Genomic DNA, 280,201 nt, shown 5'->3' on the forward strand with positions numbered 1-280,201 from the left:
CTCACTCACCCTCACCCTCACTCACCCTCAACACCTCACCCTCAACCTCAACCCCTCACCCTCACTCACCCTCACTCACCCTCACTCACCCTCACTCACCCTCACTCTCACTCACCCTCAACCCCTCACCCTCACTCACCCTCACTCACCCTCACCCTCACTCACCCTCACCCTCACTCACCCTCACCCTCACACAGTGCAATAGTTCTCAGACCATTTCAGTTAGAGCTTTTAGAAATGTTTATGGCTTTTTTTATTTGTAATACTTTCGCATTGGCTACAGGAAACAAAAATGCTAAACATTTACAAAAAAACCCATAAACAATTCTAAAAGCACTAACTCTAATGGTGCGAGACCTATTGCATTTCCAATGCTTGTTATGTTTACTTACCTGTATTTGTCCGTATTCCGTAGTTTACTACCCTCCACCCTGCCCCTCCCCCTCCCCACGTCACCGCCCGGCAGCACTACCACTACCGACCTCTACTGCTCTTTGAGCCTTTTCTGCTAGTGCCTTTTCACTCACTCTTTGCCTTTTTTTCACTCTTTCTGTGACTTATCTGTTCCATTTCTCTCACCCTTCATGCCCTTTTCTCTCACCCCTTCTCCTTTTTTTGTGCCTGTTCTCTAGCTCTTTTTATATTTTCTTAGGCTTTTTGGCATTTCTGGCTCTCCTTTCTGACCTTTGCCATCTCTCAGTTTTCTCTGCAACCCTTTCCTGCCCTCTCTGCACACCCTTACCACTGCTCCTAACATGTTGCTCAAGCCTCTCTCTTTCAGCGCCGTCCCACTCAACCTCAGTCCAGCCTATCACCTCCTGTGCTCATCCCCCCTCCCTAAACCTACGTAGAAGGAAGTGACCCAAAAAGGGTCACTCGGGTCGCTTACAACTACCTTCTCGGCCTTCCTACAAATGAAGAGTCGATCAGACAGTAGAGAATACAAACCAGATTATTTATTGATTACACTGCAGCAGAGCCCAGTCTGATGAACCTCCTGGGATGGCTGTCGAGGGACTGGACCCCGTAAGCATACAATTACTTTATGTACGTTGCAGAGTCCACAAAGACCCACCTACTATGAAAAAACACTAGCAGGTGTCATAATACAATGGGGGGTACAGAACATAAGTTTCGATTCTGCAGCCGGGTACAGGCTATCTACTAACCAAGGTCGTCTAGCCTATCCTACCACAAGACAGGTGGGAGAAGGACTCTATCTAACGAGAAAGGCATGCACTAACGAGAATACTTGCAATTACAGAAAGAAAAGCTCAACTTTGGGAAACAAAGCTTACCAAAGACCGTTTTGTCGGAAAAACCCAGCAGCAGTTTCGATTATAATATAAAATGTCTTCCGGATTGCACGATGGTTGCGCAAATGCTAAGATATAAAGACATGAGGGCCTTTCAGTATTAACAAACCCTCCTGTTAGCATGAGCTAACCCTCTACAGTTGGAAACCAAAGCAAAATGTAAATGAATAATAAAACACATAGCCCTTAACCCCTTCTGTGCTGCGCAAATTTTCCCCCGGTGCTGAATGTTCCATTGGGCCTATGGAACCATGACGGAACGGTTCCGTCATAAGCACAGGCCACCTTATGCTCATGACGGAACCGTTCTGTCATGAGCATGGAAGGGGTTAAATGCACATGTCATGTCGTCAACAGTAGAATGGTGATCTGAAAGAAGAGAGGATATTTCGAAGATACCCTCATGAATGACCATCATTTCATCTATTTCTATCTCCAACACTATGGCGGCATTGGTATCATGAATTGATATCTTCCCTTTTGGAGTCAACACAGTGATACAATATGTGCAGCACATTGGAAGACTTTGAATAAGGAAACTCTTAATCCATGAAGTTCATCCGTACTAATCTGACTTTTCCTTTGGTGCACTGTCCCTCAGTCGAGGACGCAAATTGCACCTAACAACTCCAGGAACAGAGGGATCAAGAAACAAAGGCTCGCTTTCAGCGGGATTGACTACCTCAGACCACAGATGGGCCAGCTAACGGAAGCTCTTGGCCAACCTTAATCTCTGAGGGCACCACCTCATTCAGAAGTGCATCGCTCTCCTCCTGAGAAGGTGCCTATGTTACTCTGGCATCAGAGAAAGGAATGAAACAGGGAACATTCTCCGTCTCGGAATCCCCAATGCCCTCGAGTCTCCATTGAGGATAGGTCAGAGGGAGCGGCACCTTCTTGCGGTGCGTTGAATGAATCAAATTCTTCCGACCGTCCACCTTCACGGCTGTACTGGTGGCAAGGAGAATCTGGAACAGCACTTTCCACCTGGGCACTAGGCTGTGTTTGCACTGAAAGTAGTGGACCCAGATGTAATCCCTAGGCTGGAGGTAGTGGCCTGGTCCCTCTGTAGTGGATGGCAAGGCCTCTTGAATCTGCTGATAAATAGAACACACATTTTTAGTCAAATTGCATAAATAATCTATCAACAAAGGGTGGTCTATCTAGAAAAAGTGGCAGGGTCTCGGAATGCCCTAGACATTAGCGGGCCTACTGAAAACAACATCATAAGGTGACAACCCTATTCTAGTATGTTCTGTAACTCTTGTCGACAGCAAAGCCAATGGTAAAGCATCCGGTCACTTCAATCCTGTACTCTCCTCAATTTTGGCCATCTTTAATTTGAAAGTACCATTGTACTTCTCAACCAAACCTGCTGACTGAGGGTGATTCGCCGCATGAAACTTTTGCTTAATGTGCAGGCCATTGCACACAAACTGGATGACTTTAGACTTAAAGTGGCTGCCGTTATCACTCCCCATCAAATGGGGCAAACCAAAGCGAGGGAAGAACTCCTTTAAGAGAGCCTTCGCCGTCGCCAGAGCTGTATTCTCTTTAGAAGGGTCAGCTTCAACCCACTTACTAAATGCACAGACCACCACTCACACAAACTTCAAATTAATCACCCGTTCTATCTTAATGAAGTCTATTTGAAGGACTTCGAAAGGGAAAGAAGGAGTGCAAAGTTGCCGGGAGGTGTGGGAATACAATATCTCCAGGATTGTACAGCTTACACGCCATGCAATGTTTTACTAAATGGGCAGCCGTCTTTGGAATATTATCATTCTGCCATACAGGGTCTAGCAATTTACAAATTCCCCTAGCACTAATATGGACTGGTCCATATGCATCTGGCAGCATCCATCTCTGCTTCCCCAATTTATCTATCCAGCATCCATCATCATCCAATTGCGCTGTACTTTCCTGCCATATTGCCAATATCTCAACCATCACCTTGCTTTGTATCTTCTTCATGTTATCTAGGGCGTCATCAAACATCTGAATTTCTGGTACCCATCTAGCAGGACCTGCTTCAAACATCTTTTTCATCTTAGATTGGTCAGTCTCATTAGCTGTTTGATCTGCAAAAGCATTTTCCCTTCCTACATCATCAGTAATTGCTTTGTGAGCCCTACACTTCACTATTAGCAGTTTCTTGAGTACTGTTAAAGTCGACAAAAGGGCCATGCTTAATCTTCGAACCAGGGAAGTGAGAAATCCTCTCTCGGCCCAGAGCCACCCAAAATTATGAGCGACTCCGAAGGCATACTGGCTTTCAGTATAAATATTGACCCCCAATCCCTGACTCAACTCGCAGACTCGAATCAAAGCTACCAACTTTGTAGCTTGAGCCGACTGATAGGGAACTAGAAATGCCTCAACTATCGTGTGCAGTGTTGTGATTGCATAAGCAGCAGTTGTGGTGCAATCCAGTAATTTAAAACAGGAACCATCGACATATAGTTCCCCTTGGGGGTCAGATAAGGGAACATTAGTAAAGTCTTGTCTTCCGTCCGAAACATACAATCATGTATGTCTATTTCCTCACTCTCCAAAGGGAGGGGTAGTAATATGGCAGGGTTCAGAGTGGCACATCTTTTAATCATAATATGTGGTGCAAAAGGTGTTAGCTCATAGCCAGTCAGTTGTGCACTGGTAAGGTGCTGTGTCTTTGTTCTGTTCAAAAGCGTATCCACAGCATGAGGTGCCATGACTGTGAGATCAGTATCAAGAACAAGCCCTGCCAATTATCCAATAGAGACAGCCTCAGCCGCGGTTGTTCTTAAACAGCTCGGGAGGGCTTTCGCGATGGGCTCAAGCACAGCTGAAAAGTACCCACTCAGCCTCCGTTTACCTACAAAGGCCTGTGTTAAGACTGAAAGCGCACAACTGTCCGTGTACGTATAACACAAACGGCTTGTTGTAATCAGGTGTGCCAAGCACAGGAGCCGAGCAAAGTGCAACCTTCAATTGCTCAAAAGATTGTTGTTGACATGCAGGCGTCCAAGGCAAAGATTCATGCACATCTTTAGTTGTCAGATAGAGCAAGGGCTTTATTAGTAAAGCAAAGTTTGGTATCCAATGATGACAATAGGAAGTAATGCCTATGAAGGCTCGTACATCCCTATGTGTCTCTGGAACACACATGTTAACTATGGCATTAATACGCTCAGGATCTAGTTACCGACCATCCTTCGACAGTAGGTGACCTAAATAGATGACCTCCTGTCGACAATATTAAAATTTGGAAAGGGACACTTTGTGTCCATGTTGAGCCAAAGGCAGCAACAATTGTACTGTAGCTGCTTTACATCCAGCTTCAATGCAATCAAAAGATCATCCACATAATGCAACAATACATTACCTGGGGGAAGGGAGTGGGAGTCCAAATGACTCTTCAAAGCCTGGCTAATTATGTTAGGACTCTCAGTGTACCCTTAAGGAACTCAACAAAATCTAACACTACAACCTGCCAAGGAAAACCCGAAAAGGTGCCTGCTGGTTGGATGAACAGGGATACTAAAGTAGGCATTCTTCAAATCAATAACAGAAAATAATTTCGCAGAACATGGAATCATAGTCAGAAGAGCAGTAATGTCAGGAACCACAGGAAACTGAGGACCTACTATTTTATTAACTTTGCGCTGATCAATCATAAAACGATAGACATCAACAATATCATCAGAGGAACCCGGAGGTGGCCTCTTGAGAACAGGAAGGATGGGGCTATTACACATATTCGCCGCTGTCTCCTCTACAACTCCTGACTGACTCAAATCTTGTGTTATGCCCAACAACGCCTGTTCTCCTGCGTGCTAGATTTTATACTGAGGGATATAAGGCAATACGGAATTTTCTTAAACCTGAATAGAGACTGGAGGCATCTGCAAAAGTTCTACATCTGTTTCACTTGTGACCCACAACGTAGATGGGACATCTTTAACCTAAACTGGAAGGGGGGCATCTTTACACAAACATTGCTAGTACCAACCACACCCAGTCCCATTCTCATATAGACACTATCCTGGGAACAGTAAAAAGTAGTATGCAACTTCTTTAATAGATCTATTCCCAACAAGTTCTCTCCGCAATTTGATGTTAATAAAAATGGCGAATCAATAGTGAAAGGGCCTACAGTCAAAGCTAAAGCTTTGGAGATGGGACTTATTACCGGCACACTAGAAAAACCAACTGAAACATTGTTATGGCCAGACAGGCCAGCCCCAGGGACCAGTGACCTAGAAACAGAACTATTCATTGCTCCTATAGCCACCAAAAATGTATTTTCCGATCCCTGCAAATCTGCACTAATATAAGGTCTGTGTTGATCTACAGGTTACAGAACTGGTCCCTTACCCTGCCCCTGGATGTCCTAGCTGTAAGACATCCCCGTCACCTCATACAAAACAAAAACATCATTATAATACTGTCGTCCCCGAACGTCATCAAAGTAATTTGGATCAGAATGGCCCAGAGATGTCCCGGAAGCCTGATCTCCACCCTGACTTCATGCTCCCCGGCCCCTCCCTCTCTCTTACCGTCCTCTAGGAGCTGCAACCTTCTTCAACAAAACTGGGCACTTGCTGTGTCAGTGGCCCTCCTCCTTGCAATACGCACATTGATTTAGGCCCACTGGCACAGCATTTTGTCTCGTACGAGAAAGCTGCCTTGCCGGTCCAATACCTCGACCCCCACCCCCGTCCCCTGGAAGCCTGCTGCATTAATACCTTCGTCTTCTGCTCCTTTGTCTTCTTTTCTACCTTCTCTTTCTCCTCATTCTCTCTGTGCTCATAATACTGAGCCATACTCAATATCACCGAAGGGGTAGATGTAGTTTACGTACTCTCAGCAGCCTGCAACTGTGTTGCAATCACTGGGAGCAAATTTGTGACAAACAATCGAATACCCCCTTCCAAAGCCAAGTCCTGGCCACTAAAATCCAAGAACACTTCTTCAAACCGAGTAAAGAAATCAGACACATTTCCAACTTTCTTCTGATGACATGCAGCCAGCTTATCCCAGTGTACCTTCCGAGGTGGGATAAGAGAGTGCATATAGGTAATAATGCGATCTTGCAAAGCCAAGATCTCAACCTTGGGTTTTTCCTCAGGCTTCCTCGCCTTATCCCATGTCCTTATCTCATCCCAGGTAACACCCAATTCAATGCAATTCCTTATAGTACACAATAGGATTCTTTCTATGGTCAGGTAACTGAGCTTTAATTGCAAGGACTTTACTCCTTTTCCATGGAGTATAAACCCACTGTTCTTGAAAATGGGCCTCTACTCGTTGCCAAGTCACATGACGTGCTGATCACATAGCTCCGGTATCTCCAGGTGGAAAATGGGGTGAACTTTCCTCATCGGGTACTGAGATATTGTCGTCGGGCATTTCTGATATAATCTACCTCGGTATCCAATCAATGTGGTAACACTAGCAAAAACATCATTGGGAGCCATGCCCATGGCATACAATTGGTCTCTAATATCATAAACAACCTGAGGTGCAACAACTTTAAAACACTGTTCCCATAGTCCAATCAAAGTAGCCTACATGTGCTTGAGGGCATGCTGCTGGTGCTGGACAAACGGCTCATAGTCCTTTAGCACACTCCATACATCTTCAATGCTATAAATAGGATTATAGACTCACTGGGCAGCCTGATTGGCCACCATCTTTTTCTCCATATCTCCCACATCAGATCGAATCAAAATCCGCTCCAAATGTTCCTTTGCAACTTCCTCATCCCCATCGTCCTGGCCAGTACTGGTGTCTCGGCACCTAACAAGGGGGCAGAAGGGAGAAGAGGGAACAACACAGTAACTGAAGAGAGGGGCACCAAGGTCAATATCGGCTGGGTAGTATGTGTCTGCGAAGGAGAGAGTGACGCCACAACAACAGGAGTGGCAGAAAGACTAGTAGTCAAGGCGACTGTAAAACTGAGTCACAAAAAAACTGTAAGAAAAAGATAAAAAATCAAGAAAAGGAGGCAGGGTAGAAACACCCTGACCCCCTACGCCTGCTCAGGGGGTCCCGCAAGGATCCCCAGGGCTCAAATAAACTTTTTAAAAAAAAGAAATCGGCAGAATTCACACTGGGTGCAAAAAATCCCACTGAAAATATTTTAAAAACGAAGCGCATGTTCTCACACTTCGTTTCCTATAAGCCCCCGGGTGGACCAGGTTCCGGGGGCAATACCTAATTATGCATGTGCCCCGACCCCCCAGCCCCCCCCCCCCCCCCCCGGGCTATTTAAAAAAAATGCATAGGGGGTCCTGCCCCCCCACACTGCTCCTGGGACCACCCTGGGCATTAAGTTATTTTAGGGCAGGGGGTCTTGTGGTCCCCTTCAAACCCCCCCAGGGACCGCCACTTCCCCGGGGCTATAATTTATTTAGTTCAGGTGGGCCTTGTGGGCTCCCAGTGATGTAATTTTGAGATGTCATCAGTGATGTCATGAGTAATGTCACTAACCATGTCATACGTGATTTCATCAGCAGTGCATTGCTGGCCCGCGAGTTATAGTTAGCTGAACTAACTATACTGGCCGAATTTCTCTGGTTTTGTACGAGTGAAATGTCCAACTAACTATAATGTCCCTGAAACCTGTGAATTTCTAAGGTTTTTTAAATTTTAATTTCTAACTATAACGTCCCTGAAACCTATGGTTTTTTCAGTGAATTTTGAAGGTTTTTTAAATGCTAATTTCTAACGATAACGTCCCTGAAAACCTATGTTTTTTTCAATCTCCTGAAGCACCCTCAAACCCCCTTCCACATCTGGTTTAATCCCCTGGGGAAGCTGAAGAAAGTGACTGAGGTGCCAGCATAAGCCTGGTGCCCTACAAAATGGCCTCCAAAGACTCCAGCCCACTAGGTAAATTGCTAGTGGAATAAACGGGCAGTCCGGGCCTTGTTACTATCACATGTTGTTGGGATGCTGGTCCCAGCACATATTCAGTGATCATGTGCAATGAAGCCGCCCATATGAGCATTTTGCCATGAGGCTGAAGCCCTTGAGACAACTAGCTAATTAAGCACTTTCCCAATAAGCATAATGGTCAGTCTGCCACTTTCCAAACACATTTTCCTTTGGAAATGATATTACATTGATATGAAATGTTGGACAGCAGCAGTTTATGTATTTGTGGTTAACAGGCCTTTGTGGTGAAGAGACACAGAATGTCCATCTTTCATTATAGGGCTGTAATACAGATAACACCTATCAATATCAGATCAATGTTATGCTGGTACCAAGTTTAAAACTCCAGAAGCAACAAATTACAATTATTTTATTACAACATAATGGTGGTTTGATATACGTTTCAAGATCTGCTCCTCCCTGTATACTTATTTCTCCCATAAAGCCCTTCTCTACTGTTATAGATTAAAATGTAATGTGTGATGTTTTGGCATTGCATTAGAGATAAATGTACATTAAATAAATCAGCAGATTTCAATTCATCAGGTCTCTTTTCCATGTTCAGGGGAAGTGGAGGACCCAGATTATGCGGAATGTGTGCCATGTGAGTCAGGCTGTCGGAGATGCTCCTCATGTAAGTGTTCTCTCTGTTGATAATATCAGTTTTACCGCTAGTAATGTTAAATGATTAGTGATCATTGATTAAAACCTCAAGTGAAAGTACAAGAAATTAAAGATCCCATCAAAGTAATGGAGATGAATGATCTTTAATAGTGTGGTCTTGTTGGTATCAATGAAGTTTTCATAAAATGACATGGGACTATTTCAAAAAGGTACAGAAGAAGATAGGCAAATGTGGTAACCCATTACTTGTGCCTACATGTGCAGTTTATGACAATTTGGGTTTTCACTTACATTCCATTGCATCTCATGTTAAAAAATGCGTCTTGTAATGTACGCATATATGCTTGTTATTCATGTACAATAGTGAGTTAGACCCATGTTCTCCCATGTGCCTAATGATCTCAGTGACTGTATATGACTATATATATATGTGTGTGTGGGTGTTTATGTTTTTATATGTACGGAAAGCAGTACGCACTCACAGGATCTTCATATTTTCTCAGTTTCTTTTAATTTTACCAGCAGTATCCTGCATTAAAAAATACCGACGCGTTTCATTATGCACAGGTAACTTGCTCATGGTAGATATTTCATAACATTCAGACCATCCTATAAGAAATAGTGCACCAAACATGTGACTACCAACGTCACTTCCTCTTTCATTACTAAGGTTTGTGGATGATGTAGTTATCAATTCATAAATGTATCTAAATATTTACATTGTGGCGATATGATTATGGCGGCAATTATCCTTTGCTTGTAACACATTACAATTCCATAAACATTTGTTATCCGAGAAATTCTCGTTTTAGCTGATGTATGCCAATGTTACACTCGGACTGATTTCTCTTGTGTTTGTTCATTGTCAACACCAAACTTTATTGTTCTATACCTTTTATTTAGGTACACTTGTGTGGGGCTATATTAATGTCTTTCATACTAAGTTCCCCCTTGCACCATTTCTTTTTTGGCGGGGCTTAGTAGTATTTACATAACGGAATTGAGCTTTTTTCTCACTTTTTATACTAAAATACCACTTTTGACCTATTTTACAATCGGAGCTCCGATTTTATTATGCCATATTCCTGGCTCTCGTGCAAATGTGATTCAATTAATTACAATTGCTTCTATGTTAGATTTAGTACCCCTCCACCTGCGGCATCGAGTGCTGTTACCCCTGCGTGAGTGACAAATCCTCAAGGGCAACTTTGGTGGAGAAAATATATATATATATATATATATCTCACCAACACCACTCCCACCTCATACATATACAATGCTGCCACTAAGGAAAGGACTAAGAGCCACACCAGAGCCATTTCAAGGGCTTTTATTTTTTTGGGTAAGAGGAAACACTTAATTTGTAGCATGTGTTGGCTGTAGACAGACATGCTTTGGACACTCCAGCCATCTAATGTTGGACTCAGACTCTGCAATTTGTTTTTCTCGAGGGTGTATTTCGTGGTTGGCATATCTCCTCCTCAAGGCAATGCATATATTCAACGGCTCCTTTGTTAGATAATTTTTTTCCACCATCAGACTCAGACGGACCTCACTGAAGCTCTGTAGAGTTTCACCGCCCATGCAGCCTCAGGATGCCTAAGGGCTCCAACATATCGAGAATCAACAACAAAAACATATAGACTGCTCCTGTGACCGTTGGAACCGTGAAGGAGTCAATAGGAAGCAGCCGAATTCTACATCATTGCCTCCCACAATGTAATTGAGAATGTTCATCTCCAGGTAATGGAGTCTAAAAAGGACAGCCTTTTTAGCAAGTACTCTCTGTGTGGGGCGGAATACGCCTACTCCGATACCCATGATGTCTGCATCCTGTTTCTGCCACTGGAGTGCAAAGAAGAGGACTGCTCCACGTGCAACTTATTTCAAAATGAAAAGACAATGTCGTTATGACCACAATTTGCTCTCCCTTTTACAGAGATTAAGATGTGATATCGCAAGTTAGAAGGGGCTCCCGCTCTCGATGCTGGGGAGGGCTGCTCTCTTTAAGATGATGGCACTACCACGTTTCCTCTATGCCCTGCAGAATTCCCCCAACTTGGTCCCTGTTAGATACTTTAAGGAGGTTGAGGGATTGCAGAGACAATTATTGTGGGAGGGAAGACCCCGTATAGCACTGAATAGACTGGTTTTGACCTGGTATTATGGAGGGATAGGTCTTCCAGAACTTAAAAAATATTATTGGGCTGCTCATTTAGCAGCCATCAATCAATGCACCTATCAAAGTCCGGATGATCCGGGATACGCCATGGATCGATGGCAGTTGTCTGGGGGAAGCTGCAATATAGCCTTGTACTCTAATCCCAAGAAATTCCACCTAATAGGGCCAACAAAACACTCAATCGGCGTCCAGAAGTCTGGGGTGGGAGCGGAAACTTACACTGGCAACTCCACTGTGGACTAGGAACTGTTGGATACTCTGAGAAATAGAAAGGGGTTCAACAACTGGGATCTGATAGGGATCTCGAAGATTGGAAACCTTTGGGTGAAGGGCGATATATTAACATTTGTGGCACTATAGCAGGAGTATGAATTCACCAACTCTGAGTACTTCAGGTACCTCCAGATTCAGCATGCGTTGAGGGCACATTTGGAGAAAGGCTGCTCTCCCCCCAAAGCCTCGCCTTTAAAAGACAGTCTGTTAGACGGATGCCTACCTAAGAAAGCGATCTCCCTGACCTATAAAAAGTGGATAAACAACTTCCTAGATCCCCTTACACAGACAAGGGAGAATTGGGTGAGAGACCGGCTGAAAATGGACGATGAAGAATGGCAGGCGGCAGTGGCCTCCCCGAGGGAGGTGGCAATTTCCGCAAGACTGCGTATCGTCCAGCTCAAAATACTGCACAGAGAATACGTCACAGGACCCCGTTTGGTTCGATTGGGAAGGGGGAGAGTGTAGAAGGAATTGTAATCAACTGGGCACCTTCATGCATATCATTTGAGAGTGTGAGCACGTCCAAAGGTACTAGTGCAGGGTGCATGGCATCATGAGTGAGGTGCTTGGGGTGGCTGTCCATCCTGAAGCTAAAAGGTGCCTCCTGACTGTATGGGAACCAACCGATTTAACCAGTAAAGACAAAAGATGGTCTACCTTGGGATTTATGATTGCAAAATGAAACATTGCACAGTTGTGGGGGGCGCCATCACCGACCAGAAAGGTGAGGTGGAAAACAGACATGAACTGGTGCATGTTTAGGGAAAAAACTGTATACACAGCAATGGGTTGTCCCTAAAAATGGTCAGCTGCTTGGAAGAAATGGAATGTGTACCGAGGAAATATATGTAACCCTCCTGCCATTCCCTCAATAGAAGAGTCTCTTGAACCTTGAATGTGTTGTTTCCCTATGCTAGATCTATCTTAAATTGTTGTAAAATTGTAAATGCGGATTGATTCACCTCCTCTTAAATGATATCCGTATTGTCGAATATATATGTTTAATAAAATGAAATGTTAAAAAAATAATAATAAAAAGACACTGAGAAGGGGGGCGTGGCTAGCAGCCGATCATGGCGGCAGCATAAGGGACGAGCTCCGCAGCTGAAGCGGCCTCTTCGACTATCCGACTCATAATCCGCCACAATTTTCAAGCCCTACAGGAGGGTACCGGAGCCCAGGACCGGGCGGAGCAAGTAGCGAGAAGCGGCGTTCAAATCCGACGTCTGGGGACCGAGTTACATCGCGGCTGCGGTTTGGCCTACTTCACACTGAACCGGGATCTTCACTGATCGAGTGGCCCGGCAGGAAGTGCAGTTGATCCGGGGGACCAGGACGGGAAGTGCCCGTGAGCCGCGTAGGGCGGCCGACAACTCGAAAGTCACGGAGCCAGACTGGGCGCCGCCTACGGTCCGAAGAAGTGTGACTGCAATATAACACTGTAACCGGTACCCCCAGCCCTGCTTGAAGTCGGATCGGCGGCCACAAGCGAGAGGAAGCCTAGGAAGGTGGAGGCCAGCCGCCATTTTCTGGGCCGAGGAAGTCACTGCGCACTTATTGACTGTTGGCACTCTTCGCCCTGCGGAACGCCCTACCAGTGCCCGACTGCTGCGCCTGAGCACAACAAACGACTTCACCCAGTTCAGGGGCCCACTTCGACCCCCCGGAGGCCGGGGGAGAGACAGCCAGTTGCTATCGGCGGGCACTTGAAAGGCGCCCTGGCCAGGCTCACGTGTGGACGAAACCACTAACATTCTGTGGCCGAAGTGGGTGCGCCACTCCGGACAACCTGGAGCGGAGAGGCCCGAAAAGCACGAAACCAAAAACCATGGCGGGGAAAGGTCCCAAGGGCGGCGCCACACAGACCCGCATTGAACGATATACGTCCGACAAACCAGCTGCCTCCCCAGTGACGGGGAAAGATGCGGGGGGCAAAACTGCAGATACCCCGGGAGGCAAGAAGGCGACGCTGGAAGATGTGATGCATGCTTTGGCTCAGTTACAGACGACGGTGGGTTCGATCTCCACGGATGTCACTTTGCTTAGAGCCGACCTCCACAAAATGTCGGAGAAGGTTAAAGACATGGAGGTGGTTACAAAATCCCTAGTGGAGGATGTCTCTGAACTTCAACAGGCAATGGGGAAGATGGCACAGGACAATAAAGTGCCAGTGCCTGGATGACTGATAACCATCTTAGACTCAATGCAGACAAGACAGAGGTGCTGTTTTTTAATCAGAAAAATTCCATCCCTTCCTCTTGGTGGTGGCCCTCGGCGCTTGATCCTGCTCCCTCTCCCGTTCACTCTGCTCGTAACCTGGGATTTCAGTTTGACGACTCTCTCTCATGCAAAACTCAGGTTAATAAAGTTACTTCTGCCTGCTTCCTGAAGTTGCGCATGATCAAAAAGATACTTCCCTATCTCCCTCTGGACTCCCGTCGAACAGTTACCCATGCTCTCATTACGTCTCACCTGGACTATGCCAACAGTCTTTATGCTGGTGCCCCTCAATATCTGATAGACCGGCTTCAGATTGTCCAGAACGCGGCAGCCAGATTGATTGGTAATATCCCCTACCGTCAGTCAGTCTCCGCCTATCGTAAGGAGCTTCATTGGCTACCAGTGGCCAGCCGTATCCAGTTCAAGATCCTTACCCTTGCCTACCGAGCCATCAATGACCTCGGACCCAATTATTTGAAAAAACGAGTCTCAATATCCCACTCCATCAGATCCCTGAGATCCAACGATCTCCGCCTTCTGATCTCTCCCCGCTTCAGACTCACCAGAATGGGCGGCAGAGGGTTCAGTGTTATCGCGGCAAAATTGTGGAACGCTCTGCCAATCGATCTTAGATTCTGCCCTTCTGAATCCATCTTCCGGGCCAGACTCAAAACTTGGCTCTTTTCTGTACTCTGATCTATTCCTGCTAACTTCCTCCCTGCTCTTTTCTTCTCCCCCGGAGGTTCAGGTTCTAGCGCCGGGACACCCCCTCGGGGGTAGCTGCGAGCTCTACAAACTACATAAATAAATAAATAAATAAAATGCTGCGTGAGAAGCTTGATGAGCAGGAAGGGCGTTCTAGGCGGAACAACATCCGTATTATTGGGGTGCCGGAGTCGGAAGGCATAAGAGCCATGGACTTGTTTGTAGAGAGCTTAATCACGTACGAACTTAAACCGAAAGGCTTATCCACCTTTTTCTCCGTGGAAAGGGCCCACCACGTGCCGGGAGGCCAACCAAAGCCAGGGGCGGCTCCGCGGCCCATAGTAGCCCGCCTGTTCAATTTCCGCGACCGAGACGCCATTTTACAGGCGGCCAGGACATCCCCTCCTATTAAGCTTCAGAACTCCACCATTGCCTACTTTCCCGACTATACGGCGGATGTCGCACGCAGGCGAAGAACCTTCTTTGAGGTAAAAAAGGAACTGAGGACACGAGAACTGCCGTACTCCATGCTCTTCCCTGCGAGGCTTAGGGTAGTAGCAGAAAACAAAACTTGGTTCTTTGACAACCTAGAGGCGGTGCAGAACTGGCTGGAGGGGTGGAGACCGGGACACCACCCGCGACGAACCAACCGACCCCCAAAGGGCCGAAAACATCCGGACTCCCAGGATTTGGGAGGGGGCCCAGAGAGCAGCGCGTCCTTGGGAGTAGATGGCGGCCAGGAAGACAATGAGGAACAGTAATCTCCAGACTTCTATGTTTACTTAGACTTATAGTGCTGTACACGCACTTCCCGCCATTGGACACTGGGTGATGGACCTCCGGGGGTGTGAATGAGAGGCCACTGGCAGCGGAGAGTCCCTCACCCCAACGCACAAGTACACTGTTTTGGGGATGGGGTATGCACTCTGCTCATTTGGGGGGGCGGGCAGTTTGGAGTCCGTGTAGCAGGGGGGCAGGGAGGGGGGTGGGTAGGGGTTCAGGAATGGTTAGACTTTGGGACCACTTGGTCCTGCGAGTTCTTGTTTTGAGCACACACGTGCATTGGTATGTCTCAGTATTTGGGAAGCATCGTATGTCATGGGGACGGCCAGATGACGGGAGGTTGGGAGGAGTCACATCTGCCCTGCACTCGTCTCCACACACCACCTCGCACATGGCGAGAAGGCCTCGCGACCGCCCACCAGTTTTTCCTATGGCTAGGATAGATAACCACACCACACCAGCCCCGTTGCAAATCATGTCATGGAACGTTAGGGGCCTAGGAGACAAGATCAAGAGGGGCCTGGTGCTGCAGGGCATTAAGAGAAAGGGACCCGCCCTAGTTCTTTTGCAGGAGACACACTTGTTGCGGGAGGCCACGCGAGGGATATCGAATGATAGCGCACGCTGAATTTACTTCAGGATCACGTGGCACAGGTATTTTGCTAAAAAAATCCTCCCAATACATAGTGAAATCCACAATAACTGATGATCAAGGCCGCTTTGCGTCAGTACATGGGTCAGTGGGAGGGTAAACTGCTAAATGTGGTCTCCGTCTATATCCCGCCGGCGTTACACTCAGTAGCTCTGCCGGACCTCGGCAGATTCCTGCTGGAACTCCCTGAAGGGGATTTGCTTATAGGTGGAGACTTCAACATGACACTCACGGACACCTTAGACCGATTCCCCACACGAACACAAACAGATGGCCCTAGCAAGCTACAGACCTTTCTGGACGCACAGGGTTTAGTGGATGTATGGCGTACACTGCGCCCATATCAGCAACAATACTCCTATTACTCGGCAACCCACAATAGTCTCTCGAGGATAGATTACTTTTTCACACTGAGTAACGGTCTCCTTAACATTAGCAAGGCAAAGATACAGCCGATCACTCTGACCGTAACTAGCGCAGGTACTAAACGCAAGAGGGTGTATCCGATCTTTCCAGGGTATCTCAAAGCCCCACAGATTAGTAAAGATTTGAAGAAGGTGACCCGGCTCTACTTTGAGGAGAACCAGTCATCGGTGGACTCCCCCTCCATACTGTGGGAAGCCTACAAAACGGTGTTCAGGGGTCAGGCCATTGCAGCAATAACGAACCACAAGAAAGCACACAGGAAGGAAGCATTGGAATTGGAGTTGGGCCTTGAGAGGGCCAACACTGCCCATATGGCGGACCCATCGGAAGACACACTTCATAACCTACAGATACACCAGCACCGCCTCAATGACCACTTGAGACGTGTGACGCTGGCGGACATTGCCGCGACCAAACACAGGGTCTATGACATAGGGGATAAAGCTAGTAAACTCCTGGCATGGCTAGACAAACAACATGGGGGGGGAGGTAGGAATATACTACAAATTACAGACTCATGTGGCACTGTTCATACCCAACCGGGGGATATAGTAGAAGCCCTGGCTGATCACTTCCATGACGTATACACTCCAACGATAGTGGTGACGGAAGATGAGGCCCGAGACGCCCTCGAATGTGTGCCTCTGCCAAAACTGACGGAAGAAGCGGCGAAGGATATCGATGCCCCCTTAACAATCGACGAAATTCAATTAGCCATTAACTCCCTCCACTGGGGTAAGGCTCTGGGCCCCAATGGGGTGCCCATTGAGTGGTTTAAAATCATGTCTGAATTCCTCAGTACGCCCCTTCTTTACATGTATGAGGAGAGTAGGTTGAAGGGAACATTGCCCCCGGACCAACGGATGGCGACTATCGTTGCTATCCCGAAACCGGGTAAACCACCCAGCGACTGTAAATCGTACAGGCCTATTTCCCTTCTAAACCCGGAGGCCAAAATAATAGCTAAAGCGCTGGCAAACAGGCTTATGCCATGCTTAAGTCAGCTGATTCACCCGGACCAATCCGGCTTCATGCCGCATAGAAGCACGGCCCTAAACCTTCGCAGGGTACACAGAGTTGTGGCAAGACTCTCAATGTTGCAAGAACCGGCAGCGATACTATCACTTGACGCCAAGATGGCGTTTGATTTGGTGGAGTGGAACTACCTCTTCGCGGTGCTCACGCGTATGGGCTTTGGTCCAGTCTTTCTTTCCTGGATAAGGATGCTTTATAAAGATCCCACGGCCAGGGTAGTAGCGAATGGCCACATATCTCGGGCCATACATTTAGGTCGTGGCACGAGACAGGGGTGCCCACTCTCACCCCCCCTTTTTGCTCTGGTTCTGGAACCGCTGGCAGTCACTATCCGCACTACGCAGCTTCTGAAGGGGATACAATGGGATCCACAGTGGGAAGACAGAGTATCCCTTTATGCGGACGATATGTTAATATACCTTACTGACCTAGAGAACAGCCTCCCCAACCTCCTAGCAATCTGTAACTCACATGGACGAGTATCAGGTTACACCATCAATTGGGCGAAGTCGATACTTTTTGAGCTCAAGGGGCCACTCCCGCCACTGCCAGACTCCTGTCCGCTGGAGATAGCTCCCTCCTCTTTCAAATATCTGGGAATCCACATCACTCGAGATGAACCGGAGTTCGCACGGCTCAACTTGCAGCCCCCCTTGCTCCGACTCCGCAATGATGTGCAACACTGGAAAGAACTCCAGCTGACATTGCTGGGCAGGGCAACATTGTTTAAAATGATGGCCCTGCCGCGCTTTTTGTACGTTCTTGAAAATGCCCCACGCTTGATACCAGCCAGCTTCATACAGAGAGTAACAGCGCAAATTACGAGTCTGCTTTGGGGGAACCGGCCACCTCGGATCTCACACACAAAGCTAAATAGGAGCTGGTACGATGGAGGCATTGCATTGCCCAATCTGCAATTATATTATTGGGCGGCCCAACTCAAGATCCTTAATTAGTGGTTGCACGCTCCGCAGGATGATCCAGCATTCAAAGCAGACAGGATACAACTGGGTACAAATAGCTTACTGGCACCTCTGTACCATCGGGGCACTGCGGCAAAACTCATAGGGCCTACTAAACACACCGTTCAACTGTGGTACAAGGCACAAGCGAAGTTACACTGGGATGGGACCATCACAAAGCTTACGCCTTTGTGGGACACCAAGGCGCTGGGTCATCTACGACGCACTAAGGGCTTCACTCAGTGGGACAACATTGGGATATCGACCGTGGGAGACATGTGGACTAGGGAGGGAGTGGTTTCGTTCGCGACCCTTCAAGAACAGTACGAATTGGGGGATAGCGAGCTGTATAGATACATACAGATCAGACACGCCCTACAGGCAGCAATCCCACCAGACACGTCTCCACCAGAATCCTCCCTGCTGGAGGACCGTCTGCTCACAGATTTCATGCAGGAAGGCGCAACCTCATTAACATATCGTAAGCTAATCAACAATTTACCTGACCCACTGGAGAAGCTAAGAGACAAGTCGGTGACTGACGTCGGAGACCTAGACGAGTCCGACTGGAACGCAGCCATGGCGTCTCCACGTGAGGCAGGTATATCATCTAAATTCCGTTTGGTACAGTTAAAAATTTTACATAGGATTTACTACACCCGAACAACACTACACAAACTGCAAAGAGCGGATCACCCGTATTGCCTCAGGGCACGTTCATACACACACTTTGGGAGTGCCCACGTGTTGTTAGTTATTGGCAGCGGGTTCTACGCACCATTGCACAGACACTCCACACCTCACTCACACTGGACCCACGGGTATGTTTACTGAATGTGTGGGGGCCTACAGATCTTACCTTCTATGACAGGGTGTGGACCACGATAGGGCTTGTCACAGCCAAACGAGATATCGCACAGAAATGGGGATCGGCAGATCTCCCCACACTGGCGCAGTGGATCAGGAACATGGATATGCTTATGTTGACAGAAAGAGCAGTCTACAAACTAAGAGATAACCCGCGCAAATGGAATGGGGTCTGGCAACCGTGGAACTCATATAGCGGGGATATTTGTGAGCCATTGATGGAAGAGGATCTTGAAGGTTCTGACGACTAGGAGAACATTGAATAGGGGCCGAGGTCAACGGTGGGCTATTTGCATGGAAGGAACGGGGCTGGTCAAGTAACAATGGGATTTGCCGGGGGGTGTGCGGGCGGGTTGGGGACTTGGGAGATTTGCACAACTGGTCCCTCACAGGACAACTACGATGCTAGTTAACACGCTAAGAATACCTTATTGTCGTACTGATTCATGTGTGCAGTTTCTTTTAGTTTACGTTTAATATGAAAACAAAAAACATAAAAAGCAAATTGTATTTTTACTGTAAATTACATTTGTTCCATACAATTGATCATCTTGATAATTGATACTGTCTATACAACCGGACGAGGTTTCAAGGTCTCTGCTTTGATTATATTTACTCCATACTGACAGCCAGCCTCTGGGTTGTAGGCGTATATGTGTAAGGTGATGATATTGCTATATAATTTTGCAATAAAAATAAATAAAAAAAAAAAAAAAAGACACTGAGAAGGAGATGAGATTGTAGACTGGCTTATAACATGGCAGTGGCAAGAAGAAGCCCACCAGCGTCACACCAGTGATGGTGAGATAGATGCTGATGTCACAACTGGAAAGGGGTTCTGTAGTAGGGGATCTCTGTGTATAGTCATAATCTAGTGAATAGTCCCGCCCATGTGCGTGGACCCCGGCAATCAAAAATAATCTCTTAAGTTGTCAAAATCATGCAGAAACTGCAAAGACACTTAAGAGAGAATTTAAAGACAAATAATGCAGCCTATATCCACAGGCTACACTGTCCAGTACTTCAACTAGAAATTCCACCAAAAATCACCACACACAGCCCAGCCTGCCAGTTTCTACCATAGAGAAACCTGCCTCCCCCAGTCCAAGACTCAGGAATGATAGAGAGGAAGGTAGGGACAGACAAGCCCCATAGGCTGCCATTATGTGGCTTAAATAGGATACTGTGCCTTTAAGAGAACTTTCCAGACTTCTCCCAGTATCCCAGAATGCATAGCAGGTCCAACTTACTTTCAGTTCTTTTTTCCGGCTCCTGCTTAGAGGACCCTGGCATTGAGCTCTCCCTTTTTCAAGGGTTTATTGAATTCGTTTTTGCACTTTTTGACTTTTAAAAGTGCTGTAATTACTGCTTGGTGTTCTCTTCTCACTCTTGTGCTGTTTTTTAGGCGTTTTGGGGCTCCGAAATGCCTGGCCTTTTTGTTAAGTGCCCAGCATGTGAGAGGAAGAAGGCCAAAAGCGACCCCCATGATGTCTGCATCGTGTGCCTTCCAGAAGATCATGGCCCTGAGGTGTGTGTGATCTGCCAACAACTTTCTGCTAGGACACTCAGGGACAGATTGAAGATCAGGCTGGCTGGCCTGGAGGATAGGCGCCAACGTGCTGCAGGTGGGTCTGGGCAGCCTGGGAGGGATCCCTCTGCCTCTGCTGAGGCCCCTGGGGGGCTCCCCGGGGGCAGGAAGTCCAGCCAACGATCCCATTCTCCGTCGACGTCGAAGGCTTCGACGGCGGCGTCGAGAGGGATGACGACGGCGTGCTCCCCGTCTCCCCGGGGCTCCGGGTCGAGACGGCGTGACGGCTCGACGGCGAAGGAGAAGCCGACCTCATCGTCTTCGTCGACGTCGAGGTCTTCATACCGACGCCGAAGGCGCAGGGACGTGCATCGGCGCTCGCCGTCGAAGCGGCACCGACGCTCGCCGTCGAGGCGACACCGTCGGTCGTCGTCGAGGCGACACCGCCGATCGTCGTCGAGGCGACACCGCCGATCGACGTCGAGGGGCTCCTCGACGTCGGGGACATCAAGACGACGACGACGATCGACGCCGAGGGCGGACCGCCCGACGTCGAGAGGGCGACGGGAGAGGTCGCGCAAGAGGGGATCGACGTCGAGGAGTCGACGTTCGACGCCGAGGATGAGAGGGTCGACGTCGAGAGGACGACGTTCGACGCCGGAGTCCAGGAAGCGCCGTTCGACGCCGGAAAAGCGTCGTTCTGCGTCCAGCAGACAGCGGTCAGCGTCGAGGAGTAGGCCTCCCTCTCCCAAACGACGCAGAGGGGGCTCTAGCCCCAGGAGTCACGCCACTTCCAGTGGACGCAAGAGGAAGAGGTCGCCTGCGGATGGGGATGGATCTCCACACCCGTCCCCTAAAGGGTCACCGGGCTCGGTGTACTCGGAAGTGTACACTCCATCTCGACCCGGGACTCCTGCCCCTCCACCCGTACCGAAGGAGGACCCTCCGCCCGTGCCACCACTTCCTACGGGGGATCCTGCTCCACCTCCGGTCCCACCGCATGGGCCCACCCCGCAGCCGGTGGTTCCTCCGCCGAGGTCCACTTCACTGCCGTCACTGCCTGTTCCTCCCAAGGGGACCCCGAAACCGAAGCCCCGGGAGGATCCAAAGAGTCCCCGTGAGAAGCCACGGAAGACCCCTCCTCGCAAACCGAAGGAGCGCCCTAGAGCTGGCAGGTCTCGTTCTCGCTCTAGGCGCAGATCTTCCACGAGGTCGAGACACCGCCATAGGAGGCGCGAATCTCGCTCCCGCACGAGATCGTCTGGGACCAGGGACTATTCACCTACGCTGTCGGGGTCACCGGACACCAGAGTGTCCCCGATAGATGACCTGGTTGCCTTTCAAGACGTCCTGTTGAGGGGCGCGGCGAAGCTAGGCATTACACTGACAGTGCCTACTCCGAAGACGTCCGTCATTTTCGAGACTCTACATCAGAGGCACATGTCTCGTCCCCTCCTGCCCTTGGTGCCGGGCTTGGAAGAACCGGCTATGGCGCTGTTTCTCACCCCGGCTGTGACGAGAGCGGCCCCGTCCAGACTACTAAAGAAATACCGGGCTCCCGACTCGGATCCGGCCTTCTTGAGAGCGGAGCCTCCGCCTGACTCCGTCATCGTCACGGCGGCCCGCAAGCAGCACTCCACCACCCCGACCTCCACGGTTCCCCCGGACAAGGAGTCTAGGTGGATGGACTCGGCGGTGCGAAAAATCTGTGGGACTTCCGCGACATCCATGAAAGCGGCAAGTGCCACGGCTCTGTTGGGGCGTTACGACCGCGCCCTCTGGGACTCCCTCGAGCGCTTTGCGGAGCATCTACTTCGGGAGCAGCGTGAAGACTTCATGGAGGTCCTGAGTGAGGGGATGCTGGTGGCCAACCAGATAATCAGCGCGGCTGCGGACTCTTCCCTGTTGGCTGCTCACGGGTTCTGCCACGGGATCAACCAACGGCGCCACGCCTGGCTCCGGCTGACGTCCCTGAAACCGGACGCGCAGCAGAGGGTGGCCAATCTGCCGTTTTCCGGGGAGACCCTCTTCGGGAAGCACGCAGATGATGAAATGGCCCGCATGAAGGCGGAGGCCGAAACACTGACGGCGGTGGGCCTGGAAAAGCCCAAGGAAACCAAGAAGCAGTACCGCCCTTTCCAACGGCGGTTCGGAGGGCAAGGCCGAGGCCGGGGACAGGCTTCGGGGCACTCGCAACAGCAGCAGCCGTTCCGTAAGCCGTTCCAGAAGCGGCAGAAGGGCAGAGGAGGCCAGCAGTCGGCTTCGGCGCCCAAGGGCCAAGCAGGGCCTAGGCCCTAGGAACTTACTTCCCCCGGATCCGTTACCCACTCCGGTAGGGGGAAGCATCCAACTTTTTCTGGCAGAGTGGAGAAAAATTACTCAGGACAAGTGGGTGCTGAATATTGTTTGCAATGGATACAGTCTTCGGTTCACCAGCCCTCCTCCAGCGATCCCCCCGGTCAGCTCGCAGTTTCAGCTGCGCGAGCTTCTGGCGGAGGCGGATATCCTGTTGAGGAAAAGGGCGATAGAGGACGTACCTCTGTCTCAGAGAGGAAGAGGTCTGTACTCCTGGTTCTTTCTGGTTCGCAAGAAGGACAGGAACGAGTTCAGGCCCATTCTGGATTTGCGACAGGCAAACAAGTGGATTCGCAGAGAAAAGTCCCGCATGCTGTCGTTGCACCAGATCTACCCTCAGTTGCAACAGGGAGACTGGCTTTGCGCTATAGACCTACAGGATGCTTACTTCCATGTGCCCATTGCACACAAACACAGGAAGTTCCTGCGGTTCCAAGTCGGCACCAATCACTATCAATACACAGTACTCCCATTTGGACTGAAGTCTGCGCCAAGGACATTCTCGAAGTGCATGGCGGTGGTAGCGGCACACCTGAGGAAGAACAAGGTGTTCGTCTACCCGTACTTGGACGATTGGCTGATCAAGGCATCCTCCTTCTCGGAAGCGCGAGCACACTTCCAGAAGACGTGCGTTCTCTTGAACAAGCTGGGGTTGCACATCAACATGGCCAAGTCTGTCCCGACTCCGGTCCAATGCATACAGTACTTGGGAGCCTCCATCAATACGCTGTCAGCAAGCGTGTCTCCTTCGGAAGAGCGACGATTATCACTCCTTCGGAAGGCTCAGGCTCTTATGACGACTCCATCTACAACAGTGAGGACGGTGTCTTCTCTACTGGGATCGATGGCCTCTTGTATCTTCCTGACGCCGCACGCACGGCTGCACATGAGACCGTTGCAGGAGTGCTTGGAGGATCAGTGGGATCAGAGGAAGGGATCTTGGGACGACAAGATTCGCCTGTCACTGCATGCTCTTCAGTCCCTGAGGTGGTGGTGTTCGGCGGAGAATCTCCTCAGAGGGGTTCCCTTTCACAAGGACATTCCCACGCAGACTGTCGTGACGGATGCGTCTCTTCTGGGATGGGGAGCGCACTCCGGGACTCTACAGATTCAAGGCACGTGGTCACCGATGGAGGCCACGTATCACATCAATTTCCTGGAACTCAGGGCTGTTCACTTAGCGCTGAAGGCCTTTCTTCCGTCCTTCCAGACCAACTCTCTGCTTGTACAGACGGACAATACCACCACGATGTATTACCTCAACAAGCAGGGGGGCTCGAGATCGCGCACTCTGTCGCAGGAGGCGCAAGCGATCTGGCACTGGCTCCTAGCCAGAGGACTGACGATAACGGCCACCCATCTACCAGGTGTGCAGAATGTTCAGGCAGACGCACTGAGCAGACTGCTTCAGGAAAACCACGAATGGGTCATAAACGACGAAGTACTAGGAGAAGTCTTCGCAAGGTGGGGAACTCCAGATGTAGATTTGTTCGCCACCGCCGAAAACAGCAAGTGCAGAGACTTCGCCTCCAGGTACTTCCAGCAAGGGACGCTGGGGAATGCGTTATGGATCGACTGGACGAACAGCTTTCTGTACGCTTTTCCTCCCATTCCCCTGATTCCGGCGGTGCTCATCAAGCTGGCCCGGTCCAGGGCTCGGATGATACTCATCGCCCCGGAGTGGCCCAGGCAGTGGTGGTTCACGGACCTACTTCACCGGTCCCTCCTTCCTCACATCCGGTTGCCGTGCAGGCCGGACCTTCTCACGAAGTTCGGGGGACGGATGTTACACCCCAACCTCTCGTCTTTGAGTTTGGCGGCATGGCTCCTGAGATAGTGCAATATGGCCATCTGAATCTGCCCGACGATTGCATGGACATACTGAAGGAGTCCAAGAGACCTTCCACTCGGACTTCATACGCTTACAAGTGGAAGAGGTTTTGTATATGGTGCCAGTCTAAGAACCATGATCCTACGACCTGTAAGGAAGATGTCATCCTTCCCTACCTTTTACATTTGGCGCAGTCTGGCCTTAATGTGCATTCCATTAAGGTTCATCTGGCTGCATTGACTGCCTACAGGAAATGCCCTTCACAGACTTCCTTTTTCCAGATCCCCGTGATCAAAGATTTTCTGGAAGGATTGAAGAAAGTATTCCCTCCTGTCAGGCTTCCCTCGCCTTCATGGGAATTGAATGTGGTGCTGTCCAGATTGATGAAGGAACCTTTTGAACCTATTCATAAGGCTTCGTTGCAGCACCTGTCCTGGAAGGCGGCGTTCCTCGTGGCCATTACATCGGCCCGCAGGGTGAGTGAAATTCAGGCGTTGTGTTGTAATGAACCTTATACTGTATTTCATGCTGCTAAGGTTGTTATGCGTACTCACCCTAAATTTCTTCCCAAGGTTATTTCTGACTTTCATGTCAACCAGACTATAACTTTACCTACGTTCTTTCAGAACCCTTCATCCCCAGCGGAGAGGTCTCTCCATTCTCTGGATGTTAGGAGGGTGTTGAAATTTTATCTGGATAAAACCAAAGATATCCGTAGGTCTGACCAGTTGTTTATCAATTATGGATCGGTCAGGACAGGTCTTGCGACCTCTAAGCAGTCCATCTCTAGGTGGATTGTGTCCTGCATACAATTGTGTTATCAGAAAGCTAATAAGACCTTAGGAGGTAAGCCTAAGGCTCATTCCACCAGGGGCAAAGCTGCCACGACGGCTCTGCTCCGTAACGTGCCAATTGCTGAGATCTGCAAGGCAGCCACTTGGAAGTCGGTTCATACCTTTGCTAAGCATTACTGCCTGGACACTGACGCCAGGGCAGACGCTCAGGTTGGACAGGCTTCGCTGCGGAATTTGTTCGCACAATAGTGGCATTATGTATTTATTCTCCACCGCCGCTTCGTTGTGGGGATGGGCTTGCCATTCTATTCACTAGATTATGACTATACACAGAGATCCCCTACTACAGAAGGAGTAGTTTCTGTCCTGTAACTCCAGTTCTGTAGTAGGGGTATCTCTGTTATAGTCATAAGCGCCCTCCCTCCTCCCCGGTGGAGAATTCTTCATGTGAACAATGCTGCAGGTCTGGCGTTTTATACGCCTTCAAAAAGAACTGAAAGTAAGTTGGACCTGCTATGCATTCTGGGATACTGGGAGAAGTCTGGAAAGTTCTCTTAAAGGCACAGTATCCTATTTAAGCCACATAATGGCAGCCTATGGGGCTTGTCTGTCCCTACCTTCCTCTCTATCATTCCTGAGTCTTGGACTGGGGGAGGCAGGTTTCTCTATGGTAGAAACTGGCAGGCTGGGCTGTGTGTGGTGATTTTTGGTGGAATTTCTAGTTGAAGTACTGGACAGTGTAGCCTGTGGATATAGGCTGCATTATTTGTCTTTAAATTCTCTCTTAAGTGTCTTTGCAGTTTCTGCATGATTTTGACAACTTAAGAGATTATTTTTGATTGCCGGGGTCCACGCACATGGGCGGGACTATTCACTAGATTATGACTATAACAGAGATACCCCTACTACAGAACTGGAGTTACAGGACAGAAACTACTCCTACCTAATCGCCAGCCCTCAATACATCACCTCCGATAAGTTCTGGGGGGAGAGGAGTCAAATGTGTAGGTCGAGGGCACTATGCACCAGGCTCCACTGCTAGGGTCTGGCCCAATGAATATGACACCAAGGACTGTGACTACAGTTGACCCACCCATTTAAAGAAGATCAGACATAAACCTCCCCCTCAATTCCACGGTGCCCCACAGCCCTCGGACTCTGGTCGAGACTGAGATTAAACCTCATGGCCGAGACAGGACGAGAACATTCTCGATCCCAATCGGCGGTCAAGGCCTAAGGAGAGTTACGACCTCGGCAGACACTTTGGCATCGGCAAAGCCCCTGGGCGGGAAAAACTCCCTGGGGACATATTTCAGGAAGAACCGCTAATTTGTGGGCCCTACTTCTTAGTATTGTTTAATGCCATTATGAACGGCATGCCCATTCCTGAGACTTGAACCGGGGCTGAGATTGTACCAATTCTCAAGAAGGGTTCTTCACTGTTGCCAACAAACTATATACCGATCAGTTTGATCGATGTCACACAAAAATTGTTTGCCAGGGTAATATTGGACCGAATCCAGGGCTGGATGGATGAAAACTATATTATTAACCCATATCAGGCAGGATTCAGGTAAAACACCTCCACACTCGACCAAGTATTTAGATTCCAACTTATCACATGGCTTATAACATGGCAGTGGCAAGAAGAAGCCCACCAGCGTCACACCAGTGATGGTGAGATAGACGCTGATGTCACAACTGGAAAGGGGTACCTAATCGCCAGCCCTCAATACATCACCTCCGATAAGTTCTGGGGGGAGAGGAGTCAAATGTGTAGGTCGAGGGCACTATGCACCAGGCTCCACTGCTAGGGTCTGGCCCAATGAATATGACACCAAGGACTGTGACTACAGTTGACCCACCCATTTAAAGAAGATCAGACATAAACCTCCCCCTCAATTCCACGGTGCCCCACAGCCCTCGGACTCTGGTCGAGACTGAGATTAAACCTCATGGCTGAGACAGGACGAGAACATTCTCGATCCCAATCGGCGGTCAAGGCCTAAGGAGAGTTACGACCTCGGCGGACACTTTGGCATCGGCAAAGCCCCTGGGCGGGACAAACTCCCTGGGGACATATTTCAGGAAGAACCGCTAATTTGTGGGCCCTACTTCTTAGTATTGTTTAATGCCATTATGAACGGCATGCCCATTCCTGAGACTTGAACCGGGGCTGAGATTGTACCAATTCTCAAGAAGGGTTCTTCACTGTTGCCAACAAACTATATACCGATCAGTTTGATCGATGTCACACAAAAATTGTTTGCCAGGGTAATATTGGACCGAATCCAGGGCTGGATGGATGAAAACTATATTATTAACCCATATCAGGCAGGATTCAGGTAAAACACCTCCACACTCGACCAAGTATTTAGATTCCAACTTATCACATGGAATACAGTATCAATGGAGGGTGGCAGCCTCTATTTGATATTCGTGGACCTGAAAACCGCCTTTGATCTCGTCCCCAGACACAAACTGTGGGGGGTCTTAGGAGATATGGGGATCCCTGTTTATTTACTTGACATACTGATCAAGTTACACGACAACACCTATGCCAGAGTCAGATGTGGTAGGGGAGGAGAATTAACTGGAAGACTCTTAGTTGGCAGAGGGGTAAGGCAGGGCTGTGTCCTCGCACCGACCCTGTTCTGCCTTTTTGTCAACGCATTAATTCCGCTTCTAGCCGAAGTAGCAAACAACGATGCCCCAAAGTTAGCTAACACCAAAGTGGCGGCATTGATGTTTGCTGATGATACCCTCCTCCTATCTATCAAAGACACCAATGGGCATCCAGAGGCTATTGGATAATTTTGCTCTATTCTGTACCAACATGGGTTTGGCGATCAACACTGCTAAAACTAAATTTATGATCATTAACCCTCTCAAGATAACCCTCCCCAACCCACAATTGAATGGCATCCGTCTGGATAGGGTCTCTGTATTTGAATATCTTGGCGTCACCCTATCAAAAGACATGCAGTGGGCGCCCCAAATAGCTAAAGCCAAGCTCAAGCTCTCACAGATTGCCGGGAGCATAGCCAAACTAGCTAGGGAGTCACCTTTTAAACCCATTGGCTCCACGCTTGAGATGTATATGGCTCAAGCACGTGGTGAAACTCTCTATTGGGCAGAATAATGGGGGCATTCCTCGGTTTCTACTTTAGTTGTAACTGAGAATAGATTCTTAAGACAAGTAATGGGTCTCCCGGCCAGTACACCGCTAATCCCTTTGCGCTTAGATTTGGGTATTACACCGATTGAGGACGAGATTGCCCTAAAACCGTTGACGTTCTGGCGAAGACTTTGGGCAACTCCCGAATTAGCACCATACCAGGCAGATACTAATGAGCTTTTATCTTATCCAGGCTTGGTGAAAAGGGTACCTTGGTTTGCCCATGTAAAGCACGAGTGCTAAAAGCTTGGCCAACCTTTTATGTGGAGCACTCCGGGTGATACCTGTCTGTCAGTCCCCGTGCCCTAGTGCCCAAAACTTATTGTGCCTTAAAGCTTGGAGTACTCCAAGCAAATCATAAATTAGGCTCCCTAACAACACAATTCCTTACAGTGTAGGACAACTACAAGCTAGAAATATTTTTGGATGATATCCTTCCCCAGGCTGCAAGAAAGCTGTACGTACAGTTTAGACATGGCACTTTGCCAGTACGTGCGGTCACTAATAAATGGGGCGGACAGAAAGAGAAGGGTTGCCCCGTATGCATCTCACAAGAAGAAACAGAAATTCATGTATTATTTTTCTGTCCTGGCTATCAAAATGCAAGGCGTTACTGGCTTGTTCAGCTATGTCAGAATTTGGGTTTTGAGCATTGTAGGGAGGCCTTTCGGGTTCTAAAATATGATACATCCGAACCCATTGTGTTCGCTGTCTCAAGATATTTAAACACAATGTGGCGCAGGAGGTGGGCTTTCATCCAGAGGGGTAGAAATGTATAAAAAGTGTACTAGCAGCATTTTAGAAATTGTGATTATTGTATGTATAGTTTTTTCTAGATATTAATTCTTAGCATTTGATTATTTTGTATAGAATTGTAAATAGTATAAATTTTTTATATCTTGTCGTTTTAAACTATTTATTGAACTATTGTTGCTATTCCCTGTAGCTGATGGTAGATCGCATTACATCAATTGATATAAAATTCTCCTGCAGTGAAATCCTTTGTCCCTCCTCCCCCCACTCTTGGCTTGACGGTAAAAACCCATTGTACTCGCCTCTAAACTGTGAATTGTATTACAAATGGAGTGTCCTTTTTTAACTCTGATATATATCATTTTAAATATGTGTGCCATTCTGTGCTTCTGTTACTTTTTATGGTCCTGGTGACTGAAATAAAAGTTTTTGAAACGAAAAAAATAATAAAAAGACACAGAGACACAGAGATTGTAGACTGGCTTATAACATGGCAATAGCAGTGGAGGCAGGGCACCCAAGAAGAAGCCCACCAGCTTCACACCAGTGATGGTGAGATAGACGCTGATGTCACAACTGCAAAGGGGTACCTAATTGCCAGCCCTCAATACATCACCTCCGATAAGTTCTGGGGGGAGAGGAGTCAAATGTGTGGGTCGAGGACACTATGCACCAGGCTCCACTGCTAGGGTCTGGCCCAGAATGAATACGACACCAAGGACTGTGACTACAGTTGACCCACCCATTTAAAGAAGATCAGACATAAACCTCCCCCTCAATTCCACGGTGCACCACAGCCCTCGGACTCTGGTCGAGACTGAGATTAAACCTCATGGCCGAGAAAGGACAAGAACATTCTCGATCCCAATCGACGGTCAAGGCCTAAGGAGAGTTACGACCTCGGCAGTCACTTCGGCATCGGCAAAGCACCTGTGTCATGCTTCGGAGCCCACCAAACAATCGAAGATGAATAAGCGATCGGTGTCAACCCATATGGAATTGAAACACCCCTTAACTATAACAAAGACAAAAAAGCATGGCCACTCTTCTATGCCAAAGAAAATCTTGGCTGCAACAACACAAAATACAAAAACACCTTCCTCGGCAATGACAACAGTGCCAGAGAAACAAGCAAAGACACCAAAAAAAACAATAATGCAATAGGAAAAAGGCACTGTATTTGGAGGCCATCATGAATTCAAGCAGAAGCGACATCAAAAGGAGAGTTCCATGAGACAAGGTTAGGACTTGGATGTTCCACATGCTCTACCAAAAAGAGGAGCAACAGAGCATGAGGCCACAAGCCTCATGCCATTAAGTCAAACATTATCACCACAGACAAGGTCTCTCAACAACTCAGGAAGAGAAGGGAGGAGACAGCCCTGAGAATGAGGTTTACTACTCTGACTCACAGGGAGACACACAACACTACCCAGAGCCATGGCATGACGATGAATTGGTCCTTCCAGACACTGACATAGAACTGCCTATCCCAGGTAAAACATCTACACCCAATGATACTTCCTCCTATCATACTGCCATACAAAGAGAAGCAGATTATCACAGATTGCAATGCAGACTATAGAAAAGGAAACTGATTTCCTGGTAGAAACACTTTCAAGAACTGAACGTGCAGTTCAGTATCTATCTATGCTGAAAGTATCTAAAGACATTTTTAAAGTCTCAGTCAAATCAAGGGTACTTACACACAGAATTGAAAGAAAGTACATCAGAGGGCATCCTACTGCAGACTCCTAAGTCGTGACTACAGTGCGTTAAAGTCCAACATCACACATCACTGGGGATGCTCCACCTCCTGAAGAGGAGAGTAAGCGCATTGACACTGCAGGGAAAAGGGTTGCAACTTGCAGCAGGACATGCCAGTAACTGGTGAATTGCAAATTCTGTGGGCCTCCTATCACATTATAATAGAGCTGCATGAGATGAGATGGAAGAACTATTACAGCCTCCCACTGAGCAATATGAGAAAAAAAGGGGAAGACCTGGTTGGGGATGGAAGATAAATATGTAAAACAACAATACGATGTGCAGACACAGATGCAAGAGGCATTAATTCCTTGGTGATGCTATGTCGACATGCATGGCGTCCATTATGCAGACAGCATATAGGACCGAAGTACCCAAAAAGCAGAATGTCTATAGGTTCACCACATGAGGTAGGACGTCTTACACCTAGAGAGGTGACAGTAAATGAAGTTTGACTTTGATGTGCTTGCTTACTCTCCAGATGCCAAAATGACCACAGCTCTTTCTGGCTATAAGAGATAGGTCACCTTGTTTAAATTGTTTGGCACGCATTGAGCTAGCCTTACTTTGAGGCAGATTTACAATAAGTGGCACATCACTGCATATCAGCAGAGATGCGCCACTTATTGTGCGCCATACCTACGCCACCATGGATGCGCCGCATTTACAATGTGGCGCACCATGGGGCAAAAACGGCACAGATGCGTGATGCATCTGTGCCGTAAAAGCGGCGCATTGCTGGAGTTGTCGCAAGCGCAACGCAGCTCCAGCAAGGCTTGGGGGGCCCCATTCCAACACAGCTGCGTCAATCCTTACGCCTGCTTCAAGCAGGCGCAGGGTTTTGACGCAGCATGGGCCCAAAAGTGACTGAGTGAAATCTTGTAGATTTCACTCAGCCACTTTTAGTAGGCGTTCCTGCGCCGGAACGCCCCAACCCCTGCACAGTCACGCTTCCTTGTGGCGCAGGGCTTTACAACGTGACGCATCTCCCAGATGCGTCACGTTGTAAGTACCCTGCACCATGGTGCATCATTTGCGCCGCCGCTGCGTCACAAAAGTGATGAAACGTCGGCGAAAAAGTGCCACAAGGGGCTTGTAAATCAGCCCCCTTGTATTTGCGCTTAAGGGCCCAATTGCAGTACTGATGAGTAAGTGGTTTTTAACTTCACAGTAGCAGGGTCTGAATAGTAAGGTATGACCATGCAGTTGTATCAATTTTTTCTGCATTAGCATTGTTGCTTTAACGACTTCTATTTTATCTTTTTCATACTTGCGTAAGAAACTGTGAACAAAATGGGTTGTTTTGACAAAATGTTATTCGATTTTAATTTTTCTCCAAATAAAGTTGCATTAGTCGCCTGATTAAAGAACTTGTTAATCTCAAAACGGAAAAATTGATTTTGTCTGTCTTCGTAACATATGCTTCAATGGGTGAGGTGTTTTCCATCACAGAGAACAAGCCGATATTTAAGTTAGCTGTCACTGCAACCGTCTTTCTCTTTAACCCCTTCGCTGCGATGGCTTTTCCGCCGCTACGCTAAGGGGGAGGTGGGGCCGCGCGGCTGTCCCGCGCTGGTGACGGAACCGCTCCGTCACCAGCGCGGGTGAGCTGTGCTTGTGACAGAACGGTTCCGTCAGAACGGTTCCCCGCCTGCTCTTTAGAACGTCAGCGCAGGCGCGGAATTCGCGCTGCGCAGGCGCGGCGAGCTGGCCGTGACGGAACCGTTCCGTCACCAGCACAGCCCACCCGAGGCTCGTGACAGAATGGTTCCGTCACGAGCATTGGAGGGGTTAAGTTACTAGTAGTAATGATGACCCACTCACAAGAGCATTTCGTTTCCAGCTGTTTTCCGGCTGAACTACTCTCGTACATATGACAAAAAAAAGATATGCGCATTGTATTGCAGTTGCCTTAATTAAGCAATTTGTGCGTCTAACAAAGTGTCAAAGTGCATTAGAGAACAGGTTGAACATTACGCCGTGTAATGTGCTTGATACGAAGAACGTTGACAATCGTTGAAAATGGAAGGCTGAAATGCTCAAGCTTTAAGTGATTTTATTTTGTGTGGGTTAGAGGGTGTGCTTTATGAGATTGGCCTAAAAACAGACCATCTGAAAACTAGGGCTGATTTAAGATAATGGCTTCACGTGAAGAGAACACTGACAGCAAGTGGTAAAGTTTACATGTACCATCAAAGCATTAAGGGGCATATTTACTCAAAGTGATGTGGTGGTGGCGATAGGGGCATCGCCTTATTTACAAGGCAGCGTTAAGCCACTTAACGCTACTATGTAAATTAGGCCCCCGTTACACACTGTACTCAGCGTGAAAGAGGAGGGCAATGGGGGTTGCGGTTGGCGTTCTACCGCACCACCCATTGATTTTGATGCGGCCCTCTATTTTGGAAACACCAAAATTAAGACCAGGGAAAACATGGTCTTAAACAGGCGATACAAAGAGAAATGCTTTATTTCTCCTCATTTTTGCAGTTTGCATAGAAATAGCTAATTGCCATTGATTGTTTATGTACCTGCACATAAACAATCCCCAAACAATGACGTTTTGCAACATCTATGTGATCTGCATTAAGCAGCACACATAGAAGTTTCAAAACGCCATGAATGCTTGTTTATGTTCAGAAGAGAGAGCTTCCTGCACATAAACAATCATTTCCCCCAACGCAAACACCCTTGCACTATGATGCACTATGGTGCAAGGATGCCTGTGTTGGCACTAGGCAGCTGAACTTGGCGCCATCGCTAGGGGAAACGCAGGGGTGCGCTGCATTCTTGTGTATACGGCGCATCCCTGCATTTTAAGAATGGAGAAGTGTGGCGTTAGCAATGTGTGCTTACCGCTATGCTTCTCCATTCTGTTGTAAATATGCCCCTAAATATGGTATTTTTAGTTGCTCTTGATTAAACTGACTGTGTCTGTGTAAGGCAACCATATTTGTAGAAAGCGACGGTCTACACATGTCTTTTGCTATTAGATTCTTTCATTTCTCTTCAGAAACCGACAACTCCAAGCTCACTGCCAGCATCTTTATGTGAGTTAAAGCTAGCATTAATTCCAGTTTCAAGAAATTGCATTACAAGCAATAGCAAATCCTATCTACTGACCGGGATAGCAAGTCAATGTTATTGATTTTCCAATTATTCTGACTACTTTATTAACGATTTCCTATATGTATTTCATTTTGATTCCAGCTGACCCAGAAATCTGCTCTTCCTGCATTGAAGGATTCTACATGTAAGTTCCAGTGTTGCTTTAATGTGATTGAAATTGCTTTCAGCTGCACTAATGGCGCCCGGCTCAATGTGTTCAGTCACGCGGATGGCTAAATGGTATTGCTTAGGGCAGAAGTGTGGGCAGCAGACGATGTTTCCTGGAAATGTAGTCCGTCAGTTATCAGCCAGCACAGACATGTCTGTGAATGGGAAAGAAAACATAATAACTTACTTCAAATAAAAATCAGTTTCAAATTCTCGTAGTAAGTGCCGCGGCGAATTTAATAGGATGATTTTCGAATGATCACTGAGTATGAGCCGTTCATGAGTCACAAGCTAGTTTCCTTCTCCTTGTATGTGCCTGGGTTCTGGACAGTGTTGAGAATCCTAAAGTGTGTCTTTATTTTCTTTTGACAAAAGAATAAAAAAGTGCATGATTCCTAAAGGAGAAACCCCACATTTTGCCCGTGCAATTTACAGAGCTTTCAGGCTTTTAACCTATTCATAAATCCGACGTGTGTGTCAAGGAAAATAGGATTGTTGGAGTCAGCTGGCATATACATTTTTTGCCCAAAACCTTCCTATGTGGATTATCCAAACTGAAGATAATTCGCTGGCTTAATATTAGTTTTTTTGCAAAGTTTTGGCTTTGTTTTTCTTCCTTACACTTCCCTCCCCATAACACCCTGCAAAAATGGTGTGATGTCTGTACCCACCCACATTTACTCCACTGCTATCACCTGGGTCGAGTATTGACAATGGGTTACTTTCAATGCACAGGAATTGAAGATTTTGTGGGTGTTTAATCCATTTGCATTGGACACCCACTTGACAATATTTTCTGTGTGTGGCCAGCCCTGCAAGTCACACCAAGTTAATTACAGGGCTGGGAAGGCCTGGAAGGTATGGAAGACAGTGCAGTGCAAATTGGACTTATGCGAAAACTCTAGACCACACAACACAGCTTCATTTGACATCTTCACTTCTAGGTTACTTTGAGCACTTCTGGGGTTTCAGTGGGGGAGTCAGTATTTTAAGCAACTTTAAGATGGAGCAGACCCCTTGAAACGTGTTATAACGCTACTGTGGTTCTCTGTTTTCCTTTAGTCGCAAACATGTATCCATCTTTGCGGCTTTGTTGTTTTTACTGTTTCCGGGTAACTGTGGTAAAGTATTTCTTTGGGTTGCCTCCATGGTCTATTAGTCCTTATGCTCTGTTTCTGGTGTTTTTCTACTTAACATTTCGATTCTCAGCTCGCAGCCTGGCTGTCTTCTGGGGTTCCTGCCTGGTCTCCTGGTCTGACGGGAGATCGTAACAGCAGATGCCACCAGTACAACAGTCAGGTCATAATCTGGTGCATTCCTAAAAGTTACCTGGTAAAATTCCTAGGACAAATACACCTATTAAGATGGATCCACTACAATGTGAATCCAGTTCTGGTTTTCTCTTACCCCTTTTTCTCTGTTTTCCTCCACTTCCTCTGGTTGGGGTATCATCTACCCAATACAACTGCACAGGGATTTAGGGACATCAGAGGTTGTCAGTGGGTCAGACTACTCCCAAAACTGACAACATGCCACTTTCAACGACATACCTTGTGGGTTTTCTACAGTCATAACGATGTCTTTATCTTATAGTCTTAATGTTCCAAAATGAAGCACTCCAGCCTAAGAATCCTGAGTTATTAAATCTCAATTTTGGGGAATTAGCAAAGTGATAAGTTAAATATTTCTATGAAAATCTGGAGTTTATATAGAAAAAATACACCAGATCCAAGATGGTAAATTTCTTCCACTTTCTAAAATATTTCATCATTGAGATTCATTTTCTTTATATTTGTAACATTTTGTGGCTCATTCTACCATTTGATGCATTATAATAATTATGGACTGCTTTATGAAGCTATAACATTCTGTCATAATTTACTAAGAATTTCTTTTTTTTTAAACCTTTGTTTTTTCAACCATACAATAAGGATTTTTTTGTATTAATTCATTGAAATCCATGCACTTTAATACATTATGTATGCCAAGGGCTATGATCTGTATATGCTATGAGGATTTGTGATATTTACATCGGAACACGCATAGTATGCTTTCTATGTTCATGCACTGCGTATACATGTTTTGTGAGGTGGTGGGGCACATTGGTTTGATAAATACTGAGACACCGAAATGTGTAATCATCTGGAATAAATTTCATACCATACCAGCAATCCTGGAGTGCTTGTACGTTTCTTGAGTAAGTAGCGGGTGGCGCTATAGTTCAGTACCAGCAATGTTATCACTTGGTGGAGTAGGGATCTCAGTAGAGTAGTAAGTTACCAAAGATGTTATTTTTTTCCGAATAAGACCCAGGACCATGAGGTAGGTGTGGTGCACTGTCCTACTCAGCACCATTAAGCCTTTTCCCCGGTCGCAGGCTCAGACAATCCTCTCTATAATACCAAGACACTGTTCGCATTGTAGGCAGATAACAGCACCTTGAATTCCTAATTTCTTAATTATGACTAAACAATCCTGTAGTTAATACCTCCTACAGAGATAATAATCATATATGTGACCCGCAAGCATTCAATTGATTCAGACTTCCATGGAACCATCAAAAAGAGCACTTACAATCTAAAATCATATGTACTACGTAGCCGGTAAGTTGTGTGTTGTCAACAAGTTAATTTTTATTATAATAAAAACAGAACCAAATATAAAAAGCCTTTCAGTTAAAAACATACACATATATGCATTCCTTTTGACCAATACTCTTATTTGCATCCGTGTGCTGTTGGTTTTAAAGCACTATGACAAACCAAAAGTAAATTACTTCATAAAAGGAATTTTAACGAATAATACATTCAAAGAGATTTTTTGAAAATCATTTTTTTAAAAATCAAGTCGACGCGTTTCGGTGGATCTCTGCTGTGCGCACCACCTTCCTCAGGACAATATTTAAACAGTTCTGTGAAAGCAATCATTAAAAATAAAGTCAAACTTTATACTTGGCGTACGTTTACAAAAAATATTTAACAATATGACCCTACGTGCTATCAATTTAAATACTGGTTATCCAAATATCATTAACTGTTGTCCGCCTATTGCATGCAAAAATAAATTGTCGATACAATGCTATTCATTTTATGTCCTATACGTTTCTGTACTTCTATTACTCAATTTCATCATCTTCTCTAAGCATTGCAGTTGAATCATCCCTGTGCTAGTTTTGTGATCCCAATGTCTTACATGCATACCCACATTCATACATGTTGTTGCCTATTCTCACACAGCATATGGTCTATGCTGGGTTCTTACTTAGGTGGGCCTCATGCATACACAAGTTAAGCACCCACCTTATAAGTTGTCTTTTATCAGCATAAATCATGAACCTCCTAATCAATTGAGGCGCTGATTCCAGATGATTATTTAATTCCTGTATTAATAACAGACAGAAGTATTATAGTCTCGAAACCTTCTTCCACTTCAGTTCATAGTGTTTCTATACATAGTACTTACTTCCTATATTTACTAGAAGCCTCACGTCCTCGTGATCGATGAATAAGTTCTTAAAAATACAAGAGGGCACCTATTCATAAAGAACATTAAGATGTTTAAGGTGCTGTTCTGGCGATTAGGTCTCAGTATTCATCTTATGTTTGACAATAATGGTATTTATCTTACCAACGTTAAAAATGATTAGCAGATGGGTGTAAGGTTTTTACATTCCTTACATCTGGGATCTTGCTGGGGACTCCTTCAGTCTTCTCCCTTGCAGCATGCAACTCTATCAGATAAAGTATTTAAATTAGGAACATACTGCTTTACTCTTGGATCAACTCGGTTAAGTATCTCTATTGACTGGGCAACTTAACTGGAGAACTTATTCATCGACCACGAGGACGTGAGGCTTCTAGTAAATATAAGAAATCCCGTGGATCTTTAACTCATCATTATTCTTATTAGTAAGTACTATGTATAGAAACACTATGAACTGAAGTGGAAGAAGGTTTCGAGACTATAATACTTCTGTCTGTTATTAATACAGGAATGTAATAATCATCTGGAATCAGCGCCTCAATTGATTAGGAGGTTCATGATTTATGCTGATAAAAGACAACTTATAGGGTGGGTGCTTAACTTGTGTATGCATGAGGCCCACCTAAGTAAGAACCCAGCATAGACCATATGCTGTGTGAGAATAGGCAACAACATGTATGAATGTGGGTATGCATGTAAGACATTGGGGTCACAAAACTAGCACAGGGATGATTCAACTGCAATGCTTAGAGAAGATGATGAAATTGAGTAATAGAAGTACAGAAACGTATAGGGCATAAAATGAATAGCATTGTATCGACAATTTATTTTTGCATGCAATAGGCGGACAACAGTTAATGATATTTGGATAACCAGTATTTAAATTGATAGCACGTAGGGTCATATTGTTATATATTTTTTGTAAACGTACGCCGAGTATAAAGTTTGATTTTATTTTTAATGATTGCTTTCACAGAACTGTTTAAATATTGTCCTGAGGAAGGTGGTGCGCACAGCAGAGATCCACCGAAACGCGTCGACTTGATTTTTAAAAAAATGATTTTCAAAAAATCTCTTTGAATGTATTATTCGTTAAAATTCCTTTTATGAAGTAATTTACTTTTGGTTTGTCATAGTGCTTTAAAACCAACAGCACACGGATGCAAATAAGAGTATTGGTCAAAAGGAATGCATATATGTGTATGTTTTTAACTGAAAGGCTTTTTATATTTGGTTCTGTTTTTATTATAATAAAAATTAACTTGTTGACAACACACAACTTACCGGCTACGTAGTACATATGATTTTAGATTGTAAGTGCTCTTTTTGATGGTTCCATGGAAGTCTGAATCAATTGAATGCTTGCGGGTCACATATATGATTATTATCTCTGTAGGAGGTATTAACTACAGGATTGTTTAGTCATAATTAAGAAATTAGGAATTCAAGGGAACTTTCTTTATTTGTTTGTGCTTACATACCCTGTTCCCTTGATATATAAGGGTTACTCTCTTTTGATTTATACAGATAACAGCACCTGCCTGGGAACAGCGCATTAGTGCAAGGTGGACTGGTTATTAGAAGTATCAGGTTCAGCTTTCATTTTTAGGCAGAAACTGGCCTGACTTTCAGAAGGAAAAAGAGGGGTCCCCTGCAGATGGGTGCAGTAGGTTACCGCAACTTGCCTGCTGGGGTAGGCCAAGGGGGTCCCTGAGATGCTATTTACTCCTCCCAAGTGGAGCCCTCTTGGGTGGTACTAACTATGCACCACTTCTTGGTGGCACAGAGTCCCTTCTGCTCCTGAGGGCCCCTTTGCCTCTGTGCCCACACCTGTAATATGGCACAAATGCTAAGGATTCCCTCATTTGTTTTGGACCACACACTCATGCTAATTACAGATTGCGACTTTGAGTTTGCACCAGTCCACATCTAATACAGGCACAATCTATATTAGAAAATTGGACATGCAAGTGTCTGTGGCTCCTTCTGTAATACAATAGTGTCCCTGGTGTGCAAAAAGCAGTTCAGAATTACCGTTGCGCCCCTGCGGCACTGTTTATTATATGTTCCTCGGAGAGTGCTTTGAATACATTAATGAGTATATGTTACTTGTCAGAAACATTAGACAAAGTCCCAGATATCTTCTCTTCTCTCAACAATATAAGTGTTTCTGTCTGTTTCAGCCCCCACCAACTAGAGAAGAATTCTAGTGCTAATGAATGATAAGATCAGTGTCTGCAGTACTGATAGACCCGGCTAGGTGGAACTGTAGGGATACGGATTACTGAAATCCAAAGTTGGGTTTGCAGTGACTAACTTGGAAGAAGAGGTCATCTCCCAAGAAGTTCTGAGTGAGCTAATGGGGCATTTTGGTCAAGTTATTGGTGCAATGTTTGCATTGGTCACTGACATGCACTATATGTAAAGGCATTCAGAGTATCATCATCGTTTGAGCAATTGATCAAATGAAGAATTAAGACTATTTAAAAACAAAGATTACCTCCTTTGAACATACTGTACGTTAAAACCTGATAAGTAAGCTAAAGTGGGATTGTACAATCTCGTTGTGGAAATACCTTTTTTATCAGTTGCAAACTGCATATACGTAATACATTTTGTGGTAAAATGATTTTCATTCATTTGAATAGTTATGCTAAAAGACACTCTTTTGGTTAATAAAGAATGCTAAAAGAAAAAGATAGTAGTGGGAGCCTAGAACTATTTCCAAAATAGAAACCAAAGGGAATTTTCAAAGTAACACCGCTGGAGGTTTGAGAAGGTCTACTTAAAGTAACTGGATACAGGAGAACATTTGCAACTGGCCTGCAAAATTGTCCACCAGTCACACTTTATACGCACAGGTTATAGTTGTTTGGACTTACTGCAGCTGGAATTAAAAAGGCTAAGCTCATGGGGAGCAGACTGAGGACAGTTGTGGAACATAAAACTGGGCTGAACAGTACAGTTTAAGCATTAGCGTGACCTGAAGATTTTTTTTTACACATTATCGTTGAATATATTTGCAAGTAATGTTAGATTTCTTTTCGCATTCTTAACTCAAAGTTAAGATTGTTGTGAACTTGTCAGAGAATTTAAAAAAAGGCCAATTGCTGAATATGTATGTTACAAACAGTCACCTTCCATTCCAAGGTAGATGTCCCATTGTCATTTATCATCCGAGGACTTTGCCGTTCTAGGCTTTTTTTTATTTCTGTAATTGTGAGGCAACATGGTGGATGAAGAATGGAAAAGTGAGGACTTAAGGGCCAAATCACAAAGTTTAAGGGTATTGAAGAGTACTTCTTTTGCACTCCTTCGATTACTCTTACAGTCATTTGTGAATTGGCCCCAAAACATCCAAAATATGATTAAATGGTAATATTCAGAAAATATTCATGTGTTTAGACCAAATGGTAAGGGCTGTGCCTGCTTTTCATTTTTAACAATAGGGAGTTGGATGTTTCAGAGAGGATTCAACAAATCCATGTAAGAGGACACACAACAGTACTACAGTGGTGCTATTTGTGAATCAGCCACAGAGAATTAAAGTGAGATTAGTGTGAACCATTAAGGAAAGCACAAGGTCCTTGGAGGCAAGTTCACAGAGGAGTGAGGAATATGCATTGAAAAGGGAGGGTGGGTGAAGAAACAGCAAGCACAAAATAGGGAGTCTGGAGCATGGAACAGTAAGAAGAATTGGCCATTTTATGATAAAGTAATGTAGTATGCACTATTGTGATTAATATTGTTACAGTGCCGCAAATACACTAAAACAGAGCTTTTCTGAATTAAGCACAACTAAAAACAACGTTGGTATGTAAAAAATTAGGCCAGGTCCCTAATGATCTTTTGGCCATGAGAAAATTATCATTTCACTTTACAGGCCTCCGTAGCTCTTTGACAAAACACAACAGAGATTCCTCTGTGCAGGAACAATCTTCAGCAAGGTGGGGCCTTTCATGGAGGATCTGGTTCACTTCTTACACATTCTGGAGAGCTCCCTAGCCACATTCAAATACCTATTGCATAGATCAAACTTCTCTAAAGGCTTTATCTTGATAAGTTGTAGGAGTAAGCAGTAAAATATTTTATTTGTATAATCAATAAAAAAAATGACAAATAATTGGTCACATGCAATGCCCTTTACAAATCAGAAGCATACTGTTGTTGGCTTTCCTGCTTGCCCAAAACTCTTCCAGGGAAAACAAGCTGAGCCTCAGAGATGCAAAGCTACATTTGAAGTTGTAAGGTGTGGAAGCCCTCCCGTACGGTTGATGTTCACACTTGGGAAATGAGTCTGAGATCTTCCATTTATGATGCTTACCTCTGCTAGCGCCTTTCTATAGTTTGTACAGCCACTAGCTTTTTAAATTTGCCTTACTGCATGCATATCTCCCACTCATGTTTGATATGTAAAGCAGACAGGGTGTGATTTACATCTTTAAGCCAAAGATTTCAAGGACTAAAATTAGGACCCTTCACACAGTGTTTAGCTTGACATGACCAAGTCGTTCCTTGGGTGATCTATCGACTCTGACCTCTACCACCACCATGCGGCAGTGTGTTCTTAGTAAAAGGTATACAAGCAGCTGGTGATACAACTTGATGGCAATCCAAGCATCTTCAAAGCAGTCAATGACATCATTCCCTTTTGAAAATGTATATAGAAAACATGCAAAGGTTGAAGCCCAAAACATTTCAAAGGCTTGTAAGAAGTTAAATCAATCACTAAAATAGGTGAGACAGTGGCCAAAGTGAACTGCCCAGTTTGATGAGGGGGGAGTAAAATGAGCTACAGAAATAGGTAAAAAAGGATAGGTGATTGATTGCAAAGGTGGGAGCAAAAAAGAAGGAAAGGGCAGCTGCAGGCCAAAGCCCTAAGCTATCACATAAATAGAGGAGAAATATCAATGACGGCATGAATGAGGCCTGGGTAGGAGAAGAATTATGTTTTTGGGGCAATTTGAGTCCAAACATGAAATCTCAATTTTGGTAAAATATAGATCTAGTATCATTTATTGTGAAAGCTAGTAGTAATGCAGACGTGATCATTTTAAAATCATTGCTGCAGTAAAGTTGTACACACATATATCTTTGGAAAGTGTTGAAAGAAAATCAAGAATAAGTGAATTTCCATCATTAAAAACTGGGGATAAATGTTTGCAAAACCTCCTAGTTGTAGGGAGGAAGAACTGGACGAAGATTTCCAATAATAACTGAGTGATAACAGCAGACAATCATTAGAGCGATCAGTGCAAAGTAAATTGATATCCATTGGAGAAAGAGGGAAAGCCATGTAGGAAGTCAGTGGAGCAGGGAATGCCTTGGAGTCAAGCCTGGTGTCCAGCCTCCAGATGTCAGAGACTGATTTGGGGCTACAGGCTGTATTGCTGAGGACCTGGGTATGGCAATGTGCCAACACTATTGTTACATTCTTTACAATTTTTGATACAATTAATATTAAATCACATGTTGTTCAAGATGGTCCTTTTCAACTAAACTATATAGGATAAACTCTTGCAGAATTTTTAAATAACTTGATAACAAGAATAGTCAAGTCTGGGGTTGATTAATTACCCCTTAATCAACCACCACTACTTTGTTGGAATTGGTTCCTTTCCAAGATTTGTCATTTGTCCAATAACCACTAGTCCACTGGTTCGAATCTCAGTCAATAAAAGGACAGGGAAGGTCTAGTGAAATACTTCTGTCTCCACATATTCAAATCTGAGAATACCTCCACTTGATTCCCAGCTTTTTTTCTCACATTTTGTATGGCATAGGATTCTGCAACCATAGTGTGATGGAAAGGAACTAAAAAGAGGAAAAAGACAGAGTTTAGGAAGGTACAAATATGCATTTTAAAGGAGCTCTAGTTTTATGACAAGTTACCATGGTTGCTGGCTTCTCTAAGAGACCCATACTTCTATAGACTAAGAGGAGCAGGTTCACAGAAATGTGTCCCGAAGAGTATTAGGGGGGTGTATCTTGTCTGGAAGTCTTCACAAATAAATGTAAATAAAAACTTTCAGTCATGTTAGGCATGTGACCCTTATTGGCAGTTATCTACACTTACTACTGAAAGGCAAGAAGATAGGCCTTCTCCTACTAAACAGCACTGTACAATAAACTTATCACCAGGTTGTAATAACATGATTCACTTACAATAAAGGGTTTGTCGACTTCTCCTTTGATAGCCAACACCTTTCAGTTCTATTAACACTTACTCCATGTCGCACAGCCATCTACATTCTTTCATGCCCATAAGGCCAGATGGTTGATGATAAAGTTTGTCAATAGGAGATTTGGGTTCCAACAAAATAGTTTGTCTTCTACCTATGGAGAGTACATGATTTTGAGAGATAAAACTTACAAACTCTATAGTTTTATGTAATTCTTCTAAAGAAATGTCGGTGTATGTCCAGGTCCTTTTAGTAAACACTCATACTTTAGCAATGTTAGGCTTTTTCAGACTGCCAAGGGAGGGTTTCCACCTAGATCCTTCAAAATTTGCATCCACGTTCTTCTCTGAGATTAGATGAAGTATTTCAAGAAACGTTGCTTCAGCTTCATAAGAACTGTGATATCAACACAGTAGAGCTTATGGATAAGTTAACTGTCAATGACGTGCCTCCACTTCTCTTTCTGAAAAACACAGGGCTCCATTAGAGGAGTATAGATATAACAAATAGCCTGTCTATTTCCATGGCTGAACCTGCTTCTTTGTGGCTTTTTTATATGGTGGTTACCGACAATTCGTCAGAATTCGCTTGACTTGCGGGTAGAAGCTGCAGTTGTCACAGAAGTCCAGATTTGAGTTCCACATTTCTCTTTAGCCTCACACCGCAAATGTCCAAGACATCATCCTAAGATCTTCATTTTCTTGTCTCAATCAGAGTTGAGCTTTGAAAATTTACTATGAATTTATTTAGGTCCCTTCTATAATAGCGTTCTTCATCTGTGATGTTTTTCACAATAAATAATTCTCCACTTGTGAAAAACCTTTGGGGAAATATATTCCGCACTTCACAGATTGAGGCAACAATCAAATTGTGATGGGAAATTAGTTATTTAAGAACGCAACGAGCATAAAATGCCTACATAATCAATTATTGAGCCATGAACATATGAAATAATTGTTTACCTCAGGAGTCAGCTTTATGAATACAGAAGATGGTGTCAGGAATCCACATACTGTCAACTGTCTTCCAATAATTTACAAAGATAGCTCGTAACTAGAATGGAAGTCACCGACAATAAGCAATTTATCTACAACAAAATTTGATTGTTTTGTCTCCCAGGAGATACATACATATTACATAGAAGACATCTAAAATCATTGGAACCTAATATGGGATCACCAATTTCACAAATAGCATGAAATTGAAATATAAGGAGACCTGACGCTAATTAATTCTGCATTTAGACATATTGAAAGGTCTCTACATTTGCAACCTTTTATCAAACTAATGCTAGTTTACGTAAAATGAAATAGTCTGACATTATAGACTAATGATTATATAGCTGTTGTTCAGAACATGTTGGCCTAAGTGCTCAAGTGCATTCTGGATCAACATACTGCATCAGACTTACATATGAGAAGAACAAAGGCATCATTTTAAGGATTAGTGCAGGAATTGCAAAATCACAAAAGAATCTTACAAAGTAAACCCACCTTCTACGTGCACCGAATTACTGATTTTGCCCCTTGTTCATGAATCATGTCACCTTACCAGCTGTACCAATGCCAAGTAATGCAATATTGCATTGTATTGAAAACAGTATGCCAAGATAAACTCCAGAAACAATGCACGCCAAAACATCTGCTCTGACCACCAGCTCTTCTTGCCGAGGTGAAACTCTCAAAGGGAAATACCTGGGAGCCGCTAGCAGAGGAAAGATATTTGCTCGAAAAACCAAATTGGATGCAGTGAGTTCTGCCAGAGTCAAGGAAACATGGAAACTGTGGTTCCCAATAGAAACAAAATCGCAGTTCCCTAAACCTGCCAGTGCTGAGCACCTCAAATCAACCACAAGAACATTGGGATCAATTTTCCATGAAAACGTTATTGGATTGCCAATCCGTCCAGTTGTTTCAACATAGCAATGTCATTTGTTACATGCCATGTCCTAGCTTTTTACCTATCACAGCTGTTCAATTACTCCCTTCCGCCTGCATAGAAACATGTTTACCTCAGACCTGTTTAAATTTACATACGCTGATTGATTTTAGGTTTTAATATTATTACTAAGAAGAAACTGAATAACATAGCCATTAATCACCCACAAATAACACAAACATGGGCAGCCATTATTCCCAATAGTAAACTGTTATAGTTCTCAGAAACAATCCAGCCTCGGCCCGTCTAAGTAAAATCATTTTTCCTCTTCGTCGTCTGTCGAAATTCACCGCCACCTGGCCCCACTGCCCACACCACTCTTACCTGCACAGGCCGCGGCTAAAACTATCACGTGAAAGAAAATACCATTCTGTCTCCAAAATGTCCTGCTGGAGACTGGTCATCTATGTTATTCGTATACTATACACCCCTTCTGTACGTAATGACAAATATCAAATGTTTGTATGCTACCTCATCTTTTTTTTTCTCTTATGTTTTTATATTGTATACTGTAAAGCGCTCTGATACCCTCGTGGGTCATGTTCGCGCTATATAAAACTTTATAAATAAATAAATAAATAAGGGTGGAAAAGGGGGCCTCATCCACTGGACAGTCCAGCATCTCAATTTCTCAACTTCAGTCTTTGCACCCTCCCAAAAAGTACATCAGCCTTTTAAAAGAAGGGGCTATCATACATGGCATCCCTAGAAACATCCCATCAATTAAGTCCACAGTATATCTGAGAATAATGTCTCTAATGATTTCCAGCTCACCTCCAGAACTGCCTCAATCACCTCAACGTGCGACAGAACATGGAAATTATTGTATGCTTCTTTACTTCTTTTCAATACACTCTGTATTCTGCCTCTTTCTCTGCATTGCTTAGCTATAGTCAAGAAACATTCAGGACATGTTCACCATTTATGGATTTCCTCCTGTCCAGGGAACTGTCCAGTTCGCAATAAGTGCCTTTTAATTGAGAGGTAATATACTTTCCGAACCTGTATGTGAGGCGCAGAATGAGGAGGCAGGACCTCTGTATCAAAAAACCTAAACTGCATCAAAGCAGTGATCGTGTAAGACTGAAATCCCCAAGAAGATGTGCATTCTGCTTGTACTCTCTCCATAGCAGACTCTATCTTAGATATCCTTCTTTTGCTCTCTTGCCCATCCTTCTTTGTCTTAGTCAACCTCCTTCCCAAGGCGGTAACAGTGACATATGTCAAAATCTCCACCTACTCAGCATTGGATGTAGTCTCCTTCAGTTCAGGTAATGGCACCAAGATAAAGGCCTCTCGCTGAGACTGACAGCATATCCACCAGGAACTCATGGCGCGTCACTCAATCTTAACTTCAACCTTCGAGAGAAGAAATCCACTTTATCTCTACAGTGTCTCTCCTTGTCTTCTTTAGTGGTTTAGTGGGCTTGTCACCACTGGTCATGGCAACACCCCCTGCAAGCTACTCTGCTTCTTATGAGGACAGCAATAGGAAGTGACCCTAGTGTTTCCTGGGGGCCACTTTGTCACAGTCCTCTACTTGGAAACTGTCAGGGTTCTGAAAAGACATGTATTTTTGATGCTGGGTTGTTGCAGACGGGCTTTCATGTTGAATATAAAGTGTTTGGATTTAAAGCACAAGGGGAAGGGGAGTGAACAGAGAGAGATAAGAAGTGACATGGTTTTAGCTGAAGTGTATCTAGTTGGCTTTATTAGATTACTGCAATTAAGCTACTGGCATTGGAAATTCCTCAGTAATTGTTTGTATGAACAGTGAATCAGACAAGAAAACATTTAACAAGATCAGCAAACTGTCAGTCTATACATTTAAGTTACATGAACTTTTTAAAGTTACAAGCATTCAAATCGTTTTACAATCTGTGGGTCGATTCTGGATCTCACACCATAGAGCTGTAAGGAATCAAGGGCTATATTTAGTGATTGGCAAAGAGGTACTAAGTCACAATAGAGACAGATATGCAGTCCGACTTATTAAAAGTGCAATATATCCTATAGCACTTATTAATAAGGTGGACAAGATTGATCCTCAGCCGAACTCTAGACCAGACACCACAAGGGGCTGAGTTCAATGTTGAGTGGAATTCCTTCCGTCTGACACCAACTCGGTCTTGGGACCGGCCAATTCCTGGTCGGCGGTCCCTCCCACCTAATTCGGATGCGACCGAACACAGTTCGGTCGCATTCCTACATTTGACTATGGGAGCTTGCATTACGCCCGTAAACCAGCTGTAATGCATGCTCCTACAGGGAAATGGGAGGTGTGGTTCATCCCTGCACCCCGTGGCAGGCACCTCAAGGTGCAACAGGAGGGCACCAAAGGTGCCCCCTCAGCAACCAACCGGAGGCCACGCACCCAAGGGAGACCTGCTGCGGGCCCCCCAAAATGCTTTCCAACCTGCTGGAAGCCATGCATCGTAATCTCAAGGGTGGAAAGGCCTGCCCTTGAGATTACTTCCCAGCTTCTGACTGGCCAACGGGCTCCTGGAACCCTTCGGAATCCAGTCAGAATGACCAGCTGGTTTACTTTCCAACTGCCTAGATCATAATTAGGCAGTTGGAAAGTAAACAGAGCTGGCTATTACAATACGGCCGAGAAGTCTCCGACCATCGGTCGGAGCCTTTATGGGCCGCATCGTAATCGGCCCCTAAGTCCTTTACAATACTATTAATTCCCTTGAATACACTTCTCTTCTCATCAAAGGCTAAAATCTCTCCAGCAGATAAGTTAACTGTGTTTCTTCACACTATTCTAGCTTCACAATGTCCAGGCTTCTATTGAATCTCCTAAACTTGACAACTTCAAAGTTCTTCTCTATTACCCAGAATGTTCGGTGAGTTCCGGTAGAATATTATATCATTTATAAGCACATACTCAGATATCATGGTTTCACTGACCTTAATTCCTCTTGCAACTGCTGAGATGCCCAAAACCTTGTACCATACATGATCTAGAAGGAAGAAACCTCAGGTTAAGAGGGAGCGCATGAAAACAGAACCACCCAGGTCGAGTTCTGCAAAGGAACATGCATTGCAGAGGTAGGGCACAATTTACATAGCTACCTGAGCCAACATGACAGCGAATTCTGGTGGGAGTTAGAGTTCCCATCTGGTAGCACAAGACTTCACTAACAGCTTCTCAAAAGAATCTCAGAAAGCACTCTCCTATACTTTTCAGGTCTCAGGACTAAGACTACTGCACCGCAGTCCTGTGACATCTCACAGTTCGGCACTACTATTACAAGCGTCACACAAAGCAAAGGTACTGACAGGGAGAGATATACAAGCATTACACCAGTTTAAGTCATAAAGGAAAACCCAATGACTATAATGGCAAGAAAGTCAAGATTATTTGAAAAGGAAACATTTATAATTAGATTATTAAATGAGTTGAGGGGTCGATCATGCAAAAAAGGGACTAATGGGGATAAAAGTAGAGATGAAGGGCATTAATTTGAGGAAAATGACCAAAGGACCCAGTGGAAAATGCTTGATGAATGTAAAGAGGAATGATAATTTATGGTGGACAAATATAGGGAGTGGGAAGCAGTTTGACAAAAATCTGAATAATAAAACTGCTGTTAATGTAGGCCAGTTCACAGTCAAACTGCAGAGTGTATGGAAGCGTGTCAATCAAAAACAAGACAGAACTCCATTTCCAGCCAAACTGTTGTTCAGGCACTACATGGGAAATGTAATGTCTAGATGTTTGCCCTATTCATGATGTAAAAATGTCAGACATCTTATGTCATCACAAACACTATATGTTTGAAAGACTGAAATCTAGTTCTTTGTACATCAAAAGCAAGAACCTCAAAATATCATTGTCAAAGCAAGGATGAGGAAGGTGGACTAACTGAATTGTACTCTACTAGGTACCAGAGCCGCTGCCACATTTCTTGTCCAGAGAAGACCTATGCTGATGACACTTCCATGAATTGTGTGGACTGTGACAGTGCCTGCCTTAGCTGTGAGAAGAGGGAGTGTTACTGGTGTAAAGAGGACTTTTATCTTTTGGGTAAGTAATGTGTTCTGTAATTTATTGGCCTCTGTTGCAGGCACTAACACAGAAGGGATGGGCGGTTTTTGCTCAGCAGTATGCATTGGTATGCCACTGCAGCCCAATTTCTAAATTTATATTAACTTTTCTTCTACATGAGCTGCTGGGTACGTTTTTGTGTCCAGCTGGTCTGGATCTGAACAGATGTTATAGACTTATCGTTTACATAGATGACTGCAGGTGGGAGAGAGGAGCTGCTGCTTAGTCGGTATCATGTAAACTCCGCTTTTTCATCAGTTTGTCAATAGCCACGGTAATACAGCATCATATATTGCATTGATTCTGCTCTGCAAGACTTGGCTTGATGAGAAGAAGAGAGGGACACTGATCACACGCCGTGATGTAACTCTAAAGAACCCAGGGAGCAGTCGTTGAGGCTTTGATGAAGCTTCCCAAATAGGCATTAGATCAATTAAATTAATGACCAGTCTGTCCCTTACCACAGATAAAGACATTTAGTCATTCCTAACTACTGCTCATTGAATAGATAAAAGGCTTGTATATATGAATTTATCTTCATTGACATTTTATACCCTTCAGCTCTACCCAAGTGGAGAGTTAGTACGCTTCCAATGAGCAAATCACAGAGATCATGATTTACAATGCTGTCAAAAAAAGTTACAACTAGAAAAGAGAAGGAATAACTGTATTATATTAGTCCACTCATTCTTAAAGGGGAGGGAATAAGATTAGTATTCAGAAGAGGCAAGGAGAGGAAGGGAAGCAAAAGGGTACCTTAGAGGATGAGGCATGGAAGAGGAGAATTGAATAGGAGAAGCCACATACTTAAATCTTGTTTGAAAAGGTAGGCGTACAATGTTTTCTAATCTGGAAAGAACTTCTTGCCAGCTGTGGTATTATTTAAAGAATTCTAGAAGGCGTGGATGGAGAAACATTGAACCAATGTCAGCAAAGTGTTCACTTTTTTAGGTTCAAATTGGAAATTACCTCACTCCTGAAAATGTTCTTGCCTTCAGATGCATTTTAAAGGGATGAAAGTGGGCGGTGACAAAGAGCACAGCAGAGAAAGGCGCCATTATAAATTTAATTCTTGCTTCAAGCAGAAGAAGCCATTAGAGCTCTTAAACCCCTACTGTGATTTATTCATATTTTCCCTTTCCTGAAAAGTCATGGAAAAGAAAGGCTTCGCTGCTTTAAGAGATGCCTGGAAGGGTTTTGGGAGACTGATCATTATACCACTAAAACTTCCTAAAAACTAAAACTAAGCAAAAGTCATTTAGGATCAGTTAAGACCTTTTAGAGTTTGGAATCAGGATGTTGAGCTTTTTCAAGTGTTCAATATACCCTTCTGAGGATCGATGAAAGCCTCGCAATTTTATTTCGGATGTGACATTTGGAGTGAAGCCCTGGAGTACAGATGAGGGTGGATTCAGTTGTCTACAAATGAGGATGAATTTGGCGTTCAGGCTAAGAAGGTGTATGGTCCTTCAGTTTTTGTGGTGCAATTGGCAGTCTTTTAGTTTTAGTCATTTGTAATAGTAACTTCACAGACAAAAGTATAAGGGGCCTGATTTAGAGTTTGGCATGTGTGAGACATCAGCCATAAAGTGATGGATTTTGTGTCCACCCTATCTAGAGTGTATAGAACATCTATCTTTTCTAAATAGGGAAGATGGGACATTTGCTTAATAAGGCCATAAGTATTTATAGTTGGCTAATGGCATTGATGATTAATGGATAGTAATGTATATACATTACAAAGGCATGGTTGTCAAAAACACTTTATCACCAGACAAGACGTGATTGTTTTGATGTCAATTCATGTTTCCGTCGTGGCTAAGTGCCTTTTACTTACATATAATTATAGCCACGCTTTAAAGAATATATATATATATATATGTACATTTTTTATGCGCATACCCTTTATGTTAATAGCACTAAATAAAAAACAAATTACAGTTCATTAGAAGAATATCTGCAACATTGTTATAGACAGCCACAATCAAGACAGGAATTAAAGATAAGGAAAGACAAAAAAGAGGATGCCTGTGGAATTGTTAGTGAGTGAAATGTCTATGTTGTGACAGTATTTTCTGTACTGCATTTATGGTTAACAAAAAATATTTAAACTTAAAATGGAACAGGGTGATGTTGATATGTGGGGCTGAGGTGGATGCAGGGCAGATTCGGAACATCTTCCGGTCCATCAGCCAGATACAAAAACTCTGCTAATTAAAACTACTCGAGTAGATTTACTCCTACATTTGTAGTAGTAGAAGTATTTCTTTATTCAGTTAAAATAAATATAACCATAAAGATACATAAAATCAGTTAAAACAATCAATACATGACATCAATATTTTTAAAATATTCAGCTGAAAAAGAGGACAAAGTGCATAACCACGGCGCAATAAACGTTAGCACACAGCCAGTCTACCTTGGCGGCAGATAGATCTTTCCAATCTGAATTACAAACAATTTTCAACGGCGGATAAACACCTCAGCGAAAAACAAAGAGAACAAAGTACATAACCGCAGTGCAATAAACATTACCGCCCAGCCAATCTACTTAGGCAACAAAACAAATACATCTTTCCAGTCTGAATTACAAATAATTGTCAACAGCCGATGAGACCTCAGCTATTTCAGCCAAACAAGGGCCAAATTAAGGCCAGGCCTCCCGTAATTTGCCAATGCTGCTTCAAAAAGTCCTTACATTACATTACATTACACGAGTTTGAACATCATTAAGCATAAAATGAAACAGCATGGCAGGCCTTACTTGTTTACATTCAAAAACATTTAAGATGGGTAGTAAAAAATATTTCCTAGGAAATGTATAAAGGGTACAAAACAAAACGGTCTGGCCAAGATTTTGTCACACTCACAGGAACCAAGGATGCCCGGGGCAGTCCAGCCCTTGGGAAAGCTAATCAATGGCAAAAGAACATTCACTCGGAACTTGGTTTAAAGCTGACCGTGATACACATTGGTTTCCCACGTCAGGTACAAGTCACTTGAGGATACACTTTTAGTCAGACAATGGGCAAAAACAGCAGGTTTCTGTAATTCAGTTTTCTCCCTATCAGCGATAATAGGAGTTAAGGAATTCTATTTAACCCATGTATAATCTGGCTGAACAATTCCATTGGGAAAGGAAAACATACTTGGGTGTCCCAAAGTAGGAAATTTAGTCTTAATATAACTCAGCCAGGGAATCACTCTCACATTATTTAGGGAAAGGCAGTTCCTGACAATCAATCTGTTCAGGGTTGTCTTGCTCTTGTGCCAATTAGATCTACCGTAACAACTGTCCAGGTTTATTAGCGACAAAGATATTTTTGAGGCCCAGTTCTTCATGGACATCATAGGTTGAAGTACTTTGCGGGATGTCCAATAAGCGCCTAGCGAACTTGTTCTCTTCAACCTGTATGACACTGCACACCCCGTACCCCCAGATATCACTGCCATAGCATGTGGCGGATACACATTTGGCATTATAAATATGATACAGTGCCGTTATAGGTCTCTTGCTCACCTTGGCACTAAAATCCAAGACTGACCCACAGGAATGAGCCTTTTTGAGGAGGGTAGGGGACCCAAGTGTTCCTATCATCGAGCAGAATGCCCAGGTAGTTAAATGTGTGTACTGAAATATTCTTTGGTGTATTCCAAAAACAGGCTTTCAGCTTAGCAGGTTTAACACCAGTGAACAAAACCTAGGATTTTGTGTTATTTAGCAGGAGGTCTTAACTGGTCCTAAAATCACCAAAAGAATCAAGTAGCACTTGAAGTCCTAATGCCGTCCTTGTTATAAGAATAGTATTGTCTAAAAGCACATAAAAGGACTGGTAATGGGTGGGCACCTGAGCTGGGAGTGTGGTATTCAAGAAAATCCTCTAAACCATTAATATAACTATTAAATAGGAAAGGAGTCAGGAAGCACCCCTGCCTAATGCCTCCAGTAATGGGGACGCATTTAGTGCAAGAGCCATCCTCCCCAAATCTTTCAGACGCAGACATGTCCATGTGAATGTCCTCCACAAAGGGCACCAAAGCTGGATCAACACTTAGGGACAACATCATTGACCAAAGCTTGGATCGGTTCACCCAGTCAAACGCTGATGTAAGGTCGATAAATCTCAAGAAAAGAGTGCCCTTTTTGGCCACCGTGGACTGCTGGATTAGTACATGCAGGTTCAAACACTGATCAATAGACAACCTTTCCAGACCACCTGACCCAGAACCTTAACAGTTGTATCAATCAGAGATGTGGCCTGTAACCTCTTGGGTAAGCCCGGTCATCCTTTTTATAAAAACTGGTACAAAGATGGAATGGTCCATGAACTGGCGGGACATGTTAACATGGCAGCATTTAATATTTTAGACAACAGGGGGGCCCAGATGACTACAACACTCCTGAAAAGATCTGCAGGGACTCCATCTGGACCAGAAGCCTTATTGCCAGCTAAGCGCCTGATGGAACACGTAACTTCTTTGATCAAAAAAGAAAGACTGGAGTTGTCCAGCACCTTTTTACCAGCGTTTTGAATTACAGACTGTGTCCCTTCCTCAAATGAATACATTTGGGAAAAGTGATCATGCCACTTAGCTTTAACTATCACTGAGGTCAAAGTTAGGGCAACCTCAACAACTAGAAATGAATGGTTAAGGACTCTCCAGAAGGTTTCGCTATCATTAGGGTCACTAGCTCTCATTACCTGTTCCCAAACATTGTCTTTAAAGGACTGTTTTCTTTCCTTTGTAGCCTACTTGTAGATGGCACATAAGCATTTTATCTCCCCCGTCCCTTGGGGAATGTTTAAGGGCCTTCACTAGGGCGCAATGGGCTTTAGAATAAGACTCATCAAACCAACATTCTCCACTGGAGATAGTGTGGCTCGACGGAGAGCAGTGAGGGCAGTGCATACACTGGCACATAGTACAGAAAAGGCATATTAAACATCAGTGGGGGCTAAATTGGGATTGAGCCAGAATTCTAACTCACAGCCCAACTGCCTGAACAAATTACAGGAAAACTCCACTGGGATCACTTTACACCATTTCCGACGCCTACCCTGATCAGAATGATCCAAGTGTTAAATATGGGCCAATGGTGGCGGTCTCTGTCACTGGAATTTTAAAACAAACACTAAAGGATTATGGCCACTCCAGCCAGACCATTTGGTCTGGTAATCAACTAAAGAGCTAAGAAGGGGCGAGGAAATCAAGATATAATCCACAATTGATTCTGAACCCCTACCAACATAATTAGGGGCTACCCGAGCACTGGGTATCGGCAAATTCAGGGACTGGGTTAGTAAATTCACCTGGTCCCCTTGAGTGATATGATAAAAATGAGCCATTTAAACATCATCTCCAATGGAGAAATCCAGAAAATGTTGAAAAGGTTTTAAATAGGGGTGGATATTAGGCCCAGAACCAAAAAGAGGGTCTTATGTTTCTTCATAACCACGCCCAAGGAAGAAATAAAATCAGAAGGGGGAAATTGTTCATTAGAATTATAAATATTTCAATCAATAACATTGATTTATCCGGACACATTAGTACAGCCCCTTTATTTGAGAAATTGGTCTCCAACTCAACCATTAGACAATTCAGGGACAAGGATGTTAAAATGCACATCCCTGCCCAGGCTCGCCCCAAGGAAGATAGAATGAGCAAAGCTGTCCAGAAAAGGTATATTCTTAATAGACCAGGTTGTCTGGAAGGTCAATATATGATAGGGCCTGATAATATCTAGCCAATTCGGATTCCCTGACCTTCTCTTCACACCCTGCTTTGTCCCATGAGAGAAAGCTAAGATGATCATTAGAATCAGTCCATAAAGAGGAATTATCGCCTCCCTCACCTTTCTTGGCAAAATCAACATCAGGCTCAATCGAGGGTAGTCCGTCCAGCTCCTTAAGAGAATCAAGAACCGAAAATCGATTAGAAGAGATAAGAGAGAAAGAAGATCCCTGGGGGACCTAGGATATGCCTCGTAGGGATTTCGATATGCCTGAGAGTGAGTGGGCCTGGGAGTTCTCATCTTGAACGCAATCCCTCGGTTATAGAAAAACATGAGCGTCCACAGCCCAATTCCCATAGAGGAGCCTTCTGTCCCCTGGAAAGAGGCTAAGATTCTACCAGCGATTCAGCTATTGCTAAAGTTCACCACAATGCAATCACTGTGGAACAATTTGGTGTCATGTCCAACTCAACCCACCCTCCGTACCATTTTAATTTGTGTATGGATGTTTGCAAAAGCCCCTGCCCTCCTAGAGAGCCAATGGGTTACTTTGTTCTTTAACTGTGAGAACCCTTCACTAACATTTGAGTTAAGTGGTGGCTCATCTACCCCACATAGGGTGTGCAATCAAGGGAAAGATCTAATGGATCAGCCTTGGGTGCAAGTCCACCAGAGCCCGCCTCAGATGAAGTCTCAGTTTAAGCACTCTTGAATGTAGATGGGGCATGTCTATATCCTGGATCTGAGGGATGTTGGAAGGGTCTCTATCATAATTTCCAGCCTTAGAGTTATTTATACAGGTGCCATAGGAGTAAAGGGGGTAAGTTATTCCTCTTAGTATGACTTCCCTTTAATGACACGCCAGAACTAACAGAGATGGGGATATGTTTAGGCTGGTTATTTGCACATGCCCAATGATTACGGGAGTCACTTTCTAAAAGATTCTCCATTAGTCTATTATTCGATTCAAGACAATCCATCACTCTTGTGTTTAATGAAAAGACAGCATCTGTAACGATATTAAATCCAGACCTCAGTTTCTCTACAATGGCTTCGATATCACCAGACAAACAGTATTGGCAGAATTAATGTCTAGGCCAATTACAGGCCGGTCCTTAGGTCTGTTTGCATCAGTGAATGGGGTATTGCAAATAGCTGGGCATGACAAAGATGAACAAGATAAAAGATTAGTTAGCAACACATCCAAAAGTGAACCACTGTTATCTAGGAGTATCTGGGTAGAAATCAAGGTGTTGGGATCCAAAGGCTGTGCCTCTTTCCTATAGTGTAAATGAGTCGTAGGGTAATTTTTAACACTGGAATGAGCACTATTTGGTTTCCCCTTCCCCTTATAGAACTAAGTAATCTTAGATTTAGTGGCTCTAGGTGCTAGCATTGCAGGTATGTTTCTTTTTCTATTGAGAATGTCTTCCACCTCCACCCTTAAATCATCTATGGCTTGCAGTGCACAGTTCTCGGCCCTGTGGCTTCTGGCCAATTTAGGCTCCTTCCCAACTCCCAGGGAATTGTCAGTTGCCTTTCATTTGCCCATTAGGAATAAAATGGGGTAGAAGCACCCACACCAATAGGCAAATTATGACGAGATGCATCCATTTTCTCCACGCTACTGCGGCGATGCGTCAGTTCCGAATGCGACCCACTGGTCCGAAAGTGATGTGTGGCTACTGCTCCCGCAATTGACAATTCATTAATTCTGAAGGCAATGCACTGTTTGTTCCCAAAGGCGATGCACAGGATCCGCTCCATGCAACAACAAGCTGGTTCCAACTCACGCAAAGGTGAAGATGCGCCGGTTCCGATGAGGATGTGTGTGTTCTGGTTAAAGCAGCACTTTATACCCACTTCCAAGAGCCAAGGTCTGGGTTGGCATCACTTTGCAGTGCAAGACTTGCAGCAAGAGGAGAGGTGTGATGCAGCGGCCAGGGCAGCTGACTTCGGGGCACAGGGTTCACGGTTTGATCCCCGGCTCCGGTGGTAGATCAGCTCAGCACCATGTGACTCTGGCCAATATCTCACTTAGGGCCATATGTAGGTAATTTCTATTTACCGATTCCTAAATACCGAATTTTACTGATTCGGTATTTAAGAATCGGTAAATAGTATGTAGGTAAAAAATCGGTAATTTTTACTGATTCGGTAATATTCGTTATTACCGATTCGGTATTTACCGAATCTGTAATAAGGAATACCTTCCCATTCATTCCTATGGGCCTGGAGGCTCATAGGAATGAATGGGAAGCCATTCACTATTACTGATTCGGAAAATACCGAATCGGTAATAGGGGGAGCATATTCAAGGGTGGCAGGGTGTCACATTGACACCCTGTTGCACCCCTGAATCGTGCATGTGTGCACATGTGGCGCACATACATGCCCTAAGGGCATGTATGTCTGCCACATGGCCCTTTAAAAAAAGCACAATATTGCTTTTTTAAAGGTATTCAATATTTACCACCAACTTGTAGTTGGTGGTAAATAACGAATCCTTAAATCAAAAATGCACTCACTTGAGTGCTCCCTACATAGGATGTAAGGATTCTGTAATTTACCGATTCTGTATTTTAAGGATTCGGTAATTTACCGATTCCTAAAACCCTTTCATGCTTGTGACGGAACCATTCCGTCATGAGTCACGGTTGGGCTGTGCTGATGACGGAATGGTTCCGTCACGACCAAGCCCGCGATTGGAATGTCCAGCACAGGGCTGGAATTCCTGCCGCCCGCAAGCGGTTAAATTACCGAATCCTTAAATCCAGCCACCTACATTAGAAAAAGCTAAATACTGGTCGGTAATGGGAAATTTACTGATTTTCGGCCGTTACTGACCGGTATTAGGCTACCTACATATGGCCCTCAATTTCCACGACGGCCCCCAGCGCCTTGAGACCCACAAGGGTGAGTGAGTAGTTTGTGCTTTACAAATACCGGATTTAGGATTTAGCATTTAGAAAGCAAAGTCCAGTTGCTGAAGCAGGATAAGCTGAAGTCTTTTATGTCCCTGAGACTTGAAACAGGAGGCAAGCCAGCAAGCCCTTGTTGTCACTCTGGGCTGAAGTGAAGCAGGTTCAGTCTGTCTCACCCAGGCAGGAAAACCGAAGGCAGCAGGGAAGCTCAGGAAGGCAAGAGAGTCTGGCAAAGCAGCAGTCCAGAAGAGTGGCAGTCCTTTCAGCAGTACTACAATTGTCCCCGGAAGAGTCTTCACAGATGCAGAAGTGCACTAAACTCATGGTGTCCGGGGTCCAGTACTTATACCCAGTTGTGCCTTTGAAGTGAGGGAGACTTCAAATAAAGCTGAGAAGTGCACAGAGGTCCTCCCTTCCTGCCCTGACTCCAGACTCACCACAGGGGGTTATACAGCCCTTTGTGTGTTGATAAGACACAGCCTATTCAGATATAAGTGTGAGGCTGTGCTAGCTCGTCCCTCCCATCTCACAGGAAGGTCCATCAGGACACCCTTAAGCTCCCTGTGTGTGTATGGCTTTCTAGAGGGAATACACAAAGCCCAACTGTCACCCAACCCTGACTGAACAGAGACAGGCAGCAGGTACCAAATGGCGAAAGTATGTTAATGCCAACTTCTAAAAGTGAAATAAAGAATATGCCATGGATGAATTATGCATCTGTCGTGTTTTTGATAGAGGTCCGGATGGTCACATCATCAACACTTGAAACTTGGAAAATTGCATGATACTTCACGTGTGGATGAAGTGGAGTTGAGCTTCAAAAAAGGAACTTGAATATAAGCATTGACGAATTTATTGAAAAACGGATTAACTGAAAATAGTGTATATTTGCGCATTTAGCTGTGCGACTGGTTATGGGGCAGAAATGTTGCCCCTTTCACTTTGATGTACTATCCATGTGCCACGAGGCAAGCACAATTCCAGTAAGCACGCACTCTTGGAGGATGTTAGGATTAACTTAAATTATCATTGAAAAGCAGGTGTGCATTCCATTACCCCTTTGTACTTTCTAAAAGTGGCATTTGCCAAACTGTAATTTAATATCCAACTCCACCATAAGTTGTGATATTAAATTGTGAGTCCAATTTCACCAAATTTGAAAGTCTATCTTTTCACGGTTAGGAATTACACTTAAAAGATGTAATAAGGTAATCCCAATGTCAGGTTATGTGAGAGATAGGCCTTGTAATAGTGAAAACGAATTTGGGAGTTTTTCACTACCAAAACATGTTAAACTTAAAAGTACTTGTACTTTCCTTTAAATACATTGCACCCTGCCCTGTGGGTTAGACATGGCCTACCTTAGGGGTGAACCATATGCATTAAAAGGGAATGTTTAGGCCAGGAAAGACGTCTATCTTGCCAGGTCGAAGTGGCAGAGTAAACTACACTTATAGGCTCTGCAATGGCAGGTCTGAGCTATGGATAGACGACTACTAAAGTGGATGGGTCAAGAAGTGCTGCAGGCCCACTAGTAGTATTTATTTTACAGGCCCTGGGCACATCTTGAAGATCTCATCTATCTCAATCAAGTTTCAATTGCTACACTGCTTAAGGAAACAGATGCCTCTACATTACGCTGACATCTCCACATCTACACCTTTAATGTGACCTGCTACCCAACTCAGTGCTTTTCTCCATCGTAACAACTCTCTGGACCCCTCACAATATGGGTTCAGGGCCGACCACAGCACTGAGCTGGCCCTGTTGAAGTCTACGGAGGAAATCAGAGAAATGTTTTTACAACAACCGGCTTAAAACAGGGTTGTGTCCTGGCTCCACAATTATTCAATTTATCTCAGACCTCTCAGGTAAATTAAACAACTGCAATGCTCACTCGCCGAAACTAGGTAACTTTCAACTCACTCACCTGGCATATGCCGACGACATCGTGCTTATGAGCTTAACTAAAGTAGGCTTGTCCAGACTACTAACAGAACTGTCAGAATTCATGTCTGCAAACAACCTTGCTCTCAACCTATCCAAAACAAAAACAATGTTAATCACCAACCGACGATCAGCACATCTTAACATCATGCTGGAAGGCAAACAGTTGGAAAGGGTATCAAGTTATAAATACCTGGGATATTACATCGACGACAAGCTTACCCTAAAAGATCAAAAAAATTATCTGATGCAAAGAGCAGGAGCTTTAATATTTGCTCTTAGCACTCTGTCAAAAAAATTGGAAGGCCCCTCGTTCAAACCACTACTGACAGTGATTGCTAGCAAAGTACTTCCCACCTTAGCATATGCTAGTGTAGCAATGCAGGGTAAGGATGCTACTATTTTAAACAACCTAATTACAAAAATCTGTAAAAAGGTTCTTCAACTTCCTAGCTCAGCCTCACCAGTGCAGATGCGCCTAGAATTTGGCCGAATGAATGAAGCACTGGGAAGATTCTATACATGCATCAAGGTGTCTTACCGAATTAAGCAGAACGCCACTGAAAATAATCTTAACAGATTTTTATGGCAGGACCTGGAAACACAAAAAACTCAGAAGCTAACAAATACTTGACTTGCGCTTTGGAGCAAACATGCACTGCAAATTTGTGGGACAAAAACTTGCCATTTATCTCTTTTAAACAGGCATTAAATAAGGCGGCCACATTTCATTCGTTGATTACAGACAAAGACATTTTTTAAGACCGCTCCCATTCATGGACGGTGATCAACAGTTACAAAATACTTACCCCGGATGCCTATTTAGACACAACTTATTCTGTTTTCATCAAAAAAAGGCTGATGGCTCTGAGATTCGGCAAATATCCAACTTTGGCCGATGAACCTGCCTGGAAACATACTGAAAAAGTTGTCTGTCGCCTCTGTGGCAACACAAAAGAAGACTTAATTCATATTATATGCCACTGCAAGAAGCTGAATCAGGAGCGAACACTTTTCTTAAAGAATATTTTTCGGGCCAAGAATCTACGCACCTGTAGGACTGCTGTTATTGGTGGTTTGGACTCAACAGCCCCTATAATCAACTGCAAGATGATAAAGTACTTGATGGCCTTTGAAAAATTATTGAAAGCTATTCACCATTTTAAGATTTATTAAGACTTTTCCTTTATTTCAAATTTTTTTCTTTTAAATTGCATTTTTTAACCGTTGGAATAATTATCATTAAGATTATATCTTGAAGAACTTTATTTATTTCCTTTATGAGACCTATTTCTTTTTTTAATATTGGTTGCTTACTGTAAAGGACATTTGTTATGGTTTTAATTAACTGAACAATAAAGCTAAAACAGAGAAGCCGTAAATGGAGGAGGTAGTACCGTTCTGATCCTATTAGACCTGTCAGCGGCCTTTGACACGGTCCATCATAAACTTTTAATGGACCGGTTATCTGGGATTGGTGTGCAAGGACTGGCGTGGAAACTCATACAATCTTTTCTAGCTGACAGGTCCCAAACAGTAAATCTGGATGTCAATTCATCTAAGCCATTTACACTCCTGTGCGGGTGCCACAGGGCTCTTCTTTGAGCCCTACACTTTTCAATATATATGTGGCACCTCTAGCGGGAGCAATCAGATCCTTTGGCTTCCAGCTCACCTCCTACGCTGGCGACACACAAATTGTGTTGTCAATAAGCAAGGGAGGTGAGAAAGAGACTAGGGAGCGTTTCCATGAGTGCATGAGTGCTGTATCCTGCTGGATGTCCTCTAACTGTTTGAAACTTAACTCAAATAAGACCGAAGTGTTAAAGTTTGGTAAACAATCCTCTGGTGTGGACACCAGAATGGTGGCCAGAGGAATTGGGTCCCTGTCCTATACCCACCAAGAAGGCTTAAAACTTGGGGTAGTTGTGGATGATAGACTTTTCATGGGGGAACAAATTAGCCTGGTGACCTCAGCCTGTTTTATGATTCTTAGAATCATAAGGAAAATAAAGTTCTTCCTGACAGAAAGCAATTTTAAGACAGTGGTCATGGCTCTGATAACCTCGCGGTTGGACTACTGTAATAGTCTATACCTGAATCTGCAAGAACGTCAGATGTATAGACTTCAGTTAGTCCAGAACGCAGCAGCCAGGCTGTTGTCTGGTACCTCTAAATTTGCCTCTGTCAAAGGCGAGCTCAGGAAGCTACACTGGCTACCTATAAAAAAAAGATCTTGCTTTAAAGCTCTTTGTATAGTCTTTAAGGCTATCAATGGTACTGGTCCAGAATTTCTCAGGCAAAAGTTCCAATGGTATGTGCCCAGGAGGACACTGAGATCTGCCAGTGCCAAATTAACGCAAATTCCCAGGATGAAAAAAGTAAACTGGGGAGGTAGGAGTTTTATCTACTGCGCTTCGAGAGCCTGGAACGAGCTTCCATTGGTTCTCAAAAATGCTCCAAATCTTCTCTCGTTTCGGAAGAGCCTGAAGACGTGGCTTTTCTCATAGTGACACCCCAGCTGGTTTTCAGGAGGCCCAGTGCTTAGCGCCAGGACACCCAAGGGTAATCGCGCGCTCTATAAGTGCTATTAACATAACATTAACATAACATGTTCAACTGGCTGAAAAGGTAGATTCACTTGGCCTAGACAGCCGGATTGGTACAGATATATGTTATAATGATGCCAGGCAGACTGTTATGGATCTCCCCAACAACTCTACTAGTTCACTCCATTTAACAACTATGCACAAAAAATCCCAATTAAATGTTCTCTTCCTTTCAAAGCCTAGTTCCTGTCTGTAGGGTGAACTCACCCTCACACTCTTCCAGATTCATATTCAATATTATCTGTCACACAGGGCAGGGGAAAGAACATTTGACCAACCGACTAATTAATTCAACCACAAATACATTTCTGAGTGACATTAATTTGCATTCGGGTAATGAATCAGACATCAGTCATACTTTGTCCTCCTTCCTCAGAGACAAAAGAAAAAGAGAACAAAATGGACTAGAGACAATGGAACATTTATAACTGCTATATATATATATATATATATATGACACTGGTTTAGACTTTGGCAGAAGAAGGGTATTTGGTTGGGATAGTGGAGGCATTTGTCACAACCATCCTGAGGAACCTCTGCCTGCCAAATCTTGAGTTTTCCACCCTCCCAGCAGACAACTCTTAGCTCTGACATGAACCGCTGTAACAGTGGTTCCTGTCAATGTTGTAAAAGCTTGATGGATGGCTTTGTCAACCAAGACAGTGCCTATCATACTTGTACACAGTTTTTCATTTTTCAAATACAAACTCCCAAAGTGGAAGTTTGTTTAGGGAACATGAAAACTAATGACATCCACACCATAGGAGATTCCTCCCAAGGTGTGGTGGTCAATGTTTATTTTTGACTGTCCTTCACCGCAAGGTCTTACCTGGCGGTGAGAGACACCAAAACGAAAGCCATCCTATTGCCCACTCTAAATTGAAAGGGCGGTTGGATGGCTAATATCCGACGTTCTGTGATTCATCGTGCAATCGGAGGTGTAGGTCAGTGATGGAGCCGGAGCAGGTTCCATTGTCATCATATGTAAGGATCCCCATTGCATAGGGGTACCACCTCTGTCAAACTCTAAATAAGCCCCTGAGGTTCTAAGAAATTAGGTAAAAAAGATAGATGGCAACAGTGACAAACATGTCAATAAAAAGTAAGTAGCTTTCCATATTTCATTAGATGTAAAGGTTCTTTGTTCAAATTACACATGCTCAAAGCTTGAAAGAGCATGTGTAGAACTCGAACATATCACAGAGATTACATGTAACCCCAGTGTCTAGAGGTGAAGAGTGTCAAGAGGAATATAAAGCAGAGTTAAGCTCACAGCAGACACTGCATAATAGTTCAAAGGTTCAAGGTAATATCACAGACTTTATAATAGTTCAAGGGTTCAGGGTATAAACACAATCTATGTAGCAGTTCACGGGTTCAGGGTTCTAAACACACACATGTTCAGGAGTAGAGGCATGGTATAGGTACACAAGAGTTCAGGGGTGCAGGTTTGGGCACATGCCTGTTAAGAGCACATGTGGAGACGCACATCACTCATATAGGCAGGCAACAGTTCAATGGAACAAGAGAGGTGAAGTACGAAAGATAGTGAATGATGGAATATTTCAAAGTACTCACAGTGGGTTCAGTAAAGGGTAAAGCCCAAGCCCCAATCTTCACAGCCCAGTGTCACAATCATACTGTTTTTGCATGCTATACACTGCTTTGCTGCTACTTTTAAAGTAGATGCAGGCAGTGGCAAAACACAGGGAATCTGTGACCTGAATACAAAATGGCGTTTTCACTCAACATGCAGTATGGACTAGCCCCAAAGTAAAATGAAAGATGGAGGTGCCTGGTGTAATGGGATTGCTGGGGAGCTGTTAACCCCCTAGTAGCTTCAGTAGCTGCTGGGCTAGGATGGAATCTGGTCAGAGGTACTGGCATCAGTAAAGATGCTCTCTAACTTGTGGAAGATGACAGTGGTGCTGGGCAGTGTTGGCAGAGTAGATCACACCCATAAAGTCCATGAAGACAGAAGCTCTGCTCTGCAGAACCACTTCTTTTAAGTGTCAGCTTGGAAGGCACAACTATAATAAGGTGAACTTTCAGCGTTTGATTGTGTTTGACGATTAAAGTGGTGTAGCAAGGTGGGGTCCTCCCCCCCCCTACCCCCCCCACACCCAGCTCTTACCTGTTGCAATCGGAGAGCAGCAAACACAGGAATCGCCAGCACCCACCCCCGCTTCTACATCCGTCCGCTGCGTGGTGGCAAACGCAGTAGCTGTCACTGGTGGTAAAAGGTCTACCTACGCCACTGGCCTCTCTTATTGAAAATGTCTCAAAATACGCAATATTATGGTTCAAACCTGCTTTGGTAGACGATTATACACACTACCAAATGACAGAAGGTTAGATCACTTTTAAGCAATTGCCTACAACCTGATGAAACGCGTGCTCTGAAACAGAAGAAAATAAGCGTAGAGATCTCACTGTGCAAAGTCCATTGAATGTTTAATACTTCATTAAAGGTTTTCAGGGTTACTTCCCTGTTAGTGACCTCTTTTCCTGTGTTTTATTGCAGATGGCCAGTGTGTGAGTGACTGCGGGTCTGGTTACTACCGTGACGAGGATGAAGGGGAGTGCGACTTGTGCCACAGGACCTGCGATACATGCACTGGGCCCAACTTCCATGAATGCACCAGATGCAGAGGCTCTTTGCTTTTCCAGGACGGAAAATGCATAGATCCGAGCAAGGCAGTGATAGAGGGAAAGTACTGGAACGGTAGGTTTTGCTGTCCTTCCCCAAGTTTTAGGGGACACCTGACCAAGGTTCATGTCTTTGAACATCTTCTGCCCAGCACTACGTTGTCACCTTTGTATCAACCTATTCAGATTTACGAATGCTGGTACCCTACCAAGTCCTATTCCTCTGGTTACACTTTGGACTCGAATGAATATCCATCTTTTTCTCTTGAGTTCATAACTCCTTTTTACCACTGCTTCTATTTGACGATTTCTGCTGTCTGTGATTTTTAAGCCTCACAGAAATTGTGTCTGCATTCATGTGTCCTCTAGCTGTGGGAGTGAAAGCAGAAGTTCTTAAATTCTAAGGTGAGGTTAGGTGTGCAGAAGGAAGAAATTCAAAACAAGTTCTGTGACTTCATAACCATTATTTTCATCAGATGGAGCAAAGGTAGGGAGCAACCTTTAGCTGTCCCATCTGCCTGCAGATCCAGAACTGCAACTGACAATCATTCAAACATCCCCTCCACACTCTAACTCTAGTTGCACTTACTCTCCACCCACATGTGCCACGCACACTACCATTACACATTACACATTTCACGCATATACATGCATACGCATAATCAGCATACTGCAGAGACAAAAGGCTACGGGGCATACTTACAAAGAGTTCACTCAACGCAGCATGAGTAGGAGAGAACATAACGGTGCCATATCTACTTAGAAGTGGTGCAGTCCCAATCTCTCCCTGCACTGATGCACTTGTTGCTGCCATGCGCCAACACAGGCATGCTTGCATAATAATGTAAGGGTGTCTGCATTGCACTCAGGTTTTGTGCAGGAAGGGGTCCCTTTCAGAAAAAAATAGGCTTTAAGAAATTGTCCTATTTTTATGTGTGCTGAAGAATGCACTACACATACAAGGAGGAAAAAACGAGAAGAAAGGAAAACAATTCACCTCATTATGTGCAGGATTTCGGAGTAAATGCCTTTCTACGAACCTTTGTAGCTAGATATTTGTGTAAAAACTCATGGGAGGTTTCACAGAAAGGGGCATGCACCACTCATAAAAAGCAAAGTAACGTGTGGCAGCGCATTGCGCTACTTTGGATTATAAACCAATGCAAATTGTAATTTGCACTGGTTTGTAAATACTAGCATGAGACTTAGCATCGGGTTGCATTAACCCCTTGGGTGCTGATGACAGCCCCCGTCCGTCATGCACCGCGGTGGGCGTGTGCTGATGACGGCTGGGGGCCGTCATGAACCCGTCCACTACGGAAAACGCCGCCCAGGCGCAGAATCGCGGCCGCGCCCAAGGGGTTAACGAAGTAACGCAAACTCTTTGGAAATCTGAGACTACATTTTGTAGCTGTAATCTTCAGGATTTCACAAAACTTTTCAGCCAAAACGTGTTGTTATTTAACAAACAATTTCTGCTAGTAGGAACTTCTTTTCCCAATTTAATCTTTACCATTTTTGTCAAGAACTGGCACGACGGTAGAAGGGGTATTGCAAGAGAATGCAGTAATCATTCTTCACCTTTTCTAGTGACAGGTCAAATTACTACTAACATTTCTAAAGGGAAGAAAGAGGGTACCTACACATTATAGATTTGTACCTGTGATGTGCACAGACTTGAAGATTAACTGAATACCAAGTAGTATGTTTTGAAAAACTTCACGTCAGACATTCACAGGCACGCTCCTACTTCCCTAAACGTACTCCTCCATATTGTCTTCAGCGCGGACACTGTAGAGTATTGCCTTATTTTTCTTTGTCCCATTATCTATGTCTGTATGCTGAAAAAACTCTTCTCTTAAGCCCTCTGAAAAAATGCTAATCCCTTTAGCACTTTCCCACCATTTTGCACTCTTCTTTTCTCAGCACTACAGTTTTGTGTGCATATATGGCGAGAACTCGCATTAGTAAAAGTCTGACTATCCACAAATGCTTTACCAACGTTCTCACTTGCCCTCCTTGGTAACGTCAATTTCTTTACCTCTTTACTAAACGTCTTGCTGCAAAACGACTGTCAGCAGTAAGTAGAATTTGATGTCAGAAAATTCAACAAATCCTACATCAGGAGCTGCAAGGTGCAACCATAAATTTCATTTTTTGCGATATTACATTGCACTTTTGAATGCAAAAGTTTTAATGAATTCAGACCTGAAACTGTCAAAGTCCAGGCCTTGTCCTTGCCTGCTCTCCATCATTATGCGTTTATGGCCAACGCAATGATTGCCCCCAACTATTGGAGCGCTGGAACTGTAGTGGGAAAATGGCGGGGTGTTGGATCACATCCACATGCCAATGCATATATCACCTTATTTATGTCCTTGTTCCACCTGATGGCCATGAGGGCTGAACAGCAAAATCCTGGTGGAGGCACCAGGGTCTGTGAAACAAGATGAGTCTCCAGCATGGGGAGATGCAAGGTACCATGGTACTCTTTAGGATTTCCTTTCATAGGATGTGCAAGCATCATCCAACAAAAGGGGAGTCAAAGTAACTTCCACTACGCATACCTTTTAATGCACACCCAGGATGTAATTCTAGGACCATGAGGTGCAGGATTGACAGGATCCTGTCTGTTGCCTCCACGGACTCATGAAATTCCCACAGATACCCCAGCTGTCATGTGGAGTCAGCTGTCAGTGAATTCCTTGAGATTTCCTTCACCCTGGATAGGGTGAGAAGGAGGGGTTACCTCCAAGGCACAGCTGGTGGACATCAACCCCACACCATTGCTATTTTCTCCCCATACCAGGTCATGTGAATATCTGACAGCTATTACCGCCGCCTGATTCTTACATGGTGGGTATTTAGTGGGCTCACATGAGGAGTAGCTGTGGGGATACTGCCAGCTGATAGGTGGTATCACTGCCTTTGCCATGTAAATGGTGACTGGGAGGGAGGAGGTTGAAACTTGGCAAAAGGAGGATCCCTTCACCCCACTTTAATGGTTTTAATGTTCTATTTTACTCAGAATGATTTTGGGTTATCGTACACTGAATTGATTCCCAGGTTCAAATGGATTGAGGGGGTTTTATAGATATGTTTCTAAGTCACCCTAAATTAAACTAACTGTTGTTTAGCATTTCTGTTTTTTTGTATTGGATATTTTATTAGCAGAACATGGGCAGCCTGAAGATCTTCCATAGTTGTATCAGGTAGATGGGCTAAAGAGGGAAGTTAGATTGAAATTGATAGCGTTAGAAATCCATCCATTATGGAAAATGTAGGGTAAAGATGATATGAACATAAGAATGGACAATAGAATTAGTTGACATATGGGTAACAGCAATATTGGAGCAGGAGGTACCCGAATGTGCAGTGATAATTTCATACATGGGCTGACAGTTGAGAGCAGAGTTTCTATATGCTACAGAGCATAGATCTCCAATTATGGGTATCTTAGCAATCAGGAAATGAAATTAAAGTGTAGAGTTAATCTAAAATAAATGTATACCAGTATTTTGTGCAGAAGGCAAGAAAAATGTAGAGCGAGCATCATGAGCGATAGTCGAGCAAAATGATTGGCTTGCAAGCACTGCATTTCCTATTCACATAGGGTAAAGGTAAATGCAGTGAGGAAAGGTATGAGCCACAGAAGAGAGTACGCTGAAATAAATAACAGATGAAAGATATGAAACAAGAATTATGATCGAGACAATCAAAAGCCACAAACAGCTTGATCAAGACTAATATAGAAAAGCTTAATTAAAAAAGTAGGAAGCAGCTAAGAAGAATGTTTATGTTGCAAGCTAGAATAAAGGCTAGTTTGGAGTGATGAAATTTGATTGTGAAAAATATGACCATTGTAATAAATAATAATTTACAAGATGTTGGAAAACAAAATAAAAGAAAGATTGGATGGAAATTGAAAGGACTTGAGGAGAAATAAATGCCAGTTGATAGTAGATTTGAAGGATTGTTAAATGATGCTATTAACAAGAGCAGATTTTAAGAGCACTCCTAGATATCAAATCAGGAAAGTGTAATTCACAAGAGATGCTGACAGAAATACTCAGAGACCAAGGATTTGAGCTTCCAGAAAGCCCTGTCTATATTTGAAAGACATGGGGCCAGATGTATAAAATTTCCATTCACAAAGCATAGTCAGCGCCAGGATGCTCCTTTCGGAGTGGCAGTGAGCGCTTTATAAATACTGCATTACATTACATTACATAGTCGCAAATTTGGTACTAACTTGTTGCTAATAATGTAGAATTTCGCAAAAGACCAATGCACTAATAGGTCAGTTTGCAAAATCAGTGCTGTCATTTGAAATGTCATCAGTGATGTCATGATTGATGTTATTGACCAAGCCATGAGGGATGTAATAATAAGTGAGGTCAGAAGCAGTGCATTGCACGGTTGCAAGTTATAGTTAGCTCACTAACTATAACAACTGAATTTCCATGGTTTCTATGAGTGAAATTTGAGCCTAACTATAACGTCCCTGTAACTTTTGTTTTTTCAGTGAATTTTTTAGGTACTTTAAATGCGAATTCATAACTATAACATCCCAGTAACCTTTGTTTTTTTCAGTGAATTTCGATGTTTTTTTAAGTAGTAGTCACATTTGCAGAGTGGTGAAGCTAGGGGGCTGGGCCTTCAATAAGCTCTCAGGAATCCCCCGTGTAGGACTTACAGGAGGTACCAGGAGGGCTTTTTGGTCTCCAAAGTCCCTCAGTAGTAAAGTGGGCTTCTTCCCCAACCAGTAGTGCACCAGCAGGCCATTCGCAGAGTGGAGAAAAAAGGGGGCATGGCCTCCAGAGACCTCTTACCAATCCTGCTCTGTGGGACTCGCTAGAGGTAACAGGAGGAGTAGTTGACCATTGATAAATAGCGTTCTGAATCATAATTTGGAAGGGACACCCTAAACACGCCCCTTCCAAACTAAGAAAAAGTATGCATTTTAAACCCAATGACTTAACAATTTTCATAATGGATTTAGTGCATGCTAAAAAGCAATCCAGTGGTCACAAACCTTATGGTTTAGCGAATGTGACCACCAAATGGCTTTGTAGATCTTGCTCTTGGAGCCTTATGCTCTGTGACTGGTTAGGGGCAAGTCAATTGCACAACCCATTTCTAGATCTTTAGTTACTCCATGGTACCTTCCTTTGATGCTACGGGCTCTGCAGTTGTCTTTGTTTGAACATGTTAGAGAAGTTTCTCTGAATTTTCCTTTACTTAAGGTCCTAATTCTCATGGCCTTCACTTCTGCAAAGAGTCTGAGGAAGTTAGGTACTTTTCTTTGTGCCTGAGCCCTTTCCAGGCTCTGATGCAAATTCATTATCTTCCTCCAGGTATTGAACTCTAGTGACCCCACCCAAATTCCACCATATCTGCATCACTCCCTCTCTTTTCCAGACGGTCCCCTCGTCGTCACCCTGATCTCTCTTTCAGAGTTTTCCCTATCTCTTTCATACTCCTCTATATTTGTCTCACTGCCATCCTTGTCTCTCAATAATCCTCTCTCATTTCTTCTCTTCTTGTCTCTCCCTTCCCTCCCTCACTACCTCTGCTGTTCTCGCTTTTAATCAAACTGCCATCCAAATTGAAACTTGATATGCATGTATGTGTAAAATTTCCCAGTTTAAGTGATAAATGGGGTAGGACGGGGGTAGATTTGAATATCAAGGCAATAGTTTACTCTCTCAAAAGGCTTTTGCACACTGCGCATCTGAAGTTAAGAGTGCCCAAAGCGTCATGGAAGAGTGCACGTCTTTGCTAACATTCACTCATTCATTCCCCTGCCTCTCTGCTGAGAGTGCCCACTGGGAATGGGTCGATGGCTGGTCTGCCTGTCTGATTACAAAAAGAAGTCCTCATATGGGCTGGACGCTGCTGAGAGAAAATGTCTCAACCCAAAGAAGATTTCACTCAATGTTTTTGCCTCAAAGCTATAAAGAGAAGGATGCTTAGGTGCAGACTGCTGAGCCCACTAAGCCTCACTTGTGCATAAACACAACAGAATTTCATCTTTGCTCCTGCGCTTGTCTTTCGACCAGTTTATGTGCCTTATACATTGTTTATATCATGTACTTTGTTGATGTAAAGGTGCATCTTGAAATTTCTGTTCATACTACGATTTTGAGAACACTTTAAGCTTTTTGCCTAAAAGCCCTTTCCTGTTCACTTTGAGTGTACTAAAGTGTTTGTGTTTAATTGGGGTACAGGCTTGTGCCCCACAACGTGAAACTGTTGAAGGATATTCTCCTTGTATTCTTGCTAAAAGTAAACATATCTAGACCGCTGTCCGGCTGGACAAGTCACTCAATACAGAATCGACTGTGTCTGTATTTATCAGTATGCTTGATTCTTTGTTGCATGGGACCGTTGTTGTTTCCAAAAAAAAGCGCTTGTCTTTAGCGCACATCATTAGCCACGTGCCCTCGCATAATCAAATCCAATGCGGGGGTGGAGAGGTGAAGTGTTTCTTTTTACATAAAGCCACTGAAGGCTGAAGTTGGGTGTTCGGCCCAGGCTCAGCCAGAGGTGCTCTGGGACTCTCCAGCCAAAAGCGGCAAACTATGTGAGGTGGCAGAGGAGGCTGTGTGTGTGCTGCTTGTTCCTTTATGAAATTCAGACATATCTGTCGCACTTTGCAGTGCTTCACACAACTTATGCATCGAGATGATGAGTGTTACTGGACTAAAAACCCTGTGGAAAAAGACTGCCTTATAAAGGATTTCTGAAATTGTTATTGGCCGCTGTCCTTTTTTTTTTTTTTTTTTTTAAATTATATTTTTATTGCAGAGTTATAAACCACAGGATACAGTTAGTCAACCAGTTCACTCGTGACATCCCCCCGTTCAATAAGAAATCCAAATTGTACACAGCCATTCAGCCCGCATCCCGGAGGCCGGGCGGCATATTGTTTCATTCAATAGAAAAACATCACGGTGTATGTCCCATAGGGACCATGGTTGAAAAGTCGTTTTACGTATCTGCTTTTACCCCCCCACCCACAACAACACTTCCGTCAGCCATCCCAGTAATAATCAGTGGTACCGCCCATGTCGGGGCCTGCCCTAGGCGCTATGGTTCTGTCTCGCCTGGCCGCTCCCCCCAGCCATTCCACACTCCACACAGTACCCACCATCCTAATAGAGTCAAGGTACCCAGACGGGCTACCATCTAATGGCTTCCGACCCACCCCAAACTCCCCTGAACCAGTCCCCCCAACGCCCCCCCCACCCCCTGGCAACTGCTAGGTGTACGCCTCGTCCTGTCGAGTTGGATGGATCCACTACAGTGCGGGATACAGTACTTCTGTGTTCGCCCCGCGGTGTCCACCGGCTTAGTTCTCACCATCCTCGTCCTCTACCAAAGAATCACGCAAGGCTTGCACCACTAGCTCCCATGCACGCGCCGCATCCAATACCTTCTCATTTCCCATCTTGACAGCCTGCTTCATCCGGAGCACACTCTCGCAGTCAGACCACCGCAGCAATTCATTCTTCCATCTACGCAGTCAGGGTCCCCCCCTGGACTTCCAATGCCACGATATTTCCCTCTGCGCCAATATCTGACCCAGATCAATGAATTTGCTCGTCACCTTGGTGTGTTTGGTGTGCGGGAACCAGAGCAGCAGGCACGCCGCCATATCAAATTCCACCTCCCTGTCAGTCACTTCGTTCAGGAGTTCCCCTACCTCCGCCCAATAGGTCCCCAGCTGCGAGCACCCCCAAAACAAATGGTCCATGTCCGCTCCCAGAGACGAACACCGTGGGCATCGAGCATCCGGCACCTGGAAGTACCACTGTAATTTCTCAGGAGTTAAATAAGCCCTATGAAGCACATAGAAATGTACTTGCTGAAAGCGCGCATTTCTCGTGCCCTTCCACGTGCGCCGCAGGATGTGTCCCCATGCCGTATCCGGTATGGGCCGGCCCACGCTCTCCTCCCATTTAGCCTTGAGCCCTTGGAGCGGTTCCAGTCCCTCATTCAGCATCCTATTATGGAGGCACGTCACAGCTTTGAACGTGCCTGCCGCCATCACCACATATTGGCACGCCATAGTCGTTGTTGGTTCCATGAGCCCCCCTTTCCAGTGCTTCTGTATGGCAGCTACCACTGCCGCGTGTAGGAGGAACCCCCCATTGGGCAGCCCGAACTGGTCCCGGAGCGCTTCAAACGGTGCCAAAGCCCCGTCTATATATAAGTCGCCTACTACCTGCAGTCCTGCCTCCTCCCAATCCAGCAACGGGGACCAATCTCCCCCATGCGGCAAGGCCGTCAGCATGCCGATCGGGATCTCCGGCGCGTAAGGCCGCGACGCCTTCGCTCTTCGAAGGCTCCTCTGCCAGCACAGCCGGAGCGTCCTCTCCTCCATGGTGAGGGCCCGCAACTCAAGCCTCTGTTGCATGACAATATAGGACAGCACGTGGCGTTGTATCCCCCGATCCCGGTCCTCCTCTGGACCCCGAAACACCCTAGCTACGTTCTGTGTTAGGACCTGCAACTGCGCCGCTAGATAATACAGCTCGAAGTCGGGCACAACCATGCCCCCTTCTATCTTGGGGCAAAGGAGCGTGCTCAGGGCCACTCTACGGCGGCCATGCCCCCATAGGAAGCCAATAATCATTGATCTCAGTTCTCTAAAGACCCCCTGGGGAATCCAGACAGGCAGCGTTCAGAAATAATAGAGGAAGCGGGGGAGCGCCACGATTTTCAAAAGTGCAATCCTACCCAGAACCGTCAGCGGGAGGGTCGACCAGAAAGACAAGCTGCCCCTCAGTGCCCGGACACAGCGACCAATGTTGCCCTCCAATAGGTCCGCAGTTGCGTGGTAGATGCGAACTCCCAGATAGGTGAAACAAGATGGCTCCCACACCACGCCCAAATCGCCACCAGGGTCGGGCGATCCCGCTCGCAACGGGAACACGCAAGTCTTCGCCCAATTGACCTTAAGGCCCGACAGCCGGCCGAACTCCGACAACAGATCCATCGCTCCGGCCAATGCCCGCGAGGTGTCAGCTAGGTACAGGAGCAAGTCATCCGCATATAGCGATATATAATGCCACTGCCCGCCGCTGGCTATCCCCGTGTACCTGTCACCCGACCTCGCATGGACCGCCAAAGGTTCCATCGCCAGAGCAAACAGTAGGGGGGACAGAGAACATCCCTGTCGTGTGCCCCTGCCCACCGGGTACGCCGCAGACACCAGGCCGCCCAAACGCACTCTCGCCGTCGCCGATGCATATAAGACCCTTGTCCACCTGCGGAACCCCTCGCCCATGCCAAACCTCTCTAAGACTCCATCCAGGAACGGCCATTCCAAGCTATCAAAGGCCTTCTCGATATTCACGGACAGGACCGCCGGGGCTCCCTCCCCGCCCAAGATGGCGTCCATTATCCCCACCAGGCGGCGAATGTTCAGCGCCGTGCTCCTCGTGGGTATGAACCCGGCCTGGTCCCTGTGTACCAGGCCCGTCATATATGGGGCCAGCCTGGTGGCTAGGATTCGGCTCAGAATCTTATAATCCACCGTCAGCATGGATAGCGGGCGGTAAGACCTCACATCCGCGGCATCCCGGCCAGGCTTTAGGAGCGGCACAATCAAGGCCTCCCGCATGGACCCAGGCAATGCCCCAGCCTCGAAAGCTTCCGTATACACCACCAGCAGCCTGGGAGCCAAGCTGTCCACATACTGCTGATAAAATTCAATCGGCAGTCCGTCCACCCCGGGCGTTTTGTTGCGGGCCATATGTTTTATGGCCACCCGTATTTCCGTGAGCGTGATCGGGCTACCCAGCTCCTTCGCGTCCTCCTCATCCAGGACCGGAAGCTGCCTCTCCCCCAGGTATTCCGCAATGTCCTGAACCCCCACTCCCAGCTGGCTCTGGTACAATTCCTCATAATACCCCCTAAAACATTCCAATACCGCTGCCTGGGTGTACACCATCTCTCCCTGCGCATTACTAATGCTGAGGATCGGGCAGCCCCTAAGTTCCGGGTTAGCTAGTCTGGCCAAGAGGGTGCCCACCTTGTCCCTTTCCGCATGCGCCCTGATGATATACTGCCTGTAGTCATAGCACCTTAAACGTTCCGTCTCTGTGGCGACCACTTCCTTCGCTTCCAATAGCTGGGTCTGTAAATCTGGCCTAGCCGGCCTGCGGCGCTCCAAGTCCCTCAACTTTTCTTCCGCTTTCATGAGGTCATTCAACACAGTCGTGCGAGCATTCGAAAACCTACCCAAACACACCCCTCTCACCACCACTTTCATTGCATCCCATTCAGTGGACCTACTCGTGGCCGTGCCCTCATTCACTCCGAAATAGCTATCAATGCCTTGCCGAACCGCATCGCTGAACACAGAATCCTCAAGCGTCTCCGACCGAAGCCGCCATGTTGGTATTACTGAGCGCTCTCTCTGCCACTGAATGTGTACCAATAGGGGGTTATGATCTGAGATAGTTCTAGCCAAGTACTCCGCATGGGAAATCAATGGGGCTAGGGATCCACCGCAGAGCACCGAATCAATCCTGACATGCAAATCATGAAGAGCGGAGTAAAAGGAATAATCTCTGGCTTCCCTGTGCCGCTCCCTCCAGACATCCAGCAACCCCCATCTATCCTGCCAGTCCTTCCTGTGTGCGGCCAACCTGCGCACCGGGGAGTCCACCAGGGGGGGATGGGACCTATCCAGAGCCACATCCGTGATCGAATTGAAGTCCCCCCCTAGCACTATCGGGCCCGCCAGGAAAGAGGCCAAAGACCCCGAGAGGCTATCAAAGTATCGAGCTTGATCAGTGTTCGGCGCATACACACAGCAGAAAACCACATCCCGTCCATATAACCTCCCCTCCACCGCCACAAACCGGCCATCCGGATCCACGACTTGATTCAGCACTTGAAAGGGTATCCCCGCCCTCACCCAGATCAACACCCCCCTGGCATACGCTGAGTAAGTGGTGCCAAACACCCGGCCCGCCATCTTTTCTGCAAGGCAGCACACTCTTTTTTGGTGAGATGAGTCTCCTGGAGCATAGCAATCTGAACCCCCCTGCGTACTAGATATGCATGGACCTTGTGACGTTTCACCATAGTTCGCAGCCCCCGGACATTCCACGTCAGGCATTTCAAATTAGGTAATGTCCCCATTCCAGCTTCGTACAGTCCGAATCAAATAACGAAGGTTCATAGCCCCCCCAATGCAGTTGCCCCCCCGAACATACCCAAAACAGAAAAACTTCCCGAACCCCACTCCCCAGGACAGAGCACACGAACCCAATGTCCGCCCCCATCCAAACCTTGAACCAACTTCTCGCACTCTTACCCTGTGGTCTCCACCACAGTCTGCCTTAAGGGCCCAAGGGGGGTGAATCACCGCCGATCCCAGCAAGCGGAGCCCGCGCCCCGCGCCTTCATCCCCTCCGAAGCACACAGCCCCCCCTCCCGGCATCCCGCCCTCCATCAGCAGGATACCACCCTACCATGAAGTCTCGATCTAGTCCCAATCCAATCTCAGCCGCAAAAGATACCATCCGATGTCTGTGGGGTCACTATCGGCCCCTTCGAGCTTTCCGCCTCTGAGAGTTCCTCTCCCGTCCTGCTGCCTTCCCCTCCCGAGTCCGTTTCTGCCCGTTCACTGTTCTGTTGCGACCCTGTAATGGCCGCCGTCGCTGCGAGTGCATCCCTCTTCTCCGCCGCCATTTGAGCCTCCCATTTCTCCCGCTGGCGCCTGTTGCGGGATCTGATGCGTTGCGATTGCCTCACCCGGGGCTGCTTGGGTTCGTCTCGTCTACTTTTATGCGATCTGTCCGTCCCCGCTCTATACGACTCCAGCCATTGCCAAACTTCATCCGGAGTCTGGAAAAAGTGCGTAGACCCATCCAGTATGATCCGCAGCTTAGCCGGGTAGAGCAAGGAGTACTGGATGCCTTCCTCCCTGAGCTCCTTCTTCACTGCTAGGAACGATGCCCTGTTCTTCTGGACCACTTGGGTGTAGTCCGGGAAGATCGTAACCCTACTGTTCTCCACCTCATAAGGGCCCGACATCCTGGCCCGCTGGATGAGGAGATCTCGGTCCTTGTAGTGGAGGAGCCGCACCAGCATCGGTCGGGGGGGGCGGCCAAGCCCCGGCGGGCGAGCAGGTACCCGGTGAGCCCGCTCCAGAGTGAAAAAAGGAGTGAGCCCCTCCGGTGCCACCACAGTGCGGAACCAGTTCTCCATATAGGCCACCGCATCCTCCCCCTCAATCCGTTCCGGCAGGCCTACGACCCGCACGTTGTTCCGTCTATTGCAGCCTTCGGCATCCTCCGCCCTCCGCTCCAGCGAGTCCAGCCGGGCCAATATGTCCGTGATCCTGTGCTCCGCGGTCACCACCGATGGCTTCAGGTCCAGCAACAGTTGGTCATGGTCCTTAACCCTGTCCGCCAGCTTCGCATGATCCGCGCGTAGCAGCCCCAGGCCCGTGGCCACTTGGGCGATGTCTTGGTGCAATGCGTCCTTAGTCGAGGTGATCGCATCAAGTATGGCATCTAAACGCCGGTTCAGCCGCTGTTCTTGGTCAAGCTCCGGGGAGGGATTCTCGCCTAGCCGAGTTGATGTCGCCGAGTCCCCCTCAGCGCGTCTCTCGGCCATCGGCCCTCCGATCGCCGCCATTCCAGGGTGCTGCGTCACAGGTCCAGGAGCCCGTTTTTTGTCGGCGCCCGTAGGTCAGTGCCAGTCGCCGGGCACCGGGTAGAACAATGTCCCCACCGACTCTCTCAGGAGCAACTACCAGCGAGGCGAACTCCGTTCCGCCGCCCCCCTCGGAAGCCTGAGGGGGAAAGGATGAGTCTTAGGGCGGTGGCCAACGAGGGTCCCCAAGCTCCGGGCGAATCAAGGCAGCGTCCCCTGGTCACAGGACACAGCACCGCCGACCCTAGTGCCTCGATCAGCTGATTGCAGGATCTCTTGCCAGTCGGCGACAACTTGGCTCAGGGCTGAAGTTCGGGGCCGTCCGACCTCCTCGCCGCCATTTTCTTCGCACCCTCGGCAACACCTCGGCCGCTTCTTCCACTCGGTCTCCTCGGGGCCAGCAGTCCCCCAGCGACTCTCCGATTGTGCCCAGCTGTCCCCTCACACTTCAGAGGGCAGGAGCGTCGTCTCCGGGTCGCCTAGGGTTCCGAAAACAGGAGAATTAGCGGGATACCGCGCGGAGCTGCGAGCTCACGCCGCCATCCCGATCGGCGTCCAAGCCACGCCCCCCATTTGGCCGCTGTCCTTCATGTTGCTATTATGTGTCATTGCCTTTGCTGAACTCGTGAGCCCTTCCAGAAATCTGTTTCTTTGTTAAGCAGTGTGGTAGCCATTGATAACAGCATAAAAAGAGAGTATGCTGCCTTCCCTTAACTCATCTCGTAGTCTTCTTGTGTCTTCTTGATTTAATGTAATATGTGAAATAATGACGTTTTGCTTAACACAGAAAACTAATTTAGCACCTTGTAGATTGTGAGTTGGACAGTACTGAGGAACGGTAAATTTGCATTAAATCTTCCCCAGTACCGTCCATTTATGAGTGAAACTCTTTTGAATGGAAAAGGACCGCATAGGACCAATTTTTTCTAGTTGTAAAACCCGAGGAGATTCAAAATGTAATGGGGATGGGGTTTAACACACGCATTTACCACCTGCTCTGGGTGGGGAGATAGGAGGGAATAGAAGGAGAGTGAGGTAAATGCAAATCGAGTCAGAACAAAATAGGCAACGATGCTTGGTTCCTATTGCAGCCAAAGCCTCATGTGTTCATTTTACCTACTGGAATTACCGTCTGGAAAAACCAGGTGTTGGAAATCCTACCAACTAAGAATGAAAAGGAGCAAAAATGTATGTGGTCATTTCTCTACACCAGACTCGGGATCAGGGCCAAATAATGGTCACTTGGAGCTAAACAGAGAAGAGGAGGAGATTATCCATCCAGTGGCTCAATTGTACAATGTTTAACCGGGATTCCTGGGTTTAAATCCCAGCATCACCTCTGAACCAGATCACGTCATCCTAGTCAATTACTTTTCGCCATGTTATCCTTTCCTTTTTCAACAGATTTGAGGACACCTTCAAATAAATTAGTCCAGGGGAAGTCCTACAGTCAAAAAACACTTTAAAACACCATATTGTTGATCTATCTTTAATGACGCTCTTGGCAATTTCTAGGTTGCACATGACCTCTGACTTATGCAGCTTCATCGTCAGGGCAGGGGTGGAGTCATAAACGTTTATGTTTAGAAACTACTACTTTTATAAAATGCCACCCGATGCAGTGACATCATCTAATCTACTTAAGTGAAACATTTCCCTATGGTAAAGAAATACCCTCGATTGGATTGTCCAGAATATCCTATTTACACATGTCATTTGTTGCATGGTGCACGTGGCAAATAATTTCCTGGCTTGGCTAAGGCTTGGGCACTAGCTTGGTTAGTGTGTGCAGGCCTGCCCACTTCTAGCTAACCTACACTACAATGTTGAAATACAGGCTCTGAAACTGGGCAAAAACACACACATTTGCCAGCAACAAAGATCATAGCTTGTGTGCAGCGATCTGTTATTATAAGATTTAAAAAGTAAAGACAGAAGGTTGATCCAAATAAGAAAACTTACAAATAATTATGTCTAAACCATAGAAGAAAAAAAACAGTTGCACTTATTTAATATACAATTCACTGACAGGTGCTAAAGATCACAGAGGCAGTCTTCAGAAAATGTTACCATTCCTATGTTTTCAAGTAAGGAATCGATATCTTCGAACCAGACCACAAACCTGATCTGACCTGCTTCTGTCAGGACAAACACTATTGATGAATGAGCCTGTTTATGCGCTCAGTGTAATTAGCCGTCATGAAACTTCACTAATCTGAGAAATACTGCCCTTTTACAAAGAAGACATGATTGCTCATCGCCCTCGGAACATTCTGGAACAAGCCGAGCCCGAGGTGTAGGTTCAGAGTTCTGTCTCCCAGTTTAGTTTCTAAGTAATTTATTTTTACAATACCGCATAGAGGTCTTAGAACATATAGTTTTATCATTATTAGTGGTTAACTATTACCTTTTTAAAAAAAAAAAAATACATTGCCATTTCGCTCATTGTTAGGTAGGATATTTTTGGAGTAATATTAACTTTTTTATTTTCCAAAGAAATGAAACAATAGTATTTGTAAGCGTAACTAAAGTAGTGTGATGAAAATATTTACAATCATTGTGATGTAGTTATTATAAAAACTAGAGGGATACATCAGTTAATTTTCTCTAAAGGGAACTTTGCAAGAAAAAAAAACTCTACTTCCTGGATTTCGAAGCCCTATTTCCTGCTCTCTCCCTTCCTCTTCCCCTCTGCTCCAGGGGAAAAATCCTGAAAGCCATTTTGTGGTCAAGTAACCTCACTCAAGAGATAATTTAGGGGCTGATTTAGAGTCTGCCTTAGTCAAATGCCATAGGCTATAATGCACTTATAATCAGCGACTGAGTAACTTGTCCTCCAAACTCTAAACCTGGCCCTTAGTCCCTCCTTGGTGGTCATTAGCCAGGGTGGCAGGCTAAGGGCGTCCTGCTGTGGCGTCTTCAAAGTTTTGGCCTGTGAAGGCCGGGGAAGGGTCTTAGGCCAAAGCACCTGTCGCTTCCCTTCCCAAATCCACCCCTGCACCTCTCCCCTCACTATCCAGGATGAACACAAACATTACTTGTTTGGTGGTTTACTGTGCCATTCTTGAGTAACTCTTGAGAAGGCTGCCTATAACACTCCTTCTTGGTTTTAGCATTTTCTCAAATGGGTTGCTTCAATGTCGTTCTTGGGTAGGTTTCTGCATAGACCGCACATAATCTTCTATTGCTTCTCTGTCGATCCTGGGTAGACTCTATTTAACACCTTCTGGTTTAACAATCCCTCCGATGAGTTGATCTTCTGTGCCTCAGGGCGGACTCCATTGAAATAAATCTTCATGGCAGAACAGTTCCTCCAATGAGTTACTTCTCTGCAGCTCCTGCATAAATCCCATATCATCCTCCTTGGCAGTTTAACAGTGCCTCAAATGGGTTTGCCCTGATAATACTCCTTGGAGGTCTACAGTGCTTCTAATGGACTGCTCCTTTGCCGCTAGGCCTCCTTGTAGAACTCATTGGTGGTTTAACAATACTTCCCGTGGAGGGGCGTGGCCATCGTCATGGCTGACTAGCCGCTTTTGCCGGAGCTCCGGCCGCCCAAAGTAAATCCTGGTCGCTATCCTGTCTTCCAGCCACATCTGAGAGCTAAATTCGGTGGCTGCATGTCAATCTACCCCTGGCCCGAGGGAAGAAGCACTTTGCGGAGCGGCAAAGGTGGAAATACGAGGCTTGCATGACCTCCAAGAAGACGGGGCCCAGCCGCCAAGATGGCCGCCTGGTCCTAACAGGGACAAACTACAACAGAAGATATCCACTCCGAGAAGGTGAGTTGCCCCCGCGCTGAACTGCGCTGGGTGCCGGCCCTACCTTTTGGGCGGATCCAAAGCCGCATGACTAATGAGAGATGAGGGACGCGAACTGAGCACACACAACCGGAGCGGCCACCCTAGGCTGAGAAGGTAGCGGGACATCGCCAACTTCGTGCCAAGGTGAGGCCTCCTCTTTCCTCCTCCCCCTGGTCCGCTGCAGTGAGGAAGTCTGCACCAGGATCCTCTTTGAGACGGGACCCACCGCTGACCATGTCTCTGGGCACTGGAGCTGCACACGCACACTCTGCCCCTGGGCCAGACCACCGGGGTGGCGGAAGACCAGGAGCGATGAGAGGCTGCACTTGGATTGTGTGTGGCCCGGAGATCGCCGCCGGAGTTGCTGTGACTACACTGCCCCCCCCCCAGTGTGGAGGGGGAGCGGGCCTACCCGTGCAGGGCTTTCCAAGCGTGGGACCCTCCCGGCCTCCTCATGTGATCCTTGCCTGAAACTAAATGCGTCCATTGTCCAGAATGCAAGGGAGACTTCTTTATATGGTATGGGGCTGCCCTGTCATAGTGATGTCCTGGCAAAAGATCTTAGCCACTGTGGAGAGTCCTGGGGGGGTCTGATGGACCCCTCGCTGAGGTTTGCCCTATTGGGGAACCTGTATGACCTTTGAGCCCTCGGGGAGACTGGACCCTTGTGGATATTGGTATGATGATTACTAAGAGAGATATTGCCAAACACTAGAATTCCAAAGGGTCTCCCCCTGCCCCAGCCAAACTAGCCGGCTTTGGAGCTGGGGAACTAATAAAATAAAGGTAAACATGTGTAATGTAACTGGTACTCATGCTAAGCTCTCCAATACCTTTGGACCGAGTTTGCGCAGCGCAATATAGAAAAAATATACCTGCTTGTACAGTGCATACCTGGAACGCTCAGTGTTTTCATTTTAGACTCATGCACTGTGAGAAACTCACAGTGCCTTTAGCCTCATCTCCAGAGCTTTGAGTTGTGGTCTGTTATAAACAAAACACTTAACAAGCCACAATTGAGAGCTTTGGCATCGAGCTTCAAGCATTGCTGGTTTGTCATAGTGCCTGTCAAAATATTCACTTCACTCACCTCACCCTTTTCAGATGTCACCAGCTGCCACTGCATGCAAACGTAGAAATCACCCCCTTAATGGCCAGTCTATCTTTCCATTGCAGTATTCACGTGAATTGAGATGTACTAGAGGGAGATTTTCCACTCCTGATTCACTACCAAACCCTTTATATTATAAATTAACCCTTTGCCACGTCTAAAGATCCTATAGTGCTATTAAACACTGCATTGACAAATGTGCATATCGTTGGCATGATACAGCATGAGTAGTGTTCCATTCTCAATCAGGCGAGCGCTGACCTGCTCTATATGCTGCGGTCCTGTACTTTATTGTGTGACTACTGGTCAGTGATAATAGCTCAACTGATGCAGGTCACAGGTTTCCCCTCACTGCACACCTGGGAGATCTGTGCACTAGGCTCCTTTATGTGCACACAGAAAAACAAATCTATACCTTTGTTTCTTGAGCTCACCTCCGAGCTTACAAAACTAACAATCACTTGACATTGTAAGGCTACATGACCCCTGTGAGTGGCTGCATTAAGACAGTCATTTGCTATGTTGGCTAAAGTGGAAGTAAAGCCTTATACAGGCAGGAATATCCCCTCTTTAAACAATGTGACAAGCGCCTTACCACCTTCCAATCCCTATCCAAAGATGACACACTCTCACCCTCATCTGTGACTAAACAGCTGTATATTCATTCGCATTGCTGTGGTGTTGCCTACGCACTTAGAGTAATATCCAATACTGATTGAGCCACAGGCCCTTACCCTTTCCTTGCTCCTTCCAAATCCAATCCTAGATGCCCTCATCATGCCTCCGGCTTCACCTCAAGAACAAAACTTTTAATTTGCTTTTGCCGCATGCGCTAAATGTATTGGCTTTTACAAATAAACACAGCTCTTTCTCTCAAAACACACATTACAAGGAAAGTCTTAAGCGATTGTTACCAAAGTCATACTTTGCCTACAGGCCTCCAACTTTCAAGCCAGAGACAGTGTCCTGGCCAACTCACAAAAATCCACCCACCTTGAGGCAGCCTCCCTCATCGTAGGCACGCTCTAATCAACCCACATCATCCTCAGACTGATCACTCTACACTGACTCTCACTGCCAGACATTGCTAGAGCATCTTGGGCCTTACAAAGCTAATCTCTAAGATCTTTCCCCATTGGTCGTATGAACCATTGATAGCTCACGTGAAGCACTGAAAGGGAGAAAACATCAACAATACAATTTTAACTTGTGAAGCCCTTGTGACTCCACAATGAAGACCAGGAATCACTGAATATGTGTAAAGGGTTTCATTTGAATTACCAATCAATCCAGTAGATATGTGAGCCAAATGCAGATTCAATAAGTACATTAGTACAATTGGCAATGTGAAATATCTCAGTTGGTTGAGATGCAATAGAATGAGATACAGATTTGCCACAGCCACAATAACAGATAAGCTATTCTAAATATGGGTCTTGTATGGTTCTATCAAGGGTCTCTAGTTCTTGAGCATAGAAGAATAAGGTGTCAGTATGATCAGACTTCAGTAAAAAAAAAAAAAAAAGGAAATAAGTGTTTAGCATAAAGCTTCACACTTGCAAGAATAGGTAAAAAGGAGAGGTTGGTACCTCTCCAAGTCTAAAGGGAATCCCCCCTAACTCAAACCATGGGAAAACCAATATAAAAGTAACAGGAGATTCAGCAACATCTTATTTCCCTCACACCACCAGGAACCAATCAGAGCACCACTCTAGTGTATCTGCAACGTAGCTCTAATTTGTCAACGCATCGAACTGAGGCTGCGGTTCTCAGCCTTGAACATCTTGCCATCCTGGTACATGATGAACAGAAAGCTTCTTTCGGCCATTGTTTCTCCACGTTCACTGCCATGTCTCTCTCAGGCCTCTCTACCAGTCATCTAATACAGAAAAGAAATAATAAACCTGGAAGAAAAGAAAAGCATGCTGGCAAGCAAAATGCATTTCAACTGAGGCCTGTGGTCAGGCTAAATTGCAAGACCATTTAATGTGCACTTTGAATACATCGTTATACATGCAAACAAGTAACTTTTAAAAGAGCTGCAAATCTTAGCAAAAGAAACATGTTTACATATGCAAATGTAACTTGAAATGTAAGTGTAAAACGTGAATAAAGAAATACATAATTCATGTTTAAATAGAACATTGGTGCACACAAATATAAATCTTTAGTTTCTACAGTGAATATATTTCAGTAATGCGTTTTAAGTGCTTCACACATGTTAATACAATTAAGGCACACAATGAATATAATGTCAGTTGCACATAAATAAATGCATGTCTGTGACGTGTAAGGGTGGAGTCTAAATTACTCTGCTCTAACCTCATTCTCTACAAAGCATTCTTCATTGTATTCAAGGCTTTGATCGTGAACGTCCAATGTCTATAATCAACAACCTTCTCACCTCACAGGCGTCCTGTTGCATTCATTGCCAATTACTGACCAAGATAGAAATAACCAGATGTAAGAAAGAGAAGAAACACAACCATACATTTAATACATATTCCAGCAGAATTTGAAACACCCTTAGGAAAGGGCAGTAGACACCCATCTTCTGGCAGCATCTACAGAACTAATCACCATCTGAGCCCTTTCCACCTCCTCTCGAGGAGATCATGGTCTAATACCGTGCATCTGTTATCAACTAAAGAGGACTGACCATAGGGACCTCCAGTGCCTTACGGCTACACCGTACAAATACCACATACACACAACACCAGAGAAGCAGAAAACAGGGTCTTCGATATCAGAAAGACCTTGTGTTTCCAACCCCAAGAATCATCCCCAGCCTCTGCCTCCCCTGCAAGAGATCTCTTAAACATAACCTCTTATCAGATGCCCTTGAAAGTTTGTATCCCAGCCAGATTGACCGCGCCGTCCCCAACTCGATGACCACCTTCGATATTCCAGTATACAACCTGCCAAATTATCGATCTCTGCATGAATTAGAATTTGAATCTGTCTCTATCCTATTCCCAGGCAGAAAGGCTGGCCCTAACCAAAGCTCTAGCGTCATTAGCATTGATGGTCATGGTGCGGTATCTCTGATCAGAGTGGATGTGGAGCAGAAGTCGCACAGAACTGAACAGAGCTGCTTCCAGTGGCTGTAAACATTGTGATACGTCACTCAGAAGGCAAGGTTTGCTCAAGGGAGCCTGCAGCAAACTGACATTTGTTTTATCCGCTGCCAAACATGGCGTTCTCGAGCCCCTGTTCATTCCATCAGTCAATATTTCCCTTTGCACTGAAGCTCTGCTTGCTCTGTAAATTTTCTTATGACAGGACACTGAAAAGGCATCAGGAGTCATACTTCTAAAGTAAACATGCGGCAAAAGGTTAAGAAAAAAAGGGATTTATTTAGTTAGTCACACACATTGCATCGTTCCTTTTCTTGTTGACACCTGCTGGGGAAAACAGATTTTTTTCTGCTTTGGTATTCCTTAAAATGGCTTCCATCCTCTCTCCAGAAAATGCCTGACTGTATGCCAATGCCTATATTTACTCATATGCCAAAATGATCAACCAGCAGATTTGAACTGCCTCTTTCTTGTAACATGTGGTTGCAATACAAACCCTTTGGAAATCATGCAATACAAATAAGACATTCATTGACAAACCCAATAGGTCTTGCATACGCAAGAGCTATTGGCTTTGCCAACATGATTTAGCCATTGTAGGCTAAAAGCTAGTGGCGTAAAGGAGAGTGGCATAGAATGGATTGTCATAAAGAGGAGTGTCGTGGAGTGGCATAGGGAGTTATGGAGTGGCGTGGAGTGGTCTAGAGTAGAGCTGAAGAGCATAAAGTGGTGTGTTATGGAGTGGCGTGGAGTGGATTGGCATAGTGTTGTGGATTGTCATGGAGGGAGTAGAGTGTCCTAGAGTGGAAGGGCATAGAGTGGAGTAGTATGTTGTAAAGTAGAGTGTTAGAGTGGAGTAGAGTGTTGGTGAGTGGCATAAAGTGTGGAGTGGTGTAGACCAGAGTCGAGTGGCTTAGAGGGTGTTGTGTAGAGTGGAGCAGAGTGTTGTAGAGCAGAGTAGATTGTCGTAGAGTGGAGTGGCATAGAGTGGAATAGTGTTGGAGAGTGGAATGGTATAGAGGGGAGTTGAGTGTCATGGAGTGGCATAGAGTGGAGTATTGGAGTGATGTAGACTGGAATAGTAGAGTGAAGTATTGGAGTGATGTAGAGTGGAATAGTAGAGTGGAGTAGTGTGTTATAGAATACAGTGGAGTAAAGTGCCATGGAGTGGGGTAGAGGGAGTTGCACTGGGAGTCATTTAGTGTAGTAGAGTGGCATAGAGTGGAGTAGAGTTCAGTGGATTGGCATAGAGTGGAGTAGAGTTTAATGGAGTACAGTGTCATAGAGTGCAGTGTTGCAGAGTGTAGTAGAGTGGTCTACAGTGAAGTGGGGTAAAGTACAGAGGTGCAGAGTAGATTGGCACAGAGTGAAGTGGCTTAGCGTGCATTGAGTTTGAGTAAAGTGGTGTAGAGCATATTGGCATAGAGTGCAGTATCTATCATATACTGCGTGTTCCTGTCCTTTTTCCTTGTACCGGCGCACAATTGGCTGCTGCGTGCCACCGCAGGCACCTTCGCACTATGGTGAAAGGGGGCCTGTGCAGCAGGGATGATTGTTTTTGTGCAGGAAGGGAAACCTTCCAGCACAAAAGCAATCACGAGAGGCCTTTTCCTCTTTCTATGTGTGCTGAAGAATGCTGCACACATAGAAAAATGAAACACTAGGAGAAATATCTTTGTGCCTCCCTTACACCTCCCCTGGGGAGGAGTACGTTTTTGGTGCTGCCTCAGAATTAAGATTTCACGTAAATCTGTGGGAGTGTCAAAAAAGCCATGGATGTTGCTGGGAGCTCCCCCAGCAACACCCTTGGAATGCCCCTTTCACGCAGTTTTCTGCATCAAAGTGGCACATATTTATAAGGCCATGAAAAGCCACGTAACGTGGCTTTATGTGGCCTTATAAATATGCCAGTGGCACATTGCGCCACTAGAACATCAAAAAAAGTAACACTCCAATGGTGCAATAGTGCAGTTCAGGCCTCATAAATGCAGCCCTTTTATTTCAGTGGTGTGGGACTTTTTGCTGCCTGTGGTAAATGTGTTTACGACCCACCGATAATTTCTTTGTAGGTAATCAGCATGTAATTATGTGTCCTGTCAGATACATTTTTTATCTCCAGTGATATTTACCACGAGTGGCAATGCCATACTGCCATTGGTAGCACATTATACCAATACCATTGACATACCTCCCGGGTGGGGTGGAAATGAAGGCTAGTGGTAATGTACTACAAGCAACAGATCTTCTGGAGCATAGTTCATGAAGACTTAGAAGCTTGGTAAAAAACACAGTTGATGGACAGAATGTAGAACAATGTCATACATTCACCCCAGTACAAGGATCTGGGCCTAAATCCATCGTTTTTTTGCACTCCACACCACCCGGGGTTAGACACTGGCTATATGTAAATCAGCTCTGACCCTGTGCCTCATGGGAACAGTCCAGTCCGAACTACCAAGCCATGTCTTTCCCAGACCGGAATCAAGCATCCAAGGACCGGTTTCTGGCTATCAGCCTTCATCAGCCTGGATAGCTTGACTCCAGTGATGTGGAGAGCCTGGGACTCACGTCTGAGTACAATTTCACGTAAATCTGGGGGAGTGTCAAAAAAGCCATGGATGTGCTGGGAGCTCCCCCAGCAACACCCTTGGAATGCCCCTTTCACGCAGTTTTCTGCATCAAAGTGGCACATATTTATAAGGCCATGAAAAGCCACGTAACGTGGCTTTATGTGGCCTTATAAATATGCCAGTGGCACATTGCGCCACTAGAACATCAAAAAAAGTAACACTCCAAAGGTGCAATAGTGCAGGTCAGGCCTCATAAATGCAGCCCTTTTATTTCAGTGGTGTGGGACTTTTTGCTGCCTGTGGTAAATGTGTTTACGACCCACCGATAATTTCTTTGTAGGTTATCAGCATGAAATTATGTGTCCTGTCAGATACATTTTTTATCTCCAGTGATATTTACCACCAGTGGCAATGCCATGCTGCCATTGGTAGCACATTATACCAATACCATTGACATTACCTCCCGGGTGGGGTAGAAATGAAGGCTAGTGGTAATGTACTACAAGCAACAGATCTTCTGGAGCATAGTTCATGAAGACTCAGAAGCTTGGTACCCTCCATCTGGATGAGTGTGTAAATGGTTTAGTCCAGGTCTAGTCATCTTGTCAGTGCTGACGCCCCATTTTCTTTAGGAGTTATTTTAGGGATTCTAGGAATTAAAATATTCGTATCTCTGTTGGTTTCAGTATGAAGATGGGAGGGGGCACTATTTAGTCAAGGGCCTGCCCGGTGGTCCTTGTTAACAGAGCAGTGTGTTGTCCTCCAAATATGACACTGCTTGCACCTTTGCAGGCCGCCACACCGTGCCTCTCATGTTGGCATTGGAGTTGCCACTTTCTCTAAATACACAATTGGTGCTCATGTAAAGCTCCCCAATACCTGAGGCTTGAGTTCGTGCTATATAAAACTCCAAAAAAAGGCTTGCAGAGGGTACTATTTTTTTCAGTCTTGCGACATGCTGCGTTGTAAACAATATTGCACACAGTGAGACCTTGCTTGTCGTTAGATGGCTTTCTTGTCAACCTCAGTTCCCTGCTTTTTTTTACTGGCTTTCCTCCCTAATCTGTCTAGGTCCTTCCCCTGGAGCATAACTTGTTTACTCCTGCTTTTGGTAGGCGTGGGTGCAGCCTTCCACTGCTACCATTATGAAACTATTTTTTTAAATCATCATTTCATTACTTGTTTAGAACTCCATGGGTGTGCATGTCTTGGTCTTCAGGGCACATTTGCAGTTTTACTTTGCTCACCCCATCTCTTTCCTCCCACTGTCTCTCCAAATTGTCCACAGTGGTGCACCAATCGTGTATGGAGGCTCTGGATATTGTCCCACTGTACTATCCAGTGCTGCCCCTCTACATGGAGCTAGCTTCGATTGGCTTATTCTGATGCAAAGCATCTTTCCAATGCCGATGCGCTTAAACAACGCTACCATTGGCGGGGCTGGTTGTGGCAGCCGGTCATGGTAAAAGGACGGATAGCAGCTGCGGACTGCCCATTTATTGCATCGGGCATTTGCCCGGTCGGCTGGCGCCTTTGAACGCCTGTGGAGAACGTTTTTTGAGGACAAAGGGCTCCTACTGGCTTCTAAGCTACTTTGCTACTTTCTCCAGCTCCCAGAGCCTAATTGCAGCTGGCACAGAGGGTCTTTAGGACAGGTAAGGAAAAAGGGAGAAGAAAGTCAAAAGGAGAGCGAGCGAGAGAGAGGTGAGAGAAGAGGAACTGAGCTGGACTGATTGGGATATTTTTGCCAGGGCTGCTTTTGGTTTCCAGTCCGACCCTGATAGAAAGTATTGAAAGCATTGCTTTCCATACTTTCAAGGTGACTGCCACTCTTGATAATGCAACATGCGTTGCACATCACATTGTGGCAGCACACGTGACAACACAACACACGTTGCATCAAGCAATGCGGCAACCATCTTGAAAGCATAGAAAGCACTGTTTTCATTGTTTTCTATACTTTTAACATGGCAGATGGGCTATTTGCAAAGCAGATTTGTTGATCGCTCAATATTGGCCAAGCAAGACCTATTGGCTTTGGCAATGCTTGCTACTGTGGCAGTGGAAGCTATATTTTCTTTATTTCCTTCTTCCTTTCTCTGCTACCAACTCTTTCACCACAAAATTATTATTATTCTACTTATAATTAATTGAACCAGCTTGGCCCTCCAATGGATCTTGCTTATCGCATTAAGGGGAAGGGACTCTGGATGCCCACTATTGGTTAACCAATGAGGACTAGGAATTGGTATCCAATCTATAAATTATGAATCAGATTTACATACACAATTCTCAGAACAAGACTGTAGATATAAAAAAAAAACTACAGGTAACCTGCGCCTCTTGACGCAGTTCAGTCGGGCCAAAATCATACAGACTAGAAGTTCTGCAGTTCTGAAAATACGGTATGATTCTCCATATTATGTATTAAGCTCTGGAAAATATGTACACAATCTCTGAGAGGAAAATATGAATACATTTTAGACGCTGTCTATTATGATTTTGGAAAGTTTTGTATTCAATTCAGACACATCAGTTAATATCAGTATTTAGGCAATAAAGTCAGGATTTGGCATAATATCATTGCAGTATGTAACTATAATTCAAATCATAGATTAAAAGAGTAAGCCATAATCGGTACAGCCAATTTAATAAGAGACAAATTGCAAGCAGACTCTGTCAGGAATGGTATTTTGGGAAGCTGCAGTTTACGACAGGGAGTCCATAGGAAGTCTGTTAATGTGCTGTCACCAGCAAGACCGGAACACAGTTATATGGATTCTATCAGAGGATATAGGATCTAGTTAAATGGCAAAGAAAAAAAACAAGATACTAGCAAGCCTGCTAGCATGAGTCCATAAGACAGCAGGGTTAAGGGGCAGCAACTGCTCGAGCAAGAAGAGTAGGCGCTAGGCTGTGCAAGTCCACATAGTTCGCGAGGAGATGCTCTCCACACGTGCTCTGCATCAGGAGCGTTGCCAAGCAATGAGTCCTGGCAGGGGCAGCCTTAGGCATGTGCAAGCTATGCACCTGCACAGGGCCGCCAAACCCCAGGGGCCGCCACGCCAATATATATCCGTAATATAATAATCCTCTGAGGATGGATACATATTTGCGTGGCGGCACCTGGCAGAGATGTGGCGGCCTCCGGCTCTGTCCCACTTCCAAACACCCTGACCCCCCCGCCCCCTCTTCACTTGCCTCCGCGCCTATGTTCCTCAGGGGGCCCCCTACCTACCCTCCCTGCCCAGGACCGCCATGAGCCTAGAGCCGCCCCTGGTCCTGGTCAAGTCTCCCCAGAAGCAGAGAGGCAAGTGGGCAAGAAAACAAGAGGGCAAGGAGTACTCCAGGGGCTCAGGCGCTAAAGCATCCCCAGAACAGCAGAAGAGCAGAGCAACAGCCTACCGTGAATCGGCCACAGCAGATCGCCAACAGCACTTCCAAAAGCGATGGTAATATATTTTAGCATGTCCGGATATGATGTCAATAATCGCCTCATTATGGTACATTCCAATGATGATCATCCGCTCACCAGGTGTAAAAAGTAGCAAGTAAAATATATAGTTCAAGAATGCGTGGGAACCGGTTGTCTGCCCATGGCACACAGGTCATTGTACAATAGGCCATTGATCCATCAACTGTCTCATGGGAAAAGAGTGAACCTTGTTGGTCCATACGAGTGTTACTCATAAGTATACAAAGGTAAGCTTTTGTCACAAGAATGTCCATGGGAACAGAACAAAAGAGTTGCATAGGAGGAACAGCAGTGTCATTGTTTTCATGAGTCTGAGAAGATGCAAGCATGTGCATTTCAACATTATACATCGGAATTCGAATTGCATAGATATTAGTGTACTTTCAAATATACGCAATATAATTCAATTTGTAGAAAGCAAAATAGTCACACAATATAAATATTTCATGTAAATGTTCACTGTTATCTATGCCTTACTGCCATATTCGAGGACAATAAAGAACGTGTTGCGAAGTTTTACATTTCTAGCTCAGAATTTGACAGATTTGCACTCAATGGTCTGTTAGAATGAGAGTGAAAGAATAGACATGTTAGGACTTTGTCATGAGTTTTCACACAATAATCAAAAGAAAGCCTTATAATGCATTAATACAATAATACTTCATTCTTTTCATAAATGAAGAAAATATATTTTCGTGAGTTATTCGTTTTAATAAATTCAAGCATATTTGAACTGTTAGGAAGTTAGGTGCACTTTTATCTACTCTATTTCTAAATCTAAGCACGCTTTTACGGTGCTTGTACTACACGTTTCTTTGTGTTTTCATTCATTCTTTTCAAAATCTTGCAGTGTCTTGAGTAGATTATCATTGTCATATTCCAGGATATGTCATGAGAGGAAAAATCATCATTTACGCTGCACTAGGGTATCCAACCGTCCATAAATTTCACAGACCGTCCCTTATTTTAGTATGATTGCTGTAAGGCGTCCGTTATTTGTGGTCCCCAAATTACGGACGCCCTACAGACATCATACTAAAATCAAATTGGGGAATTTCAGGAAGGTATGCTGTTCCCCTGCGAGAGGCCCCATGAGTTTTAAAGTTTCCACTCGGGGCCTCTAATCTATAGGATGAGGCTGCCTGCAGCAGCCCCTCCCAGACCTGGCAAAGACTGTGGACTGGCCCATTGTCATTCTGAGACTGCAGACGATTATCGCAGATAGAATCACAATGGGCCCTTTATAGTGACAGAATGTGGTGTGCCTTCTCCTGCACAAATCTTGTTTGCAGAAAGGGCCTGATGTCCCTTTGCAAAGCTGCACGCATACGGAAAAACTATTAAGTGCACGATTGTCTCAACCTTATATAAACTTATTTTGACTTGTACTTATTTTGGTTGTCTATTTACCTGTATACTATTGTGCGACCTCCTCTGATATGACTGTAAAACGTATGTTTTGTCACAAATGTTTGTCCTGAAGTTTGACCTTCTGTCCTGAATTTTGACTCTTTGTCCTGAATTTTTACACTGACTATCCTGAATTTGTATTCGTGCAATTCGGTCACCCTATGCTGCACCACTACCTTTCGCTGTGCAGGTGGAAGGCTTTGCCTATCTGCTTAGCAACTAGGTAGCGTGCTTTGCGATGACATTTATTCAATGAGTCGCTTTAGGAAAACAACTGCAGAAGATTTGCCTCAAAGTCCCACTAGGTGGCGGCGTTGAGATCAATCCTAAAATGCTCTCAGTCCTACAACGCATGCTACCTGATTCTCAAAATCTAGGTAATGCTGCAATGAAGAGTAAAAACAAATAGTAAGTTTTGGAATGTGGCAAATTGAAATGCGCCTTTGTGGTCTGGTTTCTCAGTTATAAACACGCAAAAAAAACCTCCACCAGATGTGGTCCAAAGTGGCAGAATTTGACAAATCTGGCAAAATACACAGAAAGGTACAAGCTAGGTGGCAGTCTTGTAATGGCGGTTGCATGATGGCGTCTGCTTGTCGAATCTAGGTGCTTCTAATGGTATTTGCCGCATGTAAATTTCGCTGCATGATTAATGTCTTGTCTCAGGGCACTAAAAAATTATAACACGGCAAAAATATGCGCATCAAGTCAGTGAGCACAGTGTGATGCTAATTAAACCTCTGCAAACACGAGCACGTGGAGTCTGTCCTGAAGGCGCTCCTATGGCTTTATTTAAATGTAAAGTTCTCTTTACCGTCCATAAAGAATTCTAGGGTTGTGACCTCAAACACCTACAGAAACTGGCCCACACTGCAGCTCGGCCAGTCACCTTAACTCGGTACTGATCAGGGGTCATATGACTGAAGAACACTGACCATGGGTGCCAATCATACTTGATGGTATTCAAACTCCCCTTTTCACTTTAATTAAAATGAACTCTTACTGTCTGTTGTGGGGCTGTAAAGCACCCAAAAGGTAAATGTAGCACTTCATAAAGCATTTGGATAAGTAAACAAGCCGTGCCATCGTCTTGGTGATGCTGATATCAAATGTTACAATAAAGTCAGGCAGGATTAGAAATGTACATCCCTTGCATGGGCCACATCCTGATGTTTCTTAAAAGCCAAAATCAGATTTATTTTAGCATTTCCCTGCCTATTATTCCCTCCACGTCAATGCAAGTCAATGGAAAGTTTCAAGGGGCATTTCAAATGTTAGCATGTATGCCCTTGAGGATGTGGCCTGTGTAAAGAGTGCATGCGCGCGCATTTACAAGCAGTGTATGTGCAGACCATAAGAGGGTTGCGGCCTGAGATCCGCCTAAAACTCGCACAAGATGGTCAGTTTTCCTGTTGAAGTGACGATGTTTTCATGGTTCAGATTTAATTTAATATGGTTCCCTTGGTAGTAGATTGTGATTATGTGGCTGCAAGGCTTTTCCGCATAATTAAAGATTTGCCGCATATGCCACATAATCCATCATCAACTGTATTTTGCAGATTTTAACAAAAAAATTGATTCATAGCTCAGCAAAGTTACAAGAAAGCAGCAATGCGTTGCTGCGCAGTGGAAGGCCCTTCAGAAAGGTTGATTAGTCACTTTTTACAGTAGCTCATCGTTGTATTTGAGTGTTACAGTGGTACTAATGAGGAGGGAGCTTTGCTATTGGTAAAAATGACAAATTAAAATGAAGTTATACTATCAGAAAATGTGCCTCATTGCGCAGCATAATTCAGACACTTCATTTCACTTTTCATATCACGTTTTTGGTACAGCATTACTTCCATACATTATTAGCTCATTCATTTGTGTCCAAGGCAATCTAAATCAATTTCTGTTTGTAAAAAAAGGTCAGATCCTTAGGATGACTTGGACGGTGCTTTCTTTACCTGGTTATGTCTGCCAGCATCAGTGAAAAATCCTTGCACTTTCCAAAGTGAAACGGTGTAAAATGTACCACTGTTGCGACATGAGGCCCCTAGAATAAAGTATACAATTCCTCGACCTGAGAGCTCCTTCTGGGGCGTGTAATATACACAGAAGCTCCCTTTGTGAGCGGGGTTTATTATTTATCATGTAAAACGTGTATTTGAGACCAGTTGCACAGTTGACTAAATTATATGGCATAGAAAAGCTAATTATAGTGGTCTTTGTTTCCCATCAGTTTTAAACGTTTGAGCATCCTGCCCTCTAGTGGAACAAATGGTGTAATACAAGCATTCCAGGACACAACTAAGGAAAGATACGCTCATTCCGCATTAAACTGGGGTCGTGTATTAGGATTCCAATAGTTTGTGCGCTTAACCGATGTAGAAGGGGGTCTGTTTGTTTCTTTTTTTGTCTACAGAATTAACTTGAAAAATCCCCGAGCTAGTTCATGTGCTGCTGATAGAAGAGATCAGAAACACGAAGAGGGAATTATTGTCCTTGTTTCTGACCTCTGCTGGCTGTAGCCCATGCACTAATTCGCAGTTAATGCAGTGCCATTTTAAGGATTTTCAGGGCCACCGGCAAGAAGACCCATTTTGGGTGTCCTCTTTAGAACAACTTAACATTTCACCCATTTTCAGCTCCTGTGATGCCAAAGAATATTAAGTGTAAGTTAAACTTTCAGAAACTGGGGCACGTCAAAACAACTGAAAGCTCAAACTGCCCGAGTCCATCATCCAAACAGTAGCAAAAGTAAAATAGAAGCTGCATTGATTAAAGTTTCTTTTGTGCTTAGCTCAGGGAATTTCGAATCTAGCCAGTTTGTTCCTCCTGTTGTTAGAAGGAAACAATAATGATGCTGAAGTGAAGGTTTAGTGGACTAGTGCATACCATTTAAATAAGACACATGCACACGATGCTTCATAATCACAAGTAAGTCCCCATTCACAGCTGGCATTCTTGTTGTAAAACACCAAAACATATCACTGCTCCAAGGACTCTTACAATTCCATGGGTGAAATCTGATCATTTTCTCCTCAAATGTCTTCCCCTGCCTTTTCACTCCCCTTTCCTCCAGTTTGGGTGAGTAAGAGAAACGGGAGGTGACAGGAGACTAGAAAGAGAGCCAAAGACAGGGCACATGTGGAGGGTACACGCGGGTAGGCGGAGTCTACCCACTATTTTCATAGGGTCGATGCCGTGTACCCTACCAAGAGGTTGGACCCCACTGTAATATGCTAAATGTATCCCGGTGTAAGTTTCAGACACCGGGACACTTTCAGCAGTGCCTGCACCTTGTCTGTTTTTGTTCCGAGCAGCAATGTCGAGGCGGGCAAGGGGCGTATCAGATTCAAGCTGGACCCATAACAAAGGCCAAAGGCTATCAGGAACCTCACACTTAGATTGAAGGGAGGGGAAAGAAAGCTTCACAGCTGGCTATCACTTCACAGGAACTTAAGAGAGGCATGCTTTTTACTCTGTCCACTCCATGTTTATAAGAGATGTGTATGAATGTCAGCTGTGCTGGTCTATCCCAGTAGTTACACAAATAACAATTTAAATACTGCTACTTTGTTTTATTTCTTTTATAGCGCTTTAGCACTACTCATCCCAATGCACAGTGTTAAAGCAGTTTACAACACATGTATACATTATATATTGACAATAAATCATATATGTGTAAATCTTTGTACAGGATATGTTACATAATACAGTGAGGGTTACAAGGTGTAGGAGCCACATGTCCTTCATAGCACACTGTGTTATATTAGAAGGATTACAATTTATGAGCTGCAACTAACAAAATGATTTCTGTGTTAAAAGCAGTAATCCAGTTACCCATTTACATAAAATACAAACCTGTCATCTGCGTGTTAAATAATGTGCTTTGCAGGAGACATATTAACCCTCTATGCTGCTCTGTTTCAAAACTGGAACTAGACAAAGCACAGATCTCTGCAGCAAATATGCTATCCTCCAAAGTTATCTTACCATTATTATTATTCTCTGAGATTTAGCTTGCACACAAAGATCTCTGCAGCAGGTGCCTTAACCCTATAAGACATTTTAAAATACAGAATTTTAAACCAATTTAGCAGAACAGATTTACTGTCAAGTTTCTCTGTGTTGCCAATTTCTTTGTGTCAGGGTTAAAAAAAATGTATGAGTGGAGGCCCAGATGTTGCGTCGGGCTGTGTCCATTTTTGGCACACCCTCAACACAAAATCTAATTTGTTAAATATTGTAATGCACTCAAATGTACTCATGATAGACCTGCTAAACATATGTGAGATCTTAAGATCTGATGTCACTTCTTGTGAGGTCATGGGTTGTGATGCCACATCCTGTGATGCTATGTGCGATGTCACTTGCTGTGATGTCATGTGCCATGATATCCCTGGCATACTGCCTAACTTGGTTAGTCCCTTCACTTCTTTTTCTAGGACTTGTGCCTTCCCTAAAGAGAAGGTAGAGTAAGAGAGATGAAGGAGAGGGTGACGGGGAAGTAGATAAAGAGCTGAGGTAAAGAGATGAGTTATATAGCAAGATCTGTAAAGTAAAAAGAGAAATATGAGGTAGCCAGAAAGAAAGAGGTAGGTAGACAGGGGTAGAGTAGTAGGTATGTTTTCAAAATAGAGCTAGACATAAAGAGAAGGACATATAGAGAAAGGGAGAGTTATGGAGTACACTGATGGGTAATGTAGGTAGAGAAGGTAAAACCGAGGGGAGTAGAAAGAGGAAAAGATAGACAGGTAGAGAGGTGAGGTAATAAGAAAAGTATAGAGTGATGCAAGAGAAAGAGCGTAGTGATGTCAAGAGATGGGAAACTAAGATGAGGTATACAAAGACACATCAAATACAAAGTAAAAAGGTAGAGACGAAAGGGATTGAAGCGTAGAAAGAGATGCGTTGCAGTGAGAAAAGAGGTTAAGTAGAGAGACAGGTGAGATAGACAATGGTGAGGGTGATACAGAGGTAGAGAGAAGGTGAGATGGAGAGAGAGCTGCCAGTCGGAGCAGGGAGCCAGAGTAGAAAGATTTGTAAAGAGAGAGAGAGATGAGCTACAGAGCATAGTAGGGATAGAAAAGGAAGGTGCAGAGAGAAGTGAGTGATAGACAAGGTAATGACAGAGGAGAAAGATGTGGTGAGTGGGAGGCATTGAGAAAGCAGTAACATTGAGGAAGATGAGATAGAGGTAAGAGAGGTAGAACAAGAGACCGGTGAGGAGGTGGAAAGGTGAGGAAGCAAACAAATCGGAAAGAACATTTTCAGATCAGATAGAAAGAAGAGGGGTCGGGAGATGTGATAGGGAGTTGTCACCCAGACAGACAAATTAGATAGTGATAGAGGAAAGGTTAAGAGAGAGTTGAGTCTGAGAAAGAGGTACAGAACATGATTTAAGATACAAAAAGGTGAGATTAAAACTGAGCAGTGAGCTACTGAGAGTCCTGAGGCAGAGAGAGAGTTGAGGTAGAAAGAGGGGGTACAGATGTAGAGGTGGGCACAGGAGGGTGTAGAGAGAGAAAAGATAGAGAGAGAGTGAGAGAGCAGTCGAGAGACGTGTACTGAGAGAGCGGTGAAGTAGTCATAGGTGAGGTAGAGAGACTTGAGATTGAAACAGAGGTGGTGTGTACTTAGATATGCAGTATTCGGCAGAGAAAGAGAGTAAAATGTAAATTGGGGGGTCAGGAAGGAAAGTGAAAGGGTGTAAAAAAAAAAGATAAATAGAAAAGGTCAGCGGGACTAAAAAATAAAATGAAATGCTACCAAGCACCCAAGATTGTGGTTATTGCTTGGCAGGTGGTGCATGCCCCACAGTCAAATTAAAAATAATCTGTTTTTTATGCACACTATTCCCACTTCACCAGGTGGCCCCCTTGAAGGTGGATTCCCTGCACAATTACTCTCTTTGCTCGTGCCCATAATAGCGCTGAGTTCACGAACCCCGTAAAAATGGGAAATGTAAATGCATAGACGCCTCCTGCATTGAAGCAGCACAAAAAATGGGATCAAGATATTCCCCTGGTCTCATAACGTGGATTATTGCACCTGAGGGAATTTGCCATACAATGAGCTGTACAAGTAAACATGATCACTCCCCTGTTCTCACTGTACATTCATCCTAATGTTTTTTTATTTCAATTTGTTGTTACAGAAAATAAGAAAATATTAATAGCATGCCACCCGTCGTGTAAGACCTGCAATGGCTCGGACACCACCTGCACCTCGTGTGAAGCAGGTACATTTGAGCATCTTCAACGAAGACCCTTTGTGACAAACATCGAAAAATGAGTGACTCGTGAACGTGCAATCATTCACATCATCAGCACCATCATTTAAGGGGAAGTCTAGAATTTAATTTTTGATGGGGCGGGTGGAGTGTGTGAAGAAACAAATGTTAAAGTAAAGAAATGGTCAGCTTTAATTGTAAGACTTTAAAATGCATTATGATTACAAACAAATCTGAAACACCACAAATATTCGCAAGTTTGCTGCATTTTCTCCCATCGTCCATTTCCACAAAACCGGCTCTGCTGATCCAGATACCTCTAAGTCGCTGGCAGCAACGTGAAGGAAAATGTTGCAGCTGCTGTTACAGGATGGAGGGATTTAATTCCTACGTCCTGAAAAATAAACATCCCCAACCACGGGCTCAGGTTGGTGTGAGGTCTCCCTCATCTGATTCCAAATTTAAACAAATGCTACATTTTCTGTGGGGTTCGCAGACCGCAAGGCTGGCCTTCCGGCCCCTAGTACAGCCGTGAGGCTGGAGTGGAAACCCCAAGTAAAATGTCGACAAACGGATACAAGGGGCCTTGAGCCCCTGAGTAAAATCTTACCGGGTTCACAGACCCGATACAGGGCCCATGAATGCTTAAAACAATTTTGAAATAAACAGTGCCTGTGGTCAAACCCAGATGCACAGTCGAGGTAGGCGCATCACATTGGGTTGGGCACAGGGGCGGGCAAGCGTTGTGCGTAAGGTTATACCGGATCACTGAAATAATATCGAGAGACAGAATATCGGCCATCAAGAATATCGTTGACAAAATATCGACTGACAAAATATCGAGTTTCTATCTACAAACAGGTAAGTACAAAAATATCGAGTTAAAAATAATCGTTTACAAAAATATAGTTTTAAATAATATCGACTTTATAAAAACAATGTTAAATTAAATTATTATAAAAAATTAATTACTAAAATATACTTAAAAATACTTAAATTAACTTATAATAATTAAATAATTAATGAAAGTTAAAAAAAAGTGTATTCATATTTCTTAAAACGTATATATATATAGTAACAAAATATAATTAAATAATAGCCAATATTATTAACGTACAATAACAAAAGTGTAAAATTTACTATTCCCACTCCAAAGAGTGCAAGCATAGGGTAAGCGTTGGATAGCGTAGGGGTTAAAATTACTATTCACACTCCAGTGGGTGCAACAGTAGGGAAAGCGTTGGATAGCGTAGGGGTAAAAATTACTATTCCCACTCCGAAGAGTGCAACAGTAGGGAAAGCGTTGGATAGCGTAGGGGTTAAAATTACTATTCCCACTCCAGTGAGTGCAACAGTAGGGAAAGGGTTGGATAGCGTAGGGGTTTAAATTGCTATTCCCACTCCAGTGGGTGCAACAATAGGGAAAACGTTGGATAGCGTAGAGGTAAAATTTACTATTCCCACTCCAATGGGTGCAACAGTAGGGAAAGCATTGGATAGCGTAGGGGTTAAAATTACTATTCACACTCCAGTGAGTGCAACAGTAGGGAAAGCGTTGGATAGCGTAGGGGTTAAAATTACTATTCCCACTCCAGTGGGTGCAACAGTAGGGAAAGCGTTGGATAGCGTAGGGGTTAAAATTACTATTCCCACTCCAGTGGGTGCAACAGTAGGGAAAGCGTTGGATAGAGTAGGGGTTAAAATTACTATTCCTACTCCAGTGGTTGCAACAGTAGGTAAAGCGTTGGATATCGTAAGGGTAAAAAGTACTATTTCCACTCCAAAGAGTGCAACAGTAGGGAAAGCTTTGGATAGCATAAGGGTAAAAATTACTATTCCCACTCCAAAGAGTGCAACAGTAGAGAAAGCATTGGATAACGTAGGGGTAAAAATTACTATTCCCACTCCAAAGAGTGCAACAGTAGCGAAAGCGTTGGATAGCGTAGGGGTTAAAATTACTATTCCCACTCCAAAGAGTGCAACAGTAGGGAAAGCGTTGGATAGCGTAGGGGTTAAAATTACTATTCCCACTCCAGTGGGTGCAACAGTAGGGAAAGTGTTGGATAGCGTAGGGGTTAAAATTACTATTCCCACTCCAGTGGGTGCAACAGTAGGGAAAGCGTTGGATAGCGTAGGGGTAAAAATTACTATTCCCACTCCAAAGAGTGCAACAGTAGGGAAAGCGTTGGATAGCGTAGGGGTAAAAATTACTATTCCCACTCCAAAGAGTGCAACAGTAGGGAAAGCGTTGGATAGCGTAGGGGTTAAAATTACTATTCCCACTCCAGTGGGTGCAACAGTAGGGAAAGCGTTGGATAGCGTAGGGGTTAAAATTACTATTCCCACTCCACTGGGTGCAACAGTAGGGAAAGCGTTGGATAGCGTAGGGGTTAAATTTACTATTCACACCCCAGTGAGTGCAACAGTAGGGAAAGCGTTGGATAGCGTAGGGGTTAAAATTACTATTCCCACTCCAGTGGGTGCAACAGTAGGGAAAGCGTTGGATAGCGTAGGGGTTAAAATTACTATTCCCACTCCAGTGGGTGCAACAGTAGGGAAAGCATTGGATAGCGTAGGGGTTAAAATTACTATTCCTACTCCAGTGGTTGCAACAGTAGATAAAGCGTTGGATATCGTAAGGGCAAAAATTACTATTCCCACTCCAAAGAGTGCAACAGTAGGGAAAGCTTTGGATAGCATAAGGGTAAAAATTACTATTCCCACTCCAAAGAGTGCAACAGTAGAGAAAGCATTGGATAGCGTAGGGGTAAAAATTACTATTCCCACTCCAAAGAGTGCAACAGTAGCGAAAGCGTTGGATAGCGTAGGGGTTAAAATTACTATTCCCACTCCAAAGAGTGCAACAGTAGGGAAAGTGTTGGATAGCGTAGGGGTTAAAATTACTATTCCCACTCCAGTGGGTGCAACAGCAGGGAAAGCGTTGGATAGCGTAGGGGTTAAAATTACTATTCCCACTCCAGTGGGTGCAACAGTAGGGAAAGTGTTGGATAGCGTAGGGGTTAAAATTACTATTCCCACTCCAGTGGTTGCAACAGTAGGGAAAGCATTGGATAGCGTAGGGGTAAAAATTACTATTCCCACTCCAAAGAGTGCAACAGTAGGGAAAGCGTTGGATAGCGTAGGGGTTAAAATTACTATTCCTTCTCCAGTGGGTGCAACAGTAGGGAAAGCGTTGGATAGCGTAGGGGTTAAAATTACTATTCCCACTCCAGTGGGTGCAACAGTAGGGAAAGCGTTGGATAGCGTAGGGGTTAAAATTACTATTCCCACTCCAGTGGGTGCAACAGTAGGGAAAGCGTTGGATAGCGTAGGGGTTAAAATTACTATTCACACTCCAGTGAGTGCAACAGTAGGGAAAGCGTTGGATAGCGTAGGGGTTAAAATTACTATTCCCACTCCAGTGGGTGCAACAGTAGGGAAAGCGTTGGATAGCGTAGGGGTTAAAATTACTATTCCCACTCCAGTGGGTGCAACAGTAGGGAAAGCGTTGGATAGCGTAGGGGTTAAAATTACTATTCCTACTCCAGTGGTTGCAACAGTAGGTAAAGCGTTGGATATCGTAAGGGTAAAAATTACTATTCCCACTCCAAAGAGTGCAACAGTAGGGAAAGCTTTGGCTAGCATAAGGGTAAAAATTACTATTCCCACTCCAAAGAGTGCAACAGTAGAGAAAGCATTGGATAGCGTAGGGGTAAAAATTACTATTCCCACTCCAAAGAGTGCAACAGTAGCGAAAGCTTTGGATAGCGTAGGGGTTAAAATTACTATTCCCACTCCAAAGAGTGCAACAGTAGGGAAAGTGTTGGATAGCGTAGGGGTTAAAATTACTATTCCCACTCCAGTGGGTGCAACAGTAGGGAAAGCGTTGGATAGCGTAGGGGTTAAAATTACTATTCCCACTCCAGTGGGTGCAACAGTAGGGAAAGTGTTGGATAGCGTAGGGGTTAAAATTACTATTCCCACTCCAGTGGGTGCAACAGTAGGGAAAGCGTTGGATAGCGTAGGGGTAAAAATTACTATTCCCACTCCAAAGAGTGCAACAGTAGGGAAAGCGTTGGATAGCGTAGGTGTTAAAATTACTATACCCACTCCAGTGGGTGCAACAGTAGGGAAAGCGTTGGATAGCGTAGGGGTTAAAATTACTATACCCACTCCAGTGGGTGCAACAGTAGGGAAAGCGTTGGATAGCGTAGGGGTTAAAATTACTATTCCCACTCCAGTGGGTGCAACAGTAGGGAAAGTGTTGGATAGCGTAGAGGTTAAAATTACTATTCCCACTCCAAAGAGTGCAACAGTAGGGAAAGCGTTGGATAGCGTAGGTGTTAAAATTACTATACCCACTCCAGTGGGTGCAACAGTAGGGAAAGCGTTGGATAGCGTAGGGGTTAAAATTACTATACCCACTCCAGTGGGTGCAACAGTAGGGAAAGCGTTGGATAGCGTAGGGGTTAAAATTACTATTCCCACTCCAGTGGGTGCAACAGTAGGGAAAGTGTTGGATAGCGTAGGGGTTAAAATTACTTTCCCACTCCAGTGGATGCAACAGTAGGGAAAGCGTTGGATAGCGTAGTGGTTAAAATTACTATTCCCACTCCAGAGAATACAACATTAGGGAAAGTAAATAATTCATATATTATTCAAAAATCTAAAAATGAATATCTATTAATAATTAATTAAAATTAAATAAAAATGTTATCTAATATAATAATTAATATTTTAAAATTACTAATTAACAGTAATTATTTCTATTAATCACCTATTAATACAAATTAATTAAACGTTAACAAATAATTATTTAATAATTAAAAATTAATTTAAAATTATTTCCAAATAAATAAATGTTAATTAATTTTATTATTTAATAATTATTAATAAATTACTTCCCACCCTATGCCCCTATAAACCCACAACCCGCTACAGAATTTAAATTAGTAAAATTTACATAATTACCAATTAATCAATTAATATAAATTAATTAACAATTATAATTGAATTAATTAACTAATATAAATTAATTAACAATTAATTAATAATTACTATCAATAAATAAATTTACATATTTAATTAATTATAATTAAATTACTTTCCACCCTATTCCCCTATAAACCCACAACCCGCTACAGAATTAAATTACGCAATAATTATAATAACAAAATTCATTAAATAAAATTATTTATAATATAAATACACACTTTTCACACATATTATAACATAAAAATACACTATAAAAAAGTATATATTATTAAAAAATTGAAATTTTTAACTATCTATATTATTTACTTCGATATTTTAACTATCTATATTTTTATCGGTCGATATTACTTCACTTACCTTAAAAACGATATTTTTGTTATCTATATTCCGTCCTGTCGATATTTTGTCCATTCTATATTAAAAACTCGATATTATGTCCAATCGATATTTTGGACTCGATATTATGTCTGTGCACCGGTTATACCATCATAGAAGTGGGATGCAGTATATGATAAAAAATAGAAATTCACTCAAAAGACCATGGTTAAGTCAAGTTATGTTTGAAGGGATTTAGGGCCCGATGTAGGTAGGGCTTTACCGATCGGTATCGGCCGAAAATACCGATTTTTGGCCCTTACCGATCGGTAAACAGCCATCGAGATGTAGGGAACCAAAAACAGAACGAATCGGACAGAAAACCGATTCGGAATGTGTACCGAATGGGAAAGAATCCGATACGTACATACCGAAAATCGGATATGTAACGAATCGGAAAAACACCGATTCGGTTACAAAGACCGAATCGGTCCTACTACCGATTCGTCAGTGACACCGATTCGGAAAATCCCCGATTCGGTCCTACTACCGATTCGTCAGTGACACCGATTCGGAAAATCCCCGATTCGGTCCTACTACCGATTCGTTAGTGACACCGATTCGGAAAATCACCGATTCGGTCCTACTACCGATTCGTTAGTGACACCGATTCGGAAAATCACCGATTCGGTCCATGTACCGAATCGGAAAAAATACCGATTCGGACATGATCCGAATCGGAAAACATGCCGATTCGTATGAATCTCCGAGATGGAAATTCCCCGATTCCGACAGTTGGGGAGATGTAGGGAGGCACAGAAACACCGAAATCGGCTCAAAATCGGTAGAATTCACTCGGTATTTACCATGGATTGCAATCAGGTGGTAACCAACTCCAACCCATATAAACAGTCCCAAAATGCATTGCAACTTGCAGGATGGCAGCTTTCTATGTCATTGCGAGGCGGCTACGGCTACAGCAGGAAGGACAGAGGGAATGGCTAAGAAATGAACAGGTCTACAGACAGAGGATAACCCTGTTCATGCTCACTGAGGCTGAGATCCTACAGAGATACAGGCTGGACTCTGACACCATACTTGAGCTCATCAGGGACCTTAAGCCATACTTGGACCACCACACCCCAAGGGCACACGCCATCCCTGCGCACGTCCAGGTGCTATGCAGCCTACACCTGGTAGCGTCTGGCAGCTATCAAAGTGGAGTAGCAGCAGCAGGAGGGGTGAGCCAGAGCAGCCTGTCAAGGTTCTTCCACATATTCCTTGACGCCATGATAGACAGGATGGACCAATACATCTCATTCCCTGCAACCCACGCAGAACTGCTACAAACCAAAGCGGACTTCTACCAGATGGCACACTTTCCCCAAGTCATCGGTTGCATAGATGGCACGCATATTCCGATTTGCCCACCAGCGGACACCGAATACATATACCGCAATCGGAAATCTACACACACCATCAACGTGCAGGTGATCTGCAATGCCAAGTGCACCATCACAGACCTGGTAGCAAAATTTCCTGGAAGTACCCATGACTCATATATATTCCAACAGAGCGGCATATATGCACGGCTGATGGCTGGCGATTTTGGAGAAGGATACCTCCTAGGTGAGCCACATCATCAGACCCCCATAACACATAGTAGGTAGGTGTAATACATGTATGCATGTGTCTAATGTGACCCCTTTCTCTTCCAGGCGACAGTGCATATGCCCTCCGCTCATTCATACTCACCCCCTACCTCAACCCCTCCACACCCAGCCAAAGGAGGTATAACCGGGCCCACATACGCACCAGGAATGTTGTTGAACGGACCTTTGGCATCTGGAAAAGTAGATTCAGATGCCTGCACAAGAGTGGAGGTGCAAGGCAGTATACCCCCATCACCTGCTGCAAGATCATAGCTGTATGTGCAATGTTACACAACCTTGCGGTCAAGAAGGGCACTGAGGTGGAGTTGTCTGACTACGAGGACTATGACGACGACGAAGCTGTGCCACTGACACAGCCAGCTGGGGTGTGTACGCCATGTGATGGCAGATACAGACGTGAGGAGATCACTGAGAACTATTTCTGACTGAGTACAGATGCAAAGACAGCTAAATGTTGCTTGGAAAAAAAAAGTTTTAATAATGATGCACCACAGTTACAGCACTGATGTGCATCAAATAATGGAGATTGTCAACTCAAATAAAGTCCAGGGTTCTGGTTTGCTCATCCCCCCTTGCCAGCCTATTTTTTGGCCCGCTTTCCAGACCCACTGGGGTGTCCCTCGGCCCCCTCCGAATGGCCAGCAGCATCAGCGGATCGCCTGGTGCTCCTCCTTGGCTCTGATGCAGCGCTGGCCGGGCTGCTGCGGCTGCTGCTGTCTCCAGCATCACCCAGGTCCAGGGCAGGATTGGAGGCGGCGTTTGATATTAACATGGCCTCCATGGCCGTGGTGATCCTGGCCATCCCCCTAGTCAGCTCAGCTGTATGCTGACTGAGCGCCGATTCCTGATTTGAGCTGCGATGGCACAGCTGTGCGGTCGCCGCTGCAAGGCGGGCCATGGCCCGGTTGAGCACCCGGGCATCCCTCCTGCGCGCAACCTCATGCTCCTCCTGCCTGGCAGAGGAGTGGGTGATGGCAGTGGTCAGCCTGCCCAACCCTGCTGCCACCTCCTTGTTGCTGTCCACAACAGCCTGGAAACCCTTCACCAACTCCCCCATCTGCAGGTTGTGCTGCAGGAGCTGGCGTTGGCAGGCCATGGTGGATTTGGCCTGTTGGCGCTGGATTTTTACCATCTGGCCCTCCAGGCCCAGGAACACACTGCCCTCCCGTGCTGGTGCAGCAGTGGTGGTGGTGGTGGTGGCACGGCGTCTGGCACTGCTGCCTCCGGCCTGCTGAGTGGGCTGGGGTGCCACTGGTGGTGGTGTGGTGCTGGCCGGTCCCGGAGCCCCTGCTCCCACGACAGGTTGGACGGGTGGCAAGGCCACGGTTGTGGCAGGAGCTGTTGTCGGCGGAATGGTCTGCCTTGTAGGGGAATTTTCAGGTGAAAATTGCAAGGGGGGTGAGCTGGGCAGTACTGGGGAGTGCACTGCCTGGAAATCAATCACCAGGACTCCCTCCATTCCAAGCCCTGGGGTGTCTCCTTCCTCATCCTCATCCTCCTCCTCCTGGCCAGGCTGGCTGGTGCTCGGCCCTGCCACTGCAGTATTTGATGTCGAAGCTCCCTCTGCTGCCACAGTGGTGCTGCCTGATGGTGCCCCTAGGTACAAAGAAGCATTTGTAAACTGAGTGCCGATGTATTACAGTCAGTACAATTATGGCATTCCACATGTCCTTGCATCTCCTTACACCGTGTCACACTGTTTCCTGTCTTGTGATTCTGCACTGACATATTTGGCTAACTTCTGCTGACTACATGTACCATGATGCTTGTCTCTTGTATGTTGGTGACAGTACAGTGCTGGTGTTTGCCTATGCATTGTGTCTAATGGGGAGGTGTCTGGTAGGGTGTGTCATGATGCGCATGCTTCTTACCTGTAGCTGTGGCCATCGCAGTGCTGTCCAGGGTCCCGATCCCTACGATGCTCGCCCTCTCGATGGTGCTGGAGACAATTTCCTCCAGCTCGGTGAGGGGTGGCGCCGGGTTCTTGCCTCCTCCGGTGTGTCCAGCCTGCCTTTGGAGGTCGGCCAGCTTCCTCTTCGTGAGGCTGCGGAGGTCGTAAAACCTTTTCTTAAGTTCCTCAATGGACCTGGGGGTGACTCCAGCAGCATTGACCTTCTGGGCGATGTCGGCCCACAATCTCCTCTTGGTGCTGTCTGGCACGTTGAGGGACAGCTTGCCAAAGAGCTGGCGGTGCACCCTCACCACCTCCTCAACCAGCACCTGAAGTTCTGTGGTGGTGAATTTGGGCTTCCTCTTTTGGGAGGACTTCTGGCTTCCTGCCTGTTCTGCCATTTTCTGCTGTTCAGTCTGCAACCTCCTTCTCCCACTGCTGCTAACTGTGTGTTGGGCTCAGGCAGGCTTTCCAGAAACTTCTAGAAACTTCTTAATTGTCTGCACCTGCCAGGGTTGCCACTCCCTGTTTGGGTGGGGGAGGGGGAGCCACCTCATTGGCTGAATCGCCTATTGCCGAGTCGGCTTTTACCGATTCGGTAAAATCCGATTCGGTAAAATCCGATTCGGTATTATCCGATTCGGTAAAAGCCGAATCGGTTCATGCAATGCATTCCTATGGGCTTTTTCGCCATGGGTCTCTGATTGCCGATTCGGTTTTTACCGAATCGGCTTTTACCGAATCGGTATTCGCCGAATCGGAAATATCCGATTCGGTGGTAGCCGAATCGGTGTTTTCCGATTCGTTGTTGGCCGATTCGGTAATTTCCGATTCGGACCGAGCTGAATCGGAACGTACCGAATCTCATTACCGATGCCGACCGAATCGGTTTTCATTCGGTATTTTTTTCCTACATCTCGTTTTCCGATTTCAGAATACCGATTCGGCCCGCCTCGGTATTTTGAAATCGGAAAATCGCGTTTACCTACATCGGGCCCATAATAACTTAGCTTATGTTAAAAGAAAGCCTCTGACAGTCACTTAAAATCTCAGTTAAAATACAGCTATGGCTCCAAATGAAAACCAATACATCTCACAAACGTGCACGTTATGGATTACTCCTCAATCCATATAACTTGTACAACAGCCATGCAAACCAAAACTTTCAATCCAGAAGACCTCACAGTTGATGTTCCAGACGCATGCTCAAATGTTTTCCATCCACCTACTGGTGAGGTTATATAGCATAGCACCTGGACTCCATGAACAAGTGGGTCCTCTTGTTTAATCAGTCTGTGCTTTTAGGCGGTGTTACTTATTGGTTTAGCTACTACGAGGTCATGGCGTTTGGGTGGGGTTATGGATGGCATGGCCGTTGTGAGAAAGTGTAAGGGTGGAAGTTCAGACGCCCACCTGGGAGAACTGAGACCGTTTTCTGGAGGTGAAGTTGGCACCGGTGTTACATCCGACCCTGGGTATGTGTGTGTCGTGCTCTCGATCGGCACAATAGTAATGCGTACACAAGAATGGCCCTCGCTTGTTAATAATGTTTTGCACGTCACATGGTCACAGAAGCAAGGTAGACAGCATAGCAAATCTGATTTTCACACATATGGCCCCATGGCATTAGACTCCCATCGTGTAGTCCAGTAAGTTATTATTTCTAAATTGTTTATTATAAAATCAGTGCAAAAGAAAGAGGTTCAGTGTGAACAAAATTAGCATATCACCTATCACCTTTGTCATAACGTGTGACTGTGTACGTGCGCATGCGTCAGATTTAGCTTCACGTCAATGGGCGCTGTACAGTAGTGAGGGGTGGGCTTCATTGCAGGGAGCTAGGGCCAGAGAGGGTGCACTCTGGGAGACACAATAGTGAGGGACAATAGTGCAGGGAGGAGAGAAAGGGGGCAGTGGAGTGGCTGCCTATAGCTGCAGCAGGTGGATTTGAAGGCAAGTTGGAAACAATGTCGTTAATGGGATCAGGAAGGCAAAGGCGATGCGCATAGTGAGAGCATATTTATCAGAAATTAAATATATATCCCGCCACTTCTTGTCTCAGACTGAAATCACCTGACTTCTTCTATCCCTGATTTATGTTGCATGTTTCACTTTTAATTCATATCTGTCTCTTTCCCTATTTAGAGAGCTTTCTATATGATGGTGAATGCCTCAATGATTGTCCAAAAAGAACGTTTAAAAGCCGGAAGTACTGGAGATGCGAGAAGTGTGCAGAAGGATGTGACGAGTGCTCCGACAACATCCGCAACTGCCTGAAGTGTGCCAAACTGCCCGGCCTGCAGCTCTACCTTCACAACGGGCAATGTCTGAAGACCTGCACAGAGTACGGCTCTTTTAATGTCACATAGCATTGATATGACTCTTACGGCTCTGTAACAAGGAAGAGGCATTAGACCAGTCCTAACCAGAATACCCGACAAACAACAGAGAGAAGAACGTGTAGGCTGCCCTTGGTCACATGACCACATAAATATGCCCCTTAAATATAGAACTGTAGAAGTCAAATATTATAGTCTGGATACTCGTGGAAACCTTAGCTTTCCAAATTTTTGAATTACACAAAAATAAAAAGCGACGAAGAGATAAAGAAAAAAGGTCTGTGTTGGGATGGGAATGTCCCATGCAAGGTAAACTGCTGTGTACCAGACTACATGTGAAACTGATATCCTGATATGCTGTTATGCTGTTTGGCGCTGGCACCATGTGAATGTATCAAAAACAAACGGATGGGTTGAGGGTCCAAGGGAATATTTAACGACCTCAGCACAGTTACAGCCCCCTTATCAAGATATATATTACAACAAAAGTAACTGTGGGTCTAGAAGAGAGAAGTGTCTATGTGTGTCTTGATGGCTCTATGTGTGCCTTAAACATGAGGAATGCAACCGGATATTTACACAGTGTGAAATAATATCCTATTCTTTCACACTGTGTAAATATCCGGTTGCATGCCTCATGTTTAAGGCACACATAGAGCCATCAAGACACACATAGACACTTCTCTCTTCTAGACCCAGCATGTGAATGTAGCCTAGGCCTGACTCCAGTAATTGGAGGACTAGAATCTGCTGTGCACGTTGTAGGAGTGCACAACGTGTGCCCTCATGATAGGCATAGGACCACTGTCCATTCCCTGGATAAGTCACATAAAGCGGTGAGGGCAGGGTACCAAGTTTCTGGACATCATTAGTATGACGAGAGCTTTTCCCTATGCCAAGGAGAGTGAGGTCTTCTAGCCCTCTCTTATGTAGAGTTCCACTGTTATGTCAGTCTCAGATCCTTGCACTGACATTCCATGTGCAGGAGAGTTAGGTCTTCTAGCCCTCCCTTATGTACAGTTCCTCTCTTATTACGTCAGTTCCAGATCCTTGCACTCACATTCCATGTGCATGTTGGGAGTGTGTATGTGCTGTGAGTGTGTAGCATATGTTTGGCAGTAGGACTCTGCGGTGAAAGTGTGAATTCTATGACCAGTGGGATCCATTTTAGATGCTCCCTAGTTTAGCATAGTTCAAAGAAGCAAGGGAGACCCTAGGTATCCAAAGGACCTAGGGTAATTATTATTATGAAACAACAGTGGTTCCTAGGTACAAAAGGTAACACAAAATGATAGACAATATCCATAAAATTCCATCCATGAATAAAATTTCAAAATGTTGGAAACGCCATCAACAATATACACAGACCCAGTTTACATTGATTTATTGTATATCTGATGGTCTGCATCTCTGCCAATGCAATGGTGACACAGACTGTGTACTTTCTTGTCACACATATTACACCTTTGCCCGAGCACTTCCATCACTCGATTCACATCATTTTGTTCACACCACACTGCAGTACTTGGTTTTGGAATTTTATTTATTGATGGATTATTATATATAAAAAAAAAATGGTTCTGATTTCCATATATTGTTGAGCATTTTGTGTTACCTTTCCTACCTAGGGACCACTGTTATTTCATATTGACAATGATTTAGCATGGATCTTGACAGGCTGTTTGCATCCACATTGGGCTTTTTTTTAAAGGAGGGTTGACTAGTACCTCTAAGTAGCTGGGCTGGAACCTCAAAGTGATGAGTTAGTCATGTTTGTCACCAGGGAAGCAAGCGTTTGATCTGACTTTTGCCCACTTGCACTTTGCGGTCAGATGCTCAAACACTGAAGCCCATCTGAGGACAACCCTGAACAAAGAAACATGTTTGAGTGTGCTTGTGTATCGTTCTTCTTGCATCTCTGTTCTTTCAATGATCTTGAAGTCCTCTGGAAGAATGAATTCTAGGCTAGAGATGTAGTACTTTTCAAATCAAGTCACAGTAAGGCCTATTACATTGATGGTGCTCCAGATATTGGTCGCATTTATCACTGCAGATCAGGTGTTGGTCTGGATTGTTAATGGCTATTCAGGTGATTTTGATTACGGGGGATCGCAAGCTGTTCCTGCATGCATGCATTTGCGGATCATTTAGGGTTTCTCATAGTTTAGGTTCCTGGTCAAAATCATTCTCCCCTTCAAGCTGTAGCCTTCTCCCATCTGAGTTTGTATCATGGTTGGGGAGGTGGTTTTACAGATTAGGATCAATATTTTTGAGGTTTTTATGTTTGTTGGTTCTTTGCTACAAGAATAACAATGCTACTCCTCACTGTTTGTTAATGGGACTATTTCAGTTACACGTCAGCGAAATGGAAATGGTCTATGGTGTGTAATGACCTGAGATTACCGGGAATTACCAGTCTTGGCAAAATAATACTTGGGCGTGCTCCCCTTCTTGGTTAAGCACTGATTGGCTCCACAGTCAGAAGTAGCTGTTATGCAACCTTCCCCTTGTTACTGATGAAAACTCTGTTGGCATACAGCCCTTAATATTCCATTGCTAAGATGTTGATATGACCCAGTTTAATGCTACTCAATTTATCGCAGAAGAGTGAATGGCTAAGTGGGCCATGCCAGAATTCAAACCTCTGATCCCAAATCACATCAGATGTCAGGAGTAAACACTTAACTTGCTGATCCATCTTGCTGCCACAGCCCTCTGTAGCCATCATTATAAAACAGTACCTAGGCCACAGAGCAAACGTGATACAATGAATTTTGCTGCATAAATGCAACTTTGCAACTTTTCTTCACTCTCAAAATAATCCAGCACTTGCTGTATAGTTTGCAGATTTGTAGCAATTAATGTGTTAATATTTTAAACAGGTGCAAGGCTATGCCAGTCACCTTGCAAAAGTTATTTTTCACCTTTCACCTATTGATCGCAGTATTCAAGTAGTAAAAAAGATGATATGTGTGCCAGAAGAGTGTACATAGCCCCATTTGCTGGACTGCAGGACGTTTTTTTGTCTACAACAGGAAACAGAACCATGAAATACTTCAATTATTTAAACAGTGTTAAAATGTTTTGTTTAACTAGTCACACAAGTCAAAGTTTACATTTCAGCTCGTAGAGATGCTGCATGCTTTGGATTCTTCTCAAGTCTTCCATTTTAAAGTGCTTCCTAGTGAGGCACTTTTTTCTTTTTTTAACTTTATTTTTCCAATATGTAGCACTTACAACTGTTGCAAATAAGGCAGCGCATCCAACATATCATCAACAATTACTGTGCAAGTTGTACATGTCTATCCCGATAGTACAGTTTCAGATGTCAATAGGCACATCTAGTACAATGACATATCATGACATTGAACATCCTACCCAAACGGCCCCACCGCTAGCCACCCCCAATTCATGTCCCTGATATGCAGGATTCCCATCCTCCCATTTACCGCCAGCACCGGCACAGAGTAACACAACACCGCACATGATTGACCTCAACATAGGCGTTGATAGTTGATATAATCACCGCACTCCCTCAGACACAATACCATTTTCTGCCTGAGTATTTGAGGCTAGGGTGACCAACCGTCCGTAAATTTCACGGACAGTCCGTAATTTCGGCCGTCTGTCTGTTGTCCGTGAAGGATTCTTTAACGGACGCCATTTGTCCGTAATTTTAACCGGGTACGGTCGCACATCCCAAAAGCCGGCACAGCTTCCACTCACCTCCCTTCTTGACTTGACATGACGCATTCAGGGCTGTTTGCATCTGAATAGATGCACCCTGCTCTTGAAGCTGCAGCCCCCACCCCTCACACCTCCAGCCCTTGATGAGCTGTTAAGAGGTGCTTGAAGGTGACCGAGAGGGAGGGGCTGCAGCTTCAGGAGCAGGGGCATCTATTCAGATACAAACTGCCCTGAATGAGTCATGTCTCTGCAATTTGTGTGAGACATTCCCTTTCTGCCCAGGGCCCCAAACATCCTACAACCGGTCTGGATTACACCAAGGCAGCATGTGGTTCTCATCAAAGCACAGAGCTTAATTACTGTCACTAAATTGTAAACAAACCTCGATTCTTCAAACATGCAGTCTTTAATGTAATAAAATAAAGAAATGGCACAATCACACCCACACTGATTAACAAAGTAAGGAGGACAATCAGTTAAATCAGTTCTCTCGGAGTATCTCCTTTAAGTGCTGTACATCACAGTGGGGGCTGGTAAAAGTAACATTTTGGAAAGAGAGACTGACTTCTCATTGTCTTGTCCAGGAGGGGGTGAGGAGCCCTACCCCACCCTGGAAGAGACCAAGATGATACTAGGATACCGCATGCCCACCCTGGTGGATCCTGGTCCCCCTCCTTCCCACCCCCCTCCCCCCAGTGATGACTCCTGTCCCTCCCCCTCCCCCCCCTCCCCCCCCTCCCCCCACCTGTGGTGGATCCTGTCCCTGCCCTGGGTGGCTTCTGTCCCAGTCCAAGAATGGCTTCTGCATTAAAAAGGCTCAGCTCAAAATTAATATGAAAAGGTGGGCGAGTGAGTAAGTGAAGGGATGGGTGGATGGCTGGATGAATTAGTGAAAGGGTGCATGGATGAATGAAAGATTGAATAGATGGATAATAAAAGAGGATACATGGATTGATGAGTGAGTGGTGGAAGGATGGAAGGGAGAAAAGGTAAATAGCTGGATGTATGGGTGGAAGGGTAGCTGGATGGGTAAAAGGGTGGATGGATGAGTGAAAGGATAGATGAGTGAAAAGGTGGATGAGTGAGTGGGTGGGTGGATGGATGAGTGAAATGATGGATGGATTGATGAATTGATAAGTGCATGGGTGAATGGATGGACAGCTGAGTGAAAGGGTGGATGTAAGGATGGATGAGTGAGTGAAAGGGAGGGTAGATGGACAAAAGGATGAATAGATGAGTGAAGGAGTAAAAGGATAAATGGATGAGAGAAAGGATGGATGAGTGATAGGGTCAATGGATGGATTCATGAGTGGATGAGTAGATGGATGGATGGATGGATGGATGGATGGATGGATGGATGGATGGATGGAAGGAAGGATTGCTAAGTGAAAGGGACGATGGAGAGAGAAAGGGAGGATGGTGGATAACTGAAAGGGTGGATGGGTGGAAGGATGAGTGACTGGGTGGATGGATGAGTAAGAGAAAGGATGGCTGGATGGGTGAAAGGGTAAATGGCTGGATGGATGAGTGAATGGATGGATGGATGGGTAGAAGAGTGGATGGATGAGTGTTCAGATGGCTAGGGTGAAAGGGTGGATGGATAATGAAGGGATGGATGAGTGAAAGGATAGATGGAAGGATACATGATGGATAGGTTTGCAAATGGTTGAATATGTTTGGATATGGCTGGGCTTACTTATATACCATTGCGCGACCTCTGATGTGTCTGTAAAACTTATCCCCTGAAGTTTTGTCCTGAATTTTGACCTCCTGTCCTTAATTTGTGACCTGAATTTTGACCCTTTGTCCTGAATTTTTACACTCACCGTCCTGAATTTGCACCAATGCCAGTTGGTAACCCTATTTGAGGCCTGCTTAGTTGCTTCCATGTATCTCCGTAAAGGGCCCCATATATCCTTGGGTTGGGACGTAGGGGGTGTAATACTAGCATAGTTCTCCGAGTTAACATTGCAATAGGCTAAACTGTGCAGCCAATCCTGCACTTTGGGTCCTGTTTTCTTGCCCCGGTGTATTGCAATCTCCCGTTTTGCCAGCAGGAGCCCCAGTGATGCAAAACGCCTAACTCTCTTGGGTAAGTTCACTGTGTAACCCAGCAGTGCAATCTCTGGATAGGATCGAGAGGCAAGCTGATCATCTTCCCTAGTGTAGAAACTCTGGGGGCAATTCCATGTCATATGCATGAAGTCGGCGTGAGGTGCCGCGCATTTCAAACATGTATGTGGCTTGGAGGCGTCTATCTATGTGCTGTGGCAGGTGTAAAATAAGCACGGTGTAGAAATTTAAAGTGAAGCAGCTTGTGTCTGCTGTTAAGGGAGATGTTTTTGGTTACCTCACAGCATTTGGACTATTGTTCGTCTGTTATTGGACCTTCCAAGTCTGCCTACCAGTCATGTCGGAGCTTGTCGTCACACGCCGGTCTCATATCAGAACTAGCTTTGTACATTTTAGAAATGAGACCTGCTCCATCTGGGCTCTTTATTACTAGAGTGAGTGGGGGAAACAAGCCTGGCTCAATTGGGAACGTGAGGAGCGTCGCCCTGAAGGCCGATCGCATTCGGGTCATAACAAATCGAGTCATAAAACTGCTGTCAGTATACCGTGTATCGTCGGCCAGTGAGAATACATGTCCCTCCTGGTAGAAATCCCCTATTTTGACTACGCCTAAGGCAGTCAGTGTGCGCTGCACTAGGCCTTCCTCAGTGATTGGGAACCATTTGGCATTAGGTAGTGGAAGGGGGGAGAGTATAGCGGTTGAAGTGCCAGTAAGCTTCCTCAATTTCCCCCTTGCCCAGCTGGTGATGGACACCGTTTGTATGTCGTGTGGGTCATGGGGGAAGCCTCTAGGGAGGACTGTGGACAACATGTCAGGAAGAACGAAGTCTGCCTCCGGCCATAAAAACCTTATTCTCACGTCTGGGTGAAACCATGGGTGTGTATATCGACATTGAGCCACTAAATTATATAATTGGAAGTCTGGCACGCCAAACGCTCCACGCACATATGGTACCGTGAGGATCGACCAGCGGATACGTGGCTGCTTTACCCCCAAATCAGTCATGAGAGGTGTGATTGTAGTGTTTGAAAAAAGCCATTGGTGAGAGGTATGGGAATGTTATTGAAGAGATATAAACATTTGGGAAGTATGACCATCTTTAGAATTGCTACCTGTCCCGCTAGTGACAGTGGAAGCCTCAGCCAATGCTCCACCTGTATTTCTAAAGTGTGTACTGCCTGCCCATATTTTAAACGTATCATTTGCCTGGCGTTCCTAGTGAGGTACTTTCACAATAAACATGAAATATAATATTCTATTCTGGGGGGCTCATACTTAATGGAAAGAGGCTCTTCCAGAGGTCCTGTAGTGCCAAGATTGGTACGCTCGAAGCTTAGGCTCTATAAAACCAGAGGTGTGCCCCAAAGTAATAAGGCACACCTTTAATCACCACCTATTGCATGTAGACTTGTTAACTGTGTGTAAAATATGGCATATGTCTTACGGGTTATGTTTACTCTTGGAGGTAGAAAGGGCAGTAATTATAAAAGTATGTTCCCGTGTTTCCGTGCTAGACAAAATGATTAATTATTGTTGAAGAACCCTATGAATAATGTAGAGCACTGGGATCCCCTTTGTATTAGGATGATAACATGTACAAATAGCTGCACTGGCACATTCATAACGTGCTGCATAATATACCTTTCATTTGCATAATATTCTGCATAATTCGCCTTTCTTTACCACATAATTTGGTCCATCGCTGTCGCATAGCTCCAATGGCCTTGAGTATCATTCTATGCAAATGCCCAAAATTTTATTTTAGAGCCGTGTAATTAGTGTGCATGGCTTTTTTGCTTACTATAGACGCGTATTATGTGAAAAGTTCCGAAATATTATATGACTAAGGTGTGCTTAAGAACAAGGACAATAAGGATGTATCACTTGCTGCTCTTTTACAGTGGGTTTTTCGGCCTGGCTGGAACGTGCGCACCGTGCACCGCCCCCTGCAGGACGTGCACCGGGAACGCCTCCACCTGTTCGAGCTGCGAGAGTGGCTTCGTCCAGGAGCAGGGCGCCTGCAAGAGTGCCTGCTCCGAGAAGTACACGTCGGTGGATGGGGTCTGCAGGCGCTGCCCGGCCGACTGCCAGCGATGCGCGGACGAGAAGACGTGCACAGGTAGGTGCCACAGGCTCTCAGGGACTACATGAGTGTGGAGGGTCAATTTAAGGATTTCTGGGTCCCTGGGCACGATGCATTGTGGGTCATATGCTCAGAATAGCTTACATATTTATTTTCCATTTTCAACTAATTCAAGCACTATGATGTAGGGTGACCAGAATTTTAAAGCCAAAAACTGGGACATTTCATAAAAATAGAAGAAGGACTACAATTTTACTTCAAGCGATGAGAGCGCTCCTCAGCAGACATTACAGAACAGGCAGTAAGAACATACATAAGATGTAATTTTTAAACCCAGAAGCTTGACTGTTAATTAAATTGCTTTCTTGAAACAACTGCTAACTTTCCTTGCTTTGTAAAACATAAAAAACACCTCCCACAGTTTTCAATTGACCCTCTCTAAAAACTGGGACATGAGCTAAATTTCTTGAGATTTGCTGGGACAACTGGTTAACAAGCATTTACAATGCAATGGTTTTGCCTTTGTTAAAGTTAGAGCTATTGGCATTGCTCTTGACATTATTTTTATTTATGTTTTTTTTAACATAAATAAATGGCATTGTCATTTACAATGCCACTAGCTTTATCTATCGCAAATGACACACACAAACACACACAGAGCCCCCCACACACAGCCACACACACACACACAGCCCCCCACACACAGCCACACAGAGCCCCCCACACACACAGCCACACAAAGCTTCCTACACACACAGCCACACAGAGCCCTCCACACACACCAACACAGCACAAGCAGGCAACAGGGGCACACGGAGGCAGAAGCAGGCAACAGGGGCACACAGAGGCACAAGCAGGCAACAGGGGCACACAGAGGCACAAGCAGGCAACAGGGGCACACAGAGGCACAAGCAGGCAACAGGGGCACACAGAGGCACAAGCAGACAACAGGGGCACACGCAACAGGGGCACGGAAACGGAGGCACAAGCAGGCAACAGGGGCACGAAAACGGAAGCACAAGCAGGCAACAGGGGCACACGGAGGCACAAGCAGGCAAGCTCTGTACCCCCACGCCGGGACGCATGCGCGTGAACATATTAGCTACATTCTATTAAGCACAAGCACTAAGGACACCCCAGCAAACACTCATGTGCACAACCCTAAACCACCAGGGAGCTTTCGTTTAAAATCCTATCGACCTAATGCCGCTTGGCACCCTGCTGCAGGCCTGTGTACATTAAGTGACCTTAACACCATCACTGGTAGTAATATCTATGCAAAACATTACCTCAAAGTCACATAACGGCACCAAAATGGTTACAGCTGGTAATTTATAAAGTATAAAATCTAAACTTAAGACATAGTAGAATAAAAGCTTCAACATAGCTGGAAAAAAAATAACCTGCCTACCCTGTTCTATGAACACAGGACTCCATGTCTCAAATCTGCCCATTATTTGATTAAATATATATCAGTGCATACCAGCCCCAAATAGTTGGCCCCACCAACCAACTGATACCATGTACGCGGACACAACCAACTGACAGCGCAATTGAAGGACCGTCCCGTCCCCTTGATGACAACTGACCCTGTACATACCAAGTAACACATTTTCAAGAGGTTTCATGATTCTCAACTACTGCCTGTCCTTCATTAGACTCACGACCTGGTGACAAGAATAGGACCCCTTTCAAACACCAACCTCTACCTGATGCCGGAGACTCTTCGTCCCATTGTTCCATACCACCTCCCACCCCCGTTCCTCTTGCCAACCATACCTTCCCTTGGAAGCACAGGGCTCTATAAATCGCATGTTTTGCCCCACTTTCCAGTTCTCTTACCTGCGGAGTCCTGGGCAAGGGCTGCCCGCTGCTGCCGGGACTGGCAGGTCCATGGTGTCCTCTCTGCTGTGCGGCCCCCCAGCCTCCAGCTCCAGGTGGACCTCCATATTGCGGGGCCGGGGCTCCGTCAGGACCTTCGGGAGGGTAGCCGGGGTAAGCGCGGGCGGGCGCGGTCAGCAACTGGTTCAGAGTCGGGGTGGCGGTGGGAGAGCCCCCTAGGAAGCGCTGGGGGCCTCCAGGGTAGGACTTAGCGCGAGGGTAGGGCGGGTAGGCCCGGCCTGGATAGGGAGGGTATGCCGGGTAGTAAGATTCTGGGGGCTCTCGGTAGGGCGCACCATAACCACCAGGCTGATAGGCAGTCGGCTCCGGGGGGCTGGTGGGTCCGTTGCTTTCGGGGGCGGCCGGCTCTCCGCCGCCGGGAGGAGAGGCCTCTTCTTCGTCGGGGCCACTTTCCGGCCCGCTGTCTGCGGCCACCTCGCCCGGCTCCTCGGGTCCCCCGCTTGGCTTCAGCTCCGGGGGACTGCCGCGGCCTGAAGGGGGGGCTGCGGCCGAGGCCACCTGCGCGGCCATCACCGGGGAGGCGGAGGGCTGCTCAGTGCGCAAGAGGCCTGCTCCCGGCCCCGCGGCCCCGGCACATTCCCCACACTGCCCGGGATGGGAGCGCTGGATCCCAGGAGGGGAGACCCGGGGTCTTTGGGGGGGACGGTCGGTAAAACCGGGAGAAGGGCCGTTAGGCCCAGGAGTACGAGAGGGCGTCTGCAAACCCGACAGCCAAGGTGGGGAGTCCGGGAGTAGGGGGTCGAGAGGGCTCCAGAGGCCCGAGTAGGCCTAACCGGAGAGACGGTGATCGGTAGAGGAGGAGTGGTGTGGCCGGGGACGAAGGGGGCTGCCAGTGGGCGGAGGCCCGAGAGCCTGCGGTAGTGTTGGGGGTTGCCTTGACTGGGGTCCTGTGCGCTCCCGCTTGGCCCGGTCCGCCCTTCTGTTCGCTCCTCGCCCGCCGCCGCTCCTCTCTCTCTCTCACTCCGACACGAGGCTCAGCGGCAGCTCTGCCATTTTACCGAGAACCGCGGAGCGCGCGGAAACCCGGAGCGGAGCCAGCGCCGGGCGGAGCGGGACCGGCCCGGAGCACAAAGAACAGTCAGCCCGGCAGAGCGCAAGAGCCGGAGCGGAGTACAACGGGAGTCGGGCCGCACAAAGAGCCGGAAACCGGCCAAGAAGCCGAGCGGAGCGGGGCCGGAAACACGGTGCACAGTCGGTGAAAGAGGTGAAACCCGGAACGGAGACCAGGGGAGAGACGGTGATCGGTAGAGGAGGAGTGGTGTGGCCGGGGACGAAGGGGGCTGCCAGTGGGCGGAGGCCCGAGAGCCTGCGGTAGTGTTGGGGGTTGCCTTGACTGGGGTCCTGTGCGCTCCCGCTTGGCCCGGTCCGCCCTTCTGTTCTCTCCTCGCCCGCCGCCGCTCCTCTCTCTCTCTCACTCCGACACGAGGCTCAGCGGCAGCTCTGCCATTTTACCGAGAACCGCGGAGCGCGCGGAAACCCGGAGCGGAGCCAGCGCCGGGCAGAGCCGGACCGGCCCGGAGCACAAAGAACAGTCAGCCCGACAGAGTGCAAGAGCCGGAGCGGAGTACAACGGGAGTCGGGGCCGCACAAAGAGCCGGAAACCGGCCAAGAAGCCGAGCGGAGCGGGGCCGGAAACAGGGTGCACAGTCGGTGAAAGAGGTGAAACCCGGAACGGAGACCAGGGGGAGGGGAGTCTGCGGGGAGCGGGCCTGGCTGAGACAACAGGAAAGCACGGTCACCAGCGGGAGGGGGGCGGGAACGGGGACGGGAGACGCTGCGAGCAGGAGAGGGGGTGGGAACAGCGGGAAATTAAAGCAAGCACTCACCTGGACTTCTTCCGGGTGCCTTCAATGCCGGACCGGATTCGGGGGCGTTCCCGGCTTTCGGCTGACGTCGCGTGACGTCGGCAAAAGCCAAAGAATCTCGGGAACGCCCCCGTGTCTGGTCCGGCATTGACGGACAGGCCCCTCATCCAATGGCTAGGCTCCATTTATGGAGCCAGCCAATGAATGACGAGGGCCGACCCAAACCCACGCCAGGCAAAACCTAAAAATGGGGACCGTCATGGCAAAACGGGGACGCCTGGTCACCCTACTATGATGGCAAGCGGTACTGAAATATACATCAAACTTCCTTTCCGAAAAGGGACATCTAAAAAAGACAAACGCTCAAACTGTACAGTTGCCAAATAGTGACAAAAAAAACTGAAATAAGCTTTAATAAAGTCATGTCTTTTTTGCTTACATATAGATTGTATTGTCCTGCAATAATAGTACTTTACTTGGAATTCAGTGTCTAACTAATCTCTGTAGGTGTGTGTAATATTAAAGAAAGACATGTGCACATAGCCCTTGAAATTGTAGCTTATTTGCCTGATATTCGTATGCCAAATAAAGCCCCCTTCACTATTGGATTTCTGCAGCAGTAAAAACCAGAGCACGGCTCAGAGGCTTTTCACCATTTCATTGGGTGAAAGCTGATCATTTTCTTTCAGGCTTGCCCCTCATCCCCTCTTTGTATGTGTACACTTCCCTGGCCCTGACCCTACCATGACCTCTGACTCTGCTGAGTGTAGGGTGAGGGGGGGACTAAGGAGAAAGGTATAGAAATGGGGTGAGGGAGAGAGGCAAATGAGGTGTGAGATTAAGTGAGTCACAGGGGCGGCTGGTGACATTTGAAAGTGTTGAGCCGTAAAAGTTTGAGTTCCTATGGCGAGCGAGCTTTGGGAGCAAGGCCGACCATCATAGTAAGGACTGAGTAACAGTGTTTTCGTTGAACTTCATGGCCTTCTCTGCGTTAGGTTGTATACTCCTCACTGCTGCAGACATGAAATGTAGACACCAGCTTGTGCAGTTAACTCAAAAAAAGAAAAAGAAAATCTGTGCTTAAAAATGTCCTTGCCATTGCTGTATATACCCATTGTGTAAGATTGTAATATACAGGAGTTATACGTGCAGCATATAATAAATACGGGCAGTCATGTGTAGAATTGGTTATTCGGCGCTCTAGTGGTAAAGGGAAGCATTTAAAAAACTTTGGTTGGTGTTGTCCCTATATAAAACCGCAGCAATGTTGAAAATGTTGTGACACGCAGAGGGGATTTGACACTTGCATATAACTGAAAAACATGTTTTTCATACGGTTGCGATTTGGGGGGTGGGGTGGATGTGTGCAATGACAGTTTAGCAGGGGAAAACAACAACCTGCGAGATGGAGACGTCCAAATACAGTAAATGCGTGCAGCCACAGGGAGATCTGGTGAAATGGCAGGAATATTTGCAGGGCCATAATTAAGTAACGGAGCTAAAGGTCACATAAAACACATAGCAGCATGTAGTACTCTGTGAACAAACATGCTTGCGGTAGTCATTTGGAGTTGAAAACCCATGATGTATAAAAGCCCTGTACATCAGTCGCGGGGGGAGGGGGGAGTGATGTCGCACGGGTGGGGGTTATATATAATAAAACTTACATCACCGCCGGTCCGGGTCCGCACCTCCTCTGCTTTTCAACCCCTTGGTGGCTGCACGTCGTCGAATGGCGCTGGCAGCCCCTTGCAGCCAATCCTGGTGCTGCAGGGGCACAGGTTACTCAGCGCCCGCAGCACGCCCATTAGGAGACCGAAGGGCTCCTAATGGGCATGCGAAAAAAAGCACAAACACAAGTGCGCATGAGTGGGCACGGGTAAAAAATTCACCCTCCGTCCCCACTCATGCGCACTTGTGTTGCTGCCTGCCTGGTGACAATCATGTCAATCAACATGACGCAAGCGGTCCGACGTCATGCTGACTGGCATGCATTGTCAGTTCTCCCTCGGCGTCTTCTGCGGGCGGCTGTGGGCGGGGGGGCTACTCCCCCACGCCCCTATGGACGCACCGCGCCTGGTGAGTCATAAGGTAAAGATAGAAAGGTGGGATAGCCAGAACAAAGCGTCAGAAAAAGAAAGAGAGGCCGAGGGAGTTGCGGTTTCAGAGTGAGGTAGAGAGAGCTATAAACAGAGCGAAGGAAAAGAGAGAGAAGAAGCAGGATTTATTGCACTGAGGTGAGGTACACTGAGGACAGAGAGTTAACATAGAAAGAGAGATAAGTTAGGGGGAGCGGCAGAGAGGAGTTGAAAGCTACAAATGTGGGGTATTCATAGAAGTGGTGCCACAGTGAAAGAGAAGAGTGATGGGGGAGAGGGGATAAGAAGTGGTGTGGAAAGACTGGTAACATAAAGAGATTAGTGAGGCAGAAACAAAGATAGATAAGCGAGTAAGTGGTAGAAAGAGAGAAGAGATACAGAGAGGAAAGAGATGAGTTTTTGAGAGGTGAAGAAGACACTGTGAGGAGAGCTAGATACAGAGAAAGAGGGAAAGCTCAAGCAGAGGGGGAAATAGATGCTGATGCTAATCAGATGCCTGATGTATCTCTGCAAACCCACTAAGCAATCTTGCCAGATGGACAAGAAGGAGGTCCTCATCCTCGGCTCCAACCCTTCAGCCTGGGACGACTCCTGGTGGCCGACGGAACTGGGGGCAGCCCGACACCCACCGATCACACACACAACCTGGGAATCATCCTCGACTCAACGCTCTCAATGACCAAGCAAGTCAACGCCGTCTCCTTCTCCTGCTTCAACACCCTCTACATGCTCCTCAAGATCTACAGATGGATCCCGACAGATACAAGAAAGACAGTCACCCAGGCCCTCGTCAGCAACAGACTCGACTACGGAAACGCCCTCTACGTGGGTGCCCCGACCAAGCTCATCAAATGCCTACAAAGCATTCAAAACGCCTCGGCACGTCTGATCCTCGACGTACCACGACACGACCACATCACCCCCCACTTGAGCAACCTGCACTGGCTCCCCGTCAACAAGAGGATATCCTTCAAGCTTCTCATATACGCACACAATGCACTCCACAAGACCGGCCCAGCCTACCTCAACAGACGTCTCTCCTTCTACATCCCCAACCGCCAGCTACGCTCCGCCGACCTCACACTCACCACCGTCCCGCGCATCCGAAGAACAACCACTGGCGGGAGATCCTTCTCCCACATCGCTGCCAAGACATGGAACACCGTCCCACTGAGCCCACGACAGACCCAAGACCTGCTGACCTTCAGGAGGATACTCAAGACCAGGCTATTCAATCAGTAGCCGGCTTCCCACTCCCCAGGGCCTTGAGATCCTCATGGGTATGTAGTGCGCTTTACAAATGATTGATTGTTTGATTGACCACAGAGACAAGTGTTAAAATAGCTGAGCGAGGTAATAGTCTCATTGCAGTAATCTGCAAATATCCTAAATTTCCCATGTTCCAGTCTGCTTGTGTCTAACTCAGACTTCCATCCTTCTAATATTGATAAATCTGTACGTCCTACCATGGGTCATACCACTGAAGTGCAAGAAAGGTAAGCACAGAGAGAGACATAGAGAGGTGAGGTAGTCAGCTGGAGTACAGTTCAGGTAGAGACTGGTCGATTGAGGAGCAGTCGAGGTAGACAGAGGAGTTTACAGTGGATAGAGAGAGATGGGGGTACAATGAAAATTAGAGATATGGAGATAAAGAGAGAGTGGTGAGCTTGGAGAGATAAGATAAAGAAGGGAGAAAGAAATATACTATTTTAGATAGTGAGGGTTTAGGTTAGGCTGGTGCAGGTGTGCGCATGAACCTTCTGTAATGATGCATTCTCTGCTGCCAAATTAATACTCAATCTATTTCCTACTTATGTGCAGAGCTGTTCAGGGCTGTCTTGATCACTTTATTGGGGGTGGGGCAAATGGAGGTGAGGGCCCATGCGGTAAAACGGCTCTGTATTGTGCGTGTTCGGTGGCGTAAATTAATTCGCAGTGAGCATGCACAGTTAAAACACTGTCATTAATTTTTTTAACTGATGTTTTCGGTTATTCAAACATTTAGCTGCAATGTGCGTTTTTGGTGAATGTGTGAAAACAGCTGATTTAGGAAATGTTACACCTTGTTGGAGTCCTCCAGTCTAAACAGGAAATGTTGTCTTGCTCCCTGAAATTCAATTTCCAGAAGCAGATTTTAGAATGAGGAGCAAAGACCACGCATTCGGACTTGTTTAGTGCAACAAATTTTCTGCCCCAGTTATTTTCATATCACAGGATGCACAATCAGGAGTCAGGAACGTGCTTTTATTTGAATTCCACCCTCTGGCCTTAGCATAGAAAAGGAAAAAATACATTTCCTAAAAACTGTGCAAGTTAAAATCCTTACTTAGGTTGCGAATGGGGAAGGAAAGGCTAGGGGGGGACACCCAGGGAGGTGCTGCGGGCCAGGGTCAGCCCAGGGCCTTGGAGCAGAGGAGCAGTGGACACCTTCCATTGATTACACCAACCTTATAACTTCCCTCTGTGTAGGGGAGGGAAGGCATGCCAGAGGGCATTTTTAGTATCAGGCCATTCATTCCTTATTAGCAGGTGCTTAGAATTCTATGTTATGTTATGTTAATGAATTTGTTGAAAGTGCTAATACCCGAGGGTGTCTTGGCGCTGAGCTGTGGATTATGACAGTATCCGTAAGACGAAGTGACTATTTCTCAAATAGCCAGGTTTTCAAGGCCTTTCTAAAGGCAAAAAGAGTAGGAAGGGTTCTAATGGAGAAAGGGAGCGCATTCCAGAGTTTGGGGGCAGCTTTGAAGACTCTCAGAATTGCTAGCAGTTTAGCTCCTTCGGAGCGCAAGTGCCTTTTTGGAACATACTAGTAGAGTAGGCGTCTCAGAACCGTGGGGCCAGTATTCTGAAGTGCTCTATAGGTGATGCATAGGGCTTTGAAGATAATGCAGTTCCTAACTGGGAGCCAGTGCAGGTTATACAGATGATTTTGGACTGACAAGTGTCTAGGGGTAACTAGCAAAAGACGCAAGGCCGTATTTTGGATCATTTGCAGCTTATTGAGTTGTTTTCCAGGTAGGCCAATATAGAGACCATTACAATAGTCAAGTTTTGCCAGGATCAGAGAAGAAATCACTGTTTTTCTGCTGTCCGTGGGGATGAAAGGTAGTATTTTTTTGATGAAGAAAAAACTCGATGAGACGACGATATTTACATGCAGTTTAAAATTCAATTGGTCATCGATGATCGCACCAAGGTTCTTTGCCTTGGTGACTGGAATAGGTGCTAATTAGACGACTTAGCAGAAGATCATGGTCGACAGTGTCAAACGCTGCTGATAAGTCAAGTAGAATTAGTGCGGCCGCTCTACCTGAGTCCAAAGTTACCCTAATTTTGTCTGTGGCTTTGAAGCTGATTCCGTGCTGTGTTCTGTTCTGAAACCGAACTGTGTTTCATCTAAATAGTTATGTTTTAGTAGATAGTCTGTCAGCTGTTCGTTCATGACTTTCTCCACTAATTTGGCAGTTAGAGGAAGACGAGAAATTCGCCTATAATTATTGAGCTATGTGGGGTCCAGGTTAGGTTTTTTCAATAAAGGCACTATGGGTGCCTTTTTCCATATAGTGTGGAGGGCACCATGCGTGAACATAGCATTAAAAATGTCGGTAAAGCAGGGAACCAGCAACTCGGGGGCTTGCTTGAGGATGTTCGGGGGAAGTGGGTTATGGAGGGAGCCTGATATATAGCTCGACCAACCTCTGTATGTCCTTCCTGTTCTCAATAGTTTTTTTCCTTTCGCCTTTTACACTGGCAGTTGAGTCTCCATAGCAGACTAGGACATCTTCTTCCCTTTCGTTTTTCTAATTGGTATTGCTTTTCACTGGAATTATCACAGTAGAATATGAGAAACGATGTCACATACAGTTAAAATGTTAAAACAAGGATTGGCAAAACCAATGTGTCTAGCTTTGGCTGCTGGGCTATTACCTGTGCTTGTTTCATTCGCTTTAGTTTAATATTAGTTTGGATTTGTGATCAATTATATTCACACAAAAAATTCTAAGATAGCCACCCTTGCTCGTGCATGGTGACCAACATGTAATCGTTTTTGATGTGCTTTGTCAAAAACCATTGTCATAGTGCCATGGTTTCTGTCATATTTTACTAAACACCATTCAAAGATGGCCACACACATGCATGGACTGCCATCTTTGAATGGTTAAAAATGTATTTAAAAAAACTATGCAAAGAGAGTCACTCATGCAAGTGCACACATGGGCAGCAACCGTAGAATGTTTTTTAAGCCCATTTAAAGGTAGGTGCTTTTGCCGTGCCCATGTAGGATACAACACACTGCCTGGTAACAGTGGCAGGAAAGCTGCTGGACCTCACAAAATAAAAAAAAGGTTTTTATATTCGGGGGTGGGGGGTGTTTTTGTACATGTGCACTGGTGAAATGACTTTATTCACAGTCATGTAAGACCATAACTGAAGTAGGCTTACAGATAGCCCCATGCTGTGTGTTGTAATGGATGCAAGCAAAATTTGATTGAGCTGAATGGTCACACTCAATGAAATTCACATCTCATTTCTTCTCACAATTCTTACTACTAAATCTAGTAACTCAATTTTGGAGTAGTGCCGGTCTCTGCTGCCTACATTAGACCGTAAATACAAGCATGATGATGCAGGGAATTGCCACTGTCATAGAAATAAGAATTGGTGCATTAGTGATGTTGGACAAAACCTGTTTTGATTTCCAAACAACAGCCCCAATGTTGTGGCCATCACTTCTCTTTCTCTCCCCCCATCTTTCTCACTCAAGTCACACACATAATTTCTTTGCATATATTGATGTTCCATAAAATAACTTTACTTAAAGCACTTTTGAGGTTAGAAAGCAAACCCTGAGAAGTCTCAAACTGTCACACAACCTTCACTACCTCACAGGACAGCTCATAGCATCACCCATGGAATCACAATTGACAGCATCAATGGTACCATAGAACTCAAAGTGCGCCTCACCGATGAGGCCTAATAAGACCACAAGGTTATTTTATGTGCCTATGAAACGAGATGTGTTCTACCACTTCAAGCTATACTGTCACTTTTAGGGCACGGAAATGGCAGATTTGCACGTGATCAGCCAATGCTGGTAGAGGCAATGCAAGCAAAAATCGTCGGCTGCAGTATGGCACAGACTAAGTTACCAATGTCTGTCCTTCACCTTGTGCTCTTCTCAACACATGTGGCATTACCGTTGGTACCACTTATCACCTTAGACATGACATCTCTAATGTCATCATCACTTCCATACATTAAATCACACAACACTATTTATAGATTTTTTTTGTAATATCTCAGTTTCAAAACTTTCATTTTACCATGACTCTTTTTGGTCTAGTTTCTCATCATATCACTCTGTATTTCAGAGTCTGAGGAGATGCCTATATTCTTGCGAGTAATAATTAAGAGGTGCAAGTAAAAGTCAACACAGACACCATGATAAGAACTGTTTACCTTCATAAAGACGACCCCGTGGTCTAGCAACCACGGAGGCCTTTCACCCAAAACGGGTCAGGACGGCACATTGGGAGGTACTGGTGCTGTCGGAACTCATGGCAAGCCGCCTCCCCGCTATACCCTCAAGCATGGCACGCACTGCAGACTACAGACATGCCCAGACAGAGGCTTTAAGATGGACCACCCAAATCGGGCTGCTTTCTAAACCACTCACCTGGAGCGCAATACTGAAGACAAGCCAAACCAAGGAATGATGGGACTGGGTGTCCTCCATTTTGTACTAGGTTCTAGTTACCTTGCTTCCACATACTGGTGGCAGAGCCCACATCCATTCTCAATAGGGACACCACCCCATGATCCGCCACATGCCTCAGAAAAGAAAGCTTAAGAACACCCAGCTTATAACCATGTACTCTCCTTCACACATGACATTTATGGATTGAATCAACACTTGCCACAAGCCCTAGTCTGATGTGGGGAAACAGCCTTTACAACTTAGCCATTACCATGCAATACCATTACCACTCATCCATTACAGCGCATATGCCTTTACCGTGCATGTCTTTACTGTAGTGTTGTGTGAGTTAGACATGAAGGAACCCTTGTGGCTCTTGCAGGACTCCGCAGAACTGTGACCTAAGGATTAGAGGTAGCAAAGTGAATGCAGGTTTAGAATGTTATGTTCGCAGTTACCCGCAGAATAATAAAGACATGTTATACTAAGCTCTGTGTGTGGTGCAGTCGATGGCGAGTACCCAGGATGGAGAGGTTACTAGATTTACCACACAAAATTTGACCACACTTGTACCATGCATGCATTTACAACAAAAATGTAAGTATTTTTATTGGTAAGTATAAAGCCTTTCTATGTTTAGTGTTTCAGTGGGTAAGGGTATTTGGGTGGCAAAGGTATTTTTAAGGTTTTGGGTGGTTAACTGTAGTTGGGTGGCAAGGTTTTTTTAGGGGTTGTGGTGGGTATGGGTTTTTGGATGGCTAGGTATTTTTAGGGTTTATGGTGGGTAGGGGTTATTGGGTGACAGGGGTATTTTTAGGGTTTAGTATAGGTAACGGTATTTGGGTGGCAAGGGTGTTTTTAGGGTTTGGGGTGTGTAAGAGTAGTTGGGTCGCAAGAGCATTTGTAGGTTTTAGGGATGTGTAAGGGTATTTTGGTGGAAAGAGTCCTTTTAGGGTTCAGGGCGGGTAAGGGTATTTGGTTGGTGAGGGTATTTATAGGGTTTAGGGTGGGTAGGGATATTTGGGTGGCAAGGGTATTTTTAGGGTTTAGGGTCGGTAGGGGTTTTTGGCTGACAAGGGTATTATTAGGGATTAGGGTGGGTAACAGTATTTTGGCAGGAAGGGTATTTTTTCACGTTTTATGGTGGGTATGGGTATTTGGGTGGCAAGGGTGTTTTATGGGGTAGGTAGTGATTAGGGGTATGTGGGTTGCAAGGATATTTTTAGGGTGTTGGGATGGGTAAGGTTATTTGGGTGGTAACTGTATTTTTAGGGTTTAGGGTGGGTAGGGGTATTTGGGTGGGAAGGGTAGTTTTAGGGCTCAAGGTGGGTAACTAATTAGGTGGCAAGGTTTCTTTTAGGGTTTGGGGTGGGTAGGGGCATTTGCATGGCAAATGTATTTTTAGGGTTTAGGGTGGGGTGGGGTATTTGGGTGGCCAAGGTATTTTTAGGGTGGGTAAGTTTGTTTGGGTGGCAAGGTTTTTTTTAGGGTTTAGGATGGGCTGGGGAATTTGGCCAGCAAGGGTATTATTAGGGTTTTAGGATGGGAAAGGGTTTTTGGCCAGCAAGGGTATTTTTAGGGTTTAGTGTGTGTAGGGGTATTTGGGTGGCAAGAGAAGGTCGCTAGTAGGTGTTATAGTTTGGATTCTGTTTCCATAGGAAGAGTGTTTATTAATTTGCCAAAAACTTTGGCGTTGTCTGACGAATCCTTGCGACATTTTCAAAACAAGTTTGCCACTCACTTCAGCTGCTGTGTGATTCGTCAAGTGAGGGCCAAGAAAAAGAGGGGGTCCCAAAACTCATTTTCCCCATGTTCATTTCAATTGAAACTTTAGACACAGCTACGGCCCGAACTGATAAACGGAATTACACCAAATTAGGCAGAAAGGTAGCTGTTGGTTCAGAGAGCGACCTTCTTGTAATTTGGTATAAATCCGTTCATTAGTTGCGGAGTATTCTGATTGCCCGCCAAACTTCAAACAAGGAAGTGTTGGCAGCCATCTTGGGGTTTGGCTTGAGCCGAGTCTCAGAGAAAACATGAAAAAAAAGAAAAGGAGGGAGGGTAGAAATACCCTGACCCCTTAGGGTCTCTTCGGGGTGTATCCCACAGGGACCCTGCAGGACCCAAAAAGATTATTTTTTTAAAACATTTGGTGTCTACTGTGGATTATACTCACCTGTAAAAAATATAGATTTTTGTTGTAAATGCATGCATGTTAGAGACATATGAGAGTTAAAATATTGCATGGAAAAGGCATGCATTGTAAAGGTATATACATTGCAATGGACATGTCGTAAAGGCATGTGTGGTGATGGAACTCGTGGTTTCATCATACATCCCTGGCGTTGGTTTCACTGTACCACTCTGGCTGCGTAATTGACTCAGTGCCTGCCCTTAAGGTGTCCCAACACATATTTGTCTTCGGAGACCCGCACATCTACATGAGAACCATCTACCTCCATGGGAGCTGACACCAATATGCCAGCATATATGCCAGCAGGCTTGCAAGATAGAATTTATGGAAATGACATATTCCATCAATGTAGTAGAGCAGTCACCTTTGGACACAGCCAAAAATGTCCTCCTCACAGAAATGGCAACTTTTTGACAGCAGCTGAAGATATCCAACCAACAAATAGAAGCCCTTCATTCTGCGACCGACATCTCAAACTGAGATATGGCCTGTGTAACCCTGCTCTAATGCTTGTGACTGTAAACAGCAGACTGAGGGAATTCTCAAGCCCCCACCAAAGTTTGGACTGTTTCCTCGATACTCTAGACCAGGCCATCATGGAAACTTTGCTTAAATCAAGCCCTGTCATGGATGCACAGCCATAGTTCTCTTTGGTGACAAGTGACCCGGGTGGTACATCCATTTTCGCTTCTAATCAGTAGCAGAGACTACAGTATAGGGACCATAATCTGGCTTAAACCTCGGTTAGAGATAGTGAAAAATCAAGAACTTCCTTTTTTGCCTAGATGTTTGGACCTTATCCTATCTAACTTACCAATAACCTCAGTGAGACTGGAACACCTGAAAACTGGACCCCGTGCACTAATAATATACACCAGGGTCTGCTAAGCCGCCTACAAGAGAAATATCACTCATATAAAGACTAGCACAGACTATTACTGGCCTGGGTCTGACACACTTCCACCATTTCCAATAATCCCACAGGGTCTGTTATCACTACTTATTCACCTTAACATACCAATTAACCTATCTAAGCTTTTATTTTTGCAATGGTATAGATCTACGCTAATGCAATGATCAGACACCTGACCATATGGTCCCTGAACATCAATCCGAAAAAAGCTCTGAGCTACTTTTCCTCTAAAAAACCTGACATTGCCTTTAGTCAGGAGACCTATCCATCCCAAGAAGAATCAGATAAACTTAAAAAAGACTGTCTCCCTCATGTTGTGTCAGCTGCCTACTTCCAATCAGACATGGGCACAACCCCCTCAACCTCAATACCGTACAGGAAGAACGGAGTGGCGATTGTCTTCCATAAACGAATACTCATGAAAAATCAAGCTAAATAAACAGACTCTTTCAGCACGTACACATTTGCAAATGTAAAGATCCAAAATCGACATTTAAACATTGATACCGTTTACGCTCCTTAAAATGCCAATCGGTGACTGAAACTTAGCATTTGACCACCAGCTTGATCGCTCTGGCCCCTTGGACCCCACAAAAGTCAATATAGATCTATTCTTAAGGACATCATGCAAGAAGATTTCTTAAAGGAACTGTGGCAGCTCTTATAGCATTATGACTATCAATCCAACTTTTTGTCTTGCCAGCATAGCACAGAAATTCAGATTGTTATTGGACTCCAGTTTGCTTTGTACCATCCTGCACCTTTGAAACAGATGGATTCTCAGACCACAGTCTAATCTTGCTTTATCTGGACCTACAACTTCAGTAATCACAAATAGAACGCTGGTGGGTGAATACTCAGCTCTACAAACTGCAAGGGGGAAAAGAAAAACAACTGCTAATCCACCTCAAAGACTACATGGCATTAAATGCCCACTCAGTCATGTCTTCCCACATATTGTGGGCAGCAGCTAAGGCTTAACTTTGTGTAGTCATGCTTAATGGCTCGTCTACTATACACAGACAAATAAAGGTGTTACAAACGTTACTGGAGGCAGACATCATAAGACTATAGTGACAATATTGCACCTCTCTGAATAACTCTACTCTTTAACACCCACTCACCGAGAAATGCAAGTTTAACAAACTCTCAGGCAGAAAAGATGTTTCACTATCTAAGAGGCAGAGGCTATGAACACGGGGAAAAAGCCAGGAGCGACTGTCTTTCCATCAAACAAAGAGAAGTCCGTGAGGCTGACCTTGCAAGAGGAATCCATGACGGAAAACTGTTAACACTCCCCTCTGACATTACAACAAATCCACATTGTTATATGCTTCCCTTTATACCTCAGACGCTTCACCTAATGACATGCAAGACCAACTTTATGACCTCTATACACATTCTGTGATTGGTGGATTAAGCACACACGGAACTGGACAGGCCTACTGCTGATAAAGAAATTGCAGACAACATCAAATCCATGACCAGCAGCAAAGCTCCAGTTGAAGACAAAGTCCCCCTGGGAATCTACAAGATCACATCATGTGCCTCAATCCCTTTACTTGGTAGAGTCTTCAGGGACACAATGGAGCTTGGGGGACTACCAGCTGATCTCAAGAGAGTATTGATCTCCTCAATCTTCATGTTAGACAGAGAACCCTGGAATGTGGAACCTATCATCCTGTATCACTCTTTAAAAGTGATATGAAGATCTTGGGCAAGGTCCTTGCAACACATCTCAATAAAGTTATCCCTGCGCTCATTCATAAGAACCAAATAGGCTTTGTACGCAGCTACTCTTCTTCAGACCACCTCCACGCGTTGCTGTATCTCTTGTGGCAATGCAGGAATGATACAGATGAGAATGTGTCCCTCTCCCTTGATGTTGAAAAGGCCTTCGATTTAATGGAGTCGGTGTACTAATTTTGACCATGCCCAGAATAGTCATTGGCCCTCAATTCATAATGAAGACTCAATTGCTCAGTAAAGGACCCACCTCACAGATTTCTTGTAATGACTTTCTGTCCGATTATATAAATATGTGCAGAGGGACTCACCTAGGTTGTCCCCTTTCCCCACTGCTATTCTTAACAGTTCTGTTGGTGTATATGTAAATAAAAATTGCATAGATCCAGGTACAATGGACGTAATTTGGAGGTAGTCAGGGTATGCATATGCTACCTCAAGCTTGCTCCCTCCTACTACTGGCACTTCCTTTGCTACCCCTGGTCTCAGAGGGGGCAATATTCTGCCTCCACAGAGGCCAGGGGGTCACAAAGGAAATGCCTGGAGTAGCAGGGAGCAAGCTAGAGGTATCATATGCATACCCTGACTACCTATAAATGGCATCCATGATAGTCCTGCAGGCTGGAGCCAATCTCCTGACTAGTGATTGATGCATCCAGAGCCACTAGAGCTTCGTGGAGACATGGGTAGTAGGAATCTCGGACAAGTAATCCTGAAAGGCCACAGGGGGTACCTGTAGTGGGGGAGCATAGAGCAATCTGAAAGCTGTGAAATTGAATGAATGAATGAATTGAGTAGGGGCAATATTCTTGTACCAAAGTTGAATAAGTAACGGAGTAGGATCACAGTAGCATGGTGAAATCAATTGTGTCAGTAAGCAACTGGATATGTCACTTTTATCATGGGTTCTTGTAACATAAGCAGCATAGTCATGACAGCGGAGAATTCTAGTTTTTGGAGGTCAGCACATGCTGCCTTAAGAGCATCTGAAGTCTCCGGGTCAGTGGCCACTGCTTGTTCTGCCTCCTAAACATCTCTTGCCAGGAGTCTGCGCACAGCAACAGTGGTCTTAATACAATTCCCTCTAGTAACCACTTTAAAGGCCTTTGATGTTATCAATGGGGAACCTGAAGACCCATCATTGTCAATAAAGAAGAAATCAATACGGTTGAGTAGAGCCTGATGGAAGATATTGTCCTTCAACATCATAACCAAGAGCCACCACATAGGGATGGGGGGGGGGCGCACCTCAAGCCAGCTCCCAAACTAGGGAATTATGATCTGAGAGTATGTGAGGATTGAAGGAAAGACACATCAAAATGTATTGACGCTGAGCAGACAAAGTGATCAAACTAGGTAATAGAACAAAAATTTGCGGCATGTAGGATATTTAACTCACCATGTATCAGCAAGGAACCAAAGGGTTAGCCATGGGCAGATTTAAGGAGCGTTCAACAATATAGGAGATTGAAGGAGCGGTGGCGTAGGCCGATCCAGGTAATCTTTGATAATCATTTTAAAGCCCCCCACCCCAGTTACCCAAGGCACATCAGGCCAGCCAGCTATAACAGAGGTTACATAGGACCAAAAGGATAAAGTGTCTGAGTGTGATTCATAAACCACTCCAAGGTTTAATGGACACCCATTAAAGGCCCCCACAAACGCAAACCGGCCAGCTATGTCCATATGTGTTCTAACCACCCCAAGTGGAGCTCCCGCCTTAATCCATATCCCCACTCCCTGGGAGTAGGCCGAATATCCTGTGCCAAATACTTGACCTCTCCATTTGGACTACAGTTTAGACACCTCTGCATCCAACAACTGCGTCTCCTGAAGAAAGACGATATGTACCCTCCAGGGGAGCTACATAGCATGTACTTTATAAAGTTTATACCCAGAGTTCATGTTCCGAATGTTCCATGTGATGAAACTATAAGTGTCAACAAGCATGATGCAATAAGGAATAGAGAGATGCCAGTGTCTTCCAGGAGACAGGCACTATGCAAACTGCAGTATAACCTAGGGCGGCATAAAAACCTAATGGGTGGAAATGTGAATATTCAAGAGGGCACCATCTTAACATCAAATTGATGTGAAAAGAATCCAAAGGACAGCTAACTGTGCAACCACCCAATAAAATGGAACAACATAAACAAAGGAAAGAAACAATTAAATGCTCCATCAGGGGAAGGGAAAGGGCGCAAAAACCATCATAACTCCCCAGCAGATAATCTGAAGGAATAGGCAGAGGGATGTGGAAACAGTGCCAGGGTGCCCCTGGCCTTAAAGACTAGGCCATGTGATAACTCATACGAGGACTGGATAAGCGACAAATCAAACGAGTCATTTCATTGGGAGCAGATATGGATCCAGCATGAAAGAAGGAAAGGGTCTGAGAAGTAAAGCCTCAGCAAAGCAGCCACAAGTAAAGCACCACAGATCTCAAGTATATGCCATATCATCAATACATTGAACCGTGAAAACTGATGGTGTAGGTCTGTCAGAGCTAGAGCCATGAGATGGCCTGTTGTCCCAGGATTCTGTCAAGTCAGACATAAGCAGGTGTGGTTTTAGCGACCGTACCTGGAGAGATGCTGCAGCCACAATAGCACTGCGCTGCCCACCTACACTGCCCAGGAGTAGGTGTTTCCTTTCTTTGCTCGAATGCGGTGAAGTCGGAATATGGCATTAGTTATTTAAGCCATTGCTGGCATTGACAAGGGTGGTGATGACGAGCGATTATAAGACCGCTTGGGGAACGATTCCACCCAGTCCCAGGCCTCCTCCGGTTGCAAAAAAAAGTGTGTGCTGACTCTCTGCAACTTACCAGAGTAGAGAAGAGCATACTTGAGACCTGGCTTGCGCGATCACCGTTGAACCTGAAGTAAGCCAACTGGCACTGGACAGTCCGGAAAAAACATCATAATGGCATTTTTGTACTGGACAGAACCCTTATTCCAAGCCGCTGTCAGAACAGCATCAAAAACAAGATAATTCAAGAGCCTCACCACCATATGCCTGGATGGCATCCCCAGAGGAGGACACTGGGCAGGCATCCCGTGTGCGCACTCAATCACAGAGTAAGGTGAGAGTGCTGTAGAGGCAATGTCCTGTTTTATACAATGTTCCAGAAATGCCACAGGGTCGGCTCCCTCCACGGCCTCTGGAAGGCCAATAATGCAAATGTTGTTGCAGCGTTAGTGGCCCTCAGCATGTTGAGTTTACTTTCAGTGACATGCAGCCTTTCCATAATGTCTCAAGTTTGTTCAGTAACTGCACGTATAGAAGGTTGTAATTCATCTATAGCCTGTGTATCTGCAGTGATCTTTAGGGATATCTTATGTTCGTTTTCTCAAAGGATCATTGGTGTCCAAGTCAAATTTGGCCTCAAATGCTTCTCAGGACTCAGCAATAGATACCAAGATTCTGTCCAACTTATCGGAGGTAGGTGTCATTCCACACAAATTCACCCCCATAGGGGAGGGTGGAGTGGAAACCATCTGGCGTTTTGCTCCTCGCCACCACGGGACGAGAGTCCTGGGCAAGTGATCCTGCCAGAGTTCTTGTGCATTCCTCTCTGTGCTGATATAAGCCTGCAAAAGCCCCCAAGAGACCGATCAGTTCTGATGCAAAGAATTCAGGAGTAGGAGGAGGGCTCACAAGGGCCCAGATGAGCCAACGGCGCCAGAGACCCGCCTCACCTATATTCAGCATGATCCATGCATTTAGGGGCAAGAGCAGTCTCAGCCAATCCCAAGAAAGACCCGGTTCGCTAATCACTTCCAGTCAGAGTGGAAAGACAAAGTCGAAGCAGCCCATCGGCACCTACAAGAGAAGGCTCAGCCCAGCCGGGGCCTCTGGCTACAAAGGGTCAGTCACAATCAAGGCAGCTTGGAGTAGCTAACCAAGGAAACAATAAAGATAAGCTACCGACCAGTCACTCTGATAAACGCCACTCAACAGTTCTAGGCCACCCTAGGGGGGGGTCCCAGTGCAGGTCCATGCCAGAGAGGAGAAAAGGACAGGTAGCACACACCCCTGAGAAGCAAAACAGGTGCTCATGCAATAGCTACACATCTCTTGTGAGTCTTTATTTAGAAAGGCTACAGACCAAGCCAGGCACTGGCCCTCCCAAAGCACCCATCTCTGCTCAGCGAACCTAATTGGTCACTCCTGCCGCAGCGGGTGCCACGCCTGCACTCCAAACTATCTCAGACACTACCTGCAAATATATCCAGGGCCAGTTCAGTATGTTCAAGGAGAAGCAACTCCTCCTCAAGCACCCACCCAGGCCACACAGGCTCCCTCTGGCAGATGAAAGGGGGGGCTGGCTTCTTATCAAGGTGAACCCAGGGCCCAATTACATAGTACGAGCTGTGGGAAATGCAAAAGAGCAGCACTCGCCCCCTCGACAGTAGCAGAGATAGCAGCAGTCTCAGGCCTAGTTGGGAGAACAGCGCCGTCAGGCCATGTGGCCGCATTACTCAGGCCCAGGCTCCGCTGGCCAGAAACAATGCTGCACTAATGTCCAACTGCTGAACGGGTGCCCCTGGTCTCAACTAATGTCTTGAGATCGCATGAGGCTGGGGAGCTCCTGTGTTACGTGTTCGCCATGTTTGGCAGTCAGGCCACACCTGCCCCCTTGCCAAACTATTTGCGCTACATCAGAGGTCAAATGAATTGCCACAAGTACCGGCCATCTGAAATCTATGCTGTACGCGAACAATATATATATATATATATATATATATATATATTTTTATTATTGAAAACCATATCAAATACATAAAATTGCATCCAAAAATACATCCTTAAAATCCATCAATAGCATCCAAAGGATAATAAATAACACTAATTGATCATAAAACAACACATCTAATAGTAATAAGAAGGGAGATCTTAAAAAAAACACTGTCAAGCCCTAAGATAGCATGAGCACCTAGAGTCTCAAGTCTTATGTCCACTGCTTCCAAAAAGACTGATCAAATTACATGAAGTATACTATCCATGTTAAAATGCCAGGTTCTAAGATTCATGAAAAGAAGGACAGATTGAAGAGATACAACAGATTATATACCGACTTTAAAAATCACAGTCAAAATAGAATGCCCAGATCTTCTAAAATTTCTTAAGTCCCCGTATTCGTGAAGCATAGGTTTGTTCGCTTCTTTTAACCTGACCCATTTTCCGAACCCATTCAGTTTTAGACGGAATAAGATCCGTTCGCCATCTTTGAAGTAGAAGTGATCTGGCGACTGCCATACAAATATATAAAAGTTTAATCAACTTCTCAGGTAGCGCAGATCTGGGTCATAACCACACACTATCGGTCGATCATTAAAGCCAATTGATTTCAAACATTCTGTTACCCGTTATTCAAAAATATCGTTCCCGCACTTCTGGATCAAGGGGCAGTGTAATATTATTTGAGTCCAATTGGCTGCAGTGTGAATATGGCACCAAAAGCACTGCCCCAATTGATTGGGGTAAACCTTGGCAACAAAGCAAGGGGTTCTATACAGTAGCCACTTGCTGAAATATAACATCCTTCTCCAGTTAGCCCCCCTGACTGAACTACAATTTAAAGTATTAATTGTAGAACACATATTTGCTGTAATTTCCAACTCCTCATATTTACCACATTTTGTTATGGCCTTGGCCTCCAAATCTACCCCTTTAATTTCGGCTAAACGTTTTTCCCAATCACCCAGCTTTTCCACTACCCTATCTTCTAGCAGATCACAGACTAACTGTTTCTGGCCAGTAATCTGAAGCAGATCAAGTTTGCTAAAGAATTTACTGAGAATATTGTATAACCTAAGGAGAAGGAAATCGCTGGGGATTAATTGAGACATTTCGCTTACATTCATCCATCTATCATTTCAGAGAAAATCATAGAGTTTATGAAAACCAGCCTTGGTCCAATTCTGTGTAATTAAAAAAGAATCTCTAATACCTGCTAAGACAAGAAGATCAACTACTGGGGTTATGACATTAATAACTGGAATGGAATACCGTCTAAAACATGCCTGGCGTTAATGAAAAAAACAGTGTAAACACTTATATCTTACTAATTTAGGAGATCTAAATATTGATAGTGGGGAGTGGATCTGCTTTTAAATTCATTAAAAAATTAATGAAAAGACCCAACTGTAAACCCTGCTTAAATCAGGACATGTATTGTGCAAAATACGCAAAATAGTATTCCCTCAAATTGGGGAGAGCTAAGCCGCCATCTTCCAATTTCTCATATAAAGTGCAGAGTGCGATTCGGGGGATTCGGGGGATTTTCTTATCCCACATGAACGATGTAAACATTGACTCTAATTTCGTAAAAAAGGAGTTAATTAACACACAAGGAATTGTTGAAAAAAGAAAATTGAACAGTGGAAGCACCGACATTTTGATCAGAGCGACCCTACCTAGAATGGTTAAAGGGAGAGAATTCCAAGGTGCAAATAAGTTCTGGACTTTTCGAAGCAATGGGACGAAATTCAAATCATATATTTCCAAAATAAATAGCGAAAAATAGACCCCTAGGTACCTCTTGGAATTAGAATTTAGGCACGGAACAATATCGGGGTCTAAAACTCTAGATGCACACCCACACAAAATGATTTCTGTTTTCCTCATATTATTTTTATTTACAACCGAACGACTAATACAGATCAAGAATCTGGAAGGTTTTTGCCTGGACTGCCTCTTCTGGCTTTATAATAAGCATAATGTTGTTGACGTATAATTTACCTATACTCATGATTGGGAGCGGAGGGCAAATATCCCCATTATTCCTGATTGCTATCGTGAGAGGCTCAATAAAAAAGGCAAATAGCACCGGGGATAGCAGGGATCCTTGTCTAGTTCCCCTTTTAACTTTTACTTGGCCGACCTGAGTGCCATTGATGATAATATTGGCCTCTACATTCATATATAATTACTCAACCACCCCAGTAATTTTGGAGGGTATGCCAAATTTTGTTAAAATACAAAATAAAGTCTCCCAAATAACCAAACAAAATGCCTTTTCGGCATCTAAAAGGAGTACTAATGCTGGAATCTTCCGAGTCTCAAAGTAGTCCAGTGCCTCTACTAGGAAATGCTGTCTTCTGGCTATAAAACCATTCTCATCAGGATGGATTAAATGCGAGGCAATCCCATTAAAACGATCTGCTAAAAGTTTAGTAATTAATTTGTGGTCAGAATTTAAAATCGTTATCGGGCGATATGAGTTAGGGTCTTCACAATTTTTACCTTTTTTTAAGAAACTGACTACGTTCCCTTTTCTGAAGGGTAGAGGTAAGGATCCTCCTTCAAGAATTGAGTTTGCCAATAAAAGGAGATAATCCACAATTACACTTATGAATGTTTTAAAAAACTCGGCAGGGAGGCCATCTGGCCCACAGGCTTTACCATTTGGGAAGTTTTTAATAACCTTCACTAGCTCTACTTTTGTGAATGATCTCACCATATTCTTTTTTTCTAAGTCTGTTAATATCAGTAACTCATTTTCCTGAAGAAAATCCCCCAAAGCTGACCTGTCGATGGATTGGTGTTGGCCATATAACCTCTCATAATGTTGTTCCGTGATGTCTCCTACTGCACCCAAGTCCTCCAAACGGGAACCTGAAGTGGGGCATCTCAGTTCGACTATTTGAGCCCGCTCCCTTGCCTGCCATGCCAGAAATCTGCCGGTATAATTGCTTTCCTCATACATTTTTTGCCTATCCTGCTGGAATACGGGTTCACTTTTATCACAGTATTTATCGGCCAGGTTCCGTTTAGCCTGTTTCAGTTGTCGGCGGATCGCCACCGAGGGGCTAGGAAGGAATCTATCAAGGGACCTTTGCACTTTTTGCTCAAGTTTCTCCTCCTTCCTGACCCTTGAATTCTCTGTGTTTTTAGAAATAGCCAGCCCTCGGAAAAAGGCTGTAAACGAATCCCAGACCACATGTAGTGGAGCTGAGCCATGATTTCGCTCAAAAAACTCTCAAATTTCTGATTTAATAAAAGAGACCCAGTTTTCCTCAAATAAGTATTGTCGATTCAGCAGCTATCTTTTGGAGGATTTCTTGCGTTCGCCCAAGCCCAACTCTAAAATGATCAGTGCATGATCCGAGAGCCCACTCTAAAGAATTTTTTGTGAATTAAAGACCAAACGCCTAGAGATAAGAAAAAATCGATACGCAAGAAAGTATGGAATCTCCCTGAAAAGCAGGTATAAGCGATTTCAGTGGGAAATGCGGCCCGCCAAGGGTCAGCTATATCATGCATTGAACTATAATTTTGTACCAATTTAAAAGACTTTTGCTTTAACTGTTTTATTGCGCTGGATGAGGAATCAATTTTCGGATTCATTAACAGATAGAAACCCCCCTCCCCCCACAATTAGCTCGCCGGAAATTTGGATAAATGATTGAAAGAATTCCTCATATGGGGCGGGATTATCCTCTACTGGGGCATATAAACTAGCGAGCGTCAAAGATCTGTGTCCTAAATTACAGGTGACATTGCACCATCTTCCACTTTGAATACTCGCCGAATTAACTACATTAGCCTGAAATTTCTTATTAAGAAAAATCGCTGTCCCCCTGTGGGCTGCAGAAGATGAAGAGAAGCCCCTATATGCAGCCCAGGATTTAAACTTTGAGAAGTCTGCTATTTTCCCCGCTGGTATATGGGTCTCTTGTATCAAGATAGCCAAAGGATTATCTGTCTTAATCCAGGCTTCAATTGCTCTAAATTTCCTCTTATTATTAAGGCCATTTACATTAAAAGAAACCACCTTCAGTAATTCCTTATTTCCCATTTGTCATATTTCCAATTTGCTATTACAATATGAAAGACACACTTCTATATTCCCTGATAAACTAAAAAGTATTAGAACTACCACTTTACCATGCTTTGTGCATCAAATGGCCAGCTGGATAACTTGTCCCCCCTTCTTACTTTCTAAATAGTGATGGACGGATTTATTAAAAATTAAAATATGGTTTTCGATTTTTCCCACATGCTCCCTTGCCACCCCGTGCTCCCGCCATTGGCCCATTGTCGCTCGACCGGATGTCCGCCCTTGCTTAGAACCGGACAATCTGTATGCTACCCACCCACCCTTCAACTGGCAAAATGACTTGGTGTCTATAGCAGCTGAGCCCTCCCCCGACCCCTCCGCTCCCTCTGAAAAAGCAACATTCTAACAACATTTTGACAGCATTAAACATCTTAAAAGAAAGGAAAAAAAATAAAGAAACCAAAATAGAATAGAATAGAAGAATCCTCTGTGGACAAGTGTCCCTTTACTTTTCCAAGGGGGGCCTTTTCCAAGTAAAGGCCCCCCGCCCGTCTAACTGAAGACTAACTTAAAGCCATTAGAGTTTATCCATAGAGATCTGTTGCAATAATTCCTGCGCATTTGGAACACTGCAAAAGATATGGCATTTACCTTTAACTAGCACTTTCAGCTTACTCTGCTGGGCTATTATAGCTTGCCTTAAACAAATGTAACATTTTGACAAATTCTTTCCGCCTTTTTGCTGCGGAGGCTGACATGTCTGAAAAGATACGGCATAAAGGAACTTCGGCAGAGGAAAACTGTCTTTATTTAATGGCTCTTGATAAGATCTGTTTCTTGACCCTAAAGTCCACGAAGTCAACCAAGATAGTCTGTGGGAACTTAGCATTAGGAGAGATGTGTGCTGGGACACTATGGGCTCTCATTATTGTCAGATCGCCATTACATTCTGGGAGGACATTTTTCTTTATAAATGAGTCAATCCATTGTAGCGTCTGCTGAACCTCAATGCCCTCCGGGATGCAGGATGCGGGATTTGAGCGCCTTGAATGGTTCTCTAACTCCTCTAACTTATATTCCAGCGTAGTTCTCTGGGACTGAAAGGTGGCAACTTTGAGGGTCATAGATGACACTTGATCCTCCAATTAGGAAATCCTGTTTTCGGCCTCCAGGTGACAAATTTAATTTAGTCAAAGCAACCGAGATTAGTGAATCTGCCCTCAAGGAAGCCATCTCACTAGGGCTGATGGAGGCGTCAGAATCCACTAGAGCTGCTTCATGATGGTCTTGTTTAGTGGCCTCAGAACATGCCATATCAGCGTATTCCGATAGAAGAGGAAGGTCTTTTCTGAATGCAGCTGCGTGATTTGACCGTGCTGCGGCCTGTCCTACTTGTTTTGTAGCTTTTTGGCCCAGATTCGGAGATTCAGACTGGGCAATCCCTTTAGCTCCTTTGTTAAGCTTTCGCATAATGTACTGCTTGCGAAGTCCCTCTGCCAGTCGACCAGAATTGCTGCCAAATTTGCTTAAGGGACTGTATGGGACCTTCGCAGTGACCCTCAACCAAGGTGAGTAAGGAGGAGATCTTCACTTACACTCTCTTGGTGAGAAACCTGGAGTCCCGGAAAAAGATCTCAAATCCTCGTGCCCAGGGGCCCAGGGGCCCAGGGGCTGCAGTGGTCGGCACCCGTAGAATCAGACCAGGATCAAAGTTATTGTCTATCAAGCAGGGAGAGTTTTGCAGCCAGCTCCAGAGTCTGCAATTACAGCTACACTACTGGCTTTTCATGCTCGACGAGACTAGGAGTAAAAAACAAAAAATAAAAAAAGAGGGGACATCCTGAGAGGGGAAAAATAAAGATCCCTTTCCTCCTAAAACAATAATCACTGGCTACCGGTTGCTGGAAGACAGCCTGCCCTCTGAGGAATCAAAGAAGCCGGCTTCTGAAGCGCCATGGCTCTGGGGCATCAGCTTTGTCGGCGGCGGCGGTTTCGCAGCTTCGCGGCTCCTCGCGGCTGTTGGTAGCATCTTACGTCAGGGGAAGTGAGGGTGAGTGGTTGCTGCCTCTCTCTCAGCTGCTCAGCATGTCACCAACCGTGATCGTGAATGATATTTTAATGATTTTATTATCACCCAGAACGTCCATTTCTAACCTTATGTCTAAAATTGCCTCCTTTTCTGTCTTTTCTGGCTACAGCATGAGTTGGAGCACAAGAGAGACCCTTCCGATGTCCAAATTCACCACATCTGACTCAGTAGGAGATCACTCCTTCTGTGGACAAATTAGCATTCATAGATTCTGAATTCTGAACTTTCCTAGTTTTTTACGTGTCGTGATGGATCTTTCAATTCCTCTTGCAATTTCCAATGTCTCTTCCATGGTGGGATTTCTGCAGCACAACAAATTTTCCAGTGTCCGGCCATCATAACAGTTGACCACTATCTGATTTCTTAAATAGTCATCACTATTCCCATCAAATTTACAATTTGATGAAAGAATTCTTAATTCTGCCAAAATTTGTCAATTGTTCCTTGATTCTCTCAGGGCATAAAAATTGGTACCATTCCACGATAATACTTGTGTTATCCTTAAAATCTGTTGCTAATCTGTTCACAGCTCCCTCTAAATCCTCCCACTGAACTTGTGCTTGAAGATCCACCATTGGTAAATGATCAAAAATTATTTTCTCCTCAGTGCCCAAACAATTGTATAGTATAGCTTTTTTCCTTAAAGAGTCAAACTTGGTAGCATCAATGGCAATCAAATAGCTGTCAAAGGTCCTGTACCACTGCTTCCACTTTAACTTTTGTACACCTGGTTCAACTATAAATGTGGTTGGAAGATTTGTGGTCTTTATAATGAATGTAGTACACTGAAACTAATTTAAATTTACAGTTCTTTGTGGACTCAGTACAAGTTAGCAGACCCGCCAACTCACACAGTGCCCCCTGTGTAAAACACACGATATCGGCTCCCATCAAATGGTCACCCAGTGGAGAGCCGATATCACACAGTGGCAGGGAAAACGTGCTGAAAACCACTGTAAATAGTGGACTTCCACCTCATTTTCCAATGCTTTGAAATGTCGACATCTATTAAACCACCTGGGACATCGGCATCAGCCTCAGCAAGATTTTTTGTTTTGGGGGAGGAGGGGGCTTGGAGGCAAATGTGCCTCATAGATGCTTCTTGGTACGAGAGCCCACCCCTCCTAGACCCTGCCTCCTCCTCACATGGTGAGAGTTTTTGTTCAAGTTGGCAGGTATGAGTTAGACAGTGTCTAACTCATGAGACCAAGACCAAATGATTTATCTCCAAACATACGCAACCACTAACAGCAATTCCTCGATGAATGTTTCGATCCACTGACAGCACTTCCTCTGTAAATGGTTCCCTTACAATGGACCAATCCAGGATCATTTCCAAATGGAGCCTAAATGCTACCAAGAACCAGCCCACCCCATAGTACAGGGAAGCGGAAGCAGTGTGCTCAAACACTGCCAGGCTCCAGGAATTACAAAACTGAAGAAAGGAACAATGGTGAAACAGACACAGTGCAATCAAACACTTCCATGGCCACTGGTATTGTGCAGGCTAAATGTTTAGTGGAACCTGCAATGCAGGAGCAGCAGTGCAAGGAATGTTCCATGCCAAAGAACACATGGAGGACATGAGAGGATGACTGTTCCCGTGCTCCTCATCGTTACACGTCCTAACAAAATACATTTAAAAAAAAATCAAAACTGTGCACGTTTTGAGCTGGGAACTGTCCATAAGGAAGACTAAGGAAATGCATAGTCAAGTAGTAGCTTACCTTAAAAAACATGTAACAACCAACAAATAAATGGTTGGATGAAATGCCAAATCAGAACCCCTCCAAGACGGGCGAGTGACCCCCTCCACCCGTGGCCTCCTTCGTGTACTTAGATACCCCCTCCCCTACCGGGTAATCAGAGTTGGAGTCTTCATTGGTGCATAACGGCCACAGTTTATTTGAAAGCATAAAACATAAACATCACATTTCCATGGCCATTCGTACGTTCCATGATTTCCTCACTGCATCACATCTATGGAATTATCACACTCTGATGCATTGCCATCTACACTCCTTAAAGCACTTCAGCACAGCCCCCTGTGTGACGGCCTCCCTCCTTTGGTGCATAGCGCTTGTGGCCTAAAGGCTACCCTCGCTACTGTAATTTGAGTGGGTGGCCATCAGGCCCAACCCAAGATGCTGCTGACCACAAGCTCACCCATCACCTGCATCCTCAGTGCCCCTGTTAATTTGCATCCCAAGAACACTGTTTTGTGGCTCGTCAAGCAAGGCTAGTGTGCTGTCTTGTCTGTCTATTATGTGTTATTTCTGTTTGCCCTTTTCCCCTAACTTTGCGGCTGTGGCGCCCGTTTTTCAATGTGGGTGGGTGGGCCAACGTTGGGCGGTCAAGATATGGCTTATTTGACCTTGCCCCTTTCATTATCTTGCTTTGCTCGTGCCAAGACCCTTAGTTTACTGGTGGGTTCAAACCCCACTGACCAACCACCTGCCCCCTTTTTCCTGGTTGCCAAGCTCTTTTTGCAGGCATTATCATGGCTTCGTGAGGCCCCGCCCTTGGGAGACATTCATTGCCGGCTTCCTCAGGGTCAGGCTTTGCCTTCCTGACCCACGCCTTTACTGTTCAGCTCCAGAGATTCACTCTGCTGGTCGCTGAAACCATAATCCAACCCTTAAAGAGACACTAATCCATGTTGAAATATAAACAGAACAATTTGTATCCTGATGAACTTTAAAAAAAGAATATTGAGATACATATATTTGATCAAATTAAACTGATTTTATAATCCACACACAAACCTCTCCACCTGACTGATTTTTTTCTTAACACCTGAAAAACACAGAACTACAAAATGATGATATTAAGATTTCTAGTATCGGACTCACCCTCCACCAAGTTATCCTTGACCCCAAGCCTATTCAACAACAGCAAGTTCAGGATTCTAGTCATGGACAATAGCTTTCATCTCTTCCAGTGCGTCTTTCAGACATTAGAACACAACCCATTCCATCTTCTTTTTACCACAAAGCGGAGCCTACATTTATGCGTGAGTGTCTACAAACCTCCATATCAGATCGAGAAGACCCAATGTTGCTTAATGTTTAGTATTTGTGTCTCTTTCTACAAAAAAAATAACCTGAAATGTTGAACATACTAAAACATATTTTAATATATCATATAATAATATAATATATAATAATTTAATATACTTACATTAATATTTCAAATTAAGAAAAACATTTTAACACCCTTTATTGATGACCGCAGTATGACAAGTGCAGTAGCAGACTAAGGGCCAGATGTAGATAAGTATATTTTACCGATTCATAAATACCGAAATTTACGGATTCGGTATTTATGAATCGGTAAAATAAAAGGGGGGAGATGTAGAGAGAATCGGTAATTAAATTACCGATTCTGTAAGAATCTGTATTTACTGAATCGGTAAATACCGATTCGGTAATGCCCATTGATTCCTATAGGCATTGAAGCCCATAGGAATCAATGGGCAATACCGAATCGGTCACTTTGACACCCCGATTTGTGACATGTGGCACACAGACATGCCCTAAGGGCATGTCCGTCTGTCACATGCCATAGGTGTGCATGCACACATGTGCATGCACACCTGGAATCGGTATTTTACCACCCAATTGGATTGGGTGGTAAAATACCGATTCAGTAAGGCCTGTGGGACTCAAAAGAGTCCCACCTACATCTCAAAATTACCGAATCTGTAAAAATACCGATTCGGTATTTTACCGATTCGGTAAATTTACCGATTCAGTAAATTTACTGAATCAGTAAAATTGGGACCCTACATGCTAAATTGTAAATACCGGTCGGTAACGGCCGAAATCGGCCGTTACCGACCGGTATTTCGGCTCCTACATCTGGCCCTATATCAGTAAGCATAGACTTTTTCAGATACAACACTTCCCTCAACCAAATCACATAACAAGTCTGTTCTCGACATTATGTATGTTATCAAAGAACAGTCAGGATCCTCCTATTTAATAACAACGTTACCAATCGAGTCATGGACACATTACAACCTTAGCGTCACTACCAGATTGTGCATAGTTACATTCAACTAAGAAGAACTTATACAAACCCCCTTCACCCCCCCACCCTAACCCACCCTGCCTCTCTCCTGGTCCGTCTTGCCTCTGGTTCGGAGGTGACCGCAGGAGTTCTATACATAATCATCCTTCTAAAGGTTACAGTGTCCAGGGTGAAATTACAGTGTCTTGGGTCTGCAGGGCCTACTACCCGGAAATCTATGGTTGTCCATGAGTGTTACTGGGTCACAGCATCTTGTGTGGAGGACAATTCAAGTGCTTCCAATGCAATCATCATGGCCTCCCAGTCCAGCGCTACAGGTTGCTTTCTCAGCCCTCTCTCTTCCTCCCTTCGGAGAGCTGCACCCTCCGCCCATCCCCATTGGAGCATGTCCGCCTGCCTAGTGGTAACCGCAGGGCCTCTGGGGGATTTCCACCTCATCGTGAGAACGCTAATCGCTAAGATGAGTGCTAGGTCTAGGAACCTCAACCGCACCTTATGCACCCCTGAGCATCTACGGAGGCCTACAAGGCAATGCAAGGCCTTGTCCAGGACCGGCAGATGTGTCAATACAGTCAGGACGTGTCGAACTCAATATTCTCGTAGACGAGGGCAAGACCAAATCATGTGAATAAAGTCTGCCTCGTCTTGTTTACAACGGGGGCAGCAATGGGGGAAGTCCGGGAACATGCGATGTATTGTTTTCGGGGTAAGATATGATCTATGGAGTACCATCGCCTGGATGAATTTAAGTCTTGCATTACGCTATACTTTTTTGGGGTGTTCCAGAATACTCTTCCATGCTCTCTCCGTAATCTCGACTCCAGAGTCGTCAGTCCAGTGTGTCCTAAGGGATGTGAGCGAAATCGCCGCATGTGCCGGGGCCCAGTATACAGCCAGCGTACCAAGTGTCCCCCAGGTCCCATATAATATAAAAGGTGTACCAATTCATGTTGTGTGGGTTTGTTCCTCTGTGGGGCCCATGTGGTTCTAATATAGTGCGTCACAATGGCATGTAACAGATATAGGCGCAGTGGCGCCCCTGTGACCTGCAAGAGGGAGTCATGGTCTAACATAGTACCATCACCAAAGAACGCTCCCACCTCCCCCACCCCACTGTCCGTTCAGTCCCGTATTCTGGCCCGTGTAAGTCTCCCCTGTGGTGTAGGAATGCCCAATATGGGGATATTCAGAGCATATGGTGTCACTGCAGATGTGTAGGATAGGGCGCTCCTCCAGCAGAGCAAAGCAGTCTTCAACAGGGGGGGGCAGTCCAGTGGGATCCTAGCCTTCGGCAGCAGCAAGAAGTGTAGCTCACCTCAGTCCAGTCTCTGCAGCATAAATCCAATTGCCTGCAGATTCCTTCCCGCAGTCCAGTATGAGAGCAACTGGAGCTGACTAGCATGATAGTACTCTCGGGCCGCCGGTTGACATCTCTAGTTGGAGTTTCCGGAGACTTAGTCATCTACGGCCAGCCCCCAGATGAGACTAGTCCATATGGTATTAAATGTATTAAAAATGGACTGCGGGAGGACCACCGGCAGATTCACAAAGTAGTATAACAGGCGAGGGAGCATCACCATTTTTGAGATGGCGATCCATCCCATCACTGATAAGGGTAGGGAAGACCAGAACCCGACACCAGCATGGAGCCTTGTTATCGGCCGGAAAATTTTGCCTTCTATTTGATCCTCCTGTGTTCTGTAAACGTGTATACGTAGGTATTTGAAGGTGGTGAGGGCTATTGGTAAAGAGTAAGTGCCGAAAAGCAGGTGAGTTAGGTGTGGCGTCTCTCGGAAGAAATAACTTGTCGACTTTTCAGGGTTCATGGCCAGGCCTGACAATCGTTCGAAAGTGACAAAAATGGCAGGGAGGGGGGCATTGTCAGCAGTCAGGTCTAGTAAATATAGTAGTATGTCATCTGCGTAGATAGATATTAGATGATGTACTCCGTCGATATGGATGCCTAGTCGGTCCGATGATACTCGAAGGGCCAGTGCCAAGGCCTCCAGTGCGAGTACAAACAACAAAGGGGACAGGAGACATCCCTGTCTCGTGCCTCAGTGGACGGTGTATTGGTCGGGCCCTGGCCGTTGGGGACGTGTATAGCAAGCGGAACCATTTAAGGAAGTTATCTGGGAATCCAAAACGTTTCAATGTCGCAAACATGAAATCCCATGATAGGGAATCAAATGCCTGTTTAAGATCTAATGCTATGCATCCTGCATATTGATAGTCTTGTGGGGTGGCTGTCATTACAGAGTATAGTCGTCGGCTGTTCAAAGAGGTGCTGTGGTTTGGAAGGAAACCACACTGATCACTGTGAATAAGTGTGTGAAGATGCGTCTGTATGCGATTGGCAAGGGCCTTACTTAGAATTTTATATTCAGTAGATAACATAGAGAGGGGTCTATAATTGGACATCTCTAACTCATCCCGTCCCGGCTTGGGTATGGATGTAACCAGTGCTTGCATGGTAGAATCAGGCAGACGGCCAATCTCAAATGCCACTGTGAAGTCCGCTGCCAGTGGGACTAGGGACTCTGAGTAGGTAAGATAAAATTCCATGGGGAGCCCGTCCATCCCAGGTGTCTTATTACGATTGAGACCCTTAGTTGCAGCGTGTTTCTCTTGTTGAGTAATGGGACTGTTAATATCTGTCTGTACAGCCTCTGATAGCACCGGGAAAGGGAGGTCCTGTAAAAACTTGGCAATCGAGGAGCTTTCTATTGGAGCGGGGGTGCATTGAGTGCTTCAAGGTTGTTGTGAAAGGCAGTATTTATTTCTGCTTGTGTGTGGACTAAATGTCCCGTCAGGGTATGAATGCTAGATGCTAGATGTGATTGGTGGGTCAGGTCAATCCCTGACTATGCGGGCAAGTAGTGTACCGGTCACAAAATAGTAAAGGAGTTCAGGGATGGCCTTTTCCCAGTATTGCAACAGCTTTGCAATCAATCCCTCATTTCTGGCACAGTACCAAAAGACTGGAAACTGGCGGTTGTTACCCCCCTACTAAAGAAACCTAATCTAGACCCGAACTGCAAAAAAAACTACCGTCCTATATCGCTCCTGCCATACCCTATAAAGATCATAGAGCGGTGGGTCAGCAGATCCCTTGCCCTCTTCCTAGAGACCAACAACATCCTGGAAGAGGAGCAATTCGGTTTCAGACCAGCTCACGGAACCGAGTCAGCTCTGCTGACAGTTCTGGATGACCTGCGAATGAGGGCGGACAGGGGGGAATCAGCAATCCTAATTCTGCTGGACCTGTCCGCCGCATTCGATACGGTGAGCCACGACATCCTGCTGACAAGATTAAAGAACATTGGAATCGGCGGAGTGGCGCTCGATTGGTTTCACTCCTACCTAAAAGACAGATGGCAGGCAGTAGCCATCCCCCCATATCAATCGGAATTTGTTAAAGTCCCACATGGCGTCCCACAAGGGTCCGCAATCAGTCCGATACTTATTAATATATATATGCAACCCCTGTTGGGCATTATCAAGGCCCACGGTATTAGCGTGATCAACTATGCGGACGACACGCAGCTGATGATTTCCCTTGATGGTGCCCAGGCCAACTCACTCGAGACTTTCCATACCTGCATGGCAGAAATGACACTCTGGCTAAACCAGAATTCACTACAATTCAATAGTGATAAAACGGAAATAATGCACTGCGCAGTTGGCAGAATCACCAGAAGTCTACCCATCGATTTCTGGCCCTTGGACTCAGGGGAATCATTAACCCCAGTGAAATCAGTGAAGAATCTCGGAGTCAGCTTTAACGACTGTCTGAGTCTAGAGACCAATGTTAATAAGCAGGTGAGTAGCTGCTTTGCTTTAATGAGAAGACTGCAAAAGCTGCTACCCCTCTTGCCAGCGCAGGTCAGAGCCACCATAGTTAGGAGCACCATTCTCAGCCGCCTGGATTACTGTAATGCTCTGCTTCTGGAATCCCCGGCCTATTTGATCTCCAGACTGCAAAGCATCCAGGCGGCAGCAGCGAAGCTGGCACTCTCCCGAGAGCGAAAATCCTCCACTACCCTCGCTCTGGCCGACCTACACTGGTTACCTGTACATCAAAGGATCTGCTTTAAATCCCTCTGCATTGTCTTTAGAGCAGTACACGGAATGGGCCCACGACCACTTCAAAAGAAATTCAAATGGTATATACCCACACGGTCCCTCCGATCCTCATCCTCCAATCTCATAAGCATACCCAGGATCAGGAAAGCCACTTATGGTGGCAGAGCCTTCAGCATAGCCGCAGCCCATCTGTGGAATAAATTGCCTATTGACATCAGGAAAACAGACGAATTGATGGCTTTCCGAAAAAAGGTGAAAACATGGCTCTTCCCCAAAGCTTAATCTCACCAGAACTTGAATACTATCCTCCCCTCCTCTGATGCACAGTATTTATTCAGCAATATGTACACAGCGCCAGGATGCCCGTAGGGTTGCAGAAGCGCTTTACAAATGCTATAAATAAATAAATAAATAAATCTATTCGCCTCTGTGTGTTTTCATTGAAGAAGCGCCCTGTAGTCTATCGTCCTCAATGTCTCATGTGTTTCCGCATGGTCTATGTGGCCAGAATGCATGCCTCCCGTTTGTCAGGGTCCAGGGCTACCTCCATCTCCAGTGTCTGTAACCTGTCCTCGATGTCCTTTAACCTCTGGTATATCTCCTGTCTGGCCCTTACTAACTGTCCGATCGTCGCCCCCTAATCACCATTTTCAGAGCGTCCCATTCGATCGGTTAGAGGAGGCTGTATTCCAGCCGTCAAGAGTACCCTTCACTAGTATGTATCGCCCCATGTCATCTACCCGGCGCTCTAGTTCAACAAATGGGACTCCGTGACGCACCTGGATAGTCGCCCCCCCCTAGCAAAGGCTGAATAATTAGTGGAATAGATATGTCCCCTCCATTTCTTTCGCATCTTTTGTGTTTCGGAATCAGTTAGGTTGGATTACTGGAGGAACGCTACCTGTGTTTTACGCCTAAGAAGAAATGCATGAATGCGGTGCCATTTCTGAATCGCTCCCAGTCCCCGTGCGTTCCATGTAAGTAGGTTGTATGACCCTATTATGTTAGTGTTCCCTGCAATATTCCAGAGTGTAACTTGTTGGTCTCATCAGTGCAAAGCAGCAGAGCAGATCTGACCAGGAGCCCCTTTTGCCCTATAACTGTAGCAAACCCCGGCACAGCGCCTAAACTGCGCTGGGCAGAACAATGTTGTATCAAAAATACAGAATAAATAACGATGCATACGCTTATAGGGAGGGAGCCAACCTTGTACCTGATCATAGTCCTGGAAGAATCTGCAACCCGGTGGCTCAACGGTACCCCACCCGGGGGGGGGGGGAATGATATGGTGGGAGTGGCATTATGAACATAAGCCTATGTACAACCATGAGTGTCAAGGAACCCCCCACCCAGCAGCGCATATCCTCAACACGTCTGAGTATGGAAGGTGTAGGTCTAAAGCATGTAGTGATTGACCCATGCTCCGCAATGCTTTACAAAGAAGTTGACCAGTTTGCACAATAAGCAATACCACAAAAAGGATACAGTAGTCTCTCCGGTGCTGAGTATGTGTCAACTACATGAGTAAGTACCACAATAATAGGTCCAAGAGTCCGTGGCTCTACCTCTACGTTCAGCTATCAATCAAGTCGCCTGGTGCGCTGGGTGTAATGGTGGGGAACAGGATTGCACTGTGTTCGGAATCCGAATGGAGAGTACTGTCCTCCGAGTTACTCCGGATTTTGTCCAAGTCTTCACGGAAGGCACCGGCCACCGCAAGCGCTCCTTCCTGGTCTCGTCTCTGCTGCTCTCTCGATGGGCCGGTACCCCCTCCGCCCCGGTTGGGGATCTGGGACCGGCGAGAGGTTCGCCTCTGTAGTCCGACCGAGCCCTGCGTGGAAACATCCGTAAGACTAGCTTGGCTGGAGCCGATACACATTACCTCCATCCACTCTTCAACATCGCCCAGGCTTTCGAAAAAGTGAGTCTTCTTGTCATGTATAATCTTCAACCGTGCAGGATACAGTAGTGCATACTTGAGTTGTGCATTCTGTAGTTTTTTCTTCAGCGCTTTATATGACAATCTCTGTCTCTGTACCAACACTGTCTAGTCGAGATATAAGGATATGTGGTGGTTCTCATACTGAATGAGTGCCTTTTCGCTAGCTTTCTGCAACAATGCTCCCTGGTCTCTATAGTTAAGGATTGTCACGATCGGAGGGCGGGTGGCATTCCGGATTTAGGCTGTCCCGTTGGGATTCTGTGCGCCCGTTCCACACAGAAGTATAGGGACAGACCCTCAGATGTCACATGTTCTCTGAACCATTGCTCCATGAAGTCTGCCGCCCTATTCCCCTCACAGCTGTCCGGCAGACCAATAACGCGAATATTATTGCGCCGGTTTCTTCCCTCTGCATCCTCCACGGGGTCCATAAGTGTAGTAACTTGTTGCTGGAGTTGTTGCAATGTGGAGGAGTGTTCCGCCACTTTGGGAGTGAGATCCATTAAAGATTGACCATGATCCCGAACCGTGTCTGCCAGCTTGTTGTGGTCCGCCTTCAGCAATGTTAATCCGGTAGTGAGAGCGCCCATTTGTAGCTCCATTGCCGCTCTGGAGTCCCGAATCTCCTTGAGGATGAGGTCCAGTTTTCCGGCGTCTCCTCCGCATGTCCGGTCGAGGTAGCCCCGGGTGAGGAGGGCCTACTTGTGGTACCTGGTCATGGTGTGGAAAGAGTCGGATCCTTGCTGCCCTTCCTGTGTCTTCGCCCGGGCCTGCCCATGGCATAGCCCAGCTCCTAGTCCCCAGGTGGGGCAACACCTATGATCTGTTCAGTAGCGCTCAGAGCGGCGGCGTGGCGCAAATATGTTGTTCCGTAGAGCACCCTGGAAAGGGCTCAGTAAGGAGGGTCTCGGTTTAGGTCAGCCCGTGCTCTGTTGCGTGGGTTCAGTCAATGTTGGTGGCCAGGTGTTGGTGGGTTGCAGGGCAGTTAAGTTGCCACACCGGGCAACCGGGCTGCATCCATCAGTGTGGTCCCGCCAGCAGCCTGTCCATGGGGGTGGTCCCCCACTGCCCCCCCTGAAGTGGCAGGCACCAAGGGGGAAGTACAGTGCACCGTGTGGGGTGGGAGAGAAGTGGGGGGCCCAAGGAATCACCACCACTCACCGCCGCTGCACTGCAGGAGCTCCGACGCCCGGTTCCTCCATGCACCCACGCGCAGCCCGCTCCCAGGCCCAGTAGGCACTGTTGTATGCCCCTAAGCTCCTCGGTGTAGTCCTCGACAATCCGGCCGGCCGCCGAGTGTCCAAGATGCCAAAGACAGGCTGCAGATAGGCCCAGGCGTGGTGTACTCTCTCTAGAGCAGCTAAATGGGCGCACCACATGTGGGCCTCACTTCACTACAATCTTCAGTCCTCGCCATCGTCCGCAGTGCATCCGCTTCCCTGGGATCAGCAAGGGTGCAGCCCCGGCATCCGCGCAGGGGAACCGGTACCAGGGCAGGCTCCGGACTTCAGCACAGGACCGCGTGGTTTCACAACTCACCGCAGCGGTCCACAGCTCACTCCCACGGCGCCCCTCCAAAGTTTGCGTGCCGTGAGCCACTAGGCCGCTGCCCTGCCGGGCAGCACAGTCTTCCAGATGGCAGCTACGGCCCCCAGCCGAACCCCCACAGCCTCGGGGATGAGTCCGGAGTAAAGACTCTTGGGGGAGGAAAACGAAGCTCATCGGGTCTGCAGAGGAGGAGGCCACCGACCACAGCCTCCGCCCCACACCAGATACCGGACTCAGGCCGCAAGGAACGTCGGGTAGGCCCGATCTGTTTTGGGAGTCCCATAGCAGGTACCGGCGTCGGTTGGGATACTTCGCCGTTGCAGGGGCTCCAATACTAGTTTATCCGCACTCCCATGCAGGTCGTAGCTGTGAGGGCGGCGCGTACAGGGTGATTCCCCCCGGGAAGGAACGGAGCTCTATTCGGCTGCGTCTGCCATCGTAGCTGGCTAGCCACACCCCCCCCAAAAATGTTGTTAATAGTGCAAATCATTCTACATTTAAAACATACATAAGCATACATTCATTAACATTTAACTTACAAATAAAGTAACATTTAGATAACTTGCAAAAATGTGAAATATTTATTTGCAAACTTTAAATAACTTTTCAGAATGTTCCTATATTTTACTATAGTGAGAACTCAGGCCTCAATGCGGAGGTTTCTGCCAAATGCGCATAACGTCAAATGTGTTTTTAAAATCATCATCATCAGTTGAAAGTTTACAGTCATGTGTGCCATTTTTGCTCACTTCACCCCGTGTTTCAGAGAATGGGGACATGCAACTCGACACTTGTTAAGTACTGTTACACTCATAAATGGGAAATAGACAAATGCAGGAAAGTTACTTAAAAGTGTATGAGAAAACGTACACATGTAGATTTACTCACCTGTAAGTTTACCTTTGTGAATAGCCCCTATAAGAAGGAAAGTATAGATGCAACAATAAAAAAAAACTCCCATTGGTTGTAAATATTATAGTTTGATCTCATGTAGAGAGGCAGGTCATCTTTAAAGCACACCGAACACCATTTTTCATGATATCTTTTACTTAAAGGGGCCATCCTGTGATGGGAAAAGAATAGTTATCTTTCCTTAGGTCTGCATCACAAGCATCACCGTCAGGTATTGTAGACTACATTCATAAATGATAAGGTAATGTTTTGAGAAAAAATATAGTTAAGGTGGACCATTAAACGGTAATTAATGCTGTGTTTGGGAGCCTTATTACTGATAACCTTTCTAGCTGCCAGGGTGCATTGCATTTATGATTGCTATGGCATATAAAGACATTCAGCATTAAAGCTGTTAAAGCTTTTTTTTGGAAATTATTGCTGGTGACCGTGCCTGATTCACTGCTGGTTTTCCAGTATGCATTTTTCACTATTGAGATCTTTTCTGAAATGGTTACTATTGTAACAATTATGATTTGTATTAGTAGATCTGGATATTTTTCCCTGTACATCAGTAGCTTCCAGCAGCCGCCCGTGCAGGTAAGAGCGCTGGGGCGGGGTAATTTCGGCAGACGACGACGAGCTAAAATTCATTATTTATTTAATTTTCCCTCATGGTCGTCTGACGAAGCCTCCCCATCCTGGCTCACCGCTCTTACCTGAACGGGCCGCTCCTGGTAGCTGCTAGAATAGAAATGGTTGGAGATCCATTTTTGGTTCCCAAACTTATTTGGTCTACCACCCTTATCTTCTTATCTCCTCACCTCTTTCTTTATACTTCCAGCCCCCCTTATTTGTTTTCAACGCCCCCCAATTGCACCAGAGGCTACTACCGGCCCACTGAATCATTCCAACGCCCACTAAGGGGGCGGTATCTCCCACTATGGGAACTACTAAGAGATTTTAAAATGTAGCATCGAAGATAATGGAACATCCACTGAGCTGGGTTTGGACGTTTGTGTTGAAAAGTGTGTCTTTAATGCTGAGTGGTCCTTGTGTTTTCCCACAGTCTGCAGCCCCACATTTGTGCTCTATGAGGAGAAGTGCTTGAATGATTGCCCCGACGGGTATTACGAGAACGCTGGGGGCTGCCAGCCCTGCCACTCTGATTGTGCGAAATGCAGTGGTCCTGACTTCGATGATTGTGAGAAATGTGCCGCCAGTTCCTTTGTCCTCTACGATGGAGAGTGTCACGGAGCCTGCCCCGAGCGGACATATTATGAGGTGGACACGCAGGATTGTCAAGGTAATTGATAGACCTATGCAGTACCACAGACCTACTAGGGACTGCATGCAAAATTTAATGGATGGGTCAAGAAAGGGGAAATAGGTCTATTGCGAGAAAGCAACATTTTTGAAGGCTGATTCCTCTGTGAATGTTACTATTAGGACTGTATCACCTAAGTGTGCAGAACTCAATTGTACACTTTGAACAAAGCATACACTGTGAAAATTATCTTTAGAAATGCAGGGAGACTGTCTTTGTATATTTGCATAATAGCATCACCAAAGTAGTCCGTTCAAAGGCTTGACAGTTTTTGGGAAGACCTTCTGATTAGACAATAAACTGCATAGTAGTTCTGAGGAACACACATTCAATCTGATTTTCTGTTGGCCTTTTTAGGTTTGATGTGTGTGAAGCTTTGTCTATTCATGTTGAACCTACTGTGTGCTTGTATTAGCGGGAGGCTCTTAGAGTCAGCGTTTTTCAGCCACTGTGCTGCAAACTTTAGTCACTAGCTTGAGACATTGTCGATCACATTTTGGATCAAGTCACAGGAGTATTTTAGTCTCAATAATTTTCTGCTGGCTGTGTCTTTCTACCTCCACTCAACAACATGAGAGGCTAAATTATATCTGAAATTAGTTGACGAGCAGCCAGTGAGCACTGTGAAACGAGCACTGATAAAAAGTATTTGAAAAATATATGCTGTAGACAAACCAGCATTTGGAATGCAATAGGTCTCGCATTTACAAGAGTTTGAGCTATTGGCATTGTAAATGACAATGACTTTTATTTATGTGTTGTTTTTAAAACAGATAAATAAAAGGTATTTTCATTTACAATGCCAATAGCTTAAACTCTTGCAAATGCAAGACCTATTGCATTGCAGTTCCAGGGTCCATGCTATAAAATATATTTTTAAAGTGGAATGTGTCCTGCCTGCGACAGCAGGCAGGACAAAGCTATTTGAGAAAATAGTGTTTGAAGGCTGCAGTTACAGCCTACTGAGTAACAACACACATAACAGGGGATATCACCATAGGAGGTTCAAAATGAGACAAGGGTGTACTAAGGAGGGACTACTAAGCCCATTGACCAATGAACAGCCACAGTTTACAGTGGACAATTACACAAGCCAATGAAAAATATGTGCCTAGAGTTGGCGGAACTTCAAGTCCCTATCTGAATACAGCATGCCTCGCAGAGCAGCGCATACGCTGCCCAGACTCGACCTGAAAATAAATTGCTTTATATTCTGTAGCATTCATTTTTCAGATGATTTTATCAGTACTCACTCCTCATTGCTACTGCACCATTTGGTAACTAGTTATAAATATGGCAGCTATCTTAGAATGGTATGCTACTACTCTATTATGTTTTACCATTCAAAGATGATTTATACTTAATTGCCGAGTGGCCTGACAATACTGAGGAATGAATGCTAACAAAAGCAATGGATACTACAGAAAATAAAGTAAACCTAGTTTCCTGTTTTTCAGGTGTTTTTGTCTGTGCTTCTGTACAGTCGTTTTGATGCTTGTACGACATGTGCAGTACAAATATTGAAACCTATTTGCTGTGCCAGTGCTTGTTTATTATGATACAGGCTTGCAGTTTTTTAAATTTAAAAATGTTTTCATCCTGCCGTCCTATGCTTCCTTGCTTTTGTTACATGCTAGATATAAGCTTCAGAAAGAAACTAAAAAGATATTGTGATGAACCGTGCTAAATTGTGTTTGCTGTCTGCACTCATGATAAAACGAGCTATATAGCTTAAACCCTTTTTACTTCCAACACTACAGACTGAATTGTCTTTTAACGACAGGGGTTTCTATAATGCAACTTACTCTTACTGCTTTGGAGTGATGAAAGGCTGAGTCAACTCACCACAATTCAAACTTGTGGTGTGCAGGTTGCACATGGCTCCTTTTGACTGTTTTTCAATGAACGTATTCAACATATTTTACTAGAAAGTCTTCACTTGCTGTAATATATTGGACCATGTCATGCAAATACTCTCAATACATATATGACGAGAAAAATGCATCACCGATCTGGCCACATTTTTGTGCTGTGCTTGATAATTTGGAAAAGCGCAAAGAGGTCATTCAGAAGGATTCACAGAAATCCCATCTTTTTAATATTCATGAGGCAGGGTTTCATCTGGGAATCCTTACGACTGTCTGTGTCTACAGGGCTGGAGGACAGCAATGCTCCGACTCTGTCTTTGCTATAAGTAAGGGATAGAGGTTTCAGTACCTCCAGAATATACTGTACGTTTCGGTACCTTTGGGAGAACAAGAAGGAACAGCTACATGCTCCCTCTGATGGTGGCAGTTGCCGCAGGCACAGTGAAAGCTGTCCCGCAGAGAAATGTTACCTACTGCTGTCAACAGTTTGCGACTGGTGGCCCGGACGCAGTCCATTAATGCGCATCCTTGCTAGTCGCAAGTAATGGGGTAAGAGTGTAGTGTCCTGCTGGACACGTTCTAGTGTCTTAGCAGGCACAGGTTTACCAGCCGCTCCCTTGAGGGCTGGCCACACACACCCATCCACCACAGGCATCACGAGTGATGTGGCCCTGCTAATAAATGGGGCCGGAGTGCATGTGCTCATGGCCAGTTTAGTAAGCATACCCACTGTGTCAGCGACAATATTTCTTTAGTATGTGGGCCTAGGGCTCATGATTTAACAAATGTTTTCTTAGCGCCCTCTTTGGCTTGCGACCCACGAGGAGACGCAATGTTGACTTTGCATGTCACATATCCATTGGCATCCTCCAATGTCAGTTTGGTACATTGCAAAATGGAGTTTTGTAATTACACAGGCAAACATTCGGATTTGCAAAAACCCTTTGCTATTACCCAGTTATTACCACTTCCTCTATGTTGGGCACTTGCCTTAAAACTAAGTTCTTTTCTGAGATGAGTGGCAAAAGAAATCCGGTGAAATTAAGAACATTTAGAAGAAGCATTGGCAATGCCAATAGGTCTGGTATTGGCCACCAGCCTTTTGGCGCGTGTCATGGTTTTTGCAAACGGTTAATGTTGGTAAAACTGCGGGGCACGCATCAAACTCAATTTTTTTTGCTTAAAAGCAAACAAATATTTTTGATGTCAAAAAGCACATCTAGTTTCTGATTTACCGTTTGTCGTAAACAGGGCAAAATACCGTCACTAAGAGGGATATTAGCCATGCTAAAGTGAGCCGGCCCTTTACTCCATGCTGTATGCTGTAGTGGGAGAAGAAACATTTGAATAACAGACTAATAGTCGAAGAGGGCAGGCTGAAAGCCTCTGCAGGTGAGTATACTGCCCTCTCTCGTCCTATCTCTCTCTGTATCATCCAGCCCATACGTTGCAGTATGACAACTTTACTGGCTGATGGTTGTGTTTGCTGTTCTGGGGCAGGGTCTCTTCCAAGCTGATGGAATGAGAGCTGAGGTTCCTCAAACACTGCAGACTCCAGGATGACGAGCTTTGCTAATTTTATTTTTATATCAACTAACCATGACCTCTTTGTAAAACACAATTACAGATAAGAACGCCCCAAGGCCATTTCTAGGAAAAAACACATTGTTCCGGATTTTATTTGTTGAGGTAGATGTAGCCAGGAAGGACGCACAAAAAGAGGGACACGTCATTTCCTGATATTTCGAAAACTCATTTGAAGCTCACCTTTGCACAAAGAGCGTGTGTGGCTAAGCACGCCGAGAATAACATCGCCCCACTATCTAAAGAATAAACGTGGCTAAAAGAAAAATGTACATCGGCTTGATATTAAAGTCACCTGTCACATTTCACTTGGGCACATTCAGTCAATGAGCGCTTAATTAAACTCTTCGTTCATCTGCAACTTTCTATACAGTTCCTCCAAACACTGAGAACATAATAGTGTGTAGTGCAGTATACCAAAGCTGAAACGGATGGGGGAAGCATTGTGACCACTCATAACACCTGTTTACCACCACGTTTGTTGGATATTGATGGGGGGGGAGTGCTTTTTCTGTCCCTGCTTCCAAAGTGTGGAACATCCTCTCCCTGCTGCTGAGCACTGAATGTTGATTGAGGAAATTTAGAAAACTTCTAGCAACTTGTTTGTTCCCACGTCCCTGGCAGAATATCTTCCTGGCTAATCGCACGCTCTATAAATCAATCACCCGATAAGCCTGTAAAATGTGATCGGTTTAACTTGCCATCAGTTGTCTTTTGTTTTACTGACCGGACTGCAGGTAACTGCAGTTTGCAGTTCAACAACACCGCCAATCCATGGTGATCAATTCTATTTGGAAAATAAGACATATTTATCAAGAACACATTTCACGGGGATTTGCAGAGTGCTAATTAGTTGATGTCTGGAATATCACTGATTCACACCAACCACCACTTTTTAGAGTAGTAAAGATTTGCAGCCCTGGAGCCAATCTGGAGTTCCACATAACTTCAGCTAGGGCCCAGATTACAGAAGGGGTGTACTGTCCCGGTCTGCACCGGGCACTCCTTCAAAGGGTACGCCTGGCACAGACTGGGACAGTGGGCCCTATTACCATGAATGTTCCATGAGGGCAACACATTCAGTGAAGTAGCGGCTGCTTACAAGCCGCTCCGTGTTTCACAGTGCAGGCGGCAACTGCCAGCACCTTAAAGAGGCGATAGAGATCCCTCTCCAGGCGGGTGCAAGGAGTAGCTGCACCCACCTGCAGGGAAATATCTGAGGGTCCATGGGGTCCCTCCAGAGGGTTGCTGTCTAGCGTGCAGTAACAATGCGCCATGTTTATGATGCACTCTGCGTAGCCTCTGCGCCTCCATCCATAAGAGGGCACGGTTGCGAAGGCATAGTGATTCACTTAATTACGCGTGTCCATGTCCCATGCAAATGAGGGAACGCACTCTCAAGATATATTGATGCTACTTGTGCGCCAGCGCTATCAGTATTACAAAAGGGGCCACGCAAGCATCTGCGTCCTCTGCTGTTTTGCATAGTCCCTGCAGCGCACGCACCTGTTGCACCTCCGGGGCACTATGCCTAATACAGGCCCAGGTGTAATTGAGCAGAGGTCTCTGAATTCCAAATGCACATCGAAATTTTAGATCCTTCAGATTTGCTCCAATGCAAAATGCAATTCTTTGTTTTCTCTCACCCAAAAGAGGACCCACGTTTGATAAGTAAAGAGAAATATGATGGTTTTCCTTTCAGATTTCCCAATACAGCATTACACATCAAAGTACTTGTCCATATGCGTATATTTAGATCATTAAAATGTTGTTCTTTCTTCATTTGCAGATTGTAATGAGATGTGCCTGACATGCTCCTCTTCCACTGAGTGTCTACTGTGCATGAGAAACATGGTAAAGAACAGCCAAGGGCTGTGTGTCATGCACAAGGGTTGCTCACTCACACAATACCTGGACGAGCAGCAGACCTGCAGACCCTGCCACAGGACGTGCTCTCGCTGTAATGGACCCACAAGCCATCGATGCCTCTCCTGCCCAGCCAAACACTACCTCCTGAGTGAGTATTTCATCACCTTTCACTGCAAGGCTATCCATCAAGCGCGAGAATTGCGACATATTTAGTTAACAAATAAATTAATGAGCAATTTCTGTGACTTCATAAGACTATTCACTGCACGTGAAATATGTCTTAAGCAAGCCAACTCTTCAAGTAAATAACCTGTGAAAACTCTGTCTCCCATTCTATTTGCCATTGCCATGGAATGTTTGACCACCGAGCCCCGACAACACCATTCGGAAACAGGACTCAGTTTCACATCGAGATGACACATTGTTTCGCTTTAAACTGACTACATGACCTTATTGATTCGATATCCGCGGATCAGGATATGCCCTGTCATTAGGCAATTCACTCTATTCATATACCTCAGTGGCGTAACTATTAATTGGGAAAAAACAGTAATAGTCCCCCTCACCCCATCCACTCAGGAAAGTGTAAAGAATTTTCCGCACCCGCTGCAAATCCTCAGTAAAATACCTTGGCGTCTGGGTGAGCAATGGTATAGAAACAGGGCTGCGAGAAATGTATGGAGTTGCCATGTCTAAACTTAGAGACCTGATGAGCCGCTGTGTTAAGCTCACTCTGACAGCGCACTACTCTTGTTCACAGGATGCCTCCCAACAACTGTTGTACCTGTTTGCCAACATTCTGCTCCACCTCACTAAACACTTTTTAGGCCTCCTTCACTCGCCCAAGGTTAGGTATATGAGGGCTGGATCACAGTACAAAGTAAAATGGGAGTCTTAATACTGACATACGAGCAAGGAACTTTCCTGGCCTATACTATCTTTACTTCCAAGCACAAAACACTCACCACTGGTAGTACACAACCCAACTCCAGATCTAAAAAGCGACTCTGCTGACCCAGTCCTCAAGGTTATGAATGCTTCCCTCCTCTCGGCTCTGTACTACGGCATCAGGCCTGTGCTCCCAGTCTAGAGCAAGCACAGTGTTCTGACTATACGAAAGTATTCCAATTGCCCAGATACCTTCGCAGAACTAGACTCTACCTGGAATTTTCCCTGTCAAGTCAAACGCTAACCTGTGAGTCTGACACTTTGAAATATTATATTTGTGTCCTGAAAGCGCCAGGTAACTCACTCAAGGCCTGCATGAAAGACACATTTGAGATCCCAGTGAATCCGTGGCACCAGCAACTACAAAAAGTAATTTTATCTCTTCAAATTGAAGCACCAGCGCTAAAACTTGACGGCATCTCCTTTACGACCTGGAAAAAGTGAATTAACAGGCAGCTGTGAATAACTTCATTTCAGCTAGACACTACTTCTTTGAAGTCCTCTGGCATCTTGCTACCCTGGACACCTCCTAGCTGGTAGGAAAACCAACCCTATCTTTCAGAGGCCATCAACAGACAGGTGTGCAGAGACATTTTGTACATGCGCATGGTAGGTCTATCAGTAGCCGACTTCAATCCGGCAAGGGGCCATCTGGAACAGGAGGGGACATGCACACCAGCTAAGGCGGAGGAGCGTCACCCCACTGCTGCAAAGCAGTGAAAGAAAGAACAAATACAATGATATTAACACCCGGTTATTATCATTGTATTTGTTCCTGCTGCACAGTTTGCGGGACCGGGGCTCCTCTGCTCACAGGGCAGGGGAGGAGTGGTTTCCCCTCTGGGGCCGTCCAAAATAGTCATGAGTATTTTACATGTTCTAAATACAGGCTGCCTTACAGCCTGCGTGGAGAACATGCCCAGACCCCCATTCCCTGGCTGAGCCCCGATCCATGGCGCCCATACCAATCACATTGCTGCATTGCAGCGTTGTGATTGCCTTAGGGGATGCAGCCTGGCTGGTTCTTGTTCCGGAGAGGAGCGACTGAGACAACATACAATGTGGGAGAGCCGCGAGAAGGTACGTTTCTTTACTTTTTTTTTACATCACCCCCTCCAACAAATCCCCCACCTGCCCCGCAACTCCCAATCCGGGCCGGCCACTACTGATGCACATTGTGCAACTTTAAGCGTGAATCGTGGGTGCATCTCCTGTGCTGCTGTCCCACCCTTGACGCCATCAGAAGGTCCCTGCTGAAACCAATTCACTTGATGCAGGTGGTGTGCACCTGTCTGGAGGCCTCATCGCTATCCTTCTGTCGAACCGATGTAAGAACTCTATCATCAAGGAACTCTGAGCTCCACTTCAGTACTGAGCTGTCGACCCCAAACCTGCCACCTTTGCTCGTAACAGACCGCTGCACTCAAAAACCCTGAAATGGGAAATCGCATTGTATGGGGTTCTCAGTCCATTTACTGTATGAAGCACTTTTTGACTCATTTTTCCCCAAATACTCTCAACGGGCCACTAAAGGTAGAAATCTTGAAATTGGAATTCGGAATTGCAAGGGGTTTTCAGGCCATGAACTGTATGAAGCAAGTTGCCCCCATTATTGAGGGGGGGACTGGGACATTACTGTCGGTTTTCATAGTTTGTCGTTCTCAGCTTGCTCTCAGGAGACAGCCCAGGGAGAAGCTATCATGTGTATCAAGCAATGTACTCTGCCACGAGCCTACGCAAGCATTTAGTCCAAGGGGTCCCTTTCTGCATGGGTACCGGGGGGCCACTACCATAACCCAAGGGCACTCAGACCTTACTTGGTACCCTTCTCTGTAAACTACATTAACACCCTGCACCACGCACTTTAACCACTCAGCACTTGGCTTTTAACCCCTCCTCTCGTTTCAGTTTTTTTAAACCCAAGAGGCTTTATTAAAACTAATCTTACTCTCTGTTTCATCACGGTACAGACTTTGGGGTTTACAAATATTTTTAATGGCAAAGTAAATATGCATTTTTTGTTTGTTTTTGCAACTCTTGTATTTGGATGGATGCTGTCACTCAACACCGTTTTGTATGTAAATTATGTTTTTTATTAACTAAACAATAACATCTACATTAACATTGGCATTGACATACTCGCATAAAAGTGATTTTGCCCTCATCAGTGAATTTTCTAATATGCAAAATTACATCAGTGTATGTAGTTGTTGGCATTCAGGACAGGACAGCTTCCAAAAAGTAGTCACTACTTATATGTGACTTATATATAGTAGGATTCCTAGCCCATATTCTTTTTTTTATTAATCTTTGAATCCCGAGTAGCTTTATTATCATATATGCACATTTCACCTTTCCATTTCTGCTGCAGTGTGATCACTTTTCCAGGACCATTTTCAATTCTATTGATGACTAAAAATTCTAAACTGGAATGACTCTTTGAATTGCTTATGTAGTATTTGGCTGCTGTCTTTCTTTTGTAGGCGTTACGTTGGATTATTGACTCATAATCTAGCTATTTAGAGGTTTGCAGTGAGTCCACAGTGAACCTCTGTGTGTTGAAACTCGCCCATTGGTTCTTGGTGGCATCCTGCTCGCCCCTGTGTTCTTTAAGATATTTGGACTGATCGCTATGATTAGAACTAGAAAATAAATCATTTCATTTCTCACTTTTAATGCCTCTCTTTTGTGATGGCCTGACAGATGGAACGTGTTCAGAATCATGTCCGGCTGGTTACTTCATAGAAAGCGAAGGGGGGCGCTGCTCGTCCTGCCACCGAACCTGCGCCACGTGCTCCGGAAAGCAAAGCTCCGAATGCCTCACCTGTAGTCACGGCTGGTACTCACACGGACACAGCTGTTCACAGACCTGCATGAAGGGGTAAGGCAACCGCTTCCATGGCATTCGCTTTAGTAAACAAGCAGTGCTTAATTTGAGCCAGTGCTTTCCGGTGCTTGACTCCAGCACTTAATTATCAACACTGGCGCTTGTGAAAAGCTGTAACTAGGTGGTGTGGTCTGGCCAATATAAAGGTGACCACAACAGGTAATTATTAATTTAATGTATACATTAAAAATTGCTATTTCCTGCCGCTCAAGCCATTCTTATAGCTTTGGGGGTCTGAAATAGTCTGGCTTGTCTCTCGTGGGAGGGTGAGGGTCAGTAGTTGTGTTGTTAGTATCATTGGTAGCATGGCAGGAGCAATGTTTGGTGCATGCTTCATTGGCCTCCTGTCAAGAGACCTTGTTTTTTTTTTTTTTTTTACAAATTAAGCACTGTAAACGTGCAACATTTGGTATTGTTATCCACGAAGCCTGTTTCCTCAAATGTATTGCTCAGTTCATCGACGCTGATGTCTCCAACAAATACTGCCATTACCCAAGTTATTGATAAGCAGGGTATAGCAGTTATCCGATTAATGGGTTGTGAAAATTCCACAAAATTACTCCCTATTACTCAAAATGAAATCCTTCATTTAGTGATAATTTTAGCACAAAATGCGTCCTCGCATCAGTTCTTTACGCGAAGATACATTTTGCAGTATTGAATAATGCAAAAACACAAGTCATTCGAGCAACAGCTCCTCGCGTTCTTGCTGTTTGCGTTATTCCCGTGTGCTCGTGGTAAAACTTTGCATGACCAATGCGTAATAATGCTACGTAGTGTAATGGCATAATTTCCGGAATTTCACATAAAAAGTGTAATGCGAAATTCCTGATATTACGCAAATCATACCGGAGTAATTACGGGCCTACTCAAAACAACAAAATAAATAAATATGGGGTCTATTACAAAATATACATTCCAGAGAAATATGATGCTTCGTAGAATGATCGTCATGAAGGGTTGCAGCTATATATATATATTTTTTTACTTTTCATTGACATCTATAAGAAAATAAATGGCAGTCGCATTTATTCAATATAGACAATAATTCAGTTGCAGCTTATCACAGATAAGTAGCTTGCTACCATCACACCACTTTTGCGCTCACTATGCCGCCAACTCTGCAATGCTGATCGGGTTTGAGTCAGTGGGCAAATGTAGCTGAAGGCCCTTATAATGGCACCAATACCCCAAATTGTAATGTGTTTCTTGGGGCAGCATAACGCTTTGTATACTGAAGTTTCAAGAGTCTTACAGTGGCCGACCCGTTTCTGCCACGTGTCCAGAGGTGAGGGTTCCATACTGCATCGGGTCCTTGCAATGCCTCCTTTGCCAGAAACAAACTAGATAACATATAATGATTTAAGTCAACGTCCATAGTGACATTAATGCAAACTTGAGATCTTCTACTAACCTCTATCCCAATACCTCACCCAAGGTATGAGGAACTCTGCCCCAGAAGGGTCTTGTTCTTCATTTTTTGCATTGTCATATCAAGTGGAAGAAATCACCCACTGGATCTTGCATCTGAGGCAGCCAGGTGTCATGCTAATCCTCGTATGAGTCAACGGATACATGTTATTTCCCTTCCACAAATGGATGTAGTGGTAAACTATCATGCCTACAATTGAAACATTTTATGGCACAAATAGATTCAGCATGTTGAAAATCTAAATAGCTCTGACGTTTGATGGTGAGATTAAAAGCTCAGACCTGCAGCTTCACCCGCACTTGGGTAAATGGTTCATGGTTCCAGTTTATTCAAAAAGTCGTTGAGGACCCACCTGAGCTAATCAGACTTACTATGACAACCCCCACACCTGGAATTGTCTGAATGGCACTTCTGGTGGGACAGAAAAGATGTGAAAATCCTCCCAAACTCAGATAGTCAGCTTGTCACCTTCTGTGGACCAGTAAAATGTGACCCATCTATGGGATGCCTCTGTTGTTCTTGCTTTGCCTTTTGGAGTGCTGTGCAGGGTTTGGTGACCTGGCAGTTAGTGCTGTACTATTCCTATTGCAGCAGAACCAAGCCTGATTTTCATATGGCTTGCATCTGCCTAACTGTTTATTTAAAAAATATGCACTACTATTCACAGCATGCATATCTGTGTGCCGTAATGAAATCTCTTCGTTACCAACCTCAGGTTTTGTTTTATCTATTGCGATTGCCTTCTTTTATTTTTTCTAATGCTCTTATTTTGATATTTAATGCTTCTAGGTTTTGTTTCTTATTCCTTATTTTTAAGTATGTTTCATGTATTCTTCTTCCACTGAATTAGTTGGTTTAAAATTAGGATATGGTTTATGAAAATGGTATGTTGCATCTGCGTTAACTAACATAGTGTGCTTGGTTTAGAGTTGGATGGTGTTGGAAATTCCTTTAATTTTTGTAGCAATGCTGAAACTAGAGGAGAATCTGCTCTCTGAATGTCCTCCACCACACTCCTCCTGTAGTGGAGGGAATTCCCCAAGTGGATTCTGCTCACGATTTATTACACCCTCCAGAGGTTAGAGAATTTTCTGTTACTACCTACCCTAGCTCATACCTTAAGGCTCATATTTTTTAATGTTTGTGCAGGCACACATTCAATACAACTTCAATTCTTTATGTGCACACAGGGGGGCCTATGAAATGGTAAGTAAATGGACGCTATGTTTTGCATCCAGTCATGCGAGCAACCACTCATATGCAAATATATAATTCTGTAAACCCAAGAGAGTCTCTTAATGACTCTCTTGGAGTGATTAGGAGACTCCCAACTAGGGTATATAAAAAAACATTAATTACCAGGTCAAATCAAATCCAAGCTCTGTGGACGAGCAAAAGCGCACAATTTTCACTCGAGCAATGATTGTGTATTCATTCGCAACCCACAAGCATGCAGATTCCTGTAAGCAGCTTTATGGGCACTGGACATTTTGGATAACCCCCACCCCTCACCCTCCCCACTCACTGTAACATTGATTTCCCACAGAGTTTGTCCTGTTGGAGACTGCCAGCTAGGCACATAGAACAGACTACATTAGGGACCTTCAAATGACATCCGAACTGTACTTTAAGGGTAAGGAATTATCAGTGAATTGTCCAACGATATTATGGGAGGCCTACAAACTTGCCATGAAAGGTATTTGTTATTAAAATCAATAGGGCAGCAGAGATTTAAGAAATAGACATACCAGAAAATAGAAGAGGAGATCATCTGCATTAGAAAGGCTCCAGGTCAATACGCCTGACAAAGGACGAGGTGGGCAACTGCAGGTAAAGCGAGAATCATATAAGAGGTTACTAGCAAACACAGCTCGTGCATAATACCTCAGCACTCAAAGAAAGATGTATGAGGTGAGGAATTAAACGGGGAAATTGCTGGCATGGCTAAGCATGAAAGAGTGGGGGCAAGAGACCTATTCACACCATCAAGACAGAAGAGGGAGGCCAGTTAAGAGGCAGCCAGGAAGTGTCAGATGCATATATAAATCATGTCAGCACATTTTATGATCCCAATTTGATTTGTACTGAAGAAGACATTAAAGGATTTTTGTTGGAATTCATGGCGACGTAACTGATGACAGAACAAAGGGTGAATTTGGGCAAGGAGAACCCATTTGATGAAGTGGCGTTGGCCATCACACAACTCAACCAAGCAAGACTCTGAGGACAAATGACTTGGCAATAATGTTTTAGAAAATACTAATGAGCACGGTTGCAGGCCCATGCTGAACAGACTCTTTGCGTCTAGAGACGGGAACATATTGCTAGAGCCCTCATTACGGCAACAACAGATCTGATCATAGGGCCTAAGGTATAATAGACTGTTCATCATCTTCTCCCATTTATCTGCCAAATAGTGAAAATAATATATTCACAAATCTATTAGCTAAAATAATAGCGAATATCATCCTCCCAATAATCTCCTTATTGAGCCACCCTGATCAGTCTGGTTTCACACCTCATAGATTGAGACCAGATTCAACGTACAAAGAGTACATAATAATGTCTCTTACTTAGAAAGGGTTAGTGACCCAATAGTGGTAGTGTTGTTAGATGCAAGTAAAGCTTGTACCCCAATAGAATGCATGCTTATGATCTCAGTTCTGTGAAGAATCAGATTTGGAATACATTTCTTGTCCTGAATCAAAGTCTTGTACAACACCATGCTGGCAAAGGTAAGAGTTAATGGGACTTAATTGACCCAGGATGTTTGAATTACAAAGGAGGGCCAGGTAGGGTTGCCTCCTGTCTCCGCTATTGTTAGCGCTCCCATAGAGCCGCTGGAAGAGTAGATTTTCAGAGAGGACCTTACTTGGGGTGGAAATGGTGGAATACTTTGGATGAATTATATTTGTAAAAGAAAACGAACACTAGAGAAAGCTCATAGAAGCCTAACATGTTTATTGTCAAATAGCTAGCAAGCAAGTATTCTAGGCGCAGATTACCATTTCAGCAGACCAGCGCTTCTCTCCTGGTCAGTTGGAGCATATAATATTAATTTCCATACATTTTCGTGCTGCATTTATACACTTGTTCTCAATGCAACTGAATGGCAAAAGTGAAACTACAATAGACACTAATGAGCAGGTGCCGGACTCTTCTCATAGGAAGAATGCCAGAAAAACTTGAATGCAATACAGTAAATTAGAGTAGACGGGTTTACTTCACTAAACTGCAGTAATCGCTTTGTTGTAACACCTTGAGAACAGGTTTACTAGAATATTGAAGCAGGACCAAGACTGATTTGCATAAGACTGGCTTTAATCTGAGGTGGCATTTGGGTAAGAGAATGGTGGGTTAGCATGCGACCCCAAGCGATTGCCAGTGGTTAGACTTATTTCAAGTGTCTGACAATCTCTTTCAGCCAGGATGCAGACTCGGGTAATAGCAACAAGCTCAGCAACCTGGGCAGATCTCACGTTAGGCAGGTGGCGGCTTTCAACAGTTTCATATACAGTACTCACAGCGTAACCTGCAGCCAGTTCACCTCCATCATTTCTAAGGCATGATCCATCCAACTATTGGTTCATAATTTCGTATGGGTGCTTTTGTAAGATTAATGCAGGGCTTTGTTACATGCTCAGTTAGCATACGACAATCAAGAGGTTCTCTGTTCTCACTGGTAGGCCGAGGTTAGGGGTGGGTTTCAGATTAAGGTGATGTGTGAGGTGGACAACAACACAATTTTATATCAACCTGGCAGTGGAAAGATGCTGTATTTTGATAGTGAAGAAAATAACAACAAGAGAGTGGGGAACAGCGAAAATCAGGGTGAAAAACAATACAATATTTGCAGATGCTTCAACAACATGGGCAGCAACAGCTGCAGACCTGAGGCATGGAGAAAGCCCTGCCCCTGCAGGCTCAAGGGCAGAAGAATTTTGTGGCGGGCTTTTTCTGATCCCGATTATTTTGTACCAGCACCCCAAAGGCAATCCATCAGGGTCATGACTATACAGAGTACATGGTTTTGCATAATCAGGGAGTTTGAGAGCTTTTGCTGGGGCACGAGCTTCCTTTATCTCTACAAATGCATGTTCAGCCTCTCTATACCACTGCAAGGGTTCAGGGGTGTCCTTTTTAACATAATTCTGTAGGGCCTTTGCCAAACCAGCGCACCCAATGATCCACTGTCTGCAGTATCCAGTCACACCCAAGAAAGGTCATACTTAGAGGATGGTTACTGACGGAGGTAACAAACAAATGGCTTGAATCCATTCTGAGGATAAGTGCTGCTTTCCGTCAGAGATCTCATGACCCATATAATGAAACTGGGGAATGAAAAACTGCAGTTTCTCCTCTGAAGCCCTATGTTCCTTCTTAGCCAGATCACTGACAATGTAGCCTGAGTCAATTTTGCAGTGATCTAGTCAAGAATCACAAAAGATTAAAAGATGCCTATATTCACCACCAAATAGGTGCCTTCACTTAGAGAAGAGCAGTTTTTGAAAAGAGTTGATCTTGTTTTACAAACATTGACTATCAGTGATTTTCCTAGGTACATCCTGATGCTTAGTCATAGGCTGAAATAAAAGTAGAATCCATGTTTGTGCACGAAATATCACTTTGCATTCCTGAGAACATGACCCAAAATATGTCTTTACCCGCTAAAGGCCTTTTGCAGCATTGCTCAGGGGTAGATGGCAATTTGATTATAGTGATGACGTAGACTGCTCGACAGTCACATACAATGCTACCAGCGAAGTATCTAAAACAATTGCAAGCTAGGAAGTGGAGAGAATCAGGCCCATACACTGTAGGCTCATCAGTACATTCATGTTGACCGTAAATATTATTTGGGCGTTACCATATTTTAGTCTGTAATAAATATAGAGTCAAGAAACAGGATCCATTTATTGTGTGACCATTGTTTGGTGTCAATTTGACCTGGAGCTGGATGAGAAAGACCTGTGATCTAAAGGCTGGACGTTTTGGGCACAGATACAATTGTCAAAAGTAGGATTGCCTTGAAGATGTAATAATTTATATGTGCAAAAAACCATTGTGAGTCTCCCCAATTAAAAAAAAACATTGGGTGCTCTGAAAGATGTCATAAGGGGCCAGTTAATTGTGTTAATTTGACAATAATAAATTGCTTAGAACAAAAGAAACTCTACATTGAGTTAAACAACCCTTGACTGAATACTGTAAAACTAGCAGTAACATACGGAGTTTCAGAAACACAGAAACATTAGGGCAAAATGCACCCACTAATAAAGAATAAGACTGTCTGGACACAGCTGAGATTAATAGTTATGCTAGAAACAATCAAATAAACGCGCTACTAGCACACTATAAGAATAAAGAATAGCAGTTCATACATACATGCTCAGAAAATTCAGTCATGTAGAAAAAGTCAAAACAACAAATAAAAAACTCAATGAATACATGCAATTCTGCAAAAACATGTATGCAGTTTAATAAAGAGTCTCAACATTCCACATCAAAATGATCTCAGACCATATGAGTTACCCTCATTTTGCCAAGGAACAAAAAGGACAGGTAAATCAATCTTTCTAGCAAGAGGAACTGTTTTTCTGGATTAGAACCTTCAAAGAGAACAAAGTCCCAATACATAAGTCTAAATATGCATACCTAAATGTCTTCAGTTCTAAGTTAATCAATTCATTGTGTTTAATATCTTGGGTCTGTCTCTAACAACATGACAGTAGTTCATCCATTCTAATACATTATCCCAGGAAGAGCCCTTAAGTGTGTGCAGGGCTATAGAGTTTTCCTAGGATAGGCATAGGAAACTATTGAGAAAGATCAAATGTTATTGAGTAGGTATTTGGCTGTATATTTTTGGTTACGATTTTGGATCCCATGGGCTTCAGACTTAGATTAAAGAGGTGGATCACAGTCAAAAATGATTTAACCGACCTCCAGAATGAATTTTTACTAATGGACTCCTTTCCAAACCAGATGATCCACAGGGGTGCCTCTTCAAGCATATCCTCTGCCGCCATTTGCTCTCTGTATGGAGCCCTTTGCATTCCCATGAATTCCATTTAAGGAATACAATTAATTATATTTGGTAAACACTCAAAAGATGTTTTAGCACATTTTTCCTTCCAAGCCTATTACCTTGTCTTCTTGAGTTGGATAGAAAAATATTAAAATCTTAGTTTCAAAAACAAATTTCTCAAATTGGAACTTCAAAGAATCTTGATCCCAGGAGTTTAGATGAAATGCCTGAAAAGATCCTTTCACTCCAACTGGATGCATAAATACTTTAGAAATGTTGCTTTTAACATTGCAAAAAACCTTTAAGATATCACTTTAACTGATTACCCATATGCCCTTCAGGGATAAACAGAAGATTGATGACATCGGGCGGAGTTGAGATTTTTTTTTAATAAGTAGGATAGATGTATTTGAGATGAATGAGCTCCTTAGGCCCCTGTATTTTTCTCAAGCCCTTCCTGTGTATGTGCTTAATAGTAAAAAAAAAGCACTTAATATAAATATATTACCATAAGACCTTGGGGGTCTCACAGGCCAAAAAAATACACACATTTTCACTAAGTACAGCAGAGTGCTCGCAGTTCTCCTTCATCTCAGTTGACATTGAGCGGCAAAACCACTCACTCCATGAGTGATGCAGAAGACCTATGCCTGTGAAGGACAAGTGAACTGTAAATCTGGGACAATAGTTGACCTTTAATCACATAGGTTTATGGGTTTCCTTGTGAATCATGCCATCCCTGACCTTGGCAAAAGAGATGCACTTGCCAATGCCTACCCTTCATCTCTCAGTGCCTCCCACCAGTACACATGGTCTCTTCCTTAATAGATTATCAGACCTATTGGTTTATGCAATAATTTGTGCTGTTCTTCTTGTTTTCAGGTATTATGCAGACAACTCAACCGCACAGTGCAAGAGCTGCCACATTAGCTGCAAAGAATGTCTGGGCGCGAAGGCCACGGAGTGCCTCACCTGCCACAGTGGTTCTTTCCTAATGAAACATGAGGGGCGGTGCTACCGATCATGCCCAGATCACTACTATGAGGATATGTTGACCCACACATGTGCCAGATGCCACCCGACCTGCAATACATGCGATGGTGAGAGAGCATGCATGTGTATATATTCATGTAATTGTTATGTAAAATGTGAACCCACTCTACATTTCACTCTCTCATGCAATGCTTTGTTTTCATTTTAGGCTAAGGATTTTTTTTAATTAGCCAAGTCTGGGTAGGGGGATCCACTCTATAATACACGTTCTCAAATATATGAAAAAAGAGAGTTAGAGAACTGAGGGACTGATTAGAAACGTCGTTTGTGCACCAAATAGTGATTTGCATGCCAAATTCTGTCTGTGACACAAAATCCCCGACTGCAATCGTGTTTACGAATGGAGGCCATGGGTTAGGGGTTAATGTGGATATTCTGTGGGGGGTGCACCTAAACGTACTGATCACCACATCTTCGGCTGGGTATTTAGGGCAAAAGGGCACCGTCCCCATGCCTCGAACCGAACCGTACATCATACTTTTGTTTCCAAAATGTGCCGGCGCTGTGCTTTCTGGAGCTTCTAACCCTGGCTCTGTGCGAGTGTCAGGCCAAAGCAGTCCCTTTGGAAAGGCACATGCGCTTCTGCGCTTGTCCTGACATCATAGTTTTGCGGGGCTTACCTGACTTCAGCCCTGGTCTTTGCCCTGCAACGCTGTAAGCCTCCTGTGACTCACTGCAGCTTCACTGATTGAATGGGTTCCCCCTGCTGTCTGTCAATCAGCGAGAGTGCACCACACCCACTTCCAAACTCATCACAGGGTGAGATGGAATAAGCAAGCCTCCATTGCCCCCGCCTCATCCTGGGAGAAACTGGAAAGTGTGTGAGGTGCACATGTGGCTGGCTGGCGTAAATTGGCATCTGTTGCACACGTGCCTCAATGAGTGCGAGCAGCAGAGGAGTTTGGCGCCAAAGGATGCCGCCAATTAGTGTCTGAGGCAAGTTTGGTCACCCAAGGATACAAGGGTAGTGGGGATGTTAATGAAATGGATTTAATTGACACTCTCACCATAGCAAAAAGCCCAGGAAGTATGGCAGTCAGAAAAAAACACTCAGTAATATGCGTTTATATTCAGTAATAGTAATTGGGATACAAGTCCCAGAAAGCTAAGTTGATATCTGGTTTTTTTATGAGCTACTCTTGCATGGACTTGAAAAAAAAGTCCAGAGCAATGTGAAAAGAGGTAAAGAGATGAGGAATAAGTAAAAAACATAGAGGGAAATGAGAGATGACGAGAAACTCATAAAATAGACAACTTCTGTGTGTGAGCTGGGCTTGCAGACTACCACAGCATATCATACAAATCACATTTTTCTGCTGTTAGTGATTGGGTCAGGGGAATGCCCCCAAACAGGTCATACAGCTTGAGCAGCCCTTTAAAGTGCAATTGCCCAGTGTTGGAGAGGCACTGCCAGACAGGCTAACTGGAAAAGCCAGTATGGGCCACTTTTTGGTACAGTGACCTTTAACAGAACCAAAAAAAAAAAAAAAGAAAAACAGGCGACACTAGTAATTCCAGTCTGGCAGTGGTAGGCCAGTGCGACACTGTAATCACCCTACGCTTTCATTTGAATTCTGGCCACAATCAACACAATAATTTGGGAATCGTAGATGTTTCTTTGGTTTTGGTTTTGATTAGAGCAGGGCATCGCTATACATGACTGCACCTGTGGTAACTGCATCTGTGTAGTTGATTGCAAAGAGTTTCTGTGCAGATTGCAGTTTGATAAGTCTGAAGAACACTTCAATCTGAAAGATAATGCATCCAACCTGTCTGTAGATCCAAAGGTCTGCCCCATTATAATATGAGGCCTAGACACTGGTGCCAGGGTCAAGACTTCATATTATGAGGCCTAGACACTGATGCCAGGGTCAAGACTTCATATTATGAGGCTAGACACTGGTGCCAGGGTTAAGACTTCATATTATGAGGCCTAGACACTGGTGCCAGGGTCAAGACTTCATATTATGAGGCCTAGACACTGGTGCCAGGGTCAAGACTTCCTATTATGAGGCCTAGACACTGGTGCCAGGGTCAAGACTTCATAATATGAGGCCTAGACACTGGTGCCAGGGACAAGACTTCATAATATGAGGCCTAGACACTGGTGCCAGGGACACGACATTATACAATGAGGCTTAGACTAGTGCCAGGGACAATATTTCATATTATGAGGCCTAGTCTGGTGCCAGGGACAATACTTCATATTATGAGGCCTAGACTGGTGCCAGGGACAATACTTCATAATATGAGGCCTAGACACTGATACCTAGCTGTCGCATCCCTCAAACCCACAGAGGACACAGGACACTGGTAGGGTATTTTATGTCTTCTTTATTCTTTGTTCTGCATGCGCAGCTGGCCACATGTACGTCTGCTTCCTATCCCCTCTGTCCTGTGAATGCCCGTTCCCACATCCTCCTGACCGGATGTGGTGTCCGGTTCCCCCCTGCCCTTTATGTTCATGGCAGGGTCCTAGTGCCCTTCCCCAGGTCACTACACTAGCTAAGAAGCGAACAATATCTGGCGGTCAAGGACAAACAAGGAGGTCTAGCATCGCTAGATTAGAGACTAAAGACAGTAGGAAGTTGCAAACAAGTCTTTTCAGCCTAAGCTCCAGGATCCGGAACAAGTTCCCCTCCGACATCAGAACAGCACCAACTCTCCTACTTTTCAGGAAGAATCTTATAACTCACTTCCTCAAGGAAAACCACTGATAACACTGACTTCTTATAACTTATCTGGCTCTACCAACTCCCTCTGTCGCCTCTTCCCATTTATCCCACCTGGGGCTTGCGCCCTCTATTGGTCTCCATTTCTGGTCAGCTAGGTTCGCACTTTAGATATGCCAAAACCGAGATACATACATGCAGGACTGCACACATTGATTCTGATATGATTAATAATCCGTTCCAAAAAGGAGTTCGAGGCTGCCCTCTCACTCACAGAAATGCATCTATTTTCAAACTTCTAATGTTGGAAACTAATGATCAGCAGGATGTTAAAAGCTGAGCAACCAACTTCTGAAAATATGGCACATGTATTGCTGAATATCCCAATAGGATTTTTCTCTAAATGCAAAATTCCATACATGTAATACAATTGTAGGTACCATTTTCTATTATGGCATCCATTCAGTACTAATGTATTGTTTAGTTTCTCTAGTATAAACATTGCCATGGTGTAAAATAAATCTAACACCTGCTTGGTTAAGCCTTAAAGATGATGACTCTTATTTGCTTATTTGTTTTCTAAGGAAGAGGAGCGCTTTCCTGCACATCCTGTGTCTGGAGTTATAAACTTGAATCTCAGAGCTGCATTTCACTCTGCATGGCAGGAGAGTACCTGATTGAAGAGGTAAAATTGATAGGGATAGAGTATCTGTGTAGAGCTGTGTATAGTATGCACTAACAAATACTTGTTTTGTTTTCTTTGACATTATTATTTTGCTTTTTCTTATGATCTTCACAATGTTTGCTGTTATGTTTAGTCCATAGATTCTTGGATATTTGTGTTTCCTGATGACATTATAAAGACCTGTATGGTGGCCCCCCGCCTGATAGGTCAGCACGGATGCCAGTGGTGTAACGCAAAGTGATGGGATCCCCCGCAGAATAGGAAGAAAGGCCTGAGTCTACCATACCTTACAGATATTCCTTTAACCTAGGCTGAATAGGGCCCTGATTGGTTTGAGGCTTCCTGCACGATTACCCCTCCCCCCACCGCCATATCCTCCCCTACCCCCAGCGCCTCAAATACATTCTCAAACCAAAAGTTTCTTTTAAGAAAAACAAAAAAGCAATGCCCACGACTTGTAGCCATTTTAATCCCTGCGAGCCCAGGCCATTGACTAATGTCCTTGCCCTGCCAGCATGCCTCGCCTGATGGCACCCACTGGGGAAATTCAGTGGCTGTCACCCTGCCTTAAGAAGCAAACTAGGGCCTTCACTGTCACCTGGAGTGATGGTTCACAGTCAAGCACTGGAGAGGCTGGAAGTATCTGAGGCTCTGCTGTCAGAAATCCCGCAGTTACCCCACTTCCAAAGGAGCTGGTCTAATATGGGTGCAAATGCCATTTTTAACAGATTTTTACATAAAAAATACAGACAGAAACCCATTTATTTTCCTGTCTGTATTTCTTTTTAAATGTGGATAAAAACGGAAATTGGGTTGTTTTTTAAGTGATTCTAAATGTTGCCAGTCATGGCTGCCAAAAGTGTATCTGTGCGGATTGACAGGCAAGGGTGTTTTAAAAAAAAGAGAGGAATTTTAGTAAAGTTGCTTAAACAGCAGTAGATATGCACAAGGTTGAGACTGATATGCACATGTTGTCATATCAGTGCGTTGATTTATCATCTCTAGGTTTTCATATCATTGAACTCTCTCAGGCATATAAGCATGAGTGAACATTCATTGGTCAAATCCATGTGGAAATATACTAGTTTCAGCTCCATTGTTTAACAAAACCTAAAATGAATATGGATAAATACAGATAAAATTAGCAAAAAAATAAATATAGATAAATACAGACAGAAAAGTAAAAAAAAATCCATAAAACCGGGAGCACTATTTATAATCTAGTCTAATCTAGAAATGAGGATTGGTAGAATATTCAACCCAATCAGCTTTTTTATTATCTGTGCTATTCGACTAGCTAAACAACTTTGCCTTTAACAGGTGCATGGGATCCTGGGTGTCGTGATTGGCAGTAGTGTAAGAACCAAGAACACCACTAACCTTATCCTGTGGCCAAGCAGAGACGATATCTGACGCTAAGTCCCTTATTTCCTCACAACACGAAACCCAGCAGAGAATATAAACTACTCTGTCAGACTCCGCGCCCCAGAGGAAAAAAGGGAAAGAGGATGAAGGTGTGTTCCCTCCTTTTCTCGCAGGGACTTGCTTTACTCTCTGGGCTGGGTCTAGTATACCTTCAAGGCTGTAGGTGGGATGACAAAACACACAATTACTCATATACTCCTTGACCCCTATTCACTATATTGGGCAGTGCTTTCCTTCACTCACCAGGATTCCTCTATTCCCTTCCTTTAGAACATCAGAATAAACCCAGTCTTCTTTTTCTGTGATGCCAAAATCAGAAACTCCAATAAATGCAGGTTCAGGAGGCTAATACCAAAACACGTGTCTCTCCACAGTACTAGTCTCTTTCACATAAGGCACTTCTCTTTTCTTCTTGCTTCCTAGTATTGTTATTCCCACAATACTGGAACTAAAATTACCCACAACCAGATGCAGTGTCTCTGGCACAAAGAGTTAATGGAGGTTCCCTGAGAAAATGCAGAATGTCTCGTAGAACAAAGAACAGGCGGTTTACTTTCTTTTCCCAGTACCGGCTTCTGTCCACAAAAAGAACCTCTCTATTTAAGGAAAGCGTTTTTCCATGAACGCGTCCGGAATCCGGTCGCGTTATTGAAATTGACACGCTTTAGCTTTTCTCGCGGATAGAATAAAAGCGGCTCGCGCCTTACTCTAACACCGCGGCTACAATCACTAATACGAGGAAACAATGTATCCAAAGTTCGCTGTTCACCATGCAGGAACATAGGAAAGGCGCGCCCGCGCTTTCCTCACAAAAACAACAGAATGGGTTTACGATACCAGCTGGTCTGCAATCACTCGTAACCCAAGACAAACAGGCTTCCTGAAAGCGATATTCTTCACGCTGGGATCCGGCGGGGAACACCCTCCGCCCTTCCTAGAATCCAACAAGTTAATTGACAAGCACCTTCCCCTTGGAAAGGAAGTGCTTATGTCCCACAAGGAAATCCCAGGGCAGTCTGGGACTTGTAGTTAACATAACTCTTCCCGTTTTCTCTGCATATCTGGAATTCCGCCCTCGGGATTTCAAAATCGCCACAGAACCCCCTCTCGAGGACTGCCGTCCCGGCGGTCGTCCAGGCTTCCCAGGATACTTTTCATGAAATTGAGCGACCAACTCAGGACAATTCAGATTGGCCAAAGGCTCCCACGTTCTCTCTTCAGGTCCGTAACCCTTCCACCCAACCAAGTATTGGATCCTACCCCTAACCATCCGGGAGTCAAGGATAGCCTGCACCTCATATTCCTCCTGCCCATCAATGTCAAAAGGAAGTGGCCGATCCAGTATTCTCGCACCAGCAGGACAAGGAAGGAGGAGGGAAACATGAAATACAGGGTGTATTTTCCAGGAATCAGGGAGGGACAACCTCATAGCTACAGGGTTAATAACCTCCACTATGCTGCAAGGCCCCACATACTTAGGTTTCAGCTTGTTTTCCCCTTTCAAATGTATGTGCCTAGTGGAAAGCCATACCCTGTCTCCCACCCCATAATCAGGTGCTGGTGATCTCTTCCTATCAGCAAAGCGTTTCTGGGAAGACTGAGCACTCGCCAAGCTGTTACGTGCTGCCACCAACACCGCCTTGAGATGGGCGTGATGTTCATGAATGCTGGGTACAGGGGAATGCACGGGCACCTCAAAGGGAAGTGCATTAGGATGATATCCATACAAACAAAAGAAAGGAGAGCAACCCAAGGTGGAGTGAATGGCATTATTATATGCAAACTCAGTCATCCAAATTAACATAGTCCAGTCCATATCATTTTGCAGAGCAAAGCAGCGAAGATACTGTTCCAACGTCTGGTTCAGACGTTCCGTTTTGCCATCAGTCTGGGGGTGATAGGAGGAAGAGAGTCGAGCATCGACGTCCATGGTCTTACAAAGAGCCTTCCAGAATCGGGAAGTAAATTGAGTTCCTCTATCCGTAATGAGCACGCAAGGAATGCCATGCGCTCGAACGATATGTTGCAGAAACACCTGCGCCAGTTCAGCTGAAGTAGGAAGACTCGTCAACGGAATGAAATGACCCATCTTTGTTAAATGGTCGACGACCACTAGGATCACGGTCTTATCGTTACAGGGTGGCATTTCAACTATGAAGTCCATAGATAATGTGTGCCAGGGTTTAGGAGGAACAGGCAGAGGCCTCAGAAGTCCCATGGGTTTGACATGGACGGATTTCCCTTGCATGCAAACAGCACAGTTTGTGATATACTGTCTCACATCGTCTCTAAGGTTGGACCACCAGAACTCACGTTCCACACCAACAATGGTCTTGTAGATCCCCAAATGGCCTCCTAAGGGGGAGTCGTGTATCCATTTCAAGACTTGTAGCTGTAAGATCTCAGTGGGGACATAGATAGCAGACCCATGGTAGGCAAGATCATCTTTTTCCATTCGATGTTCCGGATCTTCTTGTATCCATGCTTGTACATCCAACTCTGCAAGAGCTACTCGCACTTCGTCCAAAAAGTCCTGTGTAGCCAACAAGGCTATTGAGGATAGGCGACCACTTGTTTCTTTCAGGATTAGTGGGGGTTCCTCAGCGGTTCCTGCACTTTGGTCTTCAGTTTCACCTATGCGAGACAGGGCGTCCGCTTTACCATTCTGTGGCCCAGGTCTATACCTGATCACAAAATCATAATCTGAGAAGAATAATGTCCATCTCAATTGCCGAGGCGTAAGCGCCTTCGCGGTTTTCAAGAATAGAAGATTTCGATGGTCTGTGTAGATTTCAACCGTGTGAACAGCTCCCAATAGGTAGTGACGCCATTCCTCACATGCCCTTTTTATTGCCAGGAGTTCTTTATCAGAGATGGAATAGTTAATCTCGCAAGGCGTAAGTTTCTTGGAGAAAAAGGCAACAGGATGCAATTGACCAGTGTCAGGATGGCGTTGTGAAAGAATACCCCCGATTGCATATTGTGAAGCATCCGTTTCCAGCACAAAGGGTATTTGAGGATCCGGATGGCGAAGGTTGGGCGCTCGGGTAAACTGATCTTTCAAGAACTGGAAGGAGATGGCAGCTTCCTGGTTCCATACAAACGGAGTATTTTTTCTCAACAAGCTGGAGATTGGATGGATTATCTTTGAGAAATCCTTGATAAACCGTCTATAATAATTGGCAAAGCCAAGGAAACTCTGAACGGATTTAACATTTTGAGGCGTACTCCATCCGATGATCGCCTCGATCTTACTAGAATCCATTTGAAATCCATTTGCATTGATGACATATCCAAGGAATGCAACCTCCGTGACATGAAACAGGCATTTTTCAAGCTTGGCATACAAGGAATGATGCTGCAATTTCCTGAGAACGATCTTCACATGCTCCACATGTTCAGGAAGTGTAGAGGAATAGATTAAAATGTCATCGATATACACGATACAAAAGGTTTCCAGACAACCTCTTAACACTTCATCCATGAAATACTGGAAGGCGGCAGGGGCGTTACAAAGCCCGAAGGGCCTCACTCTATATTCGAACAACCCAAACTTTGTTCGAAACGCCGTCTTCCACTCATCTCCCTTCTGGACTCTGACCAGATGATACGCCCCTCTAAGATCGAGCTTGGTAAAGAAACGGGCACCCTTCAATTGATCCAAAAGCACCGGTATAAGAGGGAGCGGATATCGATTCTTGATGGTCATTCTATTGATGGATCTGTAATCGATGCATGGTCGTAACTCGTCGCAGTCCTTCTTCGGGATGAAAAACATGGGGGATGAGGCAGGAGATGTTGAATGCCGAATAAATCCTGTAGCCAAATTCTCATCGAGGTAATTCCTCAGATACCGCGTCTCTTTTTCAGTCAGGGCATATACTCGACTACACGGGATGTCTGCCCCCGGAATGAGTTCAATACGGCAGTCGTACACTCGATGTGGAGGTAACTCCGTTGCCTTCTGTTTATCAAACAACGATCGATAAGACTTGTATTCTTCAGGAAGAACCGTGGCGCAACAATAATGTCCTCGGGTACACTCTGTTGCCAAACACACAGAAGGCGTGATGTTATTCTTTTCCAGGTCAGGCAAAGCTTGTCTACAATTCTCTTTACAAAAATCAGATGACAGAGTGATGGTACGCGCCGCCCAACTGACCTTAGGATCGTGAAGGGTCAACCATGGCATTCCAAGGATGAGCCGAAACTGTGGCGCATCAATCAGATCGAATTGTATATGTTCCTGGTGATTCTGGTTCGTCTGCATCAATAACGCACGAGTATGATAGGACACAGGGCCCGATGACAAGACAGTCCCATCTACTGCTTTCACTAGCTCCGGTTTGTCCTTCTTCTCGCAGACGATTCCTATCTTCATCGCATATTCTTGATCGATGTAGTTGCCTGTAGCACCGGAATCTAATAACTCATCGATTTCCATGGCTTCACGAGAATTAACCCACAGGGTGACCTTCAGATTCATATGAGCTACAGCGGGATGCAAGGTGTTCGCAAGTATTGGTGAGATCTTTTGTATTTGACAACCCAAGGCAGAGACCTCTTCCTGATTTGGGCTTTCTAGTTTTCCGCCGGTCGTCCTGATTGAATCATCGCTTGGTTATTTGGCCCTTGGAATCTTCCCGGCAAGGCATTTCTCGCTCTACAATCCTTAACGAAATGGCCTCCCTTGCCACAATACAGACATTGTTTCAGTCTTCTTCTTTTCTCCTTCTCTTCCTTTGATAGGGGTCCCCGTATACCTCCGAACTGCATAGGCTCTACCCCATCAGGCATTTTCGGATGCTCCTCTGTGGTACTCTTAAACCGGGGATAGAAGAAACGTCCTTCTCCTCTGTTCCGATCACCCCTTCTTTCCAGGAGTCGGTGGTCCAATTGGACTGTCAGGTCGATCAGTTCTTCACAGGTAGAAGGAAACTGCACTACCTGGGCCAACACGTCTTTAAGCTCCCCTCTTAGTCCTTGATAAAAGATGGATATTCTTTTCGCTGTGGGCCACTCTGTTTCGACCACTAGTCGATTAAACAAGGTGATGTAGGAAAGCAAGTCTTGAGACCCTTGGCGCAATGTTAATAATTCTCTATCCAAGGACAACATATGTAGCTTCCTATCGAATAGTCTTCGTAATTCTAAACAAAAGCCCTCGAAATTGTGTAGCACAGGATCATTTCTCTCCACCAAGGGAATCGACCAACTTGATGCATTGCCTCCCATATACGACATCATGAACGCCGTTTTTGCTGCATCTTCCTGAAACACCCCCGGTTTACACAGAAAGTGCAACCTACACTGGTTCAGGAAGGTCTCGAACTTACGGGGATCCCCATAGAACCTCTCAGGGGGCGCAAGAGGAATACCAGTGTTTTGTATCACATGAACGGTGGGTACAGTGTCAGAAGGTGAGGTAGTGTCTGAGGAGGACAGAGAAACCCCCCCCCCCTTCAGCCCCCTGAGTGACCGTAGATGAAGGGGGTTGCAACGTGGCTGGCTTAATGTAAGACGCCCCTCCTGTGTTTTTACGTGCTAACCCTGCCACTTCTTTCCGAAGCACACCCACTTCCTTATATAACACCTGATTCTCAGTTCTAGAAGTAGTGACCTCCTGTTGCAGAGCAGCAAGGCTCTCCACCACAGAATTCAACACACTTTCTATATTCATCGTCTAGGCCGGGCTCATACACTTGGGCTTGTCAATCTGTCGTGATTGGCAGTAGTGTAAGAACCAAGAACACCACTAACCTTATCCTGTGGCCAAGCAGAGACGATATCTGACGCTAAGTCCCTTATTTCCTCACAACACGAAACCCAGCAGAGAATATAAACTACTCTGTCAGACTCCGCGCCCCAGAGGAAAAAAGGGAAAGAGGATGAAGGTGTGTTCCCTCCTTTTCTCGCAGGGACTTGCTTTACTCTCTGGGCTGGGTCTAGTATACCTTCAAGGCTGTAGGTGGGATGACAAAACACACAATTACTCATATACTCCTTGACCCCTATTCACTATATTGGGCAGTGCTTTCCTTCACTCACCAGGATTCCTCTATTCCCTTCCTTTAGAACATCAGAATAAACCCAGTCTTCTTTTTCTGTGATGCCAAAATCAGAAACTCCAATAAATGCAGGTTCAGGAGGCTAATACCAAAACACGTGTCTCTCCACAGTACTAGTCTCTTTCACATAAGGCACTTCTCTTTTCTTCTTGCTTCCTAGTATTGTTCTTCCCACAATACTGGAACTAAAATTACCCACAACCAGATGCAGTGTCTCTGGCACAAAGAGTTAATGGAGGTTTCCTGAGAAAATGCAGAATGTCTCGTAGAACAAAGAACAGGCGGTTTACTTTCTTTTCCCAGTACCGGCTTCTGTCCACAAAAAGAACCTCTCTATTTAAGGAAAGCGTTTTTCCATGAACGTGTCCAGAATCCGGTCGCGTTATTGAAATTGACACGCTTTAGCTTTTCTCGCGGATAGAATAAAAGCGGCTCGCGCCTTACTCTAACACCGCGGCTACAATCACTAATACGAGGAAACAATGTATCCAAAGTTCGCTGTTCACCATGCAGGAACAGAGGAAAGGCTCGCCCGCGCTTTCCTCACAAAAACAACAGAATGGGTTTACGATACCAGCCGGTCTGCAATCACTCGTAACCCAAGACAAACAGGCTTCCTGAAAGCGATATTCTTCACGCTGGGATCCGGCGGGGAACACCCTCCGCCCTTCCTAGAATCCAACAAGTTAATTGACAAGCACCTTCCCCTTGGAAAGGAAGTGCTTATGTCCCACAAGGAAATCCCAGGGCAGTCTGGGACTTGTAGTTAACATAACTCTTCCCGTTTTCTCTGCATATCTGGAATTCCGCCCTCGGGATTTCAAAATCGCCACACTGGGCCTCTGTGACATGAATTGCATCATGGACGCCCATTCACAAAATAACAAGGAAAGCAAAGGGAACATTAAGCATAATCGCAAAACACACCATTGAGTTGGACAAAATGACGCAACCCAGAGCCCCTCAAGAGCCTCCTTTTGGCTGGTGAGGGGTTAAGAGAAGAGCAAGGACTGGACCATACATAAGGTTAACATAGTGGTTACAATCCAGTTTTAGGCACTTGATTCATGAGCCGCATGTCATAGTATTCCCCTTTTCCCCAGGGCAAACCGTTGGCAGCAGGCGGTAACTTAGCTACCCTAAACTGAGGTCTATGAATGTAACACACTCTGCTGCTGCCAAGTTAACTGCCTGTTTCCCAAAATTTCATCACAGGCTTCTCTTCCAAGTTTGTATTCCTCTGGTCATGAGTTTAGCATACTGTAGGCTAAAAACAAATCCTCTTTTTTTGAAAATGTACGCACGAGGAGCAACATGCCAGCATCTACAACAATTTTATACACCCTACTTCCAAATTGTCTCAATTTAGGGTAACTGAGAGTTACTTAAAAGTTAACATTTCAAAATGCCAAGTAATCATCTTCCAAATGTCTTTTAATTGACTGTGTCCTCTTTGTTTGCCTCAAGGAACCTAAACTGCTGTGTGATCCCTGCCATGATTCCTGTGTGGAGTGCAAAGGACCTGGAGCGCTGAACTGTACCGTATGCCCTGCCAGCCACCTGATGCTTCTTCAGGAGGGGCGCTGTGTGCCGTGCTGTACGCAGGACCCAATGAGAACTGAGGAATGCTGTGACTGTACTACAGATCTAGGTAGGGTTCAAACATGGACAACCTACCATCCCTTGATGCGGAAAATTGTGTTCTTCTCTATCAAGCTGATGCCCTCTACTTTCACAATTGACAAGGAAATACACAGTGCTCAGGATCCCTGGATCAGGCCTCCCCAGAGACTGAGGGCCAAATTTATAACAGTAGTGTGTTGCCCTTGCGCCACACATCGGGGCGCAAGGGCGACACAAAACAAAAGTCAGATATATCAAGCCGCTGAAGGCCACCTTGCGTGACCCTGAGTGGCTTGATAAATCTAGATTAACGCAATGCAGCGCAAATCGCTGCCTTGCTTTACTTTGCCCCAGGAGGCGTTCCAAGGGTGGAGCATGGGTGTTCCCATGCATCCACCTATGGATTTTGGAGCATTTCCAGATTTACAGTTGGAATGCGGCAAAATGCTACGCCTCCCCAGGGGAGGCATAACAAGGAGAAATATCTTTATTTCTCTCCTTTTTTCCTTATTCTGCTGCACACGTATGAAAATGCCTTAAAGGATTGTATTTGTGAAGGAAGGTGTCACTTGCTGCACAAAAACAATGCTGCCTGCAACGCTGGCAACCTTGCACCATGGCACAAGGGTGCCTGCATTGACACTAGGCAGCAAATTGTGTGCCAGCACAAGGAAAGGACATAAATGCTCTGTCTAATGTTAAATACGGCGTATTCCTGCCCTTTCATGCAGTGCTGCACAGCAAGGTGACCTGCTGCCTACAAAGATGATATTGTCTTTGCAAAGGTAAATGTGATCAATAAAAATAGATGCTCAGGCTCTTGTTGCCTACTTGATTTCACCATTCAAGGGCCCTGAACAGATTTTGCTTCCTACATGCCCCTTAATCTGTCACAATGTCTCTTTACTTGGAAAAGTGATTTGGCTGTGGCTGGCATCTGGTGAATGATTCATGTGTATTCTGACTGGTGGTATGGCCAACATGGTCCTTTGGTTTTGTGCATCAAAATGTTAATATTTTCACTCACGTATGCCAACTCCCAATGCGCAATGTCCCAGCAAGTCAACAACCACCTACCTTACCATAACATATCCTCACTGTTGGTTTCTACACTCCACCAATCATTTTACATTACTAGTTCTATCCATCAAGCTCCCAATGTCTCCACACACCCCACATCCAAACACAATCACCTCTAAAATAATGCACATTTTTGGTTAAATGATACACATAGTTCCAACCCAACCTTTATCCACATCAAATTGACTCTCTACCAATTTTTTGCCCAGCTGAATACTGATATCCAGAAATCCACTACTAGTTAACAACACCTACCACCAAACCCTTTCTACCTTTCCCTTCCTTCCTACAAAAAACGCTCATATCTGTTTCCCTGCTCTTCATGGTCATTTGCTTCATCCTCATCTTTGATGTCACTACAACTATGACAGCCCATTCTTGTTCTTGTAAAGGCTAACAAACCTGCCACACTAACCTTGCCACACCTCCCCTGCATAAAAATCATAAACAGAGCCATCACCAAAGAGGACAGAATGCTCATCATTCACAGAACCTCCACCACACGTACTGCTCTTTCATTGGCCCTGCCATTCCTCAGCACAGAGGTACTCACATTCAACGACCCCTCACTAAAACCTCCAATCTCAAATTCCTCTTGCATCACCCAACTTCAGTATCCCCTTGCATCACTGACCATTCCACAACTCCTTTGCCAACCTGAGCACCAACTAGGTCCTTGAAGCATCCATAATCCGGAAATTAGTAGACTTCAATTTCTGTATGGACTGCCCACACCATCAACCAGTTTCGGAGTTAAAATTGCCTTTCCAAACCCCACACCTACAAACAAACCTGGTAGTGTCTCATGATGACCATATTTGGAGCTAAGGCCAAACTTTTTCGAGTGGTTGTTTATGGCTCAGGTTTTGACTAGGCTGAGGCTAGGAGGTGTCTTTTTGCAAATGATTGGAGTATTATACAATTCCCCCACTGCCAGAATCAAGATTGGTGACATGTCACCGACTCGATTCATATTAGCAGGGGCACACATCAAGGATGCCCGCTCTCCCCGTTGCTATATGCTCTGGTAGCTGAGTCTCTAGCCTGCGCTATGCGCGAGTATCACGGCCACAGGGGTATACGTTTCCCGAGCTACAACGTAATTATATCCATATACGCAGATTATACTTTGTTATATATTAGAGACCCTGACCAAAATGTAACGCCAGTACTGTGAGAAGTGATTACGTTTGGAGCGATGTCGGGCCTAAAGGTTAATCATTTTCCTGCTAACCTCAGCTACTGCTCCGTTCACACCTGAGTACCCGCTGAGTTGGACGACCAAACCGGTCTGTTATTTGGGTATTAAGGTGCATACTGACTCAGAGATGGTTTTCAAAGAGAACTATGGGAGGGCGGTAACTAAATTAGAAGAAGATGTGGACCGATGGATACGCTTGCCCCTGTTGTTGGCAGGCAGAGTATTGATTATGAAAATGGTGGTCCTACTAAGGTTCTTGTTTTTATTTATGAATATTCCTGTGGTTCTCCTGAGGTCTTTTTTCTGGATGCTTACATCCCTGCTAGTACGGTTAGCCTGGACCGGGAAACAAGCCCGGGTTAAGTGGGACATTCTCACTCTGCCTTATAGCTTGGGTGAACTGGGAGCTCTGGACCTGGATTTGCACTATAGGGCGGTGCAAAGCACACAAGCTCACTACTGGATGCATGGTCCTGCTGACACTCCATACATTTAAATTGAGAAGGTAGTGCCGGCTCCTCTCCCATTGGCAGTGGTCTTGTTCAATCCACCGGACCATAGTACAGGAATTCTAGACTCCATTGATGCGACAATACATGCATGGCATCACTTCTTGAAATTATACTCAAGTGTTATTTTATACTCCCCTTGGACACCTTTAGAATGGTGCATCTGGTTATCACCTTGCAAGGAAAAAGGGTGATCAGGGCCTTGAACTCAATGAATATTAATACAATATGAGATATGTTTGAGGATGGTAAAGTGATAACATGGAGCAAAGCGGTGGAGGCGAGACAGCATGCCACACCACTGACAGAATTCCACTTCCACGGGATGAGGCACTCATTGAAGGAACTGTTGGGCAGTGACTTAGATGAGCCGCCTGATATCGCTCCTCTTACACAAGTTATTAAAGCTGACTCACAAGTGCGTATCGTCTCCAAGATTTATAACATGGCTCAGGGATACCGGGAAAACCACTACACCAAGGCTAGGCAAGCTTGGCAGGCGGATCTGGGCAAGGTTATTGAAGACAATAAATGGAAATATTGCTGCGAGAGCACTAAACGCATTTCATTGAATTGGCAACTCAGGTTGATACATTTAAAATGTTTGAACAGGGTCTATTATACTCCAGAAATTCTCTGCAGGTATGGATTGCGTGACACTGCAGACTGTGACCAATGCGGTGCAAACCTAGCGGACTTTTCCCATCTAGCCTGGTTATGCCCTGGGATTGCTGCCTTTTAGACATTGATATTTAAAACTTTGGGGGACTTTACAGACATGGCACTGGAGCCAGACCCTATTCTTGCCTTGCTGGGCTATTCTAAACATTTTCCTAAAGCAATTCAACGACTGGTAGATATGGGGCTTCTGATGGCTAGGCATAGGGTAGCAATCTGCTGTTCTCGGGGTCTGTCCCAACTAAAACATGCTGATCAAAAGATATGATGTACTGTAGCACACAAACAGAGTATTATAGTGGCTTGCTACCCCCCCCCCCCCACAATCGTCCTAAGAACTTCTGGGGTCTATGCCAAACCTATTTAGCTACCAAAGAGGATGAGGCACATCGGGTAAGGGGCTTTGATACGTAAACCTGTAGAGAAAATTGCAATATGCATAGAAGTGACGGGTCTGCGCTGCTTACAAGTACCTTTGGGGTCCCGCCTCTGGACAGTGAGCTGTGAGTAGCTATGTGGACTGAATTACGTTCTAAAATGCTGGTATTGATTATTGGGCTTGTTAGGTACTGGACAGTGCCATAAAAAGTCTGGATGTGTATTGCATAATGTTGTGTTTAGTTGGTATAATAAGTTGCACCAACACCGCAATGTCAATTGTGATACTGTATATTATGTACATCGCTGCAAGAATGATTTGTCTCTGCTTTTTATTATCAATAAAAAGTTTATAAATAAAAATAAATTTTTAAAAAGCCAAACCTTTTCAATATTGCAGAGCATCCATGTGACAATGTATTTACTTCATCAAACCTCAAGTCTCTTGTGACCACTGCTGAATGAAAAACAATGTTGTCTGCGATTTTCTTCTGAAGAAAAGAAAAAATCTAGCTTCATTAAACAAAATCTTTCAAAAGGACAAAAGGACGCCCTCCTATCACTTGCAAACAATAAAAACATAATAATCAAACAGGCGGACAAGGGCGGCTCAATTGTCATCTGGGGAGTCGACGCCTATATAATGGAGATTAACAAACAACTATCTGACCATGGATGTTACAGGAAAATAGACAAGGATCCTACTCTTGATCTACAGAGAGAACTTTTTTCGATTGCGGACCACGCTACCGAACAAGGTTTTTTGGGTAAAAAAGAAACAGAATATCTTAAAAATAAACATCCACGCGTACCTCTGTTTTACGCATTACCCAAGATACATAAGGATGATAAACAACCGCCGGGGAGACCAATTGTCTCTGGATGTGAGTCTCTTTTTGAGCCTGTCTCAAAATTCATTGACTTTTTCTTAAAACCATTCCTAAAGGAAGTAAGGTCCTTTTTACAAGATACTACGGACTTTATTAATAAATTGTGTGACCTACCTTTTCAAGAAAACAACGACTATCTAGTAAGCATGGACATCACATCGCTATATACTCAGATCCCACAGGAGGAGGGCTTAGAGGTACTCGCTCTTTTTAAATATGAGAACAAGACCAATGAGGGTTCCGACAGAGTTTATCCTTGAACTAGCGAAACTTGCCTTGAAAAAGAAATTCCAGGAGGATTTCTACTTTCAGATACGCGGAGTGGCGATGGGCTGCCCCTTCGCCCCGGAGCTGGCAGTCCTTTTTATGAGTAAATTCGAAGAGAAATTCATCTATGAAAACAATCCTTTTTCTCCATGGATCGGAGGATGGCTCCGATACATAGATGACGTCTTCTTCATTTGGTCAGGAACAGAGGCACAGCTGATAGAGTTCCACCAATGGCTCAATAATAGGACTGAAAACATCAAATTCGGCTTACAGTATTCACAACATCGACTGTCTTTCTTAGATGTGGAAATATACTGCACAGAGGGAGTCCTAGTTACCACCTTATTTCGAAAAGATACTGACAGAAACAAGGCGTTGCACTTCTCAAGCTACCACCCGAGAAGTTTAAAAGAAAATCTTCCACTGGGACAATTTCTGCGGATTCGCAGAAATTGTACATTCAAGGATGAATATATGCTACATGCTAATGCTCTAAGAGAAAGACTATTAGCGAGAGGATATCCAGCTAAACTATTGAAACGCGCTCTGAAAAGAGCGTGGTGGACACCGAGGGAGACCCTTTTGACGAGAAAAATGAAGAATGAACAGAGTAGAATAGTCTATGTATCTACATTCTGGCCAACCTCCAACTGGAAAAAAAGAGAAATCCAGAAGAACTGGCATTTAGTGAAAGACTTGGACGAACGTCTAGCAGAAATGCCACTCTTCGCCTTCAGAAAAGACAAGTGTGTGGGAAACCACATTGTGAGAGCAGCTATGCCTAAACAAAAGCCCCAAACATTGAGAGAATATATGAATCGTCCACCGATCATAGGACATCACAAATGCGGAACTTGCATATCATGCGTGTCAACGATCGAAGGTGATTTGTTTCAACACAATGGGATCAGGTGGCGACATTCAAGGTTCACGAATTGTAAAACAAAATTTGTGATATATGGAATCTTGTGTCCATGCAATAAACTATACATTGGAAAGACGAGTCGAGAGATCAGACAAAGGATTAACCAACATAGATCCCGGATTAAAAGATCTGCCCTATCCGCACCTTTGGTGCAACATTGGATTGACTACAAACATGAAGAAACTGACTTAAAATGGACAGTGATCTCCAAGGTCGAACCCGATCAAAGAGGAGGCGACCTGGAGGCCAAACTATCATCACGAGAAGCTACCCTGATTTTAAAATGTAACTTGTCAGTCACAGGACTGAACGAAATGTCTGAATTATACCATCTATAAAGTTTTCAAGAGTGGTTTGGTTCTCATTTTGTTACACTGAATTGTACAGACAGGCGTCTGTGTCAATCATAGATCCTACCCTCTAGCCTTTTATCCACGAGACATTGCCTTAATCGTGCCAGCACCGACATTGATTGCCTTCGATCACCTCCACAAGTAGAATACATGTTCTTTTTGCACCGATAACATCAGCCCGTATAACCTATGAAACAAAAAACTACATCTCCCAGCACCACGCGGACTTTGACTACGTCTCATTGAAAAGAGCTGACTGTGACGCATCTCGAGATGCGACGGCTGATCAGGAAGACGCCGCGTAGAGGAGAGGAGAACCGGTTAAACTTAGGTAAGCTGAAGCGCATGTAGAACTGGTTTTCAACGGCGAACTAGAGACGATGTTGAAGAAAACAAAGGAAATTTCATGAGACTGCCCGTTTTTTGTATACACGCAGATTCCGGGAACGATGTTACAGCTGCCATAAAACGAGTGCCCTTAGTCAAGATTACGTGACCGAGACCTGTTGTTAAGGTAAAACCCAAACAAACAAGTGCACCTTTGATTGTATGCTGTACACTAAGTGCGTTTTGCAGAATCCGAAATTACAATAGAACTTCCTTGGTTTTAACAGCCTGCTGGTACTGCATTGAGACCCTGCCATTTAGAACATACGGAACGTTGGATTTAAATGCCCCCCGTTCTCACCTCGAAGAGGTTAAGGTAACTTTAAATACTAGTGCTGGTTCATTCTGAAGTTGAAGGTTGTCTTAAGGAGGTTTGTGATAGTAAGGATTGTTGTCATTTCTTCTGCAGGATTCAATCCTTCAAGGTCCTGAGGAGATTCCCCGGCATTGAGGGGCATCGAAACGCGTCGACCCTTTCTTGTTGTCCAGGCCAATCACACGAGTAGATTACTCGTAACTTGTTGTCGATTGTAAAAATTGTTGATGGCCTGCACTTTCGATTGAAATATATTGTCAATATTTCGTTAAAAGAACTGCATTAATACCCCACCCTTAAAAATTGATAATAGACTCCCTGACTCTAGGTGAGGGTATTAAAATAGGCTCTTGTCCTTCTTTTCTTTCTTTTTCCTTTTTTAAGTTCTCATTCCACTTGCGAGTCTGACACAGTGTGTAAGGTTTTCAGTATGATTGTTGGTTGAATGTCGTGCTCATTGAGGAATAAATGAGTGATCAGTCTGTATGTTTGGAGCTTTGATGTTTTGATATCATTCACTTATTACACTCACATCTTTTGTGTGTTCTTTCATTCTGTGTAGAAAATAATTCTTTCCAGTTCCTCTCCCTGTTTGTAATTAAATATTCACAATATTATGATAATACAACAAAAATACACCTCCCGAAAAATTTAAAATAAAAAACTGATTCAATCTGACATTTGTTTGTCCTTGGTATATCAACAGTTTAACATCGTTGAATACAGAAAATAGACGTACTCATTCAGCAGTATTGGCATCTTGTTTTGTTTACACTTAATGTGGCGCAGCCTTACTGCGCTTTAGCCAAACCCTTTCGATGTTCCACTGCTGAATGATGTCCTTAGCAAAAAGGTCATAGATTTGCCCCCTTCATTCCAGCACATCAAATATCAACCCACTATCCAGCTTTAAAGTATAATCCTACTACAGATTCTAGACAGCTTAATGCATGTCAAGGACTCTGGCCAAACATACAGCTATAGAGACAATTCTAACGACTTCCAAAAATCCTTTGCTCTCAAGGCCAAAATCCAGAATGCTTACACAAATCAAAGGACTTTTTTCAGACTGCCTGATGGTTTCTAACACACCAGTACCCCTTCCAAGTTGTGTTGCCCCAACCTCAACAAATTCTTCATAGATAAAGTGCTGGGAATTCAAAACTGGCCTGGCAGGTCAGGCTCAACTGTAGTGGGCAAATGTACAAGGGTTTGGAATGCTACCCAGAGCAATTCCCAGTGGTTAGACAAATTGCAAGCATTCCTCCCATCAACTTATGTGTGTTTGATGTACCACCTTAAGTGGTCAGCGTGTGCCAATGCATGGGTCCTATGTTTAACGTGCCACTGGAACTAAACTACACCTGACTGATGAGCTCCAGTGAGGGCGAAATCAGTCTTGGGCTGCTTGCGTTTCGGTTCAGGGAGTACCTGACCTGACAGATCGGGCTGGACTGTTCCTATCGGAGAAGGGCCGAGTCTGATTTACATAGGGCTGAGCCCCATCTGAGTGGCATAGTGGGCAATAGAATGATGGGTTGGAATGCTGCGCTGAGCAATTGTCAGTAGTTAGACTTATTGCAAGCATTTCTCCCATCAGCTTTGTGTTTGATGCAAATTCAAAGAGGCACTGCATCACAGTTAGTCATAGCATGAAGCACATGCCCATGCCCATCCCCATCAAACATCTCCACTTACTTTTTTTCACTGCAATCAATCATTGACCCTGATATCCATCCTCAAGCTCTCACAGCTTCGGGCTACTGTATTTCCTGTACACACTTTCAATAGCTATGTCTTTATACTATCATCACCCAACAGGAGATATCGCCAAATGCTCCCTATCTGCAGGCTAAATTGCAAAACCTTTACATAATCCATGCGCAGCTCTCCCAAAACATCATTCCGTGGCTCCCATCCTGCTAAGGAACTCTTCCCTATTTTCCTATTCCAGTAAACATCCAATATCTTGGTATCTCAGCTGGAATAATCTAGAGGCCAATGTAATCTATGCCATTGTCCAATCAGGTTTCTGGCTAGATACAGAATGGACTCTTCCCTTATATGAGAGGACATTTTTAGGACAAGCAAACTCCAATTCCCTGATATACTGAACCATCTAAATGTATTTGTCACCTCTGCACAGCTACTTATGGTGTACTGGTAGAAATTATACAAGAGTTTACCTGTATTGTGGAGGACATCAGTAATGGAGAACTAAAGGTCAAACTAAGCCCTTTCTTCTAACCTGTCATCCAAGATCACCACCTGGAGACTGCAAATGGTCCAAAACATCACCTGTAGGCTAGCAACTAGCCTCAAAAAGCCCAAGACTTTGATTTATCACAATGGCAGTGGGAAGTGACATCATGCAACCTTTGGCTCCCACTTACAGGACAGGACACTGGCCCTCCCTTGGCCTCTCTGCAGCTCAATTTGCAGCTCAGAAGCTTTGGAATGGCAAGGAGTAGATCTACCAAAGGTCAACAGAGGCGTTTACATTTCTTTCCTTCTATTATTTTCATAACCCTGAAAACTAGAGGTAGCAAGGACACTGACAGGGGCACCAAAGAGCAAACCAGGGAAAACAGTTGCTCTCACTGGCAATCTCAGATTGACATCATTGAACAAGCCTTCCCTTTTAATGACTGTGCTGACAAGCACCACCTGCAAGAACACAATTTATAATTGTATGCCCTACCAGTCTCAGCCTAGTGGGTACAACCCTCATGCCTCAGCAGTAAGACAGTAAGATTTACCCCCAAAATACACCTCTGACTTCAAACTCCCAGCAACTTCCACATCTAAGTGCTTAGACAGAAGCTAGATATGCTTCACCTTACAAGATCCTAGACTTTAGAACAGCCTACAAATTGAATCCTCTTCTGCTCTCATTTTATTCATGAAGTGCCTTCCAAACCATGGCCCACCATCAAACAACTCACTTAGGCTTCTAGAGGTACCAGGCTGTCCAATCCCAGCCAATCTACAGCACATGCACTGTTTGGAATAATTCCCTATGTCACTCCTACGCTTCCATGGATAACAGACCCCATCTTCCGCCTAACCAGAAAGATTTATCTTGCATGCTCTTCCCAAGACACCTGCAATTCAATAATTTTAATTTAGACTCAAATTTGCACTTAGGTACCTAACTGCTGGACTGGTATAGTCGGAAAAGGCAGCAAATAAGATCTCCTTGCTCTTTCAGAGAATAATAATTTTAGAGCAGATTTATAGAGCATATGGCTACCACATTGAAGTGTCCGAGCGCTAGGATTCCGCTCCAGGTAAATATATTTGCATGAGGGATTAACAACATAATGTGAAGAGCCATGTTTTTAACTGTTTCCTAAAGGAAGCTTCAGATGGTGCCTGCCCAATTTTTATAGGCAGAGTGTTCCACATCTTGGGAGACAAGTAACTGAAAGAGTTGCTCTAATTCTGGCTTAATGGAATTTAGGGACCAGAACTAACTTAGTATTGGATGATCTTAAATTTCTCCCCGGAACAGAATTAGAGAATGAAGATAACTTGAACCAAAATTTGACAGACCCTTTCAGCAATAGCAGTGAGCTTTAAAAGTAATTTGCTTCTTAATTGGAAGCCAGATCAGGTCTCTCAAGCCGGCCTCGATGGAGGCGCATCTAGGAAGTTTCAGCAACAAACACATAGCAACATTTTGGATGCGCTGTAATCTATTGAGTCTCATTTGTGAGAGCCCCAGATAACGGACATTACAGTAATCCAGCCTAGTATTGACCATGCCAGGCCAAGTCCTCCCTGGACTGGAAAACAAGCATTGTGGTACCTTTTTCGGGGTATCACCCCTCATTGGATTGGATGCCCGACTGCTATCAATTAAGCACATTTTTACTTTTAATAAAGTTGGAAAGTTGCATGTTTACATGTTACTCTGTAGAATTAGAGAAGAGAGGCAACAGGGAGAAATAGGCCAATAGTTCTCAGGCTGAAGAGGGTCAAGCAAAAGGTTTCTTCAATAGTGGGACTACCATCACATGTTCCCAACTCTGGGCTACAAAGCCAATGGCTAAAGAGCAATTCAGTAGATCACACAACACTGGATAAATCACTGTTGAATCCTGCTCCAAAATAGACAAGGATGCAGGGTCCAGGGGAGTCCGATTTAACAGAGGTGCATGAAGAGGCCATATTGGCCAGCTCAATAGCATCAGATTTCAGAAGCCTAGAAGTATCATCAGATGCAGTGAACCAAGAACTTCGACATGGAGAGTTTCTTGCTTCTGCTGGAAACGAAGCATACATGTTATTTGTCAAGTCGTTCCAACTCTCCTCCGAAGGTAAAATGGCAGAAGAAAGTGAGGGAAGTGAGGTTAGCGTCTTAACTGTAGAAAACATCTCCCAAGCGATGCCGGTGGCCATCTGGATTTTCATTGCAAACAATTTCTGTGAGATTGCCTAATTGAACGATGATAGGCTTTTAAGGATGCTAGATAATCTAATATACAAATCCGCCATAGACGCTCAAGGCGTTTACATTTTTTCTTCATAGCTAGTAAATCCTTATTAAACCAGCACACCGCTGGCCTCTGTCTGAGAGATACTTGCTTAGTAAGAGGGATGATTTGATCTAAGGCCCGATAATGCAAATGCAGTGGTAATATGCAATTAAGCATTTATTTTCACTTTGCTGAACTGTAGTGCAAAACACTTGCACCTCCTTTTATGAAGGACATTCTCATGAAACCAAGAGCATGATGCCATTAGCCAAAATTGCATACTTGTGCATTGCATTAATATGCAAAATTATGCTTTTCCTTCAATATTTGAGTGCTAATGCACCTTGAGAAAGCAATACAAGTGAAATTGACAAAAACTGTGATCGTTATCAGAAATAACCGCGAGGCTTATTGTAGCAACAGAAGTATTAGCATTTGGGAATACTCAGCCATAAAGGAGAATGGCCTTATTAACTATTACCAGTATGTATGTATATGTATGTATATATGTTATTTATAAAGCGTGACTATCACTCCACAGGCGTATCTTGGCGCAATGCAGAAAAAGACAGTACATTATCACCTTTGGTACCAGGTCTACGAACATGCATCAGGAATGGTGTATCAAAGTAAAATGAATTTTGCCCATAAATAGTGCCAAAAATTAATTCAGATAATTCCTCTTCCATGAGCTTTTGGCGCAATACAGCAACATAAGATATCTCAGAAGACTGTACTAGAGAATAGCTCTATAATACCATTACAAAGAACAGTTCAGACTAGTGTACTGAACCATACCACTCCAGATTTCCAGGCAAGAAAGAATATCCTCATATTTCTCTGTGAAAGATTTATGCCTTTCGATTATTGTGCCATGATAACAATGTCCCATATTATTCTTAAAGGAAGTAATGTCCCTTAGATATCAGTGGCAGAGATGAACAGCCTTGGCTGCTTCTGGGTGTACTTTGTGACTATTACTGAATCTCCCAGCTGAATCTCTCTCAGACATCAAGACCAGGTGTGGAAGAAGTGAGCTGCATAAAATGATGCTGATGATGCTTTCAGTGGCTTGGGTTGGAAGCAGAGAGCGCATTCTCATTGGGGGATCCGTTGGACTCCTCTCGTCTTGTAGCAGATGCGCCTGCAATAAGATGTTCTACATCATGAAAGAATGCTGAGACACTAGATCACAGGCAAAGGGAGAGAAAGGTACATCCTGTTTTGAGAAACATCGTAGCCAGAATCATCAAAAAAGCCTTAGTATGGTCTTGAATCCAGACTTGGTTTTAGAGGCACAACGTTCCACCATCAGAAACAATATATTTTGGGGCATATTTATCAACCTTTCACGCAGTGAAGTACAGCAAGCCACCTTGCGGAGCTGCGTGAAAGGGAAAGGGCAGGTGTACGCCATATTTAACATTATATGGTGCATTCCTGTTGTTTCCGTGCACTTGGCGCACAATGTGCTATCTCGCTCTAAGGCAGGCCCCTTTGCACCATGGTGCATGGGTGCTTGCGTTGCAGAAATAATTGTTTATGTGCAGGAAGAGACATTTTCCTGCTAAAAAATAATCGTCTTAGACATTGTCCTCTTTCTATGTGTGCCGCAGAAAGCAGCAGACATTGAAAGAGGAAAAAACGAGGAGAAATAAAGATATTTCTCCACATTACGCCTCACCTGGGGAGGTGTAGCATTTTGATGCATTCCAAGGTCTACCAGAAATGGTGCATCTGGAAATGCGTTAAAATCCATAGGTGGATGCATTGGAAAACCCACGCTCCACGTGCAGAGTTAAACCCAATATCCCAGTCAAGCGAAAAGGGAGCAATATGTGCTTATAGTAAAGACAGTTATCTACTTTATGGCGATAAAGCTGGCCCTATCGTCATACCCTCAACATTATTGCCAAAACATGGATTGATTTACGAACAATGAAAGTTCAAAACGTTAAGGAATTGCATGTCAGCGATTTATTTCCTCTCTTATTTCACATTTTACTTAATCTTGCGTTTCCCCGCATGTGTTCGATATATTATCATGTTGAGTCTCTGTGTTTTTTTCTGTGAATCATATTTCTCTTGCATAGTGCATACTTTGAGCCATGCCAGGTGTTTATAAGGGGTTTTGACTGAGAGCTCCTACGCTCAGGCTGAACCCAAAGCAAAGTGCCTGCCAGTGGGTTGGCCTTTATGCCAAGCACATGGGACAATGGTCATGTATTGTATTTACATTCAAAATTCTAGGGAAATGTGTGTGAAGGGGGTACACAAATGTCAAAATATTTACAAGGCAAAAAGAAATAAATCACTTAAATGTGAGTGAGTGCAGTGTATGTTTGGAAGTGGTGAGTGATGAAGTGAGGGAGATGTGATGAAGTGTATTCGGGAAAGAGTGAAAAGAGCGTGCTGATGAGGAAAGAGAGGCTGGTGAAGATTTACAGATGGACGAGATAGCCAGAGAAAAAGTGCATCCATATCTAACATTAAAGCGCACATAACTGAAGACCAACACTCCTTTCACAGGCTTTAAAACTATTTAATTCACAGACTCACAATTTCAGAATTGAAACATTTCAAATGTTAAGTATGTGTAACAAATCATTGTTGTTACTCATTTATCTTAAACAGCTAACGACCATTAGTGTAATAACAGGTTTTATGTGTTTCTCAGTTGTTGTGTTATATATTTGGATGCAATAACATCTCAGAGAGAAGCCAAAATACTGGTTGAGTGGCACACTATGGGAATCACAGAAATGTAATGTTCGTGTTCCCTTTTAGAGAGCCCTCACTTTTTTTATCCCACTTAAAGACCTTTCTGAACATATTTCTATATGACTGATTGCAGCAAGCAGCTGCAGGTGCTTTCCGAAGCCTGGTTAGAGCATTTCCTTCTAAAGTTGATGCTGCATGCAGTGCAAGACACTGGGCAAGCACACACTTTAAAGGGCAGAATGTATTGCGCTGTCTAATTTGCATGCTACAGTAAATGTTGAACATATTAATGCAGTAAGATATGGGCAGTTTTTAATGTGTTTAATATTTGAAGATTAGACTTTTCCACTGCTTTGTAAGCCTAGGTTTATCACTAAATTAATTTGCTTTAAAATGCACCATTTGGCAATCTTTTTTCATTTTTTTTCTTGGGAGGAAGACCTACCCTGGACCCCACGTTTTTCCAGTAAGCTTGCTGGCATCACTCGCTACATAAAAGTCATACCCAACTTTTACGTCCTACCACTTTCAAATTTCACATGCCGCTACAGTGCACCACCCTTGCACCCCATTGTGTGGCGCAAGGGCGACGCAACACTATAATAAATTTGGCACCCTATGTTTAAAAAATCGCAAATAAGCACACCAGATACATGACTTACAATTTTAAAACTTGAGATCTGTTCTCATCAGACTGTCGATTTTATTTCTTTTTGTTGGACAGGCAGGATTTGTACATGTATTGTTCCTGAGGAAGAAAGATTGTGCCACTAACTATACACAGGGACTGACACCGTACATTACCTTGGAAACTAACAGAAAGTTTAAATAATTATGATACCAGTAATGAATTTATGTTTAAAGCATGCACAGCTGGCATTTTGAAGCATTGGCAAGAATACATTTGAATTATGTATTCCCCAATACTATTAGTAGGAAGCTAAATCTTTTTCCTTCTCTTTGCAGAGGAGTGCGACCTGAGGTTTGCCACAGTTCCTCTTTCCGAAAGCAATAAGAAAACAGCTTTGTTCATTGCCACTTCCATCTTGCTGATCGTCACCATTGGAGGCATCGTCTTCTTCTGGCGATGGTCCCGCCGCAAACCAAAGGCAGTCAGCAAGGTTGGATACGAGAAGCTGCCCGATCAGTCCAGAGCCTTGCCTTCGTACAAGACCAACAGAGAAAGCACCAGCTTTCAACAAGATCAAGTGATTGAGTATAAAGATCGGGACGATGAGGACGAAGAGGAGGACGACGACGATGATATTGTCTACATGGGCCAGGATGGCACTGTATATCGGAAATTTAAATATGGACTTCTGGAGGAAGATGAAGAAGAAGAATTAGAATACGACGATGAGAGTTACTCCTTTAGATAGCTTCCATTTTGAGTCACGTGTTTCCTTTGTTTTCCTCTCACTTTACATGGATTCACCTGCTGGAGGGGAACTGAAATGTTGTTTGTTGTTAGGATATGTGATATCAAGTACAGGGGCATATTTATGTTAAGGAAAGTAACAAGGTCTGGACATACCACTGATCAAGTGGAAACTTCTGTGGAAGGGCAATGCATTTTCTGCAGTGCTGCTGGAGATGTTTGTGGGATATAATGTAACTTTGGAGAGAACGTGACTTATGGGTGGCTTCCTCTGTACAACGAGGCGACTATGACCTACCACTAGATTTACTAACCAGCTGAAGGTTTTGTGTTTACAAGTACTCATCAACACCAAATGACATGGTGAAAAGAAGGACTTCTTTAATGTAACTGCCCACTAGAGCCTTTCCTTCCTATTCTATTTTTTTCAGTGCATTTCTTCAAATACTACTATTGGTTAGGTGCGTTACGGTTTAATGTTTAAAAGATTTTATTAAATCCATTTTATACTGCATAACACAAATAGAAATTGATCTAATAATAATGAGTCACCAATGAATTTGCAGTATTAAAAACTAACGGGAAAAAACATTAAATCTTTTATAATTTTACGAGGAAGGGAAGTAAAGGAAAAGGCAGAAGCAAAAAAGGGGTAAAGGAAACTTCTTACAGTGTATCATGGATTTTATGTAAAAAAAATAACATAATTTCACCTATATGTTAACCCCTCACAATAAATTGTAATTCTATAAACAGAGCAAAAAATGTCATTGAAATATAAAAGGAATTGCGCATTGTGAGAAGGTAAACATTGTATAGTATACTTGTCCAACTTATGATGAGAACTCACCAAATCCCACCATACCTTATATGATAACCTAGCTCACATTTTCCAATTTTAAACTGATCTGCTAAAAAGCAATCGCTAACAGACTATCAAATAATGTAAAGAAAGATGGGATAAGAGAATTGGTCAATGGTGCAATACAGTTTAATTTTCTCCCGGGTCTTAATACTTTTTCATGGCGCATGCTTTCATAAAAAAAATGTTTTCGAGAATTGCTGTTGATGTTCTCAAACAAGCAAGACACCTTATGAATTTCACACTCCCTTCTAATGCCATGCTGTCATGCAGTAAAACAAAATAACTGTGTTTTCAAACCAAATCGGAAGATTGTCTATTTTATGTGCTGTGGGCCTAAAGTACTGTAAGTAGTAACTTCTTAGTTGGCAGTTAGATCTGAAATTCGAGCCGATGTAGGGTAAGGGCGTAGTATGTTAAGCAATTTGGAAACCAGGTCTAGAATTATTAGTAGCTACGCTGCACATGTGTGACATAGAGAAGATGGGGGTACACATTAATGGATATACATCCACGTTTGTGGGACATTTCCGCTCTTCAAGGTCATTAGTCTGTGAAGCAGAATAACTCGGTGGCACGAGATAATAAAGTATATTTAAACAGTTAGTAAAAATATTGAAATAAAGTACAGTACATCAGTGTTTTCAGAATCAGTATGTTCAGTCCGTGCTATAGAAGCATTTATGCATCTGATTAAAGATTACTATGCACGTGGAGAGTTTGTCAGCAATATGCAAAATATTAAATTCTCAAATGGCTTGGAGCATGTCACGAGATTATTTTTGGGTTAAAACGAGTAGAGTATTCCTTAATTAAATATGATAATTGCAGAAATGCTCTTTCGTTTGAAAGTACTGATTATAGTGCTAAATTCCTCACCAGCAGACCTCAAAAAACGTCCCATCCAACGCTTGATCTCAAATAATGGAGACTACAATATTGTCAACGTGTGGACTGGGTGCAAGAGGGTGGAGGGAGCACCTCTATAACACATACTAAACCGAAATTCATTTCCCTCTATTGGGTACATTTCTTTAGGATTGACTGGGAGGTAAAGAACACACTCGCATACTGCTGGTGTAATGCAGCAACATACAGGGACATCACTAGGAGCAGATTGCACAAAATTTAAATTGAGAGTGAAACACACACCTCTGTACACAGGCAGTTTGCACCTGAAGTGGATTTGATCAATGTTGTATTATCAGAGTACTCAGAGAGAAAAGAAAGCCAATCAATCAATGAACACCATATACAAACTTGAATGTATAGCATGGACTACAGCCCACTCGCGGATCTCTATGGGGCCTATGGATAACTGTTGTATAGCCTATGCTGAAAGTTAATAATAAACTCAAGGACACACAAAAAGGGTTGTTGATAATATAGTCTCCCTCACTAAGGTTTGATTCAGATGACACTCATGTTTCCTTAAACAGTCATAAAATGGGGAATATAGGCCTCAACATAAAGATAGACTGCAATCGCCTATTCTTTATTTAACAGCCTATTTTTAATTAGAGAAATGCAAAACATTGATACCATTGATAAACGGAGTAAGGGCATGTATAGAAGCCCCTTAGGAATGGTTATATCTTCATGTTGTGTAAGTAGTACTCACATTTTCTGTTCACTCACTAATGTGTTTCCTGTGCACACATCTTGCTGGTTGGCATATTGTTGAATTAGCTTGGTCTGTTCTTTCATATCCCCCTGAATGGTTTGTGAAATGATTTGTGGAAGAATGGCAGATATCTCTGAGAGAGATTCAGTCACTTTGATTAGTGTCCCAGGGCCACATTTCTTAAATTTTTGCACCAGTGAAAAAATTGAGGGGCAGATGTATTACTTTTTGTGCAACGGTGTGCAGCAACCAAAGTTGGTGCATTGTGCAATGAGGAGGAAGTAGAGCAACGCCATGTTTGTTCAATATGATCTGCTGCTAATCCCTGCGCTGGTGCTCTTCAAGGCTGTCTTGTGCAACCCACAACTTTTGCAGGGGGGGTCTGCAAACTGTGTAGCTTAGGATTTGTACATAACACATACCTTTCCAGTTTAAAATCCAATGCATAGACAAATTCAAAAACATTCCACATATTGTATCTGTACTGTCAAGTGCAGGGCATGTGCGCGGTTTAGAGGATTTTTTGGACAAATTAAAACATTACTCCTTGATTGCGCCTGCTTAAAGCAGGTGTTATTTTTTGTGTAAATTCTCTGTCTAGATACCTTAGTGAATCATGCTTTGTCTAAAAAAACTGTGTCCTTATGCTGATCCACCCAAGTTACATCCCCTTAACTGAACGTGCCACCTAGTAGCACAAAGCACTATTTCGGCCTACAAATAGGAACTGTTCCAGCACATAATACCTTTTGCGCTTGAAAGTACATACCCTTGCAAAGGGTTGCTCCACTTTGTGTGGGCTCAACCCCTTAGTAAACCCGGTAGAGAGTGGACAGGTTTTGCATGTTGCATGGAAAGGAATGGGATAAACATGATGTTCGATGCATGTTTGGCTGTAGCTACACATGCTTTGCATACTCCTGCCATCTAATGTTGGGTCCAGATGTGTGCAAGTTGTTTTTCTTTGAAGATGTCTTTCAAGTAACAAGGTAGAGTGGCTCCTCCTCTTGGTTATAATGTGCATGGGTATTGACTCCATTGTTAAATTATTTTCTTTCCGCTGTCAGGTACAGACATGTGTGCCTGCGCTCTGGGTCGAGACTGTTACGGTGCTCAATTTGGTTCGTGCTCACCCTCAACGGTATTGTTTTCGACCACGTATTCCAGCTTGCGTATCGAGATCCAGAAAATGTTATCGTTCAGTGAATTGACACGCTTCCACCGCTGCCCTCTAGGGCCTCACCCTTTAAGGCCTCCATTTTAAATCTATATCAGGTTCACCAGTCCTGCTGGTGATGGAATAGAAACCTTTCTATTTCTACCCGAACTCCCAAGCAAAATACCCCCTGACTGACCTCCATTGGTCTGTAACCTGTGTTCACCGCAACACAGAGAGGAGAGTTGCGAAGCCTGTCATTCTTTCTGCTCGAAAAAGTCTCTTAGAGACCATCAGGAATGTTGACGCGAGATGCAGCAGAGCGGTATTGAAGGCACTCCCGACCTCTTCGGATATCAAGTGTTGAGGAAGAGGAGAAAGAACTCCCTGGACCATCCATGGCGGAGGAAGAGGTGTTCTTCATTGAGGGCTGTTCTGTCTTCGACCTCAAGCTCCAAATGGAGATGCAGGACATTTCCCTGGCTCAACAATCCATGAGAATGGTTGGCCCTATTCCTCAGCCTTGTCTCGAACAACCTAAGAGACATTTGGGCCCAGATGTAGGAAGACATTTAGCATTTTTAAAATGGCCAACTCGCTATTTTGGCCTATTAAGAAAAGCTAAATGGCCTTTCCATATGTACAAAGTGCAAAAAACAGTCGCAATTTACAATTTCTACACTGTTGAAATTGCACATTTTGACCGCGACTTAGAAATCGCAAACAGAGATTACCAATTTACAATTTCTAAAGCACATGTACAAATCATTTCCTAAATGCAAATTGGGTATTTAGGAAATGCAATTACCATCAAGCCAATGGTAATTATGTGCAAAATAAAAAAATGGATTAAATTTTTTTTTTTATATTGTGACATGAAGGGCACATATGTGCTCTAGGAATTTCAGGGGGCTCTAAGATAGCCTTAAGCCCAGAAGGACCATTGACTTAGCATTTCTTAAATTACGATTTTCTATTAGGAAATCGCAATTTAAGGAATGCAGACAATTTCCTATTTCACCCATAGGTGGGAATGCAATGGTATGTCCTATTTGCAATTCCCAAATAGAGATTCCTGCTCTGTAGGAATCGGTGTTAGGGAATCGCAAATAATATACATATCCTTTTGTATTTCTTAAATAGCGAATCCTACGGAGTCGCTATTTAAGAAATGGAAAGGGGAACCTTGGTCCCTACTGAACAAAAGGCCCTCGAACTACCACTGCCTTTGGGGAATGGTCAGCACCGTATCACAATGATGGCTTATCAAAGCAAACACTCTTCCTCTGTGTCAAAAACACACTCAAGATACCTTAGACCTGCTCCATCAACTAAGCTTCACCATCAATGTCCAAAAATCAAATCTTGAACCTCTGCAGATTCAAACATATCTGAGGGTTATCCTAAACACACAGCTGGGATTAGCCTATCCTAATACAGCAAGAATTCAACATTTCCAAATGCTGCTACCACATTTCCAAGCCAATCAACAATTGCCAGTCAGAACTGTCATTCGCCTACTGGGTATGATGGCCTCATGCATAGCCATAGCGCCACTTGCACTGCTACATATACATGCGCTACAGGAATGTCTAGCACAACAGTGGTCCCAGTCACAGGGTCAATTAAAAGATCTATTGTTGATAGAAAGCCACACTTATCATTGTCTGCAGGAGTGGAACACAAAAAACCTGTTAAAAGGATGGACTTTCCTAGACGCAGTTCCACACATTATCCTGACAACGGATGCATCACTGACAGGCTGGGGTGCTCACTTACAGAATCTCACAGTCCAGGGACACGAAACACCAGGGTATTCACATCAGCTACATAGAGCCTCAAGCTGTTCACCTAGTATTGAAAGCATTCACACCTCATCTCATCAGCAAGGTTGTTTTAGTCCGGATGGTCAATATGACAATCCTGTACTATTAAAAAAAAACTGGGGGGGGGATACTCTCTACAGTAACAATTTTGCCGACCTCCTCAACAGGATGCAGCAACAAGTCCACGAGTGGGAACTCTACCCCGAGTCTCCCTCCCTTACTTCCACAAGTGGGGATTTCCACAAATAGATCTGTTCACAACTACGAACAATGCCAAAATGTTGCCTCCAGGTTCCCACATCCACTATCTAAGGGCAATGCTTTATGGATGAATTGGTCAGGGATATTTGCCTACGCTTTCCTGCCTCTCCCTCTTCTTCCATTTCTGGTTCGGATCAGAAGCTCAGGCAAACATCTTAACACTCATACTAGTGGCTTCCATATGGGCCTAACAGCCCTGGTCACAACACTACTAGAATTATCAATAGTGCCCCACTAGAGGCTTCCCCTCAACCCAGACCTTTTCAACTCAGAACCATGGAGAAACCAGACATCCAAATCCCAGGGAACTCAACCTAGCAATTTGGCTCCTGAGGTCATAGAATTTAGTTTTCTCACTATCCCACCAGAATGTATGTCCGTTCTCAAAGAAGTTTACAAGCCTACTACTAGAGCATGCTCTGCAGCTAACTGAAAAAGGGATGTGCCTGTTATTGTGATAATAAGAATATTAATCCATTTAATGCTACAATACAAAACATTGTTTTTTACCTGCTGAATCTACAGCTCTCTGGCCTTGCTTTCACACCCATATGCTTTCATTTAGCTGCATGGCTGCCTATCTGTGACATTGTTTGCTATTGTAAATCCATCTAAGCATTGGGTTCTATACTCAAACTGGGGACTGTGATGCAGTGGTGTAGCTAGATATTTTGCCGCCTAGGACAATCCAAAAATTTGCTGCCCAGTGACGGCTGGTCAGGTAAGAGCGGGCGGTAGGGGTTCTGGCTACATATGACGACGAGGGGGGTGTCGTTGCTGTTGATAAGGGAGAATTATGAGGCCTTGTGTAACTTTTACTCCACTGGTGCGTCACGTTTGCACCCCATTTACAAAGTGACGTATCTAGGCAGATGCTTCACTTTGTAAAGGCCTGTGCCACATTATACCTGCGTCAGGTATATGTGTAATGTAAAGACCTCCATCTCAGGTTCTCTCCGTGACCTCCACTGGCTGGGGATAGAGAACAGTACTAAATTTAAGGCCTTATGTTATATGCATAAGATCAAGCTTGGCACTGCACCTCAATATCTGAGTTCCCTAGCCCATTCATATCCTCTAACACGCTTGCTTAGATCCTCTTCTCAAGCCAAATTTCTTGTTCCCAGGTTCAAACTGTCACATATGGGTGGTCCGTCCTTTTCTTATCTGGCCCCCTCACTGTGGAATTCTCTACCACACCGCTCCGGCACGAAACCAGTTATAAAACATTTCGTAAGGGCCTAAAAACTTGGCTATTTAATCACTAGATGTTATTTCTTTCTTTCGCACTGTGTCCGATGGCGCCGGGAAACCTCTGGGTAGCTGTGTGCCTTATAAATTTAATTTAAAAATAATATTATAAAATAGACAACACATGTCTTTGTTCAAGGTACCAATCATCAAGGTTCCTCCTACACCTACCTGTAATCTAAACAGTGTGCTTACAAGACTTATGGGTCAACCATTTGAACCACTACATAAATGCTTCCTTCAACTTCTATCTTGGAACGTAGCATTTTTAATTGACAGTACTTCACTCAGACGTGATATTGAGTTCCAGGCACTAAACTTAGAAGAGCCATGCTTTCAGCTCCACAGAGATAGGGTGGTCCTTCGCACCATCCGAAAATTCCCTCCAAAGGTGGTCTCTCATTTCCACCTTAATCAATCAGTTGTTACCTGTGTTCTTTCCTCAGCCAGTTGCGGAAAGGGTTCTCTATGCATAAGATGTTAAGAGAACTGGTATGTATTACATTAACATCACTAAAGACTTTGGCAAAACCAAACAACTCTGTGTTTCTTTTTTGCCCCCTCATAAAGGAAAGCCCATATCCAAATCAGGCTTTGCCAAGTTGATAGTTAAATGCAATACAACATGTTAAATTAAAGCTAAAAGGAAGTTACCTACACCCCCTAAAGCACACTCGCAGGATAAGGGCGTATATGGCTTTCCTAATAGCTGATATATGTATAGCAGCTACATGGTCTATGTAATACACTTTCGCTAAACATTATTGTGTGGATGTTCTAGCATGCCAACAAGCTAATGTGGGTCAGGTAGTGCTATGTACACTATTTCAGACAACTGCAGCACCCACAGGTTAGCCACAGTTTTGGAGAGCACTGCTATACAGTCTATGCAAAGCATGTGTATCTACACCCCACCTGCCTCAAACAGATTATGTTACTTACCCTTTAAGCATCTGTTCTTGGCATGTAGTTCTGCAGATTCACATGTGCCCACCATCCTCACAGAACAATTGTGGCTATTGTAGTACCTTTACCTTTTCATAAGCATGGACATCTCTTTACTTACACTTACTTTAGACTCCATGCTCACCCGCCTGCGGGCAAACAATCTTAACTCCTTCGGCACTTATGACGAGCTCAGCTCATCATTAGGCACAGTGAAGTTGTGCTCATGACGAACTGAGCTTGTAATACTGCCGTGGAACATCCACGGGGGTCTAATTCCCCTCCTGTGTGGGCGTTCCACAGAAGTGGGAGCAGTCATGATGAGCTCAGCGTGTCATGAGCACAGCTCCGCTGTGGGGCATGACGAGCTGGGCTCGTCATGAGTACCACGGCGCGCACAGCTCCCTTTCCCCCGCGCCGTGGGGGAATTAGCCCCGCGGCAAAGGTGTTAACAATGGAGTCGACGCTTATGAGCATTATCACCAAGAGGAGGAGTCACTCTACCTCATGTGTTGAAAGACTTCTTTGAAGAAAACTAACTTGCACACATCCGGACCCCACATTAGATGGCAAGAGTATGCAAAGCATGTGAATATACAGCACTACATGCTTACAGGGTAAGTAACATAATCCTTCCTCTAAACAATAAAAAAAAAGTGCAGAATCTGTTTACACTATTTTCCTTAATGAAGCAATATTCTTTTAATTTGTATAAAATAATTGACACAAAATATTTAAATCATAATTTGAAATGTTTTCATTATCGGTTTCCTTTATTCACTAGTGAAAATGTACACATTAACCTCGTGTCTCATTTTTTTTTTTTTTTTTTTAAATATGTTTTTATTGCAGAGTTATAAACAGCAGGAAAAAGTAAACAGCCAGTGCACTTGTGGGCTCCCCCCGTCCAATGACAGTTCACAGTTGTACACAGCCCTTCAGCCCGCATCCCGGAGGCCGGGCGGCATATCAGATCGCTCGAGAGGAACACAACACAGTGTACGTCCCATTGGGACCCTGGCGGAAGGTCGTTTTACGTATCTGCTTTTACCCCCCCACCCGCAACAACATTCCCGTCAGCCATCTCCGTGGAATCTACGTAAGTGCCCCCGTCGGGCCTGCTCTGGGCTATTCGGGCCTTCGTGCCAGGCCGTCCCACCCAATCAGTCTGCCCGCCACTCAATACCCCCTGTCCCAGTAGTTCCAAGGCCTCCACCAGCAACCCTCCAATGGCTTCCGGCCCTCCCCAAGCCCCTTACAACTAACCCCCCCAACGCCCCCCCTCCCTGGCAACTGCTAAGGTGTGTGCTTCGCTCTACTGAACTGGATGGTTCCGCTACAGTACGTAGTGAGATACTTCTGTGTTCGCCCCGCGGTGTCCAGCGGCTTAGTTCTCGCCGTCCTCATCCTCAACCAAAGCATCACGCAGAGCCTGTACCACTAACTCCCATGCACGCGCCGCATCCAGAGCTTTCTCATTCCCCAACTTCACTGCTTGCTTCATCCGGAGCACGCTCTCGCAGTCAGACCATCGCAGCAACTCATTCTTCCATCTACGCAGTGAGGGACCCCCCCCTGGCCTTCCAGTGCCACGATATTTCCCTTTGAGCCAGTATCAGGCCCAGATCTATGAATTTACTTGTCACCTTGGTGTGCTTAGTATGCGGGAACCAGAGCAATAGACACGCCGCCATGTCGAATTCTACCTCCCTGTCAGTCACTTCATTCAGGAGTTCCCCTACCTCCGCCCAATAAGTTCCCAGTTGTGGACACCCCCAAAACAAGTGGTCCATGTCCGCCCCAAGGGACGAGCATCGGGGGCAACAGGCATCCGGCACCCGAAAGTGCCGCTGTAGTTTCTCTGGAGTTAAATAGGCCCTATGGAGCACATAAAAATGGACCTGCTGAAAGCGCGCGTTCCTGGTGCCCTTCCACGTGCGTCGCAGGATATGGCCCCATGCCGTATCCGGTATGGGCCGGCCAACGCTCCCCTCCCATTTAGCTTTGAGCCCATGGAGTGGTTCCAGCCCTTCGTTCAGCATCCTATTATGGAGGCACGTCACAGCTTTGAATGTACCAGCCGCCATCACCACATATTGGCATGCCATAGTCGTCGCGGGCTCCAGGAGCCCCTCTTTCCAGTGCTTTTGCATGGCAGCCACTACAGCCGCGTGTAGTAGGAAGCCCCCCTCAGGCAGTCCGAACTGGTCCCGGAGCACGTCGAACGGCGCCAACGCCCCATCTATATACAAGTCACCCACCACCTGCAACCCCGCGTCCTCCCAGTCCATCAACGGGGACCAATCCCCTCCGTGCGGCAAAGCCGTCAACATCCCGATCGGGATCTCCGGGGCATAAGGCCGCGATGCCCTCGCTCTCCGAAGGCTCCTCTGCCAGCACAGCCGGAGCGTCCGCTCCTCCATGGTGAGGGCCCGTAACTCGAGCCGTTGCTGCATAATGATGTACGACAGCACGTGGCGCTGTATCCCCCGACCCCGGTCTTCCTCCGGCCCCCGGAACACCCTGGCTACGTTCTGCGTAAGGACCTGCAGCTGCGCCGCTAGATAATACAGCTCAAGGTCGGGCACGGCCATGCCCCCCTCCAGCTTGGGGCGAAGTAGCGTGCTCAAGGCTATTCTGCGACGGCCATGCCCCCACAGAAAGCCAATAATCAGTGACCGCAGTTCCCTAAACACCCCCTGGGGAATCCAGACAGGTAGCGTTCGGAAATAATAAAGAAAGCGGGGGAGCGCCACCATTTTCAACAATGCTATCCTGCCCAGGACTGTCAGCGGGAGGGTCGACCAGAAAGACAAGCTACCCCGCAGTGACCGGACACAACGGCCGATGTTACCCTCCAAAAGGTCAGCAGCCGAGTGGTAAATGCGGACACCCAAGTAGGTGATGCAAGAGGGTTCCCATGCCACACCCAAGTCGCTGCTAGGGGCTGGCGATCCCGCTCTCAGCGGAAACACGCAGGTCTTTGCCCAATTGACCTTAAGGCCCGACAGTCGGCCGAACTCGGACAGCAGATCCATCGCTCCAACCAGTGCCCCCGAAGTGTCAGCTAGGTACAGGAGCAGGTCATCTGCATAGAGCGATATATAATGCCATTGCCCATCACTCACTATTCCCGCGTATCGGTCGCCCGATCTCGCATGGACCGCCAAGGGTTCCATCGCCAGGGCAAACAACAGAGGGGAGAGAGAGCATCCCTGTCGTGTTCCCCTGCCCACCGGATACGCGGCAGATACCAAGCCGCCCAATCGAACTCTCGCCGTCGCCGAGGTGTACAAGACCCTCGTCCACCTTCGAAACCCATCGCCCATGCCGAACCGCTCCAGCACTCCATCCAAGAAAGGCCATTCCAGACTGTCGAAGGCCTTCTCCACATCCACGGACAAAACCGCCGGCGTTCCCTCCCCATCCAAGATGGCGTCCATTATTCCCACCAGGCGGCGGATATTCATCGCCGTGCTCCTCGTGGGTATAAACCCGGCTTGATCCCTGTGCACCAGGCCCGTCATGTGCGGGGCCAATCTAGTGGCTAGGATGCGACTCAGGATCTTATAGTCCACCGTCAGCATGGACAGCGGGCGATAAGACCTCACGTCCACGGCATCCCGGCCAGGCTTGAGGAGTGGTACTATCAAGGCCTCCCGCATGGAGCCAGGCAATGCCCCCTTCTCGAAGGCCTCCGTATACACCACCAGCAGCCTGGGCGCCAGAGCGTCTACATAGTGCTGATAGAACTCGACTGGGAGTCCGTCCACCCCGGGCGTCTTGTTACGGGCCATATGTTTGATGGCCACTCGAATTTCCGTAAGCGTGATCGGGCTACCCAGGTCCTTCGCGTCGTCCTCGTCCAAGACCGGAAGCGGCCTCTCCCCCAGGTACTCCACGATGTCCTGAACCCCCACTCCCAACTGACTCCGGTACAATTCCTCGTAGTAACCCCTAAAGCGGTCCAATACAGCTGCCTGGGTGTACACCATCTCTCCCTGCGCGTTAGTAATGCTGAGGATCGGGCAACCCCTAAGTTCCGGGCTAGCTAATCTGGCTAAAAGGGTACCCACCTTGTCCCTTTCTGCGTGTGCCCTGATAATGTACTGCCTATAGTCATAACATCTCAAACGTTCCGTCTCCGCGGCTACCACTTCCTTCGCCTCCAACAACTGGGCCTGTAAACCTGGCCTAGTTGGCCTGCGGCGCTCCAGGTCCCTCAAAGTTTCCTCCGCTTTCATTAAGTCATTCAGCACAGTCGTTCGAGCATTCGAGAACCTGCCCAAGCACACCCCTCTCACCACCACTTTCATTGCATCCCATTCAGTAGACCTGCTCGTCGCCGTTCCTTCATTCACACCGAAATAACTATCAATGCCCTGCCGGACCGCATCGTCGAACACAGAATCCTCTAGCGTCTCCGGCCGAAGCCGCCATGTTGGAATTACTGAGCGCTCCCTCTGCCATTGAATATGCACCAACAGGGGGTTATGATCGGATATCGTCCTAGCAAGGTACTCAGCATGGGTAATCAAGGGGGCTAGGGAGCTCCCGCAAAGCACCAAATCAATCCTGACATGTAAATCATGGAGAGCGGAATAAAAGGAGTAATCCCTGGTTCCCCTGTGCCTCTCCCTCCAGACATCCAGCAACCCCCACCGTTCTTGCCAGTCCTTCCTGTGCGCGGCCAGCCTGCGCACAGGAGAGTCTACTAGGGGGGGATGGGACCTATCCAGAGCCACATCGGTAATCGAGTTGAAGTCCCCCCCTAGCACTATCGGACCCGCCAGGAAAGAGGCCAAGGACCCCGAGAGGCTATCAAAGTATCGGCCTTGGTCAGTGTTCGGTGCATAAACACAACAGAAAACCACATCCCGTCCATACAATCTCCCCTCCACCGCTACAAACCTGCCATCCGGATCTATTACCTGATTCAGCACTTGAAAGGGTATCCCCGCCCTCACCCAGATCAAGACCCCCCTGGCATACGCTGAGTAAGTGGTGCCAAAAACCTGGCCCCGCCATCTTTTCTGCAAGGCAGCGCACTCTTTTTTGGTGAGATGAGTCTCCTGGAGCATAGCTATCTGAACCCCCCTGCGTACCAGGTATGCATGTACTTTGTGACGTTTCACCATAGTCCGCAGCCCCCGGACATTCCACGTTAGGCATTTCAAATTAGGTAATGTCCCCATTCCAATTCCGTACAGTCCGAATCAAACAACAACGGTCCATGGCCCCCTCAAAGCAGTTGCCCCCCCCCAAACAACCCCAAAACTGAAACATTCCCCAAACCCCACTCCCCAGGACAGAGCACACGAACCCAATGGCCGCCCCCATCCAAACCTTGATCCAACTTCTCACACACTTACCCTGTGGTCTCCACCACAGTCGACCTTAAGGGCCTAGGGGGGGTGAGTCGCCGCCGACCCCAGCTAGCGGAGCCCGCGTCCCGCCCTTCATCCCCTCCGATACACTCAGCTCCCCCACCCAGCAACCCGCCCTCCAGCAACAGGATATCACCCTACCATGAAGTCCCGATCTAGTCCCAAGTCTATCTCAGCCGCAGAAAATAGTATCCGAAGTCTGTGGGGTCACCGTCGGCCCCTTTTGGCTCTCTGCCTCCGAAAGTTCCTCTCCTGTTCTGCTGCCTTCTCCTCCCGAGTCCGTTTCGGCCCGTTCACTGTTCTGTCGCGACCCTGTAATGGCCGCCGTCGCCGCGAGTGCATCCCTCTTCTCCGCCGCCATTTGAGCCTCCCGCTTCTCCCGCTGGCGCCTGTTGCGGGACCTGATGCGTTGTGACTGCCGCACCCGGGGCCGCTTGGGCTGGTCTCGCCGACTTTGGTGCGTCCTATCCGTCCCTGCTCTGTACGACTCCAGCCATTGCCAAACTTCGTCCGGAGTCTGGAAAAAGTGTGTGGTGCCATCCATAATAATCCGCAGCTTGGCCGGGTAGAGCAAGGAGTACTGAATGCCTTCCTCCCTGAGCTCCTTCTTCACAGCCAGGAACGATGCCCTGTCCTTCTGGACCGCCTGCGTATAGTCCGGAAAGATCGTTACCTTGCTGTTCTCCACCTCATAAGGGCCCGACATCCTGGCCCGCTGGATGAGGAGGTCTCGGTCCTTGTAGTGGAGGAGCCGCACCACCATTGGTCGGGGGGGGCGGCCAAGCCCCGGCGGGCGAGCGGGCACCCGGTGAGCCCGTTCCAAAGTGAAAAATGGAGTAAGCCCCTCCGGCGCCACCACAGTGCGGAACCAGTTCTCCATGTAAGCCACCGCATCCTCCCCCTCAATCCGTTCCGGCAGGCCTACGACCCGCACGTTGTTCCGCCTATTGCGGCCTTCGGCATCCTCCGCCCTCCGCTCTAGAGTGTCCAGTCGGGCCAAAATGTCTGTAATCCTGTGCTCCGCGGTCACCACCGATGGCTTCAGGTCCAGCAACAGTTGGTCATGATCCTTGACCCGATCCGCCAGCTTCGCGTGATCCGCGCGTAGCAGCCCCAGGCCCGTGGCCACTTGGGCAATGTCATTGTGCAACGCCTCCTTAGTGGAGGTGATCGCCTCAAGGATGGCATCCAAGCGCCGGTTCAGCCGCTGTTCCTGATCAGGCTCCGGGGAGGGATTCTCATTCAGCTGGGTCGATGTCGCCGAGTCCCCCTCGCGGCTCCCGGGCATCGGCCCTCCGATCGCCGCCATGTCAGGGCGCTGCGTCACAAGGCCGGCCACCCGTACTGTGGGTTCCCCCGTGGGTCCGTGCCGGTCACCGGGCACCGGGTAGTGCTATGTCACCGCCAGTGGTCTCAGGAGCACTGACCAGGCGGACGAGCTCCGTTCCGTCACCCCCACTGGGCCTGTGGGGGGAGGATGAGTCGTAGGGCGGTGGTCGGCGAGAACCCCTGACCTCCTGGGTGAATCGAGCAGCGTCCCCCGGTCTCAGGGCTTCGCGCCGCCAATCCCAGTACGTTGGGCAGCCGGGTGCGGGGTCCCTCTCTGCTTGGCGACAGCCGGACTCAGGGCTGAAGTTCGGGACCGTCCGACCTCCTCGCCGCCATTTTCTTCACACCCCGGACTACACCTCGGCCGCCTCTTCCTCGATCTCCTCGGGGCCAGCAGTCCCCCAGCGATTCACCGATTACGTCCAGCTGTCCCCTTACACTTCAGAGGGCAGGAACGTCGTCTCCGGGTCGCCTAGGGTCCCGAAAAACAGGAGAATTAGCGGGATTCCGCGCGGAGCTGCGAGCTCACGCCGCCATCCCGATCGGCGTCCAAGCCACGCCCCCTCGTGTCTCATTTCTTATTCTTTTTCGAGTAAGGACTAAGGAATAATTACATCCACCACTCCTCACAAAACTATGAACACAGAGCCATAATGACACAGAATAAAACAGACATACCAATGCATGTAAAATATATTGTTTAAAATGTATGAATAAATGAGAAACTGTTAATTTAAAACTGTTTATTGATCGTAATGCCTGTGTATCTGTATTTCTTATGCAAGGGCAAAAATAGGGCGGTTTTCCAGCTACTCCATTAATACCATCCACATAAGACTGCATGCATTGGAGGGGCGTGGTCAGCAGCCAATGGGAATGGCCGCAAGCTAGCAGAGCTCCACAGCCATCACCCATTATCTTACCATAATCCTGTCTCACAATCGGTGGAACCCGAGCCTCAGATGCGACCGGACCCAGTTGGTCACCGCCTTGGTACCTGATTGCAGCTATATTGACCGCCGGGTGATGAGCCCTCCAGAGGAGAAACGACACAAAATGGCGGCACGGCGATCGCTGTGATCTGCCTCCAGCTCCGGGAGCCGACGGAGCCTCCACTCGCACTGCCGCCTGGCTGCAACGCCTGAGAGTGCAGTGTGGAGTGGGGGCAGGTCCCGAGGATACTTCCTTCCACCGCGGTGAGGCGACAGACCTGGGGTGTATGCCCTACACCAGTGAGGGACTGCAATGCACTGGCCGGTAGTGGGGGACAGTAGCGCACCGGCCCAGGAGCGGGCGGAGTGGAAATGCAGCTTCTCAGGGCCTGGCGGGTATAAAACAACCTGGGAATACGGCAGAGTTAAGGCAGCGGACGGATTGGTGCCTGTGTGGCCAGAGGGGGCATTAATTGTTCATAAGGTATAGCGCTACGGCACAGCCGGTATAGACAGACAGAGCCAATAGCCTCCCGCGAAGGCAGCTACAGAGGGCCTCAGCTTGGCTAGAGACCACCCATACCTGCTGAGTGATCCACCCGGCGAGGGGGAAATTGAGGCCACGTCACTGCCCTGGTGGGCGCAGGAAGAGGTGAAGATGCCCTGTTAGCCTGCCAACCTTGGGAGCCTTCTAACTGCGCTTCAGCGACCTGTGTGGTGGACCCCTCTGCCTCGGAGATCTGTGAGGGTGCCAGTTGCGGCGCGGTGTATGTCCATAGAGGCGGCCACCTCCCTAGAAATGGTTTGAAGAGGACCCTTAGGCCCACCGTGCTTATTGGGGCTTGCATACTCCCCCAGCCTAGAGACTTCCGTACACGGTGTGGCGAGGACCCATCGCTCACTGTTTTGTGCCATCTGTGAACATCCAGACTGGGAATCCTGACAGGCCGCCGTAGGCACGTGTACTCCGGGCTGGCAGCAGGGATTACCGGTCCTGGCCCTAATTCTGCCCCACATACTCAGCCATGCGCGAGGAACCATGCCAGGGTGGAGAGGCACAAACCCTGCGATGCAGAGCAAACTTGACAAGTTCACCTGGTCCAAAACTGTTGAGGATGAGGGGGCTCCCTGCTCAGAGGTCCGCGATGAAGCATACCACTTCAGGACATTATGACTGCTATTAATGGCGTGCGTACCTTGTTGGAGACCCGCATTGATGATGTCAACGTCGAGGTCTCGCTCATCAGAGCGGACCTCCAGAAGATGGACGACAGAGTCAAGGAGGTTGAAGAGGTCACTACTGAATTAACGAGGGAGACCTCCCAACTCAAACGTGAAGTACAACAACTGCAAGAAACCCAGGCCAAGATGGAGATGCAACTGGACGATTACGAAGGGCGGGCGCAGTGAAACAATGTGGGGGTCCCGGAATGAGCGGAGGGTATGGCGACCGATCTCTTTGTGGAGGACTTGATTTCCAACCATCTGAAACCAAAGGGACTATCCAATTACCTAATCCCAGGGGGGCGACCTAAGCCTGGAGCTCCACCTTGGCCAAGTATAGCTCGAGTTTTTAATTTTTGAGATCGTGAGGCTATTCTTCAGGCCGCACGTACTAGCCCGCCACTTACTATGGAGAACAGCGCTGTCACAATCTTCCCGGATTTCACCACAAAAGTTCAAAACCAACTGAGCAGTTTTTTAACAGTTAAGCAGGTGCTGAGGGATCGAGACATTAAGTATGCAATGCTCATCCCAGCGAAGCTGCGTGTGGTCGCAGAGGGTAATACCTGGCTCTTCTCCACCCCTGAGGATGCATGGGACTGGCTTGAGAGGTGGCGTCGAGTGGGAAGGCCAGCCACCGAGAAACCCAATAGTCTGCGACTAAACAGACTGCAGCTCACCACAGGGTCCTGGACAGAGTACACAGTTGTGGACCATGAGCCACCCTTAGGGAGCTGAGGAACGGTTGGATCCTGACTCTCCTATGGGTTGAGCATCAGAGCTAAGTGACTCGGGCTGCACCTGTGTTGTATCTATGAGTGATTATTTGGGGTCCCTGGTTGGAGGGTTCTGTTGACACAATGCTGACTTGGGACCTTGGATACAGTATGCCTAACTGCTGACTATCGGGGTGGGGGTATCACTTTTCAATTGTATTCATTATATGGCCCTATCCTAGAAGAGATTTTTGTCTCTTTGATATAACGTTTTTAAATGCATAACGTTTTGATTTAGGTGGATGTGGCTGCTCACCAAGCACCTGGGTTATTTTGGGGAGGGCGATAGGCACTCTGCCTTGTTGGGGAGTGGGTAGTTTTAGATCCAGTGGCAGGGGGGCAGAGAGGGGGAAGGGGTTGAGAGGTGGGGGGATGTTATCTTTTTCTTTTTGTCTTCAGAGTTTGTTATTTGCAGCAATACACCTAGTCATTGATGCTATTTTCACTCACGCCTACCATTGCCTCCGGCTGCTCTCCAGCCTCTGTGCACCTATGCACAGCCCTGTTTCTGATAATTGGGGGGAGACGAGTGATGTTCTGTGTGGGACTACATCTCCATACTTTCATTTGCTCTATGGCTACTGCATCAGTTGAGACCTCATTTTCAGCGCTGACGTTGAACTTCAATGGGTTGGGGGACAAGTTGAAACGGGGTCTAGTGCTTCAATATCTCAGGCAACACGCCCCTGATCTAGTCCTAGTAAAGGAAACTCACTTGGTGGGTAATAATTGTAAAGCTTTGTCCCACTGGGGTTATAAACTCCTTGTCCATGCTGGATACACCTCCGGGTCCAGAGGTACAGGTATTCCGGTGAGAAGAAGTCTTGCACTTATACCGAACCGTACATGGGCGGACCCACTGGGTAGATTTGCGGTGTTGGAGGCTAGCTGGGAGGGGAACCCATCAATGTTGTTTCGATATACATCCCGCCAGCGCTGGACAGGGAGGCATTGGCCGACCTGGGACGACTCCTGTTGGACCTCTCGGAGGGTCCGCTACTTCTGAGGGGTGATTGTAATATGACTCCCAATGACCTAGTCGATAGATTCCCAACGCGCCCCCAACACCGCTCTGGTACACACAAGTCAGACTTCTTCGCAGCCATGGGGGTCATTGACATATGGTGTTATTTCCACCTGGACCTCACAAAATACACCTTCCACTTGGGTTCACATGGTAGTCTCTCCGGGATAGATTTTTTCCTGACCCAATCGATCCATATTGGTAGCTTTCGGCAACCACGCTGTTTGCCCCGGGGCATCTCAGATCACTCCCTGGTATGGGTGGAATTCACACATTATAATCGGCGACAGCGCAACGCGATAGTCATCACTCCTTGGCTGCTCCGTTTTCCAGATATTAAAGAGAGCCTGGTGTCACAAACCAAGATTTACTTCAAGGAGAACGTCGGATCCGTGGACTTGGCACAGATAGTATGGGAGGCCTTTAAAACGGTGATGAAGAGTCAGACGCTAGCCCTCAAGATAGGGTTATACCAGGAAACAAAATATACACCTAGGACAGCTTGAAAGAGAATTGCTGCATCTTGAAATGGCTCATTGCCGCACTCCTAGTGAGAATACAGAAAATAGCTTAGTTACTAAGCAACTTGAATATAAAACCCTGGCCGGGAGCGGGCAAGCGCACGCCTTCTGGCCACAAGCCATAAGCTATATGAACTTGGAGATAGAGGGGGCAAGCTGCTCATATGTTTGGAGAAATGGGAGCAATCAGAGAAGTGGGTGCCTTGTCTTCTAGTTGAGAACGCTCAGACGCTATCGGATCCCAAGGGAATTGCCGAGGCCTTTGCAGATCACTTGGAGCAAATATACACGCCGTCGGCCAGAGCCACGGCGGATGACTCTCGGCACTTACTGGTAGACATTCGTCTGCCTATTCTGTCTGCGAAGGAAAGAGACGTGTTGGAGGCCGATCTCTCTGATGGGGAGATTGGCTCCGCAATCCACAGCATACAATCATGGAAGGCCATGGTAACCAATAGGGTCCCAATTGAATTTCTTAAGGCTACTGCATCGCTTGTCGTGCCCCACCTGAGGGGCATGTATAATGAGAGCTATGAGTAAGCCGGGCAAACCCGCAGAAAGTTGCTATTCCTATAGACCAATTTCCCTGATTAATGTAGAGGCCAATATTTCCCTGATTAATGTAGAGGCCAAAATTCTAGCTCCTGGCTGCCCGTCTTACTCCAATCCTTCCATCACTGGTCCATGCTGACCAGTCCGGTTTCATGCCCAATCGCAACACCGCACTGAATATCCATCGTCTCCATAATGTTTTGGGCCACCAACACGTCATAGAAGAAGACGCGGTGTTGCTGTCCTTGGACGCCAAGATGGCGTTTGACTCCATCGAGTGGCCTTACCTCTTTGAGGTGCTGTGATGCTTCGGGTTTGGCCCTAAATTCCTGGGGTGGGTCAAGCTGCTTTACACAGACCTTAAAGGTCAGGTGAAGGTTAATAACTGTCTCTCATGACACACACCTTAAAGGTCAGGTGAAGGATAATAACCGCCTGTCACGAACGTTCCCACTGAGAAGGGGCACGAGACAAGGGTGCCCCCTGTCCCTTTTGATCTTCTCTTTGATCTTGGAGCAGCTGTCTTCGTGGGTCTGGGGCGATCCGGTGTTAAGAGGGTTGAAATGGGTGGAAGGGATGGAAGACAGACTATCCCTCTACGCCGATGATATTCTCCTGTATCTGGTACTCGGGCTACTCCATTAATTGGTCAAAATCTGTGATCTTTGCCATCCACAACTCGCCTCCTGTACTCCCACCTAATTGTGACAGCAAGCAATAGGTTTCAGTACTTGGGGATCTATGTCACCCCGATCCCGTATTATTTTACGCTAAAAACCTAGCTACGCCTCTGGACAGGCAGTGTGGCAACGTTAAATACTGGCGCACGCTGCCCCTTTCACTGTTGGGCCCCGCAGCACTTTATAAAATGTTAGCTCTTTTCCATTTCCTGTATATACTTCAGAACTGTCCATACAAGGTTCTCGATTCATATTTCAATAATATCGAGGGTGAGGTCCGGGCTCTGTTGTGGGATGGTAGGGCGCCCCATATTGCTTTAACTAAACTGACAAAGGGCTGGTACGACGGGGGGATAGCACTCCCGTAAACACGTCTGTATTATTGGGCCTCGCAGCTGGTGGTGAACCATTGTTTGTTCCGCCCCCCTCCCCGACGGACCCTGCTTTTCCCTTAGACAGTTACCAAATGGGTCGTGCGGGCTACTATTCAAAGGCCAGGAAGGGCCGCTATCTGGACCCTACGGCCCACACAGTGGACATCTGCTGTCTGGCGAATCTGAGACTTGGCTGGCTTGATGGGTTGACTAGGGCTACCAGTTCAATCCGATCGAACCACTCTTGTGCATCTCAAAGAAAGCCATCAACCAATGACTCCATGCTAGTACTTTAATCAAGCATCACAAAGCTCAAAGAATCCCATGAGGATCAAGAATTTCACTGAATTCTACATTGTGTAAGAACAACTCAAGATTCACTAAGAAATGGCAAGTGATCCTCAACAAATGTTCATTGGACTTTATCTTACTCATCATTGAAGAACTATCAAAGCTCTTAGACGATCTGAGTAAAGAGATTTCTCAATTAAAACAGGAACTATCTGAACACTTGACCAACGAAAACTGGGATGAAACCTTATCAGACCTCAACAAACAACTTGATATATACACCAAAGAAATCAACAAGAGAAAAATAAGAACATTCAAAACAGATACTGTTGACTACAACTTGGGAGAAGTATATACGTGGGCAGAGGTATATGCCCAAAGAAGACAATGAGGCAATTCAGGTCGATTCTCGGATATGGATGCATCATCCTCAGATAACGCACAACAAAAAAGTCTATCACAACAAACACAGAAACAACACAGATTGAATTGAATTGAAATTAAATTTGTAGAGCGCAACTAAACCCGAAGGCATCAAGGCGCTTAAAGATGGCACAACTGTTTGGTCAGAGGAGAACTGGGAGCAGATTACAGGTAAGGTTCTTGAAAAAGCCAGGTCTTGAGTGCTTTGCGAAAAAGGGCATGGGAAGCAAGACCCTTAACGTCCTCAGGGAGAGTGTTCCAAAGTCTAGGGGCGAGAGCTCGGAAGGCCCTTCCGCCCCATCTGACCTTGGATACTCGAGGGACAACAAGCAGATTTTTGTTGGAGGAGCGAAGTGCCCTGCTGGGAACATAAAGGGACAAGAGTGACCGGATGTCTCCGGGCCCAGTGCCGTTCAGGGCGCGGTGCGTAATGCAGAGGGCCTTAAAATGTATCCTAGCCTGCATGGGGAGCCAGTGCAGGTTTTTCCAAATGGCCGAACCTGAAGAATACTTCGAGCATCCATGACAAACCGGGCCGCTGCATTTTGCACAATCTGAAGGCGTTGGACTAAGCTGTTGTTAATGCCTAGATAAAGTGCATTGCAGTAGTCCAGCCTGGAGCCTATAAGAGCCACCGCAACCTGTTTGCGTGCTTCTAGGGAGAGGTAGTAGGTGATTTTTCTTAAAATCCTAAGGGCGCCACAGCAGGTGGAAACAGTCCTGCTGACCTGTTTCTCAAGGGAAAGAGAGGTGTCCAGGATAACACCCAAGTTACGAGCAGAGGAAGAAGGTGTGGGGCAAACGCCGAGGGCAGGGGGCCACCATTCCATCGACCAGGTCTCATGTTTGGCTCCAAAGATGAGGACCTCGGTTTTCTCCCCATTTAATTTGAGGAAGTTCTTGACCATCCAACCAGCGACCGCCTCCATACAGTTTTTAAAGTTAAGGGCTGTAATATTCACAGATTGTGTTATGGAGACCATGATCTGTGTGTCGTCGGCGTAGGAAAGAACTTCTAGGCCAAAGGACCTTACAAGCCTGGCGAGAGGGGCCACGTAAATGTTAAAAAGCGTAGGGCTCAGGGAGGAGCCCTGGGGGACCCCACACTTCACAGGTTTGATTGGTGAGATGAAGTCGCCCAGCTTCACTCTTTGCTTCCGTTGGTCAAGGAAGGATGTAAGAAGGCTGAGTGCAGGGCTGTCCACTCCCAGCTTACTAAGGCTAGAGAATAGATGGAGAGAGGGTGTCGAAAGCCGCCGTTAGATCTAACAGCACCAGTAGAGTTGTTTGGCCCCTATCGACCTTGGCCCGAATGCTGTCGACAACCACGGCAAGTGCCGACTCGGTGCTGTGTGCCCTCCGAAAGCCGTGCTGAGAGGGTCCAGAGAACTGGAACTGTCGAGGAAGGCACTCAAGTGGTGGTTGAGGTGTGCCTCCAGGAGCTTAGCAGGGGCAGGGAGAAGGGAAATGGGACGAAAGTTTTTTAGGGTCCCAGGATCCAGAGTGGGCTTTTTCAGAAGGGGCTTGACAATGGCCATTTTCCACGTCAAGGGATAAACCCCTTTAGAAATAGCCAGATTCATAACCTCTACGAGGGGGGCAGAATTACCTGCCTGCATTCTTTCAAGATTTTTAGAAGGCAGGGATCAAGCGGGGAGCCGGTCTTAAGCTTGTCCAGAAGCAGGCTAAGGTGGTCGGGGTGAGGGGGGGAAAATGGGTGAACCGACTAGGGGGCTCGGTCACCTGATTTTCCAGAGTCACGACAGGGGGAGGGAGGATCGCAGGGTTGAGATTGAGGATTTCCAGGTCTGTGGAAATATCCATGATTTTGGTATGAAAAAAGGTGGAAATCTGGTCACACAGATCTTGGGAGGCTACTATGGGGTCAGGTGACTGAAGGAGGGATAAGGTGTTGACTATATTGAACAGGTCTCTGGGGGAGCTGAATGAGGCAGTTAGTTGGAAAAAATGCGCCTTCTTTTCAGCCAGCACTGCCGCTTTATAGCCCTTAAGAAGGGTTTCATGTTTGTCCTTCTCTATGGGGTCCAAGTTTGATCTCAATAGTTTTTCTTGCCCCCTGCATCCCTGTCTAAGGGATCTAAGAGAGTCCGAGAACCAGGTGGCCGAGGGTCGCTTCCTGGCTGAGTAGTGTTGCCGAGCCGGAGCCAGAGATTCAACGGCCTCCGCCAGAGTGTTAGAGAGCTCGAGAGCCGCAACACCGGCATTCTTTATAGGCAAGGTCGTAAATTTGGACAGAAAGGGAGTAAGAGTATCATTATTTATCTTCCTGAAGTTCCTCCTCAAATCCCATTTATTGCGATCCGGCTGGGGTCCAGTGGGAAGAGGAGGTACAAATTGAAGGGGGACGGCCAGGTGGTCAGACCAAGACAGAGGGAGGGGGAAACCAGTCTGGAGCCGGAGGTCATTAGTGTATACCCCATCCAGGGTGTGCCCGTCTGAGTGGGTAGGACTACCCACTAGCTGCAGCAGACCGCAGGATGCTAGGGAATCCAACAGATAGACGGTGTCGGAAGAGTTGAAATTTTCTAAATGGAAGTTAAAATCCCTGAGGATGGTTAAGTTAGGGGTATCGATGTAGGGTTCCAGGATCTTGAGAAGTCCATGACAAAAAGCGGACCTAGGGCCGGGGGGTCTGTAGATCAGGATCCCTGAGAAGGAGACTGTAGAGGAAGGGTTTAAGGTGAAATGGATAGCCTGGAGGGGATCGTGCAGGGAGGACAAGTAGGAAGTTCAGCATTTTATCGAACTGTGGTACAGTATCCCCAAACCCCATCCCACGCGACCTATTCTATCCATTCTGGCCAGTGCATAGCCTTCAGGGATAGCGTTTATTAGGTCCGGCTCAGAAGAATCCGTAGCCCAGGTTTCAGTGATAAAGACCCACAAGGGTTGATTCTCAGAGGTGAATTCCTTAAAGGTGACATTATTTTTGACTAACAAGCGGGTGTTAATAAGGAAACCGGTGTGAGTAGACGTAGATGGAGGACCTGGCTTTATGGGGAAGGCCGATTTTTGCCGGTATCCGAGACATATTGATCATTAACTGTCTCATTACAACCGCACTCAGGAGCCTTTATGAGCGTTTCCGGGGTGGAGGAATGATGGCAGGGAAGGCAGGGGGGTTTGAGGGCTCGTAGGGCACTGAGGGTATATAGGGGTTCGACTGTGGCAGGAGGGGAGGGGGGACAGCGTACCTGGCCCCTGGCGCCTCCTTGTCGCTGACGGGCGCAGACGGGCTGGACTCTGGCATGACTCCGGCGCTGATACGGCGCATCCGCTGACCGCGTCCGCTGCACGGAGGCATGACCGTATCCTTAAATACTGTCCCTCTAGTGCAGAGTGTGAAGTCTCCCAAGCCAAAATGGCCACTGCCGGAAGCCCGGAACCGAGGGGCTCAGCACCTGACTCGGCTGAGTACCACTCGGAATGCGGGGAGAACGGGTAAGTAATTGAGTTTAAAACTGCTCGAAATAAAGCAGAGTGCTGGAGGGAGTTTTAAGGTGAATTGAAAGAGAAGGGGGAATCGCCGCGATAAAATCCGCGAGAGAGCCCCAGCGTTTAGATCAGAAAAAGAGGGTCCATCCACTTCCACAAATACCAACGGCAGACAGCCTTTTTTTAAATTAGTCCTAAGACCACTAGACGAAGCAGGAGGCAATCATCAACCAACAAAACCTGTGGCAAAGGGAACACAGAGTCAGAAAACCTTGTGATTAACATTTCAGGGTACCAATTTATGGGTTTTCAAATAAAAACCTTGTAAAAGGGATCTTCATTTGTACCAACATATCACTCAAACATTCTAGAAGCTGACATCTGCCTGTTTAAATTAATGTGCACACTTCGATTAAAACATTTCATCAGCAACACCGTAGAACCCACCCAGCGACCAAAAGAGAATACTCTATTAGGTTTACGCAGTAAAAGCACATTTATGGCTCCTGTAAGCCATAAAGTAATGGACATCTTCGAGTTGGTCACACAGAAAGAATTGTGCAAGATATTCAATCAAAATAAGTCAAAAAGTTCTAACATCACACAGAAAGAACGGCAAGCTTTAACTCAAATAGCGGCTAGAACGGAGCTTACCATATGCCAGGCAGACAAAGGAGGGGCAATGGTTATTATGGATTCTGATTTCTATGAGAAAAACGTCAACGATCTTATACAGGATACCAACAATTACATGCCTTTGACATTTGATCCTACCAACAAATTTTTGCGAATTCTCACCAAGATCAACAATGACGCTGTGGATAGCGGTACGATTACTGACGAAGACAAAAAGTAGCTCATTAAGACCATTCCATCAGTACCATACATCTATATGATTCCCAAGATCCATAAACATGCTACCATACCACCATTCAGACCTATAGTTTCGACCATCAACTGCATACATGAACCAATAGGCAAGTACCTGGATAAGCATTTACACCCACTTAGTCAAGCCATGACCACGTACATAAGGGACAGGACAGATTTTTGAAATATACTGGAGACAAATCAAAACTCACATAACACCGGAGACCGTTCTGTGCACCATCGATGTTAAATCTCTTTATACGTCCATCCCTCATGACAAGGGCATCTATGCAGTCGAATCATTCTTAATTAACTGTGACAAAACAGAAGCTTTAAAAATCTTTCTCTGGAACTCATCCATTTCACACTGTATCACAGTTACTTCAGATGGTCAGACAACTTTTACATTCAATGCTCCAGAACATCCATGGGCAATTGCGCCACACCAATCTATGGGAGCTTGTTCATGCATTGATTTGAGCATGACCACATACTCAATCAGGATGAGAGTGCACAACATCTCATTCTATACAAAAGATACATAGATGATATTTTTGTACTATGGCAAGGATCCCAAGAAGAGTTAGAGAGAGCCATTGAGACCTTAAACAAAGTGGATAAACAAATTGAGTTTACTTCAACCATCAGCACGGAACAAATCACATTCTTAGATGTTTGTATCACCAATCAAAAAGGAACCTCATAACCCAAGTATACACCAACCTAACAAATTGGAATAATCTGCTACATTATCATAGTTTTCACCAGCCATCATTGAAGGAACATTTGCCATATTCACAGTTGCTTATACTCAAAAGAATATCATCCAATGACCACATGTATCAAGAAAGCATGGAGGTACGCATGGATAAGTTCAAAAAATTAAATTACCCAGAAGCTACACTTCAGACAGCAGTTAGCAAGGGAGAAATGTAGTCATGAATTAACCTATTGATAAACACTCCCAAAGACAAAGGTGAAAACATGTGTATTTGTATCCAAGTACTCTACACACAGTTTCCTAAAGTACTGGCCAATGTTTTGCATGGAGGTTGACTTCAAAGGCATATTTGACATACCGTCCAGATTTGCACACACACACACACAGACACACACACACGCACACACACACACGCACACACACACACACACACACAAACTCTCTCTCTCTAATTGAAGTTAAATTAAATTAGTTGTGCAAAACAAATACTAGTTGCTTTATATAATTTGGGGTGAGGGGTTTAGGGAGAGGACATATACTCACCTACAAAAGGGTAAGCCCATTGTTATTCATAAACAAACACTTCTAAAATTACAATAGTCGAAAAGAGATGCAAAACAGAAGCAAATTACCCCAGTTTATGACTGAAGCATGTCCAATACCACACATGGTCAACCATCGGTACTGCAAAACCCTCTCATAGAAAATAAAGGCAGAATGGACTCAAAATAAAATTCCATAGGAAATATTACAATAAATCAGAAATAGTTACAAATATAAATATATGACATTTTGAATACAATTAATCTTATATTTATTTATAAATTCAAAAAGGTATTAAAAATATTTTAGAATTAAATAATAAATGTTTTTATTTTAAGATATGTATTTTTAACATGAAATTGTATTTATATTTTAACAAGACCTACTACTGTTTATTTTTTGCAATTAGTAACTTACACTCATCAATCTGGATTTCCCCCCACGGCCCTACCTTTTCCAGGGGGTGGAGAAGTATAAGTCTACACTTTGAAGTAACTTTACACTTAGATTTTGTAAACAGGCAAAATTAGTAAAGTTAATCATAGGTGTGAGAGTAAATTGCACGTGTAAATTACTCACAATTGTAAGTTACCTTTTGTGGGAAAAAAGCTTACATCGACATTACACATATAACAAATCAGGCTGCCTTCACAGCTTAAAAATAAATTTTTGAAACATGAATGAAGTTAGTCAGCCAGCCAGGAATGAGTAGAGCTGTAGTTGGAGCCAAAACAGCAGTAATATGTGCCAAGTGGCAGTGAAGCAGTTAATTGGGCTGATATATCTACTGTACAGACCCCAAGATATCTCAAATTGAGGGAGACCCAGCACCACAGATGAACATTGACTTTAATAACATCAGAGCATACCAAAACACTAAGGCTGTCAATACAGGATCCTTAATATGTCACACCTGTGTGCAAAGAAGTGTTTGTACCCAAAATGTTAATACAAATAGTGCCCAAATATTACAATGAGCAGGGAGTGTTTCTGTGCACACAGTTTGCCAGGTAAAACCTGCTGAAACTTATGTGGCAGAGTTATCAAAAAATTGCACTTGTGCAGTCAAAAAGCGATGCAAACTGGTGCAAAGTGTTCATTTATTTTTTAAGTTTCTTCACAAATCTTGTTTGCTCTGGAAAGTTCCATAAAAGTAACACCGAGTAGTGCTTTATGTTCCTTCTGGAATTGGGCATAAATCTGCTGCAAGGGGGTCCCATGGGTGGTACATCAAAGGGGCGTGCTACCTCTGGAAAGTCCATAAAAGTAACACAGATTAGCGCTTTGTGTTCCTTCTGGGGCATAATTATGCAGCAAGGGGGTGTCCTATGGGTGGTACATCAAAGGGGTGTGCTATGGGTGTTGCTGTTGGTGTTCCCATGCAACATCCATGGCTTTTTGACACTGCCCCAGATTTAAAACATAGGGGATGATTTCGATATTGATCAGAAGGGCTCCGAATCGGATTAGGGGTTGCCAAATCCGATCCGGAGCCCTTGTTTTTGACCCACTTGTTCCCAGTTCGTAATGACCAAGTACGATTCCTGAAACCGTTAGGGCTGCCTGAATCGGTTCCAAATGGCATTTAGACAGGTCGGGCCTTTCCAGAGCCCATTCGTACAGCTCTATGGATTTGGTTTCCGAATGAGTGAGTATGATGACTGATTCAGACAGCTTTTCTGATTCGGTTTGCCCCGAACGAAACAGCTGCCAGAATCAGTCTTCAGGGGCCCATAGCAGGCCCCCCTTCACCCAGGGCCCCCTGAATCGAGCCTTAGGGGTACCCATGGGTTCCCTCTTCCCAACCATGCACACTGTGATTACAACGGTTGAGGAAAACTTAGATTTTCTAAGAGATATACTTCCCCCCAAACTGACACTGACACCGCAAGATGTACAATCACTAGAAGCGGACCTCACAAGAGAGGAAATCGCTGCAGCTATTAGGGGACTACAGTCGGGGAAAGCACTGGGGCCTGACGGTGTCCCAGTGGACCTGTATACAAGGGAGGCGGACACTCTTGTCCCACACCTGCTGAGAATGTACCAGTCCAGCCTAGTGGCAGGTTTGCTCCATCGTGATCAAAGGGTGACAACGCTTATCGCAATACTTAATCCCAGCAAACCTCCCCAGGAGTGCAACTCCTATCAACCAATTTCACTCCTTAACGAGGAGACGAAAATACTAGCTAAGGTACTAGCGACCAGGCTGCAGCCCCATCTTGCGGCACTCATACACCCGGACCAATCTGGCTGTATGCCAGGCAGAAACACTGCAATGAACCTGCGACGTCTACATGGTGTTCTGGAACGAGGGTCTTATATCCAAGAGGAGGCGGTGATTCTCTCACTAGATGCCAGTATGGCCTTTGACCAGGTAGAGTGGCCTTTCCTGTTTGTGGTTCTGCAACATTTTGGCTTTGGACCCACATTTTGCACCTGGATACAGCTGCTCTATGCACAGCCACGGGTGCTGGTGGCGGTAAATGGGTGCTTGTCAGAGGACTTCCCGTTGGAGCGAGGAACTAGACAGGACTGCCCCCTCTCCAGGCTGCTGTTTGCCCTGGTATTGGAGCCCCCTGTGGCATGGATACGAAGTGACCCAGTAATTAAGGGAATGAGGTGGGCGCAGGGATGGGAGTACCATACCCCCCTTTATGCCGATGACATCTTATTATACTTGAATCACCCCAGACGGTCTCTCAATTGCTTACTCAACATTTGTGCATCCTATGGTAGGGTCTCCCGGCTACACCATCAACTGGGCCAAATCAGTGCTAAATATACTTAAGGGCCCTCCCCCACGCCTGCCCTGGGGAGCTGAGATACAGATAACACAGACCGGCTTCAAATACCTAGATATAAATATCATGCCCCTACACGAGCAATTTCTGGAGAGTAATCTGCTCCCACCGCTGCGGAGGCTGAAAAATTATGTAAAAAGTTGGCAATCACTCCCCCTGACATTGCTGGGGAGGCTGCACTGTTCAAAATGATGGCTTTACCTAGGTTCTTATATGCACTACAAAATACACCCACACCTGTTCCCAACTCATATTTTAAAGCCATCGTGACGGAGGTGGGCCATCTCTTGTGGGAGTGAAAACCTCACTGAATAGCTATGAGTATATTAACGTGTTGCTGGTATGACAGCGGTATTGCCCTGCCCAACACACAGCTATACTATTGGGCATCCCAGCTCATAGTGATTAATCAGTGGCTGCACGCTCCACAGGACGAACCAGATCTGTGCATGGACAAGCTCATTTTAGGGGTGAATGGTCCCCTGGGGGCCTTATACGATAAGCAAAAGAGAAATACACTAATAGGACCCAAGGCCCACACAGTGCAAGTATGGTACACGGCGCAGCGAGCACTTGGATGGGAGGGGGTGATAACTCAGCACACACCATTGTTGGACTCCCCAAGGTTCGGCAAGCTGCGCATGAGCAAAGGTTTTCCAAGGTGGTACCTTATAGGCATTTCTAACGTATCAGATGGCAGGAAGGGAACAATATCGCTATACCCAAATTAGACACGACCTTACAAAGGCCATACCCCCAGGAACCGACCTGCTGAGTCCTCTCCACTCGAGGACCGTTTATTAACAGACTCATTATCCAAAAAGGCAATTTAATTAACATACCGAAAGCTGATAAATAATCAGAAGGATCCCACACAGACTCTAAGGGAGAGATGGCAGGCAGAGGTGGGGGAGTTGGACGGACAGGAGTGGCAGGAGGCACTGGCATCCCCGCGGGATGTGGTGACCCCTTTCAGATTAAAACTCGTGCCGCTTAAAATACTATACAGGACGTAATATACACGGTCGATACTATAAAAAATAGGGAGGGCAGACATGCCACTTTTCCTGGGGGGCTGCAGGCTCACTGGTTCTTTCTATCACAGGATATGGGAATGTCCCCACATTACACAATACTGGAGGGCGGTTATGACAATGATCACCCAGATGTGTGGGTTTGAGGTCCCCCTTGAACCTCTGAAGTGTTTGCTTAATGTGTGGGAGCCCACAGATCTAAACCATGCGGCACAGGACTGGGCTACACTCAGCATTACCCTAGCCAAAAGGAACATTGCAAGACACTGGGGAGCCAAACAACACTCTCCCACCAGCAGTGGTGTCGCGATCTTGATAGCGCCATGGTGGCAGAAAAAGCCACCGAAAATGGACACGAGTGTGGGGGGAATGGAACAATTTTCAGGGGAACATATGTACCTCTCCACCCGAGGACTCAGATTCGGACATGAGTGACTGATATCCCGAAAACGGACATGCCATGAGAAAATCCCAATGTGAGGCAAAGAAGTTTGGTAACTATATGGAGTTGGGGTGGGCACACCTGTATCTATATGTCTCTTTATTATGTAAGCAATTACTGCATGTTACAATATGTTGGTTACTCTCTGAATACGGTCATGTATGTGAACTACTCTACTCGATGTGTATTAAAATGCTAATGCACAGGGCCCGATTCACAGAACTAACTTAAGAGAAAATCCTAAACTCACTACCATTTTGGTATTCACAGAAGGCACTTACTCATTTTGGTATTCACAGAAGGAACTTACTCATTTGGGTATTCACAGAAGTGGGGACTCCTACATTTAGGAGGACTCCTAAATGCCTTCTGTGAATGCTGAAAGTCTTAAAGTTAGGATTTTTCTCAGTTTAGGAGTAGTAAAGTTAGGACTCCTAGCTTTAGGACTCCTAAATGCCTTCTGTGAATGCCAAAAGTCTTAAAGTTAGGATTTTTCTCAGTTTAGGAGTAGTAAAGTTAGGACTTCTAACTTTAGGACTTCTAAATGCCTTCTGTGAATACCGAAAGTCTTAAAGTTAGGATTTTTCTCAGTTTAGGAGTAGTAAAGTTTGGACTTCTAACTTTAGGACTTCTAAATGCCTTCTGTGAATACCGAAAGTCTTAAAGTTAGGAATTTTCTCAGTTTAGGAGTAGTAAAGTCAGGACTCCTAACTTTAGGGCTCCTAAACTGAGAAAAATCCTGCCATGTCAGTGTGCTGCATGGAGGGATGGTGTTTTTCCTTCTTTTCATGCAAGTGTGGCAGAGGATCCACACATGTCTTTACTCTTTCTGTGGCTGCTGGGTTTTTCTTTGGCCCGGTGTGGAAGGTGCACAAGCAGGGCACATACCGCACAGGACAATGCGCTGTACCTACTATTTGAATCAAAACTTTCAAAATCTGTGAAACTTAGTGTAGACTGCAATTCTTTCAACTTTTGGAAGGGTGAGCTTCAAAAAGCCAGGGAAGTAATATAAAAGATTAAACACCTAAGATAGGTGGCTTGGGGAGGGAAGTCTAGAGATGAGAGGTGGTATTTCCATTAGTCTAAAATAATTCTAGGCACTGTTGAGAAAATAACAGAAAAGTCAGCAATTTTCGATTTATATGATGGTGGAGAGAGTGCCTGGATGCCGGGCCTGGTGAATCAGTGGAGTAGTACATTCATTGCATCGATCTGGGTTTGGCCTCATAGCATAAGTTCGAAACCTGGCAAGTCCATGCAGGTTTTCCTCCTCAAGACAATATGAGTATTCTTGAGTTGGAAACACAGGAGTGAATGTACGTTTCACAAAAAACACATTAGAAACTGGAAGCAAGCATAGAAAACAGTGAGGAACAGAAGCAAGAAAAGGTGGTTCTAATGGATGATAGCAGGAGAATAGTGGCAATTAGTACCGCCGGTAAATTGCACCAGTGTCCAGAGGTGGGAGGGGCCCAGTCGGGCTTGCACCAAGTGATAATATTTCAGGGGGTGTCTGTGCCCAGGATGTACAGTTCTGGTCTCATCTGTGGCCTTTAATGCTGCAGCTTAATTTAGGAACCTACACAACACTGGTGAAAAAATGTTGGAAGGCCTTGCCGAGCTCAGCTCTACTGCTCCGCTCCGACAGCCACAGCACAATAAACCCACACAGGTATTCTGCTATTTCCAGAGCATCAGCACATCCCCACGTCTCGGCCAGTGCTGCTCTCTCCTAAGCCATAGTTCTCACTGGCTAGGCAGTGGCCCTTCACTCACAGCTCTGCTGTGCCACCTCAGCCCTGAACGTGGGCCTTTAACTGACCTTTTATGAGGATTACCAATTGTGATGCCACAAACATCTTTTGATGGCATGAAACCTTAACACAGTTAAAGAATTGCTAATGTGTGTCTTGGACAACACAGCTATGCATTGATGAGACAGACCAAGAATGATACAGCCCTGTCACCCCTCAACTTTACATAATGAAAATAAGGTATAGGTAATAAAGCAGAGATGTACTCTTTTAGTGCTCTCCTCAAGTATCTGGTTTTCTTTTTCTCATTCACACCTCACTCCTTACTTTCTTTCCATTATTCTTTCACTATCTGCTCGATGTCCATGTTTCCCCTTAATCTCCACCTTTTCACCTTCCCCTCTTTCACTTCCACTTTCCTTTCACATGCTGTCTGCTCTTCTTCCCTTGCCTTTCTCCTCTTTCCACTTTTCATTCTCATCATGTTCAACTTCAATCTTTCACTTCAAATCTCTGCTTTCCCCACTTCTCTTCACATTCTTTGTGTACTGTATCTATCTTTGCCTTCAGACCTCTCCTCCTTCCACACTCTCCCTTTTATGTTTTTCCTTCTCGAGCATATATCTATATCCACTCCAGGAATCTGTTTGATGTCAGGGTCATAAATTTAAATCTTGGTGGGCCACTCAATCTTTTTTCTTTCTGAGGTCAATAAAATGTGTGCCATTGAGCTGGATAACATTTGTATTCGGTGTCAAGGCCCCCTCTGGTGAATGTGTGATTTACAAACATAATTGGTGTGTTAAGGACACAGATATGTTTTTAATATTTTGTTTTTCAATTTCTTTGCAATAGTACCCAGCCATTATTCCCTATCTCTTTCTGTGACACAGTACCTTTCAAACATGAATCCATTCCCCTGAACTCATTTCTTTCCTTCGTGACATCTTTTTCTTTCCTCGTTCTTATCCTCAGCACATCCAGCCATGCCTCCTTTCCTCTTTCCATTCTTGCTTCCTTACACCCTCATTCATTCATCATCGTCCCTCCCTTGGTGCATTTCTTCCCTCTTCCTTCTTCCTCCTTTCATTCCTTACTTTCTTTTTGGCATGCTCTTTCCTTCATCCCTTCTTTAATTTCTTCTTTTCTTATCTTCACCCCTTCCTTCTGCTTTTCTTTATCATTTCCTTTCGTCTTTCTGCTCATCCATCACACATCGTCCACTTCCGTTCTCCCTCATTTATTCTATTCCTTTAAGTCTTACTTTCACATTATTTACTTATTTCCTCCATTACTCGTTTAAATCCTCACTCCAGTACTCACCTTCCTGCCTGCATTTGCTGCCATCTTTTTTAATGTATTCCTTCCTTCATACCTTCATATCTTTTAAACAGCACAGTGCAAGCACATTCTCTTGAGTTTATAAAGCTGCCTCTGGCCCTCAAATGATCCTACTAATGGTGCATTTTGAGATTTACACACATTTTCTAATTTGAGTTCACTTTTAAGTTGGTGTCATAGGCTTCTCAAATGCTAAAATATGTTATGTTAAATTGACTCGTATAGCACACTAATCACCCAAGAGGGTATCCAGGCCCTTGGGCAGGTGTGTATGTGTAAGGTCTTCGAAATGCTTATGTGAAGAACTAGGGGGCATATTATCAAGAGTGGCGTTAAAATTATCGCCGCTCTATCGGCAGGAAAGTGGCGATAAGGCGCTTGATAATATGCCCTAGAGAATTCCCATAGAAGCCCAGGTTAGATGTCTAACCTGGGTTTCTATTGGAATTCTATAGAGCATATTATCAAGCCCATTATTGACACTTTAGCGGCAGTTTCTTGCCAATAAAGAAGCAATAATTTTATCGCCCCACCTGTATAATATGGCCCTAGGTCTTCAGCTTCTTGCGAAACTCAAGACGTGATGAGGTAGCTCTAATGTGTTTAGGCTTGTGAATATGGGTGGGGCCAATAAAGGAAGTGGGTGGAGCAACTAGAGGTTGTGGGTGGAGCCAGGGAAGTGGGTGTGGCCTTTTAAAAATGTGAGCACCTGCACTTCAAATTTTACAAATTAAGCACTGCCTTCTCTGTGCCCACCAGCACCAACAGAACCCTACCAGATGCCCCATCAATGTAACCATATAACTGCACAACGGATCCACAGTCTGTCCACTCGTGGGGCATTTTAGCTGAAGAAGTCTCTACTAAAAGCACATTTAGCAAGGAAATGAAGCAACGACTCTTCAGGCCAAACGCAACGAACAGAAAAGGCTAAGTCAGACACCATCTTATTGTGCCCTTATTACTGATCACTCACACATCTAAGCATGCGTTGACCATGCCCTCTGAGCTCATTATCTTCTCCAGAGGTGAAAGCCCTTTGATAAAAAAGCTTTTGGGGAAAATGAGAAAGTAAATTCCCTGGTGACCCCTGCCCCCAACTGGCCAACAGTTAAACTTTAGGTGAGTATGCTAAAATTCAGGAGCATGTGTTGCGGAGTAATTTACATGTAAGACACAACTTGGGCCAATTCACACAGGCAAACATATAGGTGTATATTTATTCACATGTAGATCTACTCTTACAACTAGGTGTCTCGCTTCCCTTTTTACTATTCACCATTTCCAGGTAGAGTTTTATACCTAAGTGTAGACTTGTTTCCAGATCCAAAAATGAGTGTAAAGTTACAAGTAGTACGTAGCACCATGGCATCCATTTTGTATTTAAGCATTTATTGTCTTTTATGATGACACTGTACCTTGTTGTTGATGTATGTTTGATGCGGTCATCTCAAAATTAAACATTATGAAAAAGGAGTGTAAAGTTACTAGTAGTACATGACCAGACATGGGTCACCTGCTTGCTGTGCCACAGGACCCAAGATATACCTCACTCAAGAGGCCTAATCAGGTTAAAACTGTTTTGGGTTTGCTTTTGTTCCCTTCTGGAGTGGATCATATCAGTTAGCTTGGGGTGGGCTGTTCCCATAAGAAGTAGGGTCAGAGCTGATTTGCTTAAGGCGAGCCTCTTGCTAGATTGGGCAAAAAACGATGCGTTCAAATGCTACCCAAAATGATTGCCAGTAATTTGGACTATTTGCAAGCAGTGCTTCCCATAACCTTTTATATTTAATTGGAGATTACGTCAATGTTTTAACAATACCTCATAAACCTTGTCCTCTTCCTAGCTTTCAGAAACAAACCCAGTTATTAAAAAAAGAAAATGATACCAGCTTTTGGAAAACTGAGTCGGATTCCTTTCTGACCGAGCCCATCAGAATGGCTCGGTCTTTTTCAACACTGCAGATTCTTTCCTCGGTCTCAAGTGGTATTGCGATGCTCCAGGAATCGTGTGGTCCGGGAAGACTTCCACAGATTCGTCAGGTGAGAAAGCTTGACCTTTCTACGTCTCCAGAATCTCTCGATGGTCGGTCAGCACAGCAGGCTCCACCAAGGCAGGCGACACACGTTTGCAGTGTGTGCTATAGACCCAGTTCTTCTTGTTCGTCACTCGAACTGCTGTCCTTGTCGCAAGGAGCACCTGCTCTGGTCCTCGCCACCTCGGTTCCAAGCTGTTCGATCTGTTGAAGACCTTGACCATCACGTGGTCACCAGGAGCTTCTCAAACCTGTTGATGAATAGAGGTCAAACTGTTGGTTAACTGTGCCAAATAATCATTCAACAGAACACAAGTAACATCATGTATGGGGCTTGGCTTAGGAACTCCCCAAATGTTCATTGGTTGCCCAAAGACCACTTCATATGGGGTAAGGCCAGATCGTGAATGTGGCACTGATCTTATGGACAACAATGCCAAAGGTAGTGCATCTGGCCATTTTAAAGACGTGGATGCCAGTATTTTCACCAACTTTAATTTCAAAGTAGCGTTGTACCTCTCCACTAATCCTGTTGATTGCGGGTGGAAGACTGTATGGAATTTCTGTTTGATCCCTAATCCTTAAAAGACATGGTCCACAACTTGCCCAATAATATAAGGTCCATTGTCACTCCACAAAAGCTTACAAACACCATATGTATGGAAACACTCCTTTAGAAGCACCTTAGCTGTAGTGAGAGCTGTCTTATCCTTTGTAGGGTATGCCTCTATCCATTTACTGAAGGCACATACCACCACTAGGACGTATTTCAGATTATTGCAGCTTTCAAGTTAGATGTAATCCATCTGCAAAACTTCAAAAGGTGCGGTTGGTGTAGCAAACCCTCCTGTAGGGGTCCGTGTCCCTTTTCCAGGATTATACTGCCAACAGATCAAACAGGACTGTACCACTCTATTAGCTGTGCTGGCAATTTCAGGATGCTCCCAAACTTGTGTAAGCAATTTAGTTATTGCAAGAGCTCCAACATGTGCCAGCCCATGTGCCATTTGAACCATAGGTTGTAAATAGGCTGCAGGCAATTTCCACTTATTAATTTCTTTGTTACGCCAACAGCCCTCATCGTCTAACATTCCTTTTTTAGACCATTTCTCAAGCTCTTCCACAGAGGCAGATATCTGTATATCCAATACTTCCTCTCTAGCATCATGCCAACGCTCAGTTTGAGACTTCACTACGTACATGGCTGTAGTGCTTCACTGCATCGCAGTCTCACGAGCTACGCGATCTGAAAAGGCATTGCCTTGTCCTATTTTGTCAATGATTTTCTTGTGTGCACTACACTTCATAATAGCAATTTTCTTCGGGTATGTAAGTGCAGTTAAGAGATAATGCACTAATTCTCCATGCATTATCTGCATCCTGTGGGATGTAAGAAAGCCTCTTTCCTTCCAGAGTAAGCCAAAATCATGAACCATTCCAAAAGCATAGCGGCTATCCGTGTAAATGTTCACACACAAGTCAGTGCTAAGTTCACACGCTCGTGTCAAAGCTATTAGTTCAGCTGCTTGAGCCGACTTCTGAGGTATGCGAGCTGTTTCCACTACTGTCTCAAGCGTGGTGATTGCATAAGCAGTTAAAGTTGTGTATCTGGTAACTTCAAACAGGACCCATCAACCCACAGTTCCCCATCTACATCTGGAAGGGGCGTATCTTGAAAATCGATGCAACCCTTTGTCTGTTTCTCAGTAAGGAATATACAATCGTGAGGTTCCTTTGACTGGGACTGAGTCACAGGATATGGCAACAAAGTGGCTGGGTTAAGTGTCGCGCACCTCTTCAAGGTAATATGAGGTGCTAACAGTGTCAATTTGTATCCTGTCAAACAAGCACTAGTTAAGTGTTGTGTCTTAGTCTGATTCAAAAGGGCATCTACTGCATGAGCTACTAGCACCAACAGTTTGTGTGACAAAACTATCCCTTCACTCTGACGTATGGACACAGCTGTTGCTGCAACTGAACGGAAGCATCCAGGCAACGCACGAGCAACAGGATCAAGAACTGCGGAAAAATATGCACAAGGGCGCTGCTTATCACTGTGTGTCTGTACTAAAACTGACAATGCACACCCATCTTTCTCGTGTACAAAGAGTGGAAAGGTTTTCGCATAATCGGGTGTACCTAACACTGGTGCAGAGCAAAAAGCTTGTCTTAACTGACAAAAAGCATTTTGACATTCATCTGTCCATGGAAGGGGGATCGAAGAGTTTTTAGTCAAAAGCGCTAGCAGGGGTTTAACAATGTGTGAAAAGCCCAAAATCCATTGCCTACAAAACAAAGTCAAACCAATGATGCACAGACATCTTTCTGTGTGGAAGGTACTGGGGTGTCTAAAATTGCTTGAATGCGATCTGGTGTCAATGCACGGCCCTCCTTAGACAGAAGGTGACCTAAGTAGGTTACCTTCGGTCTACAATATTGCAATTTCTTTCGTGATACTTTATAATTTTGTGTAGCAAGGAAAGAAAACAAAGACAAAGTACATTTTTCACACTGCTCAGGCGTATCAGCTGCCAACAAGATGTCATCGACATATTGTATGAGAGCCACTCCTTCAGACAAAGTAAAGGAATCGAGTTGTCGTTTTAAGGCTTGACTATAAATACTTGGACTCTCAGTGTACCCTTGAGGAACTCTACAAAATCTGTATGATCGATTATTCAGAGTAAAACCAAACAAATATCGGCTATCAGGATGAATAGGAATCGAGAAGAAAGCATTCTTCAAATCGATTACAGAAAATGTAGTTGCTGTCGGAGGGACCAGGGTAAGTAATGTTGTTATGTCAGAAACCACAGGGTACTGCGGTACTACAATCTTGTTGGCTTCTCTTAAATCAATGATTAATCTATAAATCCTGGTGTCAGTATCTTTTTTCAAAATGGGAAGAATCGGACTATTGCAAACATTGTAAGGAACTTCTTCCACAACCCCCACTTTAATCAAACCATAAACAATGCGTGTAAGTGCTTCTTCTCCTTCTTTAGAAATGTTATACTGAGGCAGTCTTGGCAAAGAAGCACCCTCCTTGACACTAATATGCACTGGCAGAATAACCATTTGCCCTACATCGGTGTCCGAAGTAGCCCACAAAGTACTAGGGAGTGAACCTAATGCAATGTCCTCTTTAACAATACAGGATCTCTCAATCACAGGGTAGTTGTCATTAAAAATAACCCGTACTCCTTCCGGAGTACATCGCATCGTAGCCCTGAAATATTTGAGCATATCAAGACCCACAATATTATCTGGTGTGTTTGGAGAGAGCAATAACGGACATGTAGCAGTAAACTTATCAACATGGAATGCAAGTGGTTGTGACAATGGGCTAAGGGAAGGTGTTCCATCGAAACCTATCGATGTAATGGTTAAGCCAGACAGGGGAGCCCTGGGAACCAAGGGGCAGATTTATGTCCGACTTGCGCCACGTTTACGCCGCCGTTACGTGACGCAACGGCGCGGAAACGTGGCGCATCCCTGCGACCAATTTACAACGTGATGCATCTAGGCAGATGCGTCATGTTGTAAAACCCTGCGCCACATGGAACCTGTGTCAGGTTTCATGTGTGCGTTCTGTCGCAGGGTGGGCGTTCCCTCGTAGGAAAGCCCCGTAAAACTGACGCAGTGAAATCTACAAGATTTCACTGAGTCAGTTTTACGACACTGCTGCGTCAAATCCTTACGCCTGCTTGAAGCAGGCGTAAGGAGGGACGCACCATGTTATGTATGGGTGGCCTCTGTACATTGCAGGAGTTGCGTTGCACTTGCGACACTACTCCAGCAATGCGCCGCCCGTACACCACAAGATGCGTCACGCATCTGCCCTTCCTTGCACCATGGTGCGCCGCATTGTAAATGCGGCGCATCTGTGGTGCTGCAAGGAGGGAATTGCGTGACGCATCAGTTCTGGCGCATCCTTGCTGATTTGCAGAGATGTGCCAGAACTCATAAATCTGCCCCCAAGTGTTTAGACAAGGTGCTACGAGTAGCTTCTGTATCAACCAGAAACTGATCAGTAGAACCCAAAACATGTGCTGTAATATAGGGTCCCCTCTGATCTACTGGAACTTCAACTTATTCCTTACCCCATCCTAGGCAATCCTATGCATAAGCAGAATCATGTGAATCAGATGGCACATTGTCGGACATTTGATATTGGTTCCTTCTATCAAAAGTGTTAAACCCATCCTGCCCACGTGTATTTGCATCAAACCTAGCGCGATCATTCGTGCTTCCTCTAGGTCCTGAATATCCTGAGCGATTTCTCATTTGTCCCCGACCACGTAGACAGTGCTGAGCACGCAGTACTGGACAATCAGAAAACCAATGTCCAAATTTCTTGCAGTATGCACACTGGTCAACAGATAAATTCGAACGAGTATAAGAAGAAAATGACGAACCATAAGATCCACGTCCGCCTCTATCATTGCCTCTAGAAGGCGGTCCATATGCTTGAGCTAACATAACCTTTGTTTTCAACTCTTTAGACTTTTTATCATCATCATCTTTAGCTTCTAATTCATGTCATAATACTGAGCCATGGTTAGGAGAGAAACCGGAGAAGAGGTAGTCCATGAACTCTCACTGGCCTTTAGGCGACTAGCTATTCCTGGCAAAAGGTTTGCAACATATTTATCGACAAACAGATGTCTACCCGTGCCATCTGTCAATGACTGGCCAATAAAATCATGGAATGCTTCTTCAAAGTGTGTGAAGAAGTCAGAAACTGATTAATCTACCTTTTGCTTGCAAGACGCTCACACGGTCCAATCTATCTTTTTAGGGGGAATAATCGTTTTTAACTTAACTAATATAGCTGCCGGAAGATTTAAAATTAACTGACACGGTTTCTGTGCAGGTTCTCTATCTTCATCTAACTGCTCTAAATCTTTCCACAATGCTCCAAATGGTGCACGATCATCAACTTTACGCACCGTTCCCCACATATCAGGAGGTAGTATTATTCAAAAAAACAAATCAATATCAGGCAAAGTCATAGTACAAGAGCTAATGGCACCCTCAACTTCCTCATAAAAGGCTGCTGGATTCTTTCGCGGATCAGGCAATGCATTTTTAAGGGCCATAACATCTGCTCTATTCCAAGGAGTGTAAACCCAATTATAAAGAAAATCCTTTAGCATCTACAGAAGTCTTATCATCATTTGTACCTGTTCCTTTAGGAGGAACATATAAAGGCGCGGCTTCCCGCATGAGTTTCACATTAATTACAACATTCTTATCTGTTTCAGGAGTAGAAGTTCGTGCCATGCTGATTCGGGATGTTTGTGCAGCTGTGTCTGCTGCCTTTTTCTCCTCTCCCAAACTGCTGCTTCAATACACAGTTTAACCAAGCATCTGATCGTGTAAGCAACCTGGGAGAAAACAAAAAGACCTTCACGTAGTTTTTTAAAATCAGCTGCTACATCATCGGGCTCTATTTCTACCGAATATTTTCTAAACCGTTCGATAACCTCTGCGGCAAATGTATCAGTAAAATATTTTTGCTCCCTTTTCTGCCAATCTTTTATACTATCTAAAAGTTCAGAAGCAGTGGCAGTACTATGAACGGCTTTACGCTCAGCAGATCTAATCTGAGACGCACGTTCAGCAGATAACATCAAGCGAGTTTCTCTAGGTTTGTCCTGGTCTGTAGGAGAGTCCTCATCTGACTCATAAGGAGCAGAAGGAAGAGTATACAGAGGTGGACAACGATCTAATAAGAGAGAATCATCTTGGGGTTCATTAAGAATAGGATAAAGAGGTCTGCGAACAGCGTATTGGCCATTTACCTGTAAATGACGCTCCCTATCTTCCCTCTCTTTAATTTCTTTAATTTCCCTATTTTTCATTTCCAATGTTTTCGCATGAATACTCTTACGTTGTTCTTTTTCAATCAAGGCTTGCTCACGCTTCATTCGCTCACGCACCTTTCTCCCACATTCGTACACAGTCAAACATATCTTGCCTAGCCTTTCGCTTTAAACATCTGTTGCTCCACATACTGAATCTTTCGCAAATCAAATGACCTATGCATAGGCCAACGCAACTCAGGATCTTTACAAGAGTATTTATTCCATAACGTGCTGTACATTATGGAAGAAATACCATACTTAACATACATGTCCCTATTAGGCGTCCTCTCCGTGGGGGCTGGTTGTGCTTCGTCAAGTCTCAAATTGATACCACTACAAAAGCAACACATCCTACAAAGTGTGCTGGAAACAGGCATGCCAAAAAAAGTGCAAAATATGCAGTATTATAATCAAAATAGCGCTTAAGGTACTCTTCATACGTTGCGCCGTTCAAACAAAGTTAAATAGAGAAAAATCTCCTCCTTACCTGCCTCTATGAATTGCAATACATATATAATTGTCAAACAGATTTCAATATTGGCCAATCGTACAAACAAAGCCGCAGTAAGTGTTACTAAACTACCTTACCAATCAAAGGCGTCAAACCAACAACAAGTGCAGCAGAACGGCTCTTACCAATCAAATGGTGTCCAGGTTCAAGCCTATTACTGCCTCTACACCACTGCACCACTGCCAGGGAATGGTGGTTCCCTGGCAGCTACGGTGGGGCAATGGCGGTCCAACTGCCCTAATTGAAATAGCTAACAGGATAGAGCCACACAATAATCCCACAAGGACTGGGTATGATCAATAACACAATAACAAATTGTCCCCGTAGGAATTATTTACACAATATTCTTCAATAAATATTAGTCACCGGAGTGATCTTATACTCAAAAAGCAGCAAGGAGATTACAGTATGATACTGTTATTTTATTTTGTTTTTATCAAAAGTTTTTTCTGGCAATAAAAATACTACATAATATATACACTTTGTTTTCTTGTAGTATTAGACACCTTATGTTTTTTTACATGGAGAATCACACTACCATGTGAAAGGGATGAAGTTACAACATAATCCATTCATTGCGACAAATTTCAAACAATGATATAAATAAAGTGGTGTCGTGCGTCGACGTTTCGGTCCCTCGTTGGTCAAGGCAAATCCATAGGACCATCATCAGGACCAGTTGCACATATATATCTAAAAATAGATACAGAAATTAAAGCAATCATCCTTGCCTTCTAGGTATCGTCTAATCACCCAAAGGGAAGAGCAACAACAACATGCAACCAAAGTGCCAGTTTATAAGCCACTATCACCATAAATCAAAGTGCAAGACAACCCTATAAAAAGACCTATGTGCAAATTAACTAACCAAACAAAGTGCCAGTTTATAAACCAAAGTGCAAGACAACTTTATTAAAAGACCTATATACAGATTAAAAGGTCTTACCAACAACCTCCAGCCGGAGGTGAAGAAGACCAAGATGGACAAAGTTGTTCAACCAATCTAGAAACCCAAATATAGAGTCATCAATCCAAAAGTGCAGGCGTTGATCAATGTGAAACAACTACCAATCCAAGTTTATACTCACAAAAACGACTTTCAAATATATATCTCACGTTGGCGTCTCAAGTATGATAATCAATCCAACAGCAGCGACTGAATCACCTACAAACAAGTACATCTTTTTAATAAACCCTTCGGATGCAAGTCCACAAACTCACAGAGCCAACTTTACATAATCGTCAGGTTGACGAACATCTATTACACTTACTGACAAAGGAAAGGTGGCGTCTGTGTCTAATTGAAATAGGGTTGTCTGGAGACTACCGCGCTCCTGCGAGTTTGTTGATCCGTGGACCGCCAGACTCCTAATCAAGCTCTAAATGTTTAGGGGTGGGTAGCTATAAGGGGTAGGGATGGTAAGGGTAAAAGTAGAGTTATGGGGTGGATAAGTGTAACAGTTGGTAAGGGTGAATATAGGGTTATTAGTGGGTAGCGGTAAAGGAAGGGTAAGAGTAAATAAAAAAATGGAGGTTGGTGGGGTGTTCAGCCTCCAAAAAATAAACAAGACAAAAATGTATTAAATACTATGTGTAGGGTGGGTTGTGGTAAAGGAAAGTCTGGGTACTTAATGGGCTTAGGGGTAAGAAGTGGTATAGGCAGGATAGGACAAAAGAAAAACAAGCATTAGCTAAGGCAATAGGTCTCGCCTTTGAAAGCTATTGGCTCTGTTAATGTTTTTTAGTTATGCTGTAGAGCGGGGCAGTTCCTATGGAGGGTGACTAAAAACAATTTTTACAAAAGTGTTATGATACAGCCAGGGCTTATGTACTTTTTTTTAAGAACCTTATGTTTTGTTTTTTATACAAATTTACAATGTTACAGCAGCTGTCAATGATCTGCAAGGTAAGGAAGTAGATACAAACTATGCACATTATTATCATGACAAATGACAGTTCTGAGAACCGTACATCACTCCATAGTATCTGTGTCAATGCTATCTTTGAAAACTATTTGCAGAATCAGGATCTAATAGAGTGGCACAGAGATCTCTCCATTCGCTAGGTCATCCGTCACCTTTTCATACCGCCTACTAATCAGCATGTGTGTCTCTTCAGCCAAAGACCACTCCTTGACAGTGCACTATTTCAGGTGCTCTCTCCCCCTCCACATTATGGCTACCCTCCTTCTGGCTAAGATCAACACCAATTGTACACATTTTTAGGGCATCTTTCCATCTTTTGGACGATTTATGTTGCCCAGTAAGCAGTACTGTGGGGTAAGGGATAGCAACAGTTGCGTGACCCTGTGAATATCTTCCACCACCCGGGACAAAAAGTCCTGCACCAGACAGGACTGCCAAGCTAGATGCAGAAAGTCAGCATTGACTGAGTTGCAGAAGGGGCAAGTGCCAGGTTAAATTGGAGATATGTGGTGTAGGTCTCGAGCTGTGAGATATGTCCTGTGAAGGAAATTGTAATGAATCAATTTAAAATTAGCATTATAAGAACCAGAGTGTGTGAGCTTATTTACCCTTGTCCAGTCCGCAGTCATCAGGGGAGCATCCAGGTCCACATTCCAAGCCACACGGCCCGAGGACGAGCCACCATAGCATCGGCATGCATAGCTTTATACAGCAGCGATATCACATGACGAGCTGAGCCACAAGTTAAAAGGATACCCAAGGTTTGTGTAGTCTCCGGCACCACAGGGTAACATGGCCAAGCCGCACAGGCAATAGTGACAAGGCCTGCATTGTGCAAGAAGTGTCCAGGCCCAAGGGTGAATTCCTGACGCGCCTCCAAGAAGGAGATGAATGATTCATCTGGGTATAAGTCCCCTAAACCTATGCATCCCTCATCCTGTCAGGCACTGACGGACATATTGTTCATCAACTGCTTGGCTGGTTTTAATATCCAGATGCTCGAATCTCTATGAAACGGAGCTCACTTCAAGATTACGTGAGCACATTTTTGCCAAACACATCCGTCTCCCGGACTATATATGGAATGTCTGCTGGGAGACCGGAACCCTCCATCAACAGCTATGCTGCTGTATCATAGATGTTTTTACCAGTTATCGCCTTGATCTAGCCAGAAAAACATTGGGTGCATCACAGTCCTTTTTATTATTATTTTTAGAGATGCTGCACAGCCACACTGCTATATAACATGGCTACAAATCATTGCCAAAGTCGCCAATGCCCATGCAGTACAGCATGAACAAAAGACAATGGCAGAGCCAATAGTCTCAAAGGTGAGAGCGTTTGGCTTTGCCACTGCTTTTTAGGCCTCTGCACAACACCCCTAGTATTCAGAACTAATTAGTATTTCCATGCATAAAAAAGACACAAAAATAACATTTGGCAAAAAATCCTATCACATAAAGAAAGCAATTGCACCCATGTCCATGTCTTGGTGAAAATACACTTGGAAGCAGATAACATATGTTGTCACAATAGACATCCATTTCAAGGACAAAAGGGCTTCTTTCAAGTGTGTATGGCATAGTAAAACATAGTTACAAATGACAAGAGGTTCAACAACGATGACAGGGAAGAAGAAAAATGGAAAGTAGTGCCTCAGTCACACTGGGATCAGCGTAAGGATGGCAATCAAGCTGAATCAATCAGTACTTGGTTCATACTCCAGCTTAAAGAGAAGGAAGTGAAGCTGGCACGCACTGGCCAATGAGAAGACAGCAAATAAAAGTTATAATTAAACCAATTAGTGTTAAGCGATGGGCAGGCTGCAAGTCCCTTGTATACAATAAGCTGTTACAGTCAAGACTTTCAAACGGGGGTTCCACCCTCAAAAAAGAAAGAAAACATACATATAATATTAAATGTGTGTGTATGTATAAATATATACGGCATATATGGTAAAGGCATCTCTGTGAAAAAGGCAAGTGTTGTATTGTTCTAAAACTGTCTATAGGCAGCCACTTGCATGCAATGTGCAACCAATTAGTGGATCGTGTATGCACATATTTGAGGTGCATAGGTATGCTTAGGTTCGAGAAATTATCTGAGACTTCTCCAAACTACAAGCCCCCACATTCAAGATAGCAACCACTCACCATCCATGGTTATTCAAATCACAACTTTGTATATTGCTAGACTTCTATTCAATAGTATTTAAAACTTGCTCACAGGTCTTTGCCTCTAAGCCTCTTCTCACATTCAATGCAATACAGCTCCACACCATCTTTAATCTTGGTCAACCTGTCACAAAACATTCTCAGTAATCATTAATGCATCTAAAAGTGAGCCTTTCGCTTGCCTTGCAGAAGTGAAATGTTGTATCCAAGAAAAGAACTAACTTTAAGAATTCAAAGTGAAAGGGTGTTTTGTTTAGACAATGCTACATAGTGCAAGAAACAAGAGGAACATGCTTAGCACACTTTACGTTAAAGAGACATCGCTAGAATAAAAGTGTGTAATTTGGAATTGTATGAAAGCAGCAAAAAGCACTCCCATAAGACTTATGTTTAACTTTCGTAACTTATATGTTCTAGGACTGCTTTTTCTGGTTGAACTCTACCTCCTCTTTGACATTAAGTAAAGGTTGGGGCAATTCGCTATTGCTCTTGTGAGACACAGTTGTTCTACACCATCAAAGTGGTGAAGAATATACGGCCCTGACTCCCAGAGGTACGGAAATTAGTTGTCACCCATCTAATCTTGTCCAAACTGGACTATTGCATTGGACTCTACCTGAATATTCAAACACAATTCCTGAACAAACTTCAAATCATGCAGAATACTGCTGTTTGCATGCTTCCAGGTCTTCCCAAATACCACTCTACCAGACAAATGCTTCGCGAGCTCCACTGGCTCCTGATCTGCCAAAGAATTTCTTTCGAAGTCCATTGCATCACCCATAAACCTCTACATTGGAATGGCCCAGAATACCTTTAGCAGTGCTTTAAATGGTACTGCCCTTTCAGACAAATGCACTCTGGGAGCGCAAAGAATCTGATAATCCCTAGCTCACATTAAATCTATTCCTGATCACTGGCCTTTTAGAAAGCCTTAAACCCCTGGCTTATCAACAACTAGTGCTCCACAGTCTCAATCATCAATCACCCTCCTTTAATGCTTGAAGCCGTGCCAAGATACCTTCGGGTAAATGTTGCGCTTTACAAATAAACATTAACATAACATGAGTGAGACACTGTTTTCAGAGAGACAATTCAATCCAAGAACCCAGAAAAATCAGGCATTTCCTGGCAGGAGGCAGAAAGGGTAAACAAGGAGCTAGACAGGCACAGCTTTTACCATTAATCTGTTTTTGTTCTCGCTGTCTCAAAACATTTCCTCCCTCCTGCTGTTCTGTGCATGTCTCACACCGCACAGCTGCACTGCTATGCTCGTGCCCGCCGTGCTTGTACAGGCGCTGTAGCTGATGTGTTTGGCTCCTGCTGCTAATTATTGACTCAATTATGGGATATCAGAAAGGATTACTGCTGTTGGAGCCTTGACTTTACTCCAGGTTCAACAGTGACCAACAGCTCTCTTCAACTGTGTTCGCCCTCTTAAAGAGCTGGGAGGGTGGCCGTGCGGCAGGGAGGTTGAGCTGCAACATAGTCCCCTTTCAAGGCATTTTCAAAGAAGACAGACCCAACTTTCCCGATATCAGTTTTTAATCCTCTCTTTACTGGATTTTCTTGCATTCCTTGAGAGCAGGAATTTATTTATACTTCTGTATATGGGCAGTTGGTGGAGGTGGCAACAGTGGATTGATCAGACGGTTGAGGTAAGTGATTTAGTGCCAATATCTGCAACCCTCTCCCGAAACATAGTAAGGTACATAGTACAAACTGCAATAAATAATTATGCCACACCAAGGGGCATATTATCAAGACAGGAGATAAAATTATCGCCGTTTTAGCGGCCGAAAACTGCAGCTAAAACGGCGATAATGGGCTTGATAATATGCTCGATGGAATCCAAATTGAAGCACATGTTAGATGTGAAGGATAATTTTATCGCCTGTCTTTATAATATACCCGAAGTTTCTTGGAAAATGGTTTGCTGCAGGTTTATTTTATTCATGAAGTATGCTAACGTGGTGGCCATCCAAGAGCAGGCAGTGATGAGTAACCTAAGCTGCCCAACCGCCTGATGAGCCAAACGGCACCATCGCAAACACAATCGGTGCTACCATTTTATCTGGGGGTTTTCTCCCTTAAATATTGTGGACCTCCAGTCCATGACTTTACTCATGCTTTTTTAGGGGCGGAGCGTTGCATGGCAAGCCCCTGGTTGCTCAGGCTTACAACTGCCCGAAGGAGGACTAGCAGTGCTCCGATGTTCCCATCCAGGGTCCTGATGTAAACACTCCTGGGGTCACCCCTGCTGAACTCATTAAGAGGGTAACCCTCTGTACCAATCAGCCTCTGGATCACCCTGTAACTCCCCCTGCAACTTAAATTAACATATTAACATGTTTAGTACATTGCCCCGCTATCCCGCAGGCACGCTGGGTATGCAGTAGGAGGAGGGTGACAGTGTGTCCAGTTGGGGAGCAAAGAGGACTGCCAGTAGGTGGGGACGCAGGTATAAGTATCTGACCCCAGCCCTTGCGTATTGGAAATGGCCCAGCAAAGACGCCAAACGTGGGGGACTCCCCTAGGGGCTCCCAATAAGTGGAGCACTGGAATGTGCCAAAATGTGGCACTAAGGTGGCTGCCCTCTTACAAGGGCACACTGCGTGTGCTGCTAGCAGCGAAATAGTGCTGATATCAGCAACCCTACCCCGAAGCATAGTAAGGTACATACTGCAATAAATAGTCACTCCACACAAAGTTTGTTGGAAAACTGTTTGCTGCAGGTTTATTTGACACATGAAGTATGCCAATGTGGTGGGTTAATTTATGGGTGATCCATAGGCAGGAAGCGATGAGTAACCTAAGCTCGCACCCGCCTGATGAGCCAAACAGCACAGTGGCCAACACAATCGATGCTACCATTTTATCTTGGGATTTTCCCCCTTAAATACCATGAACTACCAGTCCATGACTTTACTCATGCCTTTTTAGGGGGAAAGTGTTGCAAGGCAAACCCTCAGTTGCTCAGGGTTACAACCGCCCAAAGGACTAGTGGGGTGCCGACGTTTCCATCCAGGGTCCTGCCGTAAAGAATCCTGGTGTTTGGCAAACAGCACCCCTGCTGTGTTCATTGAGAGGCTACCCCTAAGTACAAATCAGCCTCCAGATTGCCCTGTAACTGCGCCAATACCCTGGATGTGGCCACTGTCAGATCCGTGCCCCCCACCATGGCAGGCTCCATAACCTCCTGCAACCTGCAGTTAGCTAGCCAAACCAAGTTCCTATCTACCTCTGGCAGGTGTACCCGGTCCCTATCGGAGTCCCCTGTGGTGTTTGCACTAATGAGGCCATGCCCTATTTAACCAAGCCTGTCTTATTTTATTTTATTTTTATTTGCTTGATTCAAGCCCTTCTGCTTGGTGAGCTTGCACATGGTTGTATTTACCCTTCTGTTGGAATGTTCAATGGCGTCCCCAGACCTGGCTTCAAGCCATACCCTTTGCAGGATAATCTCACCAAACACCATCAAGGGACCGCCATATCTTGCTGTGCCCCATGAATTGCTGGTATCACTCAAGGCAAACTTCATTGACTTCATCAGCGTGCAATGCCCCCAATAAGGTGAGATCATAGCTACCTAGGTACATTTCTAAACTAGGAGTTGGAGACCAGCCCCAAACTAATTTCTGCTGTAGCTTTGTGATCTAACTGTTCTGAAGCATGCTGGGGGAAAGCAGTCCTGCTAACAAAGTGCAAGAGGAAGCCTCAACGTGTCATATATATGTGTTAATAAATTATCACTTGTGGGCAACACCATTCAGTTGCCCTCTCCTAAATTATGGAAATATGAATTGTTTTCAAGAAACTTTCTCTGCCATTTTCCTCTAAACACGTGTTCCCAAAACCTTAATAACCCTGCCCCTCTTTCCAGGGCAACCACTCCTACACCACCTGGCTGTGCCGGCCATAGGGTAGGCAGTCTCAAACTTTAAGTGAAGCATTCCTTGGCACGCACTGTTATTTGACTTGTTTTGTTGAGAGCACATTTCCATTGCCTGGCCACATAGGAGCAGATTTACAAAAAAGTGACATATCTGTAGAGATGTGTCAGTTTCCCTGCGCCAGCCTGCGATACCCTTGCGCAGCATGGTTGCACCGTATTTACAATACGGTACACCATGGCGCAAGGATTGACAGATGCTTCAGATATTCTGATGCATCTGCTGGCCCAAAAGTCAGGTATTGCTGGAGTCATGACACAACCACGACGCAACTCCAGCAATGCATTTTGAGGCCTATTCTCACTACACTGCGTCATTCCTTAAGCCTGCTTCGAGCAGACGTAAGGTTTTGACGCAGTGGCGTCCTAGAAGTGACGCAGTGAAATCTTGTAGATTTCACTGTGTCACTTTTACGAGGTTTTCCTGCGTGGGAACGCCCAGCCTGCATACATTATACCTGACGCAGGTATAATGTGACGCAGGGCTTTACAACATGGCGCTTCTCCCTAGATGCAACATGTTGCAAATTGGCCGCATTTTTTACGCCGCTACAGCGTCACAAAAGTGATGCAAGGGGCTTGTAAATCCGCCCCTAAGTTTGCACCTCACACCGTTTTATTGATGCAACTCTATTGAATCAATATTGTGTCATAATCCAATTCCAGTGGATGTTTGTCATTTGTGCAACACCAAGTAAATCCCTTGCTTTGTTTAACCATATTAAAATCTTTGCGGTTTGTTTCCACTTTCTTTTTCTTTCTCTGAGTGCCCCATGAAAGGAGTTTGTAAGCACCAGTCCCAGTGTTAAAATTAATTAAAAGTTAAGCAGGATTTGTCTGGTGGCATGTCCTCCCTTTCAGCATCTGCATTTGAAGAGCAGTATTCGTGCCCAGCCGAATACACAGTTTAAAGGCATCTTTAATTAGCTCTGACCTACATGCTCCATCCTTCAATTGAGCCTATTACCTGGAGGGGTGCAGTGCCTCCCGCTGCCAGTAAAGTTATGGCTGTGCACAGAAACAAGTTGTAACTTGAGGGACCCAGGCGGTTGTACTAATCTCCTCCCGCAATTACCTCAGAAACGTTATTCGCTGGCACTGCCCAATTTGTATCCCTTGGGCTGGTTACGAATTGCCCTGCCACTTTCTGATAATCCATGATTACGTGTTCCTCTGAACCTCCTTAGTATAAACCCCTACCCAATAATAGGGGCACCTGGCATCCTTCAACAGATTACTCTTAACAGCGGTCTGAGCCCTGCTCATCCTTCGGGGAGGTAATGTATATTAAAGACGGCACTGTTTGTATTGGGGACCCTTAAAGTAGGAGCCAGCCAACCCGATGGGATATATATCCCCACTCTTTCTACATTAAACTTACTTGTGCCCAACTGCGCAGGTGAAAGCGGTGCATACCTATGATGTTTCCTTTTAAAATCATAATTGCTTTGCGGACATGTAACACCAAAGGGAACAGTGAGCATGATTTGCAGACCATTCAGTATTGCTGGGGCCTTCATGGCCGATTAGTCAGAGGCACCTGTAGCAGTGAGTGTTGCTTGCCCCCAGTGCAGATGTTGGGAGGGTTACATTACCATTTACAGGTTACACTGGACTTGCTAACGGAGATGGGGCAATCAATCTCCTATAACAATGGGAATCTTTGGCCGGGTGTACCAGCTGGCACAATGTCAATCGGAAAGGAGAACTTAGCCACCTCCCAACACTTTTACTTTCAAGAAAGCTCTTCCGAGTTGTAAGATTGGGGTTGATGACAGAACGTGATAACAATCAGTTAATCATTGTCTAATAACACTGTTAATAATTGGGGCAAGCCAATGGGAGTACATAAATTTACCACCAATTGTGGGTCATCCCACACTATGTCCTAACCAGCCGTGGCCATGGTTGTTGAAACTATGAATTAAAGAATCGTTCGATTTGTTTATCTCAAGAATTAATTGTGCCCCACCAGAATTCAAGACCTGCCTTGTCCTTGGGGTACTTTCTAGTAATCCTAAACTTATTGGTACGTAACATTTTATTCAGCATACACTGCATAGAAATCACCATTTAACCTGCTCCTGCAAGTGGCCATTCTGCTGAAAGCCCAGTGGGCCTAGGAATGGGGAATGCCATTTAACCCTCCTATCCTATGCACTCAGGTAGCATCACTCACTGCTGCAGGAGCCTTTGGGCTTGAGTATCCTGCTGGGGGCATCTAGCCGCCAGCTATTCATAAGACGACCTTGCCACCATTGCTGGGATATGAACCCTACCTCACAGGTGCCTGTGACACCCAATGCCAAAGACATCGCTTCTGAGCTACATCTTCGAGTAACTTCCATTTACATGGGTATCCCATCTGGCTCAATTAAAGCACATGCCTGTGCCTCAAGAAAGGCTCCTGCAACAGTTTGCCCTACCACATTTTGGTGATGATTTCAAGCAGTTGCACTTGACTCTAGAGACATCTAGAAAAGTTCAGACAGCTAAGGCCTTATTATACATTTCCTGCAGTTACATCTGACTCGAGAGGGACATTAAAGTAATGGCCTGAGGTCCTGCAGCTGTGCGAAATACCAAACGTGTTGGCTCTGCCCATCCTTATTGGTATTATTGAGCCAATACTTAGAGCCAAAGGCCGGCTCTGCATGCTCTGCTTCGAGGCCATCCGTACAATGTTCAAGTGACACTAAGGGCTCCTGAATGCAACATATTGTTCACATAAAGACTGGCAGTTGGCTGTACCTGTGACCTTTTGTCATTTAGGGATATGTGTTGCTTCTTGTGCTTTCATTTTGTGAGCTTGTCCTGTTCCGTTCTGACGTGCTTGATGCCCTTTAATGGCCTTACCAAGGATGTACTCCTGTGTGTGTGGTGGTGCAAGAGTGTGTTGACGGCTGATGCGGTTTAAACTCCAGTTTTTCAATGACAACAATAACGTCTTTTACCCAGTACTTCAGACCGTGCTTTGTTATCTCTTTGCAGAGACCAGCAGAGGCAACTACCCGTATGCACGTACAGCCCTTAACACGGAAGGAGGAAATGTGAACAATCGGAGTAGCTAGCTACAAGCCTAAAAGTATTGCGGTTGTCCGTGCTAATCAGAATGTGTATTTGCGCACACGGTCACCCGAAGAGTACCTTGAGGCTTAATACCGATGTTTCTTGATACCAAACTCAATGATACTCATTTATCGACCCAGAAGGATGAAAGACTGAGTAGATAGGCCAGTATGTGAACCTGTGACCCTGAGATCAACTACAAGCCCCTCACAGTTGATGCCTTAGCCCGCTAAGCCAGTAGACCCATATCTGTGTTCCATACCGAGAGCTAATGCTTGTCGCATTTCCAAAGCGTTGTATGGCTACACATGCAGCACTCCATTACTCAGGGCTTTAAGTGGGCCGGGTCTCCAGGGGTCTGAGCACCGGCAGTTTTTTAAAGGGGACCTCGAAACGGGTCTCTATCGGGCTCTGTTTTGAGTCCTGGCACAGGTGGTCCGTTTTTTTTTCCGGACTGCAGTGACAGTAGTTTGCTGTCACTGTAGTCTGGAAAAAAGTGCCAGGGCGCAAAACAGCCCAATAGAGACCCGTCTCGGGACAGCAAGCACATCGATGTTGCCTGCCCTCACTTCCCACTAGCGGAGAAGTTACGGCATGACGTCATGCCAGGTGAGCGTTTTGAGGGAAGGGAAATCCTTTAAAGAGTCATTTTCTTTATGGATTTCCGTCTCTTTTTGAAAGAGCAGCACCATTGTGGTAGGGTCACCAGGGCTTTAATTGGAAGCTTTTTCAATAATATACGTAACAAGCCATAGTTGCAGCTTATTTATATTATGCAACTAATAACCATTGACAAAGCAAATAGTACTTACTTGTTGTAAGTAAGATGTTACTTGTTCTATCACATATCTGGATGCAATGGCAGAAACAGCAAAATACAAGTCATGCGGCACACTATGCTAAACAGATTTTTGGCATAAGTGTTTTAAAGCCACGCCCCAAATTACACTGGCCACGCCCCTTTGAGAGACCCCCCAGTTTTTTCATCCCACTTAAAGCCCTGCCATTACTCCACATAATAATTATCTGGACCGGCAAGTACAAGTGTGTAATGCCTGTAAATTGCCGTTACGCTGTGCTGTGTGAGGATATCCTCAAAATGGCATGGAGTGCTTAATTCTTTGTTTTTGCCTCCACACCCCCGTGTCTGCCCCCATGCAGAACACATTATGTACAGTGCATGAGGGGCCCTCTAATGCAGCGGAGACCTGTGCTGTTGCAATCCGCAAATTCATGCTCGAATTTTCCTGCTAGCTCCACCGGTTAACACGCCTGCTGCACAGCGCTGCCCTTGTCGCTGGGTCAGCCTACCCTATAAAACACCCTTTGCAAGACTTGGGAAAATGTAATCACGCTCTAATCTATACTTTGTAGTTTGCATGCAGCTCTTGGTGACAAATAATATCCCACTGTTGTATTCTATGCGTATAGGGGCAGATTGACAAGCCCCTTGTGCCACTTTTGCGTCCTTTTTCCCATGTTAAAAATGACGCAAAAGTGGTGTAAGGGGCTTGTCAATCTGCCCCATAGACTTTAACTTCTAAACTGCTGGTATAAGTACCTGACCCCAGCCCCTTGTACGCCGGAAATGACCCATAGAAGGCGCAGGATATGGGGGACTCCCGTGGGGAACCCAGTAAGTGGAGCATGGGAATGTGCCTGAATGCGGCACTAAGGTGGCCGCCCTCTTACGTGGGCAGCCGTACTTTACTTTAAATGCCAAACTTGAGGCAGGGGAGTAGAGGCACTAAGGACTTGCTGTGAAAGGTAATGCAAGTAGGAAAAAATCCCATGCAGAAAAGAGAATTCCAATGTGTAGAGATATGTCGGGGGAACACCTAGGAGAAGACCCATTTAATTCTGTTATGGGTAGTGGTAGTAGTAGTACTCTTGATCCTGCCCCTGGTATGTAGTTGAATTCCTCAATAAAGGAGTTAGTGTGAAAACATTTTGGCAGAAAACAACGTAAGTTCTCCAGGATCAGGAAAAAATGTCTCCGCAGAAGGACTCATTGGGATGCATGCAATACTACTAAAATGAATGAAGGCTGTAGTGTATTGAATACTGCTTTTGGCCTTCTGGCTACTTTTCTGGAGCCACATCTCTGTCATCTTCCACTGGTTTATTTCGCCCTCTTTAGCCAGAACAGCCCTTGCTAACTCTATAACATCAAGAATATGGTTAATGATAACATATGTGGTGCCTCTTTACCATATGACTCACGTCTTCGGCTGGATGACTGTCTTCCCATCCCCCGACAGGGTGAGGGTGACGGAAGGCACAATGATACTGAGCATTGAAAACTATCATCAGTCAGCATTGACTGACCCAATTGGCGAACCTTCTTCAACTCTTTTTGAAGTAATATTTCTCCTTCAAAACACTCCCCATGGTATTCTGTAAGCTATGGTAATAAATAATGAGGGTTAAAATCACAAACTTCGCTTGATTCAATAGCAAAATATATGAGGGCAATAAACAAGTGTACGGCGGCTATAGTAAGGCCAGTAGTTTTACTAGAGGAATTTAGGGAAGAGGAAAAGGTAATACCCTCAGGCAGTCATTCTAAGGTGTTTATCTCCAGGAGACCAATGCTTCTGGAAAGAAAAGGGGACCCAATATTTTCTCCTAGCTGTTCAATATATGCAAATGTTGTCAAGCGAACAGGAGGAAGGTTGTGCAACACAGAGCTAACTGTTTCTCCCGGAAACATGGGAATTAGATACGAGGAATCAGGAGAAAGAATGATGGGAGTGGAAAAAGAAGGACTAAAAACAAAAAAAAGACAGATAGATAGAAATATTATGTTCAAGTAACAGCATGGAGGATTAAAACAAATATAATAGCAAACCCCAGTAGCTCTGTCATCTATATCAAATATGAATGTGGGTTCTGTCACTTTACCAGCTGGGAAACAAAATAGAAAAAAAGAACCATAGATGGACATACTGCAGAACAATGTCATACATTCACCCCAGTACAGAGATCTGGGCCTAAATCCATCGTTTTTTTGCTCACCATGCCATTCCAGTTTGGACCCAGCCATGTGCAAATCAGTCTTGACCCTGCACCCATTGGGAACAATCCAGCCTGAACTGCCAGGCCAGGTCCTCCCTTGACTGGAAACAAGCATCCTAGGACCGGTTCGGGCTTTCAGCCCTCATCAGCCAGGATAGCTTGACTCCAGTGGCATGGAGAGCACAGGACTTACGTCTGAGTATACCCGTCCCACTAGGGGTGACAAATTAAATAAGAAAAATTGATGGACAGAATGCAGAACAAAGTCATACATTCACCCCTGTACAGAGATCTGGGCCTAAATCCATCGTTTGTTTGCTCACCATGCCATTCCAGTTTGGACCCAGCCATATGCAAATGAGTCTTGACCCTGCACCCATTGGGAACAGTCCAGCCCGAACTGCCAGGCCAGGTTCTCCCTGGACTGGAAACAAGCATCCTAGGACCGGTTTCGGGCTTTCAGCCCTCATCAGCCAGGATAGCTTGACTCCAGTGGCATGGAGAGCACAGGACTCACGTCTGAGCATACCCGTCCCACTCGGGGTGACAAATGCCAAAAGAATAATTGATGGACAGAATGCATGGTGAGCAAAAGAATGATGGATTTAACCCAGATCTTTTGACTGGGGGTGAATGTTTGATTGAAACCGGTCCTAGGATGCTTGTTTCCGGTCCAAAGAGGGCCTGGCTTGGCAGTTCGGGCTGGACTGTTCTCATGAGGCACAGGGTCAAGAATGATTTGCATATGGCCAGGTCTAAACTAGGGTGCCATGGTGAGCAAAATAATGATGGATTTAACCCAGATCTCTTGACAGGGGGTGAATGTTTGATTTGTTCTCCATTCCGTCCATCAATTGCGTGTCTTTTGCTTTCTCGCCCTAAGTGATCCATGTATGCCTAGACGTGGGTCCTGGGCTCACTGTGCCACTGGAATCAAGCTATCCTGGCTGAAGAGGGGTGAAACCCCGAAACCGGTCCTAGGATGCTTGTTTCCGTTCCAGGGAGGACCTGGCTTGGCAGTTCGGGCTGGACTGTTTCCAAGAGGCACAGGGTCAAGACTGATTTGCATATGCGGGTCTAAACTGGGGTGGCATGGTGAGCGAAAGAATGATGGATTTAACCCAGATCTCTTGACTGAGGGTAAATGTTTGATTTGTTCTGCATTCCATCCATCAATTGTATGTCTTTTGGGAAACAAAATAAAGCTCAATTAGTGTTGGCTGAGTGGATGGCTGTAGCAACTGGAGCTTCCATAGCAAAGAGCTTCAGATTAAAAGTTGTTAGTTTTGAAGGAAAATATTATTGAGAGTTATGACTGTGTGATTTACTTTGATATTTTACAAAGTGGCAAGAGAGGACAAAAATTTAAACCACTTCATAGATCTAAATTTCTGGAGGTCTTTAAAGGGTGTGCATCTTTAGCGTCAATTGACTCCACTGGCCTTAAGTAAGTTGGATTTGTAAACATAAGGATGGGAAAGAATTTTCTAAGATAGTTCTTTAGTCCAAACGTATTCAAAGTTTGATAATACATCCTGAAAGTGAAATAAACTCACAAGACTCAAAATAGTTCAAAGGGAGGAATTACATTTGGAAAAGAGGAATGCCATCTTAACCCATCATACAAGGTTAGGTATCTCCCAGCTTTCCAGTGAGTAGTCAGGGAGTATCCATACGATGGACGGTAGGTATCCCCTATGGTACCATTAAAGCGATTATTCCTCAAAGCGTTAGTACAAACCTAGAGAATATTAGTTTAAGCAATAGATTATCCTACCTTGATAGTGAGTGCAGGGAGGATGTGTAATTCATTAGTATTAGATGATTATGGAAAAGCTTCCCCAGATAACCTAGGGATTATTTCATGGAATATACATGGTCTAAGGAGGTGGATTGAGAAAGATGGCTAGATCAAAATGTTACTAGAAAATACTATAATTGGGTCCAGGCCTGCTTTTAATGGTTTCCTACAGAACACCGCAGGGCCCTATTTAAAGGCCCGGGACATCCAACAGGGAGCCATTGACAATGCTTTCTGCAAAATTTGCCAAACAAATTGCAAATCTAAAAAGAAATTGAATGGCTGCATACAGCGCTGTTATATCTGCATACAAATACTTTTAATTATAATCTATTGTTAGGAGTGAATGTAAATGTGGATTTGGCTGTGAAGCACCCAAATAAAGAACACGTTACAATGTTTCAAAGAAGATCTCTCTCATCAGTGTGTGATTAGTAATCATGTCCCGATCTGGATCATGGGTGATTTTAACATGCACTTAAATTCTGGAAGAACAGACAGAGATCTGGCAAATATGCTGGAGGCCTACAATGCATCTTCTACCAAATTTCCTAGTTGTGTAGTACAGAAAGTGGCCGTAAAATTGAACAAGTTCTAGATGAATGGGTTTTATCTATTTAAATGGGAGATCTCCAGGCGATATACCACTTTGCCCACTGACTAAGTCTTTATCCAGATATGGTCCTATGAGCTTGGTAACAATTTTCTGATACTGAGGGTTGGAGGAAGTCATCACCGGCTTCTACACCTGTTCAAGGATCAAGTGCCACCCATCATACTAGATAATCCCAGAAGATCGACTACTCATGTAAATGAGACACAGCTACCTTTATTATCTCAATTGCAACTGGTGGTTGACTGGAGAAAGTATGCCTTGTGGTTCCATTACAGAGGAAGGCTCATCTCACGCATGAAGAAAGTAACCACCTCTCAGCCTTCCCAGAAATGAAGAGTTGGGATGAAAGTGGAGAATACAATCTAACACTTTATTTGTAAGTACACTGCAGTGGAGTTCGGTCTGACCAGCCTCACAAGGATAGCTGTTAAGGGACTGCCTTCAGAACACTTGGTAACACTAAATAAGCTTTCCAACTCTTCCCAAGTCCCGTCCCTGGTAGAAAAGTTCAGTTTGGGCAAAGGCTGAAAAACGAAGGTACAGAAGGATGAGCTACCACCTGCAGAACAGGTACATGTTATCAGGCTCCCAAGGGGATCTTGCTCGGTCTCAGCTCTCTCTAGTGTGGAAGCATAACTATGATCAAGGATAGGCATGAGAAAGCAGAATAAACTATTCATTTAGTACATCTGGGTTTCAACCTTCAATACGATAAGAGGGAGAAACTGAACAGCAGTTTTCTGGTAGACAAGCGGAAAGGAGCACAGGGGAAGGGTTTCGATCACAGCATAACATGGCGGTTACATGGCAGAAAATGGCGTCTCAGATGCTAACTTTAGCCTGCACAATGTTAGAAGGAACTGGCTACATGTGTTTGCAATAGTGATCAATATAAAATAGCTACATGAATGCTAACATAACACAGTATACTGTATAGAGGATGGGTCAATGACACATTTAATTCTAACAGACCCTCCTTTTAACATTTATAGCTAAATTTGTATTATTGCTATCAGGTAAGAGTCTTTACAATTCTAAGAGAGAGAGAAGCAAAATGGTGGTTACATAGGCAACAGTAAGCCGTTCAGTTGATCATCAGCAATGTCTGGTAAACACACATTTCAATACTCAAAAATGCCCTCATCTATGCACATTAAATCGTGGACAACCTGTACCATCATAGCGGAGGGCTTAGTTTTTTGTTCTTGGACTCTGGGTGGGGGTGTCAACTTTTGTGTACAATAAGTACAGCAAGCGGGAAGGCAATTAATGCACAGACAACAAATGAAGACAACACCTGCAAAGGCCAATAAGAATCATAGTATTTTCTAGCCCCAAGTCGCTATTAGGCCCCAAAACCAGCCAGACAAGGACCAAGTGCCATTCTCCTGATGGATATCAGATGCCAGTCTGTGTAGCTTTTGTGTTGCTGGTAAGACATTCAGAGCATGGTTTGGTATGTACACATAGCAACTACTACCGATGACACAACAAGCCCCACCCCAATCAGCAAGGATGACGTCTTACACCATCCTCTTTTGAAGAGCAACAAGTCTCGTAGCCTGAAGCTCAGCTGTGATGTTGGTCAGTATTCCAGCTGTGGTGTTGATAACTCCTTCTACAACCCTTGTAAGTCTACGTATACTACGGCTATTATGCATAGGACCGCCAAAAGGGCAAAATACCCTCATTGCGTCTGTTAATTGCTGCAAAGTAGTGTCCGTCTGAACTATATCTTTCATGTCAATAATCCTTCTCACTCAGGACAAGAACAAACTCCTGCGTTGTAACCGGTGGTCTCTGTGATAATCTGATGGTGCGATATATAAGGGGGGGGGGGGGCAAAAGGAAGGAGACTTAACATACACCAGACCACCCCCTAGGAAGCCATATGTAAGCCAGGGACTCGGACTGCCCAAGTGTACACAAATACTGGGGGCAAGTCCTGGAAGCCATAGAACAGATGACAGCACTAACTATTGACAAAACCCCTCTCTTCCCCTTATTGGGATACACCAAGCACGTCCCTAAATCCCAGCGCAAATATGTTTCCCTAGGCCTATTGATGGAAAAGAGACGGATTGCTTGCAGCTGGGGCAGAGGGAGGGCGCCTAAGTTCAAGGATTGGGTGTCCGATCTACTGTATTGCCAGAAACAAATGTCTCACTATGCTGAATTGTTGGAGAGAATATCACGACCAAGAGATATATGGAGCCCCCTCATGGGTTACTTGCTCACACATCCTGTAACAAACCCGGATGATCATGTCCTGCCAACTACATCCTAAATCATGCCCCACACCAAACATATATTTTAGTGTTAGATCACACTGTGGTCTTCCTGTCCAAAACTTCTGTCCCTGATTAACATATCCAATATTACTATGCACTCCATCTTTCTCCAACCCACAGTCGTGACCTGCCAATGTGGCTCCATTCCATAGGTGTTCCACGACTCTACAGCATCCATCTCGCATTTCTTATGTATGCCATACTCAGTAATATGCAAATGTCCGGGAGATATGAATACTGACTCATGCTTGTATTGTACTATGCCCCCAAAAAACAAAAGAAACGCATGATTGTATGCCATTTCAATTGGTACTGTCAATGTACAGCTACATTTGAGGTCCTTGCTTTGCCTACATGTGTTGTTTTGAATAGTGAAAAAATGAAAAATAAAGTTTAAAAAATAAACTCTGGGACCCACAAACGAAATGCAAATTGTGGGGTGGTTGCATTGGTGGACTACTAGTGGTGTTCAAATCATAAGTATAAGTATAGTTACAAGTACTCTCTCCTTCCGGAACCTTCCCAAAACCTTGGACACAGAAACTAGCTTTTGTATTAATTACTGGTACTGGAATTGCCTTATCCTGGGTAATGTGGCGCAAGTGAAAATACTTGAAATATTCACTGACATTAAAGTCCTGGAACTTCATCATCTCATTCTTAAGCCATGTTACATTCTTTTTGGCCTCATAAATATTCATGCAGGCATCTGGGTGTAGGGTACCAATAGTTCCATCCCTCCCCGGGGTAAATCCTAAGTGGGTCACTATATATGCCAATACGGCTTCGTAGTCAAGGTAAGTAATATTCATTGCATCAGCATGATAATGGATATACACCATGGTGAACAACTGGAACCAGGCTTTGCAGCTGGCCAGATAAGAGCATGGCAGTAACAGATCATTCCTATGCATCACGGAAGGAAGGAAGCCACAAACCCAACAATTAGTGGCATTGGTGGTATGGTGAGCCTAATGGAGCATCTGCAGAAAGACACTATCGACAGAAGTCTGTTGGTGCCTTTGCTTATGAGGGGCCAAAGTGACAAACACATGTTCAGAGGGGACAGGAGTAGTACCAATCAGGGAATGCACAGTATGTCTTTCTTTGAGGAACCATATGTCCCTAGCACTGCTACCAAAGCGACAAAAACTATTATTAAAAATAATATCTTAGTTTTTGTGGGCCAGCTCGACCGAGTTCGGCTATTTTGCTCGAAACGGGGTGCTGCTAAAGGCTATTCTTCTTCCTTAACAATGCGACCAAAGGGATACATTTTTATATATCAAGCTACCAGAGGAAGGTCCGTTTTATGGAGCCAGGTATTATAACAGTTACAAAAATAGGTGGTCTTAGCAGTGGAACAATAAATCTAAACAAAAATCTTAGTAGCACAACGAAAGAAGAGAGACAACATATGCTGAGGTGTGGTAAATACCCACCAATCAAATTTATATTATCAAACACTATCTGGAAAAAAGACAATTCATACTTTTCCACAAGTATGTATCTGTATCAGCATAATTAGACAAAAGTGCAATAATATTCACAGTGCTCTTAGTGATCAGGAAAGGAAGGAATGGAAAGACGAGTGTTCAAGTGTGGGAAAGGGGGGGAAAACATGGAAAGGCAAATGTGACATAGGTACATCAATATTAATTTCTATGTACATTTCCCTGAAAAATAAAACTGTTCCCAATACAATGCATAACTCAAATGGAACCAAAAATTGATTGTACACTGTGACCCTAGAGTTTGTATATTGGAATATAGTCAATGTTTCGACCCCTAGATTCAGGATAGTTGTAATCCTTGAGGTGGGGTCTTCTTCAGGACTGTGTGAGCACGTGTATAGGAAAAATGGAGGAGTAATCGGCCATATCCACTGGGAAAGTAGAGCTACGATTGAGCTCTGAAGATAATCAAGTGGTCAAACAATGTCCACCCGCAGACTTAAGATAATCAGAGTCACATTCACGACAAATAAACTGTGGCGAGTTCAGCTCATGGTAAGGGGAGAAAATCCAACCAATCTCGGATCGATGGTTTCGCCTCAGTCCCCGCACTGAGGCGAAACCATTGATCCGAGATCCGAGATTGAGCTGAACTGAACAATGACGGCCTCAGTGGGGCCTGCGGCGCTGCACCCGGGACAACGGAAGCAGAGCCGGTGTGACGGAGGGCTAGGTCCGCTTTATTTAGGTATACAAAGGTGGAATCAACACACCCACTTTGGGGCGCATCCTATGCCCCCTGTGAGACTGTCCACAACTGTTTGATTACATTTCGAATAACTCATCTCACTGAGTGGTTTTCACAAATGGACCAGTGCGGTTATATGTTTACAAATAATAAATACGTGCTTAGTAAAATCCAGTGAATTTCAGTCAGAAGTTCCCGAGGCGTTTACTGAAATTAGGAATCAGCGCTAAAATATGGCTTGAGATCTCCCAAGTACATACGGGGCGTGGGTTTAATGGGTTACAAGGCACACACTTGAAAACTAACAGAGAGAAAAGCGAAATGAATAATTACCCATGCGTGATAGGAACACGAAAAGGCGCGAAAGAGAGACAGATCGAAAAAGCAGGAGAGCTCCAGAGAAGACATTATAAAGTGAATACCGGAAAATAAAACGTGTTTCTTACACAGCCACAAAAAAGGAAAACATAAAAACTATCGAAAAAGAAGCAAAGAAAGGCTATACAAAAATAAACGAATACAAAAATCATTACAAAAAAAGAAATTGAGCGGAAGGTGGTAAACGAAGACATAAAATGATTACTTAAGGAATTAACGAGCAGAACAAGAAATGAAAGAAGCACAAGATAAAGAGAGGAAAAATATTAAGAAATAAATGAATAAATCACAAAAACAAAGAAAGAAGTAAATGAACGAAAAATACAGAGTGAAGTGAAGGCATTTGATTGGGCGCTCAGGCGCATGCATCATTGCTATTCCTTGTAAGCAGTCATAATGTGGGAACACTCTAGATCAAAACAATACAACTTGTAAATCATATTTCTTCAAAAAAGTGGCAGCACACAGAGCGCTAAAAAGTGTGTCCTTCTGGCGTAGGGACAGGTATATCTTGGGACAGTGAGGGGGCTCCCCGTGGCAGCTAATGCTCCCCAAACCCCTGTGGTGCCTGGATTGGCCTCGCCCAAACCCGGATAGAGGCTTCAGCCTTTAGTCTCCCTCATATCCTTACGGGTGCATCCTCGCAACCTGCCCATCAGCTGTTATCACTGAACACACCTCCTAGCAGGGGCCCAACTAGGTCTTAATTTCGGGGGAGGGGCTAACATGGCAGATGAAGGGGCGTGGCTAATGTTAATCAATGGGGCGGAGCTAAAATGGCAGATAATCAGGATCGGTTAATGCTCAGGTCAAGCCGAGAAAAAAATGTGGTGAATTCTGCATTTGAAACTGGACAACAATTAAAGCACACATTTTTGTTAATTTGATGCATGTATATGCTATTGTCTTATGAAAAAGGAACAGAATGTACTGAATTAAAAGGCCAATTTAATATATTTTACTACAAAGCACTTTAGGAATACATTATAACCAATTTTCACAATGCCATTTCAAGGCGACGACCCTTTTTCGCCATTTCATTAACAATTGCTTCTATAGGAGGACAATGTGCACGTGAAATGTTTATCATTGCAAGTCCAGAGAGTCGTTCTTGCCCCATTGTTGACCGAAGATAGGTTTTCAGTCTGCGAAGACAACTGAAGCACCTTTCTGGGGATGCGGTTGTCACTGGCAAAGTGGCAAATAATTTTAGCAGGCAGTATATGTTGGGATAGAAGTCAATGTGGGCATGAGTTAAGGTATCCATTATATTCCATGGCCTTTCCTCAATAGGTACCTTCAGCCATGTCATTACCCACATGTCATATTCATTTTTAAGATCCTCGCGTGTACCAGGTAAATCGTCCTCATATATGTCAAGAGCATCCTTCAAATTTTTAAAAGACTCTTGGGTGACATATCTTGGTACCAGATACTGCATTGTACAGGCCTTTTTCACATGCTGGCTGAATCTTTCTGACAATTCATACAATAAATTGTCTATAAAAGGTAAAAATATTGAAATCCTAAAGTAAGCTTCAGGATCACTAGTCTTGTAATTGGCCCGTTGTGTCTGCCTGCCAGTAAGGCGTGGCATTGTCAGAGGTTCCCCTGCTGTGGTTTGGGCTTTAACGAAAATCTCATTAAATGCTTCTTCAGCTTTGTCTCTGCTTTCTTGAATCACCTGCTTGACTGTTTCAATCTGTCCTATGCACTCCAACAGATCTGTATTAGGATTTTGGAGTGCAGCTGAAACAGGAAGCAGTAGCCCAGAAAATCGTGCCAGGATGTGTAATGCAACAATGAAGTTATGGGACTGAACAGCTGCGAGAAATTGCTCAGCCTTGGAAGAGGCATTGTGATCTTGCCAATCCGAGATCTCAAGCAAAGAGTCAACCACAGCTGGGTACATATCAACAAAACGAACAACCGATGCATTCCTTTCAACCCACCGTGTCTCACATAAACCACTTAACAGTTTCATTTTTGTATCTGGCAAAGTAGCAAATTTCGCCTTTAGGACAGCCATCCTTTTCGCAGAGCCTCTTACAAAATTAGACACTTCTTTAAGTGTTGAAAGACAATTACGGATTTGACGTATTTCACATGAATGTCCAATCACAAGATTCAGTGAATGACTTCCACAATGTACATAAAATGCCTTTGGCACACGCTCTAAAACTTGCGCCTGTGCACCTTTAACAGAACTTTTCATTGCAGCACAACCATCGTATGCTTGCCCACGTATACAATCTAAATTCAGGCCATATGTTTCTAAGGAAGTGAGAATTTTCTTTCCAATTTCAACCCCTGTTCCATCCTGAAGCTCTTCGAAGCCAAGGAACTCTTCATATACAGATGTACCTTCTATAAAACGAATTACTAGAACAAGTTGCTCGATAGTGGAACTGTCAGTTGTTCCATCTGCTAAAATGGCAAAAAATCTTGCATTGTTTGCGCGCTCCACCACTCTATTTCTCATTAGAATGTTGCAAGCAGAGATGATCTCATTCTGAATCTTCCAACTTGTATAAGTTGCATTAGAGGGACACGTTGCCAGATGCCATGCCAGAACTTCATCACCAGCTTGAAGTCGTAGGCGCAGAGCAGCACGGAAATTGCCATCATTCTCTTCGGGTTCCTTTGAAGTAATAGGTTGTCCACTGTCTCTGTGTCCTCGAAGAGCTATACCCTGTTTTGCACAATGGAGTACTGATTCCACTATTGGCACAAGTCGTTTTCTGTTTTCCAAAATAGTTTTCTTCCAGTTGCTCTCGATCATAGTTGTAACAGCAACAGACTTTCCTTCAAAAACAGATGAGAAGTCAGCTGCCGCTGTCATACTCTCTTTGTGATACAAGGAAGAAGCATGGAAACGAAAATCACTTTGAGCATGTTTCCATTTTGTTATGGGCCGAAGCACTAATTTCCCCACAGCTTGATGAGAACCTCTTCCAACTTCTTTACGGGCAAAGAGTATACACATCTTGCATAAGGCCCCCTCAAGTTTAGCACTGTAGGCAAGCCATGGGCGATAGGTTTTCAACCATTCATGTTGAAAGCGACGTGCTTGATTTCCCTCTTGAACAACTGGAAACTTGTATGATGTCTCTGACGTCCAGGAAGAGTGCAAAAGTTGGTAGCGTAAATCATCTGGGATTGATGATGAAACTGTGCTGAGTCTTGAAACATCTATATATACTCCTATATCTAAGATGGATGAACTCTTCGACTTTTCCAAACATGGACTACTAGTAGCTGGCATACCAGTGGTTGTATATGCAGGAGACTCAGAATGAAGAAATGCTGAATGTTCTTCAGGAGTGTAGCCGGAAGCTGGCAGGGCAGGTTCTTCACCTGAATTAGAACATGCTGTCAAAGGGTCTTGAGCGGCTGGCCGACGAGTGAAAAAATCCTCTATCTTTCGCCGCTTAACATTTTGTGGTCCAAAGCCTCTGGTGTTCAGCATCCTGCTGTATGCGGATAGCGATCTCTAGTGAAATATAAAAAAGGCCCTCAGGTCACTTACTTAATTATTACAAAACTACGGGGGAAAGAATACTGTAATTTTGTACAATAAACCAACATTAAAAAGCCAAGAAATACAAGTTAAACACCCAGTACCTCTCTAAATTATCCTAAAACTCTTTAAAGAAGCAAGCTATAAGTAGCCTGATTTTCTGTACCATTATGATACCACACACTTACCACATGTCTAAAACTTCAATGAAATGGCTGGAATTTCTTATAATATGAAAATGTCCAATGCAAATCAGCCCCAAACAATTATGCAAAACCACCTGGATACATAATTATAAGATTACAGTGTCTAATGGTTGACGCAAAGACTTCTGCCCTCTATGCTTTCAATGTACGCTTACTTACAGAAAGAACAGGCCTCACAGATATTTAAGCCCAGATTTACTAAGCTTTCATGCACCACAACTTGGCAAGGGAACATGTTGTGCTGTGTTGCATCAAAGGCAGAGAGCAGAAATGTGCCATATTTACAAAAATATGACACATTACTGCTGTCTCCCTCAACTGGTGCTGCATAGTGCCAATGCAGACATCATGGTGCAACGGTGCCTGCGTTATGAGCAAGAATATTTCTGTGAAGGAAGGGATACCTGAATGCAGCTCACATGGAAAAAGGAAGCAACAAGGATAAATAAAGATAATTCTCCTCATAACGCCTGGGCCTGGGAGGCGCACCATTTGGAAGCATTCCCAGGTGTACTGGCCGAAGTAACTGTGGCATTGTGTCAAAATCCATAGACAGATGTGTGGGAATGCCCTAGCTCCACCCATGGAACAACTTCCCAATGCAAGGTAACTCAAGGCAGCTCAATACTCTGGAGTTACTAAACCACGCAAAACCACAAAAAGTGGCCTTTGTGTAAGTTAGGCAAATCCCATTTAAATGGGTAAAATTATGGCAGCGTAAAAGGAAATCAGAATGGATGGATACAAGGGTGAAAGTTTAGTAAATCTAAATGTGAGAGGATGGATGCGTTGGTGAAGGGATGGTAGAGTAAATAGATATCTGAGTTGGTGGCTAAAAGGATCGGTGTAAGGTTGGCAGAGTAAATTGAAATCAGAAAGGATGGATGGTTGGATTGATGGATGAAAGGATGGCAGATAGTATAACGCACACCTACCCGATGTACCAGCAGGTTACAGAGTTCATTGAAAAGTGTGTTTACCAAATGTGGATATTATGTTCTGCTTGACATGCATTTTTGATACACTGCATTACCTGCAGGAAAATCTCACGTTCGAAGAGCCAATCAACATACTTTGGACGTGCTTAAAAAAAGTGTGTGTGTTGGGCCTCATCAATAATCTGAAACTCATTGAAACCGAAGAGCACCTGCTAGCGGAAACTTCTTGGCACCCGAAATTAAAGTTACTGAGAGGTGTCTGCAGCTATTTTGGGTTGAAAAATTAATCACAAACTGGGCAAGTAATTTGAGTCTATAATCGTGCAACTATTATTTTTAGAAAGGTAATCCGGAACTAAATTTAATTTTAGATTATTACGTAATGTGTAGGTCTGTAGTACTAGATAAGAAGTTACCAGACTATGACATATATTAGTTCTGCTAACTCTTGTGGATCCATAAGATCAGATTGAACCATCTACTGCTTCCCCCCATCATAAGCAGGAGCCAGGATCCAGAACACAAGAAATAAACCACCAGCATTATAAAGGGACCTGCAGAGCTAATGAGAGCTGCCAGCATAAAATATATTATAGAAATGGTCTCCTATCTTGCACACTTCCTCATCAAATCACACGACTAAGCACGGATTCCCATGGCTCAATAACTGCACCTTGGTATTCATCATGAACTACATGGAGATGCTTTTCACAGAGGCTTAAATAAAGACAACACTCTTCCAACCACACACCCACTAGGTGTAACCTGCTACATGCATGGATAAGTGTTCAGCATCGCACAAATGTATGACAACATGCCATCACAATGCATGTCTTTGCAACGCGGTTGTAATAACTCAACAACTCAAGTGCTGTTACAACACAATACCATTACAATGCAAACTCTTACCACGCATATGCCTTTACAACAAAAGCATATGCGTGGTGAAAGTTTTGTTTCAAAATATAACTATGTTACAGTATAAACGCTACATATATATATGCATATAGGTTTATATATCCCTGTAAATGGGTTATTTTTTTTGTAACGTGTATATATATATATATATATATATATACACACACACACACCCACCCACATTTCCTTAAAACCCATACAACCCTTCAACTCATACCAACCCTAAAATTGCCCCCCTGGCACCCCAAAGCCTATACCTACCCTGAACCCTAAAATTAACCCAAAACCCATACCCACACTGAACCCCAAAATTACTCCTGGCACCCTAAAACCCATTACCACCCTGAACTCTGAAATTACCCCTGACACCCCAAAACCCATACCCACCCTGAACCCTAAAATTACCCCTGGCACCCCAAAACCCATACCTACCCTGAACCCTAAAATTACCCCTGGCACCCCAAAACCCATACCCGCAGTGATCCCTAAAATTACACCCTTGCCCCCCAAAACCCATACTCACCCTGAATCCTAAAATTACCCCTGGCACACCAAAACACATACCCACGCTGAACCCTAAAATTAACCCCCTCATACCCTAAAACCCATACCCGCCCTGAACCCTAAAATTACCCCTGGCACCCCAAAACCCATACCCATCCTGATTCCTAAAATTATCCCCCCCGGCACCCCAAACCCCATACCCACCCCACACCCTAAAATTACCCCCTGGCACCCCAAAATCCATTACCACCCTGAACCCTAAAATCAACCCCCTGGAGCCCCAAAACCCATACCCGCACTGAACCCTAAAATTACCCCTGGCACCCCAAAACCCATACCCACCCTGAACCCTAAAATTACCCCTGGCACCCCAAAACCCATACCCGCAGTGATCCCTAAAATTACACCCTTGCCCCCCAAAACCCATACTCACCCTGAATCTTAAAATTACCCCTGGCACACCAAAACACATACCCACGCTGAACCCTAAAATTAACCCCCTCACACCCTAAAACCCATACCAGCCCTGAACCCTAAAATTACCCCTGGCACCCCAGAAACCATACCCATGCTGAACCATAAATTACCCTCTTGCCCCCCAAAACCCATACCCACTCTGAACCTTAAAATTACCCCAGGCACCTCAAACCCCATACCCATGCTGAACCATACATTCCCCTCTGGCACCCCATAACCCATATCCACCCTGAACCCTAAACCCTGAACCCTGACATTCCAAAACCCACACCTGCCCTAAACCCTAAAATTACCCCTGGCACTATAAAACACATACCCACGCTGAACCCTAAAATTAATCCCATGGCACCCCAAAACCCACACCCACCCTGAACCTTAAAATTACCCCTGGCACCCCAAAACCCATACCCATGCTGAACCATAAATTCCCCCCGGCATCCCATAACCCATACCAACCCTGAACCATAATTCCCCCCTGGCACCCCATAACCCATACCCACCCTGAACCCTAAAATAGCCCCCTGACATCCCAAAACCCACACCTGCCCTGAACCCTAAAATTACCCCTGGCACACCAAAACACATACCCACGCTGAACCCTAAAATGTCCCCTGGCACCCCAAAACCCATACTCACCTTGAACCCTAAAATTGCCACCTGCCCTGAACCCTAAAATTACCCCTGGCACACCAAAACACATACCCACGCTGAACCCTAAAATGTTCCCTGGCACCCCATAACCCATACCCACCCTGAACCCTAAAATAGCCCCCTGACATCCCAAAACCCACACCTGCCCTGAACCCTAAAATTACCCCTGGCACACCAAAACACATACCCACGCTGAACCCTAAAATGTCCCCTGGCACCCCAAAACCCATACTCACCTTGAACCCTAAAATTGCCCCCTGGAACCCCAAAACCCATACCCGCTCAGAACCCTAAAATTACCCCCTGGCACCCCAATCCGTAACCCACCCTGAACCATAAAATTACTCACTGGCACCCTAAAACCCACACCCACCCTGAACTCTAAAATTACCCACTACCACCACAAAAAAAAATTAACACTACAAACTTACACTACATTTGCATATTTGGAGGGGACTGTCCTCTTTGACGTTTCTATGTATGTAAGTCAAGAACAACATTCAAAGTAACCTAGACATGCAGGCAGTAGGTAATGCTGTACTGAAAAATGCATTAAAGTTACTGGGACTTACATAAATAAAAAACTGCTGCCTGCTCCTCGGATACTATACTGTGGAGGCTGGCTGATCAGCAGCACTGTCGTCCTGGCATCCAGCCCCTCGAAGGTCTCAGAGTAGATAGGTGGGGGTCAAATGGCTCCTGGATTCTCCTTGCCTGGGCCTCCTCTGCTTCTTCCCTGGTGCCCTTGGATGCGAAAATAGAAAGATCCATGGCCCTGTTCACCATTTATCTGGTGAGCAGCGCCTTGGATGTGAATTCCATCCAAGTACACAGACAGCAGGGGCAAAGGGATGGCCAGTGCAGGTGATGCTTTTCCTTTGTAAATTAATTCCTGCTGGCGTCATAGCCCAGGGGTTGCTGTCTGCGCACTTGTATGAAATACACATCTATACAAGTGCACAGACAGCACCCCATGGGCTATGACGCCAGCAGAAATTCCTTTACAAAGGAAAAGCATCACCTTAACTGGCCAGCCCTTTCCCCCTGCTGTGCACTTCACACCCCATGCTCACAAGCGATCAAGTGCTTAGGTGAAATCCCTGCCTTCAGGCAAGGATTTCACCTCGCGGCGCCACCGTAAAGGAAAACAAGAGGTGGGGGCAGGAGGTCACTCACTGAAGCAGAGGCTGGCTGGCTCGGGCTGCAGGGCCTCTCAGAAAGCATTAAAAAAATCATTCTCCGATCGGATGCTATCTTGCACCATTTCAGTGCGTGTAATCTTAGCCCGGGCAGAGGAGGCGACGGGGGGGGCTGAAGCCCGGTGAGCCCAATGGGTGTTGCGCGCCTGCCTCCTAGATGTGTATGCCACCCTAAAGAAACCTCAGTTATAAATCCTTGAGTTTTTAAATACCCACCGTAAGTGATTCGAGTACTCCTTTGTAACGTGCCCTCTTTGATTTGACAAATTCGAAATGGGAGGGCGATGGCAGAACGGGCGGGAGAGGCCAATGTCTATGTCTGGCATAGATTTCACAGAAGCCGGGATCAGATACGGGGACTGCTTGGAACCTTTGTGTACACCCGGTGTGTTTTGTTGCTTTGGTGTCACCGTTGTAACTGTATCAAGCTGAGTCTACGTTCGTGTGCGGTGCTGGCGCTGAACAGAGCTCTTGAGGGTCCATCCCAGGTGCCAGCTATACTGACAGCACACAGACAGGGCACGCTGCCCGGTGCCATCTTCTTTTTGCTGAGGTAAACTCTCGCCCGACCTTTCTTCCTTTATGTATTTGTAGGCGTTATGTGCAAGATTGATGCATACAATCGTGTCCCTTCAGAGGCATTACTGGAAAAAACTCTAACCATGCTCTTGTTTTGTTGTTTCAGTGTCAAGGATGAAGAACGGGCCATGTCGCCTTTCTACATGAGGTAAGTCATTTTACCGCCCTTGGAGCCCCCTTAAAATAAGATGGGTTAACCCGAAATGTGTGCAGGAGATTGAGTGACACAGTGGGCGCGTTTGTGGTTTCGTGTCTCCCCTGCCTTTGTAATGTATATATATATTTTCTTAATCTGACAGGGTATTTTATTGCACTCCACAATCTACGAATCGAGAGCGTTGTTAAGTAAAATTTACTTTACTATAGCCAAATGATTTTTCTAGGTAGTTTAAAATTGTATGTGTATTTAATGCACATTTTAAATTTGAAACTCATTTTACTGACCTCAGAGCAGTGAAAGGCTTTCAGCGTTCTCTGTTTAAAAACGGAGAACTGGAGATCCAGCAGATCGCATCTGTGGGTGTTCAATCTAGTTATTTTTTGCCATCTGCACAGATTAAGCTTGAAGTGGTGAACAACAAGGGGATTGCGTCATAGCTTCGTGTTAGGAACGAGACGTCATTAAATTGAATCTGATTGATAATAGGAACAACTGAACAACCTATTCTAAGTCTTAGTTCGAAACCAAGCCACCTTGTTTACCATTGTGTACTGCTGATGCGTCACGTAAATTGCATGTGTGTTGGGTGATAGTATGTGCCTGTTACTTAAGTACCAAGAGACTGCTGAGTATCTCGCGTGGATTTAGTA

General features: G+C 45.1%; 1 protein-coding gene across 1 annotated transcript; it reads left to right on the forward strand.

Moving 5' to 3' along the window:
• The first annotated feature begins 8,807 nt into the window (after positions 1 to 8,807).
• LOC147662686 (proprotein convertase subtilisin/kexin type 5-like) lies at positions 8,808 to 208,383 on the forward strand. Its single transcript, XM_086950976.1, has 14 exons — positions 8,808 to 8,871; positions 34,386 to 34,428; positions 49,948 to 50,090; positions 65,850 to 66,050; positions 100,247 to 100,330; positions 111,341 to 111,539; positions 119,197 to 119,414; positions 160,184 to 160,420; positions 165,683 to 165,910; positions 169,414 to 169,591; positions 177,940 to 178,157; positions 181,367 to 181,467; positions 190,428 to 190,611; positions 205,739 to 208,383. Coding segments are annotated over exons 2-14 (2,406 nt in total). The 5' UTR covers positions 8,808 to 8,871; positions 34,386 to 34,426; the 3' UTR covers positions 206,152 to 208,383.
• The last annotated feature ends 71,818 nt before the right edge of the window (positions 208,384 to 280,201 follow it).

Source organism: Lissotriton vulgaris, unplaced genomic scaffold (genome assembly GCF_964263255.1).
Source record: "Lissotriton vulgaris unplaced genomic scaffold, aLisVul1.2 SCAFFOLD_720, whole genome shotgun sequence".
NCBI lineage: Eukaryota > Metazoa > Chordata > Amphibia > Caudata > Salamandridae > Lissotriton > Lissotriton vulgaris.

Excerpts from the sequence above, each read along its gene's own strand:
- LOC147662686 (XM_086950976.1), top strand. Across the intron at positions 111,540-119,196 it reads TGTCTGAAGACCTGCACAGA|TGGGTTTTTCGGCCTGGCTG; the intron begins GTACGGCTCTTT and ends GCTCTTTTACAG. Across the intron at positions 119,415-160,183 it reads GGACGAGAAGACGTGCACAG|TCTGCAGCCCCACATTTGTG; the intron begins GTAGGTGCCACA and ends GTTTTCCCACAG.